The 288,217-nt window shown below is 49.4% G+C and overlaps 2 protein-coding genes across 3 annotated transcripts; both read left to right on the forward strand.

Moving 5' to 3' along the window:
* The first annotated feature begins 33,758 nt into the window (after nt 1-33,758).
* Nucleotides 33,759-222,113, forward strand: HSPA12B (heat shock protein family A (Hsp70) member 12B). 2 transcript variants are annotated; one of them, XM_063925359.1, is made up of 13 exons: nt 33,759-34,380; nt 49,024-49,069; nt 94,028-94,128; nt 120,810-120,934; nt 136,077-136,263; nt 136,594-136,698; nt 137,170-137,286; nt 159,719-159,890; nt 168,014-168,100; nt 192,650-192,754; nt 194,646-194,904; nt 217,875-217,978; nt 219,914-222,113. In XM_063925359.1, exons 2-13 carry the CDS (start codon nt 49,027-49,029, stop codon nt 220,552-220,554), a joined length of 2,046 nt encoding a protein of 681 aa, XP_063781429.1. In that variant the 5' UTR covers nt 33,759-34,380; nt 49,024-49,026; the 3' UTR covers nt 220,555-222,113. The 2 variants fall into 2 exon arrangements, with proteins under 2 accessions (XP_063781429.1, XP_063781428.1); XM_063925358.1 differs by lacking the exon at nt 33,759-34,380 and adding an exon at nt 43,181-43,379.
* Nucleotides 222,114-222,431: 318 nt separating this feature from the next.
* On the forward strand, nt 222,432-232,939 carry LOC135052310 (histidine-rich glycoprotein-like). Its single transcript, XM_063957430.1, has 2 exons — nt 222,432-222,495; nt 231,168-232,939. Exons 1-2 carry the CDS (start codon nt 222,432-222,434, stop codon nt 232,937-232,939), a joined length of 1,836 nt encoding a protein of 611 aa, XP_063813500.1.
* The last annotated feature ends 55,278 nt before the right edge of the window (nt 232,940-288,217 follow it).

Raw genomic sequence — 288,217 nt, forward strand, 5'->3', positions numbered from 1 at the left:
GGTTAAGCGAATGAAGGGCTACATCCACAAGTCCCACATGCCTAGCGGAATCGCTCTGTTTTAGCTCCTCCTTCAATGTCTCCAGCTTCTTCTGCAAAAGCCTGATGAGGGGAATGACCTGACTCAGGCTGGCAGTGTCTGAACTGACTTCACGTGTGGCAAGTTCAGAAGGTTGCAGAACCTTGCACAACGTTGAAATCATTCTCCACTGCGCTTGAGACAGGTGCATTCCATCTCCTTTGCCTATATCGTGGCCAGATGTATAGGCTTGAATGGCCTTTTGCTGCTCCTCCATCCTCTGAAGCATATAGAGGGTTGAATTCCACCTCGTTACCACCTCTTGCTTCAGATGATGGCAGGGCAGGTTCAGGTGTTTTTGGTGGTGCTCCAGTCTTCTGTACGCGGTGCCTGTACGCCGAAAGTGGCCCGCAATTATTCTGGCCACCGACAGCATCTCTTGCACGCCCCTGTCGTTTTTTAAATAATTCTGCACCACCAAATTCAAGGTATGTGCAAAACATGGGACGTGCTGGAATTTGCCCAGATCTAATGCACGCACAATATTGCTGGCGTTGTCCGATGCCACAAATCCCCAGGAGAGTCCAATTGGGGTAAGCCATTCTGCGATGATCTTCCTCAGTTGCCGTAAGAGGTTTTTAGCTGTGTGCGTATTCTGGAAAGCGGTGATACAAAGCGTAGCCTGCCTAGGAACGAGTTGGCGTTTGCGAGATGCTGCTACTGGTGCCGCCGCTGCTGTTCTTGCAGCGGGAGGCAATACATCTACCCAGTGGGCTGTCACAGTCATATAGTCCTGAGGCTGCCCTGCTCCACTTGTCCACATGTCCGTGGTTAAGTGGACATTGGGTACAACTGCATTTTTTAGGACACTGGTGACTCTTTTTCTGAGGTCTGTGTACATTTTCGGTATCGCCTGCCTAGAGAAATGGAACCTAGATGGTATTTGGTACCGGGGACACAGTACCTCAATTAAGTCTATAGTTGGCTCTGAAGTAACGATGGATACCGGAACCACGTTTCTCACCGCCCAGGCAGCCAAGGCCTCAGTTATCCGCTTTGCAGCAGGATTACTGCTGTGATATTTCATCTTCCTCGCAAAGGACTGTTGGACAGTCAATTGCTTACTGGAAGTAGTACAAGTGGTCTTCCGACTTCCCCTCTGGGATGACGATCGACTCCCAGCAGCAACAACAGCAGCGCTAGCAGCAGTAGGCGTTACACTCAAGGATGCATCGGAGGAATCCCAGGCAGGAGAGGACTCGTCAGACTTGCCAGTGACATGGCCTGCAGGACTATTGGCTTTCCTGGGTAAGGAGGAAATTGACACTGAGGGAGTTGGTGGTGTGGTTACAAGAGGAAGGGATTTACTGGTCAGTGGACTGCTTCCGCTGTCGCCCAAAGTTTTTGAACTTGTCACTGACTTATGATGAATGCGCTGCAGGTGACGTATAAGGGAGGATGTTCCGAGGTGGTTAACGTCCTTACCCCTACTTATTACAGCTTGACAAAGGCAACACACGGCTTGACACCTGTTGTCCGCATTTGTGATGAAATAATTCCACACCGAAGAGCTGATTTTTTTTGTATTTTGACCAGGCATGTCAATGGCCATATTCCTCCCACGGACAACAGGTGTCTCCCCGGGTGCCTGACTTAAACAAACCACCTCACCATCAGAATCCTCCTTGTCAATTTCCTCCCCAGCGCCAGCAACACCCATATCCTCATCCTGGTGTACTTCAACACTGACATCTTCAATTTGACTATCAGGAACTGGACTGCGGGTGCTCCTTCCATCACTTGCAGGGGGCGTGTAAATGGTGGAAGGCGCAAGCTCTTCCCGTCCAGTGTTGGGAAGGTCAGGCATTGCAACCGACACAATTGGACTCTCCTTGGGGATTTGTGATTTCGAAGAACGCACAGTTCTTTGCTGTGCTTTTGCCAGCTTAAGTCTTTTCTTTTTTCTAGCGAGAGGATGAGTGCTTCCATCCTCATGTGAAGCTGAACCACTAGCCATGAACATAGGCCAGGGCCTCAGCCGTCCCTTGCCACTCTGTGTCGTAAATGGCATATTGGCAAGTTTACGCTTCTCCTCAGACGCTTTTAATTTTGGTTTTTGGGTCATTTTACTGATCTTTTGTGTTTTGGATTTTACATGCTCTGAACTATGACATTGGCCATCGGCCTTGGCAGACGACGTTGATGGCATTTCATCGTCTCGGCCATGACTAGTGGCAGCAGCTTCAGCACGAGGTGGAAGTGGATCTTGATCTTTCCCTATTTTTTTAACCTCCACATTTTTGTTCTCCATATTTTAATGCGCACAACTAAAAGGCACCACAGGTGTACAATGTAGATGGATGGATTGTATACTTATGGACGACGAGTGATGACACAGAGGTAGGTACAGCAGTGGCCTACCGTACTGCTATATACAGTATAATGGACCTGGTGGACACTGTCAGCAGACTGCGTTTATATACTATAGTATAAAAAAAAAAAGACACCACAGGTATGCAATGTAGATGGATGGATAGTATACTTTATGGACGACGAGTGACGACACAGAGGTAGGTACAGCAGTGGCCTACCGTACTGCTATTTACAGTATATTGGACCTGGTGGACACTGTCAGCAGACTGCGTTTATACTATAGTATAAAAAAAAGCCATCACAGGTATACAATGTAGATGGATGGATAGTATACTTATGGACGATGAGTGACGACACAGAGGTAGGTACAGCAGTGGCCTACCGTACTACTATATACAGTATAATGGACCTGGTGGGCACTGTCAGCAGACTGCGTTTATAGTATAAAAAAAAGCCACCACAGGAGTGTTTTTCAGGCAGACAAATGTATACTGGTGGTCACTGTCAGCAAAACTGTGCACTGTACTCCTGCTATAACTGCTCCCCAGTACCCACAATTAAGCAGTGTGAGCACTCAGCACAGATATATCATGCAGCACAGCACACTGAGCACAGCCACAGATATGGTATAGAGCGTTTTTTTCAGGCAGAGAAGGGATAAAAAAGTTAAAACTAGCAAAACTCTGCACTGTACTCCTCCTAACAGCTGCTCCCCAATCCTCCCCACAATAAGCTAAGCATAAGCAATCAGATCAACTGTAAGTGTATATAACTAACAACTATATAAACGGAGAGGACGCCAGCCACGTCCTCTCCCTATCAATCTCAATGCGAGTGTGAAAATGGCGGCGACGCGCGGCTGCTTATATAGAATCCGAATCTCGCGAGAATCCGACAGCGGGATGATGACGTTCGGGCGCGCTTGGGTTATCCGAGCCATACGGGAGAATCCGAGTATGGCTCGGACCCGTGTAAAAAGGCTGAAGTTCGGGGGGGTTCGGTTTCTCGGAAACCGAACCCGCTCATCACTAATACAGACTGTGTGAATCTCCAAACCAATTACCGGAGTTACTATTGCCTGTGTTCACTGTCATCAGTTGCATTACCATCATCTGCATATTTGATCTCGTTACCATCGAGTTCCAAGTCGACCATTGATTTTTTCCATCGGCTTCCAGGCCGGTCATCACTGTTTTTCATTTAACTGGTTTACAGATTATCACCTGTGATTTATACCTCTGTCAGTTTCCTTTCTCAAACCATCGGTATTGTTATTGTGCTTCAGTGACTGTCATACCTCTGTGTGCTAAATAAATATCATTGCACACATGCGCAGGAATCTTCTACAGCCTCATTTCCTCCACCGCACCACCACTGACCCACTAGTGCCCCCTCCGGGAACAGACACAGATACAGACCTGACAGATAGTCTGTTTCATTTGCGAATGGGAGTGAATGATTGACAAGGAACACCTGTGTAAGGTTGATTGACTCCAGTCTGACCAATCGGATAACAGCAACGGGTATATACATGGAGGATTTGAGACACGAGAACAGATCTTGACAAAGTAGACGGACCTCCGAAACGCGTTGATTTTTCTGGATGGGACGTGGCGTGAGCGCCGCCTTCCCCATACGCCTGAGGCAGTTGCTGGACCATCGCGCTGAGATCACCCTGTAGAGCAGAGCCTCATCCGGAGTAGGGTACGATTCACCACTGTTCTGAATGATTTTACATATAATTTTACTTGGTTTTATATTGTGAATTTGTGAATAAAAATCCTTGATGGGGTTCAATTTACGTCTTTATTATACCCACATGGTACCTGTGTTAGCCGTGGAGGAGTGTAACAGTGACAGATACACCATCAAGGACGGAGACGGTTTAAAGATAGCTTTTGAGGAACGTAACAAGGGGCTTTAAAGTAAATGTCAGTCCATATGGTAATGGGAGAAATACACTTTTACTGCCTCTCTGCTAACCGGAGCTAATTCCTTCTAAACATGTAAAACATACATTTTATAGTATACTAATTGATATCTAAGGATTTTATGACTTTGTGACATTTAAGCCAGCGCTAAGTGTTCACACTCATTCGAGATTGTGTATTTATGTCCGCTGGTATAGTTTTACCAGGAGAGTGAAACAAGCTGCTGACTTGGTGGCGCCAGGAGAAGGAGATAATTTGTTTCTATACACAAGTCTTCCATTAATCACATTTTCCCCACCCCATCCCAGCCCCCACACCATAGATGCCGACTTCTGGGCTGCTCTCTCCGGGAGTGAGCAGCCCGTCGGCTCAGCAGGGAGGGGACGGGCAGTAAAGTGACTAGACAGGGGGGCGGGGCGGGCCAGAGGCGGGACGGGGCGCGGCTTCAGGGCCGCGTCATTTAAGCCCCGGCCCCCGCTGTGTAATGCCGCGATTACCGGCATTATACAGCAGGGGGCGTGGTTACGATGACGCGATACAACAAGAATCGCGTCATCGCCTGCCCGGACCGCCCACTTTACTCGTTAAGTGGGCGGCGGGCAGGGGTGACCACCGAAAGTCGGGAGACTTGCCTGCGCTTCCGGGGGGCCGGGAGGGTCACCCGTTTTGCGGGAGCCTCCCGGCCATTCCGGGAGGGTAGGCAAGTATGCCCCACACACATACATACATACATACATACATACATACATACATACACAAACACTTTCTCACTCACTTTCCCTCCACTTACCTATTTACCATCTAACTGGCCAGATCTGGAGAAGCACTTACTCCTCTGTAGCAGTCTGCTGGTCCTGTGTAGCTCCACCCCCTCTGATCGTGTAGCTCTGCCCTATGTCCATGTACCTCCGCCCCCTCCGTTTATGTAGCCACGCCCACTTTTGAATGCCCAACACTGCGTTGTCACCAGGGGGGACAGGGTAGTGCAACAGCAGGGAGGGAAAGCGCCTCTCCTGCCTGGCCCCTACCTGCTCTGCATCCCTTTGCTGAGCGGGTGGCGCCTTGCCTGAGAAGGTGCAAATTGCAATTGTATGGGGTACATTTACTAAGGTGGGAGGTTTTTTTTAGAACTGGTGATGTTGCCCATAGCAACCAATAAGATTCTATCTATTATCTTCTAGAAGCAGCTAGATAAATGTTACGTTGAATCTGATTGGTTGCTATAAGCAACATCACCAGTTCTAAAAAAAACTCCCACCTTAGTAAATTTACTCCTATACTGGGCACTATGGAATACCGTATATACTCGAGTATAAGCCGACTTTTTCAGCACTTTTTTTTTGTGCTGAAAAAGCCACCTCGGCTTATACTGGAGTCAGCGTTAGGAGGGACACGGAGAGCGCAGCGCGTGGCTCTCCTGTGTCCCTCCTGCATCTCCGGTGGCAGCGGCGTGTGTGTGTTAAAGGAAGTGCACGAACCGGCACTTCATTTAACACACGCCGCTGCTGCCGGAGACACAGGAGGGACACAGGAGAGCCATGCGCTGCGCTCTCCGTGTCCCTCATTCAGAAGACAGCGCGGGAGCGACGGAGGGTAAGTATCTAGCACTGTGGGGCATATCTGGCACATCTGGCACCGTGGGGCATATCTGGCACTGTGGGGCACATCTGGCACTGTGGGACACATCTGGCACTGTGGGCATATCTGGCACTGTGGGGCACATCTGGCACTGTGGGGCATATCTGTCACATCTGGCACTGTGGGACATATCTGGCACATCTGGCACTGTGGGGCATATCTGGCACATGTGGCACTGTGGGGCATATCTGGCACTGTGGGGCATATCTGGCACTGTGGGGCACATCTGGCACGGTGGGGCATATCTGGCACTGTGGGGCATATCTGGCACATGTGGCACTGTGGGGCATATCTGGCACTGTGGGGCATATCTGGCACATCTGGCACTGTGGGGCATATCTGGCACGTCTGGCACTGTGGGGCATATCTGGCACTGTGGGGCATATATGGCACTGTGGGGCATATCAGGCACATCTGGCACTGTGGGGCATATCTGGCACTGTGGAGCATATCTGGCACATCTGGCACTGTGGAGCATATCTGGCACTGTGGGGCATATCTGGCACATATGGCACTGTGGAGCATATCTGGCACTGTGAGGCATATCTGGCACTGTGGGGCACATCTGGCACATCTGGCACTGTGGGGCACATCTGGCACTGTGGGGCATATCTGGCACGTCTGGCACTGTGGATCATATCTGGCACTGTGGGGCATATCTGGCACATCAGGCACTGTGGGGCATATCTGGCACTGTGGGGCATATCTGGCACGTCTGGCACTGTGGAGGATATCTGGCACTGTGGGGCATATCTGGCACTGTGCGGCATATCTGGCACATCTGGCACTGTGGGGCATATCTGGCACTGTGGGGCATATCTGGCACGTCTGGCACTGTGGAGCATATCTGGCACTGTGGGGCATATCTGGCACATCTGGCACTGGGCGGCATATCTGGCACTGTGCGTCATATCTGGCACATCTGGCACTGTGGGGCATATCTGGCACTGTGGGGCATATCTGGCACGTCTGGCACTGTGGAGCATATCTGGCACTGTGGGGCATATCTGGCACTGTGTGGCACATCTGGCACTGTGGGGCATATCTGGCACATCTGGCACTGTGGGGCATATCTGGCACATCTGGCACTGTGGGGCATATCTGGCACATCTGGCACTGTGGGGCATATCTGGCACATGTGGCACTGTGGGGCATATCTGGCACTGTGGGGCATATCTGGCACTGTGGGGCACATCTGGCATGGTGGGGCATATCTGGCACTGTGGGGCATATCTGGCACATGTGGCACTGTGGGGCATATCTGGCACTGTGGGGCATATCTGGCACATCTGGCACTGTGGGGCATATCTGGCACGTCTGGCACTGTGGGGCATATCTGGCACTGTGGGGCATATATGGCACTGTGGGGCATATCAGGCACATCTGGCACTGTGGGGCATATCTGGCACTGTGGAGCATATCTGGCACATCTGGCACTGTGGAGCATATCTGGCACTGTGGGGCATATCTGGCACATATGGCACTGTGGAGCATATCTGGCACTGTGAGGCATATCTGGCACTGTGGGGCACATCTGGCACATCTGGCACTGTGGGGCACATCTGGCACTGTGGGGCATATCTGGCACGTCTGGCACTGTGGATCATATCTGGCACTGTGGGGCATATCTGGCACATCAGGCACTGTGGGGCATATCTGGCACTGTGGGGCATATCTGGCACGTCTGGCACTGTGGAGGATATCTGGCACTGTGGGGCATATCTGGCACTGTGCGGCATATCTGGCACATCTGGCACTGTGGGGCATATCTGGCACTGTGGGGCATATCTGGCACGTCTGGCACTGTGGAGCATATCTGGCACTGTGGGGCATATCTGGCACATCTGGCACTGGGCGGCATATCTGGCACTGTGCGTCATATCTGGCACATCTGGCACTGTGGGGCATATCTGGCACTGTGGGGCATATCTGGCACGTCTGGCACTGTGGAGCATATCTGGCACTGTGGGGCATATCTGGCACTGTGTGGCACATCTGGCACTGTGGGGCATATCTGGCACATCTGGCACTGTGGGGCATATCTGGCACATCTGGCACTGTGGGGCATATCTGGCACATCTGGCACTGTGGGGCATATCTGGCACATGTGGCACTGTGGGGCATATCTGGCACTGTGGGGCATATCTGGCACTGTGGGGCACATCTGGCATGGTGGGGCATATCTGGCACTGTGGGGCATATCTGGCACATGTGGCACTGTGGGGCATATCTGGCACTGTGGGGCATATCTGGCACATATGGCACTGTGGAGCATATCTGGCACTGTGAGGCATATCTGGCACTGTGGGGCACATCTGGCACATCTGGCACTGTGGGGCACATCTGGCACTGTGGGGCATATCTGGCACGTCTGGCACTGTGGATCATATCTGGCACTGTGGGGCATATCTGGCACATCTGGCACTGTGGGGCATATCTGGCACTGTGGGGCATATCTGGCACGTCTGGCACTGTGGAGCATATCTGGCACTGTGGGGCATATCTGGCACTGTGCGGCATATCTGGCACATCTGGCACTGTGGGGCATATCTGGCACTGTGGGGCATATCTGGCACGTCTGGCACTGTGGAGCATATCTGGCACTGTGGGGCATATCTGGCACATCTGGCACTGGGCGGCATATCTGGCACTGTGCGTCATATCTGGCACATCTGGCACTGTGGGGCATATCTGGCACTGTGGGGCATATCTGGCACGTCTGGCACTGTGGAGCATATCTGGCACTGTGGGGCATATCTGGCACTGTGTGGCACATCTGGCACTGTGGGGCATATCTGGCACATCTGGCACTGTGGGGCATATCTGGCACATCTGGCACTGTGGGGCATATCTGGCACATCTGGCACTGTGGGGCATATCTGGCACTGTGGGGCACATCTGGCACTGTGGGGCATATCTGGCACTGTGGGGCATATCTGGCACTGTGGGGCACATCTGGCACTGTGGGGCATATCTGGCACATCTGGCACTGTGGGCTGTGTATGGCTAGAGCTGCATTTCACACCATAGGCTTATACTCGAGTCAATACGTTTTCCCAGGTTTTTGTGGTAAAATTAGGTGCCTCGGCTTATATTCGGGTCGACTTATACTCGAATATATACGGTAGGTTGTGTGTTATATTGTATACTGCTCATCAGAATATTTACTCTTGGCATCATGGAATAGGCTCTGTATTATATACAGTACTGGTTATCAGGATATGGACTCTGTATTGTACACTGGGCATCAGGGAATAGGCTCTGTATTATATACAGTACTGGTTATCAGGATATGGACTCTGTATTGTACACTGGCCATTAGGGAATAGGCTCTGTATTATATACAGTACTGGTTATCAGGATATGGACTCTGTATTGTACACTGGGCATTAGGGAATAGGCTCTGTATTATATACAGTACTGGTTATCAGGATATGGACTCTGTATTGTACACTGGGCATCATGGAATAGGCTCTGTATTATATACAGTACTGGTTATCAGGATATGGACTCTGTATTGTACACTGGGCATTAGGGAATAGGCTCTGTATTATATACAGTACTGGTTATCAGGATATGGACTCTGTATTGTACACTGGGCATTAGGAAATAGGCTCTGTATTATATACAGTACTGGTTATCAGGATATGGACTCTGTATTGTACACTGGGCATCAGGGAATAGGCTCTGTATTATATACAGTACTGGTTATCAGGATATGGACTCTGTATTGTACACTGGGCATCATGGAATAGGCTCTGTATTATATACAGTACTGGTTATCAGGATATGGACTCTCTATTGTACACTGGGCATTAGGGAATAGGCTCTGTATTATATACAGTACTGGTTATCAGGATATGGACTCTATTGTACACTGGGCATCAGGGAATAGGCTCTGTATTATATACAGTACTGGTTATCAGGATATGGACTCTGTATTGTACACTGGGCATCAGGGAATAGGCTATGTATTATATACAGTACTGGTTATCAGGATATGGACTCTGTATTGTACACTGGGCATTAGGGAATAGGCTCTGTATTATATACAGTACTGGTTATCAGGATATGGACTCTGTATTGTACACTGGGCATTAGGGAATAGGCTCTGTATTATATACTAGTCACCAGGATATGGACTCTGTATTGTGCATGGGCATCATAGGATGTTCTCTGTATTGTATACTAGTCACCAGGATATGGACTCTGTATTGTACACTGGGCATCAGGGAATAGGCTCTGTATTATATACAGTACTGGTTATCAGGATATGGACTCTGTATTGTACACTGGGCATTAGGGAATAGGCTCTGTATTATATACTAGTCACCAGGATATGGACTCTGTATTGTGCATGGGCATCATAGGATGTTCTCTGTATTGTATACTAGTCACCAGGATATGGACTCTGTATTGTACACTGGGCATCAGGGAATAGGCTCTGTATTATATACAGTACTGGTTATCAGGATATGGACTCTGTATTGTACACTGGGCATCAGGGAATAGGCTCCGTATTATATACAGTACTGGTTATCAGGATATTTACTCTGTATTGTACACTGGGCATCAGGGAATAGGCTCTGTATTATATACAGTACTGGTTATCAGGATATGGACTCTGTATTGTACACTGGGCATCAGGGAATAGGCTCTGTATTATATACAGTACTGGTTATCAGGATATGGACTCTGTATTGTACACTGGGCATCAGGGAATAGGCTCTGTATTATATACAGTACTGGTTATCAGGCTATGGACTCTGTATTGTACACTGGGCATCATGGAATAGGCTCTGTATTATATACAGTACTGGTTATCAGGATATGGACTCTGTATTGTACACTGGGCATTAGGGAATAGGCTATGTATTATATACAGTACTGGTTATCAGGATATGGACTCTGTATTGTACACTGGGCATTAGGGAATAGGCTCTGTATTATATACAGTACTGGTTATCAGGATATGGACTCTGTATTGTACACTGGGCATTAGGGAATAGGCTCTGTATTATATACAGTACTGGTTATCAGGATATGGACTCTGTATTGTACACTGGGCATTAGGGAATAGGCTCTGTATTATATACTAGTCACCAGGATATGGACTCTGTATTGTGCATGGGCATCATAGGATGTTCTCTGTATTGTATACTAGTCACCAGGATATGGACTCTGTATTGTACACTGGGCATTAGGGAATAGGCTCTGTATTATATACAGTACTGGTTGTCAGGATATGGACTCTGTATTGTACACTGGGCATTAGGGAATAGGCTCTGTATTATATACAGTACTGGTTATCAGGATATGGACTCTGTATTGTACACTTGGCATCATGGAATAGGCTCTGTATTATATACAGTACTGGTTATCAGGATATGGACTCTCTATTGTACACTGGGCATTAGGGAATAGGCTCTGTATTATATACAGTACTGGTTATCAGGATATGGACTCTGTATTGTACACTGGGCATCAGGGAATAGGCTCTGTATTATATACAGTACTGGTTATCAGGATATGGACTCTGTATTGTACACTGGGCATCAGGGAATAGGCTATGTATTATATACAGTACTGGTTATCAGGATATGGACTCTGTATTGTACACTGGGCATTAGGGAATAGGCTCTGTATTATATACAGTACTGGTTATCAGGATATGGACTCTGTATTGTACACTGGGCATTAGGGAATAGGCTCTGTATTATATACTAGTCACCAGGATATGGACTCTGTATTGTGCATGGGCATCATAGGATGTTCTCTGTATTGTATACTAGTCACCAGGATATGGACTCTGTATTGTACACTGGGCATCAGGGAATAGGCTCTGTATTATATACAGTACTGGTTATCAGGATATGGACTCTGTATTGTACACTGGGCATTAGGGAATAGGCTCTGTATTATATACTAGTCACCAGGATATGGACTCTGTATTGTGCATGGGCATCATAGGATGTTCTCTGTATTGTATACTAGTCACCAGGATATGGACTCTGTATTGTACACTGGGCATCAGGGAATAGGCTCTGTATTATATACAGTACTGGTTATCAGGATATGGACTCTGTATTGTACACTGGGCATTAGGGAATAGGCTCTGTATTATATACAGTACTGGTTATCAGGATATGGACTCTGTATTGTACACTGGGCATCATGGAATAGGCTCTGTATTATATACAGTACTGGTTATCAGGATATGGACTCTGTATTGTACACTGGGCATTAGGGAATAGGCTCTGTATTATATACAGTACTGGTTATCAGGATATGGACTCTGTATTGTACACTGGGCATCATGGAATAGGCTCTGTATTATATACAGTACTGGTTATCAGGATATGGACTCTGTATTGTACACTGGGCATTAGGGAATAGGCTCTGTATTATATACAGTACTGGTTATCAGGATATGGACTCTGTATTGTACACTGGGCATCAGGGAATAGGCTCTGTATTATATACAGTACTGGTTATCAGGATATGGACTCTGTATTGTACACTGGGCATCATGGAATAGGCTCTGTATTATATACAGTACTGGTTATCAGGATATGGACTCTCTATTGTACACTGGGCATTAGGGAATAGGCTCTGTATTATATACAGTACTGGTTATCAGGATATGGACTCTATTGTACACTGGGCATCAGGGAATAGGCTCTGTATTATATACAGTACTGGTTATCAGGATATGGACTCTGTATTGTACACTGGGCATCAGGGAATAGGCTATGTATTATATACAGTACTGGTTATCAGGATATGGACTCTGTATTGTACACTGGGCATTAGGGAATAGGCTCTGTATTATATACAGTACTGGTTATCAGGATATGGACTCTGTATTGTACACTGGGCATTAGGGAATAGGCTCTGTATTATATACTAGTCACCAGGATATGGACTCTGTATTGTGCATGGGCATCATAGGATGTTCTCTGTATTGTATACTAGTCACCAGGATATGGACTCTGTATTGTACACTGGGCATCAGGGAATAGGCTCTGTATTATATACAGTACTGGTTATCAGGATATGGACTCTGTATTGTACACTGGGCATTAGGGAATAGGCTCTGTATTATATACTAGTCACCAGGATATGGACTCTGTATTGTGCATGGGCATCATAGGATGTTCTCTGTATTGTATACTAGTCACCAGGATATGGACTCTGTATTGTACACTGGGCATCAGGGAATAGGCTCTGTATTATATACAGTACTGGTTATCAGGATATGGACTCTGTATTGTACACTGGGCATCAGGGAATAGGCTCCGTATTATATACAGTACTGGTTATCAGGATATTTACTCTGTATTGTACACTGGGCATCAGGGAATAGGCTCTGTATTATATACAGTACTGGTTATCAGGATATGGACTCTGTATTGTACACTGGGCATCAGGGAATAGGCTCTGTATTATATACAGTACTGGTTATCAGGATATGGACTCTGTATTGTACACTGGGCATCAGGGAATAGGCTCTGTATTATATACAGTACTGGTTATCAGGCTATGGACTCTGTATTGTACACTGGGCATCATGGAATAGGCTCTGTATTATATACAGTACTGGTTATCAGGATATGGACTCTGTATTGTACACTGGGCATTAGGGAATAGGCTATGTATTATATACAGTACTGGTTATCAGGATATGGACTCTGTATTGTACACTGGGCATTAGGGAATAGGCTCTGTATTATATACAGTACTGGTTATCAGGATATGGACTCTGTATTGTACACTGGGCATTAGGGAATAGGCTCTGTATTATATACAGTACTGGTTATCAGGATATGGACTCTGTATTGTACACTGGGCATTAGGGAATAGGCTCTGTATTATATACTAGTCACCAGGATATGGACTCTGTATTGTGCATGGGCATCATAGGATGTTCTCTGTATTGTATACTAGTCACCAGGATATGGACTCTGTATTGTACACTGGGCATTAGGGAATAGGCTCTGTATTATATACAGTACTGGTTGTCAGGATATGGACTCTGTATTGTACACTGGGCATTAGGGAATAGGCTCTGTATTATATACAGTACTGGTTATCAGGATATGGACTCTGTATTGTACACTTGGCATCATGGAATAGGCTCTGTATTATATACAGTACTGGTTATCAGGATATGGACTCTCTATTGTACACTGGGCATTAGGGAATAGGCTCTGTATTATATACAGTACTGGTTATCAGGATATGGACTCTATTGTACACTGGGCATCAGGGAATAGGCTCTGTATTATATACAGTACTGGTTATCAGGATATGGACTCTGTATTGTACACTGGGCATCAGGGAATAGGCTATGTATTATATACAGTACTGGTTATCAGGATATGGACTCTGTATTGTACACTGGGCATTAGGGAATAGGCTCTGTATTATATACAGTACTGGTTATCAGGATATGGACTCTGTATTGTACACTGGGCATTAGGGAATAGGCTCTGTATTATATACTAGTCACCAGGATATGGACTCTGTATTGTGCATGGGCATCATAGGATGTTCTCTGTATTGTATACTAGTCACCAGGATATGGACTCTGTATTGTACACTGGGCATCAGGGAATAGGCTCTGTATTATATACAGTACTGGTTATCAGGATATGGACTCTGTATTGTACACTGGGCATTAGGGAATAGGCTCTGTATTATATACTAGTCACCAGGATATGGACTCTGTATTGTGCATGGGCATCATAGGATGTTCTCTGTATTGTATACTAGTCACCAGGATATGGACTCTGTATTGTACACTGGGCATCAGGGAATAGGCTCTGTATTATATACAGTACTGGTTATCAGGATATGGACTCTGTATTGTACACTGGGCATTAGGGAATAGGCTCTGTATTATATACAGTACTGGTTATCAGGATATGGACTCTGTATTGTACACTGGGCATCATGGAATAGGCTCTGTATTATATACAGTACTGGTTATCAGGATATGGACTCTGTATTGTACACTGGGCATTAGGGAATAGGCTCTGTATTATATACAGTACTGGTTATCAGGATATGGACTCTGTATTGTACACTGGGCATTAGGGAATAGGCTCTGTATTATATACAGTACTGGTTATCAGGATATGGACTCTGTATTGTACACTGGGCATCAGGGAATAGGCTCTGTATTATATACAGTACTGGTTATCAGGATATGGACTCTGTATTGTACACTGGGCATCATGGAATAGGCTCTGTATTATATACAGTACTGGTTATCAGGATATGGACTCTCTATTGTACACTGGGCATTAGGGAATAGGCTCTGTATTATATACAGTACTGGTTATCAGGATATGGACTCTATTGTACACTGGGCATCAGGGAATAGGCTCTGTATTATATACAGTACTGGTTATCAGGATATGGACTCTGTATTGTACACTGGGCATCAGGGAATAGGCTATGTATTATATACAGTACTGGTTATCAGGATATGGACTCTGTATTGTACACTGGGCATTAGGGAATAGGCTCTGTATTATATACAGTACTGGTTATCAGGATATGGACTCTGTATTGTACACTGGGCATTAGGGAATAGGCTCTGTATTATATACTAGTCACCAGGATATGGACTCTGTATTGTGCATGGGCATCATAGGATGTTCTCTGTATTGTATACTAGTCACCAGGATATGGACTCTGTATTGTACACTGGGCATCAGGGAATAGGCTCTGTATTATATACAGTACTGGTTATCAGGATATGGACTCTGTATTGTACACTGGGCATTAGGGAATAGGCTCTGTATTATATACTAGTCACCAGGATATGGACTCTGTATTGTGCATGGGCATCATAGGATGTTCTCTGTATTGTATACTAGTCACCAGGATATGGACTCTGTATTGTACACTGGGCATCAGGGAATAGGCTCTGTATTATATACAGTACTGGTTATCAGGATATGGACTCTGTATTGTACACTGGGCATCAGGGAATAGGCTCCGTATTATATACAGTACTGGTTATCAGGATATTTACTCTGTATTGTACACTGGGCATCAGGGAATAGGCTCTGTATTATATACAGTACTGGTTATCAGGATATGGACTCTGTATTGTACACTGGGCATCAGGGAATAGGCTCTGTATTATATACAGTACTGGTTATCAGGATATGGACTCTGTATTGTACACTGGGCATCAGGGAATAGGCTCTGTATTATATACAGTACTGGTTATCAGGCTATGGACTCTGTATTGTACACTGGGCATCATGGAATAGGCTCTGTATTATATACAGTACTGGTTATCAGGATATGGACTCTGTATTGTACACTGGGCATTAGGGAATAGGCTATGTATTATATACAGTACTGGTTATCAGGATATGGACTCTGTATTGTACACTGGGCATTAGGGAATAGGCTCTGTATTATATACAGTACTGGTTATCAGGATATGGACTCTGTATTGTACACTGGGCATTAGGGAATAGGCTCTGTATTATATACAGTACTGGTTATCAGGATATGGACTCTGTATTGTACACTGGGCATTAGGGAATAGGCTCTGTATTATATACTAGTCACCAGGATATGGACTCTGTATTGTGCATGGGCATCATAGGATGTTCTCTGTATTGTATACTAGTCACCAGGATATGGACTCTGTATTGTACACTGGGCATTAGGGAATAGGCTCTGTATTATATACAGTACTGGTTGTCAGGATATGGACTCTGTATTGTACACTGGGCATTAGGGAATAGGCTCTGTATTATATACAGTACTGGTTATCAGGATATGGACTCTGTATTGTACACTGGGCATTAGGGAATAGGCTCTGTATTATATACTAGTCACCAGGATATGGACTCTGTATTGTGCATGGGCATCATAGGATGTTCTCTGTATTGTATACTAGTCACCAGGATATGGACTCTGTATTGTACACTGGGCATTAGGGAATAGGCTCTGTATTATATACAGTACTGGTTATCAGGATATGGACTCTGTATTGTACACTGGGCATTAGGGAATAGGCTCTGTATTATATACTAGTCACCAGGATATGGACTCTGTATTGTGCATGGGCATCATAGGATGTTCTCTGTATTGTATACTAGTCACCAGGATATGGACTCTGTATTGTACACTGGGCATCAGGGAATAGGCTCTGTATTATATACAGTACTGGTTATCAGGATATGGACTCTGTATTGTACACTGGGCATCATGGAATAGGCTCTGTATTATATACAGTACTGGTTATCAGGATATGGACTCTGTATTGTACACTGGGCATTAGGGAATAGGCTCTGTATTATATACAGTACTGGTTATCAGGATATGGACTCTGTATTGTACACTGGGCATCAGGGAATAGGCTCTGTATTATATACAGTACTGGTTATCAGGATATGGACTCTGTATTGTACACTGGGCATTAGGGAATAGGCTCTGTATTATATACAGTACTAGTTATCAGGATATGGACTCTGTATTGTAAACTGGGCATTAGGGAATAGGCTCTGTATTATATACAGTACTGGTTATCAGGATATGGACTCTCTATTGTACACTGGGCATCAGGGAATAGGCTCCGTATTATATACAGTACTGGTTATCAGGATATTTACTCTGTATTGTACACTGGGCATCAGGGAATAGGCTCTGTATTATATACAGTACTGGTTATCAGGATATGGACTCTGTATTGTACACTGGGCATCAGGGAATAGGCTCTGTATTATATACAGTACTGGTTATCAGGATATGGACTCTGTATCGTACACTGGGCATTAGGGAATAGGCTCTGTATTATATACAGTACTGGTTATCAGGATATGGACTCTGTATCGTACACTGGGCATTAGGGAATAGGCTCTGTATTATATACAGTACTGGTTATCAGGATATGGACTCTGTATCGTACACTGGGCATTAGGGAATAGGCTCTGTATTATATACAGTACTGGTTATCAGGCTATGGACTCTGTATTGTACACTGGGCATCATGGAATAGGCTCTGTATTATATACAGTACTGGTTATCAGGATATGGACTCTGTATTGTACACTGGGCATTAGGGAATAGGCTATGTATTATATACAGTACTGGTTATCAGGATATGGACTCTGTATTGTACACTGGGCATTAGGGAATAGGCTCTGTATTATATACAGTACTAGTTATCAGGATATGGACTCTGTATTGTACACTGGGCATCAGGGAATATGCTCTGTATTATATACAGTACTAGTTATCAGGATATGGACTCTGTATCGTACACTGGGCATTAGGGAATAGGCTCTGTATTATATACAGTACTGGTTATCAGGATATGGACTCTGTATCGTACACTGGGCATTAGGGAATAGGCTCTGTATTATATACAGTACTGGTTATCAGGCTATGGACTCTGTATTGTACACTGGGCATCATGGAATAGGCTCTGTATTATATACAGTACTGGTTATCAGGATATGGACTCTGTATTGTACACTGGGCATTAGGGAATAGGCTATGTATTATATACAGTACTGGTTATCAGGATATGGACTCTGTATTGTACACTGGGCATTAGGGAATAGGCTCTGTATTATATACAGTACTAGTTATCAGGATATGGACTCTGTATTGTACACTGGGCATCAGGGAATATGCTCTGTATTATATACAGTACTAGTTATCAGGATATGGACTCTGTATTGTACACTGGGCATTAGGGAATAGGCTCTGTATTATATACAGTACTGGTTATCAGGATATGGGCTCTGTATTGTGCATTAGGGAATAGGCTCTGTATTATATACTAGTCACCAGGATATGGACTCTGTATTGTGCATGGGGATCATCAGGGCTGTTTCTAGCCAATTTGGCTCTCAGTGCGAGATTTAAAAATGCGCCCCTCATGACATAAAAAAATGTGGCGCCCCTCCCACACACACACACTTAGATATAAAAAAAAAACTTGCTCGTGCACCCGGCAAGGGTGTGTGGCCTCATCTAAGTGGGTGTGGCCTCGTCTGAAAAAACTACCTCACAATCCAGTTTTTGACCCTGCTCCAACAGATCGCGACCACCACAGGAATTTTTTTTTTACCATATTAAGCCCCACACAGTAATGCCCCCTGCACCATATTATGCCACACACCGCAATGCCCTTGATACATTAAATCCCCACACTACGGCAGGCTGAGTCCCCATTTCACACATTACGGCAGGTGTCCCCATTTTACACATTAAGAGAAAGAGAGAATACTTACAGAGGTGATTACCGCTCTTCGGCCCGCCTCACCAGTCACTCCTCAGGCCGGCCTTTCCGTCTTCCTAACTTGGATCCCCCTAAGTACTCCGCTCGGGGGGGAGGGCGGAGTTTTGCAGAATGACGGGGTTGCTTCGTGACGTAACGACGCAAATGCGTCATTCCGTGAAACTCCGTACCCCGAGCGGGTTACTCGGGGAGAAATAGGAGGGGGAAGCAGGGAGCCACAGTTAGTGCAGCGGCGGGCGCCCAGTGCGGTTGCACTGCTCACCTGCCCCAAGAAACAGCCCTAGGCATCATAGGATGATCTCTGTATTGTATACTAGTCACCAGGATATAGACTCTGTATTGTACACTGGGCATTAGGGAATAGGCTCTGTATTGTACACTGGTAGTCACGATATGGACTCTGTATTGTGCACTGGGCATCGTGGGATGATCTCTGTATTGTATACTAGTCACCAGGATATGTACTCTGTATTGTACACTGGTTATCGTGGAATAGAATATTGTCCATGCTGGCCTCTTTTTTCCATGGCACGTGCACCCTTTCTGCAGTCTCCCTGCCCATGCCTTCACCATATCACTCAGGAGCCCCCGCATATGTGCCTCCGCGAACCTCGCCCTATTTTCTAGTTTGTAAGTTTGATATGAAGTGAGGCAGGAGCCGTTTCCTTTGATATTAACATTTCCATTCAGTCTGTTTCCTCTCCGTCCTCTGCAGACGGCAGATCTATGAGTCAGGATGTCTTCTGTGGCCGGTGACACGATGGGGAAACATTTATTATATTGTCCATCATTCCCAGGCTCTGTGCAGCCATATCTGCCCCACTACGTCACACCCCAGCTACCTGCAGCCCCATACAAGCCTGGTATAAGATATCTACAGTAATTAGATGGACAGTCGTTAGGTCAGAGGCGGAACTACCGGCAGTGCAAGCAGTGCACTGCACTGGGGCCCGCCTCTGTCCAGGGGCCCAAGCATGTAATGAGTCAAACTGACTCATTACATGCTGCTGTGCGCTGCGGACAACCGCTGCGCTGCCCGCAGCGCACAGCCGCCCGGCGAGGAGAGGAGCAGCGGCACGGACGGGGGAAGGAGGAGGGAGCCGGAGGACGGAGCCGCAGCAGCACTTTGTTACTGGTGGAGGCGCTGCTGCTGCTGCTCCTCTGCTTCCCTATAGGCTGTCTTCCGAGAACACCCTATAGGGAAGCAGAGGGGCAGCAGCAGCAGCGCCTCCACCAGTAACAAAGCGCTGCTGCGGCTCCCTCCTTCACCTCCGTCCTCCTCATTCTCTACTGCCCAGGAATCGTCGTCTGACGCAGCACCGAGGAGCCTGAGCCGGCGGAGAGGGTAAGTATAATTCTTCTTTCTTTCTTTTTCTCTTTTTCTTTCTTTCTTTTTTTACTTTCTTTCTTTCTTGGGCCTGCCTGCTGCAATGTGTAAAAATGGGGGACTGCCTGCCGCTATGTGTAAAAAGGGGGGAATGCCTGCCGCTATGTATAAAAAGGGGGGACTGCCTGCCGCTATGTGTAAAAAGGGGGGAATGCCTGCCGCTATGTATAAAAAGGGGGGACTGCCTGACGTAATGTGTAAAAAGGGGGGACTGCCTGACGTAATGTGTAAAAAGGGGGGAATGCCTGCCGCTATGTATAAAAAGGGGGGACTGCCTGCCGCTATGTGTAAAAAGGGGGGAATGCCTGCCGCTATGTATAAAAAGGGGGGACTGCCTGACGTAATGTGTAAAAATGGGGGACTGCCTGCCGCTATGTATAAAAAGGGGGAATCAGCCTGCCGCAATGTGTAAAAATGGGGGACTGCCTGCCGCTATGTATAAAAAGGGGGGACTGCATGACGTAATGTGTAAAAAGGGGGAATCAGCCTGCCGCAATGTGTAAAAAGGGGTAATCTGCCTGCCGCAATGTGTACAAAGGGGTAATCTGCCTGCCGCAATGTGTACAAAGGGGTAATCTGCCTGCCGCAATGTGTAAAAATGGGGAAATCTGCCTGCCGTAATGTGTAAAAATGGGGACGCTGTCTGCCGTAATGTGTAACAAGGGCACGCTGTCTGCCGTAATGTGTAAAAAGGAGACGCTGTCTGCCGTTATGTGGAAAAAGGGGACGCTGTCTGCCATTATGTGGAAAAAGTGTACGCTGTCTGCCGTTATGTGTAACAAGGGCACGCGGTCTGCCGTTATGTGTAAAAGGGCACGCTCTCTGCCGTTATGTGTGAAAAGGGCACGCTGTCTGCCGTTATGTGTCAAAAGAGGAATCTGTCCGCTGTAAGGTGTAAAAGGGTCTCTACCTGGTGTAGTGGTGCTACTGTGCGACGTAATTTGAATAATGGAGACTACTGTGCACCGTTTTATGAATTGGTATTATTTTGTGGCCACACCCCTTCCCCACGAAGCCACGCCACTATGTATTTTTGCGCGCGCCTACGGCGCGCACTGCCCCTGTTTTGCATGCAGGGGTGGGGCTCCGATGCCGTTTCTTGCACACAGTGCTAAAATGTCTAGTTACGGCACTGTTGCTAGGTATCCATTTCTCTGGCCCTGAGCAGGTCCCCCTCACCAGATCCTCTCCAGGGGTGAGGGGGTGGACTTGGATGGGATGTGTGTGTGTGGGGATATGTGGGGGGGGGGGGGGGGGCAAAGCATTTTGTCGCACCTGGGCCCACCGCTCGCTTGTTCCGCCACTGCGTTAGGTCAACCCCGTATGGCCGACATGCAATAGGTCGACAGGGTAAAAAGGACAACAAGAAAAAAGTAGACAGTACAAAATACCAACAGGTATAAAAGACTGACAGGGTAAAATGTCAACATGAAAATGGTCGACACAAAAAAGGTTGACACAAGTTTTTTGGGATTTTTTGGTTATTTTGTATGTTTAACCATATATGACCCAAATTAGTAGAAACACATCCCCTCGATGAATCCATCACATGGTGCATTTAGGATTACAGCCAGCTCTGCGCGGCCCGCAGGTGCGTCCACCCCCCACCAGCACCGCCCTTGCTACATCGGAGCATCATGTGGAAGCATCTGACATCCGACCTCCCGGAAAATGAGAGAGTGACGTGCCACTAATTCCTGGTGTAAGTCTGACCACCACCGTGGCTACCTGTATGTATACATCTTATGACACAGCTGGCGCCACTGGCCACATTCACAGACACTCTGTACAGTTTGGTTTTGGATGTGGAACAAGTGGAAACTGTTATCACAAGTTGCTGTCACATTGCCCCACCCCTCAGCGGTTTCTGTATGAGCTACATGTGTCGCCCATACAGTAGCGGATCTTGCCACGGGCAAGCAGGACTTTTGACCGGGGCGCCGCCTTCCGGAGGGCGCCGGTGCCTTCCGGAGGGCGCCGCACCATGTCAAGATCCGCTGCTACTGTGGTGCCCCCCGCTGCCACTATCCGCTGTGAAGGGAAACTAGACGCTACGCATCAAGTTTCCCTTCCTGGAGAGGATCTTCACTGTAATGATGTGCGGTGCGCATTGACGTCATCGCGCACCGCACAGCAAAGGTCCTCTCCACGAAGGGAACTAGACACTTAGCGTCTAGTTTACCTTCATGGAGAGGACCTTTGCTGTGTGGTGCGCGATGATGTCATCGTGCACCGCACATCCTACAACAGTACATGGGGCGTAACTGGCCACGCCCCCTGTATGAAGCCACACACCCTACTGCCGCCCGGGGCGCCAGAAGCCCCGGAACAGGCCCTGCGACAATATCATATCTGGATGGAAGGGGAAGACACCCAGGCTGCCTTGTGTCATGCCACAATTATTGTCAGTGCATTTCTGTAGCTGTTATGTCACGTGCACTAACACGCATTGTGCCCTATGAGGGTAATTCAGAGTTGATCGCAGCAGGAAATTTATTAGCAGTTGGGCAAAGCCATGTGCATTGCAGGTGGAGCAGATGTAACATGTGCAGAGAGAGTTAGATTTGGGTGGGTTATATTGTTTCTGGGCAAGGTAAAATAGGATTTTAATTGCCTACCGCTAAATCCTTTTCTCGTAGTCCGTAGAGGCTACTGGGATACATTTAGTACTATTGGGTATAAATGGGTCCACTAGGAGCCTTGGGCACTTTAAGAAATGAGTAGTGTGCACTGGCTCCTCCTTCTATGCCCCTCCTACCAGACTCAGTCTAGAAACTGTGCCCGAGGAGAAGGACATATCTTGAGAGAAAGATTCAGAAAGGAAAGTGGTGAGGTTCGAACCAGCACACACAAAACCAGAGGAAAGCCATGCTAGCCCAACTTGAACAGGAACAGCAACAGCTGAACCAACAATAATACTTAACCAAGTAACCATGCAGGGAAAAAAACCGAAGTGCTGGGCGGGCGCCCAGTATCCTCTACGGACTACGAGAAAAGGATTTACCGGTAGGTAATTAAAATCCTATTTTCTCTTACGTCCTAGAGGATACTGGGGTTCATTTAGTACCATTGGGATGTACCAAAGCTCCCAAACCGGGTGGGAGAGTGCTGAGGTTTCTGCAGAACTGATTGACCAAACTTTAGGTCCCCAGAGGCCAACGTATCGAACTTGTAGAACTTGGCAAACGTGTTCGACCTTGACCAAGTAGCCGCTCAGCAGAGCTGTAAAGCCGAGACACCCCGGGCAGCCGCCCACCGACCTAGTAGAGTGGGCCTGTACAGATTTAGGAACCGGCAAACTTGCCGCAGAGTAAGCATGCTGAATAGTAATCTTGATCCAACGAGCAATAGACTGCTTTGAAGTAGGACACCCAATTTTCTTGGGATTATAAAGCATGAACAGCGAGTCTGATTTTCTGTGACGAGCTTTCCACTTCACATAGATTTTCAAAGCCCTCACAACATCCAGGGACTTTGAAGGAGACCACAATAGGTTGGTTGATGTGAAACGCAGACACCACCTTTGGAAGAAATTGCTGATGAGTTCTGAGTTCAGCTCTATCCTCGTGAAAAATCAAATATGGGCTCTTGTGAGACAACGCCCACTATCCTGACACACGTCTTGCCGAAGTCAAGGCCAACAGTGTTACTGTCTTCCATGTAAGAAACTTTACATCCACCTCCTGCAGAAGCTCAAACCATTCCGATTGTAGAAAATGCAACACCACGTTTAGATCCCAAGGTGCCGTGGCAGGCACAAAGGACAGTTAGATGTGCAGAACACTTTTCAAGAACGTCTGAACCTCAGGGAGGGAAGCCAACTGTTTCTGGAAGAAAATGGATAAGGCCGAAATCTGGACTTTTATGGAGCCAAGGCGTAGGCCAACATCCACACCTAACTGCAGAAAAAAGCATAAAACGACCCAGTTGAAATTCCCCCGCAGGTAATTTTCTGTTTTCACATCAGAAAGTAGGAATTACTCTGTCCGGAATTCTTTTCTGGGCTAGAATTTGATGCTCAACCTCCATGCCGTCAAACGTAGCCGCGGTAAGTCTTGATAGACGAATGGCCCCTGTTGCAGAAGATCCTCTCGAAAAGGTAGAGGCCATGGATCCTCCAGAAGCATTTCCAGCAGATTCGCGTACCAAGCCCTTCTTGGCCAATCCGGAGCAATGAGAATTGCTTGAAACTTTTCCCTTTTTATTCTTTTGAGAATTCTTGGGATCAATGGAAGTTATGGAAACATATATACCATCTGATAGACCCATGGAGTCACCAGAGCGTCCACCGCCACTGCCTGTGGGTCTCTCGACCTGGAACAATACCGAGTAAGCTCCTTGTTGAGACGAGAGGCCATCATGTCAATCTGTGGAATTCCCCACCGACGTGTCAAGCACCCGAACACCTCCGAGTGAAGGCCCCACTCTTCCCAGTTGTCTACTCCCAGAATGAAGATCGAGGACAATGCCACCGCGTGTCTTTCTGCCCAGAGGAGAATCCGAGTTACCTCTGACATTGCTGCTCTGCTCTTCGTTCCCCCCTGTCGGTTTATGTACGTCACCGCCGTCACATTGTCCGACTGATCCTGGATGGCTCCATCTTGAAGAAGATGTGATGCCTGTAGAAGGGCGTTGATCGGAAGAATGGTTTCCTGAATTGACCATTTTCCTTGGAAGTGTTCCCCTCGGGTGACAGCTCCCCAACCTCTGAGGCTTGCGTCTGTGGTTAGCAGAATCCAATTTTGAATCCCAAACCTTCGGTCCTCCATCACGTGAGAATTCTGAAGTCACCACAGAAGCTAAATCCTGGCTCTTGGTGACAGACGTATTCTCTGGTGCATGTGGAGATGCGATCCGGACCATTTGTCCAACAGATCCAGCTGGAAGGGCCTTGCGTGAAACCTTCCATACTGTAGTGCATCGTAAGAGGCTACCATCTTCCCTAGGAGGCGAATGCATAGATGCGCCGATATCCGGGACGGTCTTAGAACGTGCCATACCATCGACTGAAATACCAATGCCTTTTCCAATGGAAGGAACACCTTCTGCACCTCCGTATTCAGTATCATCCCCAGGAACGGAAGCCCCCATGTTGGTTCCAGGTGAGATTTTGGCAGGTTCAGAATCCACCCGTGATCCTGCATTAGTCGTGTTGAGAGGGCAATATTGTCCAACAATCTCTCCCTGGATGGTGCTTTTATCAGCAGATCGTCCAGGTATGATATTATGTTTACTCCTTGCTTGCGGAGAAGAAATATCATCTCTGCCATTACCTTGGTAAACACCCTCGGTGCCGTGGATAGGCCAAAGGGCAGGGCCTGGAACTGGTAGTGACAGTCCCGTAATGCAAAACTTAGATATGCCTGATCAGGCGGCCAAATCGGAATATGAAGGTACGCATCCTTGATATCCAGAGACACCAGGAATTCCCCCTCCTCCAGACCTGAGATGACCGCCCTTAGCGACTCCATCTTGAATTTGAACACCTGTAAATACGGGTTCAGTGACTTGAGGTTTAAAATGGGCTTTACCGAACCGTCCGGTTTCGGAACCACAAACAGGTTGGAATAAAAACCCTTGTTTTGTAGTTGAAGCGGAACTGGAACAATGACCACAGTCTGTACCAGTTTTTGAATTGCTGCCTGTAAAGTCATACCGGCTTCTGGAGAAGCTGGTAAGCCTGATTTGAAGAATCTGTGAGGTGGGAGTTCCTAAAACTCCAGTCTGTACCCCTGGGTGATAAGATTATTTAACCCAGGGATCCAGGCATGATGTCGCCCATATGTGACTGAAAAATATCGTAATCGTGCTCCCACCTGCCTGTTCTCCAGGCAGTGTGGTCCACCATCATGCTGAAGGCTTAGAGAAAGCAGAACCAGAGGTCTGTTCCTTTGAAACTGAAGTTGCAGGTTTTCTGGGTTTACCTTTATTGCCTTTGAAGGCTGTAGGAGAACCCTTGGATTAACTTTTGAACTTTGCTGTCCGAAAGGATTGCAGAGTTGGAGCAGTGTAGGATTTTCTAGCCGGGGGTGCTGCGGAAGGAAGGTATGTAGACTTATCCGCCGTAGCCTTAAAAATCCACGTATCCAGTTCATCTCCAAAAAGGGCTTCACCTGTGAAAGGTAAGCTTTCCACACCTTTCCTGGAATACGCATCCGTAGTCCACTGGCGTAGCCACAAGCCCCTGCGTGCTGACACTGCCATTGCAGTGGTGCGTGCATTGAGCAATCCAATTTCCTTTATGGCCTCCACCATAAAGTTAGCAGAATCCTGAATATGCTGTAAGAGTAAAATTATCTCCCCCCTGGATAAGGAATCTAACCCGTCAATTAGCTTACCTGACCATTTTGCAATGGCCCTAGAGATCCATGCACAAGCTATAGTGGGTCTCTGGGCCACCCCCACAGCTGTGTACAGAGACTTGAGAGTGGTATCAATCTTGCTGTCTGCTGCATACTTCAAGAAGGCCTCCCCAGGAACAGGTAAGACTATCTTGCGTGACAACCTAGAAACCGATGCATCAACAATCGGTGGGTTTTCCCATTTTTTCCTATCATCCTAAAGAAACGGGAAGGGCGTGAGCAACCTTTTAGGGATCTGAAACTTCTTGTCAGGATTAACCCAAGTTTCTTCAAATAGGGAATTTAATTCCTTAGATGCAAAGTAGCAGAGGATTTATTTTTTACTTTAAAATAAGATTCCTCCTCGTCCTCTTTTTCAGGAATGTGCAGGACATCTCTAGTAGTTTCTATCAGGGCCTGTATTCCCTGTGGCAAAGCTGCATCCCCCCTCCCCCACCCCCACCCACTCCCCCCTCTCACCCCCCTCCCGAGTCCACCTCACCCTTCTCTGGGTCTGATACATCATCATCAGTATCAGTCTGCAGGATTTGGTCCAGTGTACGCTTTTGTGGTCAAACGGCAGGGGTCTGAGATGTTGGAATGGCCACTGAATCTCTATTCATCAGGTCATCTGTAGACTATCTTAAGTATTGCGTCTCCTTCTCATTTTGGGATAATTTATTGGAAACATTCGAGATCATCCCTTTCAGTGAACCTAACCACACAGATTCAGATCCACTAGCCTGAGAATGTGCACTATCCTGAGTACACGGCAGTGCTCCTCCAGATTGAGAAAAACACTCAGCCGTGAATGAGACACAGTCCTTTGACATAGGCCCTCATTCCGAGTTGATCGCTCGCTAGCTGCTTTTAGCAGCAGTGCACACGCTAAGCTGCCGCCCTCTGGGAGTGTATCTTAGCTTAGCAGAAGTGCGAACGAAAGATTAGCAGAACTGCGTGTGAAAAATGTCATGCCGTTTCTGAGTAACTGTTTAGTTCCTGGTTTGACGTCACAAACACGCACTGCGTTCGGCCAGCAACTCCCCTGTTTCTCCAGCCACGCCTGCATTTTTTAGCACACTCCCTGAAAACGCTGAGTTGCCGCCCAGAAACACCCACTTCCTGTCAATCACACTACGATCACTCGAGCGACTGAAAAACATTGCTCGAGCTTGGGTAAAACTACAAAGTTTTGTGTGAAAGTACTTAGCGCATGCACGTTGCGTACCATGCGCATGCGCAGAATTGCTGCTTTTTCACTTGATCGCTGCGCTGCGAAAAACGGCAGTGAGCGATCAACTCGGAATGAGGGCCATAGTAACATGTGAAAGAACCCACACACAGGAGAGTAGGTTAAAAGCACAGTAAACCCACAGAAAGCCCCCTAGGGAGACACAGAGTATGATGGAGCCAGCCACACCGCGCCCCTATAGCTAATTTCCAAGTTTAGCTGGGTCACAAACTGAGCACCCTTAATAGGGGCTATACTATTATTGCTCCCCCCCTTGCTATGACCCCCTGGTACCGCTGAGGTGATCTGGAGTCCCTGTGGAAGGGCTGCGTTTCCCTGCCAGCCTGTCTGTGTATAGCTGCAGAGGGAAAATGGCGCTGGAGAGCTGCTGGATCCGCTCATAGTGAAGCCCCGCCCCCTTAATGGCGCGCAGTCTTCCCGGGTTTTTATACTGGCTGAGATAATATTTCTGCTCCACAGTGGGGTAAAACCCCTGTAAGATGTACTGCCAGTGTGGGTATATGTGTGTTGTGGCTTCAGCTCCTCCCTCACAGCGCACCACACAGCATACTGCATGTCTCTGAAGCCTGGAGCCACAGCCCGCCTGTCAGCGCTGCGCTCCTACCCTTGTGCCGCCATTACAGCCGGCGACCCGCTAATCAGGACGCCGGCCACCTACTCACCACTCTTCTTACTTCTGGCTCTGTTAGGGGAGGTGGTGTGCTGCGGGAATGTACGCTCGCCGTGGTGGGGCTTGCGTATAGGACCCTCAGGAGCTCAGTGTCCTGTCAGCGGGGAACGGGACCATTAACCCTAAGGAGGTTGGGCCTCCCCCCCCCAAACTTCCCACAAAGCAGATAGGCTGGTGCCAACTAGACCTGCCTGAAACCAACAAACAGAGAATAAATGCAGAAAACGCTTTAGGAGCTTCCCAAGCGTGACTGGCTTCTCCAGGCACATTTTCTAAACTGAGTCTGGTAGGAGGGGCATAGAGGGAGGAGCCAGTGCACACTATCAAATTCTTAAAGTGCCCATAGCTCCTTGTGGACCCGCCTATACCCCTTGGTACTAATGTGGACCCCAGTATCCTCTAGGAATACTGGCTGCTTAATTTTTACACTGCAATTTAGATTTCAGTTTGAACACACCCCACCCAAATCTAACTCTCTCTGCACATGTTACATCTGCTGCCTCTGCAGTGCACATGATTTTGCCCATCTGCTAACAGATTTTCTGCTGCGATCAACTCTGAATTGCCTGCCATGTACACAGGGGCGGATTGGGAACAAAAAGTGGCCCTGGAAAAATTTATACTAGTGGCCCCACTTGGGCAGCACCAGAGGTGTAAGGTCTAGCCATGGGCCATGGCAGCAGCACCCTCACCCCAGACTTTCCAGATAGTGGGGATGTCCAGCATCAAGGGGAATTTAAAAGGAAATAAAATTAAATGTTATGAGCACATTATATGATACACCTTTAGAATTTAGGAAACTATATAATTCTTTAGAAATATATATTTTCTTGCTTATTACACCAACCGTATCCCAATCACTATTCACTCAATCTAATATGTCAGCCAAGCAGGCAGACAGAGCATACACTAGATCATCTGCAATCATAGGCTAAGTGGCAAAAAAATTTTCATATATGCAAATTGTTTGGCATCTTATTCATTATGTCTATAAATAGGACCACATGTCCTCAAACAAAACAGGCCCCGCGGGTGCACCGGCCCACCGGGAATCTTCCCTGTAGGCCCTATGGCCAATCCGCCTCTGCATGTACAGTATGCACTAACACGCAGTGTGCCCTATGTACAGTATGCACTAACACGCAGTGTGCCCTATGTACAGTATGCACTAACACGCAGTGTGCCCTATGTACAGTATGCACTAACACGCAGTGTGCCCTATGTACAGTATGCACTAACACGCATTGTGCCTTATGTACAGTATGCACTAACACACAGTGTGCCCTATGTACAGTATGCACTAACACGCAGTGTGCCCTATGTACAGTATGCACTAACACGCAGTGTGCCCTATGTACAGTATGCACTAACACGCAGTGTGCCCTATGTACAGTATGCACTAACACGCTGTGTGCCCTATGTACAGTATGCACTAACACGCAGTGTGCCCTATGTACAGTATGCACTAACACGCTGTGTGCCCTATGTACAGTATGCACTAACACGCAGTGTGCCCTATGTACAGTATGTACTAATATGCAGTGTGCCCTATTTACAGTATGCACTAACACGCAGTGTGCCCTATGTACAGTATGCACTAACACGCAGTGTGCCCTATGTACAGTGTTATTATTATTATTATTAAACACAAGTGTTTCGCAGCGCCGTACAAAGGACAGTACAGGTAGACAAAACTTATCGTAACAGTAAATAAATAACAAAAATGGAGTGCAGGTAACAAAGAGCACCACAATTCTGAAAACATAACACTGCTTAGATGTAAGTAGCAAGGGAGTAATCATTGTACTACTTGGGGCTGGCGGCCATAAATAGAGAGGAGCCTTTACCAGTAGGAGAAAAAGCAGGTAAAGATGGTCGCTAAGTGAACTGTGTTGAGAAGAGGGCTTAGACCACAAGAGGAAAGAGGGCCCTGCTCTGAAGAGCTAACAATCTAGTGGGGAGGGGTGACAAACAGATGACATGAGGTGCAATCAAGCAGGAGGAAGTCTGATGGCGGTATGCAAGCAAAGCAGAGATGTTCAAGGCATGGGGCAGGAGGATGGAGGAGCAGCCTAAGGACTAGGTTATGCATTGGAGGGGTATGCTTTGATGAATAGGTGGGGTTTCAGTGCCCGTTTGAAGCTTTGCAAGGTCGGGGAGAGTCTAATGGAGCGGGGGAATGCGTTTCACTGAAGGGGTGCAGCACGGGTAAAATCCTGAACTCGTGCATGGGAAGCAGTGGCAGAGGAGAGGCGACGGTCATCAGCCGACCGAAGAGGGCGGGAGGGGGTATGAAGGGAGAGGAGGTTGGAGATGTAGGGAGCAGTGGAATTAGAGATGGCCTTGTATGTGAGGGTGAGGAGTGTGAAGAGGATTCTGTAGGGGAATGGGAGCCAGTGCAGATTTTGTCAAAGGGGAGTGGCAGAAGTGGATCGGCGGGAGAGGAAGATGAGCCTAGCTGCGGAGTTGAGGACAGATTGGAGGGGAGCGAGATGGGAGGAAGTGAGGCCAGTGAGTAGAACGTTGCAGTAGTCGAGTCGTGAGATGACCAGTGAGTGGATGATAAGTTTAGTTGCACTCTGGTAGAGAAAGGGCCTGATGCGAGCAATGTTGCGTAGCTGGAACCGACAAGATTGCACCAGAGCTTGGATGTAGGGTGCAAAGGAGAGGGAGGAGTCAAGCGTGATGCCCAGGCAGCGGAGTTGGGGAACGGGGGAGATGATGGTGTTGTCAACAGTGATAGAGATATTTGTAGGGGGTGTTGCTCTGGCTGGGGAAAGATAATGAGTTCAGTTTTGTCCATGTTGAGCTTCAGAGAGTGCTCAGACATACAGGAGGAGATGGCAGAGAGGCAGCTGGAGGCCTGAGAGAGGACATATCAGGAGTAGATAGGTAGAGTTGAGTGTCATCAGCATAGAGGTGGTATTGAAGGCCAAAGGAGTTAATGAGCGCACCCAGGGAAGAGGTGTACAGGGAGAACAGAAGGGGGCCTAGGACAGAACCCTGAGGGACACCAACAGGAAGGATGGAAGGGTGTGAGGTGGTTCCGGAGGCAGACACAGAGAAGGAGCGGTTAGTGAGGTATGAGATAAACCAGTCAAGGACGGTGCTAGAGAGGCCAACATTTTGGAGTGTGCGGAGGAGGAGAGGGTGATCCACAGTGTCAAAGGCAGCAGAGAGGTCCAGAAGGATGAGCAAAGAGAAGTGGCCCTTGGATTTGGCTGAAAGCAGGTCATTGGTGACTTTCACCAGGGCAGTCTTGGTGGAGTGGGCGAAAGCCAGATTGTAGTGGATCAAGGATGGAGTGGTCAGAGAGGTAGCTTGTAAGGGGGCTGTATACCAGTCGTTCAAGTAGTTTAGAGGCAAAGGGGAGATGGGGCGGTAGCTAGTGAGTGATGAAGGGTCGAGGTTGTTTTTTTTTGAGTATGCACTAACACGCAGTGTGCCCTATGTACAGTATGGACAGAAAATGGAGGAGACATTACAGAAATGATAGAAGGAATACTGATTTCAACCCTCTCTAAGCTTGATTGTCATTTTTCAAACACAGCTGATTGGTTGATACTTTATCGCTCTCCGCTTTACCTCTCCCCAAGCTGATCTATATGGGCAGTCAGCGCATATAGATCAGATGACATAAGACCTATGGTAGTCCCTGTGGTGGCAGTACCTGTTCTGCGCTGACAGGACTCATCATTAATAGTAAGGATACCTGAGGTACCAGAATGTGATTGGCTCAGCGTCCAGTTGGAATGATTATGTTTCATTATCGGTAACATTGTATCTCAGACGTTTGGTGCCACTAACATTCCCACCCTGATAAAACATACTTATACCCCTGTTACACCGCCAGCTTTGCACACGGGTTATTGCACACGAGCGCGCACTGCTGTACGGTGTAACAGGGCCCAGCTGGAAAACCAGGTACTGGACCCGGATTATACCAACTCGGGTAGCTTGCAGGGTTGAACACGGGTTATACCCGGCTCACTGTGCTGTGTAAACAGGAAGCCGGGTCGATGTGACCCGTTCCCCATTCACTCTGTGTGGACGGGCGGCACTTGGAGATCATGTGATCTCCAAGCGCCGCCACTGCTGACGTCACCAACCCGGCAATATGCCGGGTTGGAAACAGCGTTGGCGAGGGGCCTGAAGTGGGTCGCAGCCGGAAAGCACCCGTGTCAGGCTCCCGGGTACGACCCGCCTCATTCAGTCTGAAAGGGGTATTACATTTCTAAGGGCCTAATTCAGACCTGATGGCTGGTATGTGAAATCGCACAGTGGGCGATTATCGAACGACTGCGCATGCGTACGGATTGTAATACGCAGGCGCGAGGCCAAACTGCGAAAAAATCCTGCATTCTTTTTATCGTTAGGCGAACGCAGGCTGAGTGACAGGAAGCGGGCGTCTGTGGTTGGTAACGGACCGTTTTCTGGGAGTGTCAGGAAAAACGCAGGCGTCACCAAGCGTTTTCAGGGCGGGTGTGTGACGTCAGCTTCGGCCCAGGTCAGCCTGTGTGTATGGCACTGGAGGAGTAAGTCCTGGACTGCGCAGAGACTGGAAAAATCATTCCATGGTGAGTGACTTGTGAACGGATTTGCAGATATCCGCTGTCTGGTGAAGTTTTCGCACGGCGTACACAGGGCCGGATTAACAATGGGGCTGATGGAGCTGCAGCTCCAGGCCCACCCTCTAAAATAGGCCCACGGTATCTGCAAGTGTCTATGCTGCTGTAAACAGGATTTTTTTTCCTCCTGCTACTGCAGCGCCCCCTAGGGCCCGCCCCCTCCGGCAGCAACAACACCAGCCTCCTCTCCTCTCCAAACCCCCCACCCCCCCATGGCAGCGCCGGTCAGTGTCACATGCGGGGGACCTGTATCACACTGTATAGGCAAAGTTTTTTTCATGTTCTCGCCCGGGATCGTAGCTCCGCCCCCTCGCGGCATTAGGTCACGCCCCTTCACGGCATTATGCCCGCGATTTGATTGCCTGTGGGTGGTGGAGTCCAGCTGCTGGCAGGTCCCCAATGGCAGGAAGGGAGAAGGAGACAAATGAAGGAGCTTCATCAGCAGACTTCCCAGCAACAGCCCTGCTGCCAGGACAGGAACTGTATTCAGCAGTAGTGCAAACGAATTGTGGTTCTGTCTGTACTTTCACCCTCCTCATTTACTGCAAGCACAGTGGGCAAGACAGAACTCTGGTGACCAGGGCCGGATTGGTCATTAGTTCTACCAAGCAGAGGCCCAGTGGGCTGATTGGGGTGTGGTCCCGCCTATCATCTGTGGCCCCGCCCCCCCACGCATCACTAAATTAATGTACTTTGCCTTGTGCGCTGCGGCCACCGGCCACTAACAGGAGAACAGGTCCCGTCCCCACACCACCCGGCTGTCAGGAAGAGGAGGAGATCTGCGCGCCAAACTCCGTTGACGTTATTGTGCAGACCTCAGAGAAAGAGATAGTGCGGCCGCGGTGGATCCAGCAGGAGAGGTGAGTATGAGTCTTCTCTAATCTCTCTGACCTCTGCCTGCAAACAAAGTGCTCTTGTGATAGAACAGTTCTATCGGCACCCCCACCCGCAGTGTAATGTGAGTAACAGACGCCGCTGGGTGGTGTAATGTGAATAATGGACGCCTCAGTGCGTTGTAATGTGACGCCGGTGTACGCTGTAATATGAATAATGTGACACCGCTGTACTCTGTAATGTGAATAATGTGACGCTGCTGTCCAGTGTAATGTGAGTAACAGACGCTGCTGGGTGTTGTAATGTGAATGACAGTTGCCGCTGTGCGCTGTAATGTGAGTAACCGAAGTCGCTGTGCGCTGTAATGTGAATAATGCAAGTCGCTGTGCGGTGTAATGCGAGTAACGGGAGTCGCTGTGCGCTGTAATGTGAGTAACGGAAGTCGCTGTGCGGTGTAATGTGAGTAACTGAAGTCGCTGTGCGCTGTAATGTGAATAACGCAAGTCGCTGTGCGGTGTAATGCGAGTAACGGGAGTCGCTGTGCGCTGTAATGTGAGTAACGGAAGTCGCTGTGCGGTGTAATGCAAGTAACGGAAGTCGCTGTGCGCTGTAATGTGAATAACGCAAGTTGCTGTGCGCTGTAATGTGAGTAACGTAAATCGCTGTGCGGTGTAATGTGAGTAATGGAAGTCGCTGTGCGCTGTAATGTGAATAACGCAAGTCGCTGTGCGCTGTAATGTGAGTAACGGAAATCGCTGTGCGCTGTAATGTGAGTAACGGAAATCGATGTGCGGTGTAATGTGAGTACCGGAAGTCGCTGTGCACTGTAATGTGAGTAACAGAAGTCGCTGTGCGCTGTATTGTGAGTAACGGAAATCGTTGTGCGGTGTAATGTGAGTAACGGAAATCGCCGTGCGGTGCAATGTGAGTAATGTAAGTCGCTGTGCGGTGTAATGCGAGTAACGGGAGTCGCTGTGCGCTGTAATGTGAGTAACGGAAGTCGCTGTGCGGTGTAATGCAAGTAACGGAAGTTGCAGTGCGCTGTAATGTGAATAACGCAAGTTGCTGTGCGCTGTAATGTGAGTAACGGAAATCGCTGTGCGGTGTAATGTGAGTAACGGAAGTCACTGTGCGGTGTAATGTGAGTAACGGAAGTTGCAGTACGCTGTAATGTGAATAACGCAAGTCGCTGTGCGCTGTAATGTGAGTAACGTAAATCGCTGTGCGGTGTAATGTGAGTAACGGAAGTCGCTGTGCGCTGTAATGTGAGTAACAGAAGTCGCTGTGCGCTGTAATGTGAGTAACGGAAATCGCTGTGCGGTGTAATGTGAGTACCGGAAGTCGCTGTGCGCTGTAATGTGAGTAACAGAAGTCGCTGTGCGCTGTATTGTGAGTAACGGAAATCGTTGTGCGGTGTAATGTGAGTAACGGAAATCGCTGTGCGGTGTAATGTGAGTAACGGAAGTCGCTGTGCGCTGTAATGTGAGTAACAGAAGTCGCTGTGCGCTGTAATGTGAGTAACGGAAGTCGCTGTGCGGTGTAATGTGAGTAACGGAAGTCGCTGTGCGCTGTAATGTGAGTAACGGAAGTCACTGTGCGGTGTAATGTGAGTAACGGAAGTTGCAGTACGCTGTAATGTGAATAACGCAAGTCGCTGTGCGCTGTAATGTGAGTAACGTAAATCGCTGTGCGGTGTAATGTGAGTAACGGAAGTCGCTGTGCGCTGTAATGTGAGTAACAGAAGTCGCTGTGCGCTGTAACGTGAGTAACGGAAATCGCTGTGCGGTGTAATGTGAGTACCGGAAGTCGCTGTGCGCTGTAATGTGAGTAACAGAAGTCGCTGTGCGCTGTATTGTGAGTAACGGAAATCGTTGTGCGGTGTAATGTGAGTAACGGAAGTCGCTGTGCGCTGTAATGTGAGTAACAGAAGTCGCTGTGCGCTGTAATGTGAGTAACGGAAGTCGCTGTGCGGTGTAATGTGAGTAACGGAAGTCGCTGTGCGCTGTAATGTGAGTAACAGAAGTCGCTGTGCACTATAATGTGAGTAACGGAAGTCACTGTGCGGTGTAATGTGAGTAACGGAAGTCGGTGTGCACTGTCCTGTGAATAACGGAAGTCGCTGTGCGCTGTAATGTGAGTAACGGAAGTCGCTGTGCGCTGTAATATAAATAACGGAAGTCACTGTGCGGTGTAATGTGAGTAACGGAAGTCGCTGTGCGCTGTAATGTGAGTAACGGAAGTCGCTGTGCGGTGTAATGTGAGTAACGGAAGTCGCTGTGCGCTGTAATGTGAGTAACAGAAGTCGCTGTGCGCTGTTATGTGAGTAACGGAAATCGCTGTGCGGTGTAATGTGAGTAACGGAAGTCGGTGTGCGCTGTAATGTGAGTAACAGAAGTCATTGTGCGCTGTATTGTGAGTAACGGAAATCGTTGTGCGGTGTAATGTGAGTAACGGAAATCGCTGTGCGGTGTAATGTGAGTAACGGAAGTCGCTGTGCGCTGTAATGTGAGTAACGGAAGTCGCTGTGCGCTGTAATATAAATAACGGAAGTCACTGTGCGGTGTAATGTGAGTAACGGAAGTCGCTGTGCGCTGTAATGTGAGTAACGGAAGTCGCTGTGCGGTGTAATGTGAGTAACGGAAGTCGCTGTGCGCTGTAATGTGAGTAACGGAAGTCGCTGTGCACTATAATGTGGGTAACGGAAGTCACTGTGCGGTGTAATGTGAGTAACGGAAGTCGGTGTGCACTGTCCTGTGAATAACGGAAGTCGCTGTGCGCTGTAATGTGAGTAACGGAAGTCGCTGTGCGCTGTAATATAAATAACGGAAGTCACTGTGCGGTGTAATGTGAGTAACGGAAGTCGCAGTGCGCTGTAATGTGAGTAACGGAAGTCGCTGTGCACTGTAATGTGAGTAACGGGAGTCGCTGTCCGCTGTAATGTGAGTAACGGAAGTCACTGTGCGGTGTAATGCAAGTAACGGAAGTCGCTGTGCGCTGTAATGTGAGTAACGGAAATCGCTGTGCGGTGTAATGTGAGTAACGGAAGTCACTGTGCGGTGTAATGTGAGTAACGGAAGTCACTGTGCGGTGTAATGTGAGTAACGGAAATCGCTGTGCGGTGTAATGTGAGTAACGGAAGTCACTGTGCGGTGTAATGTGAGTAACGGAAGTTGCAGTACGCTGTAATGTGAATAACGCAAGTCGCTGTGCGCTGTAATGTGAGTAACGTAAATCGCTGTGCGGTGTAATGTGAGTAACGGAAGTCGCTGTGCGCTGTAATGTGAGTAACAGAAGTCGCTGTGCACTGTAATGTGAGTAACGGAAATCGCTGTGCGGTGTAATGTGAGTACCGGAAGTCGCTGTGCGGTGTAATGTGAGTACCGGAAGTCGCTGTGCGCTGTAATGTGAGTAACAGAAGTCGCTGTGCGCTGTATTGTGAGTAACGGAAATCGTTGTGCGGTGTAATGTGAGTAACGGAAATCGCTGTGCGGTGTAATGTGAGTAACGGAAGTCGCTGTGCGCTGTAATGTGAGTAACAGAAGTCGCTGTGCGCTGTAATGTGAGTAACGGAAGTCGCTGTGCGGTGTAATGTGAGTAACGGAAGTCGCTGTGCGCTGTAATGTGAGTAACGGAAGTCGCTGTGCACTATAATGTGAGTAACGGAAGTCACTGTGCGGTGTAATGTGAGTAACGGAAGTCGGTGTGCACTGTCCTGTGAATAACGGAAGTCGCTGTGCGCTGTAATGTGAGTAACGGAAGTCGCTGTGCGCTGTAATATAAATAACGGAAGTCACTGTGCGGTGTAATGTGAGTAACGGAAGTCGCTGTGCGCTGTAATGTGAGTAACGGAAGTCGCTGTGCGGTGTAATGTGAGTAACGGAAGTCGCTGTGCGCTGTAATGTGAGTAACAGAAGTCGCTGTGCGCTGTAATGTGAGTAACGGAAATCGCTGTGCGGTGTAATGTGAGTAACGGAAGTCGGTGTGCGCTGTAATGTGAGTAACAGAAGTCACTGTGCGCTGTATTGTGAGTAACGGAAATCGTTGTGCGGTGTAATGTGAGTAACGGAAATCGCTGTGCGGTGTAATGTGAGTAACGGAAGTCGCTGTGCACTGTAATGTGAGTAACGGAAGTCGCTGTGCGCTGTAATATAAATAGCGGAAGTCACTGTGCAGTGTAATGTGAGTAACGGAAGTCGCTGTGCGCTGTAATGTGAGTAACGGAAGTCGCTGTGCGGTGTTATGTGAGTAACGGAAGTCGCTGTGCGCTGTAATGTGAGTAACGGAAGTCGCTGTGCACTATAATGTGAGTAACGGAAGTCACTGTGCGGTGTAATGTGAGTAACGGAAGTCGGTGTGCACTGTCCTGTGAATAACGGAAGTCGCTGTGCGCTGTAATGTGAGTAACGGAAGTCGCTGTGCGCTGTAATATAAATAACGGAAGTCACTGTGCGGTGTAATGTGAGTAACGAAAGTCGCTGTGCACTGTCCTGTGAATAACGGAAGTCGCTGTGCGCTGTAATGTGAGTAACGGAAGTCGCTGTGCGCTGTAATATAAATAACGGAAGTCGCAGTGCGCTGTAATGTGAGTAACGAAAGTCGCTGTGCACTGTAATGTGAGTAACGGAAGTCGCTGTGCACTGTAATGTGAGTAACGGAAGTCACTGTGTGGTGTAATGTGAGTAACGGAAGTCGTGTGCGCTGTCCTGTGAATAACGGGAGTCGCTGTGCGCTGTAATGTGAGTAACGGAAGTCGCTGTGCGCTGTAATGTGAGTAATGGAAGTCGCTGTGCGCTGTAATGTGAGTAACGGAAGTCACTGTGCGGTGTAATGTGAGTAACGGAGGTCGCTGTGCTCTCTAATGTGAGTAATGGAAGTCGCTGTGCGGTGTAATGTGAGTAACGAAAGTAGCTGTGTGCTTTAGTGTGACACCACCGTGCGCTATAATGTGAATAATGTGCCGCCGCTATGCGGTGTAATGTGAGTAACGGACGCTGCCATGCGCTGTAATGTGAATAATTGATGTGTCAGTGCAGTTTAATGTGAATAATGGACGCCGCTGTGCATTGTAATGTGATGATTGGACGCCGCTGGGCGGTGTAATGTGAATAACGGATGTTGGGGGTCATTCCAAGTTGATCGCTCGCTGGCTAGTTTTAGCAGCCGTGCAAACGCTATGCCGCCGCCCACTGGGGAGTGTATTTTAGCTTAGCAGAAGTGCGAACGCATGTGCAGCCGAGCTCTGCAAAAACAGTTGTGCAGTTTCAGAGTAGCTCTGAACCTACTCAGAACTTGCAATCACTTCAGCCTGTTCGTGTCCGGATTTAACGTCATACACCCGCCCATCGAACGCCCAGCCACGCCTGCGTTTTTTCAGACACGCCTGCGTTTTTGCAAACACTCCCTGAAAATGGTCAGTTGACACCCAGTAACGCCCCCTTCCTGTCAATCTTCTTGCGGCCGTCAGTGCGATGAAAAACTTTGCTAGAACCTGAGCACAATCACAACGGGCTTTGTACCCGTACGTCGCGAGTGTGCATTGCAGCCCATACGCGTGCGCAGAAATGCAGTTTTTTCACCTGATCGCTGCGCTGCGAAAATCGATCAATTCGGAATGACCCCCTATGTGCTTGCAATACTGACTATGGCCCTCATTCCGAGTTGTTCGCTCGCAAGCCGATTTTAGCAGCATTGCACACGCTAAGCCGCCGCCTACTGGGAGTGAATCTTAGCTTCTTAAAATTGCGAACGAAAGATTCTCAATATTGCGATTACAAACTTCTTAGCAGTTTCAGAGTAGCTTCAGACTTACTCGGCATCTGCGATCAGTTCAGTGCTTGTCGTTCCTGGTTTGACTTCACAAACACACCCAGCGTTCGCCCAGACACTCCCCCGTTTCTCCAGCCACTCTCGCGTTTTTTCCGGAAACGGTAGCGTTTTTTCCCACATGCCCTTAAAACGGCCTGTTTCCGCCCAGAAACACCCATTTCCTGTCAATCACACTACGATCGCCGGAGCGAAGAAAAAGCCGTGAGTAAAAATACTATCTTCATTGTAAAATTACTTGGCGCAGTCGCAGTGCGGACATTACGCATGCGCACTAAGCGGAAATTCACTGCGATGCGAAGAAATTTACCAAGCGAACGACTCGGAATGAGGGCCTAGGTGCGATTTTGGCTAAGTGTCAATTTTAACTATCTCTTCTATAGAGATAGTCAAAATTGACTTGCCTGCACAGTCTATCTATTCTTGTGATGCCGACCACGCGGGACCGCGCATCGGCATCGCAAGGTGACTTTCACCTTGCGATCTGCACTAACTTTTCTTACGATTTTGACTTTATAGTCAAAATCATAAGAAAAAATCTCACCGTGTGTGCACACCATAACACTTCCTGCTTTGCCTTATTACCGAGGTGAAGCAGGAAGGGACATCAGCAAGATGTATTAACACCTTGTCTGTCGAAGCGCTCCCCCCTCAGGCGATGCCCTCCTGAGCTTACAGAGCGTCAGCTCAATGCTGATGCACTGTCTCCCCCTGCCCGGCCGGCTCCACTGTGCATGTGCGGGATGTCATACTCACGCGAGATCCCCTACGCAGTCCAGAGCCGGCGCCTGCCACAGCCAGGGATAGCTCTGTCCCTGCTGTGGTGTATGGACATCGCCACCTGCAGCTGTCGAAACTGACAGCTGCAGGTGTCAGAACGGTCAGCAATGCTGACTGTTCATACATTGCCCCCTCATATCGGTGTGCTATCTGTAATAGTGCCCATACACTTGTGCGATGCCCCGCCACGTGAAATCGCGGGGCATCGTACCGGCAGTTCAGGTGCAATGAAATCGCACCTGAACTGCCAAAGTGATTACCATGCGATAATGCGATAGATTGAATGGTAATCACATGATGGGCACGTCACACTCCCGGCGTGTGCCAATCACGCATCGCGGTGCGATATATCGCATGTGTTTTTAAAAACACATGCGATCGCACTGCGATTCGATAAATATTAAGTGCAGCACATACTATCATGAGACGCGATATTCGACCGGCGTGCCCACGCATGGGTGTGGTATGGAAGGTAGATAGTAACTACTATTGGTCGACAGGGTCTCTAGGTCGACAGGTCAAAGGTGGACATGAGTTTTTTATGGGGGGTTTTGGTGTAATTTTCTTCGTATAGTGACCGGGAACCCCAATTAGTGCACCGTGTCCCCTTACGAAGCTCGCCATGCTTCGGGCAAGGTGCCTTGCTCCGCTATCGCTTCGCTCGGCACAGGTTACCGTTAAAATCGTAGTCCACGTGGAGCTTAAGTATGAAAAGGTTAAAAAAAAGACAAAAAAGCTAGAATCACATAATTTGGGCCTTGTTTTGTTCCCAGAGTATTACTAACCTCAATAACATTAATTTTATTTAATAAACCATAGTTTGTGTTTTTTGTGTTTTTGTTTAGCAAAGAGGAGAGATAGATTGCAGTGGGTAAAAGAAGGTGGGTAGCTATGCCCTCCTTGGTGCTAGTCACACCTCACGGCACAGACCACACCCCCATATCAGTAGTCACACCCCCTGCGGCAGCCCCCAATAGGCCCTTTATAAATTTCAGCTCCAGGCCCACCAGGACCTTAATCTGGCACTGGGCGTACACATGCATACGCACACTTACACGGGGCGGGTTTTCACTCTATGGGTGGCGGCTATCCGATCGCAGACTTCTGCCAAATCGCAGAGAAGCGTTCAGGGCTGAATTAGGCCCCATGACCGTTGCGGCAAATTCATTTTTAAACTGATGCTATTAAAAACTATGTTTTACATCCATCAATTTGGGGGCGATGTAAGTGACAACTCGGGACCAGTTCTGCACATGTTGGTACAATGGGCGGGATGTACTAAGCGGAAAATGCAGTAAACTCCCTGTTTACCGCATTTTGCTGATGTACCATCCCCCGGCCGGCAGGACAGCGCCGCGGCGGGGTACGCCAGTTTTAGCTGGCGTACGTCCATAGAAGCCTATGGGCTTCTCTCCGCGGCGCTGTGTGAGGGATCCCTCCCAGCATGCCCTGCGGCCGCCCCCGTCACCCCGCGCATGCGCAGACTGACTTCTGGGGCCGAATCCCGGAAGTCAGGCTGCCGCTGCGCATCGCGGAGGACAGCTCTTATCGGAAGAGCTGTCCTCCGCAATGCTGATCGCATATGTTAGTACATATGCGATCAGCATCGTGGCGCAGGGCGGCGATGTACACTAGTACATCCCGCCCTTTATCTCCATCCACTTTATCTCTCCCCAAGGCTTAGTACATAGACCCCACAACCTGTAACATCGCAGATCGGCTGGTACATTATCTCTCTCCACTTTATCGCTTTGATAAATCTATCCCAGTATTGGCTGTATTAATGTTTGTGGGCTGTCTCTTACCTGGGGACCTGCGCTATTTCATTTCGTAAGCCGCAGACGCCAATCTCTGAGAGATAAATGAGAGAGAGATAACGACGAACGAGAGGAAGAAATAGACGAGTGAATGAGCGGAGGACAGGGAGATGCAGAACCGGGGGATAAAGATGAAATAAAGAGGAGGAAGCCGGGGCGGAAAGGCGACTGCGGAGAGGAAGCATACACAAGGGTGAGGAAGCCCAGGCAGGAAGTAATGATAGAAGCACAACCCAAAATAGTCTGATAGAACCACTGTAATACAAAAGATACAAAACAAAGTGAAAAGTAAATGAGAGCTGGTTTAGGGAAAGCCAGAAATTCCAGAACAGACCCGCTAGCTGCTAATGTTCCCCTCCCCTGAGAGTCCTGACCCTGCCTCCTCCTCTCATCCATCTGGGATGGCAATTTAAACCATGGCTGGGCTGGGAGTGACTGGGCTGCCCAGAGGAAGCAGGGAAGGAAGGCTCAGGCAGCTGGAGAGAGGCACATAGGCTGGGAGAGGAAAGGAGACCTCCTGAAGACAACTGGCTGGGAAGCAGCTGTGGTGCTGCATCTACTCTGCAAGAAGCTGCCCCTGATCCATCAGCGCCCCATATAACAAGGTACCGTCATCTCATCTGGGCTCTAATAACTCTTACACTGAGCCTCAGCCATTCCTTACAGTACAACCGGCGGCTACTTCTCAGCCATGTAGCCAGCACTGGGATGTACAGTATTCCTGTACTGGAGAACAAAGCATTGTGCTATGCAGGACCCTTCTCCTCACAGCTGGGGGACGTCTACCTGCACCTCCAGCAGCAGCTCTCACCCTCACATCTCTTTGTCTTGTGCTGGAGTGTTATTCTCTCTACCCAGCATACAACAGGGGCTGAATGTCCGAATCCAGGTATAAATGACTTGTTAGTGAGGAGGTGCAGAGAGTCTGAGGGGTCACCAGCTGCAGATGTGGCTGGCATAATAAGTTGAATGGGGCAACTTTTATGCAAAAATAGCACAGCCGCTACAGTGATTTCAAATTATTATTATTTTTATTATTATTAGGCACTGCTGCAGGATTTATATATTATTATTATTATTATTATTATTATTATTAGTCGCTGCTGCAGGAATTATATAAAATTATTATTATTATTATTATTATTATTATTATTATTATTATTATTATTATTAGTCACTGCTGCAGGAATTATATAACATTATTTCTATTATTATTATTATTATTATTATTATTATTATTATTATTAGTCGCTGCTGCAGGAATTATATAAACTAATAATAATAATAATAATTATTATTATTATTATTATTATTATTATTATTATTAGTCACTGCTGCAGGAATTATATGAAATTATTTCAATTTTTAATAATAATAATAATAATAATAAAAATCATGGCTGCTAGAATTATATAACATTATAATTAGTATTATTACTACTACTACTACTACCTTTTTATTGATTTATTATTATTATTATTATTATTATTATTATTATTATTCACAGCTGCTAGAATTATATAATAAAATTATCTATTTTATAATTATTTTTTGGATTATTAAAATCCACTGCTCCTAGAATTATATAAATAAAATTATTATTATTATTATTATTATTATTATTATTATTAATAATAATGATAATAATGATAATGATAATAATAATAATAATAATAATATAATTAGAATATGAATAATATTGGGCAAATTAAAATAAAATATCTTTAAATTATCGCCAAGCTCTAGTCTCTCTCAGTCCTTGCTCTATAAATCTCACTTATTGCCCAGGTTTGGGTGCATCTCTGCTTCTAATCACAGAAATAATCCAACTGTTCATTCCATCCAGACCGCAGTCTGTGATAGCTGATTAGGTTATGACTGGTGGCAGTATCGGCCGGGCAGTGGTTGGATGAGGGGTGCTACAGGAGTTCCCTAGGGAAGCAGTCAGGGGGATCCGCTGAGGAATTTTGAGAGCCTGAAAGATTTTAGTTCATGGTTCGTTATGTTCAGTGATTATAAGAAAATGAAATAAATATTCACCCCTGCCTACGATGAAAGCCAACCCTAAACCTGGTGCAGATGCTGATCTGGATGGGGGAGTGGATGGAGTACATTTCATAATAAGAACATAGGGGAAGACAACTCCAAAAGCTGGGACTTGGAAACAAATTGTGCTGTTTACAGAAGAAGCAGCCTCTGATTTTGTTCAAAACAAAAAAAAAATCATCTGGGAAGTTGCAAACCACCATCTGTATTCCAGCAAAATCGCAGCAAACCACCAGGAAAGTGGCTATGCCGACATGGGTCGCAGTAAGTCGCCGTCACAATTGTTTCCGCGTTTTGTATGCAAATCACTGGGGGTAATAAGCACAAAGTTAACAAGTCACCACAAAGCATGCCACCACAAATCGCCGGACAATGGAGGTGACTCTAGCCGGTGACATAGCTGCACAGGTCCTGTGCCTCACCCCTCTGTCTACAATAGGCCCATCGTACTATTCCTCCAATCCCCTGCGGACAATCAGGGTCTCCGCAACTCTTGATTGGCTGAAACTTATCTTGGCGATAAGACAAAGCCCTGATTCAGAAGGCGGGTGCAGTTTACATTCGGTCGCAAATGGCTGATGCATGCGTCTTAGCCGCATGGCACGTGTGTGTGTGTGTGTGTGTGTGTGTGTGTGTGTGTGTGTGTGTGTGTGTGTGTGTGTGACACTGTTGCGACAGCGGTTGTAGTGTGTTGTCATCCACAGTTTGATTAAAAATCTAGAGGCGTTTGTTGATGGTTACGGGGAGTGTTGTTGACTGCCTATGGATGAAGTTTAACCGGCCCGGACACCTTGGTTGTGGAACCTTCATTACAAAAGATGCCACCTGCAGCATTTGCGTAACTTGTCTGACCCGCTGCCACTGAAGACGCTGCCACGGAAGACGCTGCCCACCCCTTTGTCAGGCTCCATAATTAGCTGCCTGGGTTAGCCTTTATTACATTCAGCGATTTAGAGGGGAAAATTGATGGAAATCTGCCGCAATTTAACACAAGGATGGGCGTGACATCATAAGGCGCAATGTGCTCTGCGGCCTTGCGTCATTACTGTCTCTCTACGTACCCAGCGATGAACATACTAACATCAATTAGCCACTACTAATAAATGATATATAATTAGGTTATTATGACACATAAGTTCCCGGTATGTAGGATACACTGTTCTGCGTAGATGTTGGATTGGACTCTCCCAGTGATGATACACTCGTTGTGTCCACTCAGCGTAGTGATAATCTCAATGTCGCAGGTAAATCACTAAGGGGCCGATTGATCATTAAATATTTGCGGTTATTCCAGATGTTTTTTGGGGGGAGCTAACCACAAATATTTTGTATCGCACAAATATATTATTGAAGGGATCTCTGGATTCCCAACTGCAGACGCAACCCCCATATGTTGGCCCCCCACAGCTAGCGCCATCTGAAGATGGCGTTAGCCCATTTTAGCTTATGTATCGCATAGTTAGCCGGCAGACGGTTCCTCCAGAGCCCTACCCGGCAATGCTAGCCGTGCAGGCGCAGATGCCTCGCCACCATGCTGAACACATCAGAGTCCCTGTAGATTGATACATCCCATCGTAAGTTTTGCATCCTGCAATGAGATTAGATGCTAATAACGCGGCTAGATCACAACACACACTGAATTCTGAGGATGATACTGCACTTCCATCCGATGGGACCCGTCTGCAGCTTCTGATCTGTAGACTGCCCAGTGACACAGGGGTAGAGTGGAGAAAGGGACCAGTGGAGAAGTTGCCCATGGCAACCAATCAGCTGCTACCTGTTACGTTATAGAATGCATTTGATAAATGCTACCTCAAAGCTTATTGGTTGCTATGGGCAACTTCTCCTCTTCTCCTGGTCACATTTCTCCACTTTTATCACTGCCTGATACATCAACCCCTCAGTCCTCTCCCCCCATTTCCCACGGCAAAGCAGCCCTCCTAGGTTTCTATGCAGTCAGATTTACCTAGCTCTGGAATACAAAGCACTGGGCCCATTAGCTAGCGCCACCTACAGATGGAGTTCTATAGTAGCCTATGGACTACTCTATCTGGGATTTTTCCATAGAGAGGGATCCTCGGTATCCCTCTCTGTGTACCCTTACTGACACATGCACCAGAAGACGGCCGCACGTGCGCCGCTTGCACCGAGGACCCGAACCAGACAGCAGTGTGATAGCGTAACACTACCGCTCTGTCTCCAGCTAATAACGGAGCCCGTCTCCCGCCAGGAGCAAGATGGAACATTTGTGTGAAAATCTTCATTTTCACAATATGAATTTTCACAAAGAATATTTATCACAGGCGCATTCAAAACACGGAGCGTGATAAATATGCCCCAAAGTCCGTCAGTCAGTATTTTCCCTGCATGCGAGTAAACAAATGGATGTTTGTACCCCTTGCAATCCAACGTGGTTGGATTTCAGTGGGAAGGACCGCATTAGGCGCTGTCCGGTGTGCACTGACTGTACGGCGGGGAACTATTTATCACTCTGCAAGGCACAGGGACTACTTATGACTGCGGGGCACAGGGACTACTTATGACTGCGAGGCACAGGGATTACTTATGACTGCGAGGCACAGGGATTACTTATGACTTTGTGAAGCACAGGGACTACATATGACTACGAGGCACAGGGATTACTTATGACTTTGTGAAGCACAGGGACTACATATGATTACGAGGCACAGGGACTACATATGACTCTGGGAGGCACAGGGACTACTTATGACTGCGAGGCACAGGGGATACTTATGACTGCGAGGCGCAGGGATTACTTATGACTTTGTGAAGCACAGGGACTACATATGATTACGAGGCACAGGGACTACATATGACTCTGGGAGGCACAGGGACTACTTATGACTCTGGGAGGCACAGGGATTACTTATGACTGCGAGGCACAGGGACTACATATGACTGGGAGGCAGTGACAAATGCAGGATTTGCATGGGGGGGGTTTCCAGAACTGGGCGGAGCCAATCACGGGGTTGGGGACTGAGGTGACCCAGTATATGCTGGGTCCATAAAACTAGTGTGTCTGTGTGTGTGTGTGTGTGTGTGTGTGTGTGTGTGTGTGTGTATATATATATATATATACACACATATATCTACACACACACATATATATATATATATATATATATATATATAGGTAGTGAAGAAAATAAGCGCTGTTGAGTGTAGTGACAAATATAACATAAATACTCGGGTGGATTAAGAAAATAATATGGCCTTGGACACTTATCTGGTAAGTAAGAACTTCCAGTCGATGTTCATCATTTTAGGATTAGCATGTAAAAAGAAGAAACAGCAAAACATAAGTGTGTATCGTTCATAAATTAAAATGATGCCATTCACAATATAAGGCACGAGTTTAGGGAACTGGCTTATTCCCAATAAAATGTAATCTGTAACTTCACAACATAAAATACAGATTTAATGAACAATCACATAAAAACGGCTAGACAACACACGTACAAGATTTAAAATCATAAAAGCTTATCTGTCCATTAAGGGAATAGGGAGGTCAGCAACAAACTATCCCAGCGGCACAAGATAGCCAAAGGTTATGCGTACAGGATAAAAAAGTTCAAACGCTTATCTGTCCATCAAGGGGAGTTTCAGCAGCAAACAGTCCGAACGCGTTTCGTCCTTCAAGGTGTGGACTTCTGTGTACTATAATTAAAATAAAGTAAACTTTTATTGCACTTGCAAGTGCCACCAGGAAGACAGCAGGCTGCAGAGGACGCTAGACAGTCATTAATAATACTCATGCAGCTAAAAAAAAAAAAATATTTTTTTTTTTTTAAGTGGAGGGGGGTTTCTGGGTACTCGGAAACCCCCCCTGGGTGCGCCACTGGGAGGCACAGGGACTACTTATGACTCTGTGAAGCACAGGGACTATTTATGACTGCGAGGCACAGGGATTACTTATGACTCTGTGAAGCACAGAGACTACATATCACTGCGAGGCACAGGGACTACATATGACTCTGGGAAGGCACAGGGATTACTTATGACTGCGAGGCACAGGGATTACCTATGACAGCGAGGCACAGGGATTACTTATGACTGCGAGGCACAGAGATTACTTATGACTGCGAGGCACAGGGATTACCTATGACTGTGAGGCACAGGGATTACGTGTTGCTCTGTAAGCATTTATCTTTGTAACCTTGCTGTTTATGTTTCTGCTTTCAGGACATGACAACGTTACTAGACAACAGGATGGGGACCCTGCAGCTCGGTGAGTGTGCGTTCTATCACTGTAATAATAGTAGTAATGACCCATCAATCAGCACAGGCAGCATGAGGCTCCACACGGCTCAGACAGGAGTATTATATGTATAGTGCCATGGAGGTATGGAGCTGACGGTGGCAGGATCTGGTTACCAGGACGCCACACGGCTCAGACAGGAGTAGTTTATGTATAATGTCATGGAGGTATGGAGCTGACGGTGGCAGGATCTGGTTACCATGACACCACACGGCTCAGACAGGAGTAGTATATGTATAATGCCATGGAGGTATGGAGCTGACGGTGGCAGGATCTGGTTACCAGGATGCCACACGGCTCAGACAGGAGTAGTATATGTATAATGCCATGGAGGTATGGAGCTGACGGTGGCAGGATCTGGTTACCAGGATGCCACACGGCTCAGACAGGAGTAGTATATGTATAATGTCATGGAGGTATGGAGCTGACGGTGGCAGGATCTGGTTGCCAGGATGCCACACGGCTCAGACAGGAGTATTATATGTTTAATGCCATGGAGGTATGGAGCTGACGGTGGCAGGATCTGGTTACCATGACACCACATGGCTCAGACAGGAGTATTATATGTATAATGCCATGGAGGTATGGAGCTGACGGTGGCAGGATCTGGTTGCCAGGATGCCACACGGCTCAGACAGGAGTATTATATGTTTAATGCCATGGAGGTATGGAGCTGACGGTGGCAGGATCTGGTTACAAGGATACCACATGGCTCAGACAGGAGTATTATATGTATAATGTCATGGAGGTATGGAGCTGACGGTGGTAGGATCTGGTTACCATGACACCACACGGCTCAGACAGGAGTATTATATGTATAATGTCATGGAGGTATGGAGCTGACGGTGGCAGGATCTGGTTACCATGACACCACATGGCTCAGACAGGAGTATTATATGTATAATGTCATGGAGGTATGGAGCTGACGGTGGTAGGATCTGGTTACCATGACACCACACGGCTCAGACAGGAGTATTATATGTATAATGTCATGGAGGTATGGAGCTGACGGTGGCAGGATCTGGTTACCATGACACCACACGGCTCAGACAGGAGTATTATATGTATAATGTCATGGAGGTATGGAGCTGACGGTGGTAGGATCTGGTTACCATGACACCACACGGCTCAGACAGGAGTATTATATGTATAATGCCATGGAGGTATGGAGCTGACGGTGGCAGGATCTGGTTACCATGACACCACACGGCTCATACAGGAGTAGTATATGTATAATGCCATGGAGGTATGGAGCTGACGGTGGCAGGATCTGGTTACCATGACACCACACGGCTCAGACAGGAGTATTATATGTATAATGCCATGGAGGTATGGAGCTGACGGTGGCAGGATCTGGTTACCAGGATGCCACACGGCTCAGAGAGGAGTAGTATATGTATAATGCCATGGAGGTATGGAGCTGACGGTGGCAGGATCTGGTTACCATGACACCACACGGCTCAGACAGGAGTATTATATGTATAATGTCATGGAGGTATGGAGCTGACGGTGGCAGGATCTGGTTACCATGACACCACACGGCTCAGACAGGGGTAGTATATGTATAATGTCATGGAGGTATGGAGCTGACGGTGGCAGGATCTGGTTACCATGATACCACACGGCTCAGACAGGAGTAGTATATGTATAATGCCATGGAGGTATGGAGCTGACGGTGGCAGGATCTGGTTACCAGGATACCACACAGCTCAGACAGGAGTAGTTTATGTATAATGCCATGGAGGTATGGAGCTGACGGTGGTAGGATCTGGTTACCAGGACGCCACACGGCTCAGACAGGAGTATTATATGTATAATGTCATGGAGGTATGGAGCTGACGGTGGCAGGATCTGGTTACCAGGACGCCACACGGCTCAGACAGGAGTAGTTTATGTATAATGCCATGGAGGTATGGAGCTGACGGTGGTAGGATCTGGATACCAGGACGCCACACGGCTCAGACAGGAGTATTATATGTATAATGCCATGGAGGTATGGAGCTGATGGTGGCAGGATCTGGTTACCATGACACCACACGGCTCAGACAGGGGTAGTATATGTATAATGCCATGGAGGTATGGAGCTGACGGTGGCAGGATCTGGTTACCAGGATGCCACACGGCTCAGACAGGAGTAGTATATGTATAATGTCATGGAGGTATGGAGCTGACGGTGGCAGGATCTGGTTGCCAGGATGCCACACGGCTCAGACAGGAGTATTATATGTTTAATGCCATGGAGGTATGGAGCTGACGGTGGCAGGATCTGGTTACAAGGATACCACATGGCTCAGACAGGAGTATTATATGTATAATGCCATGGAGGTATGGAGCTGACGGTGGCAGGATCTGGTTACCATGACACCACACGGCTCATACAGGAGTAGTATATGTATAATGCCATGGAGGTATGGAGCTGACGGTGGCAGGATCTGGTTACCATGACACCACACGGCTCAGACAGGAGTATTATATGTATAATGCCTTGGAGGTATGGAGCTGACGGTGGCAGGATCTGGTTACCAGGACGCCACATGGCTCAGACAGGGGTAGTATATGTATAATGCCATGGAGGTATGGAGCTGACGGTGGCAGGATCTGGTTACCATGACACCACACGGCTCAGACAGGAGTATTATATGTATAATGTCATGGAGGTATGGAGCTGACGGTGGCAGGATCTGGTTACCATGACACCACACGGCTCAGACAGGGGTAGTATATGTATAATGTCATGGAGGTATGGAGCTGACGGTGGCAGGATCTGGTTACCATGATACCACACGGCTCAGACAGGAGTAGTATATGTATAATGCCATGGAGGTATGGAGCTGACGGTGGCAGGATCTGGTTACCAGGATACCACACAGCTCAGACAGGAGTAGTTTATGTATAATGCCATGGAGGTATGGAGCTGACGGTGGTAGGATCTGGTTACCAGGACGCCACACGGCTCAGACAGGAGTATTATATGTATAATGTCATGGAGGTATGGAGCTGACGGTGGCAGGATCTGGTTACCAGGATACCACACAGCTCAGACAGGAGTAGTTTATGTATAATGCCATGGAGGTATGGAGCTGACGGTGGTAGGATCTGGTTACCAGGACGCCACACGGCTCAGACAGGAGTATTATATGTATAATGTCATGGAGGTATGGAGCTGACGGTGGCAGGATCTGGTTACCAGGACGCCACACGGCTCAGACAGGAGTAGTTTATGTATAATGCCATGGAGGTATGGAGCTGACGGTGGCAGGATCTGGTTACCAGGACGCCACACGGCTCAGACAGGAGTAGTTTATGTATAATGCCATGGAGGTATGGAGCTGACGGTGGCAGGATCTGGTTACCAGGACACCACACAGCTCAGACAGGAGTAGTTTATGTATAATGCCATGGAGGTATGGAGCTGACGGTGGTAGGATCTGGTTACCAGGACGCCACACGGCTCAGACAGGAGTATTATATGTATAATGTCATGGAGGTATGGAGCTGACGGTGGCAGGATCTGGTTACCAGGACGCCACACGGCTCAGACAGGAGTAGTTTATGTTTAATGCCATGGAGGTATGGAGCTGATTGTGGCAGGATCTGGTTACCAGGATGCCACACGGCTCAGACAGGAGTAGTATATGTATAATGTCATGGAGGTATGGAGCTGACGGTGGCAGGATCTGGTTACCATGACACCACACGGCTCAGACAGGAGTATTATATGTATAATGCCATGGAGGTATGGAGCTGACGGTGGCAGGATCTGGTTACCATGACACCACACGGCTTATACAGGAGTAGTATATGTATAATGCCATGGAGGTATGGAGCTGACGGTGGCAGGATCTGGTTACCAGGACGCCACACGGCTCAGACAGGAGTATTATATGTATAATGCCATGGAGGTATGGAGCTGACGGTGGCAGGATCTGGTTACCAGGACGCCACACGGCACAGACAGGAGTAGTATATGTATAATGCCATGGAGGTATGGTGCTGACGGTGGCAGGATCTGGTTACCAGGATACCACACGGCTCAGACAGGAGTAGTATATGTATAATGTCATGGAGGTATGGAGCTGACGGTGGCAGGATCTGGTTACTATGATGCTACACACGTTGGACAGATCAGGGAGCGGAGATGCCTGTTAGTCTGATTGGCAGATGACCAGATAACCCCATCTAGAGGCGTGTCCCAAAATGGGTTCAAACCACACTCCATAAAATGATTCCCCGGCCTATGTGCAGAGCCTCCACCCCAGGGGCAGTGGGGAAGCAGGAGGCTCCGGTGATATGCTGGGCCCCACGTCTGTATAATGTGGAGCTTCTGATGGGTGCTGTGCGGCGTGGCCATGTGTCATTAGGAAGACGTGTCCCAGTAGTATGTTGTCTGTACTGATTGCGTGTAATGATGGCAGTGTGTGGGGCTGGGAGTTTATGTATTCCCAGTAGTTCTGTCGCTGTCTTATAGGAGGTCATCCCCCTGCTGTCCCCCAGAGATTGCTGCCACCCTGTGAGTAGGGCCATTCATCGAATGGTTAACCATCGATTATCTCCATCGATGGCACCATCAATATTTTTCCATCAGTGGCATGAATCCATCCATGTAGAACTGAATGCCGTGTCATCATTGCATCTCTACCATCAATGGCAGAAAAACATCGTCCCTTTACCATCGAATGAAAAACCATTGATACTGTAGTAAACTATCAATGTTTGTTAAATATTGATGGTCGAGTGCCAACCCTACCTATGAGGGTTGTCACCCAGAGTGCTGCCCCTGTGAGTGATGCCCCTGTGTATGCTGCCCCCCTGTGTATGCTGCCCCCCCCTGTGAGTGCTGCCCCCTGTGTATGCTGCCCCCCTGTGTATGATGCCCCCCCTGTGAGTGCTGCCCCTGTGTATGCTGCCCCCTGTGTATGCTGCCCCTTGTGTATGCTGCTCCCTGTGTATGCTGCCCCCTGTGTATGCTGCTCCCTGTGAGTGCTGCCCCCCTGTGTATGCTGCTCCCTGTGTATGCTGCCCCCCTGTGTATGATGCCCCCCCTGTGAGTGCTGCCCCTGTGTATGCTGTAGAGATGAGCGGGTTCGGTTCCTCGGAATCCGAACCCGCCCGAACTTCATGTTTTTTTTCACGGGTCCGAGCGACTCGGATCTTCCCGCCTTGCTCGGTTAACCCGAGCGCGCCCGAACGTCATCATGACGCTGTCGGATTCTCGCGAGGCTCGGATTCTATCGCGAGACTCGGATTCTATATAAGGAGCCGCGCGTCGCCGCCATTTTCACTCGTGCATTGAGATTGATAGGGAGAGGACGTGTCTGGCGTCCTCTCCATTAGAATAGAGATAGATTAGATAGAGAGAGAGAGATTGTGCAGAGTCGCAGACAGAGTTAGTTTACCACAGTCAGTGACCAGTGCAGTTGCTAGTTAACTTTTATTTAATATAATATATCCGTTCACTTCTCTCTGCTATATCCGTTCTCTGCCTGAAAAAAAAAACGATACACAGCACAGTCAGTCACACAGTGTGACTCAGTCTGTGTGCACTCAGCTCAGCCCAGTGTGCTGCACAGTCATCAATGTATAAATTAAAAGCTTATAATTAATTGTGGGGGAGACTGGGGAGCACTGCAGGTTGTTAGCAGGAGCCAGGAGTACAATTATATTAATTAACAGTGCACACTTTTGCTGCAGGAGTGGTGACCAGTGCCTGACCACCAGTATAGTATTGTTGTATACTACTAATATCTCTTTAAATATCAACCAGTCTATATTAGCAGCAGACACAGTACAGTGCGGTAGTTCACGGCTGTGGCTACCTCTGTGTCGGCACACGGCAGGCAGTCCGTCCGACCAGAATTGTATTATTTATTATTATATACCTACCACCTAACCGTGGTTTTTTTTTCATTCTTTATACCGTCATAGTGTCATCCTAATTGTTACGAGTATACTACTATCTCTTTATCAACCAGTGTACAGTGCGGTAGTTCACGGCTGTGGCTACCTCTGTGTCGGCACACGGCAGGCAGTCCGTCCGACCAGAATTGTATTATTTATTATTATATACCTACCACCTAACCGTGGTTTTTTTTTCATTCTTTATACCGTCATAGTGTCATCCTAATTGTTACGAGTATACTACTATCTCTTTATCAACCAGTGTACAGTGCGGTAGTTCACGGCTGTGGCTACCTCTGTGTCGGCACACGGCAGGCAGTCCGTCCGACCAGAATTGTATTATTTATTATTATATACCTACCACCTAACCGTGGTTTTTTTTTCATTCTTTATACCGTCATAGTGTCATCCTAATTGTTACGAGTATACTACTATCTCTTTATCAACCAGTGTACAGTGCGGTAGTTCACGGCTGTGGCTACCTCTGTGTCGGCACACGGCAGGCAGTCCGTCCGACCAGAATTGTATTATTTATTATTATATACCTACCACCTAACCGTGGTTTTTTTTTCATTCTTTATACCGTCATAGTGTCATCCTAATTGTTACGAGTATACTACTATCTCTTTATCAACCAGTGTACAGTGCGGTAGTTCACGGCTGTGGCTACCTCTGTGTCGGCACACGGCAGGCAGTCCGTCCGACCAGAATTGTATTATTTATTATTATATACCTACCACCTAACCGTGGTTTTTTTTTCATTCTTTATACCGTCATAGTGTCATCCTAATTGTTACGAGTATACTACTATCTCTTTATCAACCAGTGTACAGTGCGGTAGTTCACGGCTGTGGCTACCTCTGTGTCGGCACACGGCAGGCAGTCCGTCCGACCAGAATTGTATTATTTATTATTATATACCTACCACCTAACCGTGGTTTTTTTTTTCATTCTTTATACCGTCATAGTGTCATCCTAATTGTTACGAGTATACTACTATCTCTTTATCAACCAGTGTACAGTGCGGTAGTTCACGGCTGTGGCTACCTCTGTGTCGGCACACGGCAGGCAGTCCGTCCGACCAGAATTGTATTATTTATTATTATATACCTACCACCTAACCGTGGTTTTTTTTTTCATTCTTTATACCGTCATAGTGTCATCCTAATTGTTACGAGTATACTACTATCTCTTTATCAACCAGTGTACAGTGCGGTAGTTCACGGCTGTGGCTACCTCTGTGTCGGCACACGGCAGGCAGTCCGTCCGACCAGAATTGTATTATTTATTATTATATACCTACCACCTAACCGTGGTTTTTTTTTTCATTCTTTATACCGTCATAGTGTCATCCTAATTGTTACGAGTATACTACTATCTCTTTATCAACCAGTGTACAGTGCGGTAGTTCACGGCTGTGGCTACCTCTGTGTCGGCACACGGCAGGCAGTCCGTCCGACCAGAATTGTATTATTTATTATTATATACCTACCACCTAACCGTGGTTTTTTTTTCATTCTTTATACCGTCGTCATAGTGTCATACTAGTTGTTACGAGTATACTACTATCTCTTTATCAACCAGTGTACAGTGCGGTAGTTCACGGCTGTGGCTACCTCTGTGTCGGCAGTCGGCAGGCAGTCCGTCCATCCATAATTGTATTATTATTATAATATATACCACCTAACCGTGGTTTTTTTATACCACCTAACCGTGGCAGTCCGTCCATAATTGTATACTAGTATCCAATCCATCCATCTCCATTGTTTACCTGAGGTGCCTTTTAGTTCTGCCTATAAAATATGGAGAACAAAAAAGTTGAGGTTCCAAAATTAGGGAAAGATCAAGATCCACTTCCACCTCGTGCTGAAGCTGCTGCCACTAGTCATGGCCGAGACGATGAAATGCCAGCAACGTCGTCTGCCAAGGCCGATGCCCAATGTCATAGTACAGAGCATGTCAAATCCAAAACACCAAATATCAGAAAAAAAAGGACTCCAAAACCTAAAATAAAATTGTCGGAGGAGAAGCGTAAACTTGCCAATATGCCATTTACCACACGGAGTGGCAAGGAACGGCTGAGGCCCTGGCCTATGTTCATGGCTAGTGGTTCAGCTTCACATGAGGATGGAAGCACTCAGCCTCTCGCTAGAAAACTGAAAAGACTCAAGCTGGCAAAAGCACCGCAAAGAACTGTGCGTTCTTTGAAATCCCAAATCCACAAGGAGAGTCCAATTGTGTCGTTTGCGATGCCTGACCTTCCCAACACTGGACGTGAAGAGCATGCGCCTTCCACTATTTGCATGCCCCCTGCAAGTGCTGGAAGGAGCACCCGCAGTCCAGTTCCTGATAGTCAGATTGAAGATGTCAGTGTTGAAGTACACCAGGATGAGGAGGATATGGGTGTTGCTGGCGCTGGGGAGGAAATTGACCAGGAGGATTCTGATGGTGAGGTGGTTTGTTTAAGTCAGGCACCCGGGGAGACACCTGTTGTCCGTGGGAGGAATATGGCCGTTGACATGCCAGGTGAAAATACCAAAAAAATCAGCTCTTCGGTGTGGAGGTATTTCACCAGAAATGCGGACAACAGGTGTCAAGCCGTGTGTTCCCTTTGTCAAGCTGTAATAAGTAGGGGTAAGGACGTTAACCACCTCGGAACATCCTCCCTTATACGTCACCTGCAGCGCATTCATAATAAGTCAGTGACAAGTTCAAAAACTTTGGGTGACAGCGGAAGCAGTCCACTGACCAGTAAATCCCTTCCTCTTGTAACCAAGCTCACGCAAACCACCCCACCAACTCCCTCAGTGTCAATTTCCTCCTTCCCCAGGAATGCCAATAGTCCTGCAGGCCATGTCACTGGCAAGTCTGACGAGTCCTCTCCTGCCTGGGATTCCTCCGATGCATCCTTGCGTGTAACGCCTACTGCTGCTGGCGCTGCTGTTGTTGCCGCTGGGAGTCGATGGTCATCCCAGAGGGGAAGTCGTAAGCCCACTTGTACTACTTCCAGTAAGCAATTGACTGTTCAACAGTCCTTTGCGAGGAAGATGAAATATCACAGCAGTCATCCTACTGCAAAGCGGATAACTGAGGCCTTGGCATCCTGGGTGGTGAGAAACGTGGTTCCGGTATCCATCATTACTGCAGAGCCAACTAGAGACTTGTTGGAGGTACTGTGTCCCCGGTACCAAATACCATCTAGGTTCCATTTCTCTAGGCAGGCGATACCGAAAATGTACACAGACCTCAGAAAAAGAGTCACCAGTGTCCTAAAAAATGCAGCTGTACCCAATGTCCACTTAACCACGGACATGTGGACAAGTGGAGCAGGGCAGGGTCAGGACTATATGACTGTGACAGCCCACTGGGTAGATGTATGGACTCCCGCCGCAAGAACAGCAGCGGCGGCACCAGTAGCAGCATCTCGCAAACGCCAACTCTTTCCTAGGCAGGCTACGCTTTGTATCACCGCTTTCCAGAATACGCACACAGCTGAAAACCTCTTACGGCAACTGAGGAAGATCATCGCGGAATGGCTTACCCCAATTGGACTCTCCTGTGGATTTGTGGCATCGGACAACGCCAGCAATATTGTGTGTGCATTAAATCTGGGCCAATTCCAGCACGTCCCATGTTTTGCACATACCTTGAATTTGGTGGTGCAGAATTTTTTAAAAAACGACAGGGGCGTGCAAGAGATGCTGTCGGTGGCCAGAAGAATTGCGGGACACTTTCGGCGTACAGGCACCACGTACAGAAAACTGGAGCACCACCAAAAACTACTGAACCTGCCCTGCCATCATCTGAAGCAAGAAGTGGTAACGAGGTGGAATTCAACCCTCTATATGCTTCAGAGGTTGGAGGAGCAGCAAAAGGCCATTCAAGCCTATACAATTGAGCACGATATAGTAGGTGGAATGCACCTGTCTCAAGTGCAGTGGAGAATGATTTCAACGTTGTGCAAGGTTCTGATGCCCTTTGAACTTGCCACACGTGAAGTCAGTTCAGACACTGCCAGCCTGAGTCAGGTCATTCCCCTCATCAGGCTTTTGCAGAAGAAGCTGGAGGCATTGAAGGAGGAGCTAACACGGAGCGATTCCGCTAGGCATGTGGGACTTGTGGATGCAGCCCTTAATTCGCTTAACAAGGATTCACGGGTGGTCAATCTGTTGAAATCAGAGCACTACATTTTGGCCACCGTGCTCGATCCTAGATTTAAAGCCTACCTTGGATCTCTCTTTCCGGCAGACACAGGTCTGCTGGGGTTGAAAGACCTGCTGGTGACAAAATTGTCAAGTCAAGCGGAACGCGACCTGTCAACATCTCCTCCTTCACATTCTCCCGCAACTGGGGGTGCGAGGAAAAGGCTCAGAATTCCGAGCCCACCCGCTGGCGGTGATGCAGGGCAGTCTGGAGCGACTGCTGATGCTGACATCTGGTCCGGACTGAAGGACCTGACAACGATTACGGACATGTCGTCTACTGTCACTGCATATGATTCTCTCAACATTGATAGAATGGTGGAGGATTATATGAGTGACCGCATCCAAGTAGGCACGTCACACAGTCCGTACTTATACTGGCAGGAAAAAGAGGCAATTTGGAGGCCCTTGCACAAACTGGCTTTATTCTACCTAAGTTGCCCTCCCACAAGTGTGTACTCCGAAAGAGTGTTTAGTGCCGCCGCTCACCTTGTCAGCAATCGGCGTACGAGGTTACATCCAGAAAATGTGGAGAAGATGATGTTCATTAAAATGAATTATAATCAATTCCTCCGCGGAGACATTGACCAGCAGCAATTGCCTCCACAAAGTACACAGGGAGCTGAGATGGTGGATTCCAGTGGGGACGAATTGATAATCTGTGAGGAGGGGGATGTACACGGTGATATATCGGAGGGTGAAGATGAGGTGGACATCTTGCCTCTGTAGAGCCAGTTTGTGCAAGGAGAGATTAATTGCTTCTTTTTTGGGGGGGGTCCAAACCAACCCGTCATATCAGTCACAGTCGTGTGGCAGACCCTGTCACTGAAATGATGGGTTGGTTAAAGTGTGCATGTCCTGTTTTGTTTATACAACATAAGGGTGGGTGGGAGGGCCCAAGGATAATTCCATCTTGCACCTCTTTTTTCTTTTCTTTTTCTTTGCATCATGTGCTGATTGGGGTGGGTTTTTTGGAAGGGACACCCTGCGTGACACTGCAGTGCCACTCCTAGATGGGCCCGGTGTTTGTGTCGGCCACTAGGGTCGCTAATCTTACTCACACAGCTACCTCATTGCGCCTCTTTTTTTCTTTGCGTCATGTGCTGTTTGGGGAGGGTTTTTTGGAAGGGACATCCTGCGTGACACTGCAGTGCCACTCCTAGATGTGCCCGGTGTTTGTGTCGGCCACTAGGGTCGCTAATCTTACTCACACAGTCAGCTACCTCATTGCGCCTCTTTTTTTCTTTGCGTCATGTGCTGTTTGGGGAGGGTTTTTTGGAAGGGCCATCCTGCGTGACACTGCAGTGCCACTCCTAGATGGGCCCGGTGTTTGTGTCGGCCACTAGGGTCGCTAATCTTACTCACACAGCTACCTCATTGCGCCTCTTTTTTTCTTTGCGTCATGTGCTGTTTGGGGAGGGTTTTTTGGAAGGGACATCCTGCGTGACACTGCAGTGCCACTCCTAGATGGGCCCGGTGTTTGTGTCGGCCACTAGGGTCGCTTATCTTACTCACACAGCGACCTCGGTGCAAATTTTAGGACTAAAAATAATATTGTGAGGTGTGAGGTATTCAGAATAGACTGAAAATGAGTGTAAATTATGGTTTTTGAGGTTAATAATACTTTGGGATCAAAATGACCCCCAAATTCTATGATTTAAGCTGTTTTTTAGTGTTTTTTGAAAAAAACACCCGAATCCAAAACACACCCGAATCCGACAAAAAAAATTCGGTGAGGTTTTGCCAAAACGCGTTCGAACCCAAAACACGGCCGCGGAACCGAACCCAAAACCAAAACACAAAACCCGAAAAATTTCAGGCGCTCATCTCTAGTATGCTGCCCCCTGTGTATGCTGCCCCTTGTGTATGCTGCTCCCTGTGTATGCTGCCCCCTGTGTATGCTGCTCCCTGTGAGTGCTGCCCCCCTGTGTATGCTGCCCCCTGTGTATGCTGCCCCTGTATATGCTGCTCCCTGTGAGTGCTGCCCCTGTGTATGCTGCCCCCCCTGTGTCTGCTGCCCCTTGTGTATGCTGCCCCCCTGTGTATGCTGCTCCCCCCCCTGTGTCTGCTGCCCCTTGTGTATGCTGCCCCTGTGTATGCTGCTCCATGTGAGTGCTGCCCCTGTGTATGCTGCCCCCCTGTGAGTGCTGCCCCTTGTGTATGCTGCCCCCCTGTGTATGCTGCCCCTTGTGTATGCTGCCCCCCTGTGTATGCTGCCCCCCCTGTGTCTGCTGCCCCTTGTGTATGCTGCCCCTGTGTATGCTGCTCCATGTGAGTGCTGCCCCTGTGTATGCTGCCCCCCTGTGAGTGCTGCCCCTGTGTATGCTGCCCCCTGTGTCTGCTGCCCCTTGTGTATGCTGCCCCCCTGTGTATGCTGCCCCCCTGTGTATGCTGCCCCTTGTGTATGCTGCCCTCTGTAAGTGCTGCCCCCCTGTGTATGCTGTCCCTGTGATTGCTGACCCCTGTGTATGCTGCCCCCCTGTGAGTGCTGCCCCCCTGTGTATGCTGCCCCCCTGTGTATGTGTTCCCCTGTGAGTGCTGCCCCCCTGTGTATGCTTCCCCTGTGTATGCTGCCCCCCTGAGTGCTGCCCCTTGTGTATGCTGCCCCTGTGTATGCTGCCCCTTGTGTATGCTGCCCCTGTGTATGCTGCCCCCCTGTGTATGTGCCCCCCTGTGAGTGCTGCCCCCCTGTGTATGCTGCCCCTGTGTATGCTGCCCCCCTGAGTGCTGCCCCTTGTGTATGCTGCCCCCTGTGTATGCTGCCCCTTGTGTATGCTGCCCCTGTGTATGCTGCCCCCTGTGTATGCTGCCCCTGTGTATACTGCCCCTGTGTATGATGCCCCCTTGTGTATGCTGCCCCCTGTGTATGCTGCCCCTGTGTATGCTGCCCCTTGTGTATGCTGCCCCCCTGTGAGTGCTGCCCCCCTGTGTATGCTGCCCCCCTGTGAGTGCTGCCCCCCTGTGTATGCTGCCCCCCTGTGAGTGCTGCCCCCCTGTGTATGTGCCCCCTGTGAGTGCTGCCCCCCTGTGTATGCTGCCCCCCTGTGTATGTGCCCCCCTGTGAGTGCTGCCCCCTGTGTATGCTGCCCCTGTGTCTGCTGCCCCTTGTGTATGCTGCCCCCCTGTGTATGCTGCCCCTTGTGTATGCTGCCCCCCCTGTGTATGCTGCCCCCTGTGTATGCTGCCCCTGTGTATGCTGCCCCTGTGTATGCTGCCCCCCCCCCCTGTGTATGTGCCCCCTGTGTATGCTGCCCCCCTGTGTATGCTGCCCCCCCTGTGTATGTGCCCCCCTGTGTATGCTGCCCCCCATGTGTATGCTGCCCCTGTGTATGCTGCCACCCCCCCTGTGTATGCTGCCCCTGTGTATGCTGCCCCCCTGTGTATGTGCCCCCCTGTGAGTGCTGCCCCCCTGTGTATGCTTCCCCTGTGTATGCTGCCCCCCTGAGTGCTGCCGCTTGTGTATGCTGCCCCTGTGTATGCTGCCCCTGTGTATGCTGCCCCCCTGTGTATACTGCCCCTGTGTATGATGCCCCCTTGTGTATGCTGCCCCCTGTGTATGCTGCCCCCCTGTGAGTGCTGCCCCCCTGTGTATGCTGCCCCCCTGTGAGTGCTGCCCCCCTGTGTATGCTGCCCCCCTGTGAGTGCTGCCCCCCTGTGTATGTGCCCCCTGTGAGTGCTGCCCCCCTGTGTATGCTGCCCCCCTGTGTATGTGCCCCCCTGTGAGTGCTGCCCCCTGTGTGTGCTGCCCCCCTGTGTATGTTGCCCCCTGTGTGTGCTGCCCCCCTGTGTATACTGCCCCTGTGTATGCAGCCCCTGTGTATGCTGCCCCTGTGTATGCTGCCCCTTGTGTATGCTGCCCCTGTGTATGCTGCCCCCTGTGTATGCTGCCCCTGTGTATGCGGTGTATGCTGCCCCTGTGTATTCTGCCCCTGTGTATACTGCCCCTGTGTATGATGCCCCTGTGTATGCTGCCCCCTGTGTATGCTGCGCCCCTGTGTATGCTGCGCCCCTGTGTATGCTGCCCCTGTGTATGCGGTGTATGCTGCCCCCTGTGTATGCTGCCCCCCTGTGTATGCTGCCCCCCTGTGTATGCTGCCCCCCTGTGTATGCTGCCCCTTGTGTATGCTGCCCCTGTGTATTCTGCCCCTGTGTATACTGCCCCTGTGTATGATGCCCCTGTGTATGCTGCCCCCTGTGTATGCTGCCCCCTGTGTATGCTGCGCCCCTGTGTATGCTGCCCCTGTGTATGCTGCCCCCCTGTGTATGCTGCCCCTGTGTATGCTGCCCCCCTGTGTATGCTGCCCATGTGTATACTGCCCCTGTGTATGCTGCCCCTGTGTATGCTGCCCCTGTGTATGCTGCCCCCCTGTGTATGCTGCCCCTGTGTATGCTGCCCCCCTGTGTATGCTGCCCATGTGTATACTGCCCCTGTGTATGCTGCCCATGTGTATGCTGCCCATGTGTATACTGCCCCTGTGTATGCTGCCCCTGTGTATGCTGCGCCCCTGTGTATGCTTCCCCTGTGTATGCGGTGTATGCTGCCCCCTGTATATGCTGCCCCTGTGTATGCTGCCCCCCTGTGTATGCTGCCCCTTGTGTATGCTGCCCCTGTGTATGCTGCCCCCTGTGTATGCTGCCCCTGTGTATGCTGCCCCCTGTGTATGCTGCCCCTTGTGTATGCTGACCCTGTGTATGCTGCCCCTGTGTATGCTGCCCCTGTGTATTATGCTGCCCCCTGTGTATTATGCTGCCCCTGTGTATGCTGCCCCCTGTGTATGCTGACCCTGTGTATGCTGCCCCTTGTGTATGCTGCCCCCTGTGTATGATGCCCCCTGTGTATGCTGACCCTGTGTATGCTGCCCCTTGTGTATGCTGCCCCCTGTGTATGATGCCCCCTGTGTATGCTGCCCCTGTGTATGCTGCCCCCTGATTATGCTGCCCCCTGTGTATGCTGCCCCCCTGTGTATGCTGCCCCTGTGTATGCTGCCCCCCCTGAGTATGCTGCCCCCTGTGTATGCTGCCCCCTGTGTATGCTGCCCCCTGTGTATGCTGCCCCTGTGTATGCTGCCCCCTGTGTATGCTGCCCCCTGTGTATGCTGCCCCTTGTGTATGCTGCCCCTGTGTATGATGCCCCCCTGTGTATGCTGCCCCTGTGTATGCTGCCCCTGTGTATGATGCCCCATGTGTATCCCCCCTATGTATGCTGCCCCCCTGTGTATGCTGCCCCTGTGTATGCTGCCCCCTGTGTATGCTGCCCCTGTGTATGCTGCCCCCCTGTGTATGATGCCCCTGTGTATCCCCCCTGTGTATGATGCCCCTGTGTATGCTGCCCCCCTGTGTATGCTGCCCCTTGTGTATGCTGCCCCTTGTGTATGCTGCCCCTTGTGTATGCTGCCCCCCTGTGTATGCTGCCCCCCTGTGTATGATGCCCCTGTGTATGCTGCCCCCTGTGTATGCTGCCCCCTGTGTATGATGCCCACCCTGTAAGTGCTGCCCCCCTGTGAGTGTTGCCCCCCTGTGAGTGTTGCCCCTTGTGTAAACTGCCCCCCTGTGTCTGCTGCCCCTGTGTATGCTGACTCCTGTGTATGATGCCCCCCTGTGTATGCTGCCCCTTGTGTATGCTGCCCCCCTGTGTATGCTGCCCCCTGTGTATGCTGCCCCTGTGTATGATGCCCCCTGTGTATGCTGCCCCTGTGTATGCAGCCCCTGTGTATGATGCCCCCTGTGTATGCTGCCCCTGTGTATGCTGCCCCCTGTGTATGCTGCCCCTGTGTATGCTGCCCCTGTGTATGCTGCCCCCTGTGTATGCTGCCCCTGTGTATGCTGCCCCCTGTGTATGCTGCCCCTGTGTATGCTGCCCCTGTGTATGATGCCCCCTGTGTATGCTGCCCCTGTGTATGCTGCCCCTGTGTATGCTGCCCCCTGTGTATGCTGCCCCCCCTGTGTATGCTGCCCCTTGTGTATGCTGCCCCTGTGTATGCTGCCCCCTGTGTATGCTGCCCCCTGTGTATGCTGCCCCTGTGTATGCTGCCCCCTGTGTATGCTGCCCCTGTGTATGCTGCCCCTGTGTATGATGCCCCCTGTGTATGCTGCCCCCTGTGTATGATGCCCCGTGTATGATGCCCCCTGTGTATGCTGCCCCCTGTGTATGATGCCCCCTGTGTATGATGCCCCCTGTGTATGATGTCCCCCTGTGTATGCTGCCCCCTGTGTATGCTGCCCCTGTGTATGATGCCCCCCTGTGTATGATGCCCCCTGTGTATGATGCCCCCCTGTGTATGCTGCCCCTGTGTATGATGCCCCCCTGTGTATGCTGCCCCCCTGTGTATGTTGCCCCCTGTGTATGATGCCCCTGTTTATGATGCCCCCCTATGTATGCTGCCCCCCTGTGTATGCTGCCCCCTGTGTATGATGCCCCCCTGTGTATGATGCCCCCTGTGTATGATGCCCCCCTGTGTATGCTGCCCCTGTGTATGCTGCCCCCTGTGAGTGCTGCCCCTTGTGTATGCTGCCCCCTGTCTATGGTGCCCCCTGTGAGTGCTGCCCCTTGTGTATGCTGCCCCCTGTGTCTGCTGCCCCTGTGTATACTGCCCCTGTGTATGCTGCCCCCCTGTGTATGCTGCCCCCTGTGTATGTGCCCCCTGTGTATGATGCCCCCCTGTGTATGCTGCCCCTGTGTATGCTGCCCCCTGTGTATGCTGCCCCTGTGTATGCTGCCCCCTGTGTATGCTGCCCCCCTGTGAGTGCTGCCCCCTGTGTATGCTGCCCCCCTATGTATGCTGCCCCTTGTGTATGCTGCCCCTTGTGTATGCTGCCCCTGTGTATGCTGCCCCCCTGTGTATGCTGCCCCCTGTGTATGCTGCCCCTTGTGTATGCTGCCCCTGTGTATGCTGCCCCCCTGTGTATGCTGCCCCTGTGTATGCTGCCCCTGTGTATGCTGCCCCTATGTATGCTGCCCCCTGTGTATGCTGCCCCTTGTGTATGCTGCCCCTTTGTATGCTGCCCCTTGTGTATGCTGCCCCCTGTGTATGCTGCCCCCCTGTGAGTGCTGCCCCTGTGTATGCTTCCCCCCCTGTGTATGCTGCCCCTTGTGTATGCTGCCCCCCTGTGTGTGCTGCCCCCTGTGTATGATGCCCCCCCTGTAAGTGCTGCCCCCCTGTGAGTGTTGCCCCCCTGTGAGTGCTGCCCCTTGTGTACCTTGCCCCCCTGTGTATGCTGCCCCCCTGTGTATGGTGCCCCCTGTGTATGCTGCCCCCCTGTGTATGCTGCCCCCCTGTGTATGGTGCCCCTTGTGTATGCTGCCCCTTGTGTATGCTGCCCCTTGTGTATGCTGCCCCCCTGTGTGTGCTGCCCCCTGTGTATGATGCCCCCCCTCCTGTAAGTGCTGCCCCCCTGTGAGTGTTGCCCCCCTGTGAGTGCTGCCCCTTGTGTACCTTGCCCCCCTGTGTGTGCTGACAGTGTTGCCCCTTAATCAAGCAGCCCTGACAGCAGGGGATTGTGTCATATTGGTGCCTCATATAGGTCTGTCCTACATCATCTATAGAGGGAGCCTTCCCAGGGCCGGGTGTGTGCTTCCTGACGGACAGGAAATCTGTATATAATGACATTCTTCTATTGTATGCTTATACACTGAGACATCCCACCTTGTGTCACCTTCCACACTACACCCTGCACATTACACCCTGCACCTTACACCATGCTGTACATCACACACTGCACATTACACTGTGCTGTACATCATACACTGCACATTACACCGTGCTGTACACTACACCCTGCACATTACACCGTGCTGTACACTACACCCTGCACATTACACCCTGCTTTACACTACACCGTGCACATTACACCCGGCTGTACACTACACCCTGCACATTACATTGTGCTGTACACTACTCCCTGCACATTACACCCTGCTGTACACTACACCCTGCTGTACACTACACCCTGCTGTACACTACACCCTGTACAGTACACCCTGCTGTACACTACACCCTGCACATTACACCCTGCTGTACACTACACCCTGCACATTACACCCTGCTGTACACTACACCCTGCACAGTACACCCTACTGTACACTACACCATGCTGTAAACTACACCATGCACATTACACCCTGCTGTACACTACACCCTGCACATTACACCCTGCTGTACATCACACACTGCAGATTACACCGTACTGTACACTACACCCTGCACATTACACCGTGCTGTACATCACACACTGCAGATTACACCGTACTGTACACTACACCCTGCACATTACACCGTGCTGTACACTACACCCTGCACATTACACCCTGCTGTACACTACACCCTGCATATTACACCCTAAACATTACACCATGCAGTACATTACACCCTCCTGCACATACACCCTGCACATCAGTGACAAGCGGTAGGGTGAGGCAGAGCATTTCCCGCTGCACGTTACACCATGCATAGCTGCCAGTCCTTTTCACAGGCAGGTGGCTGGGGATGTTATACTAGAGAATAAATACAAAGGTGGGGGATATGGAGAGATAGCAGCTGTCCAGGAAGAAAAACTATAGGAAGGTATTCCCATCTAACATACAGCTTCCTACATACTAATACCCAACCTCCATTTACTGACACCCAGGGGTAAATTTACTAACATTCGTATTTTCCCGTTTCAGGTCAAAGTTCAATCACGAATGACATCGAAAGTGTAAAATTGCAACTTTTTGAATTGATTACGACTAATTTACTAAGCTGCCGTATTCTGCGTTTTCGGGTTTTCCGATGTCGATGTCATTCGTTTTTTTTGGCAGTGTTTTACGTGAGTGAATTGTAAAACACTGCCGACTTTAATACAATGAATCTCGGCCGGATCTGAGAGATCCGTGCTGGGCTTCATTGTTCACCTTGTAAAAAAAAAAAAAAAAAATGTTTAAACTGTACAAAAAAATTGTGTGGGGTCCCCCCTCCTAAGCCAAACCAGCCTCGGGCTCTTTGAGCCAATCCTGGTTGCAGAAATATGGAGAAAAAATGGACAGGGGTTCCCCCATATTTAAGCAACCAGCACCGGGCTCTGCGCCTAGTCCTGGTTCCAAATATACGGGGGACAAAAAGCGCAGGGGTCCCCCGTATTTTTGAAACCAGCACTGGGCTCCACTAGCTGGACAGATAATGCCACAGCCGGGGGTCACTGTTATACAGTGCCTTGCGGCCGTGGCATCAAATATTCAACTAGTCACCCCTGGCCGGGGTACCGTGGGGGAGTGGGGACCCCTTCAATCAAGGGGTCCCCCCCCCAGCCACCCAAGGGCCAGGGGTGAAGCCCGAGGCTGTCCCCCCCCATCCAATGGGCTGCGGATGGGGGGCTGATAGCCTTTGTTGAAAGTTATGAATATTGTTTTTAGTAGCAGTACTACAAGGCCCAGCAAGCCTCCCCGCAAGCTGGTACTTGGAGAACCACAAGTATCAGCATGCGGCGGAAAAACGGGCCCGCTGGTACCCTTAGTACTACTACTAAAAAAATACCCCAAAAAAGACATCACACACACACCTTGAAAGTATAACTTTAATACATATATGCACACCAACATACATACATACTTACCTATGTTCCCACGCAGGTCGGTCCTCTTCTCCAGTAGAATCCATGGTGTACCTGTTGAAAAAATTATACTCACAAAATCCAGTGTAGAAGGCTCTTCTTCATCTTGTAATCCATTTGTAATCCACGTACTTGTTAAAATAAAAAAATGGATACCCGACCACGAACTGAAAGGGGCCCCATGTTTTCACACGGGACCCCTTTCCCCGAATGCCTGGAACCCCCTGACTTAAGTCCAAGAAGGTTCCATCAGCCAATCAGGGAGCGCCACGTTGTGGCACCCTCCTGATCGGCTGTGTGCTCCTGTACTGTATGACAGGCGGCACACGGCAGTGTTACAATGTAGCGCCTATGCGCTCCATTGTAACCAATGGTGGGAACTTTGTGGTCAGCGGTGAGGTCACTTTCGGTCAACCGCTGACCTCAAAGTTCCCACCATTGGTTACAATGGAGCGCATAGGCGCTACATTGTAACACTGCCGTGTGCCGCCTGTCATACAGTACATGAGCACACAGCCAATCAGGAGGGTGCCACAACGTGGCGCTCCCTGATTGGCTGATGGAACCTTCTTGGACTTAAGTCAGGGGGTTCCAGGCATTCGGGGAAAGGGGTCCCGTGTGAAAACATGGGGCCCCTTTCAGTTCGTGGTCGGGTATCCATTTTTTTATTTTAACAAGTACGTGGATTACAAATGGATTACAAGATGAAGAAGAGCCTTCTACACTGGATTTTGTGAGTATAATTTTTTCAACAGGTACACCATGGATTCTACTGGAGAAGAGGACCGACCTGCGTGGGAACATAGGTAAGTATGTATGTATGTTGGTGTGCATATATGTATTAAAGTTATACTTTCAAGGTGTGTGTGTGATGTCTTTTTTGGGGTATTTTTTTAGTAGTAGTACTAAGGGTACCAGCGGGCCCGTTTTTCCGCCGCATGCTGATACTTGTGGTTCTCCAAGTACCAGCTTGCGGGGAGGCTTGCTGGGCCTTGTAGTACTGCTACTAAAAACAATATTCATAACTTTCAACAAAGGCTATCAGCCCCCCATCCGCAGCCAATTGGATGGGGGGAGACAGCCTCGGGCTTCACCCCTGGCCCTTGGGTGGCTGGGTGGCGGGGGACCCCTTGATTGAAGGGTTCCCCACTCCCCCAGGGTACCCCGGCCAGGGGTGACGTTGGTTATTTGATGCCACGGCCGCAAGGCACTGTATAAAAGTGACCCCCGGCTGTGGCATTATCTGTCCAGCTAGTGGAGCCCGGTGCTGGTTTCAAAAATATGGGGGACCCCTACGCTTTTTGTCCCCCGTATTTTTGGAACCAGGACCAGGCGCAGAGCCCGGTGCTGGTTGCTTAAATATGGGGGAACCCCTGTCCATTTGTTCCCCATATTTCTGCAACCAGGATCTGCTCAAAGAGCCCGAGGCTGGTTATGCTTAGGAGGGGGGACCCCACGCATTTTTTTGGGGGTAAATTAACACTTTCCCACACCTTCCCACTGATATACATGCACGGATCTCATGGATCCGTGCATGCCTATCCAATCACGGCTCAAAAAAGCAGGTCTGGTTTTTTTTAGCACTTTTTTACGATTTGTAATTTTTCACGGCAGTGTTTGGCTATTTTGAGATTTGCACTTTTTAGTAAATGACCGAGTTCCACTAATTTGCTGGCGTATTTGATCGATGGTGTATTCATTCGTATTTTTTTTTCAGGACTTCCAAAAAAATACGAATGCCCTCATCACTGCCGTGATTTGAGTTTAGTAAATTCCCGAGATGACACTTTGAAGAAAAAACGGCATCTCGGTCAAAATCGGGAGCTTAGTAAATATACCTCCCAGCGTCCATTTACTGACACCCAGCGTCCATTTACTGACACCAGTCTCCATTTACTGACACCCAGTCTCTATTTACTGACAGCAAACTCCCATTTACTGACATCCACCTTCCATATACTGACACCCAGTCTTTCATTTACTGACTCCCGGGGATATATTTAATAATAGCCAGTTTTTTATTTGTGTTTAAGGTTCTAATTCACACGTGATTTTTGAAATTGTTTAAAAATGTCAAAAATCATCTATTAGCAGGGATGGACTGGGGGCCGTTTCGGCCCTGGCATGTGCGGCCATGCATGCGTAAGCACATGCCATGGGTGCGCAGGCACTAAAGACGGCGGCGTTCCGGGGTGTGGACTCACGGCACGCACCCATTTCCATGGAGATAGGCAGGGGGCGGGGGGGCGGGACCCGCGCACGGGTGCGTGCAGCAAGTCATGGGTGCGTGGATTCGCGGTACTCCTCCATTTCTATGGAGACGCTAGGAGTAGATGGGGAGCGCCAGAGCAGAGAGCCGGAGGCTGCGCTGCGCGCGGCCTTCCTGGCTCTCTGCCTGACAGGACCGGCCCTTCTGGAATTTGCCAGATGGGCAGCCCGGCCCTGTCTGTTACCAAATGTGTAATTTAGACTCTGAAATACAAAATCGATCAAACATTGACTAAACACTGACTAAAAAAAGGTCAAAATCAACCCAAATCGACTTTTAGTAAATATACCTCCTCCACTCCATTTATTAAAACCCAGCCTCCCTTTACTAACACCCAGCCTTCCATTTACTGTCACCCAGTCACCATTTACAGACACCCAGCCTTCTTCACCATGTCATGATCAATGATAACCATAGTGGGGCAAACAGGAGAGACCAAATTTCATGTAATAATTTACCACTCCCTGCACCCTCAGTCCCGGCAAGTCTCAGGCCCGGGCACGTGTTCAACCCTCAGGCCCGGCAAGTCTCAGGCCCGGGCACGTTTTCCACCCTCAGTCCCGGCAAGTCTCAGGCCTGGGCATGTCTTCCACCCTCAGTCCCGGCAGTCCCGGCAAGTCTCAGGCCCGGGCACGTGTTCCACCCTCAGTCCCGGCATGTCTCAGGCCCGGGCACGTGTTTCATCCTCAGGCCCGACAAGTCTCAGGCCTGGGCACATCTTCCACCCTCAGTCCCGGCAAGTCTCAGGCCTGGGCACGTCTTCCACCCTCAGTCCCGGCAAGTCTCAGGCCTGGGCACGTTTTCCACAAGGCCCGGGCACTTGTTCCACCCTCAGTCCCAACAAGTCTCAGGCCCGGGCACGTGTTCCACCCTCAGGCCCGGCAAGTCTCAGGCCTGGGCACGTCTTCCACCCTCAGTCCCGGCAAGTCTCAGGCCTGGGCACGTCTTCCACCCTCAGTCCCGGCAAGTCTCAGGCCCGGGCACGTGTTCCACCCTCAGTCCCGGCAAGTCTCAGGCCCGGGCACGTGTTCCACCCTCAGGCCCGGGCAGGTGTTCCACTCTCAAGCCCAGGCAGGGATCCCAGTCTCGGGCTTGAACAGGGTTGAGGTCTCAGGCTCGGGCAGAAGTCCCAGTCTCAGGCCCAAGCTGGGGTCCCGGTCTGAGGTTCAGGCATTGGTCCTGGTCGGAGGCAGGGGTCCTGAATTCAGGCAACGAACAGGGGTCCCAGTTTTGGGCTTGGGTCCAAGTCACAGGCCCAGGTAGGAGTCCCGGCCAAAAGTCCGACAGGGGTCCAAGTCTCAGACCCATGCAAGGGTCCCAGTTTCAGGCTATGGAAGGGGTTTCAGACTCGAGCAGGGGTTCTTGTTTCGGGCTTGAGCAAGGTTCCCAGGCTCAGGCAGGGGTCGCGGTCTTAGTCCAGGCAGGGGTCCTGGTCTCAGGCTCAGGCAGGGGTCCCAGTCTCAGGCTCGGGCAGGTGTCCCGGTCTCAGTCCAGGCAGGGGTCCTGGTCTCAGTCTAGACAGGGGTCCCACTTTTAGGCCCAGGCAGGGGTCCCAGTTTTAGGCCCAGGCAGGGGCCACAATTTCACGCCCAGACAGGGGTCCCGGTCTCAGGCTCAGGCAGGGGTCCCGGTCTCAGGCTCAGGCAGGGGTCCCGGTCTCAGGCTCAGGCAGGGGTCCCGGTCTCAGGCTCAGGCAGGGGTCCCGGTCTCAGGCTCAGGCAGGGGTCCCGGTCTCAGTCCTGGCAGGGGTCCTGGTCTCAGGCTCAGGCAGGGGTCCCAGTCTCAGGCTCGGGCAGGTGTCCCGGTCTCAGTCCAGGCAGGGGTCCCGGTCTCAGTCTAGACAAGGGTCCCAGTTTTAGGCCCTGGCAGGGGTCCCAGTTTTAGGCCCAGGCAGGGGCCACAATCTCACGCCCAGACAGGGGTCCCGGTCTCAGGCTCAGGCAGGGGTCCCGGTCTCAGGCTCAGGCAGGGGTCCCAGTCTCAGGCTCAGGCAGGGGTCCCGGTCTCAGGCTCAGGCAGGGGTCCCGGTCTCAGACTTTATATTATAGTGATATACTGTAGGTCTGACACGGTGACTGCTTCCAGCATTTGCAGCGTGTGCACTGGTGACTGCAGCAGATGGAGACCATTAGTGGTTAGACCTGACACAGATCACTATAAAACATCCCATTTGTCACAGAGTACTCAGCAGTCTATCATGTTGTGTAAATGAGGTGAAGCTGACCACCGGGCGGGCCGGGGGTGCGAGCGCTGGAGCGCAGTGGAGACAACTCAGCAGGGACCTTTATTACAAGACGTCTTCACATTTAATAGTCACATGAGGCCTCTACAACCTGGAAATTTTAATTTCCATGCAAATGACAGCGATCTTCTCTTGCTGGATGCACTGCAACAAGAGTCTGTCCCGGAGCAGAGATGGAAGGTTACACTGTCACTCTGCGTCCAGGCCGGTTCCAGCGCCTGCAATGTGCGCGTACAGCTGTCGGCCTGCGCATTCTATAGGGGCATACTTACCAACTGTCCCTGAATGTCAGGGAGACTCCTTGAATAGTAGCAATCTCCCTCACTCCCTGAATAGACCAGCAATCTCCCTGATTGCAACTTACCCCCATTATGAAGCTGTTACATACTTGGAAAAGAAAAGAAATCAGAGATACATACATTCAAAGTAGGTGATTCATCGGGCCCTACGGGCGCTCTTCGCTCCCTTGTGGAGTGCAATATTTTTATTATATGGAGTATTACCTCCAATCATAACTGTGCGAGTGGTTAAATATTGCACGGACAAAGGGCGTGCGATGGTTAAGGGGTCGTAGCCCCTTGCAATGGTGTGAACAGCGCACGCAGGGCCTGATGAATCACCTAGTAGGTGCTGTGGTTGGGGGAGTGGCGGGTGCGGGGGAGACTCAGATGGGGGACGGGGTCCAGGGGAGACGTGGGTGGGGGAGGAGCTGGTGCGGTGGTGCCGTGGGTGGGGGAGGGGGTCTGGAGCCACCAGGGGTGGGGGGGAGCGGTTGCGGGGGTGCCGCGTGTGGGGTGGTGCCGCGGGTGGGGGAGGGGAGTGGGTGGTGGAGGAGGAGGTTTGGAGCCACCACAGGTGGTTAAGGGGGGGGGGGGTGCCGTGGATGGGGCCCGGAAGTACTGCGCGTGGGGGAGGGGTGGGTGATGCTTCTTCTGCTTCTCCTCCTGGAAGCAGCTAGGCTGCTGTCCTCCCTTTGGCAGTGACGCTCCCGGAGACTCGCACAGCAGCCAGTCACTATTGTTAGCGCCGGTGTCCCAACGCGCCGCATTACAGGGAAGAAGATGCACTCAATAAACTACAGCTCCCAGCAGCCCTAAGGGCTGGAATGCTTTGCTGCTAAGGGCTGCTGGGAGCTGTAGTATATTTAGTGCGTCTACTTCCCTGTAATGCGGTGCGTTGGGACACCGGCGCTAACAATACTGACTGGCTGGCAGAACTGACTGACTGGCTGAATCAATGTAAAAGGTGAGAGTGCTGTGCGGTGTCAGTGACACTGCACACCCACTGCACTGCACTGCACTGCACTGTCACCTTTTACATTGATTCAGCGAGTCAGTACATTTCATGAAGTGCTTTTGCAAAGGTAGACAAGTACAGTATGTGTCAGGGGAGGCGGACAGAGAGGGGTCCCGGGGGGCTGTTTGAGGCTGTGTGCAGGAAATATTTGAAAGGAGCATTGAATTCAACTAGATATCAACAAACCCTAAAAGCCTTTGCCCCAGAGACCATTATGACACATAGGGGGGTTATTCAGAGATGGATGTACAGTAGATTGTTGCATCCGGAGCAAGATCTGCGTCCATCTCCTTATATGCTGGGGCCACCCAGCTCAGGGCGAGGCCGCACAGTTTGTGTGGTACCGCCTCATGATGCGTCTGCAATTCAATTGCGGATGCATCGATTTAAGGTCGACCCCTGCACTGGTAGGCGGTCCGCCACCATTTTTTTTATCGGAGCGGCTGCGTGTCACATCACGCTGCCGCCCTTATAACACTTGCACCACGCATCAGCTTTGCCCGCTACGCCCACGAAACACCACCCTACGAACACGCGCCGCGTTCTAATCAGCCTTCCAGGATGCGGCCGCAATGAGAGGGGCTGAGCACGCGCAGACTAGGTGGACGCGGCCGCTACGTACATAAGGGAATAATACACAGAGTATTGGGACAATCATGGTTTTGTTTTATGGGCCGCACATACGCAGGGCTAAAGTGTCAGCGATCGCGTCACTGGCGACTCTTCCCCGGGGCACACCCACTGCCGCTTAGAGATCCAGTGAGCTGGGCATTTGCTGATCCAGGCTGGTTTTCTCACAGTGGCCCAAATGTATTCAGCCATAACAAGAGATAAAGGGCTCGGATTTACTAAGCCTTGGATGGAAATAAAGTGGACGGATATAAAGTTCCAGCCAAATAGCTCCTGTCATTTTCCAAACCCAGTCAGTAATATGACAGTTAGGAGCTGATTGGCTGGTACTTTATCTTCATCCAAGGCTTAGCAAATAGACTCCATAGTGGAGATGGCTAAATAGTGATAAAGCACCAGCCAATCAGCTTCCTATGTTACAGGCTGTGTTTGAAATTGACAGATAGGAGCTGATTGGCTGGTCATTTATCACTCTTTATCCGTCACCACTTTATCACTTTTTACAAGGCTTAATACATTTGGGCCAGTGTTGCTAATGGCGACGGCGGCTGCGGAGGGTGACAGGTTATCACAGCAGTACGCCCAAGTCTGCGTCACGCAGTCTCCTATTCCTGCGCCTTACTACACAACAGATCAGTGTATTTAGGTGACACAAACAGGAATCTCATTATTATTGATAAATCTCAATGTTATGCATTTTATTACGATGTATATTAAGGTCGGCTACATATAATTAATTACAGGCAGCATTCCAGCATTAAAGGGCATGAGGTAATTCAATGAGCACCAGCAATGACCCCTCTGCGGAGGAACTGGAACCCTCTGGGGACAGGACTGAGCGTTTCCGAGGGAGTGACACCAAATATCAAAGTTCCAGGAACTTTCTACAGCTAACGTTATTTGTTAAAGGTATCCAGGGGAGAGGGGGGGGGGGTGCATTTTCCCGGAATGTACAAGTCAGTAGAAGGTCAGTATAGTCACCCTGTATCTGTACGCAGAGAGCAGAAACTTTCCTTCCATGCATCTGCTTCTGAGTCGGCCGCAAATTTGATATTCGTGTGTGTAAGCACCACCAGGGCAGCTACTGATATAAGTGACAAAATATTGGGTGTTATTATTACAACTAGAGATGAGCAGGTTCGGTTCGTCGAGATCCGAACCCCCCGAACTTCACCTATTTTACACGGTTCCGAGGCAGACTCGGATCTTTCCGCCTTGCTCGGTTAACCCGAGCGCGCCCGAACGTCATCATCCCGCTGTCGGATTCTCGCGAGATTCGTATTCTATATAAGGAGCCGCGCGTCGCCGCCATTTTCACTCGTGCTTTGGAGATGATAACGAGAGGACGTGGCTGCGGTCTCTCAGTTTCTGTGTTCAGTGTGCTGCAAATATCTGTGCTCAGTGTGCTGCAAATATCTGTGCTCAGTGTGCTGCAAATATCTGTGCTCAGTGTGCTGCAAATATCTGTGCTCAGTGTGCTGCAAATATCTACGTTCAATGCCTGAAAACGATCCATATCTGTGCTGCATTGTAGTTGTGCGCAGTATATAGTAGGAGGACAGTGCAGAATTTTGCTGACCACCAGTATATATATAGCAGTACGGTACAGTAGTCCATTGCTCTACCCCTGTGTCGTCAAGTATACTATCCATATCTGTGCTGCATTGTAGTTGTGCGCAGTATATAGTAGGAGGACAGTGCAGAATTTTGCTGACCACCAGAATATATATAATATATATAGCAGTACGGTACAGTAGTCCATTGCTCTACCTCTGTGTCGTCAAGTATACTATCCATATCTGTGCAGCATTGTAGTTGTGCGCAGTATATAGTAGGAGAACAGTGCAGAATTTTGCTGACCACCAGTATATATATAGCAGTACAGTACAGTAGTCCATTGCTCTACCTCTGTGTCATCAAGTATACTATCCATATCTGTGCTGCATTGTAGTTGTGCACAGTATATAGTAGGACAGTGCAGAATTTTGCTGACCACCAGTATATATAATATATATATAGCAGTACAGTACAGTAGTCCATTGCTCTACCTCTGTGTCGTCAAGTATACTATCCATATCTGTGCTGCATTGTAGGAGGACAGTGCAGAATTTTGCTGACCACCAGTATTTATATATAGCAGTACGGTACAGTAGTCCATTGCTCTACCTCTGTGTCATCAAGTATACTATCCATATCTGTGCTGCATTGTATTTGTGCGGAGTATATAGTAGGAGGACAGTGCAGAATTTTGCTGACCACCAGTATATATATATATATATATAGCAGTGCGGTACAGTAGTCCATTGCTCTACCTCTGTGTCGTCAAGTATACTGGGGGTCATTCCGAGTTGTTCGCTCATTATTTTTTTTCGCTACGGAGAGATTAGTCGCAAACTGCGCATGCGCAATGTTCGCAGTGTGCCTGCGCCAAGTAAATTTGCACAAAAGTTTGATATTTTACTCACGGTGTAACAAGGTTTTTTCATCGTTCTGCTGATCGTAGTGTGATTGACAGGAAGTGGGTGATTCTGGGAGGAAACTGCCCGTTTTCTGGGAGTGTGCGGAAAAACGCAGGCGTGTCAGGGAAAAACGCGGGAGTGTCTGGAGAAACGGGGGAGTGGCTGGGCGAACGCTGGGTGTGTTTGTGACGTCAAACCAGGAACGAAACTGACTGAACTGATCGCAGTGTAGGAGTAAGTCTCGAGCTACTCAGAAACTGCTAAGAAATTTCTATTCGCAACTCTGCTAATCTTTCGTTCGCAATTCTGCTATGCTAAGATTCACTCCCAGAGGGCGGCGGCTTAGCGTGTGCAATGCTGCTAAAAGCAGCTAACGAGCGAACAACTCGGAATGAGGGCCCCTATCCATATCTGTGCTGCATTGTATTTGTGCGGAGTATATAGTAGGAGGACAGTGCAGAATTTTGCTGACCACCAGTATATATAGAGCAGTACGGTAGAGTAGGCCATTGCTCTACCTCTGTGTCGTCAAGTATACTATCCATATCTATGCTGCATTGTATTTGTGCGGAGTATATAGTATGAGGACAGTGCAGTATTTTGCTGACCACCAGTATATATATATAGCAGTGCGGTACAGTAGTCCATTGCTCTACCTCTGTGTCGTCAAGTATACTATCCATATCTGTGCTGCATTGTATTTGTGCGGAGTATATAGTAGGAGGACAGTGCAGAATTTTGCTGACCACCAGTATATATATATATATAGCAGTACGGTACAGTAGTCAAGTGCTCTACCTCTGTGTCGTCAAGTATACTACAAAGTTCAGTAAAATGACCCAAAAATGTAAATTAAAAGCCTCTGATGAGAAGCGTAAACTTGGCAATATGCCATTTACGACACGGAGTGGCAAGGAACGGCTGAGGCCCTGGCCTATGTTCATGGCTAGTGGTTCAGATTCACATGAGGATGGAAGCACTCATCCTCTCGCTAGAAAACTGCAGTGCCACTCCTAGATGGGCCAGGTGTTTGTGTCGGCCACTTGTGTCGCTTAGCTTAGCCATCCAGCAACCTTGGTGCACCTCTTTTTTTCTTTGCATCATGTGCTGTTTGGGGAGTATTTTTTTGAAGTGCCATCCTGTCTGACACTGCAGTACCACTCCTAGATGGGCCAGGTGTTTGTGTCGGCCACTTGTGTCGCTTAGCTTAGTCATCCAGCGACCTCACGTGCAAATTTAAGGACTAAAAATAATATTGTGAGGTGTGAGGTGTTCAGAATAGACTGGAAATGAGTGGAAATTATGGTTATTGAGGTTAATAATACTATGGGATCAAAATGACCCCCAAATTCTATGATTTAAGCTGTTTTTGAGGGTTGTTTGTAAAAAAAACACCCGAATCCAAAACACACCCGAATTCGACAAAAAATTTTCAGGGAGGTTTTGCCAAAACGCGTCCGAATCCAAAACACGGCCGCGGAACCGAATCCAAAACCAAAACCCGAAAAATTTCCGGTGCACATCTCTAATTACAACCCGTTCGCACACAGCAGTTCTTTGCTGCGGTGTGAACGGGTTGGAAATGCGCATGCGCAGCGGACGCTTTGGGCACGCGCGTCGTTGCCTGTCGACGATTGTCGCCAGCGAGAAATGTGATCACAGCGGCGATTGCAAGAAGACGGACAGGCGGGAGGTGTTCCGGGGCAGATACTCACCGGTTTCCAGGCATGGTGAGTCCAACGCAGGCAGGCAGGCGTGTCGAGGCGTTTGGAGGGCGGATGTCTGACGTCAGGACCGGGACCTTCATTGCTGGATCCGTCGCACTGGGTGAGTAATTGCAGCCCTGGTCTTGTTTTACGTGAAACTTTTTTTGCATAGCAGGGCCGCACAAGTGTTCGCAGCCCTGCTATGCTAAAATACACTCCGCCATAGGAGGCGTCAGGTTGATCGCACGAGCAGCAAAAAGTTGCTACGTGCGATCAACTCGGAATGACCCCCATTATCTGTAAAGCGCTACGGAATATGTGTGCAATATATATATATATATATATATAATTAATTTCCCAATGGTCGGCACTCACTTCTGTCCCATTTAAATGTACCTTGCCACGGTGCTGCGTCGGCAGAAAGCATGCAGATATACCAAAAAGACGGCACTCACTGGTCTTTTACAGAATCAATAGACAGCGTCCTCTTATCAACGTTTCGAGTTTATTTCAACCCGTCATCAGGATACACATGATGACGGGTTGAAATATATCTGTATTTGCTAGAGATGAGCGGGTTCGGTTTCTCTGAATCCGAACCCGCCAGAACTTCATGTTTTTTTTCACGGGTCCGAGCGACTCGGATCTTCCCGCCTTGCTCGGTTAACCCGAGCGCGCCCGAACGTCATCATGACGCTGTCGGATTCTCGCGAGGCTCGGATTCTATCGCGAGACTCGGATTCTATATAAGGAGCCGCGCGTCGCCGCCATTTTCACACATGCATTGAGATTGATAGGGAGAGGACGTGGCTGGCGTCCTCTCCGTTTAGAATTAGAATAGATTAGAGAGACACTTGATTTACTAATTTTGGGGAGCATTAGGAGTACTCAGTAGTGTACAGTGCAGAGTTTTGCTGATAGTGACCAGTGACCACCACTTTTATTTATAATCCGTTCTCTGCCTGAAAAAAGCGATACACAGCACACAGTGACTCAGTCACATACCATATCTGTGTGCACTGCTCAGGCTCAGGCCAGTGTGCTGCATCATCTATTATCTATATATAATATTATATATATCTGTCTGACTGCTCAGCTCACACAGCTTATAATTGTGGGGGAGACTGGGGAGCACTACTGCAGTGCCAGTTATAGGTTATAGCAGGAGCCAGGAGTACATAATATAATCCGTTCTCTGCCTGAAAAAAGCGATACACAGCACACAGTGACTCAGTCACATACCATATCTGTGTGCACTGCTCAGGCTCAGGCCAGTGTGCTGCATCATCTATTATCTATATATAATATTATATATATCTGTCTGACTGCTCAGCTCACACAGCTTATAATTGTGGGGGAGACTGGGGAGCACTACTGCAGTGCCAGTTATAGGTTATAGCAGGAGCCAGGAGTACATAATATATTATATAGTGAGTGACCACCAGACACACAGTGCAGTTTATTTAATATATCCGTTCTCTGCCTGAAAAAAGCGATACACACAGTGACTCAGTCAGTCACATACCATATCTGTGTGCACTGCTCAGGCTCAGGCCAGTGTGCTGCATCATCTATATAATATATATTATATATCTGTCTGACTGCTCAGCTCACACAGCTTATAATTGTGGGGGAGACTGGGGAGCACTACTGCAGTGCCAGTTATAGGTTATAGCAGGAGCCAGGAGTACATAATATTATATTAAAACAGTGCACACTTTTGCTGCAGGAGTGCCACTGCCAGTGTGACTAGTGACCAGTGACCTGACCACCAGTATATATAATATTAGTAGTATACTATCTCTTTATCAACCAGTCTATATTAGCAGCAGACACAGTACAGTGCGGTAGTTCACGGCTGTGGCTACCTCTGTGTCGGCACTCGGCAGCCCGTCCATAATTGTATATACCACCTAACCGTGGTTTTTTTTTCTTTCTTTATACATACATACTAGTTACGAGTATACTATCTCTTTATCAACCAGTCTATATTAGCAGCAGACACAGTACAGTGCGGTAGTTCACGGCTGTGGCTACCTCTGTGTCGGCACTCGGCAGCCCGTCCATAATTGTATATACCACCTAACCGTGGTTTTTTTTTCTTTCTTTATACATACATACTAGTTACGAGTATACTATCTCTTTATCAACCAGTCTATATATTAGCAGCAGACACAGTACAGTGCGGTAGTTCACGGCTGTGGCTACCTCTGTGTCGGCACTCGGCAGCCCGTCCATAATTGTATATACCACCTAACCGTGGTTTTTTTTTCTTTCTTTATACATACATACTAGTTACGAGTATACTATCTCTTTATCAACCAGTCTATATATTAGCAGCAGACACAGTACAGTGCGGTAGTTCACGGCTGTGGCTACCTCTGTGTCGGCACTCGGCAGCCCGTCCATAATTGTATATACCACCTAACCGTGGTTTTTTTTTCTTTCTTTATACATACATACTAGTTACGAGTATACTATCTCTTTATCAACCAGTCTATATATTAGCAGCAGACACAGTACAGTGCGGTAGTTCACGGCTGTGGCTACCTCTGTGTCGGCACTCGGCAGCCCGTCCATAATTGTATATACCACCTAACCGTGGTTTTTTTTTCTTTCTTTATACATACATACTAGTTACGAGTATACTATCTCTTTATCAACCAGTCTATATTAGCAGCAGACACAGTACAGTGCGGTAGTTCACGGCTGTGGCTACCTCTGTGTCGGCACTCGGCAGCCCGTCCATAATTGTATATACCACCTAACCGTGGTTTTTTTTTCTTTCTTTAAACATACATACTAGTTACGAGTATACTATCTCTTTATCAACCAGTCTATATATTAGCAGCAGACACAGTACAGTGCGGTAGTTCACGGCTGTGGCTACCTCTGTGTCGGCACTCGGCAGCCCGTCCATAATTGTATATACCACCTAACCGTGGTTTTTTTTTCTTTCTTTATACATACATACTAGTTACGAGTATACTATCTCTTTATCAACCAGTCTATATATTAGCAGCAGACACAGTACAGTGCGGTAGTTCACGGCTGTGGCTACCTCTGTGTCGGCACTCGGCAGCCCGTCCATAATTGTATACTAGTATCCAATCCATCCATCTCCATTGTTTACCTGAGGTGCCTTTTAGTTGTGCCTATTAAAATATGGAGAACAAAAATGTTGAGGTTCCAAAATTAGGGAAAGATCAAGATCCACTTCCACCTCGTGCTGAAGCTGCTGCCACTAGTCATGGCCGAGACGATGAAATGCCAGCAACGTCGTCTGCCAAGGCCGATGCCCAATGGCATAGTACAGAGCATGTCAAAACCAAAACACCAAATATCAGTAAAAAAAGGACTCCAAAACCTAAAATAAAATTGTCGGAGGAGAAGCGTAAACTTGCCAATATGCCATTTACCACACGGAGTGGCAAGGAACGGCTGAGGCCCTGGCCTATGTTCATGGCTAGTGGTTCAGCTTCACATGAGGATGGAAGCACTCAGCCTCTCGCTAGAAAACTGAAAAGACTCAAGCTGGCAAAAGCACCGCAAAGAACTGTGCGTTCTTTGAAATCCCAAATCCACAAGGAGAGTCCAATTGTGTCGGTTGCGATGCCTGACCTTCCCAACACTGGACGTGAAGAGCATGCGCCTTCCACCATTTGCACGCCCCCTGCAAGTGCTGGAAGGAGCACCCGCAGTCCAGTTCCTGATAGTCAGATTGAAGATGTCAGTGTTGAAGTACACCAGGATGAGGAGGATATGGGTGTTGCTGGCGCTGGGGAGGAAATTGACCAGGAGGATTCTGATGGTGAGGTGGTTTGTTTAAGTCAGGCACCCGGGGAGACACCTGTTGTCCGTGGGAGGAATATGGCCGTTGACATGCCAGGTGAAAATACCAAAAAAATCAGCTCTTCGGTGTGGAGGTATTTCACCAGAAATGCGGACAACAGGTGTCAAGCCGTGTGTTCCCTTTGTCAAGCTGTAATAAGTAGGGGTAAGGACGTTAACCACCTCGGAACATCCTCCCTTATACGTCACCTGCAGCGCATTCATAATAAGTCAGTGACAAGTTCAAAAACTTTGGGTGACAGCGGAAGCAGTCCACTGACCAGTAAATCCCTTCCTCTTGTAACCAAGCTCACGCAAACCACCCCACCAACTTCCTCAGTGTCAATTTCCTCCTTCCCCAGGAATGCCAATAGTCCTGCAGGCCATGTCACTGGCAATTCTGACGAGTCCTCTCCTGCCTGGGATTCCTCCGATGCATCCTTGCGTGTAACGCCTACTGCTGCTGGCGCTGCTGTTGTTGCCGCTGGGAGTCGATGGTCATCCCAGAGGGGAAGTCGTAAGCCCACTTGTACTACTTCCAGTAAGCAATTGACTGTTCAACAGTCCTTTGCGAGGAAGATGAAATATCACAGCAGTCATCCTACTGCAAAGCGGATAACTGAGTCCTTGACAACTATGTTGGTGTTAGACGTGCGTCCGGTATCCGCCGTTAGTTCACAGGGAACTAGACAATTTATTGAGGCAGTGTGCCCCCGTTACCAAATACCATCTAGGTTCCACTTCTCTAGGCAGGCGATACCGAGAATGTACACGGACGTCAGAAAAAGACTCACCAGTGTCCTAAAAAATGCAGTTGTACCCAATGTCCACTTAACCACGGACATGTGGACAAGTGGAGCAGGGCAGGGTCAGGACTATATGACTGTGACAGCCCACTGGGTAGATGTATGGACTCCCGCCGCAAGAACAGCAGCGGCGGCACCAGTAGCAGCATCTCGCAAACGCCAACTCTTTCCTAGGCAGGCTACGCTTTGTATCACCACTTTCCAGAATACGCACACAGCTGAAAACCTCTTACGGCAACTGAGGAAGATCATCGCGGAATGGCTTACCCCAATTGGACTCTCCTGTGGATTTGTGGCATCGGACAACGCCAGCAATATTGTGTGTGCATTAAATATGGGCAAATTCCAGCACGTCCCATGTTTTGCACATACCTTGAATTTGGTGGTGCAGAATTTTTTAAAAAACGACAGGGGCGTGCAAGAGATGCTGTCGGTGGCCAGAAGAATTGCGGGACACTTTCGGCGTACAGGCACCACGTACAGAAGACTGGAGCACCACCAAAAACTACTGAACCTGCCCTGCCATCATCTGAAGCAAGAAGTGGTAACGAGGTGGAATTCAACCCTCTATATGCTTCAGAGGTTGGAGGAGCAGCAAAAGGCCATTCAAGCCTATACAATTGAGCACGATATAGTAGGTGGAATGCACCTGTCTCAAGTGCAGTGGAGAATGATTTCAACGTTGTGCAAGGTTCTGATGCCCTTTGAACTTGCCACACGTGAAGTCAGTTCAGACACTGCCAGCCTGAGTCAGGTCATTCCCCTCATCAGGCTTTTGCAGAAGAAGCTGGAGGCATTGAAGAAGGAGCTAAAAGGGAGCGATTCCGCTAGGCATGTGGGACTTGTGGATGCAGCCCTTAATTCGCTTAACAAGGATTCACGGGTGGTCAATCTGTTGAAATCAGAGCACTACATTTTGGCCACCGTGCTCGATCCTAGATTTAAAGCCTACCTTGGATCTCTCTTTCCGGCAGACACAGGTCTGCTGGGGTTGAAAGACCTGCTGGTGACAAAATTGTCAAGTCAAGCGGAACGCGACCTGTCAACATCTCCTCCTTCACATTCTCCCGCAACTGGGGGTGCGAGGAAAAGGCTCAGAATTCCGAGCCCACCCGCTGGCGGTGATGCAGGGCAGTCTGGAGCGACTGCTGATGCTGACATCTGGTCCGGACTGAAGGACCTGACAACGATTACGGACATGTCGTCTACTGTCACTGCATATGATTCTCTCAACATTGATAGAATGGTGGAGGATTATATGAGTGACCGCATCCAAGTAGGCACGTCACACAGTCCGTACTTATACTGGCAGGAAAAAGAGGCAATTTGGAGGCCCTTGCACAAACTGGCTTTATTCTACCTAAGTTGCCCTCCCACAAGTGTGTACTCCGAAAGAGTGTTTAGTGCCGCCGCTCACCTTGTCAGCAATCGGCGTACGAGGTTACATCCAGAAAATGTGGAGAAGATGATGTTCATTAAAATGAATTATAATCAATTCCTCCGCGGAGACATTGACCAGCAGCAATTGCCTCCACAAAGTACACAGGGAGCTGAGATGGTGGATTCCAGTGGGGACGAATTGATAATCTGTGAGGAGGGGGATGTACACGGTGATATATCGGAGGGTGAAGATGAGGTGGACATCTTGCCTCTGTAGAGCCAGTTTGTGCAAGGAGAGATTAATTGCTTCTTTTTTGGGGGGGGTCCAAACCAACCCGTCATATCAGTCACAGTCGTGTGGCAGACCCTGTCACTGAAATGATGGGTTGGTTAAAGTGTGCATGTCCTGTTTTGTTTATACAACATAAGGGTGGGTGGGAGGGCCCAAGGACAATTCCATCTTGCACCTCTTTTTTCTTTTCTTTTTCTTTGCATCATGTGCTGATTGGGGAGGGTTTTTTGGAAGGGACATCCTGCGTGACACTGCAGTGCCACTCCTAGATGGGCCCGGTGTTTGTGTCGGCCACTAGGGTCGCTAATCTTACTCACACAGTCAGCTACCTCATTGCGCCTCTTTTTTTCTTTGCGTCATGTGCTGTTTGGGGAGGGTTTTTTGGAAGGGACATCCTGCGTGACACTGCAGTGCCACTCCTAGATGGGCCCGGTGTTTGTGTCGGCCACTAGGGTCGCTAATCTTACTCACACAGCTACCTCATTGCGCCTCTTTTTTTCTTTGCGTCATGTGCTGTTTGGGGAGGGTTTTTTGGAAGGGCCATCCTGCGTGACACTGCAGTGCCACTCCTAGATGGGCCCGGTGTTTGTGTCGGCCACTAGGGTCGCTAATCTTACTCACACAGCTACCTCATTGCGCCTCTTTTTTTCTTTGCGTCATGTGCTGTTTGGGGAGGGTTTTTTGGAAGGGACATCCTGCGTGACACTGCAGTGCCACTCCTAGATGGGCCTGGTGTTTGTGTCGGCCACTAGGGTCACTTATCTTACTCACACAGCGACCTCGGTGCAAATTTTAGGACTAAAAATAATATTGTGAGGTGTGAGGTATTCAGAATAGACTGAAAATGAGTGTAAATTATGGTTTTTGAGGTTAATAATACTTTGGGATCAAAATGACCCCCAAATTCTATGATTTAAGCTGTTTTTTAGTGTTTTTTGAAAAAAACACCCGAATCCAAAACACACCCGAATCCGACAAAAAAAATTCGGTGAGGTTTTGCCAAAACGCGTTCGAACCCAAAACACGGCCGCGGAACCGAACCCAAAACCAAAACACAAAACCCGAAAAATTTCAGGCGCTCATCTCTAGTATTTGTTGCATATTAGTAACTGTAAAAGGATTGGACAGCTCATTTCATACTCAGTAAATGAAGCTTTGAACTGAAGAACTAATCCTCTTTTGTATGACGTGTAAATAAATGATGCAGCTTTTAAGTCTATCCAAGAAAACAGCGTGTGAAAGTAATCTCCTTCTGCGGGACACGGGTGACCCCTCTGCGCCGCGTTCTGTCTGCCGGCGCCGCCGCTGGCGGTGACGCTGAGATGTACAGAGGAGCTGCCAGACTGTTTTTTGGCCCTGATGATGACAGATATTGGGTCAGCTTCCAGGGTGGGCTGCAATCCCCCAGTGTATGTAACTTGGGGCCGGGGCTCGGAGAAAGCAGACCCTGCTAACTCTGGAGGGAATGTGCTCAATCTCCCCCTTTCCTCTTTCATCAAGGATCTCGGAGCAGAATCCCGCGGCACATCTGCTGTTAATTAACGTGAAATTTGTGAAATCCCACATGGGATCTCAGATGGAGAAATGGCACCCGTCTGGAGAGCGTCTCCGAATATCACATTCCTTCGTGTGGCAAATGCAAACAGCCCTCACATTGACATAGATTGGACTTGTCTGAGGAGGTGTGAGGTTTAAGGCAGCAGCGAGTGTAACCTTCATTCACTACAGAAAGGGATTACACCCCCCCACCAGTTTTAATTAAATCACTTGCTGCTATTTTTGGCAAATGTTTCTGTAGGATTCTGTCCAGAAGCCATATTCCTACTTCAATAAACATTTAAAAGAATGCAGTCTCTCACTTCGTTATGAATATCGGGGGCCATTCAGACCTGATTGCACACAGGCGGTTTTTTTGCAGTGCTGCGATCAGGTAGTCGCCGCCTACAGGGGGAGGGGGTAAACGCTGTGCAGAGGTACGAACACTTGTGCAGAGAGCTGCACATCTCTGCATAGCTTAGGACTTACTCACCCGCTGCGATGATCCTGGACGGAGCTGACATCAGGAACCCTCCCTGGAAACGGCCGGGCACGCCTGCGTTTTCCTGGACACTCCCTGAAAACGGTGAGTTGACACCCCCGGGCGGCTTCTTCCTGTCAATCTTTTTGCGTTCACCGGTGTGAATGCTATCTTTGTACAATCTTTCGATGCCCGGCGACGGCTGTCGCTGGCGGCCGACGTGCCTGCGCATTGCGGACCACATGCATGCGCTGTTCAGACCCGATCACACCGCTGCTAAAAAAGCTAGCGTGCGATCGGGTCTTAATGACCCCCTTTGTGTTGAAACAAATGCTGCATTCTCAGTGATGTCACTGGTTCCTAGTGACTGGATAGGCTGCACTCTCAGTAATGTCATTGGCTCCTAGTGACTGGAAAGGACGCACTCTCAGTGATGTCACTGGTTCCTAGTAACTGGATAGAACGCACTCTCAGTGATGTCACTGGTTCCTAGTAACTGGATAGGATGCACTCTCAGTGATGTCACTGGTTCCTAGTGACTGGATAAGCTGCACTCTCAGTGATGTCACTGGCTCCTAGTGAATGGATAGGACGCACTCTGAATGATGTCACTGGTTCCTAGTAATTGTATAGGCTGCATTCTCAGTATGTTACTGGTTCCTAGTGACTGGATAGGCTGCATTCTCAGTGATGTCATTGGTTCCTAGTGGCTGGACAGGCTGCACTCTCACTCAATTATGTCACTGGTTCCTAGCGACTTGATAGGCTGCATTCTCAGTGATGTCACTGGTTCCTAGCGACTTGATAGGCTGCATTCTCAGTGATGTCACTGGTTCCTAGCGACCTGATAGGCTGCATTCTCAGTGATGTCACTGGTTCCTAGTGGCTGGATAGGCTGCATTCTCAGTGATGTCATTGGTTCCTAGTGACTGGATAGGCTGCACTCTCAGTGATGTCACTGGTTCCTAGTGACTGGATAGGCTGCACTCTCAGTGATGTCACTGGTTCCTAGTGACTGGATAGGCTGCACTCTAAGTTATGTCACAGGCTCCTAGTGAGTGGATAGGTTGTACTCTCAGTGATGTCACAGGCTCCTAGTGAGTGGATTGTCTGCATACTCAGTGATGTCACTGGTTCCTAGTAACTGGATAGGATGCACTGTCAGTGATGTCATGTAACTAGATAGGATGTACTCTCCGTGATGTCACTGATTCCTAGTGACTGGATAGGCTGCATTCGTCACTGGTTCCTAGTGACTGGATAGACTGCACTCTCAGTGATGTCACTGGTTCCTAGTGAATGGATAGGCTGCACCTTCAGTGATGTCACTGGTTCCTAGTGAGTGGATAGGTTGTACTCTCAGTGATGTCACAGGCTCCTAGTGACTGGATAGGCTGCATTCTCAGTGATGCCACTGGCTCATAGTGAGTTCCTAGGGACTGGATAGGCTGCAATCTCAGTGATGTCACTGGTTCCTATGGACTGCATAGGATGCACTCTCAGTGATGTCACTGGTTCCTAGGGACTGGATAGGCCATATTCTCAGTGATGTCATTGGTTCCTAGTGGCTGGATAGGCCGCACTCTCAGTGATGCCACTGGTTCCTAGCGACTGGATAGGCTGCACTCTCAGTGATGTCACTGACTCTTAATGAGCGGATAGGCCGCACTCTCAGTGATGTCACTGGTTCCTAGTGGCTAGATAGGCCGCACTCTCAGTGATGTCACTGGCTCCTAGTGAATGGATAGGACGCACTCTGAATGATGTCACTGGTTCCTAGTAATTGTATAGGCTGCATTCTCAGTATGTTACTGGTTCCTAGTGACTGGATAGGCTGCATTCTCAGTGATGTAATTGGTTCCTAGTAGCTGGACAGGCTGCACTCTCACTCAATTATGTCACTGGTTCCTAGCGACTTGATAGGCTGCATTCTCAGTGATGTCACTGGTTCCTAGCGACTTGATAGGCTGCATTCTCAGTGATGTCACTGGTTCCTAACGACCTGATAGGCTGCATTCTCAGTGATGTCACTGGTTCCTAGTGGCTGGATAGGCTGCATTCTCAGTGATGTCATTGGTTCCTAGTGACTGGATAGGCTGCACTCTCACTCAATTATGTCACTGGTTCCTAGCGACTTGATAGGCTGCATTCTTAGTGATGTCACTGGTTCCTAGCGACTTGATAGGCTGCATTCTCAGTGATGTCACTGGTTCCTAGTGGCTGGATAGGCTGCATTCTCAGTGATGTCACTGGTTCCTAGTGGCTGGATAGGCTGCATTCTCAGTGATGTCACTGGTTCCTAGTGGCTGGATAGGCTGCATTCTCAGTGATGTCATTGGTTCCTAGTGGCTGGATAGGCTGCATTCTCAGTGATGTCATTGGTTTACTAGTGGCTGGATAGGCTGCATTCTCAGTGATGTCATTGGTTTACTAGTGGCTGGATAGGCTGCATTCTCAGTGATGTCATTGGTTTACTAGTGGCTGGATAGGCTGCATTCTCAGTGATGTCATTGGTTTACTAGTGGCTGGATAGGCTGCATTCTCAGTGATGTCACTGGTTTACTAGTGGCTGGATAGGCTGCATTCTCAGTGATGTCATTGGTTTACTAGTGGCTGGATAGGCTGCATTCTCAGTCTTTAATTCAAGGATTTTTTTTTAAAGAATTAACAACAAAGCTGCCACTCTGGTATCCTTATTCTGTGCCATTACTCCGGTGCCCCTGGTGTCTCTCATCTGTCACATCCAACCCTCAGAGTCTCTCATCGGTAACATTCAGCCCCCAGTGTCTCTCAACGGTCATATCCAGTCCACAGAATCTCTCATCAGTCATATTCAGCATCAAGGGGCGTTTCTCATCTGTCACGTCCAGGCCTATGTGTCTCTCATTGTCCACATCCAGCCCCTGGTTTCTCTCATCAGTCACATCCAGCCTCAGGTGTCTCTCATCTGTCACATCTAGACCCATGTGTCTTTCATCGACCATATCCAGCCCGAGGTGCCTTTCATCAGTCACATCCTGACCCCGGTGTCTTTCATCAGTCACATCCTGCCCCCAGTGTCTCTCATTGGTCACATCCTGACCCCGGTGTCCCTCATTGATCACGTCCTGACCCCGGTGTCTCTCATTGGTCACATCCTGACCCCGGTGTCTCTCATTGATCACATCCTGACCCCGGTGTCTCTCATTGGTCACATCCTGACCCCGGTGTCTCTCATTGATCACATCCTGACCCCGGTGTCTCTCATTGGTCACATCCTGACCCCGGTGTCTCTCATTGGTCACATCTTGACCCCGGTGTCTCTCATTGGTCACATCCAGCCTACAGTGTCTCTCATCTGTCACATTAATCCCCGGTGTCTCTCATTGGTAACTTGCAATGTTTGGTGTCTCTCATTGGTCACATCCAGCCTTAGGTGTCTGTCATCTGGCACATCTAGCCTCAGGTGTCTCTCATCTGTCACAGCCAGTCCTCTTAACCCTCAGTGTCTTTCATCGGTCACATTCATCCCCGGTGTCTCTCATTGGTAACTTGCAATGTTTGGTGTCTCTCATGGGTCACATTCAACCCACAATGTCTTTCATTGGTCACATCCAGCTCCTGGTGTCTCTCATTGGTCACATCCAGCCCCTGATGTCTCTCATCAGTCACATCCAGGCCATGGTGTTTCTCATTGGTCACATCCAGGCCATGGTGTTTCTCATTGGTCACATCCAGTCTTATTGTTCACATCCAACTTTCTGTGTCTCTCGTCTGTCACATCCAACCCTCAATGTCTCTCATCAGTTACATCCAGCCCCCGGTGTCTCTCATCAGTCACCTCTAGCCCCTGGTGTCTCTCATTGGTTACATCCAGCCTTCAGTGTCTCTCCTTAGTCACATCCAGCCCCCGGTGTCTCTCATCAGTTACATCCAGCCTTCAGTGTCTCTACTTGGTCACATCCAGCCCCTGGTGTCTCTCATCAGTCACATCCAGCCCTCAGTGTCTCTCCTTGGTCACATCCAGCCCTCAGTGTCTCTCCTTGGTCACATCCAGTCCCCAATGTCTCTCATCAGTTACATCCAGCCCCCGGTGTCTCTCATCAGTCACCTCCAGCCCCTGGTGTCTCATTGGTTACATCCAGCCTTCAGTGTCTCTCATCAGTTACATCCAGCCCCCGGTGTCTCTCATCAGTTACATCCAGCCCCCGGTGTCTCTCATCAGTTACATCCAGCCCCCGGTGTCTCTCATCAGTTACATCCAGCCCCCGGTGTCTCTCATCAGTTACATCCAGCCCCCGGTGTCTCTCATCAGTTACATCCAGCCCCCGGTGTCTCTCATAAATTACATCCAGCCCTCAGTGTCTCTCCTTGGTCACATCCAGCCCCTGGTGTCTCTCATCAGTCAGATCCAGCCCTCAGTGTCTCTCCTTGGTCACATCCAGCCCCGGTGTCTCTCATCAGTTACATCCAGCCCCCGGTGTCTCTCATCAGTCACATCCAGCCACCATTGTCTCTCATGGGTCACATCCAGCACCCGGTGTCTCTCCTTGGTCACATCCAGCCCCCGGTGTCTCTCATCAGTTACATCCAGCCCCCGGTGTCTCTCATCAGTCACATCCAGCCACCATTGTCTCTCATGGGTCACATCCAGCCCCCGGTGTCTCTCCTTGGTCACATCCAGCCCCCGGTGTCTCGCATCGGTCACATCCAACTTTCGGTGTCTTTCATCTGCAACATCCAACCTCCAACCCTCAATGTCTCTCATTGGTCACATCCAGCCCCACTGTCTCTCATTGGTCACATCCTGCCCCCCTGTGCCTCTTAGCGGTTATATACAGCCTCCGGTGTCTCTCATCAGTCACATACAGCCCCCGGTGTCTCTCATCAGTCACATACAGCCCTCAGTGTCTCTCCTTGGTCGCATCCAGTCCCCGATGTCTCTCATCAGTTACATCCAGCCCCCGGTGTCTCTCATCAGTCACCTCCAGCCCCTGGTGTCTCATTGGTTACATCCAGCCTTCAGTGTCTCTCATCAGTTACATCCAGCCCCCGGTGTCTCTCATCAGTTACATCCAGCCCCCGGTGTCTCTCATCAGTTACATCCAGCCCCCGGTGTCTCTCATCAGTTACATCCAGCCCCCGGTGTCTCTCATCAGTTACATCCAGCCCCCGGTGTCTCTCATCAGTTACATCCAGCCCCCGGTGTCTCTCATCAGTTACATCCAGCCCCTGGTATCTCTCATCAGTCAGATCCAGCCCTCAGTGTCTCTCCTTGGTCACATCCAGCCCCGGTGTCTCTCATCAGTTACATCCAGCCCCCGGTGTCTCTCATCAGTTACATCCAGCCCCCGGTGTCTCTCATCAGTTACATCCAGCCCCCGGTGTCTCTCATCAGTTACATCCAGCCCCCGGTGTCTCTCATCAGTTACATCCAGCCCCCGGTGTCTCTCATCAGTTACATCCAGCCCCCGGTGTCTCTCATCAGTTACATCCAGCCCCCGGTGTCTCTCATAAATTACATCCAGCCCTCAGTGTCTCTTCTTGGTCACATCCAGCCCCCGGTGTCTCTCATCAGTTACATCCAGCCACCATTGTCTCTCATGGGTCACATCCAGCCCCCGGTGTCTCTCCTTGGTCACATCCAGCCCCCGGTGTCTCTCATCAGTTACATCCAGCCCCCGGTGTCTCTCATCAGTCACATCCAGCTACCATTGTCTCTCATGGGTCACATCCAGCCCCCGGTGTCTCTCCTTCGTCACATCCAGCCCCCGGTGTCTCGCATCGGTCACATCCAACTTTCGGTGTCTTTCATCTGCAACATCCAACCTCCAACCCTCAATGTCTCTCATTGGTCACATCCAGCCCCACTGTCTCTCATTGGTCACATCCTGCCCCCCTGTGCCTCTTAGCGGTAATATACAGCCTCCGGTGTCTCTCATCAGTCACATACAGCCCCCGGTGTCTCTCATCAGTCACATACAGCCCCCGGTGTCTCTCATCAGTTACATACAGTCCCTTGTGGCTCTCATCAGTTACATACAGCCCCCAGTGTCTCTCATCAGTCACATACAGTCCCCTGTGGCTCTCATCAGTCACATACAGCCCCCGGTGTCTTTTCTCCCCTGTGGTAGTAATGTTAGTGATTTGTCTCGTCTCTATTTTGCTCTAGGATCAGAACTTACATTGCACTAGTGACAAGTCCGATAATACATTTGACTCATTTGTCATAATAGCTAGTGACTGTGTGCTATCAAATAATAAAATAACGGAAAGGAAAAAAAAAATATTTGTGAAGGGATACTCAACCTGTATTACTAAATTGTTATTTTGCAGCTACCGAGATGGATCGCCTCTGTACACCGTCCCCACCAAACTCCCCGAGCCTCCGGAACGAAAGCTGTAACATCGCCCCTCTGACACCGTCACAGTCCCCGGTGAGTAAACATGCAGGAAATGTCTAATTTTCTCTACCAGACAGGAAGGTGCCTGGCAGGAGATGACAGCATAGGTGCCAGGTTCCCGCCAGGAGATATTGACAATATAGGCACCAGATTCCCACCAGGATATAATGACAGTATATGGCCAGGTTCCCGCCAGGAGATATTGACAATATAGGCACCAGATTCCCACCAGGATATATAAGGCAGTATATGGCCAGGTTCCCGCCAGGAGATAATGACAGTATAGGCACCAGATTCCCGCCAGGATACAATGACAGTATAGACGCCAGGTTCCCACCAGGAGATAATGATAGTATAGGCGCTGGGTTCCCGCCAGGAGATAATGGGCGTATAGGCGCCAGGTTACCACACAGGTTCTGTGGCTGGCTGACTACAAGCCTGCATTTCACCTGGTTTTAAGCAGCCACAGAACCTGTGTAATTCATGATTGTTAAAGGGATAATATGATCAGCCTAATAATGACAGTATATGTGCCAGGCTCCCTCCAGGAGATAATGCCAGTATAGGTGCCAGGTTCCCACCAGGAGATAATGCCAGTATAGGTGCCAGGTTCCCACCAGGATATAATGACAGTATATGGCCAGGTTCCCTCCAGGAGATAATGACAGTATATGGCCATGTTCCCACCAGGAGATAATGACAGTATATGTGCCAGGTTCCCACCAGGATATAATGACAGTATATGGCCAGGTTCCCACCAGGAGATAATGACAGTATATGTGCCAGGTTCCCACCAGGAGATAATGACAGTATAGATGCCAGGTTCCCACCAGGAGATAATGACAGTATATGTGCCAGGTTCCCACCAGGAGATAATGACAGTATATGTGCCAGGTTCCCTCCAGGAGATAATGACAGTATATGTGCCAGGTTCCTTCCAGGAGATAATGACAGTATATGTGCCAGGTTCCCACCAGGAGATAATGACAGTATATGTGCCAGGTTCCCACCAGGAGATAATGACAGTATATGTGCCAGGTTCCTTCCAGGAGATAATGACAGTATATGTGCCAGGTTCCCACCAGGAGATAATGACAGTATATGTGCCAGGTTTCCACCAGGAGATAATGACAGTATATGGCCAGGTTCCCACCAGGAGATAATGACAGTATATGGCCAGGTTCCCACCAGGAGATAATGACAGTATATGTGCCAGGTTCCCACCAGGAGATAATGACAGTATAGGTGCCAGGTGCCCCCCAGGAGATAATGACAGTATATGGCCAGGTTCCCACCAGGAGATAATGACAGTATATTGCCAGGTTCCCACCAGGAGATAATGACAGTATATTGCCAGGTTCCCACCAGGAGATAATGACAGTATAGGTGCCAGGTTCCCACCAGGAGATAATGACAGTATATGGCCAGGTTCCCACCAGGAGATAATGACAGTATAGGTGCCAGGTTCCCACCAGGAGATAATGACAGCATAGGCGCCAGGTTCCCACCAGGATATAATGACAGTATATGGCCAGGTTCCCACCAGGAGATAATGACAGTATATGTGCCAGGTTCCCACCAGGAGATAATGACAGTATAGGTGCCAGGTGCCCCCCAGGAGATAATGACAGTATATGGCCAGGTTCCCACCAGGAGATAATGACAGCATAGGCGCCAGGTTCCCACCAGGAGATAATGACAGTATATGGCCAGGTTCCCACCAGGAGATAATGACAGTATATGTGCCAGGTTCCCTCCAGGAGATAATGACAGTATATGTGCCAGGTTCCCTCCAGGAGATAATGCCAGTATATGTGCCAGGTTCCCACCAGGAGATAATGCCAGTATATGTGCCAGGTTCCCTCCAGGAGATAATGCCAGTATATGTGCCAGGTTCCCTCCAGGAGATAATGCCAGTATATGTGCCAGGTTCCCACCAGGAGATAATGACAGTATATGTGTCAGGTTCCCTCCAGGAGATAATGCCAGTATATGTGTCAGGTTCCCTCCAGGAGATAATGCCAGTATATGTGCCAGGTTCCCACCAGGAGATAATGCCAGTATATGTGCCAGGTTCCCTCCAGGAGATAATGCCAGTATATGTGCCAGGTTCCCACCAGGAGATAATGACAGTATATGTGCCAGGTTCCCTCCAGGAGATAATGACAGTATATGTGCCAGGTTCCCTCCAGGAGATAATGCCAGTATATGTGCCAGGTTCCCTCCAGGAGATAATGACAGTATATGTGCCAGGTTCCCTCCAGGAGATAATGACAGTATATGTGCCAGGCTCCCTCCAGGAGATAATGACAGTATATGTGCCAGGTTCCCACCAGGAGATAATGACAGTATATGTGCCAGGCTCCCTCCAGGAGATAATGACAGTATATGTGCCAGGTTCCTGCCAGGAGATAATGACAGTATATCTGCCAGTTTCCTGCCAGGAGATAATGACAGTATATGTGCCAGGTTACTGCCAGGAGATAATGACAGTATATGTGCAAGGTTCCATCCAGGAGATAATGCCAGTATATGTGCCAGGTTCCCACCAGGAGATAATGCCAGTATATGTGCCAGGTTCCCTCCAGGAGATAATGATAGTATATGTGCCAGGCTCCCTCCAGGAGATAATGACAGTATATGTGCCAGGTTCCCTTCAGGAGATAATGACAGTATATGTGCCAGGTTCACACCAGGAGATAATGACAGTATATGTGCCAGGTTCCCGCCAGGAGATAATGACAGTATATGTGCCAGGTTCCTGCCAGGAGATAATGACAGTATATGTGCCAGGTTCACACCAGGAGATAATGACAGTATATGTGCCAGGTTCCGACCAGGAGATAATGACAGTATATGTGCCAGGTTCCTTCCAGGAGATAATGACAGTATATGTGCCAGGCTCCCTCCAGGAGATAATGACAGTATATGTGCCAGGTTCCTGCCAGGAGATAATGACAGTATATGTGCCAGGTTCCCACCAGGAGATAATGCCAGTATATGTGCCAGGTTCCCACCAGGAGATAATAACAGTATATGTGCCAGGTTCCCTCCAGGAGATAATGACAGTATATGTGCCAGGTTCCCTCCAGGAGATAATGCCAGTATATGTGCCAGGTTCCCTCCAGGAGATAATGCCAGTATATGTGCCAGGTTCCCACCAGGAGATAATGACAGTATATGTGCCAGGTTCCCTCCAGGAGATAATGACAGTATATGTGCCAGGTTCCCTCCAGGAGATAATGCCAGTATATGTGCCAGGTTCCCTCCAGGAGATAATGACAGTATATGTGCCAGGTTCCCTCCAGGAGATAATGACAGTATATGTGCCAGGCTCCCTCCAGGAGATAATGACAGTATATGTGCCAGGTTCCCACCAGGAGATAATGACAGTATATGTGCCAGGCTCCCTCCAGGAGATAATGACAGTATATGTGCCAGGTTCCTGCCAGGAGATAATGACAGTATATCTGCCAGTTTCCTGCCAGGAGATAATGACAGTATATGTGCCAGGTTACTGCCAGGAGATAATGACAGTATATGTGCAAGGTTCCATCCAGGAGATAATGCCAGTATATGTGCCAGGTTCCCACCAGGAGATAATGCCAGTATATGTGCCAGGTTCCCTCCAGGAGATAATGATAGTATATGTGCCAGGCTCCCTCCAGGAGATAATGACAGTATATGTGCCAGGTTCCCTTCAGGAGATAATGACAGTATATGTGCCAGGTTCACACCAGGAGATAATGACAGTATATGTGCCAGGTTCCCGCCAGGAGATAATGACAGTATATGTGCCAGGTTCCTGCCAGGAGATAATGACAGTATATGTGCCAGGTTCACACCAGGAGATAATGACAGTATATGTGCCAGGTTCCGACCAGGAGATAATGACAGTATATGTGCCAGGTTCCTTCCAGGAGATAATGACAGTATATGTGCCAGGCTCCCTCCAGGAGATAATGACAGTATATGTGCCAGGTTCCTGCCAGGAGATAATGACAGTATATGTGCCAGGTTCCTGCCAGCAGATAATGACAGTAGATGTGCCAGGCTCCCTCCAGGAGATAATGACAGTATATGTGCCAGGTTCCTGCCAGGAGATAATGACAGTATATGTGCCAGGTTCCCTCCAGGAGATAATGACAGTATATGTGCCAGGCTCCCTCCAGGAGATAATGACAGTATATGTGCCAGGTTCCCACCAGGAGATAATGACAGTATATGTGCCAGGTTCCTTCCAGGAGATAATGACAGTATATGTGCCAGGTTCCCTCCAGGAGATAATGACAGTATAAGTGCCAGGTTCCCACCAGGAGATAATGACAGTATATGTGCCAGGTTCCTTCCAGGAGATAATGACAGTATAAGCGCCAGGTTCCCTCCAGGAGATAATGACAGTATATGCGCCAGGTTCCCTCCAGGAGATAATGACAGTATATGTGCCAGGTTCCCTCCAGGAGATAATGACAGTATAGGCGCCAGGTTCCCACCAGGAGATAATGACAGTATATGTGCCAGGTTCCCTCCAGGAGATAATGACAATATATGTGCCAGGTTCCCACCAGGAGATAATGACAGTATATGTGCCAGGTTCCGACCAGGAGATAATGACAATATATGTGCCAGGTTCCCACCAGGAGATAATGACAGTATATGTGCCAGGTTCCGACCAGGAGATAATGACAGTATATGTGCCAGGTTCCCTCCAGGAGATAATGACAGTATATGTGCCTGGCTCCCTCCAGGAGATAATGACAGTATATGTGCCAGGTTCCCTCCAGGAGATAATGACAGTATATGTGCCAGGTTCCCTCCAGGAGATAATGACAGTATATGTGCCAGGTTCCTGCCAGGATAATGACAGTATATGTGCCAGGTTCCTGCCAGGAGATAATGACAGTGTATGTGCCAGGTTCCTGCCAGGAGATAATGACAGTATATGTGCCAGGTTCCTGCCAGGAGATAATGACAGTATATGTGCCAGGTTCCCTCCAGGAGATAATGACAGTATATGTGCCAGGTTCCCACCAGGAGATAATGACAGTATATGTGCCAGGTTCCTGCCAGGAGATAATGACAGTATATGTGCCAGGTTCCCTCCAGGAGATAATGACAGTATATGTGCCAGGTTCCCACCAGGAGATAATGACAGTATATGTGCCAGGTTCCTGCCAGGAGATAATGACAGTATATGTGCCAGGTTCCCGCCAAGAGATAATGACAGTATATGTGCCAGGTTCCCTCCAGGAGATAATGACAGTATATGGACAGGTTCCCGCCAGGAGATACAGTATATGTGAAAGGTTCCCTCCAAGAGATAATGACAGTATATGTGCCAGGTTCCCTCCAGGAGATAATGACAGTATATGTGCCAGGTTCCCACCAGAAGATAATGACAGTATATGTGTCAGGTTCCCGCCAGGAGATAATGCCAGTATATGTGCCAGGTTCCCACCAGGAGATAATGACAGTATATGTGCCAGGCTCCCTCCAGGAGATAATGACAGTATATGTGTCAGGTTCCCACCAGGAGATAATGACAGTATATGTGCCAGGTTCCCTCCAGGAGATAATGACAGTATATGTGCCAGGTTCCCACCAGGAGATAATGACAGTATATGTGTCAGGTTCCCTCCAGGAGATAATGACAGTATATGGCCAGGTTCCCGCCAGGAGATAATGACAGTATATGTGCCAGGTTCCCACCAGGAGATAATGACAGTATATGTGCCAGGCTCCCTCCAGGAGATAATGACAGTATATGTGCCAGGTGCCCCCCAGGAGATAATGACAGTATATGTGAAAGGTTCCCTCCTGGAGATAATGACAGTATATGTGCCAGGTTCCCTCCAGGAGATCATGACAGCAAATGTGCCAGGTTCCTTCCAGGAGATAATGACAGTATATGTGCCAGGTTCCCTCCAGGAGATAATGACAGTATATGTGCCAGGTTCACACCAGGAGATAATGACAGTATATGTGCCAGGCTCCCTCCAGGAGATAATGACAGTATATGGCCAGGTTCCCACCAGGAGATAATGACAGTATATGTGCCAGGTTCCCTCCAGGAGATATGACAGTATATGTGCCAGGCTCCCTCCAGGAGATAATGACAGTATATGTGCCAGGTTCTCTCCAGGAGATAATGACAGTATATGTGCCAGGTTCCCTTCAGGAGATAATGACAGTATATGTGCCAGGTTCACACCAGGAGATAATGACAGTATATGTGCCAGGTTCCCTTCAGGAGATAATGACAGTATATGTGCCAGGTTCCTGCCAGGAGATAATGACAGTATATGTGCCAGGTTCCCTTCAGGAGATAATGACAGTATATGTGCCAGGTTCACACCAGGAGATAATGACAGTATATGTGTCAGGTTCACACCAGGAGATAATGACAGTATATGTGCCAGGTTCCCTCCAGGAGATAATGACAGTATATGTGCCAGGTTCCCTTCAGGAGATAATGTCAGTATATGTGCCAGGCTCCCTCCAGGAGATAATGACAGTATATGGCCAGGTTCCCACCAGGAGATAATGACAGTATATGTGCCAGGTTCCCTCCAGGAGATAATGACAGTATATGTGCCAGGCTCCCTCCAGGAGATAATGACAGTATATGTGCCAGGTTCACACCAGGAGATTATGACAGTATATGTGCCAGGTTCCCTTCAGGAGATAATGACAGTATATGTGCCAGGTTCACACCAGGAGATAATGACAGTATATGTGCCAGGTTCCCTTCAGGAGATAATGACAGTATATGTGCCAGGTTCCTGCCAGGAGATAATGACAGTATATGTGCCAGGTTCCCTTCAGGAGATAATGACAGTATATGTGCCAGGTTCCTTCCAGGAGATAATGACAGTATATGTGCCAGGTTCCCTTCAGGAGATAATGACAGTATATGTGCCAGGTTCCCTCCAGGAGATAATGACAGTATATGTGCCAGGTTCCTTCCAGGAGATAATGACAGTATATGTGCCAGGCTCCCTCCAGGAGATAATGACAGTATATGTGCCAGGTTCCTGCCAGGAGATAATGACAGTATATGTGCCAGGTTCCTGCCAGGAGATAATGACAGTATATGTGCCAGGTTCCCTTCAGGAGATAATGACAGTATATGTGCCAGGTTCCCTCCAGGAGATAATGACAGTATATGGCCAGGTTCCCACCAGGAGATAATGACAGTATATGTGCCAGGTTCCTTCCAGGAGATAATGACAGTATATGTGCCAGGTTCACACCAGGAGATAATGACAGTATATGTGCCAGGTTCCCTTCAGAAGATAATGACAGTATATGTGCCAGGTTCCTTCCAGGAGATAATGACAGTATATGTGCCAGGTTCCCTTCAGGAGATAATGACAGTATATGTGCCAGGTTCCTTCCAGGAGATAATGACAGTATATGTGCCAGGTTCCTTCCAGGAGATAATGACAGTATATGTGCCAGGTTCCCACCAGGAGATAATGACAGTATATGTGCCAGGTTCCCTCCAGGAGATAATGACAGTATATGTGCCAGGTTCCCACCAGGAGATAATGACAGTATATGTGCCAGGTTCCCTCCAGGAGATAATGACAGTATATGGCCAGGTTCCCGCCAGGAGATAATGACAGTATATGTGCCAGGTTTCCACCAGGAGATAATGACAGTATATGTGCCAGGCTCCCTCCAGGAGATAATGACAGTATATGTGCCAGGTGCCCCCCAGGAGATAATGACAGTATATGTGAAAGGTTCCCTCCTGGAGATAATGACAGTATATGTGCCAGGTTCCCTCCAGGAGATCATGACAGCAAATGTGCCAGGTTCCTTCCAGGAGATAATGACAGTATATGTGCCAGGCTCCCTCCTGGAGATAATGACAGTATATGTGCCAGGTTCACACCAGGAGATAATGACAGTATATGTGCCAGGCTCCCTCCAGGAGATAATGACAGTATATGGCCAGGTTCCCACCAGGAGATAATGACAGTATATGTGCCAGGTTCCCTCCAGGAGATAATGACAGTATATGTGCCAGGCTCCCTCCAGGAGATAATGACAGTATATGTGCCAGGTTCTCTCCAGGAGATAATGACAGTATATGTGCCAGGTTCCCTTCAGGAGATAATGACAGTATATGTGCCAGGTTCACACCAGGAGATAATGACAGTATATGTGCCAGGTTCCCTTCAGGAGATAATGACAGTATATGTGCCAGGTTCCTGCCAGGAGATAATGACAGTATATGTGCCAGGTTCCCTTCAGGAGATAATGACAGTATATGTGCCAGGCTCCCTCCAGGAGATAATGACAGTATATGTGCCTGGCTCCTTCCAGGAGATAATGACAGTATATGTGCCAGGTTCCCTCCAGGAGATAATGACAGTATATGTGCCAGGCTCCTTCCAGGAGATAATGACAGTATATGTGCCAGGCTCCTTCCAGGAGATAATGACAGTATATTGCCAGGTTCACACCAGGAGATAATGACAGTATATGTGTCAGGTTCACACCAGGAGATAATGACAGTATATGTGCCAGGTTCCCTCCAGGAGATAATGACAGTATATGTGCCAGGTTCCCTTCAGGAGATAATGTCAGTATATGTGCCAGGCTCCCTCCAGGAGATAATGACAGTATGTGGCCAGGTTCCCACCAGGAGATGACAGTATATGTGCCAGGTTCCCTCCAGGAGATAATGACAGTATATGTGCCAGGCTCCCTCCAGGAGATAATGACAGTATATGTGCCAGGTTCACACCAGGAGATAATGACAGTATATGTGCCAGGTTCCCTTCAGGAGATAATGACAGTATATGTGCCAGGTTCACACCAGGAGATAATGACAGTATATGTGCCAGGTTCCCTTCAGGAGATAATGACAGTATATGTGCCAGGTTCCTGCCAGGAGATAATGACAGTATATGTGCCAGGTTCCCTTCAGGAGATAATGACAGTATATGTGCCAGGTTCCTTCCAGGAGATAATGACAGTATATGTGCCAGGTTCCCTTCAGGAGATAATGACAGTATATGTGCCAGGTTCCTTCCAGGAGATAATGACAGTATATGTGCCAGGTTCCCACCAGGAGATAATGACAGTATATGTGCCAGGTTTCCACCAGGAGATAATGACAGTATATGGCCAGGTTCCCACCAGGAGATAATGACAGTATATGGCCAGGTTCCCACCAGGAGATAATGACAGTATATGTGCCAGGTTCCCACCAGGAGATAATGACAGTATAGGTGCCAGGTGCCCCCCAGGAGATAATGACAGTATATGGCCAGGTTCCCACCAGGAGATAATGACAGTATATTGCCAGGTTCCCACCAGGAGATAATGACAGTATATTGCCAGGTTCCCACCAGGAGATAATGACAGTATAGGTGCCAGGTTCCCACCAGGAGATAATGACAGTATATGGCCAGGTTCCCACCAGGAGATAATGACAGTATAGGTGCCAGGTTCCCACCAGGAGATAATGACAGCATAGGCGCCAGGTTCCCACCAGGATATAATGACAGTATATGGCCAGGTTCCCACCAGGAGATAATGACAGTATATGTGCCAGGTTCCCACCAGGAGATAATGACAGTATAGGTGCCAGGTGCCCCCCAGGAGATAATGACAGTATATGGCCAGGTTCCCACCAGGAGATAATGACAGCATAGGCGCCAGGTTCCCACCAGGAGATAATGACAGTATATGGCCAGGTTCCCACCAGGAGATAATGACAGTATATGTGCCAGGTTCCCTCCAGGAGATAATGACAGTATATGTGCCAGGTTCCCTCCAGGAGATAATGCCAGTATATGTGCCAGGTTCCCACCAGGAGATAATGCCAGTATATGTGCCAGGTTCCCTCCAGGAGATAATGCCAGTATATGTGCCAGGTTCCCTCCAGGAGATAATGCCAGTATATGTGCCAGGTTCCCACCAGGAGATAATGACAGTATATGTGTCAGGTTCCCTCCAGGAGATAATGCCAGTATATGTGTCAGGTTCCCTCCAGGAGATAATGCCAGTATATGTGCCAGGTTCCCACCAGGAGATAATGACAGTATATGTGCCAGGCTCCCTCCAGGAGATAATGACAGTATATGTGCCAGGTTCCTGCCAGGAGATAATGACAGTATATCTGCCAGTTTCCTGCCAGGAGATAATGACAGTATATGTGCCAGGTTACTGCCAGGAGATAATGACAGTATATGTGCAAGGTTCCATCCAGGAGATAATGCCAGTATATGTGCCAGGTTCCCACCAGGAGATAATGCCAGTATATGTGCCAGGTTCCCTCCAGGAGATAATGATAGTATATGTGCCAGGCTCCCTCCAGGAGATAATGACAGTATATGTGCCAGGTTCCCTTCAGGAGATAATGACAGTATATGTGCCAGGTTCACACCAGGAGATAATGACAGTATATGTGCCAGGTTCCCGCCAGGAGATAATGACAGTATATGTGCCAGGTTCCTGCCAGGAGATAATGACAGTATATGTGCCAGGTTCACACCAGGAGATAATGACAGTATATGTGCCAGGTTCCGACCAGGAGATAATGACAGTATATGTGCCAGGTTCCTTCCAGGAGATAATGACAGTATATGTGCCAGGCTCCCTCCAGGAGATAATGACAGTATATGTGCCAGGTTCCTGCCAGGAGATAATGACAGTATATGTGCCAGGTTCCTGCCAGCAGATAATGACAGTAGATGTGCCAGGCTCCCTCCAGGAGATAATGACAGTATATGTGCCAGGTTCCTGCCAGGAGATAATGACAGTATATGTGCCAGGTTCCCTCCAGGAGATAATGACAGTATATGTGCCAGGCTCCCTCCAGGAGATAATGACAGTATATGTGCCAGGTTCCCACCAGGAGATAATGACAGTATATGTGCCAGGTTCCTTCCAGGAGATAATGACAGTATATGTGCCAGGTTCCCTCCAGGAGATAATGACAGTATAAGTGCCAGGTTCCCACCAGGAGATAATGACAGTATATGTGCCAGGTTCCTTCCAGGAGATAATGACAGTATAAGCGCCAGGTTCCCTCCAGGAGATAATGACAGTATATGCGCCAGGTTCCCTCCAGGAGATAATGACAGTATATGTGCCAGGTTCCCTCCAGGAGATAATGACAGTATAGGCGCCAGGTTCCCACCAGGAGATAATGACAGTATATGTGCCAGGTTCCCTCCAGGAGATAATGACAATATATGTGCCAGGTTCCCACCAGGAGATAATGACAGTATATGTGCCAGGTTCCGACCAGGAGATAATGACAATATATGTGCCAGGTTCCCACCAGGAGATAATGACAGTATATGTGCCAGGTTCCGACCAGGAGATAATGACAGTATATGTGCCAGGTTCCCTCCAGGAGATAATGACAGTATATGTGCCTGGCTCCCTCCAGGAGATAATGACAGTATATGTGCCAGGTTCCCTCCAGGAGATAATGACAGTATATGTGCCAGGTTCCCTCCAGGAGATAATGACAGTATATGTGCCAGGTTCCTGCCAGGATAATGACAGTATATGTGCCAGGTTCCTGCCAGGAGATAATGACAGTGTATGTGCCAGGTTCCTGCCAGGAGATAATGACAGTATATGTGCCAGGTTCCTGCCAGGAGATAATGACAGTATATGTGCCAGGTTCCCTCCAGGAGATAATGACAGTATATGTGCCAGGTTCCCACCAGGAGATAATGACAGTATATGTGCCAGGTTCCTGCCAGGAGATAATGACAGTATATGTGCCAGGTTCCCTCCAGGAGATAATGACAGTATATGTGCCAGGTTCCCACCAGGAGATAATGACAGTATATGTGCCAGGTTCCTGCCAGGAGATAATGACAGTATATGTGCCAGGTTCCCGCCAAGAGATAATGACAGTATATGTGCCAGGTTCCCTCCAGGAGATAATGACAGTATATGGACAGGTTCCCGCCAGGAGATACAGTATATGTGAAAGGTTCCCTCCAAGAGATAATGACAGTATATGTGCCAGGTTCCCTCCAGGAGATAATGACAGTATATGTGCCAGGTTCCCACCAGAAGATAATGACAGTATATGTGTCAGGTTCCCGCCAGGAGATAATGCCAGTATATGTGCCAGGTTCCCACCAGGAGATAATGACAGTATATGTGCCAGGCTCCCTCCAGGAGATAATGACAGTATATGTGTCAGGTTCCCACCAGGAGATAATGACAGTATATGTGCCAGGTTCCCTCCAGGAGATAATGACAGTATATGTGCCAGGTTCCCACCAGGAGATAATGACAGTATATGTGTCAGGTTCCCTCCAGGAGATAATGACAGTATATGGCCAGGTTCCCGCCAGGAGATAATGACAGTATATGTGCCAGGTTCCCACCAGGAGATAATGACAGTATATGTGCCAGGCTCCCTCCAGGAGATAATGACAGTATATGTGCCAGGTGCCCCCCAGGAGATAATGACAGTATATGTGAAAGGTTCCCTCCTGGAGATAATGACAGTATATGTGCCAGGTTCCCTCCAGGAGATCATGACAGCAAATGTGCCAGGTTCCTTCCAGGAGATAATGACAGTATATGTGCCAGGTTCCCTCCAGGAGATAATGACAGTATATGTGCCAGGTTCACACCAGGAGATAATGACAGTATATGTGCCAGGCTCCCTCCAGGAGATAATGACAGTATATGGCCAGGTTCCCACCAGGAGATAATGACAGTATATGTGCCAGGTTCCCTCCAGGAGATATGACAGTATATGTGCCAGGCTCCCTCCAGGAGATAATGACAGTATATGTGCCAGGTTCTCTCCAGGAGATAATGACAGTATATGTGCCAGGTTCCCTTCAGGAGATAATGACAGTATATGTGCCAGGTTCACACCAGGAGATAATGACAGTATATGTGCCAGGTTCCCTTCAGGAGATAATGACAGTATATGTGCCAGGTTCCTGCCAGGAGATAATGACAGTATATGTGCCAGGTTCCCTTCAGGAGATAATGACAGTATATGTGCCAGGTTCACACCAGGAGATAATGACAGTATATGTGTCAGGTTCACACCAGGAGATAATGACAGTATATGTGCCAGGTTCCCTCCAGGAGATAATGACAGTATATGTGCCAGGTTCCCTTCAGGAGATAATGTCAGTATATGTGCCAGGCTCCCTCCAGGAGATAATGACAGTATATGGCCAGGTTCCCACCAGGAGATAATGACAGTATATGTGCCAGGTTCCCTCCAGGAGATAATGACAGTATATGTGCCAGGCTCCCTCCAGGAGATAATGACAGTATATGTGCCAGGTTCACACCAGGAGATTATGACAGTATATGTGCCAGGTTCCCTTCATGAGATAATGACAGTATATGTGCCAGGTTCACACCAGGAGATAATGACAGTATATGTGCCAGGTTCCCTTCAGGAGATAATGACAGTATATGTGCCAGGTTCCTGCCAGGAGATAATGACAGTATATGTGCCAGGTTCCCTTCAGGAGATAATGACAGTATATGTGCCAGGTTCCTTCCAGGAGATAATGACAGTATATGTGCCAGGTTCCCTTCAGGAGATAATGACAGTATATGTGCCAGGTTCCCTCCAGGAGATAATGACAGTATATGTGCCAGGTTCCTTCCAGGAGATAATGACAGTATATGTGCCAGGCTCCCTCCAGGAGATAATGACAGTATATGTGCCAGGTTCCTGCCAGGAGATAATGACAGTATATGTGCCAGGTTCCTGCCAGGAGATAATGACAGTATATGTGCCAGGTTCCCTTCAGGAGATAATGACAGTATATGTGCCAGGTTCCCTCCAGGAGATAATGACAGTATATGGCCAGGTTCCCACCAGGAGATAATGACAGTATATGTGCCAGGTTCCTTCCAGGAGATAATGACAGTATATGTGCCAGGTTCACACCAGGAGATAATGACAGTATATGTGCCAGGTTCCCTTCAGAAGATAATGACAGTATATGTGCCAGGTTCCTTCCAGGAGATAATGACAGTATATGTGCCAGGTTCCCTTCAGGAGATAATGACAGTATATGTGCCAGGTTCCTTCCAGGAGATAATGACAGTATATGTGCCAGGTTCCTTCCAGGAGATAATGACAGTATATGTGCCAGGTTCCCACCAGGAGATAATGACAGTATATGTGCCAGGTTCCCTCCAGGAGATAATGACAGTATATGTGCCAGGTTCCCACCAGGAGATAATGACAGTATATGTGCCAGGTTCCCTCCAGGAGATAATGACAGTATATGGCCAGGTTCCCGCCAGGAGATAATGACAGTATATGTGCCAGGTTTCCACCAGGAGATAATGACAGTATATGTGCCAGGCTCCCTCCAGGAGATAATGACAGTATATGTGCCAGGTGCCCCCCAGGAGATAATGACAGTATATGTGAAAGGTTCCCTCCTGGAGATAATGACAGTATATGTGCCAGGTTCCCTCCAGGAGATCATGACAGCAAATGTGCCAGGTTCCTTCCAGGAGATAATGACAGTATATGTGCCAGGCTCCCTCCTGGAGATAATGACAGTATATGTGCCAGGTTCACACCAGGAGATAATGACAGTATATGTGCCAGGCTCCCTCCAGGAGATAATGACAGTATATGGCCAGGTTCCCACCAGGAGATAATGACAGTATATGTGCCAGGTTCCCTCCAGGAGATAATGACAGTATATGTGCCAGGCTCCCTCCAGGAGATAATGACAGTATATGTGCCAGGTTCTCTCCAGGAGATAATGACAGTATATGTGCCAGGTTCCCTTCAGGAGATAATGACAGTATATGTGCCAGGTTCACACCAGGAGATAATGACAGTATATGTGCCAGGTTCCCTTCAGGAGATAATGACAGTATATGTGCCAGGTTCCTGCCAGGAGATAATGACAGTATATGTGCCAGGTTCCCTTCAGGAGATAATGACAGTATATGTGCCAGGCTCCCTCCAGGAGATAATGACAGTATATGTGCCTGGCTCCTTCCAGGAGATAATGACAGTATATGTGCCAGGTTCCCTCCAGGAGATAATGACAGTATATGTGCCAGGCTCCTTCCAGGAGATAATGACAGTATATGTGCCAGGCTCCTTCCAGGAGATAATGACAGTATATTGCCAGGTTCACACCAGGAGATAATGACAGTATATGTGTCAGGTTCACACCAGGAGATAATGACAGTATATGTGCCAGGTTCCCTCCAGGAGATAATGACAGTATATGTGCCAGGTTCCCTTCAGGAGATAATGTCAGTATATGTGCCAGGCTCCCTCCAGGAGATAATGACAGTATGTGGCCAGGTTCCCACCAGGAGATAATGACAGTATATGTGCCAGGTTCCCTCCAGGAGATAATGACAGTATATGTGCCAGGCTCCCTCCAGGAGATAATGACAGTATATGTGCCAGGTTCACACCAGGAGATAATGACAGTATATGTGCCAGGTTCCCTTCAGGAGATAATGACAGTATATGTGCCAGGTTCACACCAGGAGATAATGACAGTATATGTGCCAGGTTCCCTTCAGGAGATAATGACAGTATATGTGCCAGGTTCCTGCCAGGAGATAATGACAGTATATGTGCCAGGTTCCCTTCAGGAGATAATGACAGTATATGTGCCAGGTTCCTTCCAGGAGATAATGACAGTATATGTGCCAGGTTCCCTTCAGGAGATAATGACAGTATATGTGCCAGGTTCCTTCCAGGAGATAATGACAGTATATGTGCCAGGTTCCCACCAGGAGATAATGACAGTATATGTGCCAGGTTTCCACCAGGAGATAATGACAGTATATGGCCAGGTTCCCACCAGGAGATAATGACAGTATATGGCCAGGTTCCCACCAGGAGATAATGACAGTATATGTGCCAGGTTCCCACCAGGAGATAATGACAGTATAGGTGCCAGGTGCCCCCCAGGAGATAATGACAGTATATGGCCAGGTTCCCACCAGGAGATAATGACAGTATATTGCCAGGTTCCCACCAGGAGATAATGACAGTATATTGCCAGGTTCCCACCAGGAGATAATGACAGTATAGGTGCCAGGTTCCCACCAGGAGATAATGACAGTATATGGCCAGGTTCCCACCAGGAGATAATGACAGTATAGGTGCCAGGTTCCCACCAGGAGATAATGACAGCATAGGCGCCAGGTTCCCACCAGGATATAATGACAGTATATGGCCAGGTTCCCACCAGGAGATAATGACAGTATATGTGCCAGGTTCCCACCAGGAGATAATGACAGTATAGGTGCCAGGTGCCCCCCAGGAGATAATGACAGTATATGGCCAGGTTCCCACCAGGAGATAATGACAGCATAGGCGCCAGGTTCCCACCAGGAGATAATGACAGTATATGGCCAGGTTCCCACCAGGAGATAATGACAGTATATGTGCCAGGTTCCCTCCAGGAGATAATGACAGTATATGTGCCAGGTTCCCTCCAGGAGATAATGCCAGTATATGTGCCAGGTTCCCACCAGGAGATAATGCCAGTATATGTGCCAGGTTCCCTCCAGGAGATAATGCCAGTATATGTGCCAGGTTCCCTCCAGGAGATAATGCCAGTATATGTGCCAGGTTCCCACCAGGAGATAATGACAGTATATGTGTCAGGTTCCCTCCAGGAGATAATGCCAGTATATGTGTCAGGTTCCCTCCAGGAGATAATGCCAGTATATGTGCCAGGTTCCCACCAGGAGATAATGCCAGTATATGTGCCAGGTTCCCTCCAGGAGATAATGCCAGTATATGTGCCAGGTTCCCACCAGGAGATAATGACAGTATATGTGCCAGGTTCCCTCCAGGAGATAATGACAGTATATGTGCCAGGTTCCCTCCAGGAGATAATGCCAGTATATGTGCCAGGTTCCCTCCAGGAGATAATGACAGTATATGTGCCAGGTTCCCTCCAGGAGATAATGACAGTATATGTGCCAGGCTCCCTCCAGGAGATAATGACAGTATATGTGCCAGGTTCCCACCAGGAGATAATGACAGTATATGTGCCAGGCTCCCTCCAGGAGATAATGACAGTATATGTGCCAGGTTCCTGCCAGGAGATAATGACAGTATATCTGCCAGTTTCCTGCCAGGAGATAATGACAGTATATGTGCCAGGTTACTGCCAGGAGATAATGACAGTATATGTGCAAGGTTCCATCCAGGAGATAATGCCAGTATATGTGCCAGGTTCCCACCAGGAGATAATGCCAGTATATGTGCCAGGTTCCCTCCAGGAGATAATGATAGTATATGTGCCAGGCTCCCTCCAGGAGATAATGACAGTATATGTGCCAGGTTCCCTTCAGGAGATAATGACAGTATATGTGCCAGGTTCACACCAGGAGATAATGACAGTATATGTGCCAGGTTCCCGCCAGGAGATAATGACAGTATATGTGCCAGGTTCCTGCCAGGAGATAATGACAGTATATGTGCCAGGTTCACACCAGGAGATAATGACAGTATATGTGCCAGGTTCCGACCAGGAGATAATGACAGTATATGTGCCAGGTTCCTTCCAGGAGATAATGACAGTATATGTGCCAGGCTCCCTCCAGGAGATAATGACAGTATATGTGCCAGGTTCCTGCCAGGAGATAATGACAGTATATGTGCCAGGTTCCCACCAGGAGATAATGCCAGTATATGTGCCAGGTTCCCACCAGGAGATAATAACAGTATATGTGCCAGGTTCCCTCCAGGAGATAATGACAGTATATGTGCCAGGTTCCCTCCAGGAGATAATGCCAGTATATGTGCCAGGTTCCCTCCAGGAGATAATGCCAGTATATGTGCCAGGTTCCCACCAGGAGATAATGACAGTATATGTGCCAGGTTCCCTCCAGGAGATAATGACAGTATATGTGCCAGGTTCCCTCCAGGAGATAATGCCAGTATATGTGCCAGGTTCCCTCCAGGAGATAATGACAGTATATGTGCCAGGTTCCCTCCAGGAGATAATGACAGTATATGTGCCAGGCTCCCTCCAGGAGATAATGACAGTATATGTGCCAGGTTCCCACCAGGAGATAATGACAGTATATGTGCCAGGCTCCCTCCAGGAGATAATGACAGTATATGTGCCAGGTTCCTGCCAGGAGATAATGACAGTATATCTGCCAGTTTCCTGCCAGGAGATAATGACAGTATATGTGCCAGGTTACTGCCAGGAGATAATGACAGTATATGTGCAAGGTTCCATCCAGGAGATAATGCCAGTATATGTGCCAGGTTCCCACCAGGAGATAATGCCAGTATATGTGCCAGGTTCCCTCCAGGAGATAATGATAGTATATGTGCCAGGCTCCCTCCAGGAGATAATGACAGTATATGTGCCAGGTTCCCTTCAGGAGATAATGACAGTATATGTGCCAGGTTCACACCAGGAGATAATGACAGTATATGTGCCAGGTTCCCGCCAGGAGATAATGACAGTATATGTGCCAGGTTCCTGCCAGGAGATAATGACAGTATATGTGCCAGGTTCACACCAGGAGATAATGACAGTATATGTGCCAGGTTCCGACCAGGAGATAATGACAGTATATGTGCCAGGTTCCTTCCAGGAGATAATGACAGTATATGTGCCAGGCTCCCTCCAGGAGATAATGACAGTATATGTGCCAGGTTCCTGCCAGGAGATAATGACAGTATATGTGCCAGGTTCCTGCCAGCAGATAATGACAGTAGATGTGCCAGGCTCCCTCCAGGAGATAATGACAGTATATGTGCCAGGTTCCTGCCAGGAGATAATGACAGTATATGTGCCAGGTTCCCTCCAGGAGATAATGACAGTATATGTGCCAGGCTCCCTCCAGGAGATAATGACAGTATATGTGCCAGGTTCCCACCAGGAGATAATGACAGTATATGTGCCAGGTTCCTTCCAGGAGATAATGACAGTATATGTGCCAGGTTCCCTCCAGGAGATAATGACAGTATAAGTGCCAGGTTCCCACCAGGAGATAATGACAGTATATGTGCCAGGTTCCTTCCAGGAGATAATGACAGTATAAGCGCCAGGTTCCCTCCAGGAGATAATGACAGTATATGCGCCAGGTTCCCTCCAGGAGATAATGACAGTATATGTGCCAGGTTCCCTCCAGGAGATAATGACAGTATAGGCGCCAGGTTCCCACCAGGAGATAATGACAGTATATGTGCCAGGTTCCCTCCAGGAGATAATGACAATATATGTGCCAGGTTCCCACCAGGAGATAATGACAGTATATGTGCCAGGTTCCGACCAGGAGATAATGACAATATATGTGCCAGGTTCCCACCAGGAGATAATGACAGTATATGTGCCAGGTTCCGACCAGGAGATAATGACAGTATATGTGCCAGGTTCCCTCCAGGAGATAATGACAGTATATGTGCCTGGCTCCCTCCAGGAGATAATGACAGTATATGTGCCAGGTTCCCTCCAGGAGATAATGACAGTATATGTGCCAGGTTCCCTCCAGGAGATAATGACAGTATATGTGCCAGGTTCCTGCCAGGATAATGACAGTATATGTGCCAGGTTCCTGCCAGGAGATAATGACAGTGTATGTGCCAGGTTCCTGCCAGGAGATAATGACAGTATATGTGCCAGGTTCCTGCCAGGAGATAATGACAGTATATGTGCCAGGTTCCCTCCAGGAGATAATGACAGTATATGTGCCAGGTTCCCACCAGGAGATAATGACAGTATATGTGCCAGGTTCCTGCCAGGAGATAATGACAGTATATGTGCCAGGTTCCCTCCAGGAGATAATGACAGTATATGTGCCAGGTTCCCACCAGGAGATAATGACAGTATATGTGCCAGGTTCCTGCCAGGAGATAATGACAGTATATGTGCCAGGTTCCCGCCAAGAGATAATGACAGTATATGTGCCAGGTTCCCTCCAGGAGATAATGACAGTATATGGACAGGTTCCCGCCAGGAGATACAGTATATGTGAAAGGTTCCCTCCAAGAGATAATGACAGTATATGTGCCAGGTTCCCTCCAGGAGATAATGACAGTATATGTGCCAGGTTCCCACCAGAAGATAATGACAGTATATGTGTCAGGTTCCCGCCAGGAGATAATGCCAGTATATGTGCCAGGTTCCCACCAGGAGATAATGACAGTATATGTGCCAGGCTCCCTCCAGGAGATAATGACAGTATATGTGTCAGGTTCCCACCAGGAGATAATGACAGTATATGTGCCAGGTTCCCTCCAGGAGATAATGACAGTATATGTGCCAGGTTCCCACCAGGAGATAATGACAGTATATGTGTCAGGTTCCCTCCAGGAGATAATGACAGTATATGGCCAGGTTCCCGCCAGGAGATAATGACAGTATATGTGCCAGGTTCCCACCAGGAGATAATGACAGTATATGTGCCAGGCTCCCTCCAGGAGATAATGACAGTATATGTGCCAGGTGCCCCCCAGGAGATAATGACAGTATATGTGAAAGGTTCCCTCCTGGAGATAATGACAGTATATGTGCCAGGTTCCCTCCAGGAGATCATGACAGCAAATGTGCCAGGTTCCTTCCAGGAGATAATGACAGTATATGTGCCAGGTTCCCTCCAGGAGATAATGACAGTATATGTGCCAGGTTCACACCAGGAGATAATGACAGTATATGTGCCAGGCTCCCTCCAGGAGATAATGACAGTATATGGCCAGGTTCCCACCAGGAGATAATGACAGTATATGTGCCAGGTTCCCTCCAGGAGATATGACAGTATATGTGCCAGGCTCCCTCCAGGAGATAATGACAGTATATGTGCCAGGTTCTCTCCAGGAGATAATGACAGTATATGTGCCAGGTTCCCTTCAGGAGATAATGACAGTATATGTGCCAGGTTCACACCAGGAGATAATGACAGTATATGTGCCAGGTTCCCTTCAGGAGATAATGACAGTATATGTGCCAGGTTCCTGCCAGGAGATAATGACAGTATATGTGCCAGGTTCCCTTCAGGAGATAATGACAGTATATGTGCCAGGTTCACACCAGGAGATAATGACAGTATATGTGTCAGGTTCACACCAGGAGATAATGACAGTATATGTGCCAGGTTCCCTCCAGGAGATAATGACAGTATATGTGCCAGGTTCCCTTCAGGAGATAATGTCAGTATATGTGCCAGGCTCCCTCCAGGAGATAATGACAGTATATGGCCAGGTTCCCACCAGGAGATAATGACAGTATATGTGCCAGGTTCCCTCCAGGAGATAATGACAGTATATGTGCCAGGCTCCCTCCAGGAGATAATGACAGTATATGTGCCAGGTTCACACCAGGAGATTATGACAGTATATGTGCCAGGTTCCCTTCAGGAGATAATGACAGTATATGTGCCAGGTTCACACCAGGAGATAATGACAGTATATGTGCCAGGTTCCCTTCAGGAGATAATGACAGTATATGTGCCAGGTTCCTGCCAGGAGATAATGACAGTATATGTGCCAGGTTCCCTTCAGGAGATAATGACAGTATATGTGCCAGGTTCCTTCCAGGAGATAATGACAGTATATGTGCCAGGTTCCCTTCAGGAGATAATGACAGTATATGTGCCAGGTTCCCTCCAGGAGATAATGACAGTATATGTGCCAGGTTCCTTCCAGGAGATAATGACAGTATATGTGCCAGGCTCCCTCCAGGAGATAATGACAGTATATGTGCCAGGTTCCTGCCAGGAGATAATGACAGTATATGTGCCAGGTTCCTGCCAGGAGATAATGACAGTATATGTGCCAGGTTCCCTTCAGGAGATAATGACAGTATATGTGCCAGGTTCCCTCCAGGAGATAATGACAGTATATGGCCAGGTTCCCACCAGGAGATAATGACAGTATATGTGCCAGGTTCCTTCCAGGAGATAATGACAGTATATGTGCCAGGTTCACACCAGGAGATAATGACAGTATATGTGCCAGGTTCCCTTCAGAAGATAATGACAGTATATGTGCCAGGTTCCTTCCAGGAGATAATGACAGTATATGTGCCAGGTTCCCTTCAGGAGATAATGACAGTATATGTGCCAGGTTCCTTCCAGGAGATAATGACAGTATATGTGCCAGGTTCCTTCCAGGAGATAATGACAGTATATGTGCCAGGTTCCCACCAGGAGATAATGACAGTATATGTGCCAGGTTCCCTCCAGGAGATAATGACAGTATATGTGCCAGGTTCCCACCAGGAGATAATGACAGTATATGTGCCAGGTTCCCTCCAGGAGATAATGACAGTATATGGCCAGGTTCCCGCCAGGAGATAATGACAGTATATGTGCCAGGTTTCCACCAGGAGATAATGACAGTATATGTGCCAGGCTCCCTCCAGGAGATAATGACAGTATATGTGCCAGGTGCCCCCCAGGAGATAATGACAGTATATGTGAAAGGTTCCCTCCTGGAGATAATGACAGTATATGTGCCAGGTTCCCTCCAGGAGATCATGACAGCAAATGTGCCAGGTTCCTTCCAGGAGATAATGACAGTATATGTGCCAGGCTCCCTCCTGGAGATAATGACAGTATATGTGCCAGGTTCACACCAGGAGATAATGACAGTATATGTGCCAGGCTCCCTCCAGGAGATAATGACAGTATATGGCCAGGTTCCCACCAGGAGATAATGACAGTATATGTGCCAGGTTCCCTCCAGGAGATAATGACAGTATATGTGCCAGGCTCCCTCCAGGAGATAATGACAGTATATGTGCCAGGTTCTCTCCAGGAGATAATGACAGTATATGTGCCAGGTTCCCTTCAGGAGATAATGACAGTATATGTGCCAGGTTCACACCAGGAGATAATGACAGTATATGTGCCAGGTTCCCTTCAGGAGATAATGACAGTATATGTGCCAGGTTCCTGCCAGGAGATAATGACAGTATATGTGCCAGGTTCCCTTCAGGAGATAATGACAGTATATGTGCCAGGCTCCCTCCAGGAGATAATGACAGTATATGTGCCTGGCTCCTTCCAGGAGATAATGACAGTATATGTGCCAGGTTCCCTCCAGGAGATAATGACAGTATATGTGCCAGGCTCCTTCCAGGAGATAATGACAGTATATGTGCCAGGCTCCTTCCAGGAGATAATGACAGTATATTGCCAGGTTCACACCAGGAGATAATGACAGTATATGTGTCAGGTTCACACCAGGAGATAATGACAGTATATGTGCCAGGTTCCCTCCAGGAGATAATGACAGTATATGTGCCAGGTTCCCTTCAGGAGATAATGTCAGTATATGTGCCAGGCTCCCTCCAGGAGATAATGACAGTATGTGGCCAGGTTCCCACCAGGAGATAATGACAGTATATGTGCCAGGTTCCCTCCAGGAGATAATGACAGTATATGTGCCAGGCTCCCTCCAGGAGATAATGACAGTATATGTGCCAGGTTCACACCAGGAGATAATGACAGTATATGTGCCAGGTTCCCTTCAGGAGATAATGACAGTATATGTGCCAGGTTCACACCAGGAGATAATGACAGTATATGTGCCAGGTTCCCTTCAGGAGATAATGACAGTATATGTGCCAGGTTCCTGCCAGGAGATAATGACAGTATATGTGCCAGGTTCCCTTCAGGAGATAATGACAGTATATGTGCCAGGTTCCTTCCAGGAGATAATGACAGTATATGTGCCAGGTTCCCTTCAGGAGATAATGACAGTATATGTGCCAGGTTCCCTCCAGGAGATAATGACAGTATATGTGCCAGGTTCCTTCCAGGAGATAATGACAGTATATGTGCCAGGCTCCCTCCAGGAGATAATGACAGTATATGTGCCAGGTTCCTGCCAGGAGATAATGACAGTATATGTGCCAGGTTCCTGCCAGGAGATAATGACAGTATATGTGCCAGGTTCCCTTCAGGAGATAATGACAGTATATGTGCCAGGTTCCCTCCAGGAGATAATGACAGTATATGTGCCAGGTTCCCTCCAGGAGATAATGACAGTATATGTGCCAGGTTCCCTCCAGGAGATAATGACAGTATATGTGCCAGGTTCCCTCCAGGAGATAATGACAGTATATGTGCCAGGTTCCCACCAGGAGATAATGACAGTATATGTGCCAGGTTCCCTCCAGGAGATAATGACAGTATATGTGCCAGGTTCCCTCCAGGAGATAATGACAGTATATGGCCAGGTTCCCACCAGGAGATAATGACAGTATATGTGCCAGGTTCCCTCCAGGAGATAATGACAGTATATGTGCCAGGTTCCCTCCAGGAGATAATGACAGTATATGTGCCAGGTTCCCTCCAGGAGATAATGACAGTATATGGCCAGGTTCCCACCAGGAGATTATGACAGTATATGTGCCAGGTTCCTTCCAGGAGATAATGACAGTATATGTGCCAGGTTCACACCAGGAGATAATGACAGTATATGTGCCAGGTTCCCACCAGGAGATAATGACAGTATATGTGCCAGGTTCCTTCCAGGAGATAATGACAGTATATGTGCCAGGTTCCCTTCAGGAGATAATGACAGTATATGTGCCAGGTTCCTTCCAGGAGATAATGACAGTATATGTGCCAGGTTCCCTTCAGGAGATAATGACAGTATATGTGCCAGGTTCCTTCCAGGAGATAATGACAGTATATGTGCCAGGTTCCTTCCAGGAGATAATGACAGTATATGTGCCAGGTTCCTTCCAGGAGATAATGACAGTATATGTGCCAGGTTCCCACCAGGAGATAATGACAGTATATGTGCCAGGTTCCCTCCAGGAGATAATGACAGTATATGTGCCAGGTTCCCACCAGGAGATAATGACAGTATAGGCGCCAGGTTCCCACCAGGAGATAATGACAGTATATGTGCCAGTTTCCCTCCAGGATAAAATGACAGTATATGTGCCAGGCTCCGACCAGGATAAAATTATATTATTAGGGTAAACATTCGTATAATATAAGGAGCTGGTTTATGCCAGGTAATGTGTGTGACAGTGATAATATTAAGTGCTAAAGTTCCAGTAGCCAATTTGGACACAATATAGTACTATAATGAAGCTGAATGTACATAAAACAGTTTCTCTGTGTCATTTTAGTACTAATTAAGTTCAAATAAATACAAAACATCCACTGACTTTCCCTTCAGAAACAAAACAAATATGGATCTGCTTCCCTGCAGTATACGGATTGCAGAAAGGAACTGAATATTATGACCAGATGGCAGTAGAGTATGATTGGGAGGGATCAGGTCGCACTCAGCCAATCAGAAATGGGTGTCAGAGTGTGTGTCACACTGGTTGAACACCAGCTACAGTAGATATATGCCTCCTCCCAGGTATACGTGTGTCTTTGGAGCGGCTTTACTCACGGACTCTTGGTCAGCCCCTGTATTTGTAAACTCACATTTTGCAGCAAGTACAGTCTATGAATAAAGCAGGGACAATGACTGGTTATACATATCGCTGTGTGGTGGGGTTATGGTCTGGGCTACATTCCACCAGCAAACATGTAAACAAGGAACATTTTGTGAAACAGAACAAGATTTATTGAAAAGGCATCACAAAGGACCGGCACTAACATTCCTCCCAACGTGACCCTTTCCACGATGGACAGAATGCTCTGCTCCTGGACTTCTGTCTTAATTTATGACTGCCATCGTGGGCGCGGTCCGGCCAACGCGTGCGTGGCCAGACCAAACAAGGGGCAGGCCACAGCGGCTGCGCGACGTCACACACAGCCGCTACGCTAAAGCTGCGCTGGTCGGGAGCTATTCTTGAAGTGCAAAGGCATCACCGCTGTGCGATGCCTTTGCACTTCTGCGGGGTGGGGCCGCACTGACATGCGGGGTGGGATAGCCCTGTCCTGGGCGTCCCCCCGCATGTCAGTGTGAATGATCGTAAATTTAGCACAGCTACGATCATCTCAGAATGATCCCCTAAGTCAGAGGTTCCCAAACTGTGTGCCGTGGCTCCCTGGGGTGCCTCGGGACACTTACAGGGGTGCCTTGGGTTGGTGGTCCAGGACCAATTCAAATTATTCATGGTCAATATAATAGGCAAAACCAGTGCTGGTGGCTGCCAGTCATAAAATATGTGGCCAAACAGAAGCAAATCTTGTCCCTCACCACACAACTGACCCTAAGGATGACATATAAACACGATCTATTTAATGTAACATTTTTTTCTAAATTTCTCTAAGAAATGTTTGGCCTAGGGGTGCCGTGAAAAAAAATCTAATATTCTAGGGCGCCGTGATTCAAAAAAGTTTGGAAACCACTGCCCTAAGTCCTTGAGATGTTCAGACATGAATCATAAGTCATCAGGTAAAGTACACTGTTCAGTGCTACCCTGACATTCCACTGCAGCTCTATTACAAAGCACAGTATCACATCTCCCACACCATTACAGACAGCAGAAGCCCCTCCCACATCTTTAGGACAGTGACCAGATAGGATTGGCAACAGGTATAAAAGCTGAAACAGCAAAGATTTCAGTTGCTGTGGAATCGTTGGCTCCGCCCCTCTGCATGAATCACCCAATCCACACAGCGTATTTCTGTGCATAAACTCTGCAAAGCTGTCACTCAACCTCTGCCTGCTCAGCCAGAGAAGCTCCTCCCACCTAACATGAATCACACTGCAGAGGACTTACAGTAAAGATCAGGGGTATTCCTGGTTCCCACGTTCAGTAAGACATTTACATCTGTTGTCTTTCCCTTGTGTTCAGAGAAGCGAGCACCGGCCGGCCAGGACCTCTCGGTTCTTTGTGGTTGTTGCGATTGACTTTGGGACCACGTCTAGCGGCTATGCCTTCAGTTTCGCCAAGGACCCAGAAGCCATTCACATGATGCGGTGAGTTGTGGAAAGAATTATCACAGCCAGGGTGTGTTCTCATTCTCCTGATCTGTGGCCCATGTCATACTCACCAGCCTGGCTGTAGCATACCCTCCTGGCTTACAGTAAGGTGGCACAAAATACCTCGCTCCCCACTGGGAGTGATCATTGCTCGGTGACAGGGCAAAGCTGAGAAAGTGTGTTATAATTGCAACACTGTTTGCATGAAAAAGGTGTGACCTACAGCCCAGGGTTCCAGGGTATAGGCACACAGGCTACTGTGCCACAATCTACCAACACATACTGGGGAAAGGGAGAGGAAGACGGAGCTGGCAGAGCAGTACTGGAGAAAGGGAGAGGAAGACAGAGCTGGCAGAGCAGTACTGGGGGAAGGGAGAAGAAGACTGAGTTGGCAGAGCAGTAATGGTGGAAGGGAGAGGAAGACAGAGCTGGCAGATCAGTACTGGGGAAAGGGAGAGGAAGACGGAGCTGGCAGAGCAGTACTGGAGAAAGGGAGAGGAAGACAGAGCTGGCAGAGCAGTACTGGGGGAAGGGAGAAGAAGACTGAGTTGGCAGAGCAGTAATGGTGGAAGGGAGAGGAAGACAGAGCTGGCAAATCAGTACTGGGGAAAGGGAGAGGAAGACAGAGCTGGCAGAGCAGTACTGGGGGAAGGGAGAGGAAGACAGAGCTGGCAGAGCAGTACTGGGGGAAGGGAGAAGAAGACTGAGTTGGAAGAGCAGTAATGGTGGAAGGGAGAGGAAGACAGAGCTGGCAAATCAGTACTGGGGAAAGGGAGAGGAAGACAGAGCTGGCAGAGCAGTACTGGTGGAAGGGAGAGGAAGACAGAGCTGGCAGATCAGTACTGGGGAAAGGGAGAGGAAGACGGAGCTGGCAGAGCAGTACTGGAGAAAGGGAGAGGAAGACAGAGCTGGCAGAGCAGTACTGGGGGAAGGGAGAAGAAGACTGAGTTGGCAGAGCAGTAATGGTGGAAGGGAGAGGAAGACAGAGCTGGCAGATCAGTACTGGGGAAAGGGAGAGGAAGATGGAGCTGGCAGAGCAGTACTGGAGAAAGGGAGAGGAAGACAGAGCTGGCAGAGCAGTACTGGGGGAAGGGAGAAGAAGACTGAGTTGGCAGAGCAGTGATGGTGGAAGGGAGAGGAAGACAGAGCTGGCAGATCAGTACTGGGGAAAGGGAGAGGAAGACAGAGCTGGCAGAGCAGTAGTGGGGGAAGGGAGAGGAAGACAGAGCTGGCTGAGCAGTACTGTGGGAAGGGAGAGGAAGGGAGAGCTGGCAGATCAGTACTGTGGGAAGGGAAAGGAAGACAGAGCTGGCAGATCAGTACTGGGGAAAGGGAGAAGAAGACAGAGCTGGCAGAGCAGTACTGGGGGAAGGGAGAGGAAGACAGAGCTGGCAGAGCAGTACTGGGGGGAAGGGAGAGGAAGACAGAGCTGGCAGAGCAGTAATGGTGGAAGGGAGAGGAAGACAGAGCTGGCAGAGCAGTACTGGGGGAAGGGAGAGGAAGACAGAGCTGGCAGAGCAGTACTGGGGGAAGGGAGAGGAAGACAGAGCTGGCAGATCAGTACTGGGGGAAGGGAGAGGTAGACAGAGCTGGCAGAGCAGTACTGGGGGAAGGGAGAGGAAGACAGAGCTGGCAGAGCAGTACTGGGGGGAAGGGAGAGGAAGACAGAGCTGGCAGAGCAGTACTGGAGGAAGGGAGAGAAAGACAGTACTGGGGGGAAGGGAGAGGAAGACAGAGCTGGCAGAGCAGTACTGGGGAAAGGGAGAAGACAGAGCTGGCAGAGCAGTACTGGGGGAAGGGAGAGGACGACAGAGCTGGCAGAGCAGTATTGGGGAAAGGGAGAGGAAGACAAAGCTGGCAGAGCAGTATTGGGGGAAGGGAGAGGAAGACCGAGCTGGCAGAGCAGTACTGAGGAAAGGGAGAGGAATAGTGAGCTGGCAGAGCAGTACTGGGGGAAGGATGAAGAAGTCTGAACTGGTAGAGCAGTACTGGGGGAAGGGAGAGGAAGACAGAGCTGGCACAGCAGTACTGGGGGAAGGGAGAGGAAGACATAGCTGGCAGAGCAGTACTGGGGAAAGGGAGAGAAAAGAAAAACAGCTGGCAGAGCAGTACTGGGGGAAGGGAGAGGAAGACAGAGCTGGCAGAGCAGTACTGGGGGAATGGAGAGGAAGACAGCTGGCAGAGCAGTACTGGGGGAAGGGAGAGGAAGACAGAGCTGACAGAGCAGTAGTGGGGGAAGGGAGAGGAAGACAGAGCTGGCAGAGCAGTAGTGGGGGAAGGGAGAGGAAGACAGAGCTGGCAGAGCAGTACTGGGGAAGGGAGAGGAAGACAGAGCAGGAAGAGCAATACTGTGGGAAAGGAGAGAGAGACAGAGCTGGCAGAGCAGTACTGGGGGGAAGGGAGAGGAATACAGAGCTGGCAGAGCAGTACTGGAGGAAGGGAGAGGAAGACAGAGCTGACAGAGCAGTATTGGGGGAAGGGAGAGGAAGACAGAGCTGGCAGAGCAGTACTGGAGGAAGGGAGAGGAAGACAGAGCTGGCACAGCAGTACTGGGGGAAGGGAGAGGAAGACAGAGCTGGCAGAGCAGTATTGGGGGAAAGGGAGAGGAAGACAAAGCTGGCAGAGCAGTACTGGGGAAAGGGAGAGGAAGACAAAGCTGGCAGAGCAGTATTGGGGGAAGGGAGAGGAAGACAGAGCTGGCAGAGCGGTACTGGGGGAAGGGAGAGGATGACAGAGCTGGCAGAGCAGTACTGGGGGAAGGGAGAGGAAGACAGCTGGCAGAGCAGTACTGGGGGAAGGGAGAGGAAGATAGAGCTGGCAGATCAGTATTGGGGGAAGGGAGAGGAAGACAAAGCTGGCAGAGCAGTATTGGGGGAAGGGAGAGGAAGACAGAGCTGGCAGAGCAGTACTGGGGGAAGGGAGAGGAAGACAGAGCTGGCAGAGCAGTACTGGGGGAAGGGAGAGGAAGACAGAGCTGGCAGAGCAGTACTGGGGAAAGGGAGAGGAATAGTGAGCAGGCAGAGCAGTACTGAGGAGAGGGAGAGGAAGACAGAGCTGGCAGAGCAGTACTGGGGGAAGGGAGAGGAAGACAGAGCTGGCAGAGCAGTACTGGGGGAAGGGAGAGGAAGAGGAAGACAGAGCTGGCAGAGCAGTACTGGAGGAAGGGAGAGGAAGACAGAGCTGGCAGAGCAGTACTGGGGGAAGGGAGAGGAAGATAGAGCTGGCAGATCAGTATTGGGGTAAGGGAGAGGAAGACAGAGCTGGCAGAGCAGTACTGGGGGAAGGTAGAGGAAGACAGAGCTGGCAGAGCAGTACTGGAGGAAGGGAGAAGAAGTCTGAAGTGGCAGAGCAATTCTGGGGGAAGGGAGAGGAAGACAGAGCTGGCAGAGCAGTATTGGGGGGAAGGGAGAGGAAGACAGAGCTGGCAGAGCAGTACTGGGGGAAGGGAGAGGAAGATAGAGCTGGCAGAGCAGTACTGGGGGAAGGGAGAGGAAGACAGAGCTGGCAGAGCAGTATTGGGGGAAGGGAGAGGAAGACAGAGCTGGCAGAGCAGTAGTGGGGGGTAGGGAGAGGAAGACAGAGCTGGTAGAGCAGTACTGGGGGAAGGGAGAGGAAGACAGAGCTGGCAGAGCAGTACTGTGGGAAAGGAGAGAAAGACAGAGCTGGCAGAGCAGTACTGGGGGGAAGGGAGAGGAATACAGAGCTGGCAGAGCAGTACTGGAGGAAGGGAGAAGAAGTCTGAAGTGGCAGAGCAGTACTGGGGAAGGGAGAGGAAGACAGAGCTGGCAGAGCAGTACTGGGGGAAGGGAGAGGAAGACAGAGCTGACAGAGCAGTATTGGGGAAAGGGAGAGGAAGACAAAGCTGGCAGAGGAGTATTGGGGGAAGGGAGAGGAAGACAAAGCTGGCAGAGCAGTATTAGGGGAAGGGAGAGGAAGACAGAGCTGGCAGAGCAGTAGTGGGGGGAAGGGAGAGGAAGACAGAGCTGGCAGAGCAGTACTGGGGGAAGGGAGAGGAAGACAGAGCTGGCAGAGCAGTACTGTGGGAAAGGAGAGAAAGACAGAGCTGGCAGAGCAGTACTGGGGGGAAGGGAGAGGAATACAGAGCTGGCAGAGCAGTACTGGAGGAAGGGAGAAGAAGTCTGAAGTGGCAGAGCAGTTCTGGGGGAAGGGAGAGGAAGACAGAGCTGGCAGAGCAGTACTGGGGGAAGGGAGAGGAAGACAGAGCTGGCAGAGCAGTACTGGGGGGAAGGGAGAGGAAGACAGAGCTGGCAGAGCAGTACTGGGGGAAGGGAGAGGAAGGGAGAGCTGGCAGATCAGTACTGTGGGAAGGGAGAGGAAGACATAGCTGGCAGAGCAGTACTGGGGAAAGGGAGAGAAAAGAAAAACAGAGCTGGCAGAGCAGTACTGGGGGAAGGGAGAGGAAGACAGAGCTGGCAGAGCAGTACTGGGGGAATGGAGAGGAAGACAGCTGGCAGAGCAGTACTGGGGGAAGGGAGAGGAAGACAGAGCTGACAGAGCAGTAGTGGGGGAAGGGAGAGGAAGACAGAGCTGGCAGAGCAGTAGTGGGGGAAGGGAGAGGAAGACAGAGCTGGCAGAGCAGTACTGGGGAAGGGAGAGGAAGACAGAGCAGGAAGAGCAATACTGTGGGAAAGGAGAGAGAGACAGAGCTGGCAGAGCAGTACTGGGGGGAAGGGAGAGGAATACAGAGCTGGCAGAGCAGTACTGGAGGAAGGGAGAGGAAGACAGAGCTGACAGAGCAGTATTGGGGGAAGGGAGAGGAAGACAGAGCTGGCAGAGCAGTACTGGAGGAAGGGAGAGGAAGACAGAGCTGGCACAGCAGTACTGGGGGAAGGGAGAGGAAGACAGAGCTGGCAGAGCAGTATTGGGGGAAAGGGAGAGGAAGACAAAGCTGGCAGAGCAGTACTGGGGAAAGGGAGAGGAAGACAAAGCTGGCAGAGCAGTATTGGGGGAAGGGAGAGGAAGACAGAGCTGGCAGAGCGGTACTGGGGGAAGGGAGAGGATGACAGAGCTGGCAGAGCAGTACTGGGGGAAGGGAGAGGAAGACAGCTGGCAGAGCAGTACTGGGGGAAGGGAGAGGAAGATAGAGCTGGCAGATCAGTATTGGGGGAAGGGAGAGGAAGACAAAGCTGGCAGAGCAGTATTGGGGGAAGGGAGAGGAAGACAGAGCTGGCAGAGCAGTACTGGGGGAAGGGAGAGGAAGACAGAGCTGGCAGAGCAGTACTGGGGGAAGGGAGAGGAAGACAGAGCTGGCAGAGCAGTACTGGGGAAAGGGAGAGGAATAGTGAGCAGGCAGAGCAGTACTGAGGAGAGGGAGAGGAAGACAGAGCTGGCAGAGCAGTACTGGGGGAAGGGAGAGGAAGACAGAGCTGGCAGAGCAGTACTGGGGGAAGGGAGAGGAAGAGGAAGACAGAGCTGGCAGAGCAGTACTGGAGGAAGGGAGAGGAAGACAGAGCTGGCAGAGCAGTACTGGGGGAAGGGAGAGGAAGATAGAGCTGGCAGATCAGTATTGGGGTAAGGGAGAGGAAGACAGAGCTGGCAGAGCAGTACTGGGGGAAGGTAGAGGAAGACAGAGCTGGCAGAGCAGTACTGGAGGAAGGGAGAAGAAGTCTGAAGTGGCAGAGCAATTCTGGGGGAAGGGAGAGGAAGACAGAGCTGGCAGAGCAGTATTGGGGGGAAGGGAGAGGAAGACAGAGCTGGCAGAGCAGTACTGGGGGAAGGGAGAGGAAGATAGAGCTGGCAGAGCAGTACTGGGGGAAGGGAGAGGAAGACAGAGCTGGCAGAGCAGTATTGGGGGAAGGGAGAGGAAGACAGAGCTGGCAGAGCAGTAGTGGGGGGTAGGGAGAGGAAGACAGAGCTGGTAGAGCAGTACTGGGGGAAGGGAGAGGAAGACAGAGCTGGCAGAGCAGTACTGTGGGAAAGGAGAGAAAGACAGAGCTGGCAGAGCAGTACTGGGGGGAAGGGAGAGGAATACAGAGCTGGCAGAGCAGTACTGGAGGAAGGGAGAAGAAGTCTGAAGTGGCAGAGCAGTACTGGGGAAGGGAGAGGAAGACAGAGCTGGCAGAGCAGTACTGGGGGAAGGGAGAGGAAGACAGAGCTGACAGAGCAGTATTGGGGAAAGGGAGAGGAAGACAAAGCTGGCAGAGCAGTATTGGGGGAAGGGAGAGGAAGACAAAGCTGGCAGAGCAGTATTAGGGGAAGGGAGAGGAAGACAGAGCTGGCAGAGCAGTAGTGGGGGGAAGGGAGAGGAAGACAGAGCTGGCAGAGCAGTACTGGGGGAAGGGAGAGGAAGACAGAGCTGGCAGAGCAGTACTGTGGGAAAGGAGAGAAAGACAGAGCTGGCAGAGCAGTACTGGGGGGAAGGGAGAGGAATACAGAGCTGGCAGAGCAGTACTGGAGGAAGGGAGAAGAAGTCTGAAGTGGCAGAGCAGTTCTGGGGGAAGGGAGAGGAAGACAGAGCTGGCAGAGCAGTACTGGGGGAAGGGAGAGGAAGACAGAGCTGACAGAGCAGTATTGGGGAAAGGGAGAGGAAGACAAAGCTGGCAGAGCAGTATTGGGGGAAGGGAGAGGAAGACAGAGCTGGCAGAGCAGTACTGGAGGAAGGGAGAGGAAGACAGAGCTGGCAAAGCAGTACTGTGGGAAAGGAGAGAAAGACAGAGCTGGTAGAGCAGTACTGGGGGGAAGGGAGAGGAATACAGAGCTGGCAGAGCAGTACTGGAGGAAGGGTGAAGAAGTCTGAACTGGCAGAGCAGTACTGGGGGAAGGGAGAGGTAGACAGAGCTGGCAGAGCAGTACTTGGGAAAGGGAGAGGAAGACAGAGCTGGCAGAGCAGTACTGTGGAAAGGAGAGAAAGACAGAGCTGGCAGAGCAGTACTGGGGGGAAGGGAGTGGAAGACAGAGCTGGCAGAGCAGTACTGGAGGAAGGGTGAAGAAGTCTGAGCTGGCAGAGCAGTACTGGGGGAAGGGAGAGGAAGACAGAGCTGGCACAGCAGTACTGGGGGAAGGGAGAGGAAGACAGAGCTGGCAGAGCAGTACTGTTGGAAGGGAGAGGAAGACAGAGCTAGCAGAGCAGTAGTGGGGAAAAGGAGAGGAAGACAGAGCTGGCAGAGCAGTACTGGGGGAAGGAAGAGGAAGACAGAGCTGGCAGAGCAGTACTGGGGGGAGGGAGAGGAAGACAGAGCTGACAGAGCAGTATTGGGGAAAGGGAGAGGAAGACAAAGCTGGCAGAGCAGTATTGGGGGAAGGGAGAGGAAGACAGAGCTGGCAGAGCAGTACTGGGGGGAAGGGAGAGGAATACAGAGCTGGCAGAGCAGTACTGGGGGAAGGGAGAGGAAGACAGAGCTGGCAGAGCAGTACTGGGGAAAGGGAGAGGAAGACAAAGCTGGCAGAGCAGTATTGGGGGAAGGGAGAGGAAGACAGAGCTGACAGAGCAGTATTGGGGAAAGGGAGAGGAAGACAAAGCTGGCAGAGCAGTATTGGGGGAAGGGAGAGGAAGACAAAGCTGGCAGAGCAATATTAGGGGAAGGGAGAGGAAGACAGAGCTGGCAGAGCAGTAGTGGGGGGAAGGGAGAGGAAGACAGAGCTGGCAGAGCAGTACTGGGGGAAGGGAGAGGAAGACAGAGCTGGCAGAGCAGTACTGTGGGAAAGGAGAGAAAGACAGAGCTGGCAGAGCAGTACTGGGGGGAAGGGAGAGGAATACAGAGCTGGCAGAGCAGTACTGGAGGAAGGGAGAAGAAGTAAGTCTGAAGTGGCAGAGCAGTTCTGGGGGAAGGGAGAGGAAGACAGAGCTGGCAGAGCAGTACTGGGGGAAGAGAGAGGAAGACAGAGCTGACAGAGCAGTATTGGGGAAAGGGAGAGGAAGACAAAGCTGGCAGAGCAGTATTGGGGGAAGGGAGAGGAAGACAGAACTGGCAGAGCAGTACTGGAGGAAGGGAGAGGAAGACAGAGCTGGCAGAGCAGTACTGTGGGAAAGGAGAGAAAGACAGAGCTGGTAGAGCAGTACTGGGGGGAAGGGAGAGGAATACAGAGCTGGCAGAGCAGTACTGGAGGAAGGGTGAAGAAGTCTAAACTGGCAGAGCAGTACTGGGGGAAGGGAGAGGTAGACAGAGCTGGCAGAGCAGTACTGGGGAAAGGGAGAGGAAGACAGAGCTGGCAGAGCAGTACTGTGGAAAGGAGAGAAAGACAGAGCTGGCAGAGCAGTACTGGGGGGAAGGGAGTGGAAGACAGAGCTGGCAGAGCAGTACTGGAGGAAGGGTGAAGAAGTCTGAGCTGGCAGAGCAGTACTGGGGGAAGGGAGAGGAAGACAGAGCTGGCGCAGCAGTACTGGGGGAAGGGAGAGGAAGACAGAGCTAGCAGAGCAGTACTGGGGGGAGGGAGAGGAAGACAGAGCTGACAGAGCAGTAGTGGGGAAAAGGAGAGGAAGACAGAGCTGGCAGAGCAGTACTGGGGGAAGGAAGAGGAAGACAGAGCTGGCAGAGCAGTACTGGGGGGAGGGAGAGGAAGACAGAGCTGATAGAGCAGTATTGGGGAAAGGGAGAGGAAGACAAAGCTGGCAGAGCAGTATTGGGGGAAGGGAGAGGAAGACAGAGCTGGCAGAGCAGTACTGGGGGGAAGGGAGAGGAATACAGAGCTGGCAGAGCAGTACTGGAGGAAGGGCGAAGAAGTCTTAACTGGCAGAGCAGTACTGGGGGAAGGGAGAGGAAGACAGAGCTGGCAGAGCAGTACTGGGGAAAGGGAGAGGAAGACAAAGCTGGCAGAGCAGTATTGGGGGAAGGGAGAGGAAGACAGAGCTGGCAGAGCAGTACTGGGGGGAAGGGAGAGGAATACAGAGCTGGCAGAGCAGTACTGGAGGAAGGGTGAAGAAGTCTGAACTGGCAGAGCAGTACTGGGGGGAAGGGAGAGGAATACAGAGCTGGCAGAGCAATTCTGGGGGAAGGGAGAGGAAGACAGAGCTGGCAGAGCAGTACTGGGGGAAGGGAGAGGAAGACAGAGCTGGCAGAGCAGTACTGGGGGAAGGGAGAAGAAGACAGAGCTGGCAGAGCAGTACTGGGGGAAGGGAGAGGAAGACAGAACTGGCAGAGCAGTACTGGGGGGAAGGGAGAGGAATACAGAGCTGGCAGAGCAGTACTGGAGGAAGGTAGAAGAAGTCTGAAGTGGCAGAGCAATTCTGGGGGAAGGGAGAGGAAGACAGAGCTGGCAGAGCAGTACTGAGGAAAGGAGAGGAATAGTGAGCTGGCAGAGCAGTACTGGGGGAAGGGAGAGGAATACAGAGCTGGCAGAGCAGTACTGGGGGAAGGGAGAGGAATACAGAGCTGGCAGAGCAGTATTGGGGAAGGGAGAGGAAGACAGAGCTGGCAGAGCAGTACTGGGGGAAGGGAGAGGAAGACAGAGCTGGCAGAGCAGTACTGGGGGAAGGGAGAGGAAGACAAAGCTGGCAGAGCAGTACTGGGGGAAGGGAGAGGAAGACAGAGCTGGCAGAGCAGTACTGGGGGAAGGGAGAGGAAGACAGAGCTGGCAGAGCAGTACTGGGGGGAAGGGAGAGGAATACAGAGCTGGCAGAGCAGTACTGGAGGAAGGTAGAAGAAGTCTGAAGTGGCAGAGCAATTCTGGGGGAAGGGAGAGGAAGACAGAGCTAGCAGAGCAGTACTGGAGGAAGGTAGAATAAGTCTGAAGTGGCAGAGCAGTACTGGGGGAAGGGAGAGGAAGACAGAGCTGGCAGAGCAGTACTGAGGAAAGGAGAGGAATAGTGAGCTGGCAGAGCAGTACTGGGGGAAGGGAGAGGAATACAGAGCTGGCAGAGCAGTACTGGGGGAAGGGAGAGGAAGACAGAGCTGGCACAGCAGTACTGGGAGAAGGGAGAGGAAGACAGAGCTGGCAGAGCAGTACTGGGGGAAGGGAGAGGAAGACAGAGCTGGCAGAGCAGTACTGGGGGAAGGGAGAGGAAGACAGAGCTGGCAGAGCAGTACTGGGGGAAGGGAGAGGAAGATAGAGCTGGCAGAGCAGTACTGGGGGAAGGGAGAGGAAGACAGAGCTGCAGGAGGCTGTAGGAAATAGACGCCTCGTGCCAGCATCTACGATCACCATCGCTTAGGATGAAGCTTACTCATACTGGTTGTCGGAACTGGTCAGCAGAACCAGGAAGTCTGCATCCGATGAAGCAGACCCTGGGCTCGGCACACCTCCAAAACGGTTCCAGTCGCAGCCTCCGCGCCACCCCCCAAACACAGCATGTCAAGGGGCACTGTGAGCGGCCACTCAGCACATGAGCAGAGCGGGTCTTGTGCACTGTGCTGTAAGTAGAGGTTGGCGCCGTGCTGGCCGTAGGCAGCTTCAAGGTGATTTCCCCTCTTTTCTATGTAGTTCCCCCAAGTGGCGCACTATAGAATTACCGCGCAGGCATTTTATATTTGAATAGCAAGGGACGCGGGAGCGCACTTCCTGACAATGGGCCCGATTCAGACCTGATGGCTGTCGTGCGAATTCTCAAGACGGGCGACTATCGATTGACTGCGCATGCGTACGGATAGTAGTGCGCAGGCGCAAGGCCAAACTGCGAAAGAATCCAGCAATATTTTTTTATCTCCAGGCGAACGCAGGCTGAGTGACAGGAAGCGCTTGTAGGTGGTAACTGGCCGTTTACTGGGAGTGTCAGGAATAACGCAGGCGTTCCCAAGCGTTGTCAGGGCGGGTGTGTGACGTCAGCTCCGGCCCCGACCAGCCTGTGTGTATGGCGCTGTAGGAGTAAGTCCTGGGCTACACACACACTGCACACACTGGAAAAATCATTGGATGGTGAGTGAGTTGTGAACGGATTTGCAGCTGACCGGCGTTCGCACAGATTTTCACACGGCGTGCGCAGACTTGCACGGGGCGGGTTTTCACTTTGTCTGGGCGGTGGCTAACTGATCGCAGACCTCTGAAAAATCACAGAGCAGAGATCAGGTCTATTGAATCCCCCCCCCCTATGTATAGGTCTGTGTAACTGTAGGAATGAGTCAGGGGATAGTGAAGAGCAGCAGCCCCGGTGACTGTGTGTTTGGGAGGGAGAGATTACGGGATCTTGCCATGTTATCAACTGAGCAAAAGTGGTGGAGAAAATGGATTTGGGGGTCTATGTACTAACAGACTTGCCTACTCTTCAGGCCGGGAGGCTGCGGAAAATCGGTCTGGGGCGCCAGATATCATACGCAACGAGTTTTATTCCTCACAACGAATGTTATCACTGCTTGATAAATGAAACCCAAAGCTTGAAAAATGTCATGAGCTGATTGGCTGGTACTTTATCTCCGTCCACTTTAACTCTCTCCAAGGCTTTAGTACATAGACCCCCTCGGAGGTCAGAATCAAATTAAAGCTAGAAAAGCAATTTTATCTCCCGGGGGGAGTCATTCACTTTGCCGGGGGCGCCCAGTCTTCTGGTTTCGGCTCTGCTTGTGCATGCGTGGTTCCCCCACCATCCGGTTAGCGTATAAAATGGAATCAGGCTCAGTCTCCGCCCCGCGCTAGCGCCGGCGCCTCCACTAACGAAATTCAGGTTCAGACGGTCTCCTAGCAACCTGGGAATTTTGGAATGCATTTTGGCTTCACCTCTTTCCCCCCCCCCGCATTGTACCACAGGATGTTCCTCTGCTGACTGGCAGCCAGGCGTGAGGGGCCGCGCTAATCCCGTGCACGATCCAGGGACCCCGGGGAGGTATCGGTTACAGCTACGCTGTGTGAGGAATGAGGCTCCCACCAGCCACGGAGTGTTTCCAGTTATTTATAGGTTCCTCACGCCAAGCACAGGGCTAGGCCTTATCTATACACGTTCCGGCTGCTCTCTGGTAGCAATACCAGACACGTACAGGCCGCATCGCACACATGGAGGAATGAGAGAATATTCATTCACCAAGCACACCCCACCCCTCCCCCCCGTGCTGCCCCTCCTATCACAGGGAAGATGAGGGGCCCTGCACACAGGCTCTTACCTCACATGTTCTCAGACGTGTCAGAGAATGACAGCAGAGATCTGATTGGTCAGATTATTATTATTACTTATTTATGTGGCACTTGCCATGTTACGCATGACTGTTAAAAGAAACCAGAGCACCTGGAGTAAGCCCAAACAAGTGCAGGGAGGACATGCAGACTCCACACAGATAGTGCCCTGGATATAAACTAACCCACAAATAATTCATAGGAAGAACTTTTTACTTCTATGATATATACCAGATGTACTAAGCCTTGAAAAGTGATACATTTCACTGAGATAAAGTACCAGCCAATCAGCAGTGTGACAGTGTGATGTCCGGTGGCAGTGTGACAGTGTGACGTCCGGTGGCAGTGTGACAGTGTGATGTCCGGTGGCAGTGTGACAGTGTGACGTCCGGTGGCAGTGTGACAGTGTGATGTCCGGTGGCAGTGTGAAGTCCGGTGGCAGTGTGACAGTGTGACAGTGTGACGTCCGGTGGCAGTGTGACAGTGTGATGTCCGGTGGCAGTGTGACAGTGTGATGTCCGGTGGCAGTGTGACAGTGTGATGTCCAATGGCAGTGTAACAGTGTCACGTCCGGTGACAGTGTGACAGTGTGATGTCCGGTGGCAGTGTGACAGTGTGATGTCCAATGGCAGTGTGACAGTGTGATGTCCGGTGGCAGTGTGACAGTGTGACGTCATGTGACAGTGTGACGTCCGGTGGCAGTGTGACAGTGTGATGTCCGGTGACAGTGTGACGTCCGATGGCAGTGTGACAGTGTGATGTCCGGTGGCAGTGTGACAGTGTGACGTCCGATGGCAGTGTGACAGTGTGATGTCCGGTGGCATTGTGATTGTGTTGTCTGGTGGCAGTGCGACAGTGTGATATCTGGAGGCAGCGTGACAGTGTGACGTCCGGTGGCAGTGTGACAGTGTGATGTCAGATGGCAGTGTGACAGTGTGCTGTCCGGTGACAGTGTGCTGTCCAGTTGCAGTGTGACACTGTGACGTCTGGTGGCAGTGTAGCAGTGTGACGTCTGGGGGCAGTGTGACAGTATGCTGTTCGGTGGCGGTGTGACAGTGTGATGTCTGGTGGCGGTGTGACAGTATGATGTTCGGTGGCATTTTGATTGTGTTGTCTGGTGGCAGTGTGATGTCCGGTGGCAGTGTGACAGTGTGATGTCCAGTGGCAGTGTGATAGTATGCTGTTCGGTGGCGGTGTGACAGTGTGATGTCTGGTGGCAGTGTGACAGTGTGATATCTGGAGGCAGTGTGACGTCCGGTGGCAGTGTGAGAGTGTGATGTCTGGTAGCAGTGTGACAGTGTGATGTCAGGTGGCAGTGTGACAGTGTGCTGTCCGGTGACAGTTTGCTGTCCAGTTGCAGTGTGACACTGTGACATCCGGTGGCAGTGTGACAGTATGCTGTTCGGTGGCGGTGTGACAGTGTGATGTCCGGTGGCGGAGTGGTAGTGTGACAGTGTGACGTCCGGTGGCAGTGTGACAGTATGCTGTTCGGTGGCGGTGTGACAATGTGATGTCTGGTGGCGGTGTGACAGTATGATGTTCGGTGACAGTGTGACGTCCGGTGGCAGTGTGACAGTATGCTGTTCGGTGGCGGTGTGACAATGTGATGTCTGGTGGCGGTGTGACAGTATGATGTTCGGTGGCAGTGTGACAGTGTGATGTCCGGTGGCAGTGTGACAGTATGCTGTTCAGTGGCGGTGTGACAGTGTGATGTCCGGTGGCAGTGTGACAGTGTGATGTCCGGTGGCAGTGTGACAGTGTGATGTCCAGTGGCAGTGTGATAGTATGCTGTTCGGTGGCGGTGTGACAGTGTGATGTCTGGTGGCAGTGTGACAGTGTGATATCTGGAGGCAGTGTGACGTCCGGTGGCAGTGTGACAGTGTGATGTCTGGTAGCAGTGTGACAGTGTGATGTCAGGTGGCAGTGTGACAGTGTGCTGTCCGGTGACAGTTTGCTGTCCAGTTGCAGTGTGACACTGTGACATCCGGTGGCAGTGTGACAGTATGCTGTTCGGTGGCGGTGTGACAGTGTGATGTCCGGTGGCGGAGTGGTAGTGTGACAGTGTGACGTCCGGTGGCAGTGTGACAGTATGCTGTTCGGTGGCGGTGTGACAATGTGATGTCTGGTGGCGGTGTGACAGTATGATGTTCGGTGGCAGTGTGACAGTGTGATGTCCGGTGGCAGTGTGACAGTATGCTGTTCGGTGGCGGTGTGACAGTGTGATGTCCGGTGGCAGTGTGACAGTGTGATGTCCGGTGGCAGTGTGACAGTGTGATGTCCGGTGGCAGTGTGACAGTGTGATGTCCAGTGGCAGTGTGATAGTATGCTGTTCGGTGGCGGTGTGACAGTGTGATGTCTGGTGGCAGTGTGACAATGTGATGTCCGGTGGCAGTGTGACAGTATACTGTCGGGTGGCAGTGTGACAGTATGCTGTCCGGTGGCAGTGTGACAGTGTGTTGCCCTGTGGCAGTGTGACAGTATGCTGTACTGAGGCAATGTTATAGTGTGACGTCTGGAGGCAGTGTGACAGTGTGACGTCCTGTGGCAGTGTGACGTTCGGTGGCAGTGTGACAGTGTGATGTCCGGTGGCAGTGTGACAGTATGCTGTCCTGAGGCAATGTGATAGTGTGACGTCCTGTGGCAGTGTGACATCCGGTGGCAGTGTGACAGTATGCTGCCTGGTGGCAATGTGACAGTGTGATGTCCGGTGGCAGTGTGACAGTATGCTGTCCTGAGGCAATGTGATAGTGTGACGTCCTGTGGCAGTGTGACATCCGGTGGCAGTGTGACAGTACGCTGTCCGGTGGCACTGTGACAGTATGCTGTCCTGAGGCAATGTGATAGTGTGACGCCTGAAGGCAGTGTGGCACAGTGACGTCCGGTGGCAGTGTGACAGTGTGTTGCCCTGTGGCAGTGTGACAGTATGCTGTCCGGAGGCAGTATGATAGTGTGACGTCCTGTGGCAGTGTGACATCCGGTGGCAGTGTGACAGTATGCTGTCTGGTGGCACTGTGACAGTATGCTGTCCTGAGGCATTGTGATAGTGTGACGTCTGGAGGCAGTGTGGCACAGTGACATCCTGTGACAGTGTGTTGCCCTGTGACACTGTGACAGTATGACGGAGCTCTCGGATATTCCTCCATAGGAAATGGGAAGGAGGGGACCCAGGAGTGGCCCACCAGAAAACCCCCACAAGTTTGCTGCTGACCCCAGAGAAAGCCTTCCACAGCTTTGGCTACACAGCCAGGGACTTCTACCACGACCTGGACCCTGAGGAGGCCCGAGACTGGCTATACTTCGAGAAATTCAAGATGAAAATTCACAGCACCAGCGTAAGAGCCGCAGCCGGGTCCTAGGTGGGACAGTACGGAGGGGGGTGGGGGGGAGGGTCTTCAAATCACAGATGCCCCTAAAGTGTTAAACAACCCCTGTTTTATAAGGATTGTCCCAAAATATCTACATTATTATATATCTATAACACAGGCATATAGTAAGTAACCTGTGGTTCTTCAGCAGATTCTATAGAACGTGTCTACTTGCACAGCTGAGGTTGGGTGTCCATTAGAGACCTATAGTTTGTTATACGTGTCACTATAGCCGGAGGATAATCTCTGTATAACGGCGGAGGGAAGAGGCGTCTCTAGTAATGATCTGTCTCTCAGGACCTCACCATGAAGACCGAGCTGGAAGCCGTGAATGGGAAGAAGGTGCAGGCGGTGGTGGTCTTTGCACACGCCCTCAGGTTCTTCAAGGAACACGCGGTACAGGTGAGTGTCACACAGACACGTTAGTGACACCTTCAGGCTCCTCACTCACCAGTATCAGTTACTGTGCAGGACCAGGTGCAGGGCTCTGACAGGAGGTTCCAGTATGCTGAGCCACTGAGCTATACACTGGTCACCTACCTGGTGGCCGGCCAGTTTGTCCAGTGTCAGTCGCCCCGCCGCAAATACAACAGCAGCTATTTAACCCTCCTCCCAGGCACTCATTAACTAATCAGTCACACCCATGTGATGCACCTGTGCAGTTATTTAAGCCTCCTCCTAGGCACTCACTAACCATTCAGTCACACCTATGTGATGCACCTGTGCAGCTGTGCTGTGTGTGCAGGTATATATGAGCAATTAACCCGGTTTTTATTATCCTTCACTTGTGATGACGTTTTATTAGCCTACAGTATAATTAATTGCGTGTAATGGTGAGCTGATTAACAATGGAGGGCTGTGTCTCCTGTACAGGAACTCAGGGACCAGTGCCCGTCTCTGGATGAGAACGAAGCCATCCGGTGGGTAATAACAGTTCCTGCCATTTGGAAGCAGCCGGCCAAGCAGTTCATGAGAGAAGCCGCTTACTTGGTAAGATGTTACATGTGACGCTGCCACCATGACTGTAACTGTTAGTACCAGTGTCGGACTGGGGCATGAAGGGCCCACCGGGGAATGCTGTTGTAGGGCCCATGCTTAAGGGTGTGGCCAGGCTACACTGGGGCGTGGCCAGCCACCACAGAGGTTTGGCTAACCATTACAGAGTACATGTTCTGTTCCCCTTGGTAAACATATAATAACCCATATTCTTGTGAAGTATAATGTAACATATGTATAATGCATAATTCAAGTGCACTAGGATAGAGTCTGAAACCTGATCCCTAGAGGAGGAGGAGGGCTCATAGGCAGTGGGGCCCACCAGTGGTTTCCCCTGTTCCCCAGTGGGCCAGTCCGACCCTGGTTAGTAATGACACAACATACTATACAGAGATAATCTCTATGACGCTGCTACTATGACTGTGATTGTTAGTAATGACACCACATACTATACGGAGATAATCTCCATGACGCTGCTACTATCACTGTGATTGTTAGTAATGACACAACATACTATACGGAGATAATCTCCATGACGCTGCTACTATCACTGTGATTGTTAGTAATGACACAACATATTGGCCCTCATTCCGAGTTGTTCGCTCGGTATTTTTCATCGCATCGCAGTGAGAATTCTCTTAGTGCGCATGCGTAATGTTCGCACTGCGCATGCGTCAAGTAACTTTACTAAGAAGAAAGTAATTTTACTCACGGCTTTTTCGTCGCTCCGGAGAACGCATTGTGATTGACAGGAAATGGGTGTTACTGGGCGGATGTACGGCGTTTTAGGGGCGTGTGGCTGGAAACGCTACCGTTTCCGGAAAAAACGCAGGCGTGTCTGGAGAAACGGTGGGAGTGCTTGGGCGAACGCTGGGTGTGTTTATGACGTCAGCCGGGACCGAAAAGCACTGAATTGATCGCACAGGCAGAGTAAGTCTGGAGTTACTCAGAAACTGCTAACTCGGTTTTGATCGCAATATTGCGAATACATCGGTCGCACATTTAAGATGTTTAGATTCACTCCCAGTAGGCGGCGGCTTAGCGTGTGTAACTCTGCTATAATCGCCTTGCGAGCGAACAACTCGGAATGAGGGCCATTATACAGAGATAATCTCTATGACGCTGCTACTATGACTGTGATTGTTAGTAATGACACAACATACTATACAGAGATAATCTCCATGACGCTGCTACTATGACTGTGATTGTTAGTAATGACACAACATACTATATAGAGATAATCTCCATGACGCTGCTACTATGACTGTGATTGTTAGTAATGACACAACATACTATACAGAGATAATCTCTATGACGCTGCTACTATGACTGCGATTGTTAGTAATGACACAACATACTATACGGAGATAATCTCTATGATGCTGCTACTATGACTGTGATTGTTAGTAATGACACAACATATTATACGGAGATTATCTCCATGACGCTGCTACTATGACTGTGATTGTTAGTAATGACACAACATATTTGTGACAGGACGGTCCCGTACGAAAGCACTCACCGCTTTCGCGTCCCGTCGGCTGCGCACAGATTGGAAGGTCAAGTCACACGAGGCCTGACCACATAGGGGATTCCCGCTTACCGTCAGTAACCGCCTGTTACTGACTCCACCCACTGCGCTGTGGGCGGGTTTATGCTGCCACCACCAAACTCCTAACCTGCCGTGGCGTTTGGAACCACGGTTCTGCTCTGTATGTGCCGATGCACTGTCTTACCACACCTGTGTGGTGTTGACGAATCCCCACTAGCCACTTGCTAGGCCTCTACCGGTAGCTGGCGGAAGGAGGAACTTGGAGACGTTAGGTGCTTCCCTGGACAGCCGGAGGACGGGGCTAGGTTTGGCATAACCCTGTAGGTCACAAGATGAAGCAATCTTCTTGAGGCAATGATGTTTATTTGCTCAATAATAACCTTTAAAAAGGCTCCTCCCTATTGCTAGGGGCAACAGCATACAATCAGATGTTTCAGCAGAATAAAGATGGTACAATACAATACAACTCTTGAGGCACACAGGTCTCCTTTTAATGTCAGTTTTCCACACAGTACCACAGGGGGGTAAGCCCTCCCTGTCTTCTCCAACCAATCAGGTTATTTTACAAAATACCAATAAATAAATTACATTTCAAAAGGAGATAAGTGCAATAAAACAATATCCTCAATCCTGTCACCCAGACAACGTTTGGTATCAGATTAACATTCACTATTGATAAATTTATCACATAGCTTCAAAATACAAATGTTTCTGTCTCATTCACATCTCCAGGCAAACCCAGTGTTTGAGATTACATCAGGAAAGGCTACAATACAAACAAACAGTCTTCCTTCCTGCATCTGCCATTCAGGGTTCGTATATCAATTAAATCAGGTACATGAAACAGGTCCCAAGCCCATAGACCCCGTGATTAGCATCTTTACACATCAAAAGGTTTTGTCATTCACACCTCTCTGCTAGGACAGGGCCATTAGCATGCCACTTCCTACTGACAGGAGATGATTATTCAGACATCTATAGTAAGTGCATTTTAAAACCAACACAGCTTACACATTACTTCTAAGTGCTGGCATTTGCATTAAATATAACATTGGTGAAAACACAGTAGTAAATATATTTTTAAATACCCGGTGCCTAGCACCCACACTACATTTAGAGATGGCGTTTAGCACCAGTGCACAGTTTAAAAGTGGCGCCAAGCGCCCATTGTCCTTGAATATGGCGCCGGTCACCTGAGGGTTAACCCCTTCAGTGCCGCGCCGCCATTGTCCATGTGGGCTGGGGTCTCTCCGGCCACACTACTCCCCCCCCCCCCATTCAAGCGGGTCAACCAGGGACCCATGTCCCAACGATTTGGTCCCTGGTCCCGCAGTCCTTAATGGGGTTGAAGGTGACGCTACCTGGGGGCGTAGGCTCCGGCCTAGACAGTTCATCCATAGTGCAGTGGGCCTCTCTTCGTGGGTGCACAATGTTCAAATAGTCCACCTGAAGTCCAAGTTCAAGGCTCCACCACAAAAGTCTGTCCAATTTCCTCAATGTAGGTTGCAGCCACCTAACAGGTTGGTGGTAAGTCACCAAGGTGGGGGGCCAGTTACACACAAGTGCCACCCACGGTGTCCCAATTGTGGCATACCCCACCTCCCACAATATCAGTATACTGCTCAAACAGGCCACAGGGTGCTCCTGCCCATATGGCTCTTTCTGGCTCGGTACTACTCCCAGTCCGTGCAGTGGCGCAGTAGTTCGTAACACACAGTCCTGGTCAAGAATGTGCGCCATCAGCACTGGAGCGGGTACCCGAGCCTCCTTCAATGACTGGAATGCCAACTCGCAAGCGGGTGCAAAGTCCACTGACTTGGGAATGCCCTTCCTAGCCATCTCTGTCAAGGTGTTCACTACAGGACTAAATTCAATGACAACGTGTCCGTAGGGCCTTACAGGTTCTAAGGTCAGTACCGGTCTGGGTGATGTGGGTCGGGGACAGCCTCTGGTTGCCTCCACCCCCTCTGGTTTGGGCCTACCCCTGTCTCCTCCCACATGGTGCCCCAGGCACTGCACCTCCGTCATACCTATCTGGCAACTGTCTGCCCGAACTGTCAGACCTACCCTCCAATCCTCTTCTGTCGACCTATGACTCGGGAAACCTACCCTGTCACCTAGGCCTACTCTTCTCTCCTCGTCCGCTACCTGTGCCACAGTGATGGCGGCCAGACCACCAGCCTCTGGATCCTGTGTGGCATCCACTACAGGGAGGCTGCGTGTCTTCCCCGATCTACTGAGCACAGGCAAGGGACCTGCTATGTCCACAGCAACTTGCTGCAAGGGTTCTCCTATGGGCAGAGGCCCAGAGACAACACAACCGCTGGAGGGCCCCAGCTGCCAACGCATGGCACCAGCCTTACAGTTGGTCTGGGCATCATCCGACATTCCAGACCAGGGTAAGCTCTGTGTCAGGCACTTCAGGGTACGGTCTGTCTCCGGGTTACTGTCCAAAGGGGTTTCGCTGGCAACCGACACCGGTTGCGCAGGAACGTTCCCTGGGGGGACCAGTTGGACACATTCCCTATCTGGTCTATCCCCTCGCACTTTCCTGGCTACCCTGTACCTTAACCCTTCCCGCCAGGTCAAACTTCCCGCCCCAACCCTGTCAAGGCCGCTGCCAGAGTGGCGTCTCATGCCTTTCGGGGGTGGGTCAGAGAGTTGAACCTCCCTAAACTCCTGCCTGTGGCCCTCAATCTCTCCTAAATTGGGACACTCTACAGGGGAAGACTACTAGGGTCAGTCTAGTAGGGGTCAGTCATGGAAAAGTCAGTGTGGTTTCTCATACTCACCACCGGAGTTGGCAAACCACTTGGGTCAGGAGCATCATTGGGCACCCCCACAGGATCAAACGAGCTGGAACCGACATCCTCTGCATTGCTAGGGGACTTAGGCATACCAGAGGCAAAAGGCATGCGGGGTCGATGTGCCGATCTAGCCGCTGTAATCTTTTCCTCTGGGCTGGTTGATGCTGTGGTTGGCTGTGCTGGCAGTTGTCTAGCAGCTGTAGTCTTTTCCTCTGGGCTGGGCTGTGCTGGAGCAGCTGATGTCAACGGTGGTTGTGGAACTTGACTCCGGGGAATGGCGCCAACAAACGTAGTGACGATCCCACCACCCAGATCATTTCCTAGGACCACATCAGTTGGGAGACCATCCATGACGGCAACTTCTCGCAACTCTGGTCCAGCTCCCCAGTCCAGGTAGACTCTTGCCATGGGAACCGCTTTCTCCATTCCATCTGCCAGGGGGACCTTGGCAGTGCGACCCTGCAATACTGCAGCAGGATCTATAAGGTGGGGGCTCACCACAGTGATTGAGGCCCCAGAGTCTCTTAGGCCTTCCCCCTGCAGGGGTCCCACGTGGACCGGCTGCAGGTGCCTCCACATGTTGTGTAGGGGCTGTTTGGCCATGCAGGTGACTCTCTCCGCAGAGTGCCCCTTTCTCTCGCCACACTACATCGGACTGACTGGAGGGGGAACAGTCTCTATAGGCTCATCTCCTCTCGTCAAACAAGCGAGCCGGGCTCCAGCACTCGGACTTGGGGCACGAGTCTGGGGTGCTTGGGATGCAGGACAGTTCATCCTCAGATGTCCGATTTTCCCACAGCCGTAGCACTTCTTCTCCAGTCGTGGCACCGATGATCCCTGATCAGTTGCAGGGACGCTGCGGTGCGGTTGCTGGCCAAGAGCACCCGGGTTGGAAGATGCTTGTCTTGGGGGTGATGAGCTGAAGAGGGGGGTCCCCTTGGTGGTGCAGTCGTTTGGAGCTGGCTGCTGGCTGGGCGCTTCTGCCCCTGCGGCCGAATTGCCACATACTTGTCTGCTAATTGGGCAGCCATTTTTAAGCTGGGTGGCTCCCGATCTAGCACCCACTCCTTCACTTCTGGGGCGCACCTGCGGTAGAACTGCTCCCTGCAGATCAGGTCAATCAGTGCGTCCCATGTAGTGGCTTCCGAACCCTTCACCCACTTCACCACGTACTGCCGCAGCTGGGTGGCGAACTGCTCATGGGTGCTGCTAGGATTCTTGGGCAAGTCTCTGAACTTCTTCCTGTAAGACTCTGGAGTGATGAAGAATCGCTGGAGGAGGGCCTTTGCAACTTCGTCGTAGTTGCCACAGTCCTCCGTGGCCACTCCTCGATAGGCCTCCAAGGCCTCTCCATGCAGAGTGGGCACAAGGTGTCTCACCCACTCCGACTTGGGTAAATCGTGTAGTTTACAAGTCCTTTCAAAAACTTGCAAATGTCCATCAATGTCCCCATCACTGTCTGCAAACTTGGCAAACTGAATACGTCCTGATCTGTGTACAACAGCTGACAACGGCTCCCGGGGTACCACGGCTGGTGATGCCCGCTCCGCATGCCACATCCGGATGACAAGCATGCGTTCTTGCTCCGTTGCCCTTTCCCCCAATTCCGCTAGCCGATCTGCTAGGGTATCCGGGCCGCCCCCCCCCCTGGGACGTTGGGATCCTGGCCCTGCTAGGGATTGCTGGGAAACATTGCTGCTGTGAGAGAGGGCGGGGCTTGTTGGTCTCACTGGTTCCTTACGAAGGTCTACTGTTGGGCCGTCCTCTGCGATGCTGACGCCGTCAGTGCTTTCCACCTCTGCCCGATGGGACTCCTCCATGCTCATGAGCGCCGCCTTCATGACGCTTCTGGACGCGTTGGAAGGGATATCCACACCCTTCTCCTGGCACACGATCTCCAGATCGCCCTTAGACGTTCCGCTGAAATCCGTCATCTTGTGCGTTCTCCTGCGCTGCAGTTACTCCTCTCCTGAGTAACTCGGCTTCTCCAATCGGGTGATGAAAAGCCACCTGGGATTATCCCACCACTATGCCACCAATTTCTGTGACAGGACGGTCCCGTACGAAAGCACTCGCCGCTTTCGCGTCCCGTCGGCTGCGCACAGATTGGAAGGTCAAGTCACACGAGGCCTGACCACATAGGGGATTCCCGCTTACCGTCAGTATCCGCCTGTTACTGACTCCACCCACTGCGCTGTGGGCGGGTTTATGCTGCCACCACCAAACTCCTAACCTGCCGTGGCATTTGGAACCACGGTTCTGCTCTGTATGTGCCGACGCACTGCCTTACCACACCTGTGTGGTGTTGACGAATCCCCACTAGCCACTTGCTAGGCCTCTACCGGTAGCTGGCGGAAGGAGGAACTTGGAGACGTTAGGTGCTTCCCTGGACAGCCGGAGGACTGGGCTAGGTTTGGCATAACCCTGTAGGTCACAAGATGAAGCAATCTTCTTGAGGCAATGATGTTTATTTGCTCAATAATAACCTTTAAAAATGCTCCTCCCTATTGCTAGGGGCAACAGCATACAATCAGATGTTTCAGCAGAATAAAGATGGTACAATACAATACAACTCTGGAGGCACGCAGGTCTCCTTTTTATGTCAGTTTTCCACACAGTACCACAGGGGGGTAAGCCCTCCCTGTCTTCTCCAACCAATCAGGTTATTTTACAAAATACCAATAAATAAATTACATTTCAAAAGGAGATAAGTGCAATAAAACAATATCCTCCTTCCTGTCACCCAGACAACGTTTGGTATCAGATTAACATTCACTATTGATAAATTTATCACATAGCTTCAAAATACAAATGTTTCTGTCTCATTCACATCTCCAGGCAAACCCAGTGTTTGAGATTACATCAGGAAAGGCTACAATACAAACAAACAGTCTTCCTTCCTGCATCTGCCATTCAGGGTTCGTATATCAATTAAATCAGGTACATGAAACAGGTCCCAAGCCCATAGACCCCGTGATTAGCATCTTTACACATCAAAAGGTTTTGTCATTCACACCTCTCTGCTAGGACAGGGCCATTAGCATGCCACTTCCTACTGACAGGAGATGATTATTCAGACATCTATAGTAAATGCATTTTAAAACCAACACAGCTTACACATTCCTTCTAAGTGCTGGCACTTGCATTAAATATAACATTGGTGAAAACACAGTAGTAAATATATTTTTAAATACCCGGTGCCTAGCACCCACACTACATTTAAAGATAGCGTTTAGTACCAGTGCACAGTTTAAAAGTGGCGCCAAGCGCCCATTGTCCTTGAATATGGCGCCGGTCACCTGAGGGTTAACCCCTTCAGTGCCGCGCCGCCATTGTCCACGTGGGCTGGGGTCTCTCCGGCCACACTATTATACAGAGATAATCTCCGTGACGCTGCTATTATAACTGAGACTGTTAGTAATGACACAACATTTTATATGGGGATAATCTCCACGACGCTGCTACTATGACTGTGACTGTTAGTAATGACACAACATATCATATGGAGATAATCTCCATGACGCTGCTACTATGACTGTGATTGTTAGTAATGACACAACATATCATACAGAGATAATCTCTATGACGCTGCTACTATGACTGTGATTGTTAGTAATGACACAACATATTATACAGAGATAATCTCCATGACGCTGCTACTATGACTGTGATTGTTAGTAATGACACAACATATTATACAGAGATAATCTCCATGACGCTGCTACTATGACTGTGACTGTTAGTAATGACACAACATATCATATGGAGATAATCTCCATGACGCTGCTACTATGACTGTGATTGTTAGTAATGACACAACATATTATACAGAGATAATCTCTATGACGCTGCTACTATAACTGTGACTGTTAGTAATGACACAACATATTATACAGAGATAATCTCTATGACGCTGCTACTATAACTGTGACTGTTAGTAATGACACAACATACTATACAGAGATAATCTCCATGACGCTGCTATTATGACTGTGATTGTTAGTAATGACACCACATACTGACCCTCATTCTGAGTTGTTCACTCGCTAGCTGCTTTTAGCAGCCATGCAAACGCTAAGCCACCGCCCTCTGGGAGTGTATCTTAGCTTAGCACAAGTGCGAATGAACGGATCGCAGAACGGCACCAAAAAATTTTTGAGCAGTTTCTGAGTAGCTCGAGACCTACTCCTAGCCTGCAATCACTTCAGACTATTTAGTTTCTGATTTGACGTCACAAACACGCGCTGCGTTTGGCCAACCACTCCCGTGTTTTCCCAGGCACGCCTGCGTTTGTATCTGACACGCCTGCGTTTTTACACAGACTCCCTGAAAAAGGTCAGTTACCTCCCAGAAATGCCACTTTCCTGTCAATCACTCTGCGGCCAGCAGTGAGACTGAAAAGCGTCGCTAGACCTTGTGTGAAACTGCATCGTTTGTTGTGAAAGTACATCGCGCATGCGCATTGCATCCCATACGCATGCGCAGAAGTGCCGCTTTTTAGCCTGATCGCTGCTCTGCGAACAACGGCAGCTAACGATCAACTCGGAATGACCTCCACTATACGGAGATAATCTCCATGACGCTGCTACTATGACTGCGACTGTTAGTAATGACACAACATACTATACAGAGATAATCTCTATGATGCTGCTACTATGACTGTGATTGTTAGTAATGACACAACATACTATACGGAGATAATCTCCATGACGCTGCTACTATGACTGTGACTGTTAGTAATGACACAACATACTATACGGAGATAATCTCCATGACGCTGCTACTATGACTGTGACTGTTAGTAATGACACAACATACTATACAGAGATAATCTCCATGACGCTGCTACTATCACTGTGATTGTTAGTAATGACACAACATATCATACAGAGATAATCTCCATGACGCTGCTACTATGACTGTGATTGTTAGTAATGACACAACATATCATACAGAGATAATCTCCATGACGCTGCTATTATGACTGTGATTGTTAGTAATGACACAACATACTATAAAGAGATAATCTCCATGACGCTGCTACTATGACTGTGACTGTTAGTAATGACACAACATACTATAAAGAGATAATCTCCATGACGCTGCTACTATGACTGTGATTGTTAGTAATGACACCACATACTATACAGAGATAATCTCCATGACGCTGCTACTATGACTGTGATTGTTAGTAATGACATCACATACTATACAGAGATAATCTCCATGACGCTGCTACTATGACTGTGACTGTTAGTAATGACACAACATACTATACAGAGATAATCTCCATGACGCTGCTACTATGACTGTGATTGTTAGTAATGACACAACATACTATAAAGAGATAATCTCCATGACGCTGCTACTATGACTGTGACTGTTAGTAATGACACAACATACTATAAAGAGATAATCTCCATGACGCTGCTACTATGACTGTGATTGTTAGTAATGACACCACATACTATACAGAGATAATCTCCATGACGCTGCTACTATGACTGTAATTGTTAGTAATGACACAACATACTATACGGAGATAATCTCCATGACGCTGCGACTATGACTGTAATTGTTAGTAATGACACAACATACTATACGGAGATAATCTCCATGACGCTGCGACTATGACTGTAATTGTTAGTAATGACACAACATACTATACGGAGATAATCTCCATGACGCTGCTACTATGACTGTGATTGTTAGTAATGACACAACATACTATACGGAGATAATCTCCATGACGCTGCTACTATGACTGTGATTGTTAGTAATGACACCACATACTATACAGAGATAATCTCCATGACGCTGCTACTATGACTGTAATTGTTAGTAATGACACAACATACTATACGGAGATAATCTCCATGACGCTGCGACTATGACTGTAATTGTTAGTAATGACACAACATACTATACGGAGATAATCTCCATGACGCTGCGACTATGACTGTAATTGTTAGTAATGACACAACATACTATACGGAGATAATCTCCATGACGCTGCTACTATGACTGTGATTGTTAGTAATGACACAACATACTATACGGAGATAATCTCCATGACGCTGCTACTATGACTGTGATTGTATTATACAGAGATAATCTCCATGAAACTGCTATTATGACTGATTGTTAGTAATGACACAACATACTATACGGAGATAATCTCCATGACGCTGCGACAATGACTGTAATTGTTAGTAATGAAACAACATACTATAAAGAGATAATCTCCATGACGCTGCTATTATGACTGTGATTGTTAGTAATGACACAACATACTATACGGAGATAATCTTCATCACGCTGCTACTATGACTGTGACTGTTAGTAATGACACAACATACTATACAGAGATAATCTCCATGACGCTGCTACTATGACTGTGACTGTTAGTAATGACACAACATACTATACGGAGATAATCTCCATGACGCTGCTACTATGACGGTGATTGTTAGTAATGACACAACATACTATACGGAGATAATCTCCATGACGCTGCTACTATGACTGTGATTGTTAGTAATGACACAACATACTATACAGAGATAATCTCTATGATGCTGCTACTATGACTGTGACTGTTAGTAATGACACAACATACTATAAAGAGATAATCTCCATGACGCTGCTACTATGACTGTGATTGTTAGTAATGACACAACATATTATACAGAGATAATCTCCATGACGCTGCTACTATGACTGTGATTGTTAGTAATGACACAACATATTATACAGAGAAAATCTCCATGACGCTGCTACTATGACTGTGACTGTTAGTAATGACACAACATACTATACAGAGATAATCTCCATGACGCTGCTACTATGACTGTGACTGTTAGTAATGACACAACATACTATATGGAGATAATCTTCATGACGCTGCTACTATGACTGTGACAGTTAGTAATGACACAACATATTATACAGAGATAATCTCCATGACGCTGCTACTATGACTGTGATTGTATTATACAGAGATAATCTCCATGAAACTGCTATTATGACTGATTGTTAGTAATGACACAACATACTATACGGAGATAATCTTCATCACGCTGCTACTATGACTGTGACTGTTAGTAATGACACAACATACTATACAGAGATAATCTCCATGACGCTGCTACTATGACTGTGACTGTTAGTAATGACACAACATACTATACGGAGATAATCTCCATGACGCTGCGACAATGATTGTAATTGTTAGTAATGACACAACATACTATATAGAGATAATCTCCATGACGCTGTTACTATGACTGTGATTGTTAGTAATGACACAACATACTATACGGAGATAATCTTCATCACGCTGCTACTATGACTGTGACTGTTAGTAATGACACAACATACTATACAGAGATAATCTCCATGACGCTGCTACTATGACGGTGATTGTTAGTAATGACACAACATATTATACAGAGATAATCTCTATGATGCTGCTACTATGACTGTGATTGTTAGTAATGACACAACATACTATAAAGAGATAATCTCCATGACGCTGCTACTATGACTGTGATTGTTAGTAATGACACAACATATTATACAGAGATAATCTCCATGACGCTGCTACTATGACTGTGACTGTTAGTAATGACACAACATACTATACAGAGATAATCTCCATGACGCTGCTACTATGACTGTGACTGTTAGTAATGACACAACATATTATACAGAGATAATCTCCATGACGCTGCTACTATGACTGTGATTGTTAGTAATGACACAACATATTATACAGAGATAATCTCCATGACGCTGCTACTGTGACTGTTAGTAATGATACAACATACTATACAGGGATAATCTCCATGACGCTGTTACTATGACTGTGACTGTTAGTAATGACACAACATACTATACAGAGATAATCTCCATGACGCTGCTACTATGACTGTGACTGTTAGTAATGATACAACATACTATACAGGGATAATCTCCATGACGCTGCTACTATGACTGTGATTGTTAGTAATGACACAACATACTATACAGAGATAATCTCCATGACGCTGCTACTATGACTGTGACTGTTAGTAATGACACAACATATTATACAGAGAAAATCTCCATGACGCTGCTACTATGACTGTGACTGTTAGTAATGACACAACATATTATACAGAGATAATCTCCATGACGCTGCTACTATGACTGTGATTGTTAGTAATGACACAACGTATTATACAGAGATAATCTCCATGACGCTGCTACTATAACTGTGATTGTTAGTAATGACACAACATATTATACAGAGATAATCTCCATGACGCTGCTACTATGACTGTGATTGTTAGTAATGACACAACGTATTATACAGAGATAATCTCCATGACGCTGCTACTATGACTGTGACTGTTAGTAATGACACAACATATTATACAGAGATAATCTCCATGACGCTGCTACTATGACTGTGATTGTTAGTAATGACACAACATATTATACAGAGATAATCTCCATGACGCTGCTACTATGACTGTGATTGTTAGTAATGACACAACATATTATACAGAGATAATCTCCATGACGCTGCTACTATGACTGTGACTGTTAGTAATGACACAACATATTATACAGAGATAATCTCCATGACGCTGCTATTATGACTGTGACTGTTAGTAATGACACAACATAACATACGACCATCACCAGTCATCCGCACCCTCTGCACCGAGATACAGATCTGTACATCTGTGTGACAGATAACGTTAGATTAGGCCTCTGTGAGCTTCATCCCCAGTGTATACAGCACCATTATAGCTGCTTCTGCCTGGACCATAAAACATTTAAATGAATATGTGGATTAGACCCAGTGTGGAATGTTATCATTCTTGTTACCAATGTTACCTCTCTCACCTTATACACAATATGTGTGCTGCTAACAAGTCTTTCTCCGCCTGGTAGCAAGTCTTCCTCCGCCTAGTAACAAGTCTTCCTCCGCCTAGTAACCAGTCTTCCTTCGCCTAGTAACAAGTCTTCCTCCGCCTAGTAACAAGTCTTCCTCCGCCTAGTAACAAGTCTTCCTCCGACTAGTAACCAGTCTTCCTCTGCCTAGTAACCAGTCTTCCTCTGCCTAGTAACCAGTTTTCCTCTGCCTAGTAATAAGTCTTCCTCCGCCTAGTAAAGAGTCTTCCTCTGACTAGTAACCAGTCTTCTTCTGCCTAGTAATCAGTCTTCCTTCGCCTAGTAACAAGTCTTCCTCCGCCTAGTAACCAGTCTTCCTCCGCCTAGTAACCAGTCTTCCTCTGCCTAGTAACCAGTCTTCCTTTGCCTAGTAACAAGTCTTCCTCCGCCTAGTAACGAGTCTTCCTCTGCCTAGTAACGAGTCTTCCTCTGCCTAGTAACCAGTCTTCCTCTGCCTAGTAACCAGTCTTCCTCTGCCTAGTAACCAGTTTTCCTCTGCCTAGTAATAAGTCTTCCTTCGCCTAGTAAAGAGTCTTCCTCTGACTAGTAACCAGTCTTCTTCTGCCTAGTAATCAGTCTTCCTTCGCCTAGTAACAAGTCTTCCTCCGCCTAGTAACCAGTCTTCCTCCGCCTAGTAACCAGTCTTCCTCTGCCTAGTAACCAGTCTTCCTCTGCCTAGTAACCAGTTTTCCTCTGCCTAGTAATAAGTCTTCCTTCGCCTAGTAACGAGTCTTCCTCCGCCTAGTAACGAGTTTTCCTCTGCCTAGTAACGAGTCTTCCTCTGCCTAGTAATCAGTCTTCCTTCGCATAGTAACAAGTCTTCCTCCGCCTAGTAACCAGTCTTCCTCTGCCTAGTAACCAGTCTTCCTTCGCCTAGTAGCGAGTCTTCCTCCGCCTAGTAACGAGTCTTTCTCCGCCTAGTAACCTGTCTTCCACCGCCTAGTAACCAGTCTTCCTCTGCCTAGTAATCTGTCTTCCTCTGCCTAGTAATCAGTCTTCCTTCGCCTAGTAATAAGTCTTCCTCCGCCTAGTAACCAATCTTCCTCTGCCTATTAACCAGTCTTCCTTCGCCTAGTAGCAAGTCTTCCTCCACCTAGTAACGAGTTTTTCTCCGCCTAGTAATGAATCTTCCTCCACCTAGTAACGAGTCTTCCTCCGCCTATTAACAAGTCTTCCTCCGCCTAGTACCAAGTCTTCCTACGCCTAGTAACAAGTCTTCCACCTCCTAGTAACTAGTCATCCTCCACCTAGTAACAAGTCTTCCTCCGCCTATTAACAAGTCTTCCTCTGCCTAGTAACTACTCTTCCTCCTCCTAGTAACAAGTCTTCCTCTGGCTAATAACTAGTAGCTTGTTTTCCTACATCTACTAAGATGTCTACCTCCACCTAGTAACAAGTCTTCATCCTCCTAGTAACTAGTCTTCCTCCACCTAGTAACTTGTCTTCCTCCACCTATTAACAAGTCTTCCTCTGCCTAGTAACTACTCTTCCTCCTCCTAGTAACTAGTCTTCCTCTGTCTAATAACTAGTCTTCCTCTGGCTAGTAACAAGTCTTCCTCCACATAGTAACAAGTCTTCCTCTGGCTAGTAACAAGTCTTCCTCCGCCTAGTAACAAGTCTTCCTCTGGCTAGTAACAAGTCTTCCTCCGCCTAGTAACAAGTCTTCCTCAGCCTAGCAACAAGTCTTCCTCCGCCTAGTAACAAGTCTTCCACCGCCTAATTAGTAACAAGTCTTCCTCGGCCTAGCAACAAGTCTTCCTTCCTCTAGTAACAAGTATTTCTCCGCCTAGTAACTAGTCTTCTGCCTAGTAACAAGTCTTCCACCATCTAATAACTATTAACCCTCCTCATAGTAACTATTCTTTCTCTGGCTAGTAACTACTCTTCCTCTGGTTAGTAACTAGTCTACCTCCACCTAGTAACTAGTCTTCCTCTGCCTAGTAAGTAACTAGTCTTCCTCCGCCTAGTATCAAGTATTCCTCCACCTACTAACAAGTCTTCCTCTGCCTAGTAACAACTTTTCTTCTGCCTAGCAACAAGTCTTCCTCCGCCTAATAACAAGTCTTCCTCCGCCTAGCAACAAGTCTTCCTCCGCCTAGTAACAATTCTTCCTTCATCTATTAACAAGTCTTCCACCGTCTAGTAACTAGTCATCCTCTACCTATTAAAAAGTCTTCATCCTCCTAGTAACAAGTCTTCATCCTCCTAATATCTAGTCTTCCTATGGTTAGTAACTAGTCTTCCTCCACCTAGTAACTAGTCTTCCTCTGCCTAGTAAGTAACAGGTCTTCCTCAGCCTAGCAACAAGTCTTCCTTCATCTATTAACAAGTCTTCCATCGCCTAGTAGCTAGTCTTCCTCTACCTATTAACAAGTCTTCATCCTCCTATTAACTAGTCTTCCTCTGTTAGTAACTAGTCTTCCTCCACCTAGTAACTAGTCTTCCTCAGCCTAGTAAGTAACAAGTCTTCCTCAGCCTTGCAACAAGTCTTCCTTCATCTAATAACAAGTATTCCTCCACCTACTAACACGTCTTCCTCCATCTACAACGGAAGCCTTTCTCCACCTAGTAACAAGCCTTCCTCCGTCTAGTAACAAGTCGCATAGTAACAAGTCTTCCTCCCCCTTGTAACAAGTCTTCCTCTGCCTAGTAATAAGTCTTCCTCCACCTATTAAAAAGTCTTCCTCCGCCTAGTAACAAGTCTTCCTCCACCTAGTAACCATTCTTCCTCCGCCTAGCAACACGTCTTCCTCTGCCTAGTAACAAGTCTTCATCCTCCTAATAACTAGTCTTCCTCTGGTTAGTAACTAGTCTTCTACCGCCTAGTAACTAGTCTTCCTCTACCTATTAACAAGTCTTCATCCTCCTAGCAACTAGTCTCCCTCCACCTAGTAACTAGTCTTCCTTCGCCTAGTAACAAGTCTTCCTCCGCCTAGTAACACATCTTCCTCCGCCTAGTAACACGTCTTCCTCCGCCTAGTAACAAGTCTTCCGCCACCTAGTAACTAGTCTTCCTCTACCTATTAACAAGTCTTCTTCCTCCTAGTAACAAGTCTTCATCCTCCTAATAACTAGTCTTCCTCTGGTTAGTAACTAGTCTTCCGCCACCTAGTAACTAATCTTCCTCTTCCTATTAACAAGTCTTCATCCTCCTAGTAACAAGTCTTCATCCTCCTAATAACTAGTCTTCCTCTGGTTAGTAACTAGTCTTCCTCTGGTTAGTAACTAGTCTTCCTCCACCTAGTAACAAGTCTTCCTCCGCCTAGTAACCATTCTTCCTCCGCCTAGTAACATGTCTTCCTCTGCCTAGTAACAAGTCTTCATCCTCCTAATAACTAGTCTTCCTCTGGTTAGTAACTAGTCTTCTACCGCCTAGTAACCAGTCTTCCTCTGACTAGTAACGAGTTTTCCTCTGCCTAGTAATAAGTCTTCCTCCGCCTAGTAATGAGTCTTCCTCTGACTAGTAACCAGTCTTCTTCTGCCTAGTAATCAGTCTTCCTTCGCCTAGTAACAAGTCTTCCTCCGCCTAGTAACAAGTTTTCCTCCGCCTAGTAATAAGTCTTCCTCTGCCTAGTAACCAGTCTTCCTTCGCCTAGTAACAAGTCTTCCTCTGCCTAGAAATGAGTCTTCCTCTGCCTAGTAACCAGTCTTCCTCTGCCTAGTAACCAGTCTTCCTCTGCCTAGTAACCAGTTTTCCTCTGCCTAGTAATAAGTCTTCCTTCGCCTAGTAACGAGTCTTCCTCCGCCTAGTAATGAGTCTTCCTCTGCCTCTTTACGAGTCTTCCTCTGCCTAGTAATCAGTCTACCTTCGCATAGTAACAAGTCTTCCTCCGCCTAGTAACCAGTCTTCCTCTGCCTAGTAACCAGTCTTCCTTCGCCTAGTAGCGAGTCTTCCTCCGCCTAGTAACGAGTCTTTCACCGCCTAGTAACCAGTCTTCCTCTGCCTAGTAATCTGTCTTCCTCTGCCTAGTAATCAGTCTTCCTCTGCCTAGTAATCAGTCTTCCTTCACCTAGTAACCAGTCTTCCTCCGCCTAGTAACCAGTCTTCCTCCGCCTATTAACCAGTCTTCCTTCGCCTAGTAGCAAGTCTTCCTCCACCTAGTAACGAGTTTTTCTCCGCCTAGTAACGAATCTTCCTCCACCTCGTAACGAGTCTTCCTCCGCCTATTAACAAGTCTTCCTCCGCCTATTAACAAGTCTTCCTCCGCCTAGTACCAAGTCTTCCTACGCCTAGTAACAAGTCTTCCTACGCCTAGTAACAAGTCTTCCACCTCCTAGTAACTAGTCTTCCTCCACCTAGTAACTTGTCTTCCTCTGCCTATTAACAAGTCTTCCTCTGCCTAGTAACTACTCTTCCTCCTCCTAGTAACAAGTCTTCCTCTGGCTAATAACTAGTCTTCCTCTGGCTAGTAACAAGTCTTCCTCCACCTAGTATAAAGTCTTCCTCTGGCTAGTAACAAGTCTTCCTCCGCCTAGTAACAAGTCTTTCTCTGGCTAGTAACAAGTCTTCCTCCGCCTAGTAACAAGTCTTCCTCCTCCTAGTAACTAGTCTTCCTCCACCTAGTAACAAGTCTTCCACCGCCTAATAACTATTAACCCAACTCCTAGTTACTATTCTTCCTCTGGCTAGTAACTAGTCTTCCTTTGGTTAGTAACTAGTCTTCCTCCACCTAGTAACTAGTCTTCCTCTGCCTAATTAGTAACAAGTCTTCCTCGGCCTAGCAACAAGTCTTCCTTCCTCTAGTAACAAGTATTTCTCCGCCTAGTAACTAGTCTTCCGCTTAGTAACAAGTCTTCCACCATCTAATAACTATTAACCCTCCTCCTAGTAACTATTCTTTCTCTGGCTAGTAACTACTCCTCTGGTTAGTAACTAGTCTTCCTCCACCTAGTAACTAGTCTTCCTCTGCCTAGTAAGTAACTAGTCTTCCTCCGCCTAGCAACAAGTCTTCCTTCATCTAGTATCAAGTATTCCTCCACCTACTAACAAGTCTTCCTCTGCCTAGAAACAAATCTTCTTCCGCCTAGCAACAAGTCTTCCTCCGCCTAATAACAAGTCTTCCTTCGCCTGACAACAAGTCTTCCTCCGCCTAGTAACAATTCTTCCTTCATTTATTAACAAGTCTTCCACCGTCTAGTAACTAGTCATCCTCTACCTATTAAACAGTCTTCATCCTCCTAGTAACAAGTCTTCATCCTCCTAATAACTAGTCTTCCTCTGGTTAGTAACTAGTCTTCCTCCACCTAGTAACTAGTCTTCCTCTGCCTAGTAAGTAACAAGTCTTCCTCAGCCTAGCAACAAGTCTTCCTTCATCTATTAACAAGTCTTCCATCGCCTAGTAGCTAGTCTTCCTCTACCTATTAACAAGTCTTCATCCTCCTATTAACTAGTCTTCCTCTGGTTAGTAACTAGTCTTCCTCCACCTAGTAACTAGTCTTCCTCAGCCTAGTAAGTAACAAGTCTTCCTCAGCCTTGCAACAAGTCTTCCTTCATCTAATAACAAGTATTCCTCCACCTACTAACACGTCTTCCTCCATCTACAACGGAAGTCTTCCTCCGCCTAGTAACAAGCCTTCCTCCGTCTAGTAACAAGTCGCATATTAACAAGTCTTCCTCCCCCTTGTAACAAGTCTTCCTCTGCCTAGTAATAAGTCTTCCTCCACCTATTAAAAAGTCTTCCTCCGCCTAGTAGCAAGTCTTCCTCCGCCTAGTAACAAGTCTTCCTCCGCCTAGTAACCATTCTTCCTCCGCCTAGTAACACGTCTTCCTCTGCCTAGTAACAAGTCTTCATCCTCCTAATAACTAGTCTTCCTCTGGTTAGTAACTAGTCTTCTACCGCCTAGTAACTAGTCTTCCTCTACCTATTAACAAGTCTTCATCCTCCTAGTAACTAGTCTCCCTCCACCTAGAAACTAGTCTTCCTTCGCCTAGTAACAAGTCTTCCTCTGCCTAGTAACAAGTCTTCTGCCACCTAGTAACTAGTCTTCCTCTGGTTAGTAACTAGTCTTCCTCTACCTATTAACAAGTCTTCATCCTCCTAGTAACAAGTCTTCATCCTCCTAATAACTAGTCTTCCTCTGGTTAGTAACTAGTCTTCTACCGCCTAGTAACTAGTCTTCCTCTACCTATTAACAAGTCTTCATCCTCCTAGTAACAAGTCTTCATCCTCCTAATAACTAGTCTTTTCCGGTTAATAACTAGTCTTCCTCCACCTAGTAACTAGTCTTCCTCTGCCTAGTAAGTAACAAATCTTCCTCAGCCTAGCAACAAGTCTTCCTTCATCTATTAACAAGTATTCCTCCAACTACTAACACGTCTTCCTCCATTTACTAAGAAGTCCTCCTCCGCCTAGTAGCAAGTCTACCTCCGTCTAGTAACAAGTCGCATAGTAACAAGTCTTCCTCAGCCTAGTAACGTCTTCCTCTGCCTAGTAATAAGTCTACCTCCACCTATTAACAAGTCCTCCTCCGCCTAGTAACAAGTCCTCCTCCGCCTAGTAACAAGTCTTCCTCCGCCTAGTAACACGTCTTCCTCTGCCTAGCAACAAGTCTTCATCCTCCTAGTAACTAGTCTCCCTCCACCTAGTAACTAGTCTTCCTCCGCCTAGTAACAAGTCTTTCTCCACCTAGTAACTAGTCTTCCTCCACCTATTAACAAGTCTTTCTCCACCTAATAACAAGTCTTCCTCTGGCTAGTAACTAGTCTTCCTCTGCCTATTAACTAGTCTTCCTCCACCTAGTAACAAATCTTCATCCGCCTAGTAACAAGTATTTCTTCATCTAGTAACAAGTATTCCTCCATCTACTAACAAGTCTTCCTCCATCTACTAAGAAGTCTTCCTTTATCTAGTAACAAGTATTCCTCCATCTACTAACAAGTCTTCCTCCATCTACTAACAAGTCTTCCTTCATCTAGTAACAAGTATTCCTCCATCTACTAACAAGTCTTCCTCCGCCTAGTAACAAGTCTTCCACCGCCTAGTAACTAGTCTTCCTCTACCTATTAACAAGTCTTCCTCCGTCTAGTAACAAGTCACATAGTAACCAGTCTTCCTCCGCCTAATAACAAGTCTTCCTCCGTCTAGTAACAAGTCGCATAGTAACAAGTCTTCCTCTGCCTAGTAACAAGTCTTCCTCTGCCTAGTAATAAGTCTATCTCCACCTATTAACAAGTCTTTCTCCACCTAGTAACTAGTCTTCCTCTGCCTAGTAACTAGTCTTCCTCCACCTAGTAACAAGTCTTCATCCGCCTATTAACAAGTCTTCCTTCATCTAGTAACTAGCCTTCCTATGCCTAGTAACAAATCTTCATCCGCCTAGTAACAAGTATTTCTTCATCTACTAACAAGTATTCCTCCATCTACTAACAAGTCTTCCTCCATCTACTAAGAAGTCTTCCTTTATCTAGTAACAAGTATTCCTCCGTCTACTAACAAGTCTTCCTCCGCCTAGTAACAAGTCTTCCACCGCCTAGTAACTAGTCTTCCTCTGCCTATTAACAACTCTTCTTCCGTCTAGTAACAAGTCACATAGTAACCAGTCTTCCTCCGCCTAATAACAAGTCTTCCTCCGTCTAGTAACAAGTCGCATAGTAACAAGTCTTCCTCCGCCTAGTAATAAGTCTTCCTCTGCCTAGTAATAAGTCTATCTCCACCTATTAACAAGTCTTTCTCCACCTAGTAACTAGTCTTTCTCCACCTAGTAACTAGTCTTCCTCTACCTATTAACAAGTCTTCCTCCGTCTAGTAACAAGTCACATAGTAACCAGTCTTCCTCCGCCTAATAACAAGTCTTCCTCCGTCTAGTAACAAGTCGCATAGTAACAAGTCTTCCTCCGCCTAGTAACAAGTCTTCCTCTGCCTAGTAATAAGTCTTTCTCCACCTATTAACAAGTCTTTCTCCACCTAGTAACTAGTCTTCCTCTGCCTAGTAACTAGTTTTCCTCCACCTAGTAACAAGTCTTCATCCGCCTATTAACAAGTCTTCCTTCATCTAGTAACTAGTCTTCCTCCACCTAGTAACAAATCTTCATCCGCCTAGTAACAAGTATTTCTTTATCTAGTATTCCTCCATCTACTAACAAGTCTTCCTCCATCTACTAACAAGTCTTCCTTCATCTAGTAACAAGTATTCCTCCATCTACTAACAAGTCTTCCTCCATCTACTAAGAAGTCTTCCTTTATCTAGTAACAAGTATTCCTCCATCTACTAACAAGTCTTCCTCCATCTACTAACAAGTCTTCCTTCATCTAGTAACAAGTATTCCTCCATCTACTAACAAGTCTTCCTCCGCCTAGTAACAAGTCTTCCACCGCCTAGTAACTAGTCTTCCTCTACCTATTAACAAGTCTTCCTCCGTCTAGTAACAAGTCACATAGTAACCAGTCTTTCTCCGTCTAATAACAAGTCTTCCTCCGTCTAGTGACAAGTCGCATAGTAACAAGTCTTCCTCCGCCTAGTAACAAGTCTTCCTCTGCCTAGTAATAAGTCTATCTCCACCTATTAGCAAGTCTTTCTCCACCTAGTAACTAGTCTTCCTCTACCTATTAACAAGTCTTCCTCCGTCTAGTAACAAGTCACATAGTAACCAGTCTTCCTCCGCCTAATAACAAGTCTTCCTCCGTCTAGTAACAAGTCGCATAGTAACAAGTCTTCCTCCGCCTAGTAACAAGTCTTCCTCTGCCTAGTAATAAGTCTATCTCCACCTATTAACAAGTCTTTCTCCACCTAGTAACTAGTCTTCCTCTGCCTAGTAACTAGTCTTCCTCCACCTAGTAACAAGTCTTCATCTGCCTATTAACAAGTCTTCCTTCATCTAGTAACTAGTCTTCCTCCACCTAGTAACAAATCTTCATCCGCCTAGTACCAAGTATTTCTTCATCTAGTAACAAGTATTCCTCCATCTACTAACAAGTCTTCCTCCATCTACTAACAAGTCTTCCTTCATCTAGTAACAAGTATTCCTCCATCTACTAACAAGTCTTCCTCTGCCTAGCAACAAGTCTTCCTCCACTTAGTTACAAGTCTAGTACTTGTTACTAGACTTGTTACTAGGCAGACTTGTAATAACAGGTAATTTGTCTCTGTAGTAATCTCCCTCACTCTGTGACGTTGTCCTTCCCAGGCCGGTTTGGTGTCTCCAGAAAACCCGGATCAGCTCCTGATTGCGCTGGAGCCAGAGGCTGCCTCCATCTACTGCAGGAAGCTCCGGCTCCACCAGCTGATCGATCTCAGCTGCAAGGCCTTCTTCAACGGCTTCCCCTCTGATCAGACTATAGACTCCAGCTTCAGACAAGGTGCGTACGCTCCATGCCTTCCATTACCTGCATTACTATTCCTCTATTCCCACAGAAGGCTCAGTATGCCTGACCCACCAAAGGCAGAGGCGCTGCAAGGTGGGCGAGTGCTCACGTTCTCTGCAGTGAAGTGATCAGACACAGGGCCGGGGTTTTAGTCTCATAGCAGACGCTTGATGCAGGGTGGAACGTTTGCCTGGTTGCGGAGGGTATCTTGCATGAATTCGCACTGCGCATATTTCAGAAAAGAGCACAAGTACGGGCGTTGCAGGGTCATACATACTGCAGATTCATGTACACGTCCGTCCACAGAGGCGTAGTCAGGTGTTGTCATGTGGGGAGGCGTGTCACAGCGCTACAGGCTTTGCTATGGATAATACGCCGCTTTCCGGGCGTAGCTATTGCACCTAGTATATGGCTGGTGCACGTGCGACCGGATAATGACTAAGCAGCTCTGCAAAGTGTCAGTGAATGGGTTAAACAGGAACCCCCAGAATCTTCTTCTGTAATACATATACTGTAGATGTTGCCATTTAATAAGAGAGCAATTATGAAGCTAGCCATGCCACTGTTGCCACCTGGTGGTAATAACGCCCATGTTATCCTTGTCTCTGCTGCCCCATGGTGGTAATACAGCACATGTTATCCATGCCTCTGCTGCCCCCTGGTGGTAATAACGCCCATGTTATCCATGCCTCTGCTGCCCCCTGGTGGTAATACAGCACATGTTATCCATGCCTCTGCTGCTCCCTGGTGGTAATAACGCCCATGTTATCCATGCCTCTGCTGCCCCCTGGTGGTAATAACGCCCGTGTTATCCATGCCTCTGCTGCCCCCTGGTGGTAATACAGCACGATATCCATGCCTCTGCTGCCCCCTGGTGGTAATAGAGCACATGTTATCCATGCCTCTGCTGCCCCCTGGTGGTAATACAGCACATGTTATCCTTGCCTCTGCTGCCCCCTGATGGTAATAGAGCACATGTTATCCATGCCTCTGCTGCCCCCTTGGTGGTAATTACACCCATGTTATCCATGCCTCTGCTGCACCCTGGTGGTAATACAGCACATGTTATCCATGCCTCTGCTGCCTCCTGGTGGTAATACAGCACATGTTATCCGTGTCTCTGCTGCCCCCTGGTGGTAATACAGCGCATGTTATCCATGCCTCTGCTGCCCCCTGGTGGTAATACAGCACATGTTATCCGTGTCTCTGCTGCCCCCTGGTGGTAATACAGCACATGTTATCCATGCCTCTGCTGCCCCCTGGTGGTAATAGAGCACATGTTATCCGTGTCTCTGCTGCCCCCTGGTGGTAATACAGCACATGTTTTCCATGCCTCTGCTGCCCCTGGTGGTAATACAGCACATGTTATCCATGCCTCTGCTGCCCCCTGGTGGTATTAAAGCACATGTTATCCATGCCTCTGCTGCCCCCTGGTGGTAATACAGCACATGTTATCCATGTCTCTGCTGCCCCCTGGTGGTAATACAACACATGTTATCCATGTCTCTGCTGCCACCTGCTGGTAATACAGAACATGTTATCCTTGTCTGTGCTGCCCCCTGGTGGTAATACAACACATGTTATCCATGTCTCTGCTGCCACCTGGTGGTAATACAGAACATGTTATCCATGCCTATGCTGCCCCCTGGTGGTGATAACGCCCATGTTATCCATGCCTCTGCTGCCCCCTGGTGGTAATACAGCACATGTTATCCATGCCTCTGCTGCCCCCTGGTGGTAATAACGCCCATGTTATCCATGTCTCTGCTGCCCCCTGGTGGTAATACAGCACATGTTATCCATGCCTCTGCTGCCCCCTGGTGGTAATACAGCACATGTTATCCGTGTCTCTGCTGCCCCCTGGTGGTAATACAGCACATGTTATCCATGCCTCTGCTGCCCCCTGGTGGTAATAGAGCACATGTTATCCGTGTCTCTGCTGCCCCCTGGTGGTAATACAGCACATGTTATCCATGCCTCTGCTGCCCCCTGGTGGTAATACAGCACATGTTATCCATGCCTCTGCTGCCCCCTGGTGGTAATACAGCACATGTTATCCATGTCTCTGCTGCCCCCTGGTGGTAATACAGCACATGTTATCCATGCCTCTGCTGCCTCCTGGTGGTAATACAGCACATGTTATCCATGCCTCTGCTGCCCCCAGGTGGTAATACAGCACATGTTATCCATGTCTATGCTGCCCCCTTGGTGGTAATAACGCCCATGTTATCCATGCCTCTGCTGCCCCCTGGTGGTAATACAGCACATGTTATCCTTGTCTCTGCTGCCCCCTAGTGGTAATACAGCACGTTATCCGTGCCTCTGCTGCCCCCTGGTGGTAATACAGCACTTGTTATCCATGCCTCTGCTGCCCCCTGGTGGTAATACAGCACATGTTATCCATGCCTCTGCTGCCCCCTGGTGGTAATACAGCACATGTTATCCTTGTCTCTGCTGCCCCCTGGTGGTAATACAGCACGTTATCTGTGCCTCTGCTGCCCCCTGGTGGTAATACAGCACATGTTATCCATGCCTCTGCTGCCCCCTGGTGGTAATACAGCACATGTTATCCGTGTCTCTGCTGCCCCCTGGTGGTAATACAGCACATGTTATCCATGTCTCTGCTGCCACCTGGTGGTAATACAGCACATGTTATCCATGCCTCTGCTGCCACCTGGTGGTAATACAGCACATGTTCTCAATGCCTCTGCTGCCACCTGGTGGTAATACAGCACATGTTATCCGTGCCTCTGCTGCCACCTGGTGGTAATACAGCACATGTTATCCATGCCTCTGCTGCCCCTTGGTGGTAATACAGCACATGTTATCCATGCCTCTGCTGTCCCCTGGTGGTAATACAGCACATGTTATCCATGCCTCTGCTGCCCCCTGGTGGTAATACAGCACATGTTATCCGTGCCTCTGCTGCCCCCCGGTGGTAATACAGCACATGTTATCCATGTCTCTGCTGCCCCCTGGTGGTAATACAGCACATGTTATCTGCTGCCCCCTGGTGGTAATACAGCACATGTTATCCATGTCTCTGCTGCCCCCTGGTGGTAATACAGCACATGTTATCCATGTCTCTGCTGCCCCCTGGTGGTAATACAGCACATGTTATCCTTGTCTCTGCTGCCACCTGGTGGTAATACAGCACATGTTATCCATGCCTCTGCTGCCCCCTGGTGGTAATACAGCACATGTTATCCATGCCTCTGTTGCCACCTGGTGGTAATACAGCACATGTTCTCAATGCCTCTGCTGCCATCTGGTGGTAATACAGCACATGTTATCCATGCCTCTGCTGCCCACTTGGTGGTAATACAGCACATGTTATCCGTGCCTCTGCTGCCCCCTGGTGGTGATACAGCACATGTTATCCATGCCTCTGCTGCCCCCTGGTGGTAATAGAGCACATGTTATCCATGCCTCTGCTGCCCCCTGGTGGTAATACAGCACATGTTATCCTTGCCTCTGCTGCCCCCTGGTGGTAATACAGCACATGTTATCCGTGCCTCTGCTGCCCCCTGGTGGTAATACAGCACATGTTATCCGTGTCTCTGCTGCCCCCTGGTGGTAATACAGCACATGTTATCCATGTCTCTGCTGCCCCCTGGTGGTAATACAGCACATGTTATCCTTGCCTCTGCTGCCCCCTGGTGGTAATACAGCACATGTTATCCGTGCCTCTGCTGCCCCCTGGTGGTAATACAGCACATGTTATCCGTGTCTCTGCTGCCCCCTGGTGGTAATACAGCACATGTTATCCATGTCTCTGCTGCCACCTGGTGGTAATACAGCACATGTTATCCATGCCTCTGCTGCCCCCTGGTGGTAATACAGCACATGTTATCCATGCCTCTGCTGCCCCCTGGTGGTAATAACGCCCATGTTATCCATGTCTCTGCTGCCCCCTGGTGGTAATACAGCACGATATCCATGCCTCTGCTGCCCCCTGGTGGTAATAGAGCACATGTTATCCATGCCTCTGCTGCCCCCTGGTGGTAATAACGCCCATGTTATCCATGCCTCTGCTGCCCCCTGGTGGTAATACAGCACATGTTATCCATGTCTCTGCTGCCCCCTGGTGCTAATACAGCACATGTTATCCATGTCTCTGCTGCCCCCTGATGGTAATACAGCACATGTTATCCATGCCTCTGCTGCCCCCTGGTGGTAATAGAGCACATGTTATCCGTGTCTCTGCTGCCCCCTGGTGGTAATACAGCACATGTTATCCATGCCTCTGCTGCCCCCTGGTGGTAATACAGCACATGTTATCCATGCCTCTGCTGCTCCCTGGTGGTAATACAGCACATGTTATCCGTGTCTCTGCTGCCCCCTGGTGGTAATACAGCACATGTTATCCGTGTCTCTGCTGCCCCCTGGTGGTAATACAGCACATGTTATCCATGCCTCTGCTGCCCCCTGGTGGTAATACAGTACATGTTATCCGTGTCTCTGCTGCCCCCTGGTGGTAATACAGCACATGTTATCCATGCCTCTGCTGCCCCCTGGTGGTAATAGAGCACATGTTATCCGTGTCTCTGCTGCCCCCTGGTGGTAATACAGCACATGTTATCCATGCCTCTGCTGTCCCCTGGTGGTAATACAGCACATGTTATCCATGCCTCTGCTGCCCCCTGGTGGTAATACAGCACATGTTATCCATGTCTCTGCTGCCCCCTGGTGGTAATACAGCACATGTTATCCATGCCTCTGCTGCCTCCTGGTGGTAATACAGCACATGTTATCCATGCCTCTGCTGCCCCCAGGTGGTAATACAGCACATGTTATCCATGTCTCTGCTGCCCCCTTGGTGGTAATAACGCCCATGTTATCCATGCCTCTGCTTCCCCCTGGTGGTAATACAGCACATGTTATCCTTGTCTCTGCTGCCCCCTAGTGGTAATACAGCACGTTATCCGTGCCTCTGCTGCCCCCTGGTGGTAATACAGCACTTGTTATCCGTGCCTCTGCTGCCCCCTGGTGGTAATACAGCACATGTTATCCATGCCTCTGCTGCCCCCTGGTGGTAATACAGCACATGTTATCCTTGTCTCTGCTGCCCCCTGGTGGTAATACAGCACGTTATCTGTGCCTCTGCTGCCCCCTGGTGGTAATACAGCACATGTTATCCATGCCTCTGCTGCCCCCTGGAGGTAATACAGCACATGTTATCCGTGTCTCTGCTGCCCCCTGGTGGTAATACAGCACATGTTATCCATGTCTCTGCTGCCACCTGGTGGTAATACAGCACATGTTATCCATGCCTCTGCTGCCACCTGGTGGTAATACAGCACATGTTCTCAATGCCTCTGCTGCCACCTGGTGGTAATACAGCACATGTTATCCGTGCCTCTGCTGCCACCTGGTGGTAATACAGCACATGTTATCCATGCCTCTGCTGCCCCTTGGTGGTAATACAGCACATGTTATCCATGCCTCTGCTGTCCCCTGGTGGTAATACAGCACATGTTATCCATGCCTCTGCTGCCCCCTGGTGGTAATACAGCACATGTTATCCGTGCCTCTGCTGCCCCCCGGTGGTAATACAGCACATGTTATCCATGTCTCTGCTGCCCCCTGGTGGTAATACAGCACATGTTATCTGCTGCCCCCTGGTGGTAATACAACACATGTTATCCATGTCTCTGCTGCCCCCTGGTGGTAATACAGCACATGTTATCCATGTCTCTGCTGCCCCCTGGTGGTAATACAGCACATGTTATCCTTGTCTCTGCTGCCACCTGGTGGTAATACAGCACATGTTATCCATGCCTCTGCTGCCCCCTGGTGGTAATACAGCACATGTTATCCATGCCTCTGCTGCCACCTGGTGGTAATACAGCACATGTTCTCAATGCCTCTGCTGCCACCTGGTGGTAATACAGCACATGTTATCCATGCCTCTGCTGCCCTCTTGGTGGTAATACAGCACATGTTATCCGTGCCTCTGCTGCCCCCTGGTGGTAATACAGCACATGTTATCCTTACCTCTGCTGCCCCCTGGTGGTAATACAGCACATGTTATCCATGCCTCTGCTGCCCCCTGGTGGTAATAGAGCACATGTTATCCATGCCTCTGCTGCCCCCTGGTGGTAATACAGCACATGTTATCCTTGCCTCTGCTGCCCCCTGGTGGTAATACAGCACATGTTATCCGTGCCTCTCCTGCCCCCTGGTGGTAATACAGCACATGTTATCCGTGTCTCTGCTGCCCCCTGGTGGTAATACAGCACATGTTATCCATGTCTCTGCTGCCACCTGGTGGTAATACAGCACATGTTATCCATGCCTCTGCTGCCACCTGGTGGTAATACAGCACATGTTCTCAATGCCTCTGCTGCCACCTGGTGGTAATACAGCACATGTTATCCGTGCCTCTGCTGCCACCTGGTGGTAATACAGCACATGTTATCCATGCCTCTGCTGCCCCTTGGTGGTAATACAGCACATGTTATCCATGCCTCTGCTGTCCCCTGGTGGTAATACAGCACATGTTATCCATGCCTCTGCTGCCCCCTGGTGGTAATACAGCACATGTTATCCGTGCCTCTGCTGCCCCCCGGTGGTAATACAGCACATGTTATCCATGTCTCTGCTGCCCCCTGGTGGTAATACAGCACATGTTATCTGCTGCCCCCTGGTGGTAATACAACACATGTTATCCATGTCTCTGCTGCCCCCTGGTGGTAATACAGCACATGTTATCCATGTCTCTGCTGCCCCCTGGTGGTAATACAGCACATGTTATCCTTGTCTCTGCTGCCACCTGGTGGTAATACAGCACATGTTATCCATGCCTCTGCTGCCCCCTGGTGGTAATACAGCACATGTTATCCATGCCTCTGCTGCCACCTGGTGGTAATACAGCACATGTTCTCAATGCCTCTGCTGCCACCTGGTGGTAATACAGCACATGTTATCCATGCCTCTGCTGCCCCCTTGGTGGTAATACAGCACATGTTATCCGTGCCTCTGCTGCCCCCTGGTGGTAATACAGCACATGTTATCCTTACCTCTGCTGCCCCCTGGAGGTAATACAGCACATGTTATCCATGCCTCTGCTGCCCCCTGGTGGTAATACAGCACATGTTATCCTTGCCTCTGCTGCCCCCTGGTGGTAATACAGCACATGTTATCCGTGCCTCTCCTGCCCCCTGGTGGTAATACAGCACATGTTATCCGTGTGTCTGCTGCCCCCTGGTGGTAATACAGCACATGTTATCCATGTCTCTGCTGCCACCTGGTGGTAATACAGCACATGTTATCCGTGTCTCTGCTGCCCCCTGGTGGTAATACAGCACATGTTATCCGTGTTGCTGCTGCCCCCTGGTGGTAATACAGCACATGTTTTCCGTGCCTCTCCTGCCCCCTGGTGGTAATACAGCACATGTTATCCGTGTCTCTGCTGCCCCCTGGTGGTAATACAGCACATGTTATCCATGTCTCTGCTGCCCCCTGGTGGTAATACAGCACATGTTATCCGTGCCTCTCCTGCCCCCTGGTGGTAATACAGCACATGTTATCCGTGTCTCTGCTGCCCCCTGGTGGTAATACAGCACATGTTATCCATGTCTCTGCTGCCCCCTGGTGGTAATACAGCACATGTTATCCGTGTCTCTGCTGCCCCCTGGTGGTAATACAGCACATGTTATCCGTGTCTCTGCTGCCCCCTGGTGGTAATACAGCACATGTTATCCGTGCCTCTGCTGCCCCCTGGTGGTAATACAGCACATGTTATCCGTGTCTCTGCTGCCCCCTGGTGGTAATACAGCACATGTTATCCGTGCCTCTGCTGCCCCCTGGTGGTAATACAGCACACAGTTTGTGGCTAGAGGTGAGTGAGTGATACATGGAGTGTCACCACAGGACAGGGAGCTTGTCTGCACTTATACAGCCGCACTGCACAGGAAGGCCGCTCTGTCCATAGACTCAGCTCAGTCTCCTGTATGGTGCAGCTGGGAGAGGATCGGGAACACTTAGTAACAAGCCTGTATTTCATGCATCTCTGTCCATAGCTGTATCTGATACAGATTCGGGGTGACGTGTCTGAGGATGGGGTGTGCCGCAATGTAATACACAATGATAACCAATGTGTCCTTCCTTACCAGCAAGAGAGCAGCTGCGGAGGTCACGGCACAGTCGGACATTTCTAGTAGAGACTGGGATGGGAGAGCTGTGGTCGGAGATGCAGGCAGGTAAGGGACAAGCAATGTGCAATTATATAGGATAATGAAACCACTTTGGGCAGCTTGTGCATAGCCAAATGGGGGGGTGTTCCAGTTGCTCAGAAACCCCCTGCCCCAAGCCAGTGGCTGAAAGCATTACCACAATAGCAGTAGCACTGTATATGCTAGGATGTTACTTGAGCTGCGGACACAACATGCAGTATAAGGTGTAGAACGAGCAGCTTCTCCTACCAAGTCTGCTGTGTGTGTGTATCTGCGCTCAGTCGGTGCATCGGACTAGAGAGCAGCTGCCAGCAAGAAGAGACAGGCGTCCTTACGTGAGCTGGGAGAATGTGTACTCAGCAAGCTCAGTTCTGTCTCCTGCTGATTGTACAATGTATATTTATTACAGGATGTGTAACCTGTTCCTGATAACTTATCTACTGTATATGACATATCTGTGTTTGGCACAGGACATTTGTGTTTTAGACTCTTTCCCCTACAGGCTACACTATAGACCAGAGGTTCTCAAACGCGGTCCTCAAGACACCCCAACGGTTCAGGTTTTAGGTATATCTCAGCACATATAGTTAAATCAAATTGACTGAGATGCTAATTAAGTCACCTGTGGCCAAGCACGGATAAACTTGAAACCTGGACCATTGAGGTGCCTCGAGAACCGCGTTTGAGAACCTCTGCTATAGACCAATGCTCAACTCTAGTCCTCAAGTGCCCTCAACAGGTCATGTTTTCTGGATTTTCAGGTACTGTAATTACTGACCCAGCAAAATGGAGAAACTCACCTGTGCATGAGTAAAGAAATCCACAAAACATGGCATGTTGGGTACTTACTGGAGTTGGGAACCACACCTATAGACCATCTATAGTGGTAAAATTAATGCTGTGTTACATACACTATACAGTGTATAAGGAGACCAGTGTGTACATATATGACCGGGGCCAGGATCTCCTGCCGTCCCCCCAGACTCTTGGGCTTGCTGTAATGATCTGCAGAGCAGGGACTGATGGATCACTAGCCCTGTATATGTGTGTAGTATTACATGTTATCATGTCTGCCGGGGATTCTCAGCGATTAGCAAGACATCTGCCCAGTCACGTTCAGAGACCGTACATTAATGTGACATGAATCCAGACGCTGCTACGTTATTACAGGTTGAGTCTCCCTTATCCAAAATGCTTGGGACCAGAGGTATTTTGGATATGGGATTTTTCCGTATTTTGGAATAATTGCATACCATAATGAGATATCATGGTGATGGGACCTAAGTCTAAGCACAGAATGCATTTATGTTTCATATACACCTTATACACACAGCCTGAAGGTAATTTTAGCCAATATTTTTTATAACTTTGTGCATTAAACAAAGTGTGTCTACATTCACACAATTCATTTATGTTTCATATACAGCTTATACACACAGCCTGAAGGTCATTTAATACAATACTAGGTGCTTCATCGCGCCCTATGGGCGCTCTTCACACCGTCGAAAGGGGCTACGCCCCCTTAACCCCTGCACGCCTTGCTGCTGTTCAATATTTGTATGAGTGGATAGAGGGGATAGAGAGACGCGGGCCGGTAGGGAGGGGATAGATAGAAGGGGGGCGGTAGGGAGGGGATAGAGAGACGCAGGGCGGCAGGGAGGGGATAGAGAGACGGAGGGCCGTAGGGAGAGGATAGAGAGAAGCAGGGCGGTAGGGAGGGGATATATAGAGATGCGGGGCGGTAGGGAGGGGATAAAAAGATGCGGGGCGGTATGGAGGGGATAGAGAGACGCGGGTCAGCAGGGAGGGGATAGAGAGACGCGGGGCGGTAGGGAGGGGATAGAGAGACCCGGGGCGATAGGGAGGGGATACAGAGAGGCGGGGCGTCTGGGAGGGGATAGAGAGACGCGGGGCGGTAGGGAGGGGATACAGAGACGCGGGGCGGTAGGAGGGGATACAGAGACACGGGGCGGTAGGGAGGTGATACAGAGACGCAGAGCGGTAGGGAGGGGATACTGAGACGCGGGCGGTAGGGAGGGGATACAGAGGCATAGGGAGGAGGGGATAGAGAGGCGGGGCGGTAGGGAGGGGATATAGAGACGCGGGGCGGTAGGGAGGAGATAGAGAGACGCTGGGCGGCTGGGAGGGTATATAGAGACGCGGGGCGGTAGGGAGGGGATGGAGAGACGCGGGGCGGCTGGGAGGGGATATAGAGACGCGGGCGGTAGGGAGGGGATAGAGAGACGTGGGGCGGTAGGGAGGGGATAGAGAGACGCGGGGCGGCTGGGAGGGGATATAGAGACGCGGGGCGGTAGGGAGGGGATAGAGAGACGCGAGGCGGTAGGGAGGGGATAGAGAGACGCGGGGCGGTAGGGAGGGGATATAGAGACGCGGGGCGGTAGGGAGGGGATAGAGAGACGCGGGGCGGTAGGGAGGGGATAGAGAGACGCGGGGTGGTAGGGAGGGGATATAGAGACGCGGGTCGGCAGGGAGGGTCCCCAGTGAGGAAGCTGATGAAGAGAGGGGGGAAAGTAGTGGAGGGGGAGGGCACCAGAAGAGGAGACTTGTGTAAAGTGGCGAGCAGACATAGAAACAGTGGGTAGGATGGCCGGAGGGACTCACCGTTGGGGCTGTGGGCGGCTGCTGCAGGCTGGTAAACAGTACAGTGTCCAGAGGCGTCACTGGGTCAGCATTTCAGCATTACTGTTACACACATCTCTCCCCCCCCCCCCCGCGGCCAAAAAGGGGGCGTGGTCTGCTGTGAAAGGGGCGTGGTCTCGCGGGTCTGTTCTCTCTCGCTCCGGGGGTGTTTCCAGCTTGCCTGTAGATGCTGGCAGCCCCCGGAGACTGGAGAGTGTGTGCCGGCTGTGTGACAGGAGGAGAGTGCTGCAGGAGATGACGTCACTGCAGCACTCGCCTCCTGTCACAGCAGGAGAGCTGACAGCGGGATTTGTGCGAAGGAGGCGGCGGGTCTGTGTACACGGCGCAGGGAGGGCTGTGAGAGCCTTCTCCTGCGCCACCCGTCCCTCCTAATGTGTATGCCGGGGGCGGCATCAGCCGTTGTTGTTGGGCCGGCGCCGCGGCCGGGGAATCAGAGCTGCTGATGGGTGGGGGGAGGGGAGAGAGAGAGATGGACAGGCAGCAGGAGCAGAGACTTGCTGACTCCGCCCACCGCTGTGACTCCACCCAGCGTTACGGGCACAGAGTCACAGATTTAGACAAATATAAAGGAGATTTTTAATAAATTTGTGTATTAAACAAAGTTTGTGTACATTGAGCCATCAGAAAACAAAGGTTTCACTATCTCAGTCTCACTCCCAAAATTCCGTGTTTCGGAATATTCCGTATTTCGGAATATTTGGATATGGGATACTCAACCTGTATACATTAATAGCTCAGTTTACAGATACTTATCTACTAATAGGATTCAGCTGAGAGACATAGGGGCATATATTTCAATAATCTGGACTCGGTCCCAATAGTTATAATTTCTTATCGCTGCAAAAAGAATTAACTATCACCCAGATGTATCATAAATCACACGCAGGGACAGTGGCTGCTGTATGATCCGTCCATGTGACGTGTAAAAGTAAAAGCATCCCATATATACGAATATTTACACTTCTGGGTGTGGGACGCGGCTGTGCTACTGCACATGTGGTCATCATGCCACAGATCCTTCTCCCAAAGTCTTATGAAGTGGGGGAGGCAGACAGAATGCAGAGGGGTATGGAGGGGAGGCAGACAGAATGCCGAAGGGTATGTTGGGGAGGCAGACAGAATGCAGAGGGGTATGTTGGGGAGGCAGACAGAATGCAGAGGGTTATGGTGGGGAGCTAGACAGAATGCAGAGGGGTATAGAGGGGAGGCAGACAGAATGCAGAGGGGTATGGAAGGGAGGCAGACAGAATGCAGAAGGGTATGTTGGGGAGGCAGACAGAATGCAGAGGGGTATAGTGGGGAGGCAGACAGAATGCAGAGGGTTATGGTGAGGAGGCAGACAGAATGCCTATGGGTATGGAAGGGAGGCAGACAGAATGCAGAGGGGTATGGTGGGGAGGCAGACAGAATGCAGAGTATAATGGAGGGGAGGCAGACAGAATGCAGAAGGGCATAGAGGGGAGGCAGACAGAATGCAGAGGGGTATGGAGGGGAGGCAGACAGAATGCAGAGTATAATGGAGGGGAGGCAGACAGAATGCAGAGGGGTATGGTGGGGAGGTAGACAGAATGCAGAGGAGAATGGAGGGGAGGCAGACAGAATGCAGAGGGGTATGGTGGGGAGGCAGACAGAATGCAGAGGGGTATGGTGGGGAGGCAGACAGAATCCAGAGGGGTATGGTGGGGAGGCAGACAGAATGCAGAGGGGTATGGTGGGGAGGCAGACAGAATGCAGAGGGGTATGGTGGGGAGGCAGACAGAATCCAGAGGGGTATGGTGGGGAGGCAGACAGAATGCAGATGGATATGGTGGGGAGGCAGACAGAATGCAGAGGGGTATGGTGGGGAGGCAGACAGAATGCAGAGGGGTATGGTGGGGAGGCAGACAGAATGCAGAGGGGTATGGAGGGGAGGCAGATAGAATGCAGAGGGGTATGGTGGGGAGGCAGACAGAATGCAAAGGAATATTGTGGGGAGGCAGACAGAATGCAGAGGAGAATGGAGGAGAGGCAGACAGAAAGCAGAGGAGAATGGAGGGGAGGCAGACAGAATGCAGAGGGGTACGGTGGGGAGGCAGACAGACTGCAGAGGGGTATGGGGGGGAGGCAGACAGAATGCAGAGGGGTATGGAGTGGAGGCAGACAGAATGCAGAGGGGTATGGTGGTGAGGCAGACAGACTGCAGAGGAGAATGGAGGGGAGGCAGACAGAATGCAGAGGAGTATGGAGGGGAGGCAGACAGAATGTAGAGGGGTATGGTGGGGAGGCAGACAGAATGCAGAGGGGTATGGTGGGGAGCCAGACAGAATGGAGAGGGGTATGGAGGGGAGGCAGACAGAATGCAGAGGGGTGTGATGGGGTGGCAGACAGAATGCAGAGGGGTATGGTGGGGAGGCAGACAGAATGCAGAGGGGTATGGTTGGGAGGCAGACAGAATCCAGAGGGGTATGGTGGGGAGGCAGACAGAATGCAGAGGGGTATGGTTGGGAGGCAGACAGAATGCAGAGGGGTATGGTTGGGAGGCAGACAGAATGCAGAGGGGTATGGTGGGGAGGCAGAAAGAATGCAGAGGGGTATGGAGGGGAGGCAGATAGAATGCAGAGGGGTATGGTGGGGAGGCAGACAGAATACAGAGGGATATGGTGGGGAGGCAGACAGAATGCAGAGGAGAATGGAGGGGAGGCAGACAGAATGCAGAGGAGAATGGAGGGGAGGCAGACAGAATGCAGAGGGGTACGGTGGGGAGGCAGACAGACTGCAGAGGGGTATGGGGGGGAGGCAGACAGAATGCAGAGGGGTATGGAGGGGAGGCAGACAGAATGCAGAGGGGTACGGTGGGGAGGCAGACAGACTGCAGAGGAGAATGGAGGGGAGGCAGACAGAATGCAGAGGAGTATGGAGGGGAGGCAGACAGAATGTAGAGGGGTATGGTGGGGAGGCAGACAGAATGCAGAGGGTTATGGTGAGTAGGCAGACAGAATGCTTATGGGTATGGAAGGGAGGCAGACAGAATGCAGAGGGGTACGGTGGGGAGGCAGACAGAATGCAGAGTATAATGGAGGGGAGGCAGACAGAATGCAGAAGGGCATGGAGGGGAGGCAGACAGAATGCAGAGGGGTATGGAGGGGAGGCAGACCGAATGCAGAGTATAATGGAGGGGAGGCAGACAGAATGCAGAGGGGTATGGTGCGGAGGCAGACAGAATGCAGAGGAGAATGGAGGGGAGGCAGACAGAATGCATAGGGGTATGGTGGGGAGGCAGACAGAATGCAGAAGGGTATGGTGGGGAGGCAGACAGAATCCAGAGGGGTATGGTGGGGAGGCAGACAGAATGCAGAGGGGTATAGAGGGGAGGCAGACAGAATGCAGAGGGGTATGGTGGGGAGGCAGACCGAATGCAGAGTATAATGGAGGGGAGGCAGACAGAATGCAGAGGGGTATGGTGGGGAGGCAGACAGAATGCAGAAGAGAATGGAGGGGAGGCAGACAGAATGCAGAGGGGTATGGTGGGGAGGCAGACAGAATGCAGAAGGGTATGGTGGGGAGGCAGACAGATTCCAGAGGGGTATGGTGGGGAGGCAGACAGAATGCAGAAGGTATGGAGGGGAGGAAGATAGAATGCAGAGGGGTATGGTGGAGAGGCAGACAGAATGCAGAGGAGAATGGAGGGGAGGCAGACAGAATGCAGAGGGATATGGTGGGGAGGCAGATAGAATGCAGAGGGGTATGGTGGGGAGGCAGACAGAATGCAGAGGGGTATGGAGGGGAGGCAGATAGAATGCAGAGGGGTATGGTGGGGAGGCAGACAGAATGCAAAGGGATATGGTGGGGAGGCAGACAGAATGCAGAGGAGAATGGAGGGGAGGCAGACAGAAAGCAGAGGAGAATGGAGGGGAGGCAGACAGAATGCAGAGGGGTGCGGTGGGGAGGCAGACAGACTGCAGAGGGGTATGGTGGGGAGGCAGACAGACTGCAGAGGAGAATGGAGGGGAGGCAGACAGAATGCAGAGGAGTATGGAGGGGAGGCAGACAGAATGTAGAGGTGTATGGTGGGGAGGCAGACAGAATGCAGAGGGGTATGGTGGGGAGCCAGACAGAATGGAGAGGGGTATGGAGGGGAGGCACACAGAATGCAGAGGGGTGTGATGGGGTGGCAGACAGAATGCAGAGGGGTATGGTGGGGAGGCAGACAGAATGCAGAGGGGTATGGTTGGGAGGCAGACAGAATGCAGAGGGGTATGGTGGGGAGGCAGACAGAATGCAGAGGGGTATGGTGGGGAGGCAGATAGAATGCAGAGGGATATGGTGGGGAGGCAGACAGAATGCAGAGGAGAATGGAGGGGAGGCAGATAGAATGCAGAGGAGAATGGAGGGGAGGCAGACAGAATGCAGAGGGGTACGGTGGGGAGGCAGACAGACTGCAGAGGGGTATGGTGGGGAGGCAGACAGAATGCAGAGGGTTATGGAGGGGAGGCAGACAGAATGCAGAGGGGTACGGTGGGGAGGCAGACAGACTGCAGAGGAGAATGGAGGGGAGGCAGACAGAATGCAGAGGAGTATGGAGGGGAGGCAGACAGAATGTAGATGGGTATGGTGGGGAGGCAGACAGAATGCGGAGGGGTATGGTGGGGAGCCAGACAGAACGGAGAGGGGTATGGAGGGAAGGCAGACAGAATGCAGAGGGGTATAGAGGGGAGGCAGACAGAATGCAGAGGGGTATGGTGGGGAGGCAGACAGAATGCAGAGGGGTATGGTGGGGAGGCAGACAGAATGCAGAGGAGAATGGAGGGGAGGCAGACAGAATGCAGAGGGATATGGTGGGGAGGCAGACAGACTGCAGAGGGGTATGGAGGGGAGGCAGACAGAATGCAGAGGGGTACAGCGGGGAGGCAGACAGACTGCAGAGGAGAATGGAGGGGAGGCAGACAGAATGCAGAGGAGTATGGTGGGGAGGCAGACTGAATGCAGAGGGGTACGGTGGGGAGGCAGACTTAATGCAGAGGGGTACGGTGGGGAGGCAGACAGAAGGCAGAGGGGTACGGTGGGGAGGCTGACAGAATGCAGAGGGGTATGGTGGGCAGGCAGACAGAATGCAGAGAGGTACAGTGGGGAGGAAGACAGAATGCAGAAGGGTATGGTGGGGAGGTAGACAGAATGCAGAGGAGTATGGAGGGGAGGCAGACAGAATGCAGAGGGGTATGGTGGGGAGGCAGACAGAATGCAGAGGGGTATGATAGGGTGGCAGACAGAATACAGAGGGGTACAGTGGGGAGGCAGACAGAATGCAGAGGGATATGATGGGGTGGCAGACAGAATGCAGAGGGGTATGGAGGGGAGGCAGACAGAATGCAGAGGGCTATGGTGGGGAGGCAGACAGAATGCAGAGGGGTATGGAGGGGAGGCAGACAGAATGCAGAGGGGTATGGAGGGGAGGCAGACAGAATGCAGAGGGGTATGGAGGGGAGGTAGACAGAATGCAGAGGAGTATGATGGGGTGGCTGACAGAATGCAGAGCGGTATGTAGGGGAGGCAGACAGAATGCAGAGGATAATGTATGGGAGGCAGACAGAATACAGAGGGGTACGGTGGGGAGGCAGACAGAATACAGAGGGGTATGGTGGGGAGGCAGACAGAATGCAGAGGGGTATCATGGGGAGGCAGACAAAATACAGAGGGGTATGGTGGGGAGGCAGACAGAATGCAGAGGGGTATCATGGGGAGGCAGACAGAATACAGAGGGGTATGGAGGGGAGGCAGACAGAATACAGAGGGGTATGGTGGGGAGGCAGACAGAATACAGAGGGGTATGGTGGGGAGGCAGACAGAATACAGAGGGGTTTGGTGGGGAGGCAGACAGAATGCAGAGGGGTACGGTGGGGAGGCAGACAGAATGCAGAGGATAATGTAGAAGAGGCAGACAGAATACAGAGGGGTATGATGGGGAGGCAGACAGAATGCAGAGGGGTACGGTGGGGAGGCAGACAGCATACAGAGGGATACGGTGGGGAGGCAGACAGAATACAGAGGGGTATGGTGGGGAGGCAGACAGAATGCAGAGAGGTATCATGGGGAGGCAGACAGAATACAGAGGGGTATGGAGGGGAGGGAGACAGAATGCAGAGGGGTATGGAGGGGAGGCAGACAGAATGCAGAGGGCTATGGAGGGGAGGCAGACAGAATGCAGAGTATAATGGAGGGGAGGCAGACAGAATGCAGAGGGGTATGGTGGGGAGGCAGACAGAATGCAGAGGGGTACGGTGGGGAGGCAGACAGAATGCAGAGGGGTACGGTGGGGAGGCAGACAGAATGCAGAGGGGTATGGTGGGCAGGCAGACAGAATGCAGAGAGGTACAGTGGGGAGGAAGACAGAATGCAGAAGGGTATGGTGGGGAGGTAGACAGAATGCAGAGGAGTATGGAGGGGAGGTAGACAGAATGCAGAGGTGTATGGTGGGGAGGCAGACAGAATGCAGAGGAGTATGATAGGGTGGCAGACAGAATACAGAGGGGTACAGTGGGGAGGCAGACAGAATGCAGAGGGATATGATGGGGTGGCAGACAGAATGCAGAGGGGTATGGTGGGGAGGCAGGCAGAATGCAGAGGGGTATGGTGGGGAGGCAGACAGAATGCATGGGGGTATGGAGGGGAGGCAGACAGAATGCAGAGGGGTATGGAGGGGAGGTAGACAGAATGCAGAGGAGTATGATGGGGTGGCTGACAGAATACAGAGGGGTACGGTGGGGAGGCAGACAGAATACAGAGGGGTATGGTGGGGAGGCAGACAGAATGCAGAGGGGTATCATGGGGAGGCAGATAGAATACATAGGGGTATGGTGGGGAGGCAGACAGAATACAGAGGGGTATGGTGGGGAGGCAGACAGAATACAGAGGGATATGGTGGGGAGGCAGACAGAATGCAGAGGATAATGTAGGGGAGGCAGATAGAATGCAGAGGATAATGTAGGGGAGGCAGACAGAATACAGAGGGGTATGATGGGGAGGCAGACAGAATGCAGAGGGGTACGGTGGGGAGGCAGACAGAATACAGAGGGGTACGGTGGGGAGGCAGACAGAATACAGAGGGGTATGGTGGGGAGGCAGACAGAATGCAGAGAGGTATCATGGGGAGGCAGACAGAATACAGAGGGGTATGGAGGGGAGGGAGACAGAATGCAGAGGGGTATGGAGGGGAGGCAGACAGAATGCAGAGGGCTATGGAGGGGAGGCAGACAGAATGCAGAGTATAATGGAGGGGAGGCAGACAGAATGCAGAGGGGTATCGTGGGGAGGCAGACAGAATGCAGAGGAGAATGGAGGGGAGGCAGACAGAGGGCAGAGGAGAATGGAGCGGAGGAAGACAGAATACAGAGGGGTATAATGGGGAGGCAGACAGAATGCAGAGGGGTACGGTGGGGAGGCAGACAGAATACAGAGGGGTATGGTGGGGAGGCAGACAGAATTCAGAGGGGTATGATGGGGTAGCAGACAGAATGCAGAGGGGTATGGAGGGGAGGTAGACAGAATGCAGAGGGATATGATGGGGTGGCAGACAGAATGCAGAGGGGTATGGAGGGGAGGCAGACAGAATGCAGAGGATACTGTAGGGGAAGCAGACAGAATACAGAGGGGTATGGTGGGGAGGCAGACAGAATACAGAGGGGTTCGGTGGGGAGGTAGACAGAATGCAGAGGGGTATGATGGGGTGGCAGACATAATGCAGAGGGGTATGGAGGGGAGGCAGACAGAATGCAGAGGATACTGTAGGGGAAGCAGACAGAATACAGAGGGGTATGGTCGGGAGGCAGACAGAATACAGAGGGGTATGGTGGGGAGGCAGACAAAATACAGAGGGGTATGGTGGGGAGGCAGACAGAATGCAGAGGGGTACGGTGGGGAGGCAGACAGAATGCAGAGGATAATGTAGGTGAGGCAGACAGAATGCAGAGGGGTATGATGGGGAGGCAGACAGAATGCAGAGGGGTATGGAGGGGAGGCAGACAGAATGCAGAGGGGTATGTTGGGGAGGCAGACAGAATGCAGAGGGTTATGATGGGGAGGCAGACAGAATGCAGAGGGGTATGGTGGGGAGGCAGACAGAATGCAGAGGGGTATGGTGGGGAGGCAGACAGAATGCAGAGGGTTATGATGGGGTGGCAGACAGAATGCAGAGGGGTATGATGGGGATATATCTTACAACATACAAAGCAGGGACAGCCTGTGAAGTCAGGTTGGGTTAACTGGTGCCCTGCGGTACCTATCTGCGCTATTAGTCCCATGGTAATCCCGCGCCTTACGCTGTGCCTATACATTTCCCAGGACTTAATTTAATATGCATTAATGCCCTTATTTATCAATGAGTGATAAATTTCACTGTGAGTGATAAATTGCACTAGCCAATCTGCTCCTAACTGTCATTTTTTTTAACACAGGCTGTGACATGGAAGTTAGGAGCTGATTGGTTGGTGCAATTTATCACTCACAGTGAAATGTATCACTCATTGATAAATAAGGGCTATAATATTGTTTTTCTCAATAAATACATTTAGTGACCGTGCCATTATAGCGCAGTGTTCTCTGGTTGACCCCCCATGTCTGTAAGATTCTTCTTACAAAGGTTATTACACATAGAAACAAGTAACATACATGTGTGATCCGCCATCTTGTATGTGACGTACCCCTGGCATCTACGCTCGGATACGAAGGGGTGAAAACATTTAGGGCATTGGGGTTCTCTGCACTAAACAGTGTATACTCTCAGTGTGTGTAAGTCTGTGACTCGGTTCCACCCTCAGACGACTTTTGTGTTGTTGTCCTTGTGCCGCAGCGAGCACCAGAATAACAACATCATATAATAAGAGGACTGAGGGTTACACGAATAGACACCCGTGCAGTGTGACTCGCCCGCCCAGCCTCCTGCATTACCTCCTGACCTGTATTACATTTTCCAGCCAGCAGCTATTTGTGTCTGTGTACTGGCAGGAGATAGGCGGCCGTCCTGTATAATGTGCAGTAAAACATTGTATTTATGACACACGTGTGTATTCGTATGATGAGGTCAGAGCTGAAGTGTTTGTGGAACAGCAGGAGGAGCAGGATGCTGTGCAATGTGGCTTGGACGTGGACCTAAAAATAAAATGTTATGTTTCCTGTGAGAGGAGAACGCACCACGGGCGACCTCCAGGCCTCTTACAGCCAATTACACAGAGAGACGAGGGGAGAAGCCGGCGCACAGCAACTGAGGAAAAGTAATATCACACATAGTAATGACATTCAGTATAGAGACTCAGAGACGTGGTGCTGTGCTGAGAGAAGGTCTCACCGATATACACAGCACTGAGCACTGAGAGAAGGTCTCACCGATATACAAAGCACTGAGCACTGAGAGAAGGTCTCACCGATATACACAGCACTGAGCACTGAGAGAAGGGCTCGCCTATATACACAGCACTGAGAGAAGGTCTCACCGATATACACAGCACTGAGCACTGAGAGAAGGTCTCACCGATATACACAGCACTGAGCACTGAGAGAAGGGCTCGCCTATATACACAGCACTGAGCACTGAGAGAAGGGCTCGCCTATATACACAGCACTGAGAGAAGGTCTCACCGATATACACAGCACTGAGCACTGAGAGAAGGTCTCACCGATATACACAGCACTGAGCACTGAGAGAAGGGCTCGCCTATATACACAGCACTGAGCACTGAGAGAAGGTCTCACCGATATACACAGCACTGAGCACTGAGAGAAGGGCTCGCCTATATACACAGCACTGAGCACTGAGAGAAGGGCTCGCCTATATACACAGCACTGAGCACTGAGAGAAGGTCTCACCGATATACACAGCACTGAGCACTGAGAGAAGGGCTCGCCTATATACACAGCACTGAGCACTGAGAGAAGGTCTCACCGATATACACAGCACTGAGCACTGAGAGAAGGTCTCACCGATATACACAGCACTGAGCACTGAGAGAAGGCCTCGCCTATATACACAGCACTGAGCACTGAGAGAAGGTCTCTCCTATATACACAGCACTGAGCACTGAGAGAAGGTCTCGCCTATATACACAGCACTGAGCACTGAGAGCAGGTCTCGCCTATATACACAGCACTGAGCACTGAGAGAAGGGCTCGCCTATATACACAGCACTGAGAGAAGGTCTCACCGATATACACAGCACTGAGCACTGAGAGAAGGTCTCACCGATATACACAGCACTGAGCACTGAGAGAAGGGCTCGCCTATATACACAGCACTGAGCACTGAGAGAAGGTCTCACCGATATACACAGCACTGAGCACTGAGAGAAGGTCTCACCGATATACACAGCACTGAGCACTGAGAGAAGGCCTCGCCTATATACACAGCACTGAGCACTGAGAGAAGGTCTCGCCTATATACACAGCACTGAGCACTGAGAGCAGGTCTCGCCTATATACACAGCACTGAGTACTGCGAGAAGGTCTCGCCTATATACACAGCACTGAGCACTGAGAGAAGGTCTCACCGATATACACAGCACTGAGTACTGAGAGCAGGTCTCACCGATATACACAGCACTGAGCACTGAGAGAAGGTCTCACCAATATACACAGCACTGAGCACTGAGAGAAGGTCTCACCGATATACACAGCACTGAGCACTGAGAGAAGGCCTCGCCTATATACACAGCACTGAGCACTGAGAGAAGGTCTCGCCTATATACACAGCACTGAGCACTGAGAGCAGGTCTCGCCTATATACACAGCACTGAGTACTGCGAGAAGGTCTCGCCTATAAACACAGCACTGAGCACTGAGAGCAGGTCTCACCAATATACACAGCACTGAGTACTGAGAGAAGGTCTCACCGATATATACAGCACTGAGTACTGAGAGAAGGTCTGCCCTATATACACTGCACTGAGCACTGAGAGAAGGTCTCTCCTATATACACAGCACTGAGCACTGAGAGAAGGGCTCGCCTATATACACAGCACTGAGCACTGAGAGAAGGGCTCGCCTATATACACAGCACTGAGCACTGAGAGAAGGTCTCACCGATATACACAGCACTGAGCACTGAGAGAAGGTCTCACCGATATACACAGCACTGAGCACTGAGAGAAGGCCTCGCCTATATACACAGCACTGAGCACTGAGAGAAGGTCTCGCCTATATACACAGCACTGAGCACTGAGAGCAGGTCTCGCCTATATACACAGCACTGAGTACTGCGAGAAGGTCTCGCCTATATACACTGCACTGAGCACTGAGAGAAGGTCTCGCCTATATACACAGCACTGAGCACTGAGAGCAGGTCTCACCAATATACACAGCACTGAGTACTGAGAGAAGGTCTCACCGATATATACAGCACTGAGTACTGAGAGAAGGTCTCACCGATATACACAGCACTGAGCACTGAGAGAAGGTCTCTCCTATATACACAGCACTGAGCACTGAGAGAAGGTCTCGCCTATATACACAGCACTGAGAGCAGGTCTCACCAATATACACAGCACTGAGAGAAGGTCTCACCGATATACACAGCACTGAGCACTGAGAAGGCCTTGCCTATATACACAGCACTGAGCACTGAGAGAAGGTCTCACCAATATACACAGCACTGAGTACTGAGAGAAGGTCTCACCGATATATACAGCACTGAGTACTGAGAGAAGGTCTCGCCTATATACACAGCACTGAGCACTGAGAGCAGGTCTCACCAATATACACAGCACTGAGTACTGAGAGAAGGTCTCACCGATATATACAGCACTGAGTACTGAGAGAAGGTCTCGCCTATATACACAGCACTGAGCACTGAGAGCAGGTCTCACCAATATACACAGCACTGAGTACTGAGAGAAGGTCTCACCGATATATACAGCACTGAGTGCTGAGAGAAGGTCTGCCCTATATACACTGCACTGAGCACTGAGAGAAGGTCTCTCCTATATACACAGCACTGAGCACTGAGAGAAGGGCTCGCCTATATACACAGCACTGAGCACTAAGAGAAGGGCTCGCCTATATACACAGCACTGAGCACTGAGAGAAGGTCTCGCCTATATACACAGCACTGAGCACTGAGAGAAGGTCTCACCGATATACACAGCACTGAGCACTGAGAGAAGGCCTCGCCTATATACACAGCACTGAGCACTGAGAGGTCTCACCGATATACACAGCACTGAGCACTGAGAGCAGGTCTCGCCTATATACACAGCACTGAGTACTGCGAGAAGGTCTCGCCTATATACACTGCACTGAGCACTGAGAGAAGGTCTCACCAATATACACAGCACTGAGCACTGAGAGAAGGGCTCGCCTATATACACAGCACTGAGCACTGAGAGAAGGGCTCGCCTATATACACAGCACTGAGCACTGAGAGAAGGTCTCACCGATATACACAGCACTGAGCACTGAGAGAAGGTCTCACCGATATACACAGCACTGAGTACTGAGAGAAGGTCTCACCGATATACACAGCACTGAGAGAAGGGCTCGCCTATATACACAGCACTGAGCACTGAGAGAAGGTCTCACCGATATACACAGCACTGAGCACTGAGAGAAGGGCTCGCCTATATACACAGCACTGAGCACTGAGAGAAGGTCTCACCGATATACACAGCACTGAGCACTGAGAGAAGGTCTCACCGATATACACAGCACTGAGCACTGAGAGAAGGACTCGCCTATATACACAGCACTGAGCACTGAGAGAAGGTCTCACCGATATACACAGCACTGAGCACTGAGAGAAGGTCTCACCGATATACACAGCACTGAGCACTGAGAGAAGGCCTCGCCTATATACACAGCACTGAGCACTGAGAGAAGGTCTCGCCTATATACACAGCACTGAGCACTGAGAGCAGGTCTCGCCTATATACACAGCACTGAGCACTGAGAGCAGGTCTCGCCTATATACACAGCACTGAGTACTGCGAGAAGGTCTCGCCTATATACACTGCACTGAGCACTGAGAGAAGGTCTCGCCTATATACACTGCACTGAGCACTGAGAGAAGGTCTCGCCTATATACACAGCACTGAGCACTGAGAGCAGGTCTCACCAATATACACAGCACTGAGAGAAGGTCTCACCGATATACACAGCCCTGAGCACTGAGAAGGCCTTGCCTATATACACAGCACTGAGCACTGAGAGCAGGTCTCACCAATATACACAGCACTGAGTACTGAGAGAAGGTCTCACCAATATATACAGCACTGAGTACTGAGAGAAGGTCTCACCGATATACACAGCACTGAGCACTGAGAGAAGGTCTCACCGATATACACAGAACTGAGCACTGAGAGCAGGTCTCTCCTATATACACAGCACTGAGTACTGAGAGAAGGTCTCTCCTACATACACAGCACTGAGCACTGAGAGAAGGTCTGCCCTATATACACAGCACTGAGCACTGAGAGAAGGTCTCGCCTATATACACAGCACTGAGTACTGAGAGAAGGTCTCACCGATATATACAGCACTGAGTACTGAGAGAAGGTCTCACCGATATACACAGCACTGAGTACTGAGAGAAGGTCTCACCGATATACACAGCACTGAGTACTGAGAGAAGGTCTGCCCTATATACACAGCACTGAGCACTGAGAGAAGTTCTGCCCTATATACACAGCACTGAGCACTGAGAGAAGGTCTCACCGATATACACAGCACTGAGCACTGAGAGAAGGTCTCACCGATATACACAGCACTGAGCACTGAGAGAAGGGCTCGCCTATATACACAGCACTGAGCACTGAGAGAAGGGCTCGCCTATATACACAGCACTGAGCACTGAGAGAAGGTCTCACCGATATACACAGCACTGAGCACTGAGAGAAGGGCTCGCCTATATACACAGCACTGAGCACTGAGAGAAGGGCTCGCCTATATACACAGCACTGAGCACTGAGAGAAGGGCTCGCCTATATACACAGCACTGAGCACTGAGAGAAGGTCTCACCGATATACACAGCACTGAGCACTGAGAGAAGGTCTCACTGATATACACAGCACTGAGCACTGAGAGAAGGGCTCGCCTATATACACAGCACTGAGCACTGAGAGAAGATCTCACCGATATACACAGCACTGAGCACTGAGAGAAGGTCTCACCGATATACACAGCACTGAGCACTGAGAGAAGGCCTCGCCTATATGCACAGCACTGAGCACTGAGAGAAGGTCTCGCCTATATACACAGCACTGAGCACTGAGAGCAGGTCTCGCCTATATACACAGCACTGAGCACTGAGAGAAGGGCTCGCCTATATACACAGCACTGAGCACTGAGAGAAGGTCTCACCGATATACACAGCACTGAGCACTGAGAGAAGGTCTCACCGATATACACAGCACTGAGCACTGAGAGAAGGGCTCGCCTATATACACAGCACTGAGCACTGAGAGAAGGTCTCACCGATATACACAGCACTGAGCACTGAGCGAAGGGCTCGTCTATATACACAGCACTGAGCACTGAGAGAAGGGCTCGCCTATATACACAGCACTGAGCACTGAGAGAAGGTCTCACCGATATACACAGCACTGAGCAGTGAGAGAAGGGCTCGCCTATATACACAGCACTGAGCACTGAGAGAAGGTCTCACCGATATACACAGCACTGAGCACTGAGAGAAGGTCTCACCGATATACACAGCACTGAGCACTGAGAGAAGGGCTCGCCTATATACACAGCACTGAGCACTGAGAGAAGTCTCACCGATATACACAGCACTGAGCACTGAGAGAAGGTCTCGCCTATATACACAGCACTGAGCACTGAGAGAAGGTCTCGCCTATATACACAGCACTGAGCACTGAGAGCAGGTCTCGCCTATATACACAGCACTGAGTACTGCGAGAAGGTCTCGCCTATATACACTGCACTGAGCACTGAGAGAAGGTCTCGCCTATATACACAGCACTGAGCACTGAGAGCAGGTCTCACCAATATACACAGCACTGAGAGAAGGTCTCACCGATATACACAGCACTGAGCACTGAGAAGGCCTTGCCTATATACACAGCACTGAGCACTGAGAGCAGGTCTCACCAATATACACAGCACTGAGTACTGAGAGAAGGTCTCACCGATATATACAGCACTGAGTACTGAGAGAAGGTCTCACCGATATACACAGAACTGAGCACTGAGAGCAGGTCTCTCCTATATACACAGCACTGAGTACTGAGAGGGTCTGCCCTATATACACAGCACTGAGCACTGAGAGAAGGTCTGCCCTATATACACAGCAATGAGCACTGAGAGAAGGTCTCGCCTATATACACAGCACTGAGTACTGAGAGGGTCTGCCCTATATACACAGCACTGAGCACTGAGAGAAGGTCTGCCCTATATACACAGCACTGAGCACTGAGAGAAGGTCTCGCCTATATACACAGCACTGAGTACTGAGAGAAGTTCTCACCGATATACACAGCACTGAGTACTGAGAGAAGGTCTGCCCTATATACACAGCACTGAGTACTGAGAGGGTCTGCCCTATATACACAGCACTGAGCACTGAGAGAAGGTCTGCCCTATATATACAGCACTGAGCACTGAGAGAAGGTCTCACCGATATACACAGCACTGAGCACTGAGAGAAGGTCTCACCGATATACACAGCACTGAGAGAAGGTCTCTCCTATATACACAGCACTGAGCACTGAAAGAAGGTCTCACCGATATACACAGCACTGAGTACTGAGAGAAGGTCTCTCCTATATACACAGCACTGAGCACTGAGAGAAGGTCTCACCGATATACACAGCACTGAGCACTGAGAGAAGGTCTCACCGATATACACAGCACTGAGCACTGAGAGAAGGTCTCACCGATATACACAGCACTGAGCACTGAGAGAAGGTCTCACCGATATACACAGCACTGAGCACTGAGAGAAGGGCTCGCCTATATACACAGCACTGAGTACTGAGAGAAGGTCTCTCCTATATACACAGCACTGAGCACTGAGAGAAGGTCTTTCCTATATACACAGCACTGAGCACTGAGAGCAGGTCTCACCGATATACACAGCACTGAGTACTGAGAGAAGGTCTCTCCTATATACACAGCACTGAGCACTGAGAGGTCTCTCCTATATACACTGCACTGAATACTGAGAGAAGGTCTCTCCTATATACACAGCACTGAGCACTGAGAGAAGGTCTCTCCTATATACACAGCACTGAGAACTGAGAGAAGGTCTCACCTATATACACAGCACTGAGTACTGAGAGAAGGTCTGCCCTATATATACACAGCACTGAGCACTGAGAGAAGGTCTCTCCTATATACACAGCACTGAGCACTGAGAGAAGGTCTCTCCTCTATACACTGCACTGAGCACTGAGAGAAGGTCTAACCGATATACACAGTACTGAGCACTGAGAGAAAGGCTCGCCTATATACACAGCACTGAGCACTGAGAGAAGGTCTCACCGATATACACAGCACTGAGCACTGAGAGAAGGCCTCGTTTATATACAGCACACAGCACTGAGTACTGATAGAAGGTCTCTCCTATATACACAGCACTGAGCACTGAGAGAAGGGCTCGCCTATATACACAGCACTGAGCACTGAGAGAAGGTCTCACCGATATACACAGCACTGAGCACTGAGAGAAGGGCTCGCCTATATACACAGCACTGAGCACTGAGAGAAGGTCTCACCGATATACACAGCACTGAGCACTGAGAGAAGGGCTCGCCTATATACACAGCACTGAGCACTGAGAGAAGGTCTCACCGATATACACAGCACTGAGCACTGAGAGAAGGTCTCTCCTATATACACAGCACTGAGCACTGAGAGCAGGTCTCACCGATATACACAGCACTGAGAGAAGGTCTCTCCTATATACACAGCGCTGAGTACTGAGAGAAGGGCTCGCCTATATACACAGCACTGAGCACTGAGAGAAGGGCTCGCCTATATACACAGCACTGAGCACTGACAGAAGGTCTCACCGATATACACAGCACTGAGCACTGAGAGAAGGACTCACCGATATACACAGCACTGAGCACTGAGAGAAGGGCTCGCCTATATACACAGCACTGAGCACTGAGAGAAGGTCTCACCGATATACACAGCACTGAGCACTGAGAGAAGGGCTCGCCTTTATATACACAGCACTGAGTACTGAGAGAAGGTCTCGCCTATATGCACTGCACTGAGTACTGAGAGAAGGTCTCACCGATATACACAGCACTGAGCTCTGAGAGAAGGTCTCTCCTATATACACAGCACTGAGCACTGAGAGAAGGTCTCTCCTATATACACAGCACTGAGAGAAGGTCTCTCCTATATACACAGCACTGAGCACTGAGAGAAGGTCTCACCGATATACACAGCACTGAGCACTGAGAGAAGGGCTCGCCTATATACACGGCACTGAGCACTGAGAGAAGGACTCGCCTATATACACAGCACTGAGCACTGAGAGAAGGTCTCACCGATATACACAGCACTGAGCACTGAGAGAAGGACTCGCCTATATACACAGCACTGAGCACTGAGAGCAGGTCTCACGGATATACACAGCACTGAGTACTGAGAGAAGGACTCGCCTATATACACAGCACTGAGCACTGAGAGAAGGTCTCTCCTATATACACAGCACTGAGTACTGAGAGAAGGTCTAACCGATATACACAGCACTGAGCACTGAGAGAAGGTCTCACCGATATACACAGCACTGAGTACTGAGAGAAGGTCTCACCGATATACACAGCACTGAGCACTGAGAGAAGGTCTCACCGATATACACAGCACTGAGCACTGAGAGAAGGTCTGCCCTATATACACAGCACTGAGTACTGAGAGAAGGTTTCACCGATATACACAGCACTGAGAGAAGGTCTCACCGATATACACAGCACTGAGTACTGAGAGAAGGTCTCACCGATATACACAGCACTGAGCACTGAGAGAAGGTCTGCCCTATATACACAGCACTGAGTACTGAGAGAAGGTTTCACCGATATACACAGCACTGAGAGAAGGTCTCACCGATATACACAGCACTGAGCACTGAGAGAAGGTCTGCCCTATATACACAGCACTGAGTACTGAGAGAAGGTCTCACCGATATATACAGCACTGAGCACTGAGAGAAGGACTCGCCTATATACACAGCACTGAGCACTGAGAGAAGGTCTCACCGATATACACAGCACTGAGTACTGAGAGAAGGTCTCACCGATATACACAGCACTGAGCACTGAGAGAAGGTCTGCCCTATATACACAGCACTGAGTACTGAGAGAAGGTTTCACCGATATATACAGCACTGAGCACTGAGAGAAGATCTGCCCTATATAGACAGCACTGAGCACAGAGAGAAGGACTCGCCTATATACACAGCACTGAGCACTGAGAGAAGGCCTCGTTTATATACAGCACACAGCACTGAGTACTGATAGAAGGTCTCTCCTATATACACAGCACTGAGCACTGAGAGAAGGTCTCGTCTATATACACAGAACTCGGAGAAGGCCTCGTCTATAAACACAGCACTGAGCACTAAGGGAAGGTCTCGCCTATATACACAGCACTGAGCACTGAGAGAAGATCTGCCCTATATAGACAGCACTGAGCACTGAGAGAAGGTTTCGCCTATATACACAGCACTAAGCACTGAGAGAAGATCTCGCCTATATACACAGCACTGAGCACTGAGAGAAGGTCTCGTCTATATACACAGCACTGAGAGAAGGTCTGCCCTATATACACAGCACTGAGCACTGAGAGAAGGTCTGCCCTATATACACAGCACTGAGCACTGAGAGAAGGTCTGCCCTATATACACAGCACTGAGCACTGAGAGCAGGTCTCTCCTATATACACAGCACTGAGCACTGAGAGAAGGTCTCTCCTATATACACAGCGCTGAGTACTGAGAGAAGGTCTCTCCTATATACACAGCACTGAGCACTGAGAGCAGGTCTCACCGATATACACAGCACTGAGAGAAGGTCTCTCCTATATACACAGCGCTGAGTACTGAGAGAAGGGCTCGCCTATATACACAGCACTGAGCACTGAGAGAAGGTCTGCCCTATATACACAGCACTGATCTCTGACAGAAGGTCTCACCGATATACACAGCACTGAGCACTGAGAGAAGGACTCGCCTATATACACAGCACTGAGCACTGAGAGAAGGTCTCTCCTATATACACAGCACTGAGTACTGAGAGAAGGTCTCGCCTATATACACAGCACTGAGCACTGAGAGAAGGTCTCTCCTATATACACAGCACTGAGTACTGAGAGAAGGTCTCGCCTATATGCACTGCACTGAGTACTGAGAGAAGGTCTCACCGATATACACAGCACTGAGCTCTGAGAGAAGGTCTCTCCTATATACACAGCACTGAGCACTGAGAGAAGGTCTCTCCTATATACACAGCACTGAGAGAAGGTCTCTCCTATATACACAGCACTGAGCACTGAGAGAAGGTCTCACCGATATACACAGCACTGAGCACTGAGAGAAGGGCTCGCCTATATACACGGCACTGAGCACTGAGAGAAGGACTCGCCTATATACACAGCACTGAGCACTGAGAGAAGGTCTCACCGATATACACAGCACTGAGCACTGAGAGAAGGACTCGCCTATATACACAGCACTGAGCACTGAGAGCAGGTCTCACGGATATACACAGCACTGAGTACTGAGAGAAGGACTCGCCTATATACACAGCACTGAGCACTGAGAGAAGGTCTCTCCTATATACACAGCACTGAGTACTGAGAGAAGGTCTAACCGATATACACAGCACTGAGCACTGAGAGAAGGTCTCACCGATATACACAGCACTGAGTACTGAGAGAAGGTCTCACCGATATACACAGCACTGAGCACTGAGAGAAGGTCTCACCGATATACACAGCACTGAGCACTGAGAGAAGGTCTGCCCTATATACACAGCACTGAGTACTGAGAGAAGGTTTCACCGATATACACAGCACTGAGAGAAGGTCTCACCGATATACACAGCACTGAGTACTGAGAGAAGGTCTCACCGATATACACAGCACTGAGCACTGAGAGAAGGTCTGCCCTATATACACAGCACTGAGTACTGAGAGAAGGTTTCACCGATATACACAGCACTGAGCACTGAGAGAAGGTCTCACCGATATACACAGCACTGAGTACTGAGAGAAGGTCTCACCGATATACACAGCACTGAGCACTGAGAGAAGGTCTGCCCTATATACACAGCACTGAGTACTGAGAGAAGGTCTCACCGATATATACAGCACTGAGCACTGAGAGAAGGACTCGCCTATATACACAGCACTGAGCACTGAGAGAAGGTCTCACCGATATACACAGCACTGAGTACTGAGAGAAGGTCTCACCGATATACACAGCACTGAGCACTGAGAGAAGGTCTGCCCTATATACACAGCACTGAGTACTGAGAGAAGGTTTCACCGATATATACAGCACTGAGCACTGAGAGAAGATCTGCCCTATATAGACAGCACTGAGCACAGAGAGAAGGACTCGCCTATATACACAGCACTGAGCACTGAGAGAAGGCCTCGTTTATATACAGCACACAGCACTGAGTACTGATAGAAGGTCTCTCCTATATACACAGCACTGAGCACTGAGAGAAGGTCTCGTCTATATACACAGAACTCGGAGAAGGCCTCGTCTATAAACACAGCACTGAGCACTAAGGGAAGGTCTCGCCTATATACACAGCACTGAGCACTGAGAGAAGATCTGCCCTATATAGACAGCACTGAGCACTGAGAGAAGGTTTCGCCTATATACACAGCACTGAGCACTGAGAGAAGATCTCGCCTATATACACAGCACTGAGCACTGAGAGAAGGTCTCGTCTATATACACAGCACTGAGAGAAGGTCTGCCCTATATACACAGCACTGAGCACTGAGAGAAGGTCTGCCCTATATACACAGCACTGAGCACTGAGAGAAGGTCTGCCCTATATACACAGCACTGAGCACTGAGAGAAGGTCTGCCCTATATACACAGCACTGAGCACTGAGAGAAGGTCTCGTCTATATACACAGCACTGAGCACTGAGAGAAGGTCTCGTCTATATACACAGCACTGAGCACTGAGAGAAGGTCTGCCCTATGTACAGTGCACTGAGCACTGAGAGAAGGTCTCGTCTATATACACAGCACTGAGAGAAGGCCTCGTCTATATACACAGCACTGAGCACTAAGGGAAGGCCTCGCCTATATATCAGCTGCTCCGTACAATTGTATAGTATGCAAAATATAAATGTTACTTCAATGCTGATTGGTTGCCATGGGCAACTTCTCCACTGGCGTACACCTACACAACGTACATTGGCCAGTTTGTGACTGGAGCCATTACTGGTCATGACGATGATAATGCAGTGTATACGCTAGTGAGCACTGGTCATTCTTTACTTGTAAATTAATTTGCTTCATAACTATGAACAATGGTCCAGCGCACAAAATGTCTGCTTCCACTGAGTGTGACAGGAGCTTTTTAACTAACGGATTAGTGTAGGTCAGCGCTCCCTAGTGGGCGATCCTGGTACTGCAATAATTGTCTCCATTTCACTTTTCTGATCCTATGTACTATGGGGATGTGACGATGGACCATGGACTGGGGAGGTGTATTATTGGCCCATAATCAGGGTCCTGTCATAGTACAGTATAGACATCACCAAACCCAACTATTACAGGTTGTGTTTCCATCCTGTACACTGATCTGCGGACAGGATTAGAGGTGTAAGCATTGTGCCTCCTGTGATGTAATATGATAAGAATATATGGAGGGTTCAGCCTGATCTCACAAGGAGCTGCTCCTCACATTTTATCCATATCTCTCTGTTCCCTACTTACTGTCGGCCATCTTTGTGTTGTAGGGGACCGATACATTGTGGCAGACTGCGGCGGCGGGACGGTGGATCTCACAGTCCATCAGATTGAACAGCCCCAGGGGACCCTCAAAGAACTCTACAAAGCCTCAGGTGAGGTAACAGGGAGCGTGAAACGCGCTTATGGGAAATATGCAGAGGACAAGCATGGTAACGTGCCCAGTTGTAAATCGCAACGCAATACGCTGGCACTATACACATCGTAATACATGCTATGGGGCCTTTTTATTACACTTCTGCTGTCAATCCTGCAAAATGAGGGTTATCAGGGCAAGGTTGCAATGAATGATAAAAGTCTATAAAAGTATGTAAGAAAGCAATATCTGGTTTCCCCCTTATATTATCGGGAGGATTCATTTATATGTACAAGTCGGGGGATATAAAAAGCAATATTTTACCATAATGAAAACTGGAGCGATTATCTCAGCCTCAATAGTGTGTTATGGGGGCTATTCATGAAGCAGTGAAAAGTGTGGAGACGTTAGCCAGTGGAGAAGTTGCCCATGGCAACCAATTAGCATTGAAGTAACATTTATAATTTGCATACTATATAATTGTACGGAGCAGCTGATTGGTTGCTATGGGCAACTTCTCCACAGGCTCACTTCTACACTCTTTTCACAGCTTCATGAGTAGACCCCTTAATCCCTATTGCTATGATATAAGATTATGGGGTCTATTCATGAAGCAGTGAAAAGTGTGGAGAAGTTGCCCATGGCAACCAATCAGCTGCTCCGTACAACTGTGTAGTATGCAAATTATAAATGTTACTTCAGTGCTGATTGGTTGCCATGGGCAACTTCTTCACTGGCTTACCTCTCCACACTTTTCACTGCTTCATGAATTGACCCCCAAATTATACCGACGTTGTACTTTTAGACTTTATATTGTTGTCCATGTGTCAGTTTGTACACGGTCTTTGCTTCAATAAAGAGATATTTAGAGAAAAATAAACTGGAGTAATTTAGAAATGTCGTATTAAAAGGTGTTACATTAATAGGACCGGCTCATTGTATATCCTCCAATGAGTGTACACAGGGCCGGCCTTCTGTCCCCCCATATGCTCATTGTACACCAGCCTGGTTATACAACAGGAGATTTGAGGGCAGGAAACGCAGAATGGGGGAAGGGGATTAAGCCATCATCAAATACTAACAAATAAAGTAAAATAAGGCCATGCAATGTAAGGCCATGTAATGGGGTGTAGTGGCAGGAGAATGGGGCTGTCTTACTCTCTGGGGTAAATTTGCTAAGGTGGGAGTTTTTTAGAACTGTTGATGTTGCTCATAGCAACCAATCAGAATCTACCTAACATTTATCAAGCTTCTTCTAGAAGATAATAGATAGAATCTGATTGGTTGCTATGGCCAACAACACCAGGTCTAAAAAGAAAAACTCCCACTTTAGTAAATTTACCCCTCTGAGTCACTTCTGTGATGAAAATACCCCCCCCCCCCCCCCCCCAACATTGTTCCAGTGCAAATCTGAGTAACATGTCTGCCACATGGGCATGCACACTAACGTGGGGCATTGTCAGGTCACATCGCACAGCGGTGTGGATAGTACTTCTGAGGTACTAGGCCACTCCCCGAATAATACCATCACATCTGTCTGTTAAAAATATGCCTGGTCTATGGGAACGATGGTCATTTCAACCCCACATTTTCTTCCTATTGTAACAGTGGTGGTGTCTCCTAAGTAAACCTTTCAGAAAGTGAGTATTAGACATTTGAGGCCTTTAATCCATTGAAAACAAGCTGCCCAGTTCTGTGTGAGCCATACGGCACATCCGGCCAAACACATTTACTGATGACAGAACACATGAGAGGCTACTATAGAAGACTACTAACAAGTTGTGGCGTCAGTCTTCCTACCAGTAGTAGTAAATGCATATAACTGCATCAAGTATAGCTGGGGAGTCAGGACAGACCTAGAAGGGTGAATGAGTAGGAGTCTGACATGAGGATGTCTTCTGGTTGGATAGGTGGCCCGTATGGAGCTGTCGGAGTGGACCTCGCCTTTGAGAAAATGTTGTGCAAGATATTTAGCGAAGACTTCATCGAAACATTTAAAGTCAAGCGCCCCGCAGCCTGGGTGGACCTGATGATCGCGTTTGAAGCCCGGAAGAGAACAGCAGCCCCACAGAGGTCCAACCACCTGAACATCTCCCTCCCCTTTTCCTTCATTGACTTCTACAGGAGACACAAGGGGCAGAACGTGGAGACCGCCCTGAGGAAGAGCAGGTGATGGTGGAGAAACGCAGCGTATAATGTACAGTGTGAGAATGTTGCATGACACTCTGGTATATAATGTTACAGCTTTGGTGGGAATGTCTCAGATGGAGATCTTGGCTCTGTATGCAAGGACTAGCATCAATCTAATCTAACCGCTCCCAGGTTGAGGGTGGGGCTTACTGAATAGTCCAGGATCTGTTGCAGTGAATCCCACTCTTATACCCGGTGCCGTTATATTCATGTGGATCCTGCCTATATTCAGCAACGGTAAGCTGACCACATGTGATGCAATGCTGGGCAATCAGCCTGGTAAGACAACATGTGTGGCACCATAATCAGGCATGTTGGTGAACAGGGTATTTGCCGTCACCTTCTGGCCACCATAATAACCAAATACGGAAAAGGATTAGTTAAAATAGGCTTCCACTATTATTTTCCGGTATTTTGTCCTGATACCACCCCCCTTACCTCCATAACCTTGGGGCCACCATAATTCGCTGTATACTGCGGGATACGTCACAGGTACAGTAGCCCAGAACTCAGCTGATCGGTGCTGCTTGGGTCTAAGGATTGGGTCATATCTGCAAAAGAAAGCCGGCTGCTGGTTGGAGAACACGATTCCACCTTCAGCCACTACCTCGCCTATGAATAAGGGATGTAATTAAAACGTCGCCACACGGGATCCCGGTGGTTGAAATACCGACACCGGACTCTTGAACATAATGCCAGCATCACAATCTCGACGGAGCTTGGGATCCCAGCGTTAAAATACCGACGCCTGGAACGTTCTGTTAGCATGATGCGCTCCCGTCCTGCCGCGGGGGGTGGTGAGGGGTGGGAGGTTAGATTTAGGCATTAGAAGGGGGGTTAGGGTGCAGGGACAGAAAGGGGACGGTTAGGTATTGGGTAGGGGGGGTTAGGCACTTACAAGGGGAGGTTAGGGTTAGGCACCTCCGGGGAGAGTTAGGGTCAGACATCACTGGGGAGGGTTAGGCACCACCAGGGAGGGTTAGGGTTAGGCACCACTGGGGAGGGTTAGGGTTAGGCACCACCGGGGAGGGTTAGGCACCCACAAGGGAGGGTTAGGGTTAGGCACCACCGGGGAGGGTTAGGCATCACCGGGGAGTGTTAAGGTTAGGCATCAACAAGGAGGATTAGGGTTAGGCACCTCCGGGGAGGGTTAGGGTTAGGCACTTCCGGGGAGGGTTAGTCACCAACAAGGGAGGGTTAGGGTTAGGCACCACCGGGGAGGGTTAGGGTTAGGCATCACCGGGGAGGGTTAGGGTTAGGCATCAACGGGGAGGGTTAGGGTTAGGCACCACCGGGGAGGGTTAGGGTTGGGCACCACCGGGGAGGGTTAGGGATCACCGGGGAGGGTTAGGGTTAGGCGCCACCGGGGAGGGTTAGGCATCCCCGGGGAGGGTTAGGTACCCACAAGGGAGGGTTAGGGTTAGGCATCACTGGGGAGGGTTAGGCACCACCGGGGAGGGTTAGGGTTAGGCACCACCGGGGAGGGTTAGGCACCCACAAGGGAGGGTTAGGGTTAGGCACCACCGGGGAGGGTTAGGCATCACCGGGGAGGGTTAGGCATCACCGGGGAGGGTTAAGGTTAGGCATCAACAAGGAGGATTATGGTTTAGCACCACCAGGGAGGGTTAGGGTTAGGCACCTTCGGGGAGGGTTAGTCACCCACAAGGGAGGGTTATGGTTAGGCACCACCGGGGAGGGTTAGGGTTAGGCATCACCGGGGAGGGTTAGGCATCAACGGGGAGGGTTAGGGTTAGGCACCAACGGGGAGGTTTAGGCACCACCGGGAAGGGTTAGGGTTAGGCACCACCGGGGAGGGTTAGGGATCACCGGGGAGGGTTAGGGTTAGGCACCACCGGGGAGGGTTAGGCACCACCGGGAAGGGTTAGGGTTAGGCACCACCGGCGAGGGTTAGGGATCACCGGGGAGGGTTAGGGTTGGGCACCAAAGGGGAGGGTTAGGCACCCACAAGGGAGGGTTAGGCATCCCCGGGGAGGGTTAGGGTTATGTACCCAAAAGGGAGGGTTAGGGTTAGGCATCACCGGGGAGGGTTAGGCATCCCCGGGGAGGGTTAGGGTTAGGTACCCACAAGAGAGGGTTAGGGTTAGGCATCACCGGGGAGGGTTAGGCATCACCGGGGAGGGTTAGGGTTAGGTACCCACAAGGGAGGGTTAGGGTAGGGGGCAGGGGACAGTTAGGGTACTTTCTGGGGGGCTGCCGGAATTTTGATTGACGTGATGCCGCTGTCAGTATTATGACCACCGGCATACCGTTCATCGTTATATCATACAGAATCCGTATGAGGCATTGCTAGGTTTGACGAACCAGACACAGCAATTAATCTCCAGCACCGTTACTAAAGCGATTACTCTTCTTATGGATCAGTGAGTGGGATGTGCGCTGAATCCCCCCTCCCGGCACTCACTCACAGCTCTCCATGAGTCCAGGGGGAATGATCTTCTCTCACACTGAGACGCACGTGGCTGGATGATTTGCTATTGATCCGGCTGTTGCTCGTCCATCACTGGCATCTATAGACGTAATGATGGCTCTGCGCAAAACATGGCGCTCTATGTTACATATATCCCATACGTGCGGACAGTCTACGGTGATTCTCCATAAACCACAGCGCTCGGTTAAAGGAAAATCACTGACACGATCAGAAAATGACACAATGAATATTTGCCATGTATGGATTAATCCATTACACACAGGAGGCGCTAACTCAGCTGGAAAAGCATGCTTTTATTGTGTGTATGTATACATACATACATATATATATATATATATACGGTAATATTCAAGTGGCACTCCAGGGACTCTGATGTAATAGCGGATCCTCACACCCGGTTCTGCAACATTTCGGTTTTTAATCAAACCTTTGTCAGGCATAAATCTATAAATTATTTAATTAAAAGACACCTACAAAACATACAGTACTGTATATCATTAGTATCATCTGGATATCCTCCAATGTATATCCAGTATTTATGAGGTAATAAAATGATGCAGTCCTGCAGTTTACCATAGCATAATGCAGAGCTTTGTACATATAAAAAGACTATTGTGTGCACTTTTTACTGAGGCCAGCTGGGGACAAGTATATACACTCACAGGCCAGGAATTAAGGATAATGCAGTCCTGTTTATATCCACTGCTGTGTTTTGGCTGAATAGTGTCACAGCTGAAGTGCTCTTTTCCTTGTAATAGCGCCAGATTCCACAGGTGCTTGGTAACGCGTTTCTCCATCCAGAGCCAGCCTTTGGCATAGGCAAACTAGGCAAATGCCTAGGGGCACAATCAGCTTCTGCTGATTAAAATGATATGCGGCATGCCTATATTCTGTTTGTGACTGCGGCTGTATCTGCATACGAAATGCCATGTTACGGTATATTCCTGGAAATCACTGTAACGTAGCATTTCAAATGGAGATACAGCCACAATCGCACACAGTATATAAGCATGCCGCATATCATTTTAATCAGCAGAAGCTGCCTGTGCGTTCTAGTCACATAGCAATGCAAATAAGACACATTTTCGGCATTATGTGTGCCATTATGTGTATAAGGGCATTTAAAAAGGTCTGCATAATGTGTAAGGTGCATTATCTTTATAAGGACATTAATAATTAATAAGGGGCGTTACTGTGTGGCATTATGTGTATAAATGTGCGCACTGTTCCTATTTAAAATATAGGGGGTAGGAGCGCCTAAATCAGGACTGCTATGACTGAGGGGTGATGGTGCTGGGAAAGGGGTGCAGGGTCAGAGGCGGAACTAGCGGCGGTGCTAGGGGGCGCCAAAATCTTGCCTAGAGCATCATATTGGTTAGGGCCGGCTCTGGCCACCTTTAACAGGTATCAGCGGCTTCCTCAGATCCATGATCATAGAAGTATATCTTGTGCTTAAGGACGCTCCTCTGCATTACTGTCAGAGTCCTGCAGGTGGCACTGTTGTTTGAATGATTTTCCACCCTCACAATAAGTTGTCTTTTACTAAATGAAATTGAACGTTTAAAATGGATACCATCATAAAAATGAAACATTTCCGGTAACACAAAGCCAATAGAAAAGAATATATTTTACAGCTGTGACAGGACGATACCGTACGGAAGCACTCGCAGCTTCCGCGTCCCGTTGACTGCACACAGAATGGAAGGTCAAGCCGCACGAGGCCTGACCACATAGGGGATTCCCGCTTACCGTCAGTAACCGCCTGTTACTGACTCCACCCACTGCGCTGTGGGCGGGTTCTCGCTGCCACCACCAAACTCCTAACCTGCCGTGGCGTTTGGAACCACGGTTCTGCTCTGTATGTGCCGACGCACTGCTTTACCACACCTGTGTGGTGTCGACGAATCCCCACTAGCCACTTGCTAGGCCTCTACCGGTAGCTGGCGGAAGGCGGAGCTTGGAGACGTCAGGTGCTTCCCTGGACAGCCGGAGGACGGGGCTAGGTTTGGCCTAACCCTGTTGGTCACAAGATGAAGCAGTCTTCTTGAGGCAAAGGTGTTTATTGCTCAAATAACCTTTAAAAAGGCTCCTCCCTATTGCTAGGGGCAACAGCATACAATTAAGATGTTTCAGCAGAAGAAGATGTTACAATACACAATCCTATGGGCCAACTGCCCTTCTTTTATCCCTCTCCAAGACCCCTTACCACAGGGGGTAAGCCCGCCCTGTGGTGTACAACCAATCAATGTTTACCCATGAGCTGTGCATGCTCTGGTCTCATGCACACCTTTACATTGCTCCCTATGGACAGTGGGGAGTGGTCGGTCTCCTTTGACCCTCCTATCTTGGAGATTCAGGATACTCCCACGGTGCCGTTCAGTCTGGCTGGGGGGAAGTTTTTCCCTCCTAAACTGACTTCCAGAAACCTGCCCGGGACCCCTCTCACTGCCTGCAGCCTGGATTTGGGCTCCAGAGCTGGGCAGCCTGGCTCCCCGGCCCAGGTTTCTTGGCACTACGGCTGATCTCCATGGAGCTCCAAGAAACCACTCAGCTTGTTTTATAGCTAAGCTGCTTCTCTTTCTCCCTGTACCCTTTGGAACTGTGAGGCTGGATGGGAAAACATTCCGTTTTTGGGGAAAGGGTCTGGGAGAATCCATCAGCCTGCACAGCTATGGATTCCCCCCTCCTGGGACACACAATCAAGTAAGTGCACTTTCTCTTTAAATATATTACATTTAAAATCACACTGTACATTGCTGAGCCTGTGCCTTGCACAGACTCTACATACTCAGGCACTGCAGTGCCTTCCCTAGCCCTGCAGCCTGGCTGCTAGGGCTCTCCCTCTCAGTGCTAAAGGTATGGGGCTGGCTTCCCCCATCCTGCAGCCTGCCTTCCTGCCTCTGGGGTTCCAGGGAGCTGGCTCTCCCTGTCCCCCCAGGGTGGCACTACCTTTGTGGCCTCGCCGCACGCAGCGGCGCACCCCCCTGTACCTAAGCCCGGCGGCCCGGGACACTTGTCCCGGCCGCCGTGACTCTGGCTTTGTTTCAGCGCTGAGGCGCCGGGAGCGTAGCTCCCGGACCCCAGCGCTCACCATCCTGCTGGGCAGCCTACTTTCACCCACGCCGCTAGGGAGCCGGCTAGCCCGGTCCCCCATGAGCGGCGCCTGTCTGGTGGCCTCGCTGCAGCGTTCGGCGGGGAGCCGGGCTGCAGCGCACCCCCCTCGCCGGCTAGCAACCCGGGACGTCCGTCCCGGCTGCTGCGGCTGGCCACCCGTGCTGGGCTGAGGCGCCGGGAGCAGAGCTCCCAGCCCCCAGCGGCGGCTCTCACAGAGAGCACTGCAGCGGGAGCCGAGCTCCCAGCCGCAGCGCTCACCCTTCTCCCCGGCGCGCACACTCCAGTGCGCCCGGGGCTACACTGACTGCTGCAGGGAGCGGAGCTCCCGGACTCCGGCGGTCAGCGGCTGCCTCCTCTCCCCCGGCGCGCACACTCTGCTGAGCGCGCCGGGGGGCTGTCCTCCCTGCCGTGGTCTCCGGAGAGGTCCGGGACCACGGCACAACCATAAAATACATGCATTTAAACATTTTACACATCACGGCGCCTAGCGACCAACATAATTCAAATTTGGCGCCAAGCGCCCCTTTGTCTTAAAAAATGGCGCCGGGCACTAGGGGTTAACCCCTTCAGTGCCGCAGGCGGCCATTTGCCCCGTGGCTGGGGCTCTCCGGCCACACTCCTCCCCCCCCATTCAAGCGGGTCAACCAGGGACCCATGTCCCAACGATTTGGGTCCTGGTCCCGCAGTCCGTTGGGGTGAAGGGGACGCTACCTGGGGGGTGTAGGCTCTGGCCTAGACAGTTCATCCATAGTGTAGTGGGCCTCTCTTCGTGGGTGCACAATGTTCAAATAGTCCACCTGAAGTCCAAGTTCAAGGCTCCACCACAAAAGTCTGTCCAATTCCCCCAAGGTCGGTTGCAGCCACCTAACAGGTAGGTGGTAAGTCACCACGGTGGGGGGTCGGTTACAAACAAGTGCCACCCACGGTGTCCCAACTGTGGCATACCCCACCTCCCACAATAGCAGTTTTCTGCTCAAACAGGCCACAGGGTGCTCCTGCCCATATGGCTCTTTCTGGCTCGGTATTGCTCCCAGTCCGTGCAGTGGCGCAATAGTTCGTAACACACAGTCCTGGTCAAGAATGTGCGCCATCAGCACTGGAGCGGGTACCCGAGCCTCCTTCAATGACTGGAATGCCAACTCGCAAGCGGGTGCAAAGTCCACTGACTTGGGAATGCCCTTCCTAGCCATCTCTGTCAAGGGGTTCACTACAGGACTAAAGTCAATGACAACATGTCCTTAGGGCCTTACAGGTTCTAAGGTCAGTACCGGTCTGGGTGATGTGGGTCGGGGACAGCCTCTGGTTGCCTCCACCCCCTCTGGGTTGGGCCTACCCCTGTCTCCTCCCACATGGTGCCCCAGGCATTGCACCTCCGTCGTACCTATCTGGCAACGGTCTGCCCTAACTGTCAGACCTGCCCTCCAATCCTCTTCTGTCGACCTATGACTCGGGAAACCTACCCTGTCACCTAGGCCTACTCTTCCCTCCTCGTCCACTACCTGTGCCACAGTGATGGCGGCCAGACCACCAGCCTCTGGATCCTGTGTGGCATCCACTACAGGGAGGCTGCGTGTCTTCCCCGATCTACTGTGCACAGGCAAGGGACCTGCTATGTCCACAGCAACTTGCTGCAAGGGTTCTCCTATGGGCAGAGGCCCAGAGACAACACAACCGCTGGAGTGCCCCGGCTGCCAACGCATGGCACCAGCCTTACATGTGGTCTGGGCGTCATCCGACATTCCAGACCAGGGTAAGCTCTGTGTCAGGCACTTCAGGGTACGGTCTGTCTCCGGGTTACTGTCCAAAGGGGTTTCGCTGGCAACCGACACCGGTTGCACAGGAAAGTTCCCTGGGGGGACCAGTTGGACACATTCCCTATCTGGTCTATCCCCTCCCACTTTCCTGGCTACCCTGTACCTTAACCCTTCCCGCCAGGTCAACCTCCCCGCCCCAACCCTGTCAAGGCCGCTGCCAGAGTGGCGCCTCATGCCTTTCGGGGATGGGTCAGAGAGTTGAGCCTCCCTAAACTCCTGCCTGTGGCCCTCAATCTCTCCTAAATTGGGACACTCTACAGGGGGATCTAGGTGGGGACTACTAGGGTCAGTCTGGTAGGGGTCAGTCATGGAAAAGTCAGTGTGGTTTCTCATACTCACCGCCGGAGTTGGCAAACCACTTGGGTCAGGAGCATCATTGGGCACCCCCACAGGATCAAACGAGCTGGAACCGACATCCTCTGCGTTGCTAGGGGACGTAGGCATACCAGAGGCAAAAGGCATGCGGGGTCGATGTACTGATCTAGCCGCTGTGATCTTTTCCTCTGGGCTGGTTGATGCTGTGGTTGGCTGTGCTGGCAGTTGTCTAGCAGCTGTAGTCTTTTTCTCTGGGCTGGGCTGTGCTGGAGTAGCTGATGTCAACGGTGGTTTTGGAACTTGACTCCGGGGAATGGCGCCAACAAACGTAGTGACGATCCCACCACCCAGATCATTTCCTAGGACCACATCAGTTGGGAGACCATCCATGACGGCAACTTCTCGCAACTCTGGTCCAGCTCCCCAGTCCAGGTAGACTCTTGCCATGGGAACCGCTTTTTCTGTTCCTTCTGCCAGGGTGATCGTGGCAGTGCGACCCTGCAATACTGCAGCAGGATCTATAAGGTGGGGGCTCACCACAGTGATTGAGGCCCCCGAGTCTCTTAGGCCTTCTCCCTGCAGGGGTCCCACGTGGACTGGCTGCAGGTGCCTCCACATGTTGTGTAGGGGCTGTTTGGCCATGCAGGTGACTCTCTCCGCAGAGTGCACCTGTCTCTCGCCACACTCCATCGGACTGACTGGTGGGGGAACAGTCTCTGTAGGCTCATCTCCTCTCGTCAAACAAGCGAGCCGGGCTCCAGCACTTGGATTTGGGGCACGAGTCTGGGGTGCTTGGGATGCAGGACAGTTCATCCTCAGATGTCCGATTTTCCCACAGCCGTAGCACTTCTTCTCCAGTCGTGGCACCGATGATCTCTGATCAGTTGCAGGGACGCTGCGGTGCGGTTGCTGGCCAAGAGCACCCGGGTTGGACGATGCTTGTCTTTGGGGGTGATGAGCTGAAGAGGGGGGTCCCCTTGGTGGTACAGTCTGTTGGAGCTGGCTGCTGGCGGGGCGCTTCTGCCCCCGTGGCCGAATTGCCACATACTTGTCGGCTAATTGGGCAGCCATCTTTAAGCTGGGTGGCTCCCGATCTAGCACCCACTCCTTCACTTCTTGGGCGCACCGGCGGTAGAACTGCTCCCTGCAGATCAGGTCGATCAGTGCGTCCCATGTAGTGGCTTCCGAATCCTTCACCCACTTCACCACGTACTGCCGCAGCTGGGTGGCGAACTGCTCATGGGTGCTGCTAGGATTCTTGGGCAAGTCTCTGAATTTCTTCCTGTAAGACTCGGGAGTGATGAAGAATCGCTGGAGGAGGGCCTTCTCGACTTCGTCGTAGTTCCCACAGTCCTCCGTCGCCACTCCTCGATAGGCCTCCAAGGCCTCTCCATGCAGAGTGGGCACAAGGTGTCTCACCCACTCTGACTTGGGTAGATCGTGTAGTTTACAAGTCCTTTCAAAAACTTGCAAATGTCCATCAATGTCCCCATCACTGTCTGCAAACTTGGCAAACTGAATACGTCCTGATCTGTGTACAACAGCTGACAACGGCTCCCGGGGTATCACGGCCTGTGGTGCCCGCTCATCACGCCACATCTGGATGATGATCAAGCGCTCTTGCTCCGTTGCCCTTTCCCCCAATTCCGCTAGCCGATCTGCTAGGCTATCCGTACTGCCCCCCCTGGGACGTTGGGATCCTGGCCCTGCTAGGGATTGCTGGGAAACATGGCTGCTGTGAAAGGGGGCGGGGCTTGTGGTTCTCACCGGTTCCTTACGAAGGTCCACTGTTGGGCCGTCCTCTGCGATGCTGACGCCGTCAGTGCTTTCCACCTCCGCCCGATGAGACTCCTCCACGCTCCTGAGCGCCGCCTTCATGACGCTTCTGGACGCGTTGGAAGGGATATCCACACCCTTCCCCTGGCATACGATCTCCAGATCCTCCTTGGACATTCCGCTGAATTCCGCCATCTTGTGCGTTCTCCTGCGCTGCAGTTACTCCTCTCCTGAGTAACTCGGCTTCTCCAATCGGGTGATGAAAAGCCGCCTGGGAATATCCCACCTCTATGCCACCAATTTCTGTGACAGGACGATACCGTACGGAAGCACTCGCAGCTTCCGCGTCCCGTTGACTGCACACAGAATGGAAGGTCAAGCCGCACGAGGCCTGACCACATAGGGGATTCCCGCTTACCGTCAGTAACCGCCTGTTACTGACTCCACCCACTGCGCTGTGGGCGGGTTCTCGCTGCCACCACCAAACTCCTAACCTGCCGTGGCGTTTGGAACCACGGTTCTGCTCTGTATGTGCCGACGCACTGCTTTACCACACCTGTGTGGTGTCGACGAATCCCCACTAGCCACTTGCTAGGCCTCTACCGGTAGCTGGCGGAAGGCGGAGCTTGGAGACGTCAGGTGCTTCCCTGGACAGCCGGAGGACGGGGCTAGGTTTGGCCTAACCCTGTTGGTCACAAGATGAAGCAGTCTTCTTGAGGCAAAGGTGTTTATTGCTCAAATAACCTTTAAAAAGGCTCCTCCCTATTGCTAGGGGCAACAGCATACAATTAAGATGTTTCAGCAGAAGAAGATGTTACAATACACAATCCTATGGGCCAACTGCCCTTCTTTTATCCCTCTCCAAGACCCCTTACCACAGGGGGTAAGCCCGCCCTGTGGTGTACAACCAATCAATGTTTACCCATGAGCTGTGCATGCTCTGGTCTCATGCACACCTTTACATTGTTCCCTATGGACAGTGGGGAGTGGTCGGTCTCCTTTGACCCTCCTATCTTGGAGATTCAGGATACTCCCACGGTGCCGTTCAGTCTGGCTGGGGGGAAGTTTTTCCCTCCTAAACTGACTTCCAGAAACCTGCCCGGGACCCCTCTCACTGCCTGCAGCCTGGATTTGGGCTCCAGAGCTGGGCAGCCTGGCTCCCCGGCCCAGGTTTCTTGGCACTACGGCTGATCTCCATGGAGCTCCAAGAAACCACTCAGCTTGTTTTATAGCTAAGCTGCTTCTCTTTCTCCCTGTACCCTTTGGAACTGTGAGGCTGGATGGGAAAACATTCCGTTTTTGGGGAAAGGGTCTGGGAGAATCCATCAGCCTGCACAGCTATGGATTCCCCCCTCCTGGGACACACAATCAAGTCAGTGCACTTTCTCTTTAAATATATTACATTTAAAATCACACTGTACATTGCTGAGCCTGTGCCTTGCACAGACTCTACATACTCAGGCACTGCAGTGCCTTCCCTAGCCCTGCAGCCTGGCTGCTAGGGCTCTCCCTCTCAGTGCTAAAGGTATGGGGCTGGCTTCCCCCATCCTGCAGCCTGCCTTCCTGCCTCTGGGGTTCCAGGGAGCTGGCTCTCCCTGTCCCCCCAGGGTGGCACTACCTTTGTGGCCTCGCCGCACGCAGCGGCGCACCCCCCTGTACCTAAGCCCGGCGGCCCGGGACACTTGTCCCGGCCGCCGTGACTCTGGCTTTGTTTCAGCGCTGAGGCGCCGGGAGCGTAGCTCCCGGACCCCAGCGCTCACCATCCTGCTGGGCAGCCTACTTTCACCCACGCCGCTAGGGAGCCGGCTAGCCCGGTCCCCCATGAGCGGCGCCTGTCTGGTGGCCTCGCTGCAGCGTTCGGCGGGGAGCCGGGCTGCAGCGCACCCCCCTCGCCGGCTAGCAGCCCGGGACGTCCGTCCCGGCTGCTGCGGCTGGCCACCCGTGCTGGGCTGAGGCGCTGGGAGCAGAGCTCCCAGCCCCCAGCGGCGGCTCTCACAGAGAGCACTGCAGCGGGAGCCGAGCTCCCAGCCGCAGCGCTCACCCTTCTCCCCGGCGCGCACACTCCAGTGCGCCCGGGGCTACACTGACTGCTGCCGGGAGCGGAGCTCCCGGACTCCGGCGGTCAGCGGCTGCCTCCTCTCCCCCGGCGTGCACACTCTGCTGAGCGCGCCGGGGGGCTGTCCTCCCTGCCGTGGTCTCCGGAGAGGTCCGGGACCACGGCACAACCATAAAATACATGCATTTAAACATTTTACACATCACGGCGCCTAGCGACCAACATAATTCAAATTTGGCGCCAAGCGCCCCTTTGTCTTAAAAAATGGCGCCGGGCACTAGGGGTTAACCCCTTCAGTGCCGCAGGCGGCCATTTGCCCCGTGGCTGGGGCTCTCTCCGGCCACAACAGCTATGCTCAAAGAGTCTAGATTTCTACTCTTTATTCTTGGAGCTGCAGGTGTTTGTAGCACTGCATCCCTATATCAGTCTGAACCTTCTAGGGGTGATTCTGAAGTGGGAGCAAAGCAAAAAAAAAGCCAGCAACTGCACCGGGGTAACACCATGCTGCACTGCACCATACCTCCCAACTGTCCCAATTCTTGCGGGACAGTCCCATTTTTTGGGGACTATCCCGCTGTCCCACCAGCGGGCAGCAGTGTCCCACGGTGAGGGTGGGGCCAGTTGGGAGGCTCCTGTCACTCGCTGCTCTGATTAGCAGAGCAGCTGTGAATAGACGCAGTCGTGGCTTCACCGCGTATAAAGGTCCCTCTTTCTAGAAGATAAATGTTGGGAGGTATGCTGCAGCTGCAGGGTGCAGATGTAACATGTGCAGAGAGGTAGGTGTGTGGGGGGGGATGTGTCCTAGCTCAGAGCTACATTGCAGTGTGAGAATAAAGCTGCCCAGCATGTGTGGGCTACATGCAGAAACAGCCAGTAACTGAGCACCTGGGTAACACCATGCCACTGGGGAGGGTTAGGATTAGGCACCGCCAGGGAGGGTTAGGATTAGGCATCACCGGGGAGCCGGGGAGGGTTAGGCACCCACAAGGGAGGGTTAGGATTAGGCATCACCGGGGAGCCGGGGAGGGTTAGGCACCCACAAGGGAGGGTTAGGATTAGGCATCACCGGGAAGGATTAGGTACCCACAAGGGAGGGTTAGGGTAGGGGGCAGGGGACAGTTAGGGTACTTTCTGGGGGGCTGCCGGGATTTTGATTGACGTGATGCCGCTGTCGGTATTATGACCACCGGCATACCGTTCATCGTTATATCATACAGAATCCGTATGAGGCATTGCTAGGTTTGACGAACCAGACACAGCAATTAATCTCCAGCACCGTTACTAAAGCGATTACTCTTCTTATGGATCAGTGAGCGTGATGTGCGCTGAATCCCCCCTCCCGGCACTCACTCACAGCTCTCCATGAGTCCAGGGGGAACGATCTTCTCTCACACTGAGACGCACGTGGCTGGATGATTTGCTATTGATCCGGCTGTTGCTCATCCATCACTGGCATCTATAGAAGTAATGATGGCTCTGCGCAAAACATGGCGCTCTGCGTTACATATATCCCATACGTGCGGACAGTCTACGGTGATTCTCCATAAACCACAGCACTCGGTTAAAGGGAAAATCACTGACACGATCATAAAATGACACAATGAAGATTTGCCATGTATGGATTAATCCATTACACACAGGAGGCGCTAACTCAGCTGGGACAGCATGCTTTTATTGTGTGTATATATATATATATATATATATACAGTAATATTCAAGTGGCACTCCAGGGACTCTGATGTAATAGCGGATCCTCACACCCGGTTCTGCAACATTTCGGTTTTTAATCAAACCTTTGTCAGGCATAAATATATAAATGATTTAATTAAAAGACACTTACAAAGCAGACAGTACTGTATATCATTAGTATCATCTGGATATCCTCCAATGTATATCCAGTATTTATGAGGCAATAAAATGATGCCGTCCTGCAGTTTACCATAGCATAATGCAGAGCTTTGTATATATAAAAAGACTATTGTGTGCACTTTTCACTGAGGCCAGCTGGGGACACGTATATACACTCACAGGCCAGGAATTAATGCACTCCTGTTTATATCCACTGCTGTGTTTTGGCTGAATAGTATCACAGCTGAAGTGCTCTTTTCCAATCCCCTGCGGCCGTCTAGAGTTCCGGCGGTAAGCTGATATGCTTATCCCAGCTTTCAGTTCAGAGCCTCGCTCCTTGTAATAGCGCCAGATTCCAGACACACAGGTGCTTGGTAACGCGTTTCTCCACCCAGAGCCAGCCCTAGACATAGGCAAAATAGGCAAATGCCTAGGGGCACAATCAGCTTCTGCTGATTAAAGTGATATGCGGCATGCCTATATTCTGTGTGTGACTGCGGCTGTATCTGTATACGAAATGCTATGTTGCAGTATATTCCTGGAAATCACTGTAACGTAGCATTTCATATGCAGATACAGCCGAAATTACACAAAGAATATAGGAGTGCATGTACTAAGCAGTGATAAAAGCGGAGAAGTGAGCCAGAGGAGAAATTTACCATGGCAACCAATCAGCTGCTCCATACAATTGTATAGTATGCAAATTAGAAATGCTACGTCAATGCTGATTGGTTGCCATGGGCAACTTCTCTACTTTTATCACTGCTTCGTACATGTCCCCCATAGACATACCGCATATCATTTTAATCAGCAGAAGCTGCTTGTGCATCCAAGTCACATAGCAATGCAAATAAGCCACATTTTTGGCATTATGTGTATAAGGGCATTACTAATGTGTGGCATTATGTGTATAATTGTGCGCACTGTTCCTATTTAAAATATAGTGGGTAGGAGCACCTAAATGAGGACTTCTATGACTGAGGGGAGGTGGTGCTGGGAAAGGGGTGCAAGGTCAGAGGCGGATCTAGCGGCGGTGCTAGGGGGCACCAGCCAAAATCTTGCCTATGGCATTATATTGGTTAGGGACGGCTCTGTCTCCACCTTTAACAGGTATCAGCGGCTTCCTCTGATCCATGATCATAGAAGTATATCTTGCACTTAAGAACGCTCCTCTGTATTACTGTCAGAGTCCTGCAGGTGGCACTGTTGTTTGATTGATTTTCCACCCTCACAATAAGTTGTCTTTTACTAAATGAAATTGAACGTTTAAAATGGATCCCATCATAAAAATGAAACATTTACGGTAACACAAAGCCAATAGAAAAGAATATATTTTACAGCTATGCTCAGAGAGTCTAGATTTTTACTCTTTATTCTTGGAGCTGCGGGTGTATGTAGCACTGCATCCCTCTGTCAGTCTGAAGCTTCTAGGGGTGATTCTGAAGTGGGAGCAAAGCAAAAAAAAAGCCAGTAACTCTGCACCGGGGTAACACCATGCTGCACTGCACCATACCTCCCAACTGTCCCAATTCTTGCGGGGCAGTCCCATTTTTTGGGGACTGTCCCGCTGTCCCACCAGCGGGCAGCAGTGTCCCACGGTGAGGGTGGGGCCAGTTGGGAGGCTCCTGTCACTCTCTGCTCTGATTAGCAGAGCAGCGGTGAATAGACGCGGTCGCGGCTTCACCGCGTATAAAGGTCCCTCTTTCTAGAAGATAAATGTTGTGAGGTATGCTGCAGCTGCAGGGGGCAGATGTAACATGTGCAGAGAGGTAGGTGTGTGGAGGGGGGGGGGGGGGGGGGGAGGTATCCTAGCTCAGAGCTGCATTGCAGTGTGATGATAAAGCTGCCCAGCATGTGTGGGCTACATGCAGAAGCAGCCTGTAACTGAGCACCTGGGTGTCACCATGTCACTGGGGAGGGTTAGGGTTAGACACCACCGGGGAGGGTTAGGGTTAGACACCACCGTGGAGGGTTAGGGTTAGACACCATCGGGGAGGGTTAGGGTTAGGCACCACCGGGGAGGGTTAGGGTTAGGCACCACCGGGGAGGATAGGGTTAGGCACCACCGGGGAGGGTTAGGGTTAGACACCACCGGGGAGGGTTAGGTACCCACAAGGAAGGGTTAGGTACCACCGGGGAGGGTTAGGGTTAGGTACCCACAAGAGAGGGTTAGGGTTAGACATCTTAGACATCACCGGGGAGGGTTAGGGTTAGGTACCCACAAGGGAGGGTTAGACATCACCGGGGAGGGTTAGGGTTAGGCACCACCGGGGAGAGTTAGGGTTAGGTACCCACAAGGGAGGGTTAGACATCCCCGGGGAGGGTTAGGCACCACCTGGGAGGGTTAGGGTTAGACACCACCGGGGAGGGTTAGGGTTAGACACCACCGGGGAGGGTTAAGGTTAGGCACCACCGGGGAGGGTTACGGTTAGGCACCACCGGGGAGGGTTACGGTTAGGCACCACCGGGGAGGGTTAGGGTTAGACACCACCGGGGAGGGTTAGGGTTAGGCACCACCGGGGAGGGTTAAGGTTAGGCACCACCGGGGAGGGTTACGGTTAGGCACCACCGGGGAGGGTTAGGGTTAGGCACCACCGGGGAGGGTTAAGGTTAAGCACCACCGGGGAGGGTTACGGTTTGGCACCACCGGGTAGGGTTAGGGTTAGACACCACCGGGGAGGGTTAGGGTTAGGCACCACCGGGGAGGGTTACGGTTAGGCACCACCGGGGAGGGTTAGGGTTAGGCACCACCGGGGAGGGTTAGGGTTAGGCACCACCGGGGAGGGTTAGGGTTAGGCACCACCGGGGAGGGTTAAGGTTAGGCACCACCGGGGAGGGTTACGGTTAGGCACCACCGGGGAGGGTTAGGGTTAGGAACCACCGGGGAGGGTTAGGGTTAGGCACCACCGGGGAGGGTTAGGGTTAGGCACCACCGGGGAGGGTTAGGGTTAGACACCACCGGGGAGGGTTTGGTACCCACAAGGAAGGGTTAGGTACCACCGGGGAGGGTTAGGGTTAGGTACCCACAAGGGAGGGTTAGACATCACCGGGGAGGGTTAGGGTTAGGTACCCACAAGGGAGGGTTAGGGTTAGACATCACCGGGGAGGGTTAGGGTTAGGCACCACCGGGGAGAGTTAGGGTTAGGTACCCACAAGGGAGGGTTAGACATCACCGGGGAGGGTTAGGCACCACCTGGGAGGGTTAGGGTTAGACACCACCGGGGAGGGTTAGGGTTAGACACCACCGGGGAGGGTTAAGGTTAGGCACCACCGGGGAGGGTTACGGTTATGCACCACCGGGGAGGGTTACGGTTAGGCACCACCGGGGAGGGTTAGGGTTAGACACCACCGGGGAGGGTTAGGGTTAGGCACCACCGGGGAGGGTTAAGGTTAGGCACCACCGGGGAGGGTTACGGTTAGGCACCACCGGGGAGGGTTAGGGTTAGGCACCACCGGGGAGGGTTAAGGTTAGGCACCACCGGGGAGGGTTAGGGTTAGGCACCACCGGGGAGGGTTACAGTTAGGCACCACCGGGGAGGGTTAGGGTTAGACACCACCGGGGAGGGTTAGGGTTAGGCACCACCGGGGAGGGTTAGGGTTAGGCACCACCGGGGAGGGTTAGGTACCCACAAGGGAGGGTTAGGCATCACCGGGGAGGGTTAGGTACCAACAAGGGAGGGTTAGGGTAGGGGGCAGTTAGGGTACTTTCTGGGGGGCTGCCGGGATTTTGATTGACGTGATGCCGCTGTCAGTATTATGACCACCGGCATACCGTTCATCGTTATATCACACAGAATCCGTATGAGGCATTGCTAGGATTGACAAACCAGACACAGCAATTAATCTCCAGCACCGTTACTAAAGCGATTACTCTTCTTATGGATCAGTGAGCGTGATGTGCGCTGAATCCCCCCCTGCCGGCACTCACTCACAGCTCTCCATGTGTCCAGGGGGAACGATCTTCTCTCACACTGAGACGCACGTGGCTGGATGATTTGCTATTGATCCGGCTGTTGCTCGTCCATCACTGGCATCTATAGACGTAATGATGGTTCTGCGCAAAACATGGCGCTCTATGTTACATATATCCCATACGTGCGGACAGTCTACGGTGATTCTCCATAAACCACAGCGCTCGGTTAAAGGGAAAATCACTGACACGATCATAAAATGACACAATGAAGATTTGCCATGTATGGATTAATCCATTACACACAGGAGGCGCTAACTCAGCTGGTAAAGCATGCTTTTATTGTGTGTGTATATATATATATATATACGGTAATATTCAAGTGGCACTCCAGGGACTCTGATGTAATTGCGGATCCTCACACCCGGTTCTGCAACATTTTGGTTTTTAATCAAACCTTTGTCAGGCATAAATATATAAATGATTTAATTAAAAGACACTTACAAAGCAGACAGTACTGTATATCATTAGTATCATCTGGATATCCTCCAATGTATATCCAGTATTTATGAGGTAATAAAATGATGCCGTCCTGCAGTTTACCATAGCATAATGCAGAGCTTTGTATATATAAAAAGACTATTGTGTGCACTTTTTACTGAGGCCAGCTGGGGACACGTATATACACTCACAGGCCAGGAATTAAGGATAATGCTGTCCTGTTTATATCCACTGCTGTGTTTTGGCTGAATAGTATCACAGCTGAAGTGCTCTTTTCCAATCCCCTGCGGCCGTCTAGAGTTCTGGCGGTAAGCTGATATGCTTTATCCCAGCTTTCAGTTCAGAGCCTCGCTCCTTGTAATAGCGCCAGATTCCAGACACACAGGTGCTTGGTAACGCGTTTCTCCACCCAGAGCCAGCCCTAGACATAGGCAAAATAGGCAAATGCCTAGGGGCACAATCAGCTTCTGCTGATTAAAGTGATATGCGGCATGCCTATATTCTGTGTGTGACTGCGGCTGTATCTGTATACGAAATGCTATGTTGCAGTATATTCCTGGAAATCACTGTAACGTAGCATTTCATATGCAGATACAGCCGAAATTACACAAAGAATATAGGAGTGCATGTACTAAGCAGTGATAAAAGCGGAGAAGTGAGCCAGAGGAGAAATTTACCATGGCAACCAATCAGCTGCTCCATACAATTGTATAGTATGCAAATTAGAAATGCTACGTCAATGCTGATTGGTTGCAATGGGCAACTTCTCTACTTTTATCACTGCTTCGTACATGTCCCCCATAGACATACCGCATATCATTTTAATCAGCAGAAGCTGCTTGTGCATCCAAGTCACATAGCAATGCAAATAAGCCACATTTTTGGCATTATGTGTATAAGGGCATTACTAATGTGTGGCATTATGTGTATAATTGTGCGCACTGTTCCTATTTAAAATATAGTGGGTAGGAGCACCTAAATGAGGACTTCTATGACTGAGGGGAGGTGGTGCTGGGAAAGGGGTGCAAGGTCAGAGGCGGATCTAGCGGCGGTGCTAGGGGGCACCAGCCAAAATCTTGCCTATGGCATTATATTGGTTAGGGACGGCTCTGTCTCCACCTTTAACAGGTATCAGCGGCTTCCTCTGATCCATGATCATAGAAGTATATCTTGCACTTAAGAACGCTCCTCTGCATTACTGTCAGAGTCCTGCAGGTGGCACTGTTGTTTGAATGATTTTCCACCCTCACAATAAGTTGTCTTTTACTAAATGAAATTGAACGTTTAAAATGGATCCCATCATAAAAATGAAACATTTACGGTAACACAAAGCCAATAGAAAAGAATATATTTTACAGCTATGCTCAGAGAGTCTAGATTTTTACTCTTTATTCTTGGAGCTGCGGGTGTATGTAGCACTGCATCCCTCTGTCAGTCTGAAGCTTCTAGGGGTGATTCTGAAGTGGGAGCAAAGCAAAAAAAAAGCCAGTAACTCTGCACCGGGGTAACACCATGCTGCACTGCACCATACCTCCCAACTGTCCCAATTCTTGCGGGGCAGTCCCATTTTTTGGGGACTGTCCCGCTGTCCCACCAGCGGGCAGCAGTGTCCCACGGTGAGGGTGGGGCCAGTTGGGAGGCTCCTGTCACTCTCTGCTCTGATTAGCAGAGCAGCGGTGAATAGACGCGGTCGCGGCTTCACCGCGTATAAAGGTCCCTCTTTCTAGAAGATAAATGTTGTGAGGTATGCTGCAGCTGCAGAGGGCAGATGTAACATGTGCAGAGAGGTAGGTGTGTGGGGGGGGGGAGGTATCCTAGCTCAGAGCTGCATTGCAGTGTGATGATAAAGCTGCCCAGCATGTGTGGGCTACATGCAGAAACAGCCAGTAACTGAGCACCTGGGTGTCACCATGTCACTGGGGAGGGTTAGGGTTAGACACCACCGGGGAGGGTTAGGGTTAGACACCACCGGGGAGGGTTAGACACCACCGGGGAGGGTTAGGGTTAGACACCATCGGGGAGGGTTAGGCACCACCGGGGAGGGTTAGGATTAGGCACCACCGGGGAGGGTTAGGATTAGGCACCACCGGGGAGGGTTAGGTACCCACAAGGAAGGGTTAGGGTTAGGTACCACCGGGGAGGGTTAGGTACCCAAAAGGGAGGGTTAGGGTTAGACATCACCGGGGAGGGTTAGGGTTAGGTACCCACAAGGGAGGGTTAGACATCACCGGGGAGGGTTAGGGTTAGGCACCACCGGGGAGAGTTAGGGTTAAGTACCCACAAGGGAGGGTTAGGGTTAGACATCACCGGGGAGGGTTAGGCACCACCGGGGAGGGTTAGACACCACCGGGGAGGGTTAAGGTTAGGCACCACCGGTGAGGGTTACGGTTAGGCACCACCGGGGAGGGTTAGGGTTAGGTACCCACAAGGAAGGGTTAGGGTTAGCTACCAACAAGGGAGGGTTAGGGTAGGGGGCAGTTGAGGTACTTTCTGGGGGGCTGCCGGGATTTTGATGGATGTGCTGCCGCTGTCAGTATTATGACCACCGGCATACCGTCCATCGCTATATCACACAGAATCCGTACGAGGCATTGCTAGGTTTGACGAAAACAGATATAGCAATTACTCTCCAGCACCGTTACTAAAGCGATTACTCTTCTTATGGATCAGTGAGCGTGATGCGCGCTGAATCCCCCCCCTCCCGGCACTCACTCACATCTCTCCATGAGTCCAGGGGGAACGATCTTCTCTCACACTGAGACGCACGTGGCTGGATGATTTGCTATTGATCCGGCTGTTGCTCGTCCATCACTGGCATCTATAGACGTAATGATGGCTCTGCGCAAAACATGGCGCTCTATGTTACATATATCCCATACGTGCGGACAGTCTACGGTGATTCTCCATAAACCACAGCGCTCGGTTAAAGGGAAAATCACTGACACGATCAGAAAATGAAACAATGAATATTTGCCATGTAGTAACAAAGCGCCTTGAGTCCTGTTTGGAGAAAGTGCGCTATATAAATAAAATAATTATTATTACTGTTAAAGCCGTGTATGGATTAATCCATTACACACAGGAAGCGCTAACTCAGCTGGTAAAGCATGCTTTTATTGCATATACATATATATATATATATTGCCGCCCGTCTGTTCCTGTATATATATATATATATATATATATATATATACAGTTATATTCGAGTGGCACTCCAGGGACTCTGATGTAATAGCGGATCCTCACACCCGGTTCTGCAACATTTCGGTTTTTAATCAAACCTTTGTCAGGCATAAATATATAAATGATTTAATTAAAATACACTTACAAAGCATACAGTACTGTATATCATTAGTATCATCTGGATATCCTCCAATGTATATCCAGTATTTATGAGGTAATAAAATGATGCAGTCCTGCAGTTTACCATAGCATAATGCAGATCTTTGTACATATAAAAAGACTATTGTGTGCACTTTTCACTGAGGCCAGCTGGGGACAAGTATATACACTCACAGGCCAGGAATTAATGCAGTCCTGTTTATATCCACTGCTGTGTTTTGGCTGAATAGTATCACAGCTGAAGTGCTCTTTTCCAATCCCCTGCGGCCGTCTAGAGTTCTGGCGGTAAGTTGATATGCTTATCCCAGCTTTCAGTTCAGAGCCTCGCTCCTTGTAATAGCGCCAGATTCCAGACACACAGGTGCTTGGTGACGCGTTTCTCCACCCAGAGCCAGCCTTAGGCATAGGCAAAATAGGCAAATGCCTAGGGGCACAATCAGCTTCTGCTGATTAAAATGACATGCGGCATGTCTATATTCTGTGTGTGACTGCGGCTGTATCTGTATACGAAATGCTATGTTACAGTATATTCCTGGAAATCACTGTAACGTAGCATTTCAAATGCAGATACAGCCACAATCACACACAGAATATAGACATGACGCATATCATTTTACTCAGCAGAAGCTGCCTGTGCGTTCTAGTCACATAGCAATGCAAATAAGACACATTTTTGGCATTATGTGTGCCATTATGTGTATAAGGATAAAGGTTGGCATAATGTGTAAGGTGCATTAATAATTAATAATGGACGTTACTGTGCGGTATTATGTGTATAAAGGCATTACTAATGTGTGGTATTATGTGTATAAAGGCATTACTAATGTGTTGTATTATGTGTATAAATGTGCGCACTGTTCCTATTTAAAATATAGTGGGTAGGAGCACCTAATTAAGGACTGCTATGGGTGAGGGGTGATGGTGCTGGGAAAGGGGTGCAGGGTCAGAGGCGGAAATAGCGGCGGTGCTAGGGGGCATCAGCCAAAATCTTGCCTAGGCATCATAATGGTTAGGGCCGGCTCTGTCTCCACCTTTTAACAGGTATCAGCGGCTTCCTCAGATCCATGATCATAGAGGTATATCTTGTGCTTAAGAACGCTCCTCTGTATTACTGTCAGAGTCCTGCAGGTGGCACTGTTGTTTGAATGATTTTCCACCCTCACAATAAGTTGTCTTTTACTAAATGAAATTGAACGTTTAAAATAGATACCATCATAAAAATGAAACATTTCCGGTAACACGAAGCCAATAGAAAAGAATATATTTTACAGCTATGCCCAAAGAGTCTAGATTTTTACTATTTATTCTTGGAGCTGCAGGTGTTTGTAGCACTGCATCCCTCTGTCAGTCTGAACCTTCTAGGGGTGATTCTGAAGTGGGAGCAAAGCAAAAAAAAAAAGCCAGTACCTGCAGCGGGGTAACACCATGCTGCACTGCAGTTGGCAATTGTAACATGTGCAGAGAGGTAGGTGTGGGAGGGTCATGTCCTAGCTCAGAGCTACTGTATATTGCAGTGTGAGTATAAAGCTGCCCAGTGGGGCTGCACACCTCCCAATTATCCCAATTTTGGTGGGATAGTCACATTTTTGGAACACTGTCCCAACCGCCCCTCCGGCGTATGTAAATAGTAACTACTCATCCGCTGATAACATTATTTCCAGCCCTGTCAGCTGAATTGGAATGGGACACATCATAAAGTAAAGTTCCCAACACATGCAACAGTTGTCATGCAATTTGGTTATGTCGGACCTAGTTGGCCACAGAGTGCCGTTGTTGTACTGTATGGTAGGTGACCCGGGCTGACTGTTTGTTTCCTCCTCCCAGTGTGAACTTCGTGAAGTGGTCCTCCCAGGGGATGCTGCGGATGTCATCCGAGGCCATGAATGAGCTCTTCCAGCCCACCGTGCAGCAGATCATCCGGCACATAGGTAGGTAACTTCCGCCGATGCTATAAAGGCCTTGGTGAAAAGCACCTCCTGACATCATGGATTCCTGTCTCCTGTCCCCCCTCCCCCCGTCTGCCTCATTTCATTATCCCCTTATACGCTAGGTAAGTACAGGCTAACACAGATAAAATAAGCATTTCTCATCATTACAGCCGGCATAATCAGTTACACACCAGCGCTCACAGGTGCTGTATTTAACCCATAAATCAGCTGGAAAATGCCTATTAATTGGAGATGGTAAATAAGCGGCTGCAGTTCCCATAGGCAGGCTGCAGGGAAGAAGACGAGCTGTGTTTTGCTGCGGAGTCCCCAGTGGGATCACAGAATGATTCATCACTCCCCATAGGAGATGGATCGGATACAGATAATTTATGGCTCCAGTACAGAATCTTTATCCAGTCGGCCTCTGCGTCATTAATAATGAATCCGGAGCCCCAGCGGTGAGCCTGCAGGAATTATACACACAGATACAATAGGAATTACGCCGGATGATATCTCCATCGAGCCTGCTGGGCAGGAGAATGAGACTGAAATGGGTATTCTGTGCCAGGGAGGCGGACGAGTGTGTAACGATTTAAAGAGGATTTATAGGTAATAAGGCAAAGTAATTGGAACATTTCCTGAACTGAGAGGCTGTATGTTTATTCAAAGCAACAACGTCCACATATAAATATACATAACAGGCCCGGAGGCCACGTACAGTACATGTCACCTAAATGTGGTAACAGCAGAACAGCCGCAGGTATTTTACTGGAATAGCCACAAAGCCAGCAACCCCATATCACAATAAGATAAGGCTGCGTGTCAGTCAGCTGTACCCTGTCAGGTCGCCATGTTACAGGCGAGCAGAGATTTTGGGTGACAGCAAGGCAAACTGGGTGATTCACACACAGGGGGGTGGGGTCAGTGATGTCACAGCAGCTCAAATGCCTGCTGATTCAGTTTTTTTGTCCCGAATAAGACCCCATCAGGATCCTTCCAGTGATAAAAGATGCAAGAGGTTATCCTGCTGTCTGTAATAGAGGGGAGGGGGATTTATATTATAACAGAGAATGTCAGGGTAACACCGAACAGCGTACTTTCAAGATGAACCTAAGGAAAATGTTTCTAAGTGGCCTGAAAGGGAGGAAATATACCGTACAAATCCCTGATATACACCCATCACACTGTGCGCTTCTCAGCTGCTATCACCAGGGACCCCTGCACTTCCGGGAACAGTGACCCATCTTCTGCAGTCATTGCTGGAGGCAATTATAGGCCCAGGGCATCTGAAGCCATGGGTATTGCTGAGGGAAGTAGAGTAATTTACACTACTCCCCAACTACACCCTATGTCCTCCAGGATTCCGGCGGTCTGACTCTGACAGATATCAGTGCTATTAGGCTGAGTGGCAACACTGATCACCGAGGATGGTGACCTACAGTACAAGTAACATTTTGGGAATATCATGGACCTTGGAATGACACATGGGGGCTTATGCTGGACGAAAAGCTGAATCCATATCCCCAGGGGTAACTCTTTGGAAAAACAAAAATATATGATAAGGGTATTATAAGTTACAGAGGAATTCTATAACCACATAAAGGCTAATTTTCAGAAGGTGTTGCGTTATTCCCTTAAATACACTTTTTCTACTAAACACTGAAGTTATGAGATCACAATGTGCAATGTGTCCAGCTCTGAGAACCAAAAACATTTGGAGCTGGTCTCCGATAGCTTACACCATCTGAACACGCCGCTAGCCCACTCCCCCAATGACAGCCCCCTAGCCAGAGAGGAGTCTTCTGATGACTCCTAGGTGGGCCTAAGGCACTATTTTTGGGGACTAAGGGAGGACAAGTCTTGGAAAAAGTCTTCTTGTTGTGTTTTTTGAGTATCTTCATTGTCCAGCTTTATCTTTATTTTTCCTGTCTGCAGAGGATCTCATGAATAAACCGGATGTGAAGGGCATCAAGTACCTGTTCCTGGTTGGTGGATTTGCAGAGTCACCGATGTTGCAGAACGCCGTCCAGTCGGCTTTCAGTGAGGTCTGCCGGGTCATCATCCCTCAAGATGTCAGTTTAACAATACTCAAAGGAGCGGTTCTGTTTGGCCTGGACCCGACCATTGTGAGGGTGAGGCGCTCTCCCCTAACCTATGGGGTCGGTGTCCTCAACAAGTTTGTGGAAGGAAAGCACCCGAAAGAAAAACTCCTTGTTAAGGAGGGAAAGAACTGGTGCACAGACATCTTCGACAAGTTCGTGTCTGTGGACCAGTCGGTGGCCCTCGGAGACATAGTCCAGCGGAGCTACTGCCCAGCCCGGCTCGGACAAGGCAAAATCATCATCAACATTTATTGTTCCTCTACAGATGATGTGGTGTACATTACCGATCCTGGGGTCAGAAAGTGTGGGACCATAAACCTGGACTTACCTGACATTGACGAGACCAACGGGAAGACCCTACGCAGAGAGATCAAGGCCAGCATGCAGTTCGGAGACACGGAGATCAAAGTGACTGCCATGGATGTCAAAACCTCAAAGACTGTCCGAGCGGCCATTGATTTCCTTTCCAACTGAGGGCAAATCTCACGTGAGACGGAACTTGCAGCACTTGAGGAGAACTGACATAGCGCCGGCTGCTGGAACCCAGCCTGAAACACAGACTTACATCTCATTGAGTAATATTAATATTACTAACCTATCCAAGGTGACACAAAGCCATTACTGTTTCCCCAACTTATTGCTCAGTTACCCCAACCCCATTTAAACCCATGCAATAAATGAAGTTTTGCACATGTATGTAAGGTGGAAACAATATATGTGCAATAGACATCTAGCTTTCATTCTCATCAAAATGTTTCACAGAATTATATTTTGTTGACTTTGTTACTTCTGTTTAAAAGGAAGTTTGTCGTGTGAGATAAAGATGGCTGCCCAAGTGGTATCTTCGTGACTCACATTAGGGTGGCGCGGTTCAATTAATAGAGTGACGACGCGTTTCAATTTGGAGAAATGCGTCTGCTTTCCTGCCTTGCAAGGTCCACGCCTCTGTCCAACCATTTGTGGGATTTGCAGCCTAGACAGAAGTGTGCATTGTGGGGGGAAATAGAAAACATTCCCTCAAAGTCCATTCATTTCTATTTTTACATTAATTTTTTTTTTAAACTGCACATTGGAACCGTGAGACATGACAGCGAGGGGTCGAGGGAGTCTTTATTGCGTTTGTCACTATTGTATCATTTAGTTATTCACTTTCATTTATAGACTAGAGCACGCTTAGAAAGTGTGAAATGCGTCGAGCTGAAAGCTTTGTCCGTCCCTGCCACATTATTCACCACAGCCAGTGCATGTATTGCTTAAGCCACTTTGCCTGGGAACAAAGGCTCCATAGAAGTGAGGATCACTTGATTGCCTCGCATCCTTCCCCTGGAACAACTCTTATCTCTTCACAAGAGATCCAAATCAGGAACTATAGTTCCCAATAAGAGCATTTCCGAGTAGCCATAGTACCGTTCTATAGTTGCTGCATTTCTACACTTGAAGCCAGTTATCCTGCAATTAATGATACTTCCCGGTCACGTTCCCTCTGTCCGTTTATATATATATATATATATATGTTCCACCTTTCAGACCAAATTTAGTTTTGGAAGCAAACTCGCAAGCACAATTTACTGTCCAGTATTTGGCGCGAACATGTTATACCTCTGACTCGCCACTTGTCATCACCGCACAAGCTCTACGCCGTGTATTATACCACACAAGGCACCCCTGCCACTTATAATGATTGGGCTATAACTTTCTACAACGGTTTATATGAACTACTGAGGTCTGTACATATCCCGCACACGTCCCAGCATCACACCTGACCACTAATACACCCTCATTCACTCTGTCTCTCCTGCCTTATTACCCCCAGCTACGGGCAAAAGGGGCTTTTCTGTGGCACTTATAGTCTAATAATAGCCGTCCCTACCGATGCCGGTGTGTTACTGAGAATAACGTATAAGAAAATGTACTCAAAGTTTATTTTTTTACTTGTAACCAAACATTTCCTTGTCAGATGTTTTGTATTATTGGTTCTGTGTACTACGTACGGAATGTATACCCTGAATGAAATAAACCTTTATTATACGTCACGTTGTCTACAAAGAAGGGTCACACTTCCTACGCACTGTGATATACGCCAGAAATACGGCACCAGGAGACTTGCTCACAGGCTATATCCAGTCCGTGGGGAAGGGGGGGGGGCTTTCATCCTATGATAAATCCGCTTCTGGTCTGCAGCAAAAGCCGCAAGGAAGGACGCAATTAAGTACAGTCAGGCCCTATGAGGAGGGATCCCACCCTCCACAAAAGACCCAAGACCCCACCTCCTCATTAGACCACAACGCCATTAGGGCTGCTTCCATAAATTTCCCGGGATGGGTCAAACAGGTCAAATAATAAAGCAAAACATGCCATTTCTTTCTCTTCAAATGAACAAATCACCACATTTACAGGTCAGCAAAGCAGCAAAAAGTAATACAATTAAACTAAAAAGATAATATCCATTATATGTTTAGGGGTGAGACTCATTAATCAGACATATACTGTAAGGGTGGACAGTACAGGCAAAGACAGGTGACAGGTGAGCAGGGAGCTCAGGTGTTTTCTGTCATGCAAACAATTAGTGAAACAGCAAAAAGCCAAGACTCTGCATAAGGGGCCTGGTCGCACGCAGGCGTTTTTTTTGCACTGCTGCAACCAGGTAATCGCCGCCTACAGGGGGAGGGGATAATCGCTGCAGGGGTGCGATCGGCTGTGCAGTGAGCTGCACAAACAGCCCAGGACTTACTCAGCCGCTGCGACGATCCGAGCCGGTGCAGACGTCAGGAGCGCTCCTCCCGAACGGCTGGGCCCGCCTGCGTTTTTCCAGACACTCCCTGGAAATGGTGAGTTGCCGCCCACGAATGCCTTCTGCCTGGCAATCTTCTTGCGAACGCCGGTGCGATCACTTTCTTCGTTAGTTCTGTCACTGACCGGCGATCCCTGCCGCCGCCGGCCGACACGCCTGCGCATTGCGGTTCACACGCATGCGCTGTTAAGACCGGATCGCACGGCTGCGAAAAAAGGCAGCGTGCAACAGAATTTGCTGCACTATATAAGAAACTGTTAAATATATGTATATATATATATATATATATATATATATATATATATATATTTATTTATACACATATATAAATGTGTATATCTCCCCTTCCTCCCACACACCCCACAGCCCTGTATGCCCGGGTGAGGTATGTTAGATAGACTAGACTTAGGTCGACAGTGTCTAGGTCGACCGCTATTGGTTGACAGAAAGTCAACCAATAGCGACCTAGTACATGTCGCCCTAGAGTCCCTGTCGACCTAGAAATCATGTCGACCTACTTACTGTCGACCAATAGTGGTCGACTTAAGTCTTGTCGACCTAGAGACCGGATCCCTTTCCCCTCACCAAACCACTCCTACCCCGGGGAGAGACTCACCTGTGCTGCACACCCCAGTTCCCAGACCCAAACACTGCACAGCAGAGCCCACCAGAAGCAGAGCGGCTGCCATATCCCGTAACTGTCGGCAACAGAGCTGGATCCGGAAGAGCGGGCACACACTTGCGCCGCACAGTCACTGTGTGTGAGAGGCTCCTGTCACTCTGAGGCTGCACACACACCGCCTACAGCTCTCTGTTGGTGAAGATGGCTCACATCCCTGCTGGGCACTAAATGGTGTAGCCTTGGGGCCCCTCTGATCCTTGGGGCCCAGTACAGGTGTCCCCTTTGCCTTCGCCTGTCACCGGAACTGAGTATCGTGTAGGACTTCCTCCAGCCCAGGAAGTGCAGCAACTCGACGTGGCATCGATTCCACAAGTGTACAGAAGACCTCTGTAGGGACTTTCACACATGCTGTCTGGAAAGCTTCCCACAGCTCCCTGATATTTGGAGGTGCAGGATCTTGGGTGCCAATGCACCTCTACACCACGTCCCAAAGATGCTCAGTTGGGTTTATGTCGGGTGAACAAGGTGGTCACAATCTTCGTCATAATTCTACAAAGTGCTCCTCAGACCAATCCTGGACAACTTGGGACCAATGATACAGTGTATTATCCTGCTGGAATATTCCATTCTTGTGAGGGTACATGAAGTCCAGTGATGCAAATGGTCATCAAGCAATGCAACATAGCGGTTACCAGTCAATGACGTGTTCAAACTCAACCCATGATACGTGAACACAACCCACACCATTATGGAACCACCACCAGCTTGCACAGTTCCTTGTTAACAACTTGGGTCTGCACCACATCCAAATCCTACCATGAGTCCAAAACAACTGAAACCTTGACTCATCAGACCACGCCACATGTTGCCAGTCCCCCAGGGTACAATAACCGACATCACGAGCCCAGGTGAGGCGCTGTGTCCAGTGTTATAGCATTAACAGGCGCACTCTGGTGGGTTCTTCTGTTCCCACATCCCACGGAAGGTAAAGAACGCGGCACTGTCCTGTTGGATATGAGTCTGGTACCTCCTGCACTGAATGTGGGTGTGATTTGAGCCAGTGTCGATTGTCTGTTACCCCACGCAATTGTGGCCAGAAGCCGCTAGTCTCAATTATTAAGCACCACTGGTCAGCCACAGGGCTGTCCACAGTGGGTGGTAATGGCTTCCATTATGTATTCCCGATACACACGTGACACCGTAGATCGAGGAATCTTTACTGTCTACACAGCTTCAGAAATGGAATATCCCATACATCGGGCACTCACGATCATGTCCACTTCGAACTCCAATAATTCACTTTGCCTTGTCATAAGCAGCCTAGCCGTTATTTAAGCTGACTCGCCAGATGTGAGATTACAACGGATGCAGGTCTGGCCATTTCCAAGACATCACAGTACAGTGGCCCCACCTGCCATTATCTTTACATAGTGCTATCCCATGACTTTTGGAACTTCAGTGTAACTGAACAGCTGTTACACTGATTACTTCATTGGGTACAGGACCTAATTCAGATCGATAGGCTGGGTTTTCGTACAGCCTGCGATCCGGTCTGACCTACGCATGCGTATGCACCGCAATGCGCATGCGCGCCGGTCCGCAGCGATGGGATGGTGCGAGAAAAGCGATCACACGGGCGAACGCAAGGTGACTGACAGGAAGAGGCCGCTTGTGGGTGGCAACTGACCGTTTTCAGGGAGTGTCTGGAGAAACGCCGGAGGGACCAGGCGTTTGGAGGGAGGGTTTCTGACGTCAGCTCCGGCCCCGTTCATCGCACTGGAAGAATAAGTCCTGGTCTGTGCAGAGACTGCAGAAACTTCTGTTTGTGCAGCTCTCCTGCACATGTGATCGCACCCCTGCACAGCGATTTCTCCCTCTCCCTGTAGGCGGCGACTACCTGATCGCAGGGAAAAAACGCACCCTAGAGATCAGGTCTGAATTAGGCCTATAGTCTCTACAAACCAGTGAAAATAGGATTATAGATGGACTAATAGTACAGCCCGTACAAACAAACAGCGAAATCCTGCTCTGCTCCCTGACATATTGGGAGTCAATACTGGTGTCAATATATAATGTTCTGTATCCCAGAGTGAAAAGAGTTCATTGCATGATTGCCAGTATATAGCAGAGGATATTGCCTTGTGGCTAGTAAATAATACAGGGTGCATTACTGTGGGCTAGTATAAAACACAGAGTACATTGGGGGTCATTCAGAGTTGTTCGCTCGTTGTCGATTTTCGCAATGGAGCGGTTAATGTGAAAATGCGCATGCGCATGGTACGCAGTGCGCATGCGCTTAGTAATTTTACTAAGAATTAGTAGATTTACTCACGGCAGAACAAAGAATTTCCATCGTTGAAGTGTTCGTAGTGTGATTGACAGGAAGTGGGTGTTTCTGGGCGGCAACTCAGCGTTTTCACGGCGTTTGCGGAAAAACGCAGGCGTGCCAGGGAAAAACGCGGGAGTGGATGGAGAAACGGGGGAGTGGCTGGCCGAACGCAGGGCGTATTTGTGACGTCAAATCAGGAACAAAACTGACTGAACTAACTGACTGCTAATCGTGAGTAAGTCTGGAGCTACTCAGAAACTGCTAAGAAATATGTGGCCCTCATTCCGAGTCGTTCGCTCGGTATATTTCATCGCATCGCAGTAAAATTCCGCTTAGTACGCATGCGCAATATTCGCACTGCGACTGCGCCAAGTAATTTAACAATGAAGATAGTATTTTTACTCACGGCTTTTTCTTCGCTCCGGCGATCGTAATGTGATTGACAGGAAATGGGTGTTACTGGGCGGAAACACGGCGTTTCAGGGGCGTGTGGTTAAAAACGCTACCGTTTCCGGAAAAAACGCAGGAGTGGCCGGAGAAACGGAGGAGTGTCTGGGCGAACGCTGGGTGTGTTTATGACGTCAAACCAGGAACGACAAGCACTGAACTGATCGCAGATGCCGAGTAAGTCTGAAGCTACTCTGAAACTGCTAAGTAGTTTGTAATCGCAATATTGCGAATACATCGGTCGCAATTTTAAGAAGCTAAGATTCACTCCCAGTAGGCGGCGGCTTAGCGTGTGTAACTCTGCTAAAATCGCCTTGCGAGCGATCAACTCGGAATGAGGGCCTGTATTCGCAATTCTGCTAATCTTTCGTTAGCAATTCTGCTAAGCGAAGATACACTCCCAGAGGGCGGCGGCCTAGCGTGTGTAATGCTGCTAAAATCAGCTAGCGAGCGAACAACTCGGAATCACCCCCATTACCTGGTGGCTAGTATATTACACAGAAAGCATTACCCAGTAGCTAGTATATACTGTAATACAGAGTGAAATGTCTTGTGGCTAGTATATAATACAAAGCACAATGCTGGTGGCTAATATATAACACAGAGCACATTACCCGGTGACTAGTATATTACACAGAGAGCATTACCCGGTAGCTAGTATATAATACAGAGTGAAATGTCTTGTGGCTAGTATATGAGACAAAGCACAATGCTGGTGGCTAGTATATAAAACAGAGCACATTACCTTGTAGTTAGTATACAATACAGAGTAAAATGGTGGATAGTATATAATACAAAGCACAATGCTGGTGGCTAGTATAAAAAATATAACACATTTTCTGGTGGCTAGTACATAACAGGGAGCACATAGCCTGGTAGCTAATAAATAATACAGAGTGCATTGAATGGTGACTAGTATATAATACAGTGCGCATTGCATGGTGACTAGTATATAATACAGAGTGCATTGCATGGTGGATAGTATATAATACAGAGTGCATTGCATGGTGGAGAGTATATAATACAGAGTGCATTGCATGGTGGATAGTATATAATACAGAGCGCATTGCATGGTGACTAGAATATAATACAGAGCGCATTGCATGGTAAATAGTATATAATATAGAGTGCATTGCATGGTGGATAGTATATAATACAGAGTGCATTGCATGGTGGATAGTATATAATACAGAGCGCATTGCATGGTGGATAGTATATAATACAGAGTGCATTGCATGGTGGATAGTATATAATACAGAGTGCATTGCATGGTGAATAGTATATAATACAGAGTGCATTGCATGGTGACTAGAATATAATACAGAGCGCATTGCATGGTAAATAGTATGTAATATAGAGTGCATTGCATGGTGGATAGTATATAATACAGAGCGCATTGCATGGTGAATAGTATATAATACAGAGTGCATTGCATGGTGACTAGTATATAATAGAGAGCATTGCATGGTGACTAGTATATAACACAGAGCACATTACCGGTGACTAGTATATTACACAGAGAGCATTACCCGGTAGCTAGTATATAATACAGAGTGAAATGTCTTGTGGCTAGTATATGAGACAAAGCACAATGCTGGTGGCTAGTTTATAAAACAGAGCACATTACCTTGTAGTTAGTATACAATACAGAGTAAAATGGTGGATAGTATATAATACAAAGCACAATGCTTGTGGCTACTATAAGAAATATAACACATTTTCTGGTAGCTAGTACATAACACGGAGCACATAGCCTGGTAGCTAGTATATAATACAGAGTGCAATGCATGGTGACTAGAATATAATACAAAGTGCATTGCATGGTGGTGGATAGCATATAATACAGAGAGCATTGCATGGTGGATAGTATATAATACAGAGAGCATTGCATGGTGGATAGTATATAATACAGAGAGCTTTGCATGGTGACTAGTATATAATACAGAGTGCATTGCATGGTGACTAGTTTATAATACAGTGCGCATTGCATGGTGACTAGTATATAATACAGAGTGCATTGCATGGTGGATAGTATATAATACAGAGTGCATTGCATGGTGGATAGTATATAATACAGAGTGCATTGCATGGCGACTAGTATATAATAGAGAGCATTGCATGGTGACTAGTATATAACACAGAGCACATTACCCGGTGACTAGTATATTACACAGAGAGCATTACCCGGAAGCTAGTATATAATACAGAGTGAAATGTCTTGTGGCTAGTATATGAGACAAAGCACAATGCTGGTGGCTAGTTTATAAAACAGAGCACATTACCTTGTAGTTAGTATACAATACAGAGTAAAATGGTGGATAGTATATAATACAAAGCACAATGCTTGTGGCTACTATAAGAAATATAACACATTTTCTGGTAGCTAGTACATAACACGGAGCACATAGCCTGGTAGCTAGTATATAATACAGAGTGCAATGCATGGTGACTAGAATATAATACAAAGTGCATTGCATGGTGGTGGATAGTATATAATACAGAGAGCATTGCATGGTGGATAGTATATAATACAGAGAGCATTGCATGGTGGATAGTATATAATACAGAGAGCTTTGCATGGTGACTAGTATATAATACAGAGTGCATTGCATGGTGACTAGTTTATAATACAGTGCGCATTGCATGGTGACTAGTATATAATACAGAGTGCATTGCATGGTGGATAGTATATAATACAGAGTGCATTGCATGGTGGATAGTATATAATACAGAGTGCATTGCATGGCGACTAGTATATAATAGAGAGCATTGCATGGTGACTAGTATATAACACAGAGCACATTACCCGGTGACTAGTATATTACACAGAGAGCATTACCCGGAAGCTAGTATATAATACAGAGTGAAATGTCTTGTGGCTAGTATATGAGACAAAGCACAATGCTGGTGGCTAGTTTATAAAACAGAGCACATTACCTTGTAGTTAGTATACAATACAGAGTAAAATGGTGGATAGTATATAATACAAAGCACAATGCTTGTGGCTACTATAAAAAATATAACACATTTTCTGGTGGCTAGTACATAACACGGAGCACATAGCCTGGTAGCTAGTATATAATACAGAGTGCATTGCATGGTGACTAGAATATAATACAAAGTGCATTGCATGGTGGTGGATAGTATATAATACAGAGAGCATTGCATGGTGGATAGTATATAATACAGAGCGCATTGCATGGTGGAGAGTATATAATACAGAGCGCATTGCATGGTGGATAGTATATAATACAGAGAGCATTGCATGGTGGATAGTATATAATACAGAGAGCATTGCATGGTGGATAGTATATAATACAGAGAGCTTTGCATGGTGACTAGTGTATAATACAGAGTGCATTGCATGGTGACTAGTTTATAATACAGTGCGCATTGCATGGTGACTAGTATATAATACAGAGTGCATTGCATGGTGGATAGTATATAATACAGAGTGCATTGCATGGTGACTAGAATATAATACAGAGCGCATTGCATGGTAAATAGTATATAATATAGAGTGCATTGCATGGTGGATAGTATATAATACAGAGTGCATTGCATGGCGACTAGTATATAATAGAGAGCATTGCATGGTGACTAGTATATAACACAGAGCACATTACCCGGTGACTAGTATATTACACAGAGAGCATTACCCGGAAGCTAGTATATAATACAGAGTGAAATGTCTTGTGGATAGTATATAATACAAAGCACAATGCTTGTGGCTACTATAAAAAATATAACACATTTTCTGGTGGCTAGTACATAACACGGAGCACATAGCCTGGTAACTAGTATATAATACAGAGTGCATTGCATGGTGACTAGAATATAATATAGAGTGCATTGCATGGTGACTAGTATATAATACAGTGCGCATTGCATGGTGACTAGTATATAATACAGAGCGCATTGCATGGTGACTAGTATATAATACAGAATGCATTGCATGGTGACTAGTATATAATACAGAACGCATTGCATGGTGGACAGTATATAATACAGAGAGCATTGCATGGTGACTAGTATATAATACAGAATGCATTGCATGGTGACTAGAATATAATACAGAGCGTAGTGCATGGTAAATAGTATGTAATATAGAGTGCATTGCATGGTGGATAGTATATAATACAGAGCGCATTGCATGGTGAATAGTATATAATACAGAGTGCATTGCATGGTGACTAGTATATAATAGAGAGCACTGCATGGTGACTAGTATATAATACAGAGTGCATTGCATGGTGACTAGTATATAATACAGAATGCATTGCATGGTGACTAGTATAAACAGTAATACAGAGTGCATTGCATGGTGGATAGTAGATAATACAGAGTGCATTGCATGGTGACCTATATATCATACAGAGTGCATTGCATGGTGACCTATATATTATACAGAGTGCATTGAATGCTGACTAGTAGATAAGGAAGTTCCCCTATGTGACTTATGGAATCACACTAATAATAAATATCATTGTACAAATCGTAATATAAACTCTGGAAAGTTCTGTTACTGTGTATAATGAATGATATGACACAAGCCGGAGACTGTTTCCTGCACCTTTATTGTGAGGAAGAATCTTACAGAAGTGATAAATAATTCCCCGTCAGGGAGCAACAGAGAACAGTCCTCACATTCACATGTCTAATTACTCTGTATACTACAGATCACCCACATCTGATTACAGTACAGGACGCCCTGATCTGGGGGTACGCTAGCTGGGCTGTCACATGTTCAAAGCAATCAATGTGATATATGGGGAACATAGAGCATGGCTGAGGAGTGACGTGACACGGTCAGCTTATGTGACTGGTACACGGCCATAGGGAAGCCTAGCTTACCCAGGTATAGCCTGACGATGCCCACCCCCGTGTATATCACCCAGAGGACGCCCACACCCGGGTATATCAGCCCGAGGACGCCCACAACCGGGTATATCAGCCCGAGGACGCCCACAACCGGGTATATCACCCAGAGGATGCCCACACCCAGGTATATCACCCAGAGGCCGCCCACACCCTGGTATATCACCCAGAGGCCGCCCACACCCTGGTGTATCACCCAGAGGACGCCCACACCCAGATATATCACCCAGAGGACGCCCACACCCGGGTATATCAGCCCGAGGACGCCCACAACCGGGTATATCACCCAGAGGATGCCCACACCCAGGTATATCACCCAGAGGCCGCCCACACCCTGGTATATCACCCAGAGGCCGCCCACACCCTGGTGTGTCACCCAGAGGACGCCCACACCCTGGTGTATCACCCAGAGGACGCCCACACCCGGGTATATCAGCCCGAGGACGCCCAAAACCGGGTATATCACCCAGAGGATGCCCACACCCTGGTATATCACCGAGAGGCTGCCCACACCCTGGTGTATCACCCAGAAGACGCCCACACCCGGGTATATCAGCCAGAGGACGCCCACACCCAGGTATATCACCCGGAGGACACCCACACCCTGGTATATCACCCAGAGGTCGCCCACACCCAGGTATATCACCAAGAGGACGCCCACACCCAGGTATATCACCCAGAGGACGCCCACACCCAGGTGTATCACCCAGAAGACGCCCACACCCAGGTGTATCACCCAGAGGACGCCCACACCCAGGTGTATCACCCAGAGGACGCCCACACCCAGGTGTATCACCCAGAGGACGCCCACACCCAGGTGTATCACCCAGAGGACGCCCACACCCAGGTTTATCACCCAGAGGACGCCCACACCCAGGTATATCAGTCAGAGGACGCCCACACCCAGGTGTATCACCCAGAGGACGCCCACAACCGGGTATATCACCCGGAGGACGCCCACACCCAGGTGTATCACCCAGAGGACGCCCAGACCCAGGTGTATCACCCAGAGGACGCCCACACCCAGGTGTATCGCCCAGAGGACGCCCACACCCAGGTGTATCACCCAGAGGCAGCCCACACCCAGGTGTATCACCCAGAGGACACCCACACCATGGTATATCACCCAGAGGTCACCCACACCCAGGTATATCACCAAGAGGACGCCCACACCCAGGTATATCACCCAGAGGACGCCCACACCCAGGTATATCACCCGGAGGACGCCCACACCCAGGTGTATCACCCAGAGGACGCCCACACCCAGGTGTATCACCCAGAGGACACCCATACCATGGTATATCACCCAGAGGTCACCCACACCCAGGTATATCACCAAGAGGACGCCCACACCCAAGTATATCACCAAGAGGACGCCCACACCCAGGTATATCACCCAGAGGATGCCCACACCCAGGTATATCACCCAGAGGACGCCCACACCCAGGTATATCACCCAGAGGATGCCCACACCCAGGTATATCACCCAGAGGACGCCCACACCCAGGTATATCATCCCGAGGATGCCCACACCCAGGTATATCACCCAGAAGATGCCCACACCCAGGTATATCACCCGGGGGACGCCCACACCCAGGTATATCACCCGGAGGACGCCCACACCCAGGTATATCAGCCCGAGGATGACCACACCCAGCTATATCAGCCCGAGGACGCCCACACCCAGCTATATCAGCCCGAGTACGCCCACACCCAGTTATATCTGTGGAACCCACGTTTAGGATACCCTTTTTACCCCATCGTGGCCCTAACTGCAGTCAGCGCTGCTTAAGGACCCCCTTTTCTTCTGCTGGCATTGATAGGGTTAAACTCCCTACCTGGTGCCCGCAAACAGCTAGGGCACTGGGACCCAGGACAGCCGGACCGCGGCGGGAAAGCGGGAACCGCTAGAGTCCCAGGGATTGGAGGACAAGAAGGCGCGCAGGAGAGGAGGAGGGGTCGAATAAGAGAGAGCGGCGTCGGCGGGAGGAGCAGAGTCCGTCGTGTGGCTGCGCTGGGAGGAGAGCCACCAGCCGCCGCACGCGGGAGGAGAAGCCGCTGCGGAGAGCGCACCGAGGGAGAGCCGCGGGTGTGACAGGAGTCACAGTGAGAGCCGTCAGCCGCCGCCGGAGTGTGAGAGCCACGAACTGCTGCAGAGCAGAGGGGGAATCGCTGCACAGCGGGGAAGCGGGAGCAGACACCAGGGGACGGCTGGGTCTGACCCTAGCACACTGCAGGCAACATCCCCAGCCTGACAAGGAGGAGCAGGGACCAGGCTGGCAGATACCAGAGCCACAGGACCGGACGGAGAGCTGACGGAGACCGGACTGGCCGGAGCCAGCAACACACAGGTACCCTTCTCAGTGGCTCCCTGAAGTTATGGCCCATAGTGACTTCCCCTCCCTGTTCTAAAGAGCCAGGCAGCTTCCACTCACACCCCGCCAGTTACCCGGTCTGTGCCAGAGACCAAGTAGTGTGACTCAGTGGCTCCCAAGGCAGCCAGAGACTCAGAGGCAGACAGCAGGAACCTCTAACAGTATTACTGAGGCCCCGTCCCCCTCCCGCTCCTGCATAAATACATGTTCAGGATCCAGCTGTGACAATTATACCGGAGCTTCATCCATATGTCACTGTACCCGGAGTAGTTTCATCTCCTTGACTTACCTTTTCCGTGGATACAAATACGGGTATCACCGTTAGCTTTTGTTGCTGTGTTACAAGTATTCCGGGTGACGCACCTTCCTACAGATACTTACCTTACGTCCACTGACGTCCTCTCCAGGAGTTCTCTGTTTGGGTGCAAGTGTTTTATTAAAGGGATATTGACCGCAAACGCCCACAGAGGTGCAGGAACTGGACATTAGTGCTTGGCGTGCAACGCCATCTTATGGACAGTTGAGGAAGCGCTCTCAGATTACTGTCAGGACATTTCTTATCCTAAGATATCATTGCCGTCCAAATGATAGTTATTACGTGTGATGTATTTGAGTGTTTAATCCAGTCATCGTTAGGCCCTGGAGATATATATGAGCTGTAGTAACTGTTATGGACAGGGAAAGACTCAGGGTATTGCAGTAATGTTCAATCTATGCAACTGTGTTTAATGAGAATTGAGTTATAGCGGTGACTGATATCTTCAGTGCAATAAATGGTTGTCACCGTCCCCATGTGTAGTGGTCCTTGAGTATAGTGTGTTTGGATTGTCCTTCCGGGGTTCTCCTGGTCCTTCTGCCCCAGCCTTTTAGGTGACGGAAAGAATAGTCGCTGGCCTCGACATCGTGAAGAGTGGATACGGCCGACTACGGAAACGACCGAGCTTCAGGTACGAACCCGCTTTATAAAGGTATCACATTTGGCGTCCACAAACAGGATCGTTTCAAGATGTCGAGCCCGGACATTCCGGAGTCGTCCTCAGGACAGGGACAACCACCAGCGGCACCCACAAACCCGACAAGGACGACGGCATCACCTATCACCATGCCATATTACTTTGGGGCCCCATGGTTGCCGACATACGCAGGAAAACAAGTCCCTGGCTCAAGTACTTTCAAGGCATTCAAAGACAAGATGCTCTCCATGTTTCGCCTATATACGCTCACGGAAGAACAAAAAGTAGAGATCCTGAAGGGACAATTAACCGGCCCAGCACTGAGGGAAGTAGAAGCATGGGAGGATACTGAGAAGAAGAGTGCAGATTGTATACTCCAGAAATTAAGGAACATATTTGAATGCAAAACGGTAGCAGAACTAAAGAGCCGTCTGTACACGAGAAAGCAACGACCAGGTGAATCTTTACGGGAATTTGCACTAGGCCTACAGGAAGCCTTGAGGGCTGTACGAGCACTGGACCCACTGGATGCTGGACTGACCGATGACACCCTAATTTATTTATTGAAGGAGCGCAAGGCAAAGCAATTCGGTCACAATTACGAATGTGGAGACGCCAAAAGCCAGACAGTTCTTTTGCTGCGTTTAATGAAGATGTCCTACATATATTAGGATTGAATCAGGGCGACAGGACTGAAGACGACGACACAACAAGGAAAGTGGACGAAGAAAACCTCCAGACCACCCCTCCGTACAAGAATGTAGATGCCGCCACCCGAGCGGGGGCAGTCCTTCAGCAGGCACAGGCCCCACCAGGACCAGACCCTATCGAAGCCCTGAATCAACTGATGTCAGAGGTGACGCTCAGCCTGTCCCGGATGAGCCAGAGGCTAGAAGAACTTGGCAAAGAACCAAGTGGAAGCTGACGCAGAGAATGGCGTCAAGAACGCGGTGGAAGAAACCACCCTCGATGGGAGGTCACGAGAGAGAGTCAGGCTGACGGCCTACCGATCGGTTTGATCCACAGGGTCGACCGATTTGTAGGGGATGTTACCAGAGCGGACAAATCGAACGGAACTGCCACTTGACCCTTTAAACGGGGGGACCCCGAGGCGAGGGACCGACCCTCGGGAGGAGAACCACTGACAGGTCTGCCGTCACGGGATTGGTGGCCCCAGTATGTGGGAGAGTGCCCCCACCTGAACATCCGCATCAATGGGATCGAGTTACCGGCTCTCTTGGATACGGGCTCACAAGTCTCTACAATCCGACTCACGGAGTTCCGTCAACACTGGGACGAAGCCACCATTGTGTCTCCACCCGCTACATGGCTCCACCTGCTAACCAGCAATGGACAACCCATCGCCTTCCAGGGCTACTGGGAAGCCAAGGTGGAAGTAGGAAACGCTGCCTTGACCCGCCAAGGATACCTCATCACCACCGCGCCTAGCGCGCACTTGCCACCCGTGATCCTGGGCATGAACATTCTGAGAAATTGTCCAGAGGAGCTAGTAGAAGCCCTATGACATGAGATGAAGACTGTGGCCCCTATGGAACGAAAGGCCCTGCAACAGACCGTCAAAGTGCTAGAGGGCCAAAGGAAATTCGTCAATGGTCAGGGTGAGATTGGAATAGCCCGAATCACTGACCGCCAACCTGTTCTGCTGAGACCGAACTCCGAGCAAGTGGTGTGGTGCAAAACAAGAGTTGGTCCGGGGGGAAGAGATTATGAGGCTCTGGTGGAACCCTGTGACTGGGATGGACAGCAGCTGTTCGCTGTGGCGAGAACACTAGCCAAAGTGGTACACGGGAGGGTACCAGTCCGTCTTCTGAACCCACACTCGTATGCCATCAGACTCTACAAGTACTGTCCGGTGGCGAAGGTCAGTTGGATCGACTTCCAAGACATCGTGGGTCAGGGTGTAACCGCAGCTCAATCAGGGGCGGCAGACGAGGAAACGTCGGCGACTGAGGGAGAACCTCCATGGTGGGCCGAGATCCAGATCGGTGATGTTGACACCCCCACTGATAAAAGAGAGGGAGTGCTAGACTGTGCGACGCAACGCTGCTGCATTCAGTCAACACCCTTCTGATTTTGGGCAAGGGGACGAAGTGTATCACCACATCCCCACGGGGACGACCCCTCCTATCAAGGAACGACACCGACCCCTTCCTCCAGCCATGTACCAACCAGTGAGGAACATGATCGTAGAGATGAAAGAGGCTGGGGTCATCCGTGAAAGTCACAGCCCATGGGCCGCTCCACTGGTGATAGTGAAGAAGAAGGATGGTAGTCTGCGCTTCTGCATAGGATTATCGTAGGCTCAATGCTGCAACTCACAAGGACGCCTATCCGCTTCCCCGAATCGAAGAATCCCTGACGGCCTTAAAGACGGCAGCGTATTTCTCCACACTGGACCTCACCAGTGGCTACTGGCAGGTCCAAATGGCCCCTGAAGACATCGAGAAGACGGCTTTCACTACGCCAATGGGATTATTCGAGTTTATGAGAATGCCATTCGGGCTCTGCAATGCTCCGGCCACCTTCCAGCGCGTCATGGAACACTGTCTCGGACACCGCAACTTCGAGATGGTCCTGTTGTACCTCGACGATGTGATAATCTTTTCAAGAAACTACGAGGACCATCTGCGACATTTGGAAGAAGTGTTCCAACAATTGACCAACTGTGGCCTGAAGCTTAAACTGAGCTAATGTCATCTTTGCAAGCCCAAAGTTCAGTATCTTGGACATGTCGTCAGCGCCGAGGGCGTGATGCCTGAACTGGAGAAGATTAGAGTCGTTCAGGACTGGCCAGTCCCCAAGACTGTCAGAGATGTCCAAAGTTATTTGGGATTCGTGGGCTACTATAGATGCTTCATTGAACAATTTGCCGCAGTGGCGGCCCCATTGCATGAATTACTCAGAGGCCAATCGGGTCATGAGCGAAGAGGGTCGTCCTTGGTATGTTGGGAAGAGGAACAGCAGTGAGCCTTTCACCAGCTGAAGACGTCCTTAATCGAAGCCCCGTTATTGGCCTACCCCGATTATGAACAACCATTTCAAGTGTACACAGACGCCAGCCACCGGGGGTCAGGAGCCGTGCTCTCCCAGGTGCAGGACGGGCGTGAAAAAGTGATCGCATACGCCAGCCGGGGCCTACGCAAGACTGAGCGGAACTGTGAGAATTACAGCGCCTTTACGCTGGAGTTGCTCGCCCTCATCTGGGCTTTCACCGAGAGATTCAAACATTATCTGGCCGCCAGGCCGTTCTTCATCATGACGGATAATAACCCGCTGGCACATCTGTCTACTGCTAAACTCGGAGCTCTTGAACAGAGATGGGTATCCCGACTAGCAAATTTCGGGTACACCGTATCCTACAGAAGTGGGAAGTCCAACGGGAACGCTGATGCCCTCTCCCGATTACCCACTGTAGATGTTGCGGAGGAAGATAGAGATGTGGATGAGGATGTCGAAACCCCGGTGTTTAAAGTCTTTCGAAAGGGACGAATGGTCACGTCGGACCCCCTATCCATCACCGGGCCTCCACGGATGGAAAACGCCCTACTGGATACTCCCACAGTTGATTGGAGCGAGAAGCAGCGGAAGAGTCCAGTGCTGAGGGAACTTGTGGCCTTGATACACCAGCGACGCCAGTTGACCCGGGTCCAATGGGCCAAAACTGACCCAGAACTGATCAAGTTACTACGGCATAGGGACCGCATTCACCTGGAGGAGGGGATCCTAGTGCAAACCAGCATAGATCAGAGTACTCACCAACCGGTTACTCAGGTGGTTGTCTCCAAAGATCAAGCCACTCTTCTGCTCACGGCCTACCATGACAAATCCGGGCACTTCGGCACTCAAAAGACTGAAGCCATCCTACGCACACGGTATTTCTGGGTGGGCATGCGAGAAGATGTGGAAAGATGGTGCCGTGACTGTGTTCCATGCACAAGGAAAAGGCAGGCTGACGCTACCCAAAAGGACCCTCTGCATCCCATTACGAGTCAACATCCACTACAAATTGTTGCCCTGGACCATGTAAAATTGGAGCCGAGCACCAATGGGTATCTGTATGCCCTTACAATAACGGACCATTACAGTAAATACCTAGTAGCCGTCCCGGCCAAAGACCTCACTGCTAAAACCACTGCCAAACTGTTTCTGAAGCACTTTGCCAGGCCCTATGGGTATCCAGACTGCATCTTGACCGACCAAGGCCCTGCCTTTGAGTCGCAGTTGTTTCACGAACTGTGTTCCTACTACGGCTGTCGAAAAGCTCGGCCAACAGCCTATCACCCGCAGGGGAATGGATTGCGTGAACGAGCTAACCAGACCCTCATCGGGATGCTCCGGAGCCTGGCGGCAGAAGATCGCACCAAGTGGCCGACCATACTCCCCGAACTAACCTACCTCTATAACAACACTGAGCACTGCTCCACCGGTTTCACGCCATACTACCTCATGTTTGGCCGATGAGGCAAATTACCCCAGGACCTGGAATTAGCTCCTGCTGTGGCCCTTCCCGTCGACCCGAAGACAGACTGGGTCCGTGCGCACCAGAGAAGGATAGAAGCTGCCCGAGAAATTGTAACAAAAAGAGTGGAGCATGCCCAGTATCGCCAGGAGACGAACTACAATGCCCACATCCGACCGGAGGTATTGAAGACTGGAGACCTTGTCTGCAAGAAACAAAATCACAGCACCAGCAAGCTTGACGCTATGTGGGAGAGTTCCCCGTACGTCGTGGTCAGTGTTTCTGAGGGCGAACGATATACCTACAAGATCCGTAAGGGCCTGGAAGGTCCAGTCAGCGTTGTGCCGAGGGACCAACTCAAGCTCTGTACCGTGGAGTTACCGACGAGGGGGTATATTTACAAAGATTCGTGTTTTGGCCGTTTTGAAGGGTGTTTGAACTCGAATGGTATCGAGTGCATTTTACTGCAACTTTTTGAATCCTGATACGGTTATTCACTAAGCTGCCGACTTTTCACAATTCGTATTTTCCGATGTCGATGTGATTCGTAATATCAGGCAGTGTTTTACGGGAGTGATGAGTAAAACTCTGCCTGACAAAACACAAGGAATCCCGGTCGGATCTGTGAGATCCGTGCAGGGCTTCATTGTGTACCTTAAAAAGGTTTTTAAAGTGTTTAAAAATCTGAAAAAAATTGCGTGGGGTCCCCCCTCCTAAGTATAACCAGCCTCGGGCTCTTTGAGCCGGTCCTGGTTGAAAAAATATGGGTAAAAAATTGACAGGGGTTCCCCCATATTTGATCAACCAGCACCGGGCTCTGCGCCTGGTCCTGGTGCAAAAAATACGGGGGACAAAAAGCGTAGGGGTCCCCCGTATTTTTTTGAACCAGCACCGGGCTCCACTAGTCAGAGAGATAATGCCACAGCCGGGGGACACTTTTATATAGGTCCCTGCGGCCCTGGCATTAAATCACTAACTAGTCACCCCTGGCCGGGGTACCCTGGAGGAGTTGGGACCCCTTAAATCAAGGGGTCCCCCCCTCCAGCCACCCAAGGGCCAGGGGTGAAGCCCGAGGCTGTCCCCCCCATCCATGGGCTGCGGATGGGGGGCTGACAGCCAAGTGTAAAATAAAAAAATATTGTTTTTTGCACAAGAACTACAAGTCCCTGCAAGCCTCCCCCGCAAGCTGGTACTTGGAGAACCACAAGTACCAGCATGCGGGGGTTAAACGGTCCCGCTGGTACCTATAGTTCTTCTGCAAAAAAAATACCCAAATAAAAACAGGGGACACACACCTTGAAAGTACAACTTTATTACATACATTCCGACACACACATACTTACCTATGTTCAGATGCCGACTCGGCCCACGTCTCGACGTCGATTCCAGGGTACCTGAAAATAAAATTATACTCACCTAAATCCAGTGTGTCGTGTTCTTTTTTAATAATCCACGTACTTGGCAAAAAAACAAACCGCATACCCGATCCACGCACTGAAAGGGGTCCCATGTTTACACATGGGACCCCTTTCCCCGTCTGCCAGGACCCCCCTTGACTCCTGTCAAAGAGGGTCCCTTCAGCCAATCAGGGAGCGCCACGTCGTGCCACTCTCCTGATGTGTGCTCCTGTAGTGTCTGTGAGGCAGCACACGGCAGAAATACAATGTAGCGCCTATGCGCTGCATTGTAGCCAATGGTGGGAACTTTGCGATCAGCGGTTGACCGAAAGTAACCTCACCGCTGACCGCAAAGTTCCCACCATTGGCTACAATGGAGCGCATAGGCGCTACATTGCATCTCTGCCGTGTGCTGCCTCACAGACACTACAGGAGCACACAGCCAATCAGGAGAGTGGCACGACGTGGCGCTCCCTGATTGGCTGAAGGGACCCTCTTTGACAGGAGTCAGGGGGGGTCCTGGCAGTCGGGGAAAGGGGTCCCATGTGTAAACATGGGACCCCTTTCAGTGCGTGGTCGGGTTTCCGTTTTTTTGTTTTGCCAAGTACGTGGATTATACATTGGACACAATCTACACTGGATTATGTGAGTATAAATTTTTTCACAGGTCCCCCAAGGATTCTACATGAAGAAGAGGACCGAGCCTCGTGGGAACATAGGTAAGTATGTATGTATGTATGGAGGTGTGCATGTATGTAATAAACTTATACTTTCACGGTGTGTGTGTCCTGTTTTTTGGGGGGTATTTTTTTAGTAGTAGTACTACTACAGGTACCAGCGGGCCTGGTTTTCCACTGCATGCTGGTACTTGTGGTTCTCCAATTACCAGCTTGCGGGGGAGGCTTGCTGGGACTTGTAGTACTGCTACTAAAAACAATATTCACATTTTTTACACATGGCTATCAGCCCCCCATCCGCCGCCCTTGGATGGGGGGGACAGCCCCGGGCTTTACCCCCGGCACTTGTGTGGCTGGAGGGGGGGACCCCTTGATTTAAGGGGTTCCCACTCCTCCAGGGTACCCCGGCCAGGGGTGACTAGTTGGGTATGTAATGCCAGGGCCGCAGGGACCACTATAAAAGTGTCCCCCGGCTGTGGCATTATGTACCTGGCTAGTGGAGCCCGGTGCTGGTTTCAGAAATACGGGGGACCCCTACGCTTTTTGTCCCCCGTATTTTTGGAACCAGGACCAGGCGCAGAGCCCAGTGCTGGTTGATTAAATATGGGGGGACCCCTGTCATTTTTTACCCCATATTTTTTCAACCAGGACCGGCTCAAAGAGCCCGAGGCTGGTTATGCTTAGGAGGGGGGACCCCACGCAATTTTTTTTCTGTTTTTACACTAAACACACCCTTTCCCATAGATAACCATGCACAGATCTCACTGATCCGTGCATGGTTATCCAAACTCGACTGGAAAAAGCAGGTCTATTTTTTTGCTGCTTTTTTTAACGATTCGGAAAAAAATAGACCCGCACTTGAGCACTCAGAGACTAACACCCAAATACGAATGAATAGTGAATACCCGTGTTGTATGAAATAACAGCCGCGTTTGACCGATGGTCTATTCATTCGTATTTCTGAACTTTGCCAATCAAACCATTACGAATAGACCAGACACTGCCGAGTTTTCTGCTTAGTGAATTCCCGGATTGGGACTTAGAAAAAAAAACACAAATCGGCCAAACTCGGATTTTTAGTAAATACTGGCCGAGGAGTGCAGATCCACCTGTGGCAGAGGAATGGGAGACCCTGGAGGGCATACCCTTACACGATCCCATGGAGCTCTTAGTGTTTATGGGTGGCCTACCACCACCGCACTCAGCCCCACCTGTAGCTCCAGACCTGGTGTTTGACAGGCCGGTTGAAAGCCTGGGTCGGTCTGACCTAGTTACCGCTCCTAGCGAGAGTGACGTTCCCACAGTTGAGGCCAGAAGGTCGGGACGTAGCACAAAAGGCGTCCCGCCTTTAAGGTATAGAGAGTAAAATGTTCACTGTTTTCCAATGTATACTTATACCTGATTCGTTTGCATTTGTTTCATGTTATTTTTGAATTAAGGGACTCATGCTAGAGACTTTGGCTTACTGACATATGCGTGAGGACACGCATCCTTCCACCATGGGCACATGTGGTACACACGTTTAGGATACCCTTTTTACCCCATCGTAGCCCTAACTGCAGTCAGCGCTGCCTAAGGACCCCCTTTTCTTCTGCTGGCATTGATAGGGTTAAACTCCCTACCTGGTGCCCGCAAACATCTAGGGCACTGGGACCCAGGACAGCCGGACCGCGGCGGGAAAGCGGGAACCGCTAGAGTCCCAGGGATTGGAGGACAAGAAGGCGCGCAGGAGAGGAGGAGGGGTTGAATAAGAGAGAGCGGCGTTGGCGGGAGGAGCAGAGTCCGTCGCGTGGCTGCGCTGGGAGGAGAGCCACCAGCCGCCGCACGCGGGAGAAGCCGCTGCGGAGAGTGCACCGAGGGAGAGCCACGGGTGTGACAGGAGTCACAGTGAGAGCCGTCAGCCGCCGCCGGAGTGTGAGAGCCACAAACTGCTGCAGAGCAGAGGGGGAATTGCCGCACAGCGGGGAAGCGGGAGCAGACACCAGGGGACGGCTGGAGCTGACCCTAGCACACTGCAGGCAACATCCCCAGCCTGACAAGGAGAAGCAGGGACCAGGCTGGCAGATACCAGAGCCACAGGACCGGACGGAGAGCTGACGGAGACCGGACTGGCCGGAGCCAGCAACACACAGGTACCCTTCTCAGTGGCTAACGCTAACGCTATAATTAGTACTGCTACAGGAGAGCACTGGGGTTATACTAATAGCCATGTCATACCTGCCACTATTCCCTGAGGAAACACTGGGATAGTCAGGCCACACGTTCTGGACAAAGTCATGGCTCCTATCGGCAGGGCCCGCTCCAGAGCTACTTGCACCCTGAGCGAGATTTTTTGAAGTGCCCCCGAACCCCCCCACCCTCCGCCACACACACAATGTGCACGCCGAATGTGCGCGTGCTCCTGGGAAAGTAGGCGTGGCCCCACAATTTTATATTATGTTATCAAACTATAAATATATATATATATATTTATTATCATACCGTCCTCTACACATACACACACGCACACACACAATTAGCAGCCTTACACATAATGTCAACAGTAATGGCTGCTTACACATACTACCCCCAGTAATGACCCTTACACATAATGCCCACAGTAGTGCCAGATACACATAATGTCCACAGTTAGTGGTAGTTACACATATTGTCTCCAGTATAGAGTCAGGTACACATAATGTACTCAGTATAGTGCCATATACACATAATACCCAAAGTATAGTTCCAGTTACACATAATACTTCCAGTATAGAATCAGCAACACATAATGCCCCCAGTATAGCACCAGGTATGCATAATGTTCCAGTATAGTGCCATGTACATATAATACCCCCAATATAGTGCCAGGCACACATAATGTTTCAGTATATTCCCAGATACAAATAATGTCCTCAATATAGTGCCAGATACACATAATGCCCCTAGTACAGTGCCATATACACATAATACCCCCTGTATAGTTCCAGTTACACATAATACTTCCAGTATAGAATCAGCAACACATAATGCCCCCAGTATAGTGACAGATACACATAATGCCCCCAGTATAGCACCAGGTATGCATAATGTTCCAGTATAGTGCCATGTACATATAATACCCCCAATATAGTGCCAGGCACACATAATGTTTCAGTATATTCCCAGATACAAATAATGTCCTCAATATAGTGCCAGATACACATAATGCCCCTAGTATAGTGCCATATACACATACTACCCCCTGTATAGTGCCAGTTACACATAATACCCAAACATAGAGTCAGATACACATAATGTCCTCAGTATAGTGCCAGGTACACATAATACCCAAACATAGAGTCAGATACACATAATGTCCTCAGTATAGTGCCAGGTACATATAATGCCCCTAGTAGTGCCAGTTACACATAATGCGCCCAGCATGCTATTGGCTGGGATGCAGAGGAAGAATAGCACTATGCAGATGAAGGGGCACTGTTATCAGGGCAGGCAACACCCCCTCCTCCCCATGAGGGCTGCTGGGCGCATGTGTAGCAGCTTTGGGCACAGTTGTTATTGAGGATTACACAGGGAAGCAGAGACAGAGGCAGGCAGGGGGCCGCTACCAGCGCAGCATCCTCCTTTCCTTCACAAGTCTTCTTTTCTCACTCAGGGGCTACAGGAGTTCCCCCTCACACCCATTGTCCCTGCCACAGGCAATACCACGTGAAAGCCCCCTCTCACCCCCAATCTTACCTGGAGGAGGAGGAGCCCAGCAGATTGTTGCCTCCTTGTTACTTTGTGTTACTTGCCACTGCCATCGCAAGACAGTTGAAGGGAAAGGAGCAGACCCTGCAGTACCTGGTCCGGGAAGATGACAGTGGGAGCACCACACTGGCACCTCAACTTCATTCCATTGTTTCCTAGGCTGCAGCCTTACCCCAGTGAGTGCCCCCTGCTCCCAGCTGCTGCTCCTGGGTTGTTACCATCCAGAGTACCTGGACGGGATCATTACTAAATGCCGCCGGCTGGAATCCCGACCACACAATCCCGACAGGGGTGGCGAGCAGAACGCAGCCCCTTGCGGGACACCCACGGAGGGAGAATATGTCGGGATTGTGGCAGTCAGGATTCCGGCGTCGGTTTTTCGACCGCCGGGATTCCGGCCGGCGGCATCTTGACCCCCAGCAGTCTCTGATCCTTCCCGTCATCTATGCTCATTCGCCTGCCAGGGAATAGCAGAGGGCAGAGGCAGTCACGCAGAAACAGCCTGCTCTGACCCAGCCTGGGTGCTCCTGCTGGGGATCTGCTAGTGCGGGAACGCTATAAGGGCAGCGCGGGGAGAGTAGAGCACTCAGAGGCGCGGGAGCCACCACTGCCGGTCCACGAGCTCTGATGGGCTGAGGACTCGGCACCATATTTGAGATGATTGACGGCTGAGGGCCGCCTTTAGGAGCTTGGCGCCCTGCGCCGCCGCTCCTAAGGAACATGCCTGGAGCCGGAACTGCCTGTTGGTTGCCAGAATGTGACTGTCTTGGAAGAAAACAGTAATTATCCATTATTTATACAGAACCTCCTCATTACACAAACATTACAGAGAATCAGTGTAAGTCACTGCACCACAGCCCCCAAGTGACAGAGTACAGATCATTATCTGCCAAGCTGGAAACTTTCACTTAATGATCGCCCCCTCTTCCCCTCCCCAATCCGTACATCCCACACACAGCAATTATACATCACCAACATTCCAAGCTATAACCAACAATTCGCTGATCAATTTGTCGTCCATCCTCTAATTCATGAATCTCAAACTATTGACTTACATTATAAACAGATGCGGTATGTAATACCGGCAGACGGGGAGCCGGCTGTCAGTAAATTCCCAATCGGTTGGTGGCGTGGATCCACCAACCGAGTGGGAATTACGGGCGGGTGTCAGTATTCCGACTGCCGGTAAATGCCGGTTGTCGGGATTCCGGCGTCCGTCTCCTGACCGCCGGGATCCCAACAGCTGCCATTTTGACTGCATCCCTTATAAACAGATTGGGTATGTTCATCACCAATGAATTAACGAGCCGCACTGGATTACCTGCGACGTACCCACGGTAGGTGTATTATACAGCTGCTGCTGAATGACATCACTATACTGTACTGTTATTATGATGCTGGTCACTATAGGGTGACATCACTATAACACCTCTGAGCACCAAGATTCGGAATAACCAGAATAGTGCCAGAACATAACAGCAATGTCATTAATACCCCTTCCACACTAGCAATAATTTCCCGGGTTATTGCACGTAAATCAAACCGGGATTTTGCCTAGAGTGAAAGGGTCCTAAAGGAATATCCCAGGTTGAGCGTCCCAGCATTTCATCCCAGGTCACGACCTGGGTTGAAGCCGGAATTGACTTGGGATGTGTGAAGTGTGAACGGGTAAGCCGGGTCACGGCAACCTGTCACCTGTTCACCGCACAGGAGGAGGCGGCGCTTGGAGATGATCATCTCCAAGCGCCGCCCCCTGTAGCGTCAGTGGTGAAGTCACCAACCCGGCAATATGCCCGGTCGGGCCGCAAGCTTCAAGCCGGGTCGCACCCGGGAAGCACCCGTGTACAAATTTTCTGCCGTGACCCGGCTGTGTCAGGGAGGGATGTACTAAAGCAAAAATGCAGTAAACACCGCATTTTCATATTTACTAACACCCTACCTTCCGGCTGCAGGGGGAGGAGGGGGCGCCGGGGGCAGCCTGCTGCTGCTTCCCGACGTCTAGCCAGTGTGGGGACTCCTGGGAGGTGACGGAGACCCCCGCAGACCACCTAACAGGTATCGCGGGGGGCCTCCGTCACCGCATCGCGATATTGATCGCATATGTTAGTACATATGTGATCAACATCGCTGCGGTAACCGGCGAGGGGCGGCGATGTATCTTAATACAATCCGCCCTCAGTCTGAAAAGGTTATTAGTAAATAGGAATAGTCTGATATAGCCAATATACCTGAAAGAAATATTATTATTCCATTTTATTTATAGGGCGCCACAAGTGTTTGGCAGCGCCGTACATACGGCAGAGGTCAGAACAATACAGGGTATACAAAACCTAACATCGCAGTAACTGAAAAATAAAGCACAGGTAAGAAATAGCAGCACAATTCTCAGTGCACACTACAGCCAAGATGAAAGGGAGCAAAGTATCGTCATACTACTGGGGGGGGGAGGGGGGGGGAGGGCAGCCGCTGGAGGAGGCAGACAGTAATGAGCGAGAGGGGATGCAGGGATAGACATTCGCTACGTAGGCTGTAACTGAAGTGTGAGAGAAGAGGGTTGTGTGAACAGTAGGGAAGATGGTCTTACTCCAAGGAGCTTACAATCTAGTGGGAGGGGGAGACAGACAGGTGACATGAGGCGCGTGCAAGTGGAAGATAGCCTGAATGCAGGAAGTAAGCGAGGCAGAGACGGCCAATGCATAAGGCAGGGGGTTGGGAGAGTGGCCTTGAGATTAGGTTATGCGGGAGGGCACACTTTGAGGAACAGGTGGGTTTTCAGTGCCCGTTTGAAGCTTTGCAAGGTCGGTGAGAATCTAATAGAGCGAGAGAGCTCGTTCCAGTGAAAGGTGGCAGCGTGGGTAAAAGCTTGGATTTGCACATGGAATGCAGTGACCAGGGTAGTCGATAATAGTCGAGAGGAGACAGTCATTGGCCGACCGGAGAGGGTGGGGTGGGGTATGTAGGGTGATGAGGTTGGAGAGGTAGGGAGCAGAGAGTGGGCAGGGTGGGGTATGTAGGGTGATGAGGTTGGAGAGGTAGGGAGCAGAGAGTGGGCAGGGTGGGGTATGTAGGGTGATGAGGTTGGAGAGGTAGGGAGCAGAGAGTGGGCAGGGTGGGGTATGTAGGGTGATGAGGTTGGAGAGGTGGGGAGCAGAGAGTGGGCAGGGTGGGGTATGTAGGGTGATGAGGTTGGAGAGGTGGGGAGCAGTGGAGTTAGAGAGGGTCTTGTATGTGAGGGTGAGGAGTGTGAAGAAGATTCTGTGGGGGAATGGGAGCCAGTGTGTCACAACTGAGGGCCTGAGCTGACGGGAGGCAGCCTCAGTTGTAGGGGCTGAGATGTACCGGAACCTGGGAGGTTGTATCAGACCCCTGGACATGTAAGTAACATGAATAATAACTGCCCGAAGGCGTGACCACGACAACTTGGATAAAAGTCAATGATGTTTATTATGACAACTCCGCAACACAGCAGCAGTAAAAGAAAACGTAAAAGTCAGCAAAGAATAAATACAGTTCCTGGGTACTACAGGATGGCAGGAGCCACAGGGCACTGGTAGTGTGAGATAGTTCTTATGATCTTCTAGATGAAAAGTCCTTACCAGGCCCGACTGTAGCAATGGAGATAACCCAGGATTGTGCCAGCTGGTGTTCCAGGAAAAGCTGGGTTGCTGAAGATAAAACAGCTGCTGTGGATACTGGCTGGAACCAGACTGTTGTTAGCACGGAGTGGATACTGGCTGGAACCAGTTAAATAATAGATGAACTTGGGAGCGATGAAATATGAATGAAATGTAGAACTTGAGAGCGGAGAAATAATAATACCGGTGGAGAGTGGTAAAGTGTAGAAAGGACACCGGCCCTTTAAGGGAAGCTGTACTCTGCTGGAAGCTGAGCTGGATGCAGGTAATGTTGTAGCTGGAAACAGATGAATCCACAATGGATTGGAGAGTCAGGCTACACCGCAGGTGGAATGCTGGTGCGGGTCTCTATGGTGGAAGTCTTGAGACAGGAGCTGGAACCTGGAAGACAATCACAGGAGAGAGACAAACAGGAACTAGGTTTGACAACCAAAGCACTGACGCCTTCCTTGCTCAGGCACAGTGTATTTATACCTGCAGCAAGGAAGGGATTGGCTAGGCAATTATGCAGATTATCAATACTGAGAACAGATTGGTGGAAATGATCAGCTGACAGAATCCAAGATGGCTGCGCCCATGCAGACACTTGGAGGGAAGTTTGGTTTGTAATCCATGTGGTAATGAAAACAGTAATGGCGGCGCCGGCCACCGGAGACAGGAGGCGCCAGGCTGACAGATGCACATCCAACCACGCGGACACAGCGGAGGCCGCGGCTGACGTAATCGCCACTCAGACACTCTGCATGCAGAAGTTCAGGGACGGCGGCGGAGGCCGCGGGAGACGCCATGCCAGGTGTAATATGGCGTTTACTGTGACAGCGTCTCAGAGAGACAGGAGAGGATACAGGAATGTACACATCAGGATAACAGATGGGATCCGGTCCTGGAGCGCTGAGCCAGCCTTAGGAGGCATCTGATGGGTAAGAAATGGCGTCCAGATACCCGGATCGTGACACAGTGCAGGTATTGGCGGAGGGGAGTGACAGATGCGGAGCGGCGGGAGAGGAAGATAAGTCTAGCTGCGGAGATGAGCACAGATCGGAGGGGAGCGAGATGAGGACGTGGGAGGTCGGTGAGGAGAACGTTGCATTAGTCGAGGCGTGAGATGACCAGTGAGAGGATAAGTTTAGTCGCCTTCTGGGAGAGGAACGGCCTGATGCCAGCAATGCCGCGTAGCTGGAACCGTCAGGAATGTGTCAGAGAGTTCTATAAAATGAATTTCTGTAGGATGAATGAAGTGTAAAAGAATACATGACGGTAGGTAGTAAGGAAAATGAGACGTAATATGCAGTGGCCGCATTGAACATGAAGTGCTATTGTCACGATATATTGCAGTGTGAGGCGTTCCCTCCTCTGAAACAACGAGCCGCCCCTGCACTCAGATCTCTCATCATGATGTTTGTTGAAGATTATCCGAAGCTTTGACTGGCAAGAAACCCAAGAAGCCTCGGAACCAGTGTAGAAGCCTCGGTACCTGTGTAGAAGCCTCGGAACCTGTGTAGAAGCCTCGGAACCTTGTGGTTCTCTGTCTGAAGCAATGTATAAGGCACAGCTGCCATCTTTCTGGTGGTGGCTCCGGGAAGGGGCAGCCATGACAGCGATGCTGGGGATGTGGCCAATGAAGTGTGGGGGGGGGGGGGGACGTTGTACATGTCATCGTGACCCTGCCCCCGATATACAATACTCTGATTACCTAGGAGCCACCGTGACATGATTCAGCATGATTCTGCATGAGTGGCCTCTGGGAGACTCGCCCGATGCAGGGCATTCTGTGAGAGTGGGCACGTGTGATATTAGGTGTTACTTGCACCAGCACTGGACATTGTTGCGTGTAGTTGAACGTCAGTGAAGCAGCTCTCACGCCGGAACATATCGGTGATCTGTCACTAGCACCAATCTACAGAGCCCGTGGCCGATGGGAAACACCCAGGAGGCGTCTTGGGAATGATGGGTGACACAGTGCTGCCACCTAATGTCCTACATAGGAAGTGTCCCACAAGCCATAGCTCTGATTATCCATTACACCTCACACAACAGAGCAGGGCCGGCTCCAGGCCTACTAGCACCCTGAGCGAGAAAATGTAAAAGCGCCCCTGAAACCCCTTTGCGCGTGCTTTGGGGAAAGTGGGCGTGGCCTCTGGGAAAGTGGGCGTGGTCTCGTAACTTCATACTATCAAACTATAAATAAATATATTTTCACACCCCCCTCTACGCACACAATTAGCAGCCTTACACAGAACAGCCACAGTAGTGTTCCTTACACACAATGTCTCCAGTATAGTGCCAGATACACAATGTGCTGTGCCAGCTACACATGACATGCCCCGCAGCAGTGCCAGCTACACATGACATGCCCCGCAGCAGTGCCAGCTACACATGACATGCCCCGCAGCAGTGCCAGCTACACACAATATGCCCCCCAGCAGTGCCAGCTACACACAATATGCCCCCCAGCAGTGCCAGTTACACATGAAAGTGTTCACGTTTTAGGGCAGGGTGCTGATCACAAGGAGGCCACATTTTTTAGTTAGGAGGGCAAAATGCTTGGTGCTCTTCCACCCACATGCAGAAGCAGGGACACTGCGCGCCGAAGGCGCGCATCAAAGATTTACGGGCGTTGCTGCTTGGAGGGGGGAGTCCGCTGAGGTAGCGTCTAGTTTCTCTGCTGAGGGCGCGAGCGGAGTTACCGTCCATACTCTGTGTGTGTGCACCTTGCGCGCCGCCGGCGTCTGATGTCAGACGCCGGCGCCGCACAGCGCACTCAACAGGATTGGGAAGGCCGGGCGGGTAGCGCTGCGGGCTGGCACGGCTCCAGGCACGAATATGGCGGCGCCCTTTAAGGGTGGCGCCCCGCGCGGCCGCTCTATTCGAACATGCCTGGAGCCGGCCCTGCAACAGAGTATCGAGACTATGGGTCAACACCACTTAGGTCGACACCCATTGGTCAACAGTGAATAAGTCGACAGTAGAAATAGGTCGATGTGAACAAGGTCGACGTGCAAAAAGGTCGACATGATTTTTTTCACATTTTTTTTCTTTTTTTTGAACTTTTTCATACTTTACGATCCACGTGGACTACGATTGGGAACGGTGATCTGTGCCGAATGCAGCGGTAGTGAAGCGAGCCACGTGAGGGCACACGGTGCACTTATTGGGGTTCCCGGTAATTTTACGAAGAAAGCAACACCCAAAAAAACATGGAAAACTCATGTTGAACTTTTTATTCACGTTGACCTATTTCTAGTGTCGACCTAGCCACTGTCGACCAATAGGTGTCAACCTAGACACTTTTGACCCTGAGTCCCATACCCACATATATATATATATATATATATATATATATATATTATATATAATATGACCCGTGTTTCTAAATCATTTGTTCTCACCAGAATGAGCCTCTGTACAGCGTATCTGCAATACTGTGACTGCAGCATCTCTTTCATCTCTTTCACTCCATTTTGCTGCCATAAAGAGGTTTCTTACAGCAATATTCACACTTATTAAAAGCATCTAACAGGAGCGTCCCCAGGAGAGCGCCGGCGGGGGGCAGGAGTGAGGTGAGACGTGGAAGAGAAATATTATCACTTACTTATTGATCTTCCGCCCAACACATCTTCAAAACCCACAACACCCGCCGGGACTCCCTCAGCCGCTGTCAGCCTTTTATTTGCTGGGTATATTGGATTGCCTGCAACGTGAAGCCTATATATATAGCTCATGACTATACCACATGCAGGGGAACATTACAGCAGAACATTGTGCAGCCTGGATGCCAGCTTCTGCAGGGAAAGTGCGTCTGATACGGCCGGATTACCAAATAGGCAGAGTAGGCACCAGCCTATGGGCCCGAGCCTTTTAGGGGCCCTGCGGCAACAGATCAAAATAGTATTGATTTGATCTTGAAAGAAAATGACAGTCACGTTTTCTTACATTGTTTCCAAAAGATAGAAAAAATGAATCAACTCAAAGAAACAAAAACTTAACATTAAAGACTCTTTAGAGAAAACACTGTAGTAATGTAATATACCCGTTACATAAACCATAGACATCAGACTCACATTACACGTTCCAGATCGGAGACTGCTGGTTGGTAAAATTAAAAATGTATTAGGAGATAATTAGTGAGGGCTTCCCGAGATTACGACCTAGAGGCCTCCACATGGTTTTCTGGACTACGGAGGGGGTAAGTATTTTTAACCCCCCCACACACACACACACACACACACACACTCCTACTCTAACCCTAATCCTGCGGGGGTGGCGGCTAGGGCTAACCCCCCTCTAGTGCCTAACCCTACCAATAGGGTTAGGCTGCAGGAGAAGAGGTTAGGGTTAGGCTGCAGGAGGAAAGCTTAGGGTTAGGCTGCAGGAGAAGAGGTTAGGGTTAGGCTGCAGGAGAAGAGGTTAGGGTTAGGCTGCAGGAGAAGAGGTTAGGGTTAGGCTGCAGGAGGAAAGCTTAGGGTTAGGCTGCAGGAGAAGAGGTTAGGGTTAGGCTGCAGGAGAAGAGGTTAGGGTTAGGCTGCAGGAGAAGAGGTTAGGGTTAGGCTGCAGGAGAAGAGGTTAGGGTTAGGCTGCAGGAGAAGAGGTTAGGGTTAGGCTGCAGGAGAAGAGGTTAGGGTTAGGCTGCAGGAGGAAAGCTTAGGATTAGGCAGCAGGAGAAGAGGTTAGGGTTAGGCTGCAGGAGAAGAGGTTAGGGTTAGGCTGCAGGAGAAGAGGTTAGGGTTAGGCTGCAGGAGGAAAGCTTAGGGTTAGGCTGCAGGAGAAGAGGTTAGGGTTAGGCTGCAGGAGAAGAGGTTAGGGTTAGGCTGCAGGAGAAGAGGTTAGGGTTAGGCTGCAGGAGAAGAGGTTAGGGCTAGGCTGCAGGAGAAGAGGTTAGGGTAAGGCTGCAGGAGAAGAGGTTAGGGATAGGCTGCAGGAGAAGAGGTTAGGGTTAGGCTGCAGGAGGAAAGCTTAGGGTTAGGCTGCAGGAGAAGAGGTTAGGGTTAGGCTGCAGGAGAAGAGGTTAGAGTTAGGCTGCAGGAGAAGAGGTTAGGGTTAGGCTGCAGGAGAAGAGGTTAGGGTTAGGCTGCAGGAGAAGAGGTTAGGGTTAGGCTGCAGGAGAAGAGGTTAGGGTTAGGCTGCAGGAGAAGAGGTTAGGGTTAGGCTGCAGGAGGAAAGCTTAGGGTTAGGCTGCAAGAGAAGAGGTTAGGGTTAGGCTGCAGGAGAAGAGGTTAGGGTTAGGCTGCAGGAGAAGAGGTTAGGGTTAGGCTGCAGGAGAAGAGGTTAGGGTTAGGCTACAGGAGAAGAGGTTAGGGTTAGGCTGCAGGAGAAGAGGTTAGGGTTAGGCTGCAGGAGAAGAGGTTAGGGTTAGGCTGCAGGAGAAGAGGTTAGGGTTAGGCTGCAGGAGAAGAGGTTAGGGTTAGGCTGCAGGAGAAGAGGTTAGGGTTAGGCTGCAGGAGAAGAGGTTAGGGTTAGGCTGCAGGAGAAGAGGTTAGGGTTAGGCTGCAGGAGAAGAGGTTAGGGTTAGGCTGCAGGAGAAGAGGTTAGGGTTAGGCTGCAGGAGAAGAGGTTAGGGTTAGGCTGCAGGAGGAAAGCTTAGGGTTAGGCTGCAGGAGAAGAGGTTAGGGTTAGGCTGCAGGAGAAGAGGTTAGGGTTAGGCTGCAGGAGAAGAGGTTAGGGTTAGGCTGCAGGAGAAGAGGTTAGGGTTAGGCTGCAGGAGAAGAGGTTAGGGTTAGGCTGCAGGAGAAGAGGTTAGGGTTAGGCTGCAGGAGAAGAGGTTAGGGTTAGGCTGCAGGAGAAGAGCTTAGGGTTAGGCTGCAGGAGAAGAGGTTAGGGTTAGGCTGCAGGAGAAGAGGTTAGTATTAGGCTGCAGGAGGAGAGGTTAGGGTTAGGCTGCAGGAGAAGAGGTTAGGGTTAGGCTGCAGGAGGAGAGTTTAGGGTTAGGCTGCAGGAGGAAAGCTTAGGGTTAGGCTGCAGGAGAAGAGGTTAGGGTTAGGCTGCAGGAGAAGAGGTTAGGGTTAGGCTGCAGGAGAAGAGCTTAGGGTTAGGCTGCAGGAGGAAAGCTTAGCGTTAGGCTGCAGGAGAAGAGGTTAGGGTTAGGCTGCAGGAGGAAAGCTTAGGGTTAGGCTGCAGGAGAAGAGGTTAGGGTTAGGCTGCAGGAGAAGAGGTTAGGGTTAGGCTGCAGGAGAAGAGGTTAGGGTTAGGCTGCAGGAGAAGAGGTTAGGGTTAGGCTGCAGGAGAAGAGGTTAGGGTTAGGCTGCAGGAGGAGATCTTAGGGATAGGCTGCAGGAGAAGAGGTTAGGGTTAGGCTGCAGGAGAAGAGGTTAGGGTTAGGCTGCAGGAGGAGATCTTAGGGATAGGCTGCAGGAGAAGAGGTTAGGGTTAGGCTGCAGGAGGAGATCTTAGGGATAGGCTGCAGGAGAAGAGGTTAGGGTTAGGCTGCAGGAGAAGAGGTTAGGGTTAGGCTGCAGGAGGAATGCTTAGGGTTAGGCTGCAGGAGAAGAGGTTAGGGTTAGGCTGCAGGAGGAGATCTTAGGGATAGGCTGCAGGAGAAGAGGTTAGGGTTAGGCTGCAGGAGGAAAGCTTAGGGTTAGGCTGCAGGAGAAGAGGTTAGGGTTAGGCTGCAGGAGAAGAGGTTAGGGTTAGGCTGCAGGAGGAAAGCTTAGGGTTAGGCTGCAGGAGAAGAGGTTAGGGTTAAGCTGCAGGAGGAAAGTTTAGGGTCAGGCTGCAGGAGGAAAGTTTAGGGTTAGGCTGCAGGAGAAGAGGATAGGGTTAGGCACCGCTGGAGCAGCCGCAGATCGTCTAGCAGGTAACAATGCACCAGAACATACTGTTATTCTAATCATGTCAACATTTCATCAGTGTCGCCATGAGTGCTGAATGTCCACAAAATATGCCAAACCCACAGAACTTAAATCTCCACCTGGTGGTCATGTCCCTCCCTTCCCAAAATAAGTCCCCACTAACATCCCACTCAATCTCCCATATGAGTCAACAGCCCCCTCCCCCACTATCACCACACTCAGCCCCCGCCATAGGCGCCGATTCCGTGGGTGCTCCCGGGCCCGAGCACCCACGGACCGCGAGGAGCACCCACTGAACCAGCTGCTGCCCCAGTAGAGCTAGCCGTCGCAGCCCCCGCAGTAGATTGAGACGTGCTGGGGGCTGCGGAAGCGCTTCTGTATCATAGCAATATAAAAAAAAAAAATGGCCGCCGCCTCGGAGGAGACAGAAAATAGAGATCACATTTGACCTCTAGTGTCTGTTTCCTCGGCGGCCGGTATTTTAAGAGGATGGTTTTTTACACTGCTATGGTACAGAAGCGCTTCCGCAACCTCCAGCGCGTCTCAATCTACTGTGGGGGCTGCGGGGGCTAGCAGTAACCACTGATGCCCGCACCCACCCTCCCTAACTTTACTGGGGCAGCGGCCAGGAGATACCTGGCAACACGCATGAAACCCCTGGCAATGCGCAGGAGACCCCTGGCAATGTAAGTGGCATCATTGTGTGTGGGCATTAAATGGTGTCAGGGCCATAAGTGTGTGTAGCATAATGTGTAATAGACATTACGGTGTATGGCATATTGTGTAATGGGCATTACGGTGTGTGGCATATTGTGTAATAGGCATTACGGTGTGTGGCATATTGTGTAATAGGCATTACGGTGTGTTGCATAATGTGTAATGGGCATTACGGTGTGTGGCATATTGTGTAATGGGCATTACGGTGTGTTGCATAATGTGCATTACGTGTGTGGCATTACGTGTGTAATACACAATGGGCATTACGTGTGTGGCAAATTGTGTAATGGGCATTACGGTGTGTTGCATATTGTGTAATGGGCATTCTGGTGTTTTGCATATTGTGTAATGGGCATTACGGTGTGTTGCATAACGTGTAATGGGCATTACGGTGTGTGGCATAATGTGTAATGGGCATTACGGTGTGTGGCATAATGTGTAATGGGCATTACGGTGTGTGGCATAACGTGTAATGGGCATTACGGTGTGTGGCATAATGTGTAATGGGCATTATGGTGTGTGGCATAATGTGTAATGGGCATTACGGTGTGTGGCATAAAGTGTAATGGGCATTACGGTGTGGCATAATGTGTAATGGGCATTATGGTGTGTGGCATAATGTGTAATTGGCATTACGGTGTGTGGCATAACGTGTAATGGGCATTACGGTGTATGGCATATTGTGTAATGGGCATTACGGTGTGTAGCATAACGTGTAATGGGCATTACGGTGTGGCATAATGTGTAATGGGCATTATGGTGTGTGGCATAATGTGTAATTGGCATTACGGTGTGTGGCATAACGTGTAATGGGCATTACGGTGTATGGCATATTGTGTAATGGGCATTACGGTGTGTAGCATAACGTGTAATGGGCATTACGGTGTGTGGCATATTGTGTAATGGGCATTACGGTGTGTGGCATAACGTGTAATGGGCATTACGGTGTGTGGCATATTGTGTAATGGGCATTACGGTGTGTGGCATAACGTGTAATGGGCATTACGGTGTGTGGCATAATGTGTAATGGGCATTATGGTGTGTGGCATAACGTGTAATGGGCATTACGGTGTGTGGCATAATGTGTAATGGGCATTATGGTGTGTGGCATAACGTGTAATGGGCATTACGGTGTGTGGCATAATGTGTAATGGGCATTATGGTGTGTTGCATAACGTGTAATGGGCATTAGTCACTGCAGCAGTCGCCCGTTCATTCCCGCTGCCGCCTCCCTTCATCTGTAGTTTCCTGGCGTTTGTGAGCAACTGGCCAATTCTCGCTGGCTGGTGGGAAAGACAGATGCACGGCCGGCGTTACACCGCACTCTTGTAAAAGACTGAAACGACAACAATACTACACTATGGGGGCAATTCTAAGTTGATCGCAGCAGCAAGTTTGTTAGCAATTGGGCAAAACCATGAGCACTGCAGGTGTGGCAGATGTAACATGTGCAGAGAGAGTTAGATTTGGGAGGGGTTATATTGTTTCTGTGCAGGGTAAATACTGGCTGCTTTATTTTTACACTGCAATCTAGATTTCAGTTTGAACACACCCCACCCAAATCTAACTCTCTCTGCACATGTTACATCTGCCCCCCCCTGCAGTGCACATGGTTTTGCCCAACTGCTAACAAAATTGTTGCTGCGATCATCTCAGAATTAGGCCCTATATACAGAAGCCGCACATCTCCCCAAGTCTCAAACCACAACTTAAGCTGTATTACTAAGAAACTGGTCAGTCCAGGCACAAGATTATTTCCAGCACTGAATGTGATCCCCCGAAGCAATCGGGCACAGGGGAGCGATAAACGTAGAACATTGCTGCAATTTATCACCAGAGCTGCCCGCAGATACAATTACTGCTCGCACATCCCTTCCCCGGCTGCCGGAGGAGCGCTCTGCCTGCAGCGAGAGATGTGCAATATACTGGTGATTCAGAAGGAACATTTAAGACTGAACATTGGGGGTAATTCCAAGTTGATCGCAGCAGGATATTTTTTAGCAGTTGGGCAAAACCATGTGCAGTGCAGGTGGGGCAGATATAACATGTGCAGAAAGAGTTAGATTTGGGTGTGGTGAGTTCAATCTGCAATCTAAATTGCAGTGTAGAAATAAAGCAGCCAGTATTTACCCTGCACAGAAACAAAATAACCCACCCAAATCTAACTCTCTCTCTGCACATGTTACATCTGCGCCCCCCCCCCCCCCCTGCAGTGCACATGGTTTTGCCCAACTGCTAAAAAATTTCCTGCTGCGATCAACTTGGAATTACCCCCAATGTTTTGTGACCGGCGTTATATCCCGTCCCTAGTTCCTGCAGCGGGAAACAACTGTGACAGCCAAACTCTTCCTAATACACTCACTCAGAGGAGCAGCAGCAAGTGTGGATTAGGGAGTAGTGTCTCCAGGGTCATATACCATTTTTTACCTATGTTGGGGCTGCATAATGTTCATATTTATAGCCAGGGCCGGCTCTACCATTAGGCGGCTGCCTAGGGGCGCCAGCTTCTGGAGGGCACCACTGAATTCATCTAGCAAAAAATAAGATTTTACTTACCGATAAATCTATTTCTCGTAGTCCGTAGTGGATGCTGGGGACTCCGTCAGGACCATGGGGAATAGCGGCTCCGCAGGAGACAGGGCACAAAAGTAAAAGCTTTAGGATCAGGTGGTGTGCACTGGCTCCTCCCCCTATGACCCTCCTCCAAGCCTCAGTTAGGATACTGTGCCCGGACGAGCGTACACAATAAGGAAGGATTTTGAATCCCGGGTAAGACTCATACCAGCCACACCAATCACACTGTACAACCTGTGATCTGAACCCAGTTAACAGCATGATAACAGCGGAGCCTCTGAAAAGATGGCTCACAACAATAATAACCCGATTTTTGTAACAATAACTATGTACAAGTATTGCAGACAATCCGCACTTGGGATGGGCGCCCAGCATCCACTACGGACTACGAGAAATAGATTTATCGGTAAGTAAAATCTTATTTTCTCTGACGTCCTAGTGGATGCTGGGGACTCCGTCAGGACCATGGGGATTATACCAAAGCTCCCAAACGGGCGGGAGAGTACGGATGACTCTGCAGCACCGAATGAGAGAACTCCAGGTCCTCTTTAGCCAGGGTATCAAATTTGTAGAATTTTACAAACGTGTTCTCCCCCGACCACGTAGCTGCTCGGCAGAGTTGTAATGCCGAGACCCCTCGGGCAGCCGCCCAGGATGAGCCCACCTTCCTTGTGGAATGGGCCTTGACAGATTTAGGCTGTGGCAGGCCTGCCACAGAATGTGCAAGTTGAAATGTGCTACAAATCCAACGAGCAATCGTCTGCTTAGAAGCAAGAGCACCCAGTTTGTTGGGTGCATACAGGATAACAGCGAGTCAGTTTTCCTGACTCCAGCCGTCCTGGAAACCTATATTTTCAGGGCCCTGACAACATCTAGCAACTTGGAGTCCTCCAAGTCCCTAGTAGCCGCAGGTACCACAATAAGCTGGTTCAGGTGAAACGCTGACACCACCTTAGGAAGAAACTGGGGACGAGTCCGCAGCTCTGCCCTGTCCGAATGGACAATCAGATATGGCTTTTGTGAGACAAAGCCGCCAATTCTGACACTCGCCTGGCCGAGGCCAGGGCCAACAGCATGGTCACTTTTCATGTGAGATATTTCAAATCCACAGATTTGAGCGGTTTAAAATGTGATTTGAGGAATCCCAGAACTACGTTGAGATCCCACAGTGCCACTGGAGGCACAAAAAGGGGGTTGTATATGCAATACTCCCTTGACAAACTTCTGGACTTCAGGAACTGAAGCCAATTCTTTCTGGAAGAAAATTGACAGGGCCGAAATTTGAACCTTAATGGACCCCAATTTGAGGCCCATAGACACTCCTGTTTGCAGGAAATGCAGGAATCGACCGAGTTGAAATTTCTTCGTGGGGCCTTCCTGGCCTCACACCACGCAACATATTTTCGCCACATGTGGTGATAATGTTTTGCGGTCACCTCCTTCCTGGCTTTGACCAGGGTAGGAATGACCTCTTCCGGAATGCCTTTTTCCCTTAGGATCTGGCGTTCCACCGCCATGCCGTCAAACGCAGCCGCGGTAAGTCTTGGAACAGACCTGGTACTTGCTGAAGCAAGTCCCTTCTTAGCGGCAGAGGCCATGAGTCCTCTGTGAGCATTTCTTGAAGTTCCGGGTGCCACGTCCTTCTTGGCCAATCCGGAGCCACGAGTATAGTTCTTACTCCTCTACGTCTTATAATTCTCAGTACCTTGGTTATGAGAAGCAGAGGAGGGAACACATACACCGACTGGTACACCCACGGTGTTACCAGAACGTCCACAGATATTGCTTGAGGGTCTCTTGACCTGGCGCAATACCTGTCCAGTTTTTTGTTCAGGCGGGACGCCATCATGTCCACCTTTGGTCTTTCCCAACGGTTCACAATCATGTGGAATACTTCCCGATGAAGTCCCCACTCTCCCGGGTGGAGGTCGTGCCTGCTGAGGAAGTCTGCTTCCCAGTTGTCCACTCCCGGAATGAACACTGCTGACAGTGCTATCACATGATTTTTCGCCCAGCGAAGAATCCTTGCAGTTTCTGCCATTGCCCTCCTGCTTCTTGTGCCGCCCTGTCTGTTTACGTGGGCGACTGCCGTGATGTTGTCCCACTGGATCAATACCGGCTGACCTTGAAGCAGAGGTCTTGCTAAGCTTAGAACATTGTAAATTGCCCTTAGCTCCAGTATATTTATGTGGAGAGAAGTCTCCAGACTTGATCACACTCCCTGGAAATTTTTTCCCTGTGTGACTGCTCCCCAGCCTCTCAGGCTGGCATCCGTGGTCACCAGGACCCAGTCCTGAATGCCGAGTCTGCGGCCCTTTAGTAGATGAGCATTCTGCAGCCACCGCAGAAGAAACACCCTTGTCCTTGGAGACAGGGTTATCCGCTGATGCATCTGAAGATGCGATCCGGACCATTTTTCCAGCAGATCCCACTGAAAAGTTCTTGCGTGAAATCTACCAAATGGAATCGCTTCGTAAGAAGCCACCATTTTTCCCAGGACCCTTGTGCAATGATGCACTGACACTTTTCCTGGTTTTAGGAGGTTCCTGACTAGCTCGGATAACTCCCTGGCTTTCTTCTCCGGGAGAAACACCTTTTTCTGGACTGTGTCCAGAATCATCCCTAGGAACAGCAGACGTGTCGTCGGAAAACAGCTGCGGTTTTGGAATATTTAGAATCCACCCGTGCTGTCGTAGAACTACTTGAGATAGTGCTACTCCGACCTCCAACTGTTCTCTGGACCTTGCCCCTATCAGGAGATCGTCCATTTTCTTTGAAGAAGAATCATCATTTCGGCCATTACCTTGGTAAGGACCCGGGGTGCCGTGGACAATCCAACCGGCAGCGTCTGAAACTGATAGTGACAGTTCTGTACCACGAACCTGAGGTACCCTTGGTGAGAAGGGCAAATTGGGACATGGAGGTAAGCATCCCTGATGTCCCGGGACACCATATAGTCCCCTTCTTCCTGGTTCGCTATCACTGCTCTGAGTGACTCCATCTTGATTTGAACCTTTGTATGTAAGTGTTCAACTATTTCAGATTTAGAATAGGTCTCACCGAGCCGTCTGGCTTCAGTACCACAATATAGTGTGGAATAATACCCCTTTCCTTGTTGTAGGAGGGGTACTTTGATTATCACCTGCTGGGAATACAGCTTGTGAATTGTTTCCACTACTGCCTCCCTGTCGGAGGGAGACGTTGGTAAAGCAGACTTAAGGAACCTGCGAGGGGGAGACGTCTCGAATTTCCAATCTGTACCCCTGGGATACTACTTGTAGGATCCAGGGGTCCACTTGCGAGTGAGCCCACTGCGTGCTGAAACTCTTGAGACGACCCCCCCCACCGCACCTGAGTCCGCTTGTACGGCCCCAGCGTCATGCTGAGGACTTGGCAGAAGCGGTGGAGGGCTTCTGTTTCTGGGAATGGGCTGCCTGCTGCAGTCTTCTTCCCTTTCCTCTATCCCATGGCAGATATGACTGGCCTTTTGCCCGCTTGCCCTTATGGGGACGAAAGGACTGAGGCTGAAAAGACGTTGGCCCTCATTCCGAGTTGATCGCTCGCAAGGCGATTTTAGCAGAGTTACACACGCTAAGCCGCCGCCTACTGGGAGTGAATCTTAGCTTCTTAAAATTGCGAACGATGTAATCGCAATATTGCGATTACAAACTACTTAGCAGTTTCAGAGTAGCTTCAGACTTACTCGGCATCTGCGATCAGTTCAGTGCTTGTCGTTCCTGGTTTGACGTCACAAACACACCCAGCGTTCGCCCAGACACTCCCCCGTTTCTCCGGCCACTCCTGCGTTTTTTCCGGAAACGGTAGCGTTTTTATCCACACGCCCATAAAACGCCGTGTTTCCGCCCAGTAACACCCATTTCCTGTCAATCACACTACGATCGCCGGAGCGAAGAAAAAGCCGTGAGTAAAAATACTATCTTCATTGTTAAATTACTTGGCGCAGTCGCAGTGCGAATATTGCGCATGCGTACTAAGCGGAATTTCACTGCGATGCGATGAAAATTACCGAGCGAACGACTCGGAATGAGGGCCCTTGTCTTTTTCTCCTTTATACGGCAATACTTCCATGTGCCGTTTGGAATCTGCATCACCTGACCACTGTCGTGTCCATAAACAACTTCTGGCAGATATGGACATCGCACTTACTCTTGATGCCAGAGTGCAAATATCCCTCTGTGCATCTCGCATATATAGAAATGCATCCTTTAAATGCTCTATAGTCAATAAAATACTGTCCCTGTCAAGGGTATCAATATTTTCAGTCAGGGAATCCGACCAAGCCACCCCAGCGCTGCACATCCAGGCTGAGGCGATCGCTGGTCGCAGTATAACACCAGTATGTGTGTATATACTTTTTAGGATATTTTCCAGCCTCCTATCAGCTGGCTCCTTGAGGGCGGCCCTATCTGGAGACGGTACCGCCACTTGTTTTGATAAGCGTGTGAGCGCCTTATCCACCCTAAGGGGTGTTTCCCAACGCGCCCTAACTTCTGGCGGGAAAGGGTATACCGCCAATAATTTTCTATCGGGGGAAACCCACGCATCATCACACACTTCATTTAATTTATCTGATTCAGGAAAAACTACAGGTAGTTTTTTCCCACTCCACATAATACCCTTTTTTGTGGTACTTGTAGTATCAGAAATACGTAACGCCTCCTTCATTGCCCTTAACAAGTAACGTGTGGCCCTAAAGGAAAATACGTTTGTTTCTTCACCGTCGACACTGGAGTCAGTGTCCGTGTCTGTGTCGACCGACTGAGGTAAAAGGACGTTTTAACGCCCCTGACGGTGTTTGAGATGCCTGGACAGGTACTAATTGGTTTGCCGGCCGTCTCATGTCGTCAACCGACCTTGCAGCGTGTTGACATTATCACGTAATTCCTTAAATAAGCCATCCATTCCGGTGTCGACTCCCTAGAGAGTGACATCACCATTACAGGCAATTGCTCCGCCTCCTCACCAACATCGTCCTCATACATGTCGACACACACGTACCGACACACAGCACACACACAGGGAATGCTCTGATAGAGGACAGGACCCCACTAGCCCTTTGGGGAGACAGAGGGAGAGTTTGCCAGCACACAACAAAAACGCTATAATTATACAGGGACAACCTTTATATAAGTGTTTTCCCTTATAGCATTTTAATATATATAGTCATATCGCCAAATAAGTGCCCCCCCTCTCTGTTTTAACCCTGTTTCTGTAGTGCAGTGCAGGGGAGAGCCTGGGAGCCTTCCCACCAGCATTTCTGTGAGGGGAAATGGCGCTGTGTGCTGAGGAGAATAGGCCCCGCCCCCTTTTCGGCGGGCTTCTTCTCCCGTTTTTCTGAGACCTGGCAGGGGTTAAATACATCCATATAGCCCCCAGGGGCTATATGTGATGTATTTTTAGCCAGAATAAGGTACTATCATTGCTGCCCAGGGCGCCCCCCCCCCAGCGCCCTGCACCCTCAGTGACCGCTGCTATGAAGTGTGCTGACAACAATGGCGCACAGCTGCAGTGCTGTGCGCTACCTTATGAAGACTGAAAAGTCTTCTGCCGCCGGTTTCTGGACCTCTTCACTTTTCGGCATCTGCAAGGGGGTCGGCGGCGCGGCTCCGGGACGAACCCCAGGGTGAGACCTGTGTTCCGACTCCCTCTGGAGCTAATGGTGTCCAGTAGCCTAAGAAGCCAATCCATCCTGCACGCAGGTGAGTTCACTTCTCTCCCCTAAGTCCCTCGATGCAGTGAGCCTGTTGCCAGCAGGACTCACTGAAAATAAAAAACCTAACAAAACTTTTACTCTAAGCAGCTCTTTAGGAGAGCCACCTAGATTGCACCCTTCTCGGCCGGGCACAAAAATCTAACTGAGGCTTGGAGGAGGGTCATAGGGGGAGGAGCCAGTGCACACCACCTGATCCTAAAGCTTTTACTTTTGTGCCCTGTCTCCTGCGGAGCCGCTATTCCCCATGGTCCTGACGGAGTCCCCAGCATCCACTAGGACGTCAGAGAAAACTGAAGTATGTCTCTGTATATGGCCTCCTCTTTTTACACTGCGTTGGCTGCTGCTGTGGGTCTAATCAGGTGCAGCTGCCGCTATCAGGCTGTACCACATAATGTATCTCAGCGCTTCCTCCGTGCTGACACGTGTAACATCAAGTCATGTGAAGGCACATAGGAGGCTGATGGAACTATAGCTCCTGAGGGGCGCCCCCACGGCCGATCCTCATAGCCCTGATACACCTCCTACAGGGGGGTTGCAGGTTAGGGGGCACCAGGCTGAAGCTTTGCCTAGGGTGCATAGAGACCTTGCACCGGCCCTGTTTATAGCCCATCTCCTATATAATAGCCCAGATCTGTGACTCTGTGCCTGTGTGTATAACGCTGGGCGTGGCTAGGAGCTCTCATTGGGTTAGCAGCGGGTCTATCACACCCAGTCCACAGCTGATTGGGCAAAAAACGCCCTCCCACACAGGTTACATGCAATGGGAGGCTCTGCCCTTTGGCTGCTGTGTGTTCCCAGAGCAGGATTAACAATGGGGCTGATGGAGCTGCAGCTCCAGGTCCACACCCCAAAATAGGCCCACTGCATCTGCAGCAACACACCCTCCAACAATTTACACATAAACATCGCTACAAATGCGAAAAGGGGGCGTGGCCATGGGTAAAGTGGTGTGTATTAATAATGGACGCTGAATCAATGTAAAAGGTGACAGTGCTGTGCAGTGCAGTGCAGTGGGTGTGCAGTGTCACTGACACCGCACAGCACTCTCACCTTTTACATTGATTCAGCCAGTCAGTCAGTTCTGCCAGCCAGTCCCTATTGTTAGCGCCGATGTCTCAACGCGCCGCATTACAGGGAAGTAGACGCACTAAATAAACTACAGCTCCCAGCAGCCCTTAGCGCCAGAGCATTCCAGCGCTAAGGCCTGCTGGGAGCTGTAGTTTATTGAGTACATCCTCTTCCCTGTAATGCGGCGCGTTGGGACAGCGGCGCTAACAACAGTGCCTGGCTGCTGTGCGAGTCTCCGGGAGAGCCACTGCCAAAGGGAGGACAGCAGCCTAGCTGCTTCCACGAGAAGCATTAGCCTCCCCGCCCCCACTTGTAGTACCTCCGGGCCCCATCCACAGCACCCCCCTCCACCACCCACGGTGGCTCCAGACCCCCACCGCGGTGGCTCCAGACCCCCACCCGCGGCACCCACCACTGTAGAGCAATGTGTGGGATCTGGCCTGGGGTTGATCCCAATGAGGGCTTACTGCTGGCCGACTCCGGGGTCACCAATTAATATCTAATGTGCCTGGTTTGGTCTGTTACTCACGTTGCTGGAGTGATATTAAAGTTCACCAGACAACGTAATATACCCCCATTATGTACTGTATTCTCCGCCTGTGTCAGGGTCTTCTGGGCTGTGACATGAATGATGCGTTCTTTCTGTGTATACACTATCATGGCTAGGAAACCTAATGGATAATAGAATTGAATTGACCCATTCTCTGGTCACATGATCTTTCACACTGCGTTTAACCCACCAAAGCCCAGCAAAACCCCCAAGGTGTTTCATTAGTTTATTTTACCCTCATATTTCTTTTGATACCCTTTTGGTTTATGTGTCCTTTCCTTTCTATTAAGATTTATTCACAAGTCTATTAGTAATATAAAAGGTCTAATAATGTTGTTCTTCTGATGTGGTCCGAGCTGTTTGTAGATAAAGTAGCTACTGTATTCTCTTGTTTCTGTGAACCTTTAGCTCTGTTCTCCGGCTGGTGCGGCATTAGATCGCAATTTTGGTAGTTGGGTAGTAATTAGGGTGACCAATCCTAAAATCAGCGGGATTCTGGGATTTTGGCCAAAAAAGGCCCAGGATTCAATCACGGGATTAGGGCTTGCAATCCCGGGGATTTCGGGATTAGGAAGCCCCTTTGTTTTTTCAAGGCCGGGCGGCGTTGAGCGTCCTCAGGAGGCTCTGACGCTGCCTGGTACCCCCTGCTCACCTCCCCCTGACCTCGGCGCACTGTGCTGCGTGACGTGGAGAGGTCATGTTGCGCAGGCAGCCACACACCGTTCGGTTCTCAGTGCCTGCACCGGCCCGGCCACAACTCGGCAGCAGGTGGACCCACCCTCCCATCCAGTTAGATGACGGTGAGTTATGTGGGACTAGGCAGGGCAGCAGACACTGCAAAGGAACCAATACCGGGAATCATCTTTTTTCAATCCCGGTTCCCAAGATTTAAAAAATGGTCCAGGATTGGCCACCCTAGTAGTAATACTTGGTTTATTTTCAGAATGTGGGTTGCAGTAAGTGGTGGCACCCATTCTTTCTGCAATGGTTTGGTAAAATTAGAACAGGAAGGTGTTAGAAGCTGTGCATTATCATATCAACCCGTACAGAATTTCTGTGAATTTGTTGGTTCTCCCTTGGGATTCCTTGGGAATTGTAACCCTATTATACAGTATGCTATTTGCCTTGAATCACAGTTGTACTGTTAAGATTGCTGGTTATTTTTTTCCCCTATGTATATGTGACTTACCTGACTACACAAATTTTTAGATTTTTGTGCTTCTATAAAAGCATGACATTTTTTTTTTATATCTGCATGACCAACCCATCTGCAACTCAACTAGAAACCCATCTGTCATTCCATGAGATTTATGATCCATTGCAGTCACATTCAGAAGATATGGCACTGAAACAGCCATGGTATGTGTGCTTAATGGTCTTCTGCTAGTAAAAGGCAGAGGCGACTGTATTATCTTATTCCTTCTGGATCTCTCCGCAGCATTTGACACTGTGGACCATGGGATTCTGATTGAGTACCTGAAGACATTCTGTGGACTGGATGGCACAGTCCTTAGCTGGTCCAAACAATTTCTCACCGACAGGTCGCAGAGACTTTTTTCTGTAGTATACTCGTCATCATCAGTGCCATTGCCATGTGGTGTCCTACATGGTTCTATACAATCCCCCATGCGTTCTGCAGTATACATGCTATCACTGGGTAAAATACGTAGTTATGGTAGACTTACCGTCGATAACTCAGATTGGCATCAACGATCAAAGCTTTCGACCTCCCAGAATGCAACGGACCAGTCCCCTATATCCCCGCCTCCTGGCTCAGGCAATTCAGCTGTTTTCCAAAGCTCAAGGCAGGAGCATCATAGTGAGCCCTAATCAGGCAAGAACAACACACATGCACACCGTTCCGTACAAGAAGGAAGAGGATAGTGAGTAAAAGGATCCTCAAATCAGGTGCGTCAGGGTGGGATCCCTGTGGAGTTATCGACGGTAAGTCTACCATAACTACGTATTTCTCCTGCAAGGTCCACAAGTTATCCACAGGATAAACATTGGGATGTCCCAAAGAAAGTTTAGTGGTGGGGACGCTCCTGCTTGGACAGGAGAATCCTTCGCCCGAATTCAGCATCCTGAGAGGCAAAAGTATCAAAGGCTTAGGGCCATATGCAATTGTGGTCGAATTGCTGAAAATGACGAAAAACGAAACATTTTCGCCCCCCCAAAAAATTCGACAATGCAATACAGTACTTTTCGCCAAAAAAACGGACTTTTCAAATTCGACATTTCTGCAATGGTACAAATGCGGCTTTTCGACAAAAGTATATTCAATTGAAGAATGTAAATTCGACATTAGTGCTTTTCGTCAGTAAATTCGTCATTTTCAATCCGCCTCACTTTGCTGGCGTTATCTAATAAAAAAATGTAAAAACATGTTTTTTTTTTGTGTTTTTTTTATTGCTAATAGCATATCTATTTATATTAGAAGGGATTAGGTACTTGGTTTGTATATTTAGGAGGCACAAGTATTATTTATATATTTTTAAAAATATATATATATTTTTTTTATGCAATGGGTTAAAAATCAGAAAAAAAAATGCGTGGGGTCCCTCCTCCTAAGCATAACCAGCCTCGGGCTCTTTGAGCCGGTCCTGGTTGCCAAAATACGGGGGGGGAAAATGACAGGGGATCCCCCGTATTTTAACAACCAGCACCGGGGCTCAGCGCCTGGTCCAAAAAATACGGGGGATAAAAAGCGTAGGGGTCCCCCGTATTTTTTGTACCAGCACCGGGCTCCACTAGCTGGACAGATAATGCCACAGCCGGGGGTCACTTTTATACAGTGCCCTGCGGCCGTGGCATTAAATATCCAACTAGTCACCCCTGGCCGGGGTACCCTGGAGGAGTGGGGATCCCTTCAATCAAGGGGTCCCCAGCCACTCAAAGGCCAGGGGTGAAGCCCGAGGCGGTCCCCCCCCCCCCATCCATGGGCTGCAGATGGGGGGCTGATAGCCTTGAGTAAAAAGATAGAATATTGTTTTTTGCAGAAGAACTACAAGTCCCAGCAAGCCTCCCCCGCAAGCTGGCACTTGGAGAACAACAAGTACCAGCATGCGGGAGAAAAACTGGCCCGCTGGTACCTGAAGTTCATCTGCAAAAAAAATACCCAAATAAAAACAGGACACGCACACCTTGAAAGTAAAACTTTATTACATACATGCCAACACATACATACTTACCTATGTTGACACGCCGACTGTGTCCACGTCTCCACTGCCGACGTCCGGGATACCTGAAACTAAAAATTATACTCACCTGATCCAGTGTCCGGTTATTGTAATCCACGTACTTGGCAAAAAATCCAAAACGAATACACGAACCAGCCGGACTGAAAGGGGTCCCATGTTTACACATGGGACCCCTTTCCCCGAATGCAGAGACCCCCTGTGACTATTGTCACAGAAGGTCCCTTCAGCCAATCAGGAAGCGCCACGTCGTGGCACTCTCCTGATTGGCTTTGCGCGTCTGAGCTGTCAGACAGTGCATCGCACAGCTCCGTCCATTACTTTCAATGGTGGGAACTTTGCGGTCAGCGGTGGGGTTACCCCCGGTCAGCGGGTCATGCTTTCAGGATGGAAGTCTCAAGAGCCACGGCGTCAGTCAATCCAGGTACTTGTAATAGCAAGGACCCTGAGACAGTAGATCTGTGTCAGGAATCTGCATTTTCCATCACATCACTTACCAGTGCTCTGATGTACTGGCCTCCGGAGGTCATATCCTCAGCCTGGCAGTGTATTCTATGATTGCCTGCAGTGTGCAGAGACTCTCTCCAGTGTGTATCCCGCTTGGCATACAGTATGTACCCCAATGTATTCCCACCATCTCCAGAGTATGGGCGCTGCCATGACACCTGCAGTCAGCTGACTTGGTGCTATCCACTCCTGAGCATTGGACGCTCACATGACTTGATTCTCCAATCCCTGCTGACCAGGGGGTATATACTCAGAGTTCCTGCTCAGCATCATTGCCTTGGACAACGCGTCACATCCTGTGAACAGGCATCTCTTGGCTTCAGTCCTCTGTCTTCAGAGAATCCCCTGTGTATTGGACCTGTGGAACTACAGGTCCCAGCAGTTCCAGTCTTCAATCCCGTGTTTACAGCAATCTCCTATTTCTGGCATCTCCAAGTTGTCTCCCTGTTCCAGTATTCCTGTGGAACTACAAGTACCAGCATCCACTCCAGCTTTCCTGCGAGTCACATTCGGTGTACAAGTTCTCCTGGTTCCTGTGTTCCTGTCTCCAGTGGATTCCCCATTGTTCTATCCGTTATCTCATCTCCAGTCTTCATTGTTCCAGCTTGCTACAGACTCCAGCCACAGTCTGCACACCAATTTGCAGTAAGAGAGTCTCCTCAGGTGTTTTTCTCAGTTCTCAGCCTGTGCACCTAATTACCAGCATTCCACACTGTGTATTGCCTTTAGCACTTAACATCTTGCTGTGTCAGGACTGTCTCCTGCATTGGCCTTGCTTGGCTACAAGAACCTGTGCTGCTACAGAGATTGTGTGCCTTTTATTTATTACCGGAGTACTGTTTGTTTCGGTTAATCTCATTGTTGCCATTGCTGTTTATAATCAAGCTTCAAGATCATCTTTATTCCTCATTCAGTTTTTCAGTGACTTTTTGAATATCTATTTCCTTGGATTAAGTTATCATTCATTTTCCTGTCATCAGTTATATTTGCCATTACCGTTTGCATCAAGTTTCAAGTTTATCTTCATTTATGTTATCAGTGACTTTTGAATACTCATTCCATTGGATCAAGTTACCGTTCATTATTCCTATCCTCAGTTATAACAATTATTATTCATACTTTCAATTATTGCCGATGCTCAAGTTCTCATCAATTGCATTCCATTTCATCTGTTATTCAATTACTCTGTGACCTTTGTGACCTAATAAATATCAGCGAATATGCGCAGGACTTTTCTTCGGCCTCCGCGTTTTTCACACCTACACTGACCCACTAGTGACCCCTCCGGGAACAGACAGACTTACAGACCTGACTATCTGGATGTTGAGGGAGTAGAAATGGAGCATCCATCGACAGCTTCTGCAGATCTGTGTACCAAGGTCTTCCGGGCCAAGCCGAAGCTATTAGTATCACGGCCTCTTTTCTTGTTTTACCTTTCGCATCACCCTGGGCAACAGGACGATTGGTGGAAACACATATGCCAGACGAAAGTCCCATCTTACTGACAGGGCATCCACAAAGGTTGCTTTGGGATCCCTTGTTCTTGACCCATATGCGGGAACTTTGTTGTTCTGACGGGACTCCATGAGATCTATCTCCGGTAATCCAAACTTGTCTACTAGAGTCTGAAAGACCTCGGGGTGTAAAGCCCATTCATTTGCATGAATGGCGTGTCGACTGAGAAAATCCGCTTCCCAGTTTAGGACTCTCGGAATGAGCACAGCGGACAAGGCTGGATAATGAAGTTCTGTCCACCTTAACGTGCCGCTTACCTCCTTCATTGCTTTTTGGCTGCAAGTTCCTCCCTGATGATTAAGGTATGCTACTGCCATTGTATTGTCCGAGCGGATTTGAACTGGTTTCCCCTGAAGGATGTCCTTTGCCTGAATAAGTGCCATGTATATGGCCCAAAGTTCCAATATATTTATTGGCAGGCAACTTTCTTCCTTGGTCCACAGCCCTTGGAAGCAACTTCTTCTTGACACTGCTCCCCAGCCCTGAAGACTGGCATCCGTTGTCAGAACTTCCCAATCTGATATCCAATAGGGTCTCCCTTTGTCCAGATATGATGTCTGTAGCCAGACTAATGACCTCCTTAATTCCAGAGGCAGGACCATATTCTGCATTTTTGTCTGATGTAACCCATTCCATTTGGAAAGGCTCAGACGTTGTAGAGGCCTCGAATGGAATTGAGCATATGTCAAATGTCGACACCATAGATCCCATCACACGCATTGCTGTGTGAATTGATACCCTCTGACTGTGTAGCAGCTCCTGGATCCTCGACTGAATTTTGGATAGTTTGATCAGAGGTAAAATTACTCCCTGAAGACCCGAATCCAACACAGTCCCCAAATGAGTCATCCGTTGTGATGGAACTAGGGACGACTTTGCCCAGTTTATGAGCCAACTGTGTCTCTGTAGACATTCTATTGTCTGTTGCAGATGACACTGAAGCAATTCCTGAGATTGTGTCAGGATTAATAAATCCCTTGCTGACGGAGATAAGCCGCCATTACCACCATCATTTTGGTGAACACTCTGGGAGCTGTGGCTAGTCCAAATGGTAGGGCCTGAAACTGAAAACGTTGGAGAATAGCAAAACCTGAGATAGCACAGTGCTATAGGAACATGTAGGTAAGCATCATGTAGATCCAGAGATACCATAAAATACCCTGGCTCCATGGCCAAAATAATGTAACGTAAAGTCTCCATATGAAAACGAGGCACCCAAATGTACTTGTTCAGCACCTTGAGATTGACTATAGGCCGGAACGACCCATTTGGCTTCTGGAATCGAAACAGGTTGGAATAAAAACTCTGTCCTTGTTGCGCAGGAGGAACTGGAATTATCACTCCTGATTGAAGCAACTTCTGAACTGCCTCTTGCAAAGCCCTGGCCTTCGTTTCCACTGCAGACGGGCTGGTACAAAAAATCTTTGAGGAGGATGTTTCTTGAAGGCAAACGCATAACCGTGGGATACCGCTTCTTGCACCCAGGCATCTGTGGTGGACTGCTGCCAGATCTGTGCAAAATGAAGATGTCAACCTCTCACCCTGGGATCCCCAGGTGGAGGCCCGCACCATCAGGCTGATGGTTTATCTTATGGCTTGGAAGCCAGCCTTCTGGTAGCCCAATGCTTTTTAGTCTTACCAGACTTGTCAGATTGAGACTGTATGCCATACCCCTTCTTTCCTTTTCCTTGAGTCCGAAAAGCTGGAAATCTAGGCTTGAATTTGTGTGTGGAAGGAAACTTCACTTTCTTGGAGTCTGCCTCTGACTCCAAAATACTGTCTAATTCTTTACCAAAAACGAATACCTCCAGTAAAAGGCAAAAACTCCAGAACCTTCTTGGATTCTGAGTCAGTTTTCCATGTACGTAGCCAAACCGCTCTGCGAGCTGCTACTGCTAAGGCTGATGCTTGAGAGGCAATTGTACCCATATCCAAGGCTGCTTCTTCCATAAAAATAGCGGCCTGTTTTATATGTGCAATATGGGATTTTTGCTCTCTAGATGCCAATGAAAGATCATCCTCCAATGCATCAGCCCAGGCTGCTACTGCTTTTGCCATCCAGGCTGAAGCCATGGCTGTTCTTACAATTGTCCCAGACAAGGAGAAAATGGTTTTCAAAAACCCATCTATTTTCCTATCCGTGACATCATTTTATGCTGTTGAAGGCAGAGGTAATGTAGATTTTCGCACCAATCAAATGACATGTGTATCTTCTTTGGGAGCCACCTCCCTTTTTAAACAGACCCCAGTTGGGAGAGGATATTGGGAATTCCATTTTTTGGGAATTCTAAACTTCTTACTGGGTGTTACCCAAGCCTCTTGCATAATTTCCGTCAGCTGTTCTGACCCAGTAAATTCAGTCCTAACTGTTTTGGGACGTTTAAACACAGGTGTCCTAGATTTTAACAAAGGCTCTGCTGCCTCCTCTAAGGATAGAATGGCTTTCATAGCACTAATTAGCTCAGGTATGTCCACTGAGCTGCCTTCATCCTCGTCTCTGTATGCAAACCCAGAGTGTGATGAGTCCTCATCCTCCGACAAGTCCCCATCTGAAACATGTGTAGACTGTGAAGATGTTGTTTCATGTCTATGTGATTTACTTTCCACAGGCCTTTCAGCCTGTTTTTGTTGAAAGGCTGCAGATTCCTGGACTGGATGTGATAAACCCCAGGGGTAATGTTGCATCTAAGGGTTAATAGGATAACCTATCCCTGGTATAGGAGCTGGCATTATCCGCTCAGCAATACTGGCTAATGTCTGTGCAAAAGTAGCCCATGAGAGTTCAACTTGAACCTGTGCCTGTCTTGGATTATTAAGGAGGCTTTGGTGAAAACTAAAACAATTTGCAGATAATCCATTTTGAACCAGTTCTTGAGAGATTAACCCAGCTTTGCAAGACAAACATGAAATCAGTGTTGGTGCTGCTGTGGAATGTGTATCCTTGTCACCCTTGCCTCTCAGACATGATAAACAAATCACACTCCTGTACAGTGTTACTACACAATTTGTGACTGAAATCACTTTAAAACTTGTTAAAGTGACATACATTCCAATCCCTCCCTGCTTTGCACCAGCATTGAGGATTGGAATACACAGAAACTAATAGTTAAGTCAGCAATCACACTAGCAATCAGTCATAGGTTATACATCAGTATAACAAACAATATGAGCACATATTCAACTACCAAAGATGTAAGTGGACACATCTGTACATTTCAAGTTTGTAGGAGAAACATATTACTGCATTACCTTATGATGAGTACCTGAAAACCTCACACAAGCCTACCAAATTCCAGACCCACCCACATAACCTTCAATACTTCCCTATCCAGTTACATCCTCTGTGTACAGCCCACATAACCTCACATATTTTGTCTTCCAACATTGCTGGGTGATCATATCATACAACCCATTAAGAACCTAGCAATCTGGTAGACCATTATGCAACAGGTAGCATCTATCCTTGTGTACCAATGCCTATATCCCTATAGATTGTAAGCTTGCGACCAGGGCCTTCCTACCTCTATGTCTGTCTGTCTTTGCCCAGTTTTGTTCTATAACTGTTCTAATTGTAAAGCGCAACAGAATATGCTGCGCTATATTAGAAACTGCTAATAAATAAATACCTTATAAAGGATTTTAAACGTATTCAGTCACATAGCGAAAGAAACAGCAGCAATAGTTACAGACTCGTATGCATCAGGCACTTATCCAACTACTCGTACTTAATAGTAGGTAGAGACTTAGTGCTGTATCACTCGGCTCAGGAGAGTGGGATACAGGGAGACTTCACCCCGCTTCTGGGATCGATCAATACGTTAGTGAATGCTGAGTGGATCCAGATGCTAATAGTGTACACAACCGCCCAGTAAACCTACAGTGAACAAAGACGCCCAAGTGAACACCGACACACCAGTCAGACAGCCGCCTATGCTGCGACTGGGTCCTTTTAGATACACAACGTCTCAGATGGAAGCGGGAAATCAGTTCATGGTGGGAAACTCGGAAGAAAACTGGTCATGAACCGGGGGGAGGGGCGACTAGGGGAGCGTCTTACTCCCCACTGCCGACATCAACCCCAGGGATCGCAGCCTCACACTAATCCCTGGAGCCTATGATCCCTGGGGCCTAGCGCTGGTGCACCCGAGGTGGCAGCCGCGTCAGCGACTGTTCAGTAGTCTCCATCCCGAAAACTGTGCAGCTGCGTCTCGCGTCTCCCCGGCTAAGCGGAACAGAAGCCTTACCTTCTCCCCGTGCTCCGGCAACAGCCTGGTAACATCCGCTGGACTTGCTAGTACATCCAAACACAGATGCCCCCGAAACAGCACTGTACACATGGGTAAGTGTTGTCGCGAGGCAGTGGAGTTGTTGGAGCGAGTCTTTCTAAGGTGCTTGTAAGACGCTTTTTAGAAAACTCGCTCAAAAAACGTAAGACTATAAAATAAGAATTTACTTACCGATAATTCTATTTCTCGTAGTCCGTAGTGGATGCTGGGGACTCCGTAAGGACCATGGGGAATAGCGGCTCCGCAGGAGACTGGGCACAAAAGTAAAGCTTTAGAACTACCTGGTGTGCACTGGCTCCTCCCCTTATGACCCTCCTCCAAGCCTCAGTTAGGATACTGTGCCCGGACGAGCGTACACAATAAGGAAGGATTTTGAATCCCGGGTAAGACTCATACCAGCCACACCAATCACACCATATAACTTGTGATCTAACCCAGTTAACAGCATGATAACAGAGGAGCCTCTGAAAAGATGGCTCACTACAGCAATAACCCGATTTTTTGGTAACAATAACTATGTACCAGTATTGCAGACAATCCGCACTTGGGATGGGCGCCCAGCATCCACTACGGACTACGAGAAATAGAATTATCGGTAAGTAAATTCTTATTTTCTCTGACGTCCTAGTGGATGCTGGGGACTCCGTAAGGACCATGGGGATTATACCAAAGCTCCCAAACGGGCGGGAGAGTGCGGATGACTCTGCAGCACCAAATGAGAGAACTCCAGGTCCTCCTCAGCCAGGGTATCAAATTTGTAGAATTTTACAAACGTATTTGCTCCTGACCAAGTAGCTGCTCGGCAAAGTTGTAAAGCCGAGACCCCTCGGGTAGCCGCCCAAGATGAGCCCACCTTCCCTGTGGAATGGGCTTTTACAGATTTTGGCTGTGGCAGGCCCGCCACAGAATGTGCAAGCTGAATTGTACTACAAATCCAACGAGCAATAGTCTGCTTAGAAGCAGGAGCACCCAGCTTGTTGGGTGCATACAGAATAAACAACGAGTCAGATTTTCTGACTCCAGCCGTCCTGGAAACCTATATTTCCAGGGCCCTGACAACGTCTAGCAACTTGGAGTCCTCCAAGTCCCTAGTAGCCGCAGGCACCACAATAGGTTGATTCAGGTGAAACGCTGAAAACCACCTTAGGGAGAAACTGAAGACAAGTCCTCAATTCCGCCCTGTCCGAATGGAAAATCGGATGCGGGCTTTTACAGGATAAAGCCCAGGCCAGGGCCAACAGCATGACCACTTTCCATGTGAGATATTTTACCTCCACATATTTAAGTGGTTCAAACCAATGTGACTTTTGGAACCCAAAAACTACATTTAGATCCCAAGGTGCCACTGGAGGCACAAAAGGAGGCTGTATATACAGTACCCCTTTCACAAACGTCTGAACTTCAGGGACTGAAGCTAGTTCTTTTTGGAAGAAAATTGACAGGGCCGAAATTTGAACCTTAATGGACCCCCATTTCAGGCCCATAGACACTCCTGTTTGCAGGAAATGTAGGAATCGACCTAGTTGAAAATTCCTCCGTCGGGGCCTTACTGGCCTCGCACCACGCAACATATTTTCGCCAAATGCGGTGATAATGTTTTGCGGTTATATCTTTCCTGGCTTTGATCAGGATAGGAATGACTTCATCCGGAATGCCTTTCTCCTTCAGGATCCGGCGTTCAACCGCCATGCCGTCAAACGCAGCCGCGGTAAGTCTTGGAACAGACAGGGTCCTTGCTGGAGCAGGTCCCTTCTTAGAGGTAGAGGCCACGGATCCTCCGTGAGCATCTCTTGAAGTTCCGGTTACCAAGTCCTTCTTGGTCAATCCGGAGCCACGAATATAGTGCTTACTCCTCTCCATCTTATAATTCTCAGTACCTTGGGTATGAGAGGCAGAGGAGGGAACACATACACTGACTGGTACACCCACTGTGTTACCAGAGCGTCTACAGCTATTGCCTGAGGGTCCCTTGACCTGGCGCAATACTTGTCGAGTTTTATAAACATGTGGAAGACTTCTGGGTGAAGTCCCCACTCTCCCGGGTGGGGGTCGTGTCTGCTGAGGAAGTCTACTTCCCAGTTGTCCACTCCCGGAATGAATACTGCTGACAGTGCTATCACATGATTTTCGCCCAGCGAAGAAACCTTGCAGCTTCTGCCTTGCCCTCCTGCTTCTTGTGTCACCCTGTCTGTTTACGTGGGTGACTGCCGTGATGTTGTCCGAATGGATCAACTCCGGGTGACCTTGAAGCAGAGGTCATGCTGAGCTTAGAGCATTGTAAATGGCCCTTAGCTTCAGGATATTTATGTGAAGTGATGTCTCCAGGCTTGACCATAAGCTCTGGAAATTTCTTCCCTGTGTGACTGCTCCCCAGCCTCGCAGGCTGGCATCCGTGGTCACCAGGACCCAGTCCTGAATGTCGAATCTGCGGCCCTCTAGAAGATGAGCACTCTGCAACCACCACAGGAGAGACACCCTTGTGCTTGGTGACAGGGTTATCCGCTGATGCATCTGAAGATGCGACCCGGACCATTTTTCCAGCAGGTCCCACTGGAAAGTTCTTGCGTGGAATCTGCCGAATGGGATTGCTTTGTAGGAAGCCACCATTTTCCCAGAACCCTTTCATTGATGTACTGAGACTTGGCTCGGTTATAGGAGGTTCCCGACTAGCTCGGATAACTCCCTGACTTTCTCCTCCGGGAGAAACCCCTTTTTCTGGACTGTGTCCAGGATCATCCCTAGGAACAGAAGACGAGTCGTCGGAATCAGCTGCGATTTTGGAATATCGAGAATCCAATCGTGCTGCCGCAACACTACCTGAGATAGTGCTACACCGACCTCCAACTGTTCCCTGGATCTTACCCTTATCAGGGAATCGTCCAAGTAAGGGATAACTAAAATTCCCTTCCTTCGAAAGAGTATCATCATTTCGGCCATTACCTTGGTAAAGACCCGGGGTGCCGTGGACCATCCATACGGCAGCGTCTGAAACTGATAGTGACAGTTCTGTACCACAAACCTGAGGTACCCTTGGTGAGAAGGGTAAATTGGGACATGAAGGTAAGCATCCTTGATGTCCCGAGACATCATGTAGTCCCCTTCTTCCAGGTTCGCAATCACTGCTCTGAGTGACTCAATCTTGAATTTGAACCTCCGTATGTAAGTGTTCAAGATTTTAGATTTAGAATCGGTCTCACCGAGCCGTCCGGCTTCGGTACCACAACAGTGTGGAATAATACCCCGTTCCCTGTTGCAGGAGGGGTACCTTGATTATCACCTGCTGGGAATACAGCTTGTGAATGGCTTCCAAAACTGCCTCCCTGTCAGAGGAAGACATCGGTAAAGCCGACTTTAGGAAACGGCGAGAGGGAGATGTCTCGAATTCCAATTTGTACCCCTTAGATATCACCTGAAGGATCCAGGGGTCTAATTGCGAGTGAGCCCACTGCGCGCTGAAATTCATTGAGACGGGCCCCCACCGTGCCTGATTCTGCTTGTAAAGCCCCAGCGTCATACTGAGGGCTTGGCAGAGGCGGGAGAGGGCTTCTGTTCCTGGGAACTGGCTGATTTCTGCAGCCTTTTTCCTCTCCCTCTGTCACGGGGCAGAAATGAGGAACCTTTTGCCCGCTTGCCCACGAAAGGACTGCACCTGATAATACGGCGTCTTCTTATGTTGAGAGGCGACCTGGGGTACAAACGTGGATTTCCCAGCTGTTGCCGTGGCCACCAGGTCTGAAAGACCGACCCCAAATAACTCCTCCCCTTAATAAGGCAATACTTCCAAAAGCCATTTGGAATCCGCATCACCTGACCACTGTCGTGTCCATAACCCTCTACTGGCAGAAATGGACAACGCACTTAGACTTGATGCCAGTCGGCAATTATTCCGCTGTGCATCACGCATATATAGAAATGCATCCTTTAAAATGCTCTATAGGCAATAATATACTGTCCCTATCTAGGGTATCAATATTTTCAGTCAGGGAATCCGACCACGCCAACCCAGCACTGCACATCCAGGCTGAGGCGATTGCTGGTCGCAGTATAACACCAGTATGTGTGTAAATACATTTTAGGATACCCTCCTGCTTTCTATCAGCAGGATCCTTAAGGGCGGCCATCTCAGGAGAGGGTAGAGCCCTTGTTCTTACAAGCGTGTGAGCGCTTTATCCACCCTAGGGGGTGTTTCCCAACGCACCCTAACCTCTGGCGGGAAAGGATATAATGCCAATAACATTTTAGAAATTATCAGTTGTTATCGGGGGAAACCCACGCATCATCACACACCTCATTTAATTTCTCAGATTCAGGAAAACTACAGGTAGTTTTTCCTCACCGAACATAATACCCCTTTTTGGTGGTACTCGTATTATCAGAAATGTGTAAAACATTTTTCATTGCCTCAATCATGTAACGTGTGGCCCTACTGGAAGTCACATTTGTCTCTTCACCGTCGACACTGGAGTCAGTATCCGTGTCGGCGTCTATATCTGCCATCTGAGGTAACGGGCGCTTTAGAGCCCCTGAAGGCCTATGAGACGTCTGGACAGGCACAAGCTGAGTAGCCGGCTGTCTCATGTCAACCACTGTCTTTTATACAGAGCTGACACTGTCACGTAATTCCTTCCAACAGTTTATCCACTCAGGTGTCGACCCCCTAGGGGGTGACATCACTATTACAGGCAATCTGCTCCGTCTCCACATCATTTTTCTCCTCATACATGTCGACACAAACGTACCGACACACAGCACACACACACGGAATGCTCTGATAGAGGACAGGACCCCACTAGCCCTTTGGGGAGACAGAGCGCTACATTGTAACCAATGCTGGGAACTTTCTGCTCAGCGGTGACGTCACTTTAGGTCAACCGCAGGGCAGAAAGTTCCCATCATTGGTTACAATGTAGCGCATAGGCGCTACATTGTAACACTGCCGTGTGCCGCCTGTCACTCAGTACAGGAGCACACAGCCGATCAGGAGAGTGCTACAACGTGGCACTCCCTGATTGGCTGAAGAAACCCACTTAGACATCAGTCAGAGTGGGTTTCTGGCATTCGTGGAAAGGAGTCCCATGTGAAAACATGGGGCCCCTTTCAGTTCGTGGCTCGGCTTTCCGTTTTCTTATTTTATGCAAGTACGTGGATTACCCCTGGATTTCCCGAGGAGCCTGGACCCCTGGATCTCGTGAGTATAATTTCTTCAACAGGTACCCCTTGGATTCTACTGGAGAAGAGGACCGACCTGCGTGGGAACTTAAGGTAAGTATGTATGTATGTGTGTATGTATGTAATAAAATTATACTTTCACGGTGTGTGTGTCTTGTCTTTTTTTGGGTATTTTTTTAGTAGTAGTACTACAGGTACCAGCGGGCCCGTTTTTCCGTCGCATGCTGGTACTTGTGGTTCTCCAAGTACCAGCATGCGGGGGAGGCTTGCTGGGCCTTGTAGTACTGCTACTAAAAACAATATCTTTTCTTTTACAACAAAGGCTATCAGCCTCCCCATCCGCAGCCCATTGGATGGGGGGGGGACAGCCTCGGGCTTCACCCCTGGCCCTTGGGTGGCTGGGGGGGGGGGACCCCTTGATTGAAGGGGTCCCCACTCCCCCAGGGTACCCCGGCCAGGAGTGACTAGTTGGATTTTTGATGCCACGGCCGCAGGGCACTATATAAAAGTGACCCCCGGCTGTGGCATTATCTGTCCAGCTAGTGGAGCCCGGTGCTGGTTTTAAAAATACGGGGGACCCCTACTCTTTGTCCCCCGTATTTTTGGGACCAGGACCAGGCGCAGAGCCCGATGCTGGTTGCTTAAATATGGGGGAACCCCTGTCATTTTTTTCCACATATTTTTGCAACCAGGATCGGCTCAAAGAGCCCGAGGCTGGTTATGCTTAGGAGGGGGGACCCCATGCATTTTTTTTTATTATTTTACAGTGTTTAATTGAAAAAAAAATAAAAATAAACCCCAGCACGGATCACACAGATCCGGCCGAGATTGATTGTAAAAAAAGTCGGCAGTGTTTTGCTAATCACTGCCGTAAAAATAGAAAAAAAAACACGAATGACATCAACATCGGAACAAAAGAAAAACCCGAATACGACAGCTTAGTAAATTAGTCGTAATCAATTCAAAAAGTTGCAGTTTTACACTTTCGATGTCATTCGTGATTGAACTTTGACCTGAATCTGGAAAATACGAATCTTAGTAAATTTACCCCATAGTTTATTGTCAGAACGTGGGCTGCAGTAAGTCGTGGCACCCATTCTTTTTGCTATGGTTTGGTGTTAGAAGCTATGTATCATCATATCAACCTGTATTTCTGTGAATTTGTTGGTTCTCCCTTGGAAAATCTATTTACATCTGTTATAAGCTATTTGTCTTGTAATGTTTGTCGTATTGCTTGAATCGCAGTTGTACTGTCACGATTGCTGCATTATTGTTTTCCTACGATGTATATGTGATTTACCAGACTATACAAATTGTTTTTGATTATTGTGTTTCAATAAAAAGAAAAAATTATATCTGCATGACCAACCAATCTGCAACTCAACTAGAAACCCATCTGTCAACCCATGAGATATATGATCCATTGCAGTCAGATTCAGGAGAAGATATGGCCCTGGTGTGTGCGCTTAATTGTCTTCTGATGCAAGAGGCAGAGGAGCCTTAATCCTTCTGGATCTCTCTGCAGCAAGTGATACCGTGGAGCATGGGATTCTGATTGAGCACCTGACAAATTTCTGTGGACTGGATGGCAGTCTTTAGTCGGTCCAAATCTTTTCTCACCGTCACAGAGTTTCTTCTGGAGTACACTTATTGTCACCAGTGCCATGTGGTGTCCCACAGGGTTCTATACCATCTACCATGCTTTTTTGCAGTATACATTTTAACACTGGGTGAAATAATCAGGCGCCACGGCCTGGTCTACCACTGCTCCGTAGATGATACACAACTGTACCTGGCCTTTGCTCCAGGTACTGAGAACCCAATAACAACCCTAAATGGCCCTCTAGCTGAGCTCCGGAAGTGGGGGGCATTCGATATGCCGGCTGTCAGGATCCCAGCGCTCAGCATAGCGGCGCCGGGACACAGACAACTATTCTCCCTCTTGGGCAGTCCATGACACCCCTGGCGGGAGAATAAATAGCACCATCATGCCCACAAGGGGCTCTTTTGCACTCTTCCCACTGCCAGCATTCCGGCGGTCGGGATCCCGACCGCCCACATAACGTAGAAGACCCCCGGACGTGTATGAGTGCCAGTTGGCTGCGACTGAATCCTGATAAAATGGAGGTCCTTATGACGAGACCTCAACATCAAAAGGACAGAAACACAGCTTAGCCAACTGACTGGACTTATACCTGTGGATTCAGCATGACGAAAAAACTGAACATGTGCAGAATTTTGGTGTTGCCCGGGATGGTGTATTCACATTTAAACAGGTATCAGCCATAATCAAATTCTCACTCACCTGAGGAACAGATCCAGAATCATAATTCCCTCAGAAGATCTGCCTGAAGGTTTGTATCACCATGCCTAGACTACTGCAATGCCCTCTACTATACCGGTGTCTCCCAGCCAAATAATTGTTTTTCAAATGCATATGTAAAGCACTGAGTGCTGTTGGGGAAAAATGTGATATAAACAACAATTATTACTATCACCACGCACTTGCACCGGCGCAATACCTGGGGCATGAGATTGGTCTGAAGATGGATGCCTACGTGACCATGAAGTGTCCTCACATAACTCAGCAAATGTGCAATGCCGGCCCGTCACCATCCAGGTACACTCCACTCAACACTCCAAGAGGAGTTACAACTGAGATACTCACAACTCTGAATGCCCCATAGAAGTGTATGCACAACGATGGAGCATTCGCAGTGCTAAAAACCACAAGGTGCACCAGCCAAACGCACTTACGGTGTCTGGCTGCGGACATGGAGAAGTTGGACATTTCCAGTCGTGTCTTATTAGGACAGATAGGGCACATGCTCCATCAAGGAGATACCAGGAGAGGAAGTCCTTACCCACACTCCTACTCCCCAGGAACACGCACTCTGGAGTCTTTGCTCCATCTATCTCGCTGTGTTCATGGTGAGAGGTAAGTGTCAGGGATTTTAAACTTTGAAACTATTTTTGTGTTCGGATCTACAATACGGCAGCCTCTACACAGCAGCTAGAGGACTTCTGTTACATGTAGATGGTCAGCGATGGCAAAGACATAGAGTGAGACGGATTGCAGCAGGACCCCACCACCGATGTGCCGACACTTCACGCTTTCCATGGAGACCGTGCCTCTCCGAGCTGATGAAAAGGGCCCGGCGACCAGTACAGGCCTGTGTTACACAATGGTTGACGACATATCTGCTTGCATACCATGTTTTATTATAGCAAAAATAGTCACACAGGGGCACAGAAAAGGCCGCCTGCTCTCACACATCTGCCATATTCCTCCCCGTCACAAAATAAAGGGTTATGCACACAACAAGTTATAGGTAAACACATAATACAACAGAAACAACAAAAGATTAGCGTGATGGGCGAGACCTAGGGACCAAAAGTCTCAGCACGTCCTCGGAACAGCCCCTGCACACAGCGGTCTGCAAATATGGAGTCTCTCTACGGATCATAACGTGAACAATGCAAATTTGTGGCATGATTTATAATATTATATATATTTACCAATAGGAGCCCGGATGCCACCTTTTCCAAAACACTAGAAAAATGACCGAAATCAGTAGGTGTAAGTATTGCAGCCAGTCTACCTGTGCCGCAGTTTTTACATCAGGGTTTGAAATAAGATCTCCGGAATGGGGGCTGCTGGGGGACGGCATATATAGGATGTGTCCAGCTGCCGCTAATGAGAGGGAATGGGAATGACAGTGACGTCCGTGTACAGTGCAGACTCCAGCCCTGAACCAATCACCTCTTGCAGCACGTTGTATTATACACTGCTCAAAAAAATAAAGGGAACACTAAAACAACACATCCTAGATCTGAATGAATGAAATATTCTTATTAAATACTTTGTTCTTTACATAGTTGAATGTGCTGACAACAAAATCACACAAAAATTATCAATGGAAATCAAATTTATTAACCCATGGAGGTCTGGATTTGGAGTCACCCTCAAAATTAAAGTGGAAAAACACACTACAGGCTGATCCAACTTTGATGTAATGTCCTTAAAACAAGTCAAAATGAGGCTCAGTAGTGTGTGTGGCCTCCACGTGCCTGTATGACCTCCCTACAACCCACACAAGTGGCTCAGGTAGTGCAGCTCATCCAGGATGGCACATCAATGCGAGCTGTGGCAAGAAGGTTTGCTGTGTCTGTCAGCGTAGTGTCCAGAGCATGGAGGCGCTACCAGGAGACAGGCCAGTACATCAGGAGATGTGGAGGAGGCCGTAGGAGGGCAACAACCCAGCAGCAGGACCGCTACCTCCGCCTTTGTGCAAGGAGGAACAGGAGGAGCACTGCCAGAGCCCTGCAAAATGACCTCCAGCAAGCCACAAATGTGCATGTGTCTACTCAAACGATCAGAAACAGACTCCATGAGGGTGGTATGAGGGCCCGACGTCCACAGGTGGGGGTTCTACTTACAGCCCAACACCGTGCAGGACGTTTGGCATTTGCCAGAGAACACCAAGATTGGCAAATTCGCCACTGGCACCCTGTGCTCTTCACAGATGAAAGCAGGTTCTCACTGAGCACGTGACAGAGTCTGGAGACGCCAAGGAGAACGTTCTGCTGCCTGCAACATCCTCCAGCATGACCGGTTTGGCAGTAGGTCAGTAATGGTGTGGGGTGGCATTTCTTTGGGGGGCCGCACAGCCCTCCATGTGCTCGCCAGAGGTAGCCTGACTGCCATTAGGTACTGAGATGAGATCCTCAGACGCCTTGTGAGACCATATGCTGGTGCGGTTGGCCCTGGGTTCCTCCTAATGCAAGACAATGCTAGACCTCATGTGGCTGGAGTGTGTCAGCAGTTCCTGCAAGATGAAGGAATTGATGCTATGGACTGGCCCGCCCGTTCCCCAGACCTGAATCCAATTGAGCACATCTGGGACATCATGTCTCGCTCCATCCACCAACCACAGTTGCACCACAGACTGTCCAGGAGTTGGCGGATGCTTTAGTCCAGGTCTGGGAGGAGATCCCTCAGGAGACCATCCGCCACCTCATCAGGAGAATGCCCAGACGTTGTAGGGAGGTCATACAGGCACGTGGAGGCCATACACACTACTGAGCCTCATTTTGACTTGTTTTAAGGACATTACATCCCAGTTGGATCAGCCTGTAGTGTGTTTTTCCACTTTAATTTTGAGGGTGACTCCAAATCCAGACCTCCATGGGTTAATAAATTTGATTTCCATTGATAATTTTTGTGTGACTTTGTTGTCAGCACATTCAACTATGTAAAGAACAAAGTATTTAATAAGAATATTTCATTCATTCAGATCTAGGATGTGTTATTTTAGTGTTCTCTTTATTTTTTTTGAGCAGTGTACATCACTGCTGCACATAGCAGGCGAGACGTTTTAGAGAAGTCTTCGTACTGTGCTCGACCACACACTAGGAAGCAATAACACTAACGAGGCACTGTGTATGCCTCACGCCTCAATTTCTGTAGTATAGAATTTGGCGGAGGGTGCACTGACTATTTGCTAGTCAAAGTTTAATCGGTTTATACAAGGCGTTCCCACCCAATCCCTGAAATAGGGGCGTTTCCTTTACCAACTGGGCAACTGCTTTTATTTTCTACCTGCAACACTACCTGGTGTCTGCACCCACGGGACAGTCCAGAGACACAAGGTGGTAATTACATACAGATGTGTTCCTATACACCTAGCCTGAATACACCACGCAGCGGGACATGAGAGGACGGGTCCCCTGCAGCTCTGATAGCGTTGGGTGCCTTCTTCGCAGAAAATGCATCTTAGTCATAATGAGACAATTAGGACACACGGGGAGACAGCGCTGATATGCAACACTTGTATGTTGTGTGTGCGTGTGACTGCTACATGTGTACACATATACAGATTCAGACTACTCAGTCACGCACAGATATAAGTGTTGCATATCAAATTAATAGTCAGTCTGCTAGTGCGTCATCATCTCATCGCGCTGCAACTAAGACACATTGTTGGCAAAGGAGATTGCAAAAATGACGACCAACATTAGAGTCTCACAGGACCAGGAATGCAGAGAGGGGACTGTGGTAATGGTGTACGACACATCTGTATGGAAAGCAACGGCCGGCAACAAAGAAGAGTGAGATTGTGCACAAGCGCTGGATTGTACACTGCAGCGTCTTACATATCTCACACACACACAAACACACACACTGTATGTTACATAACTGAGGAAACCTGACTTAAAGTAGTCTTTGTATTGTACAACGCAGTTGAGCATATCACACACTGGGTATTACACAATATGGAATATGAGAGAATGTGCAGAGATTCTGGTTTTTGTGTACTGCAGGTATACATGTCACACACAATGGGGTATTTGTGAGATAGTGCAGTGCACTATGTATATACATGTCGCACACAAGTGTAGAAGCGCTGTACATTTATACACTGCAACGTTGGGCACAATCAGCACACGAAGCTGAAGGAAGAGCTGCACTGGATTTATCACACAATTGGGCGGTATTCAATGCTTTTCACCCCCGTCCACACCCATTCTGTTTCTGCTGATGGGCGTGGTATGATCATTTGAGCTCGCTACCGACGGGGTAGCGAGGACGCCCAACCCTTTGCGCAGCTAAATCCGATTACTACGAACGTGATATGCACGCTAACGGGGATCAGTTTACAAAGGAGATTGGGCGTGATATATCATTTGAATACCACCCATTGTGGCGGTTCTTATTCTGCACAACAGGACGGATGTACCTGGGTGCTTCCCCTGTAACATTACCTGTGTACAGCCATGCTGCCCTCATGAACTTAGTACGGAGCCTCACTGTAGATTTGCAGTGACCTTGTAGACACAGAGGTGGCAGCCCTGTTGTGGGTGGAGCCAAGTATCACTAGGAAACCGTGACATCATTGTGGAACCGCATCATCAGTCTATACATCGCCTTAGGGCTGTGCTCTGTAACAGGCATTACAGTGATACAGCAGGACTACACACGGGTGGTGGGGGGTTAGGAAGAGAATACACAGAAAGCTGCACTGGGAAGGACGCAGGATGTATAAATCCACCTCATACTGTGTGTCAGATATTCCTCCCCAGGGGAGCCTGGTCCACCCAGCGCAGGAGACCAGTACGAGGCTGCACCAGGTAACAGAGCAGAAGCAAAGCACATAGCTGGGTGTATATTAGCGAGAGGACACAGAGTGGACATTTCCAGTAAGCCACGCAGGTCACCCAGGCTGGCCTCCCATGTAACGTGCGACATATCCTGCGTGATGTGGGCAGCTGCAGACTTCCCCAGAGGCCATCCGGGCTTCCGTAGTGGCTCGTGCACCATCTGCGGACACTGGGAACCTTCATGTAACTATGACCAAGTGCTTCTCGTTCCATAGTATGGATTATATCGAGCACTCCGTATGCATGTGACCGCTGCCCCTATCTCCGGGGAGTGTACACAAAGGCGCAGGTATAGCAACACTTCCCCCAATGCAATTACAGTCTGCAGCCACCTCCTCAACACACGCACTTCCCCCTCACAGGAGGGCAGACGCTCTGGCAGGAAAGGCGCCAGCACGGGTTACCATGGAGGAGTAACTGAGCCGCTCGTCACATTACAGATACAGGGCGCTATCATCTTACTACCAGAACATGATAATTATCTCCAGAATGAGACAGACAAGCAGTTGCCAAGAATATACATTACTATATGTGGCCAACATCACTAAAAGATTTGTTTTAAGT

The sequence above is a fragment of the Pseudophryne corroboree genome, chromosome 1 (assembly GCF_028390025.1).
Source record: "Pseudophryne corroboree isolate aPseCor3 chromosome 1, aPseCor3.hap2, whole genome shotgun sequence".
NCBI lineage: Eukaryota > Metazoa > Chordata > Amphibia > Anura > Myobatrachidae > Pseudophryne > Pseudophryne corroboree.

Excerpts from the sequence above, each read along its gene's own strand:
- HSPA12B (XM_063925359.1), top strand. The coding sequence starts at position 49,027 with ATGACAACGTTACTAGACAACAGGATGGGGACCCTGCAGCTCG. Across the intron at positions 168,101-192,649 it reads GTGGTCGGAGATGCAGGCAG|GGGACCGATACATTGTGGCA; the intron begins GTAAGGGACAAG and ends TTTGTGTTGTAG. Across the intron at positions 192,755-194,645 it reads AGAACTCTACAAAGCCTCAG|GTGGCCCGTATGGAGCTGTC; the intron begins GTGAGGTAACAG and ends CTGGTTGGATAG.
- LOC135052310 (XM_063957430.1), top strand. The coding sequence starts at position 222,432 with ATGCCATTTCTTTCTCTTCAAATGAACAAATCACCACATTTACAGGTC. Across the intron at positions 222,496-231,167 it reads GGTCAGCAAAGCAGCAAAAA|AGGACGCCCACACCCGGGTA; the intron begins GTAATACAATTA and ends TATATCACCCAG.